Source organism: Halichoeres trimaculatus, unplaced genomic scaffold (assembly GCF_033239565.1).
Source record: "Halichoeres trimaculatus isolate MK-OKI-2021-1 unplaced genomic scaffold, fHalTri1.1 fHalTri1_scaffold_23, whole genome shotgun sequence".
Taxonomy (NCBI): Eukaryota; Metazoa; Chordata; class Actinopteri; order Labriformes; family Labridae; genus Halichoeres; species Halichoeres trimaculatus.
Window position 1 is genome coordinate 2,834,901 of NW_027437201.1, and position 288,358 is coordinate 3,123,258.

At 40.6% G+C, this 288,358-nt stretch overlaps 8 protein-coding genes across 13 annotated transcripts in view; 5 read left to right on the forward strand and 3 right to left on the reverse strand.

Annotated features, from left to right (window-relative positions):
- Positions 1–36,806: 36,806 nt before the first annotated feature.
- vti1a (vesicle transport through interaction with t-SNAREs 1A) lies at positions 36,807–197,036 on the reverse strand. Of its 4 annotated transcripts, none has more exons than XM_074663007.1 (9): positions 196,830–197,035; positions 185,659–185,717; positions 184,678–184,788; positions 164,004–164,081; positions 158,649–158,669; positions 149,497–149,581; positions 100,777–100,847; positions 92,285–92,357; positions 36,808–40,988 (listed from the first exon to the last, which is right to left on the reverse strand). In XM_074663007.1, exons 1-8 carry the CDS (start codon positions 196,921–196,923, stop codon positions 92,292–92,294), a joined length of 585 nt encoding a protein of 194 aa, XP_074519108.1. In that variant the 5' UTR covers positions 196,924–197,035; the 3' UTR covers positions 36,808–40,988; positions 92,285–92,291. The 4 variants fall into 4 exon arrangements, with proteins under 4 accessions (XP_074519109.1, XP_074519108.1, XP_074519106.1 ...); XM_074663005.1 differs by having other exon boundaries at positions 36,809–40,988; positions 92,296–92,357; XM_074663008.1 differs by lacking the exon at positions 158,649–158,669 and having other exon boundaries at positions 36,807–40,988; positions 196,830–197,036.
- Positions 197,037–197,095: 59 nt separating this feature from the next.
- On the forward strand, positions 197,096–202,308 carry zdhhc6 (zDHHC palmitoyltransferase 6). Of its 2 annotated transcripts, none has more exons than XM_074663004.1 (11): positions 197,096–197,287; positions 198,277–198,818; positions 198,931–199,022; positions 199,305–199,464; positions 199,571–199,729; positions 200,167–200,220; positions 200,681–200,848; positions 200,998–201,039; positions 201,278–201,423; positions 201,531–201,577; positions 201,668–202,308. In XM_074663004.1, exons 2-11 carry the CDS (start codon positions 198,552–198,554, stop codon positions 201,766–201,768), a joined length of 1,236 nt encoding a protein of 411 aa, XP_074519105.1. In that variant the 5' UTR covers positions 197,096–197,287; positions 198,277–198,551; the 3' UTR covers positions 201,769–202,308. The 2 variants fall into 2 exon arrangements, with proteins under 2 accessions (XP_074519105.1, XP_074519104.1); XM_074663003.1 differs by having other exon boundaries at positions 197,097–197,287; positions 201,275–201,423.
- Positions 202,309–203,148: 840 nt separating this feature from the next.
- On the forward strand, positions 203,149–211,366 carry coasy (CoA synthase). Its single transcript, XM_074664106.1, has 10 exons — positions 203,149–203,359; positions 204,616–205,373; positions 205,606–205,820; positions 205,931–206,062; positions 207,229–207,418; positions 208,695–208,759; positions 208,867–208,951; positions 209,527–209,624; positions 210,161–210,307; positions 210,390–211,366. Exons 2-10 carry the CDS (start codon positions 204,689–204,691, stop codon positions 210,447–210,449), a joined length of 1,677 nt encoding a protein of 558 aa, XP_074520207.1. The 5' UTR covers positions 203,149–203,359; positions 204,616–204,688; the 3' UTR covers positions 210,450–211,366.
- Positions 211,367–213,966: 2,600 nt separating this feature from the next.
- LOC141785137 (myosin light chain kinase, smooth muscle-like) lies at positions 213,967–228,067 on the reverse strand. Of its 2 annotated transcripts, none has more exons than XM_074663292.1 (16): positions 227,887–228,067; positions 224,570–224,713; positions 224,138–224,263; positions 222,045–222,131; positions 221,824–221,954; positions 221,590–221,746; positions 221,087–221,389; positions 220,906–221,002; positions 220,616–220,819; positions 220,301–220,518; positions 219,717–219,840; positions 217,070–217,222; positions 216,647–216,776; positions 216,413–216,494; positions 216,085–216,225; positions 213,967–214,559 (listed from the first exon to the last, which is right to left on the reverse strand). In XM_074663292.1, the coding sequence occupies exons 1-16, from the start codon at positions 228,050–228,052 to the stop codon at positions 214,351–214,353; spliced, it is 2,472 nt and encodes an 823-aa protein (XP_074519393.1). In that variant the 5' UTR covers positions 228,053–228,067; the 3' UTR covers positions 213,967–214,350. The 2 variants fall into 2 exon arrangements, with proteins under 2 accessions (XP_074519393.1, XP_074519392.1); XM_074663291.1 differs by having other exon boundaries at positions 224,138–224,266.
- Positions 228,068–240,503: 12,436 nt separating this feature from the next.
- Positions 240,504–243,467, forward strand: pus3 (pseudouridylate synthase 3). The gene is made up of 7 exons (XM_074663364.1): positions 240,504–240,663; positions 240,983–241,377; positions 241,448–241,725; positions 241,810–241,993; positions 242,112–242,221; positions 242,321–242,493; positions 243,018–243,467. The coding sequence occupies exons 1-7, from the start codon at positions 240,543–240,545 to the stop codon at positions 243,287–243,289; spliced, it is 1,533 nt and encodes a 510-aa protein (XP_074519465.1). The 5' UTR covers positions 240,504–240,542; the 3' UTR covers positions 243,290–243,467.
- A 177-nt stretch (positions 243,468–243,644) lies between these two features.
- Positions 243,645–252,365, forward strand: dcakd (dephospho-CoA kinase domain containing). Its single transcript, XM_074663263.1, has 5 exons — positions 243,645–243,986; positions 247,460–247,586; positions 248,085–248,288; positions 250,894–250,981; positions 251,217–252,365. The coding sequence occupies exons 2-5, from the start codon at positions 247,475–247,477 to the stop codon at positions 251,500–251,502; spliced, it is 690 nt and encodes a 229-aa protein (XP_074519364.1). The 5' UTR covers positions 243,645–243,986; positions 247,460–247,474; the 3' UTR covers positions 251,503–252,365.
- Positions 252,366–267,380: 15,015 nt separating this feature from the next.
- Positions 267,381–271,739, reverse strand: LOC141785155 (C1q-related factor-like). Its single transcript, XM_074663310.1, has 2 exons — positions 270,959–271,739; positions 267,381–268,290 (listed from the first exon to the last, which is right to left on the reverse strand). Exons 1-2 carry the CDS (start codon positions 271,592–271,594, stop codon positions 268,111–268,113), a joined length of 816 nt encoding a protein of 271 aa, XP_074519411.1. The 5' UTR covers positions 271,595–271,739; the 3' UTR covers positions 267,381–268,110.
- Positions 271,740–278,392: 6,653 nt separating this feature from the next.
- Positions 278,393–288,358, forward strand: part of LOC141785398 (vinculin) — a 39,365-nt gene continuing 29,399 nt past the window's right edge. The window contains exon 1 of the mRNA XM_074663719.1: positions 278,393–278,741. Coding sequence (XP_074519820.1) covers positions 278,574–278,741 — 168 coding nt within the window. The 5' untranslated portion in view covers positions 278,393–278,573. The remainder of the gene's footprint in view (positions 278,742–288,358) is intronic.

A 288,358-nucleotide genomic window follows, 5' to 3' on the forward strand; every position in this document is an offset into this window, starting at 1 on the left:
AGTGTACTTGAAGCTGGTATTGAAAGGAGTTTAGAAAACACATCTTTAATGTCATTGCTGAATGTACAGCGAGTGCATGCACAGATTCTTTTATAAGCTGTATTAACAGGAGTGGGCAGGCTCAGGTTTGTAGTCTTTACATCAAAACACAAAAAAGAAAAAGTTTCTTTCGTGATAAATGAGTAATTACATATGAGTCGTACATGAACTATAGAGGTATATACATGTATACTGTCTTCTTCTTATTGTTGTCGTAGAAAATAAGCTTTTCTGCTCCTTTCCCCCCTCCACGCTGTCATCATTTGACACAATAGGACAATATACTTTATAGATACAAATAAAAGCTTTGTGTGCCAGAGCAGCATCTTCAAGTCCTTGAATTTAAAGAGTGTTATGTTGACCAAAGCGTAAAGGGATTCTTTATGTATAGGAAGTGTTAGTAGTGGCAGCTTTGCACATGCACAGAGGATTTCAGTGTTGACACTTACTGTGTGTCAGTATCTGAGGGTCTATTTTTTTTTATTAGCACTGAATAGCACTGTTTTCATAGTGTTATCATGAAGTCTGAAACCAGTTTGAAATGCGGGATGTTTACAATTTAAATCACATAAAACAGCAGCAGAACAGGAATAATAGTGAAATGAAGAGTCTCACTACTTTCAAATCAATGTTACAGCACGTTTTTTTTTTTTTTTTTGAGACAAACCAACAAGGATTTGGTTTAAGGTTGACAGAGCAGCAAAAATAAGAAAGGTTAAATCTCAGGATATAGAGAAGTTTTCAGCCTGGACTCTCATGATTAATGTATGCACTCTGCTTTATCGCATCCCTGTATGTATTGGACTCCAACAGGAGCAGAGCGTCTCCATCCAAACAGCATCGTGGGAACAGGATCAGGCCACGGCTACGTGAGCCGTCTCCCGTCGCCTCCAAAACAAACAGCCCAGCACTTTTCAGAAACGGACGTGATAGTCATTAATCAAAGGTCCCGGGGCAGGTCGTGAACTCTCTAAACGTGGAGAGACCCAGCAACCTGCAGACAGACTGGACTTGGCTGATGAGGATCTGGGCACAAATGGCGTTCAGCTGTCCATCACGGCTGCGTCTCACACGGGGAGGAGAGCCAAGCCACTGCTGGATTGTAAATGTTACCTAAAGGTCAGTGGTATAGACAGCAGTGGGTTAATGGTTGGGGTCATATTTTCACACCTGCTTTATAAGTGGCATCAGGGATTTCTGAGCCTCGATTTATGTTTTTGTTGAGAGAAAATACAGAGGCCCTGACATGCAAAACACACACAGACAACAAAGAAGGTGACAACAAAAAATAATGAAATAAATAAACACAGGATAATTAGGTACATTGCTGATTGGACAAACACACTGTCCATTTTTCTTTGTTTGTTTTTTCCCCTTTTTTGTCTGTTTTTTTTTCTTTGTTTGTTTTTTTTTCTCTTTTTTTTTCATGTTTTGTTTTTCTAATTTGGGGTGGCAGCAGCTCAGTCCATAGGGACTCGGCTTTGTTACTGCAGGGTTGCTGGTTCAAGTCCTAGCATGGACCAAGTTTGGGAATTGAGCTTACAGCCGTTTCTTTTTTGTTTGTTAATTTTTTCTTTCTTTGTTTTTTTCCCCCTTTTTTTCTTTCATTGTTTTTTTTGTTTGTTTGTTTGTTTTTTTCATGTTTTGTTTAATTTGGGGTGGCAGTAGCTCAGTCCATAGGGACTTGGCTTTGTAACTGCAGGGATGCTGGTTAAAGTCCAGGCACAGACCAAGATTGGTAATTCGGCTGAAAACTGGAGCAGCGATGGCATAATTTCCTGAGTACGGTTGATGTGCCTTTAAGCAAGGCACCATATGCCCCAACTGCCCAGTGTTGTAAATTGCTTTAAAAAAAAAAGTGTCTGCTAAGTGAAACCCTCCTCTGGACCTCCTGCAGTCTCACGCCACAAATTGTCAAAGTCTAAAAATCCAATGAGTGACTGCATGTAGAAAATCCCAGATACACTTTATAAAATAAAGAGAAACTTGATCACATATTGACCAAACCTCACAAGAGTTCCATATAAACTTTAAAGTGAGTGTTTGTAGACATCGCTGGTGAATTTTAGACATTTCACTGTTGAGCAATTCAAGCCAAAGCCCGGCGCTCTTGGAGAACCCGCATCCTGTTGACCCCTGCTTTGTCTTCAGGGAGCACACGAGAACTCTCTGAGAACCATCACGTATTTAGGCTCTTAATGGGGAGCAACTTTTACTTAAGAGCGTGGGCACACCTCAATTAAGCAACACCCTCAAACAGGAAGCAGGAGCAGTTATTGTGAGAGAAGAAAAGGACGTTCCTGACGATGGCAAGCACAATTAAAATCACGGTGACTGCAAGTTGACCTTTGAGAGGCCTGAATTAAAGGGTCACTATTTGCATGATGGAGGCAGGATGTCGATGCACTCTGCTTTTTCTACGTCTAAAGTGACTCGTGTTTTTATTTTTTTATCCACTGTCATTTATCCATCCATCATATCCATAGAGAAAAGAACAATCTGAGCTGCTCAGGGGTATTTTATTTTAGTGCACTTGAGCTCAGTGAATGACATTGTATTCGCTTTCAAGAGTTTAACAGGCATGATATTGTAATCTGTAAAATAAAATCTCTTATGAGAAATAAAAGATAAATAAAAAAAGTAGAGAATCAGCGCTACATTTTTCCTTTTCAGCAGGGTTTTGGTGCACATTCACTCGGTTATAAAGAGGCTGTTTTTCCTTAATTCTATAAATGATTGGAAAAGCTCAAGCGCAAAGAAACAGTCGCATCTTCAGCGCTTGATATGCACACTTATTAACGAGTGACACAATGGAGCCACGACCTTGACTCAAATGAGTTTCCTTTCGGTGCAAATCAGAGCAGCGTCGGGTTCATTTGGCGATGTTTTCATTAACAGGATAGAAGATGAGCCCATTAATGAGACATCAGCATGCGTCTACGTCTTCTCTCCCTTTTTTTTTTAAACAATACAAGTCAAAAGAAAGGTAAATATGAGCCAAGGCTGAGTTGTGAGCAGGTTATAGCTGATGCAAAGGCTCGAATTTCTGAGGAAGTCGCATGTTTCAGTCAGTGTCTCCTGACAAAGACAGACAGAAAAACAGCATGAAGGTCCAACACAAAGCTATTCATCAGACTGTGGAGTGTGGACTCATGCATTCAGACTCTTTTTGTCCTACGTGTCAAAGAGATCGAGGATGTGTTTTCTTTGTACTGTGGAGGCAAAATGAGCTGCTGTGAGATATCATAACTCCTGATGTTTGGGAGTTAAAGGAAACTCTTAGTCCTTATTTTATGTATTTCAATAATGAAACTGTTCTTATCAGCGTATACATTACACTCCACTTTATACCACATGCTTCATTAAACGCTTCACTTCTAGCAAAAACACATAACTCCAACTTAAACATCGTCTGGAACATCTGGCTCTGTTTTAGGACGAAGGTATTTCAACCCATGTCAGGGTTTTTACACGATCCAGGCCAGACACTAAAGGAGGAGAGCTTCCAGATTCAGAGAAATGAAAATATTGATGTATCTGATTTTTATCACTGATGGATTTAACTGGAATTTTATGTTGTAACTTGTTGAGAATGTGCTAATTAGAAAAAAATGTACACACTGTCATCAGTCTAGTCTGAAGTGACACATTTTAGAGAGGTAAAAGTTTAAGCTTTTTCATTTAACGTTGATGTGTGAAAGAGTGGGGTGATATAAATTGAATAAATCATGACTATTTTTCTTTTTCTTTAAGTTACATTTATTGGACATTGTCACTTTTATTGGATATGAGCACTAAACAGAGATAGAAAGAGAAGGCTAGGAGTTACAACTACAACTATGGCTTCTGTACATGGGGCACACCCTTAACCTGCAAGGCTATCCAAGCTAATCAATTGTTACCCAATTACAAGTTTAAAATCAAAGTTAAATTTAGTGATATAAGATAAAATAAATAATAAAATAAATTGATACCAAACAAACACTCTGGCATACTGCTCCAACGCACTTAAAGAGAGGGTATTGTGCTTTATTAGGCTTTAAACTGTCCCTCTGCTAGCTTTACAGAGTGTACAGCAAATAAAAATCCTTTTTGTCACACTGGTGTTTTAGAAAACTTTTATTTCAGCCTCTAGATGTGCTTCCTTTTAAGCTGCTTTCTCTTTAAGGCTCCCTGCCCCACAAGCCCCCTTCCCTCTGATTGGCCAGGCCAGTTAGGGGCTTCTATGGGTAGACCTTGGTATTTAATGCCCATCCCTCAATAAAGAGATTCTTAAAGGATGACCTCATCATCTCATGAAAATCAGACCAATTTGAGTTGTGGTTTTAAAATCTGGTCATGTTTAGTGTGGATCTCTAGTGTTGTTACTTTTATATCCATATCTAAAATATGGGAAAGCGCAGTACCCCCTCTTTAATTTGTGTGGTGCTACATTTGTTATGTTCTGAACTCTTGGGTGTGAATGCCAGGTGTCATGTCTGGAGGAAACCAGGCATCGCTCAACACCTGGACCATACCATCCCTACAGTGAAGCATGGTGGTGTCAGCATCATGCTGTGGGGATGTTTTTCAGCAGCAGGAACTGGGAGACCAGAGCGCTTTATACCGCAGACTGGGGTGGCAGTTCATCTTTCTGCAGGACAACTACCTTAAGACCACAGCCAGGATATCAAAGGAGGTTTTTAACTTGGCGGTTTAGAAGTTATTAGAATCATCTGATTGACCAATCAGAGACACAGCTCAGCTCATGTGATTGACGGGCGCCCTGTTGCTGTTAGAAAGGAAGCTCAAAGCTCGCAACATATCGAATAAGGCTGCATCTGACAACTGGCTTCATTTCACTGTTTCAGGAACAGATGGGTGACGTCGCTGAGACTATGGGCAGTTGGTTTTAAAATGACAAACAAAAGTATTGATGTGTTTTAGCCTTTTGAAAACAGCGTTTTCGCCGACCTAAAACAAACTTTTGAACAAAGCTTCCACAGTGGAATTTTTATGAAACACCATGGTCACCATGTCTGTGTTAACAGCAAGCCGGAGTTTCAGTGGAAATGCTGACGTCCTCCAATGCATGCAATACTCTTTCATTGTGGCAACTTAAATTGTCATGCCTAAACTGGACATCAACAACAGAAACAATGGTAGACTGCCAACTACAGGCATGGCATGCAAACTACAGTGTATTCAGTCTATCACCATTTCCATATAAAACCTTTTTTTTAATTTTTTTTATTTTTTTACTGTTTTTTGCACTTTTTGGGTGAAACCTTGTCGTGTCAACAGGGCTTTTGTACATATTCTACACAGTCCATGGAGAGGCCCAGCCAAAGCCTGCACCAACGCTCTCTATCCAACCTGATGGAGCCTGAGAGAAGAAACTGCTCAAAGATAGGTGAGCCAAGCTTGTGGTGTCATACACCCAAAGACTCAGGCTGTAACTGCTGCCAAAGATGCTTCAACACATGTGATGTTTGCATACTGTTTCTTACAGGGGCCGGTGGGTTTCAGACAATTTGCAAAAGCCACAACACAACGGAAGTACAGCAGAAAAGTTGTGAAAGGAAGTCAATGGTTTTCATTTTTAACTTAATCTATGATAAATAAAGCTTTGTATGGGTGTTGCATCAATGACTTTGAAGGGTATCAGATAGTCATTTATATTTCTTTATTTACCAGAAAAATACGTCATCTTATATTTAGCTTTATGAATCGCTCATGACGCTAGCATTAGAGCTAGATTTATTATAGCTCTGAAGTTTAAAAAGAAAACGATCACTTACTTACTTTCACAACTTTTCTGTGTCCGTTAGGATAACTGTCATCTTGACTTCCGTTTTTGCATTGCATTTGTGTCTGCAGACACCTACCAGCCACCGTAGCTTCCTATTGCTGTGTTTTTATCATAAAAACATACGACTACATGTTGCCATGCTAGTAACACAGGACTTTCTCCTTCTTGTGTTCACACTACTAATCTATCTCCAGCTACAGATCTTAGGAAATATTTCCTCCTTGTTTCCTTATGAACTTTATTTTATTTGCTGGGATCTACAGTGTCTGTATGTCAGAACTCCACCAAACGTTCGTCTGTAGACATGGTCCTGAACATAATACTGCTCAGTTAAATATTAATAACACTGAGGATAAAACGAAACAAGAGCAACACCAAAACCCACATTTAGTCCAGTAATTTCTCTCTTTGTTGAGCTGCTTTTTGTTGTCAATATGACTCACTCTATTCGCTCACAGCTGCACTTTAAGGTCTGACTGCCTTTTGTTCTAACGTCTGACTCTGATGGAGGGATGTGAGAGGAAGAAGTTTAAGGGCATAGTTGTTTCAAATATTGATTACCTCTCAGGTATCCCTTTTTTTTCCTGAAAATTGATCCTAAAATCCTTTATAATCATACACATAGCTCTGTGCTAGGTAGATCAGATGCAGCTGGACTCATAGAGCACACACACAAACGTTTCCACACACTAACTCACTATTAGGAACCCTTCAGCATCAACTGGAGTTTTTTTGGCTGTGGCCCTCGTGGTCCTCTTCAAGGATCCTAATTGAGAAATTAATGCAGAAAAATCAATTGGCCTGAAGTTTTGTGTCCAATCGGCTCCTGAAGGCTTGAAGCGAGCAGCAATCAATGCTTTCCACATGGGTGGCTCCGAAGCCCCCTCACTCTTTTGTTTATGAGTTCATAGCTGGAGGATTTAGATATATGAATTTCAATGAAACAAACACAAATGTTCCACCTTTCCCGATCCCCACATGATGCAAACTGTCTGAAATAAAGTCTTTGGTCGCCACTTAAGGATCACTTAACGAGAAGGAGAAGATTTCTGAGGAGTGGAATACATCGTGCAGAAATTGCGCCCTCACCGCCAACACTTCTGAGCCGGCCTTATTTACACTTCAAAATGAGGATCTTTTAACATTCTGTGATCATCCGCCGCATTGTTGGTGGATGAATCGGCGCGATTTGTGCATCCCTCCTGCCCAGAGGACATGGGCTGATTTAGGGCCATTTTAAAGCGCTGTGCATCATCAGCAGGTCAATGAAAAAGTAACCTTGAATTCCCATTGACACAGCTGTCTTTTGCCAGCATTAAAACAACATGAGCATGCGTCACTTTTCCAGGCGAAAAAGGTAAAATGGAGAAAAAATTAACACGAGAGGCAAAAAAAAAAATCTTCAAGCTTCTGCTTGAACACAGCTGTGGTTTTGCTCTCCTGTCTCTCTTTTTAGGTCAAAATCCCAACAAGAAGCAAACGGACACTCGCCTGGGGTTGTTGCAGAGGAAAAACGAGTGCCATGTTCGTCTTTGTGCTCGTTAACCACCTTCCAAATTCATCATAAGCCCAGAGATCAGATCAGAGTAATATTTGATCAATATTAATAAGGATAGGCAAACTCCTCCAGTAATTACCACAGTCTCTGGGCTTTGATTTCGACCATTACTAACGCCTCTGCATCTTTAGATTAAAAAAAGCGACCCCCTTTTATTTCATAACATTAAATCCCGACATGCATCTTCTAAAAGCTCTAATAAGACAAAGATAAGATTTGCATCCCCATACAAGTGTCTTTTTCAATTGATTATGAAGCCGCCATTGATGTGCGAGAAATTGATGTTTTCCTCTGTTCTTAAGGGCGGCTAATAGAAGGGGCGGGCTTCGAGGAGGAGACTTTGCCACTTTGATCTTCAATCAGTAAAAAATCCCACTTCTTCTTTGTCAGACTATATTTGGTAAATAACAGTGACAATCTGCAGGGCCTGGAAACGGAGGGAAGGAGAGATGGAGGGAAAGAGAGGTGTGATGAAGCGATAAAGAGGAGCTGGAAAGTGGCGGACTAATGACTGCAGGAGGGAAGGAGGGAGATATCTAATGTGATAGATGTAGGGGCTTTAAAAAGTTAGATCGGACTGCAACACTGCGCTCCATAAAACATCAGATCATTACAGGGAACAGTCTTAAGACGCCAAAATAGCTCAACTCACTCAGCTGACGACAGGAAATAGTTCTTGTTTATTTTAGGAAATCAAACTTTGCACAACTGCCCCAGCGCTTCTGAGTGACGTGCGTTATGACACACGCTGCAGGCTTCTAATTAGGCCCCATGAAAAACAACAGGTGGATGTGAGAAAGTAATAAATCACTCAGCGAGGAGCAGTGCCAGCCAGCCTGTTGCCTGCCACAGCTTTTTCTTTGTGTCGGTGAAAGCGGCCTGTTGGTGGACATGCACTCTGAACAGATGCACAAGATGTTGTTGGCGTCCCACGCATATCTGACAGCAGATCCTGTCTGTGTGGCATTTCCAGTCAAATCCTCAACGGTGCTACTGACGCCTGAGTAAAACAGTGAAGTTAAATGAGTTTTGAAGTATTATAAATCCTTAAAATAAGATCAGTATCTGTTTGGACAGACCCTTATAATGGTCAGTATTGCTTCCTTTAAAGGCTTATTCTCCTCTTTTCACGTACAGAAATGTATCCGACCTTTTCAAACCACGTTACTGTCACTGCTTTCATATTTCCATGTGTCCGCTATGTTGGCATTGCTGTTAACCAGTACATCCACAAGGGGTGGCAGCCTAGAGTCATAAGTTTATGACAACAACAAACTCGAAAACAAATGTGGCAGCTGTGGAGGTGTTTTGTTAAAGGTCCCATATCATGCTCCTTTTCTGCAGTTTAATATGGATCATTGATGACTTCATGAAATGGTAGTAACATGTTTTGGTCCAAAAAGCCAATAAATCAAGCACAGCAGCATTGTTTCCAGGCTCTCGTAGCCCCTCTGTTCAGAACGCTCTGATTTAGTGGGCGTGGCCTTCATATGTAAATGAGTCACCGTCCCGCTCTTCAGCATCACTGAGAGCGGCGCCATGAGCTCCGAGTGCACAATGTTTAGAAAACAACAAGCTAGTTCACCGTAACATTACAGGCTAAAACAACAAGCTAACCCCAGCTACAGTTAGCATCCTGAAGCGAACACAGAGACAGGGGGGACACTGAGGAAAAGCTCTTACATCTGCTCCACAGCACACAGCATTTAAAATACTCACATTTACAGGGTCCCAGGTTTGTTCGTGGATGGTTGGTAATGCGCCTGGATTCAGGACCAGTCTATTGGCTAGCCCTCTGTTGGACTGTCCAAAGTTGGAAAAGCAGTCGGCCGTGAAGTGACAAGCACACACATGCACAGTTTTACTGAGTGTAGCTGGAACATTTCCTTGATAAATTAACTCTAGCCACTTATTCTTGTCTTCTTCTAAGATGGGAAGCTTGTGCATGGAACTATGTGGCTGTTTACAGCCAAAAACAGAGCAGTGATGGCTTTTCAACTTTGGCATTCTCCTCTCTCCAGCAGTGGGGAGGGGAGTGGGCGGAGAGGGGGTTCGGGGGATCAATCAGGTCAGACTTGCCCCTGATTGGTCAAAAAAGAGAATCGCTGACATCAACAAATTCCCAAAATCCAAACAGCTCGTTTTTTTGTTTTTTTTTTTACATCCACAAGCACTGCTAAGTACAGGTTTTGTCATTAAATATCACATTTTGTGGGCTGGGAGGAAAGCCAAAGACCCACAAATTTCACTAAAAGACTTTTTAAAGTGATTTTTGCACAATATGGAACCTTTAATCTACCTCTAACATAAAAAACAAAAATGGAGGCAGAGTTGTAGGACGCGGAGATTGGTGAAGCAGTGAAGTACTTCAGGGAAGTTCCTCCATTATTATTTCTTCTTCGTGTCTAATGAAAGCTATACATATCGGATAGTAACAGCAACACTGCCCCCATCTTTCCAGTGGTACTGCTCCGTCTGGCCCGTATCTGTAAGCTTTATGTAAACATGCAGAAATACAGACAAAATGGGCGCAGAGCACAGACAGAAGGCTCTGTCCAGATCCGTATTTAACGTTCAGCAGAAATGGGTCTCTAAATGTGTTTTTTTTTGGCAACCAGAACAATTCATAAAATGCATACATACAATAATCTCCATAATGCCGGTCAAGGTATATAAATACCTCATACCTTGAGTAAATTCATTTCTCAAAACTAAAAACAGAAAAGAAAAAAAGAAGAGGAATGAATTCTGTAAACATGAGCACAGTCAGATAGAGAGCCATGTGTACTTCAGTGAAACAACCACCATGTATATATAGCATGCTATGTACATTTATGTCCTGAGGGTCTTACTGACGTACGCCCCATTTCAGAGATCAATGAATCTCATTTTGCTCTTGCAAGTTATCCACTTAATCAGTTGATAAGTAATATTGGGAAGAGTACAAAGAAGAGAATGACCCTACTGATAAAAAGATGACAATAAACTAAAACAGAACAGAAAGTAGGAGAAAAAAGGATGAGCTTTTGTATGCTCTCTTATAGACCAGGAATTATTCTAACTACATTTCAAGCTCTAGTGTCAGAAAATCTAACCATATACAACATTAGCTTTGTGTGTCGAGTATTGGTAGTAATCATTAGTACCCCCACTGGGATCCCTGTCTTTGGGGTTTAATGCATTTGATCCATCATGACCACATGTTGGTAATTTGTTCTTGTTGTAGTCGAAGTGAATATGTGAGTTTCTCCATTGATATATTTTGATAGACCATATCTTGAGAGAAGGAGTGGCCATGGCATGTATGCTCAACATTTGGACAGGTAGGTACATCGAGATAATGCCAGAGGTCCAGGGCAGCGATTAATTATAAAGACCAATAGTCTGTTGAACGAGCTGAGTGAAACCCGGATATTTTAAGGAATTTTATAAAATCTCCTCGGACATAATTCAAACAAAAAGGAGGACATGTCCAGTCAAAAGGCGACGTGTGCTTAACCTCTTCTAAATGCCATATCTGAGTATCTCTGGTCGGATAGTGACGGGATACGTGGACGTCCCATAAATATCCGGAGTGGACAGCGTGGCTCCGCCTGTTACCATTGTATAGATTGTATAGCCGAGCAAGATAAGGTTCTTTTCTTTTTACAGTCTGTGGGAGATCAACGTATCTATTTACAGACCAAAAGAATATATGAAAAAACTACATCAGCTGAGGAAGTTAAGTAGAGAGAAGAGAGATCTGTGTTTTTCTCTGCTGAAAACGATTTCTGTGATTAATTTTGTAGTGATGGTGGACACTGGCGCCTCACTGTCAGACAGAAAAAGAACAGAACAGAAGAAGAAAGATAAACAGGAGGGAGATAGAGCACAAGCTAAAGGCTAAAAGGGCTAAACTGTTTGCGCTAATGTTGATTCCAACCCACAGTCAGCAGTTATTCTGCAGTGGTCTGTTCAAACTTGAGAGTCTATCAATAAAATGAAGAGTGAGGTTACGTTAGCTCTGATTGGTAGATGACTGGCAGGACAATAACCAGGATTCACTAACATTACCTGTGGCAGTAAAGCTAGAATTTATCACTTAGTGAACTACGGTAAAACTGAGTTTACAAGGCTTGTTTTTTCATGTTTTAAGCAACAGTGCAATGTAACTACAAATAAATACATTACCTCAGCTTTGCATCCTGAAAAAGTTGTCTTAAACCAAGAAAAGTAGTGCTAAAAAGGCAATACGATCTCCATTCATTTGTTGTCAACAAAGACGTAAGCTAGCTGGATCAAGATCTTCAGGAGACACAGTGGAACAAAACAGAGATGTGAAAATTACTTAAGTGTTTTCCCTGAGTGTGCTTTTGAAATGCAGATGGATTGACAAGGTCATGTGACCTGTTTCCCCATTTGTATACGGACTTCCTCAGAATAAGCAGTGTTGAGAATAACGGCATTAGAATTAAAGGCGTTACAACTAAAGGCGTTACTTTTTCCAGTAGCATGTAATCTTATTAAATGCTATTTCAAACGTTATAACGCCGTTACCATGACCAACAGTGAAATGAGGCGCGTTACTTTTCACACAACCTGGCTCGCTCAGCCAGGCACGAGAGAGGAGCTGTAAATAAAATGTGGGAAAGCATCAGACTCACAAGTAATGATGAGAACAATCATGTTGACACGTCTTCAACAAAGAGCTGATGCTAAAGTCAACTTTTCAGCAACAAATATCACACAGCTACCTGTGTGTCTGTGTAACCTCAGTCAGAGAGGATCTCCTGCAGCAGCGTCTTTTTTTTTTGGGGGGGGGGGGGGGGGGGGGGGGGGGGGCTTTTCCAGGTTTGAATGTAAGGCACATGTAGCTGAATTCTTTTGACTTGAAAAAATATAAAAGATGACAGGACCATTCGTAAAAAATAAGGGGTTAATCTGGAGAAATTACAAGTCAGGAGTGGAGCGGGTGTCAAGGTTAAAAGCATGAGAATCCCTCCTAAATCAGGAGAGTTGGGAGGTCTGTCTGACCTGCATCACTCAGCCAGACACGGGACAGGAGCTGGAGTCCAGAGTGCTCTGCTGGGTTAAAACTGGCATTTTCAGGATGGAAGACACCACTTTATCGTCATAGATGTAAAAGGCAAAAAAAATATGAACATTATGTCCCAGAGCAAAACCTGCTGAAAAACTGATTTGTTTTGCAAAATTAAATTTGAGTAATTTAATTACTTTTTTGAGAAAGTAATGAGTAACTGTGACTTATTACTTTTTAAAGTTATTTGCCCAGCACTGGTCATATGTAGCAACTAACTGAAGCAGCCACAAGAGAAGAACCAAATAAGAGAAGGCTGAACAACAAAGGCGTGTATAGATCAGATAAAAAAGGCCCAGAGTTTAGTTAAAAGGGACATGAGACAGGAGGCGGGAGCTGCGATGGTGAGCTGATAGACAGAGCTGCAGATGAAGCTGGAGTTAGAGGGAGCTCGGTGGGAGGTGGAGGAGAGGCTGGGGGCAGGCTCCAGGCAGAGGAGAGGGCAGGGAAGGAGCCACGGCCCAGGATAAACAACAGCACACTCAATAAACCCCCACGGACACCAGGGAGAAAACCTAATATGCCTTCAACACATGCAAGCACTCATTTACAAATGTTTACATCCTTTAAGGAACAAAAAAAGGTGATTTGAAGCCGTTCGATATCAACCCTGTAAGAGCCAAAAAGCAAAGTGGGGATAAACCTGAAGCAGAGGGCAAAGACGGTACATTTGTTTGTTTTAATGGTATTTTTTCTGACTTGTGGAATTATCAACAGAGTTTAAGGAACATGTAATTTATACTCACTTTTAAAAACAGCACAAGGAGATGTTTCTTTTGAGTCCCACAGTTTTCAAACCTGGTTTGGTTTATGAACTGGCACAAAGTTTTTAAGAAACAAATATTAACAAAACATGGATGCTAGATATTTTGGTTAGATTTTCAAGTCATTCCAATTACTAAGAATAACCTTCTCTTGATGGTCAATACTTATTAGCTAAAGATACTTTATACAATGTTTGTATTTTGAAATGTTTGTTTTTATTCACCTGAAGGTCAAGGGGCTGTGAGTTACGGAGCAAAAATGCATAACTATTTATCATTACAGTTTGTCTTCAGGATATTACTTAACAGTTGTGTTACTCAACACAACTAGCTGACTTAACTATTGGTCTTTTATCTCAATAGATGGGTCATCAAATACTTCAACACAAATAGATACATAAAGTCAATTATAAATGAAACTTTGGGTTTTGTAACGTTGGCTATCTTAAGCTCTAACGCCCGTTTAATTGTCACTTCAGGACTCTTAGTGTTACTGGTGCTAACCCAACCGCATTTGGCTGTGGGTACATAAGGCAGTGGTGTGGGAACATAGGGCTTTGGGAACATTTGACTGTGAGAACACACAAGACTGTGGAAACATAGGGCTGTAGGACTAAAGTGGTGTGAAGACATAGGGCTGTAGGACCATAGTGTTGTGGAAACACAGAATTGTGGGAACATAGGTTTGGAGGAACATAGAACAATGGAAACATAGGGCTGTGGGAACACTGGACTGTAGGAACATTGGGCTGTAGAACCAAAGTGGTGTGGGGACACAGGGCTGCATGAACATAGTGGTGTAGGAACATAGGGGTGTGGGGACATTGGGCTGTGGGGGGATTGGACAGTTGGAGTTTTGGGCTGTCGGAATATTGGGCTGTGGGAACACTGGACTTGGGTACATTGGGCTGTGGAAACATAGGGCAGTGGGAACATAGGACAATGGGAACATAGGGCTGTGGGAACATAGGGCTATGGGTACTTAGGGCTGAGGAAACATAGGGCTGTGGGAACATATGACTCTGGGAACATAGGACAATGGGAACATAGGACTTTAGGGACATAGGGCTGTGAGAACAAAGGGCTGTATGAATATAGGGCTGTGGGAACATAGGGCTGTGGGACCATAGTCGTGTGGGAACACTGGACCATGGGATTTTTGGATAGTGGGAACATTGGACTCTAGGAACATAGGGATGACCCCTCCCACTTTACCTGCTCTGTGCAGTACTATATTTTTGCTTTGGCATCCAGCAGAAATAGTAGGCTTGATCCAGGAGGCCATTACCTGTTGGGGCTCAGAAACACAATGTTGTGGAGCTGTTGTGAGTTGACACAGTGACTTGAATTTGGAGCGATCAGATCAGATGTCCTGACAGAGAGAGGCAACAGACTGGAGACGCATCTGTTTTGTTTTGTTTTTCTAAGGTTTTTTTCTCCTCTTGGACCCTTTACAGCATGTTTAGCAGAGTACACACCTATGTACACACCATGTTTACTCTTTTGTTGGCAATTTGTGTGAACTAGTCATCAGGTAAAATTGCATTATCAGAAAAATAAATAAGTAAATAGCAGATCTTAGCGAATGCAACAGCCCAATAAGAGCATCACAGATAGAGACATTCTGTGTTTGAAACTCTGATTTCCTTTGTCAGCTCGGATGTTTCACTCTGTGAGACTCAACACATTATCTTATCGTCTTTTAAACAAACCACAGTTCAAAACACCCCATGAGTGAAGTGGTACCAAAGGATTTTTTGACAAAAGATTTAATGATCTTCTTGTTTTGATGATCTCATATCCATATTTATTCATCAAAATATTTTATCATGTTTTCTTTCCCCTTACTTGGCAAATCTGTGAACAGCTGCATGAATGATTTCCCACTAATGTGACCACATGACCTCACCACAGAGTTATCATAGCATGATATTGATTTTCCATTTTGGGTGTATTTTATGAATATGGATTGCTCAAAAATGCAAGGGAGAAATAATGAAGAGGATTTTATACACACTGCTGATCAGTCTGACTTCATTCCTCCTAAAGTGAAGGATGTAAGGATGTGAATGTGGAGAGAGTCTGCAGCAGCTGCACAGCTCCGGTGAGGACTGAGGTGCTTCGTGTAGTGGTTACCGGCTCACTGAAGCCTCTGACCCAGCGACCACCAGCCCCTCAAAAGTAACTCAAGCCAAAAGTGAACATAAGAGCTCCTTTCTTATAGCCCTGTTAGAGCGCGCATCCATAAAAAGCTCGGCTGCTTCACTCAGTCTAAAGATGGCCAACTCCTCCAAACGTCTCTAACCAAGACTATTAAAACTCTTCAGAAAAATCCACACAAGCAGTCCCTGTCCCAGTGCTGTTTTATATAGACTAATGAGGGTTTGGTAAATGTGCACTCTGCCTCATACAGCAGGAATAATCAGGTTTTAATGCACTATCTGTGCCTTTCTACATAAAACAAAGCATGGAAAGTCCTGTTTTCTGAAGTTGCCTGAATTCAAACAGTCGTGGTAAAGGAATGAAGATGTTAACGAAGAGTTAAATGAACAGACTGGTCTTTGTGTTTAAGTTTTTGGCATTAACAGTAAAAACTTGATTTGGAATGAGTTAATGTAGCTAACAGGTAAAGTTTTCCAAGATTCAGCAGCACTGAAAACGAACACACGACCTCTTTAATTTTGCAGTTGCATAAATATGAATTCATTTGGATGATTTGTGTCTTAGAGATTATGGTATCTTATTGTTTGAATGAAACAGACCGTTAGGTTTCACAGTGCAGCGTAAAGGCGACGAGGATAATGAAGAAAACTTAGTCACCTCCTCCAGGAATGAAAATTTCAGAGGGGCTGTTGCTCTTCGATCCCTGCAGGTCCATTAGTGGCCCCCACAGCCCACCACGACGTGAGAGAAAAACCTGTGTCAAAAGTCTGTTTTCTAACGGAGCCTCATCTGCATATTTGAATAATACATAGTGCTTATAAGCATATTAAATGGAATGTGGCCGCGCGTCATTTGAAGGCAGAGATTAGACCTTCCCAGTTAATTATAAAGATGTCAAATGTCAGTGGGTGAACCCACGCCCTGGGGTCGCCCCCTTTAGTTTGGTGATTATATGCACAAACTATAGATAAAGTGTCATCATACAGGCTATTAAGGTGCTGAGGCTTAAAGAGAGGCTTCCCCTCGCCTTGATTATCATGCAGAAACTGTCAGAGGAGGAAAACGAGACCACGCACTCTTAATGGTTTCTCAAACAACTGCAACACTCGGCCTCATATTTCCCTCAGAGACTTTGAAACAAAGATGAAGAAGGAGGCTCAACTGATGTTAAATTGCTAAATTAGCGGCTAGGACCTTTAAGTTTTGTGAGATAATTCACCCAAACTGGAGACAATAGAGAGGATTTGTGTGTGTGTGAGGGTTTGTTTTGGTCATTACTCTACCATTAAGAGCCAATCAGCTCAGCAGGGCAGCCTTGTGGAAAGCAGCCCAGGGCCCGAGAGAGCACCTTGGGGTTCACCTTGACAGGACCGCCAGTCAAACGGGGCAGCCCGCTCTGTGTTCCTGTCAATCTGACTCCCCCTCTGAAGTTCATTTAAAGGGAGGAGAGAGCGGCTCACTAGCTCCTAACAGGTGAGAAGGGCCCATATTATCAGCCCTTAGAGGGAGCAGGGCAGAAGTCTGATGTGCTCTTTCAACTGTACTAAACTGTCTGTACTGTAGCTCAGCTCGCTGACTGACTAGACACACACACACACTGCACACACACATACATACATACAGGAGCTCTGCGGGGTGATTGGAAAACAGAGACAGAGAATGAGCACAGGGAGAGATGAGAGGAGCTGATTTGCATGGAGAAATGGAGATGTAAAGAAACAAAAAGATTAAGGCTAAGAGAATAAGGAGGAGATAAAATCTAGGATAGTCTGACTGGTGTGTGTGTGTGTGTGTGTGTGTAACAGAGGAAGGCAGCGCTGGATGAGAAAACAAGAGAAAGAACAGTGTGTGTTTTTCAATGGATGCTATATTGCAATCCACTTTTCTGATTTTAGGCGTACACTGGGGGGCTAAGGAGTTTGTTTTGGTTTCAGGGAGCTGACACAACATCCACAGCTTCCACCGTCAGGCAATCCCCACCTTACACACACACACACACACACACCCCAACATGAGGCCCCAGCCCAGCCCTTCCAGCTTCCTCAATATTTCATGGGATGAGCCCACGCTGACTAACTCAAGGCCATGCTAGCTCTTCTCCCCAACCAACCAGAGCTCCGGCTCTCTGCTGAGGTTCCTGCTTTGCCCAGAACAACAACCATCATGAAAACAATAACATTTAGCTGCAGTTCCCTGGAATCAGAGAAATGAGACAAAGAGCGGAGCGGATCAGAGAAGCTGCTGTTAAATAATGAAAGGTTTTCCCCACAAGCAAAGAAGCTGAGGTGACGTTTTCTGACTCGCATCGAAACAACCATTAGGCTCAATTAGAGCTCCTCTCGCCTCTGATTGGATCCTGTGGGTCTCAAACAGCTGAACAAGTTTGGAGTTCAAACTTTTTTGGGGATGATTGCGTAAAGTTACCTCATTCAGGCTCCTCTTTGTCTTTATCTGGACCTGCTGGTGCTCCTCCTCCATCCCAGCAGACAGTTTTCAGTCTGGAAAGGTGTGAGAGAAAACGAAGCGGTCACATGCTGCAGTGAATTATTAAAGAGGCTCGAACAAAAGACGCTCTTGGATTTGTTTGTTTGGAGTGAATGTTTGGTTCTTACATGAACAAGACTTGTCGTATGATCGCACCTGGTGCTCAACAAATGGTTTTAGTTAACTGGCGAAGAGCAGAGTTTACACGTTTTAAAGTAAGGTGGTCCAACTGGGGCAACGTCATATACAACTGTGGCCAAAAGGCTTTGATCATGCTTTTGGTTTCAACTAATTTTGTGAATCATAACACCTAATTCAAATTTCAAGACCAGTTGAGAAATGTCAAGAATTTACATGTTGCTCTGTTGGATCTTAAAGAGGCTCTAAGTAGAGTTTCAAAATGAAAAAGAAGAAATAGAAGTGAGACAAAAAAAAAAAAAAAGAAGAGTGAGATAGCAGTTTATCGAAAACAACAATTAAATTGAAACAGTCTGCTCAATAGTTTAAGACCAAAGTCCAAAAAACAAACAAACAAAAAAGCCTGGAATCGAAATCAGTGATGAGGAGCTCCACTGTTCTTGAGTGTTTCCAGGAGGCTGTGTGAACGTTGCTCCAAGTGGTGAAGATGTCTTCATGGAGGATGATCCACTGTCTGGACCTGATGTCCATTTCTGTAAACGTCCCTCTCCATCCATCCCCAAATGTTGTCAGAGTGATTTAGATCAGGGGAACATCAGGATGGTCCAAAGAGTGAGCTGATTCCTCTGAAGAAGTCCTTTGTCAGGCGCCCATTGTGACCTGCAGCGTTGTCCTGTTGAAAAACCCAGTCATTCCCACACAGACCAGGGCCCTCAGTCATGAAGGAGGCCCCCTGCAACGTCTCCACAGAGCCAGCCGCCGTTTGACGCCCCTGACCAACCTGAAGCTCCATTGGTCCATTGAAGGAAAAAGCCCCAGATCATGATGGCGCCCCCTCAACTGTGCCGCCGTGAAAACATCTCCAGTGGGATCTCCTGGTCATGTCAGTAACGTTGAAGCCATCAGAACGTCAAGGTTCAGTTTTTTCTCCTCAGAGAATCAAACTTTCTTCATCTTTCAGTGTCCCATGTTTGCTGCTCTCTGAAAAAGTCCAAACGGTGAGTTTGTGGCGTTGAAGGAGACGAGGTCTTTGAAGACGTGTTTAGTCCTTAAAGCTCTTCTCTCTCAGATGGCGTCTGATGGTTATTGGGCTGCAGTCGGCTCCAGTAATGACCTTAATTACAGTCAAGGATCATCCTGTGAAATGTATTTAGGTCTACCTCTGGACTTTTTGTTCCCTAACCCTCAGGGTCTTTGAAGAAATCCAAAATAATGGTCTTACTGAATCCAACCTCAGCAGAGATGGCGTGTTGCGAGAGGTGTTGCTGATGCAGCCCAACAATAGCCTTTCCCATCAGAAGGTCATGACAGAGAGAACACCTGACAGGAAATAACACTGAATCCACATGTTAGTGCAGATTTTATCTTTTAAAGGCTGAGCTCTGAAACTTTTGATCAGCTGATGAACAGATTATTTCCCTTTAATTGTTATTTGCAATAAATTGCTCTCTCATTTTTGTTGTATCACTCTCATATTTTCTTTTTCATTTTGAAACTCTACTTAAAGCTTTTTAAAATCCAAAAGAGCAAAATGTAAACCCTCACAGTTTTTCATCTGGTCTTCAGCTCTTGATCAGGTGTGTATCCAGGCTCAGTCGTGCTGAAAGGGAGTATTTTTTGACAAATGTGGGCCTAACCTGACTGTGTGTTTATATAGCTCCTGATGCTACTAGCTTGGCATCACAACAAGGGATGTATTTCATCTTTGACAGATTTATCCTGTTCCTATCTTCTTCGTGTATCTCGTATCTTCCTATCGTGTAAGTTTAGTCGGCGTTTCTGTTCCATGTGATCAGTCAGCACGAGGCGTCCGGCAGGTTAAGGTAACCCTCTCTTCTTGGTATAACTCTGGAAATCTGAGGATAAAGAGTATTGTTGGTCTTTGTTGTTTTTAAAATCTGAAGCGCCGTACAGGTTTGGCCTGATCTTTATTTTTGAGTCTTTTCAGCGAGAATATCGAACCATCAAACACTCCAATTTTTGCCACTCTGCCTTGTTTTGTCTAGATTTTCTTCAAGCCGGGTGTCATTGGAGAGTAAACTATGTGTATGCTTTCAGTCCTTTGTATTCTTTCCCTCCGCCTCCCTTTTCTCTCTCTCGCCGGATGTGTGTGTGAGAGCCGCTGCGTGCTTGTGTGTGTGTTTGCAAACGAACGTGTGCAGGCTTTGTTTTTCTTTTGAACATCCCTTTGATGTTGCTGTTTATTTATTTATTTCCCTGCTTGCGAAGGCCCTTTCTCGGCGGTTAGGGCTGGAGCGGATTGGGCGCGCGTTGCTCTGAGTGCCATCCATCAGCGAGGAGCCTCTCTGACGGATGAACCGCTGACCCCCGCTCCCTATAGCACATCAGCTTGAAGCTGGAGCTGCGCTGAGGGACTTTTGTTTTTTAAGGAGACGTACTGTAACCAGGAGGGCCTCTGCTTCATCACCACCTTGTCTGGCTGAGTACGAGTGTGCGTCACATGTAAAACAACTATTTCATCTGTGGCCAGGAGGCACTGCTTTACTTTGGTTTCCCAATAATAATGGAGCTTTTGTAGTTGCTTGCTGTACTTTTTTTTGGCTGATTTGATACCTGTGTTATTTTTCTTTTCAATCTGCTGGCTACAGTATTTTGGTGTAAAGGCTGAGGTCAGTCCAGAGAACACTTCTGATCAAACAAATCTCAGTCTCAAAGCCTGATGGAGAATAATAGGAATGACACAAACGCTACATCAGAAAGTTTGAAGGTAGTGCAGGCTGGCAGGAGAGGAGCAGAGGAGATATTTTGGACGAGGGATAGGAACTGATAAGAGTTTATTGATACTAGAATCATCATTAATTCAGCTACTTCATTGATTGTCTTCTTAATTCTTCTTCCACCACCTGCATCACACTGCTCATATCAACATGGGACAGGACATACTGAGAGGACTGTCAGTGCTCTGCTGAGATCAGGATGCAAACATAGATGGTGTTTCACTGTAAAGTGTGACCCTGTTGACTGTCATCCTCATACCCTAAACCCATACCTTAACAGGGGCAACTGTGGCTCAGTGGAAGAGTCATCTTCTCTCAACTGGAGGGTCAAGGGTTCAATCCCAGCTCCTGCAGTCACATACTGTAGTGTCCTACAGTAGCAAGACACTGAACCCCAAGGTGCCCAACCGCTGGTCAGGGGTGTGTGGATGAGTATGAATGGGTTAGCTAGCTTAAACTGATAGATAAAAACGCAATAACACATTGACTGCCGGCCATTTGCATCTTGAACAATCTTTCAAGACCCAAATAATCTTGTTTTCTCTGACTCTGGAAACACCAAAACTACCTAAGAAGAGTGGACTCTCTTCTTTTATGTCTCTCCTGTTTTAGATCCAATAAAACCAGACAAAATGTACTTTTTTAGATCGTTTTCATCTCAGTCCACCATCCTTTGATCCTCTCTGTGATCTATCTATCTATCTATCTATCTATCTATCTATCTATCTATCTATCTATCTATCTATCTATCTATCTATCTATCTATCTATCTATCTATCTATCTATCTTTCTATCTATCTATCTATCTATCTATCTATCTATCTATCTATCTATCTATCTATCTATCTATCTATCTATCTATCTGTCTGTCTGTCTGTCTGTCTGTCTGTCTGTCTGTCTGTCTGCCTGCCTGCCTGTCTGTCAGTCTATCTATCTATCGATCTATCTACCTATCTATCTATCTATCTATCTATCTATCTATCTATCTATCTATCTATCTATCTATCTATCTATCTATCTTTCTATCTATCTATCTATCTATCTATCTATCTATCTATCTATCTATCTATCTATCTATCTATCTATCTATCTATCTATCTATCTATCTATCTATCTATCTGTCTACCTATCTGTCTATCTGTCTGTCTGTCTGTCTGTCTGTCTGCCTGCCTGTCTATCTATCTATCTATCTATCTATCTATCTATCTATCTATCTATCTATCTATCTATCTATCTATCTATCTATCTATCTATCTATCTATCTATCTATCTATCTATCTATCTATCTATCTATCTATCTATCTGTATTGATAGATCAATAGATATTGGTATCTTTATATGTTTTAACATCCCAGGTGCTGGGTCAACAGACGTATGTTGGGTTGATGGATTTTAACTCAGCGCTTCAGTTGCACAAAAATAACCCAATTCTAATAAAACGAACCTTTAATAGGTTTTCACAACCCAGCAGTTGAGTTTATAGAAGAACCCAGCTGTGTTCAGTGTGTAGTGACTTTACCTTGTGATGCTTGGTGTCGTTGTTTTGCAGCCTATGCTGAAGTGGGTGGAACTGGTCCCTGAATAACTTTATCACTATAGTGACATAAGGAAAATGTGAAAAACCTTCAAACCCCTCTCTGAATCTGTCCATGGTGCTGAAACGACCTGGTGTCAGCTCGGGGTGTCTCTGGCTTAAAGGACTGATAACACACCAGCACAGTTAAACACAAAGCCTGGGATTGAAGAGAAAAGCTCATATTCTAATCCAAACTTTCACATTTCAGACTGAAGTTGACCTTCCCCTTCTTGAAACTTTATCTCACCCCATCCCCTCTGTTGATTTCCTGCTCCTTGAAGCAAATCTTTCGGCCCATAGCATCCAGCTTCATGTTCAGTCTGTCTTTGTCCACGTGTCTGGCGTTGCTTGGCTGGTGTCTCCTCTGGTGGATAGCCATCATCCATCAGTCAGTACGTCTTAACCTGAGGAGTTGAACCTCTGACGGACACCTGGAGACATCCTGACAGCTGGAAGAAACCTGGACTCCTGTGTCCTTTAGTCTTTGCTTAGTGAAGGAACTGTATCCACCAAAAGTACATCTGCCATTATTGAAGAACACGGTGATGTAGCTCAGCTGCAGTAAAACAGGGGTGATGAGAATCACACAAAGTGAACACTGTTGAATGTAACTTGTTGTTTCAGAATAAAAATATGATGTAAAGGGCTGCTGTAAAATTTTCATGTCAGGTCAAAAACAACTTTTGATGTCCAACACCAACGGAAGCTATCTTGATGAATTAAGATGTCTTCAATCAACCCTAGTCTAAGTTTTAGGCTAATTAGTTTATTTCTTCAGGTTGTTGTTTGAAATATTTGATCTGTTTAAACTCAGTTAAACTTTTTAGTTGTATAATCCTGTAGTTCTTGTTGATTTACATTATATTTGTTAGTTTATTTAACTTCTTCAGGTAAAGTCTGAATAAAAAGACCTGTGAAGAGCGGATAATGTCCTGGCAGTTAGCTCAACGTAGCCGTGAAGCACAGATTTTCAATGGACAGTTCTCCTCTACTGCATTCCCCCCTCTTTCACTCTAACAAACACTGTCAGGTAACAATTCACAAAGGCATTCTGGGTAAAACTTGAAAGCTGTACACCAGAACCTTCACACCAGGTCGTAGACTTAAGGTCTTTGTACCCATGTTTACCGAACAGTGTGGAGGGGCTAAGGTGTGTGGAAAACTAGGAAACAAAGTGCATCAGCAGACCCCTGACGGTGATCCACAGCTGTAATCTGTAAACTACTGCGACTGGAAGTATTTACACATGAGAACCGTTGGCAAGTGTTAATAAGAAGAGTTATTTCTAAAAAAATGAGTGAACTACTGATGAAAACTCTGCTTTCAAGAGCCAAAAAAAGTTCCTTTTTATTCAAGCGGCAACCTCCGGTCTCAGAATATGAGACAATGCTGAAGTGCTAAAATCTGCTGTTTCTAAAGTGGACACTTAAGGCTTGTTTTAGAAGAACTGGAAGTCATACACACTAAGCCAAAAAAAGATGTTTTTCAGTAGAAATAAACACATTTACAGCCTGAAACAAAAAAAATGTCTCCTGTCGAAATTGCTCATTTCACAACCAGCACACACTGTACAGGGGGTGGATTTTTTTTTTTTTTTTTTTTTTTTTTTTTAACTTGGCAGTTCAGAGGATACTAAAGCCCCGTTTCCACCAAGCAGACCATTTCGGTTCGTCTTGGTCCGGTGCGCATTTTGTGGCGTTTCCACTGACTTATCCTGGGACAAATCCCCAAATAACAGAGATGAGCCGTCCCACTTTTTAGGACCCTTTCGTATGGGTGCCAGACTAAACCGATCCGCTCATGGTGGCAGGTGGAGCTACAACACTGCAGCACACACCTTTCTCTGAAACAAAGCTTAATTTCACTTTGTATCAAAGAGCTACATGCCAATCACTGAGAGGTCGAAATGCTGCATGTCTTCCATCGTTGCTCTTTGTTTACTGTGTTGCGCTTTTTTTTTTTTCATTTGATATAGTAATGGGGTAAACTGCGTCGCGCTGCTATGGCGTCACACTACATGCGGCTGTCAGCATCTAGCTTATACGCCACCTACCATGAAGGGGCACAGTCAGCTGTAGAAATGCAAACAACACCAAGCTCAACCGTGCCAACCAGTTCCAAACTGTACTGATCTGAACTAGACTGCTTGGTGGAAACAGGGATTAGGATCACAAGTTTGCCCAATCAGAGGCACAGCTCAGCTCACATGACTGACAGGCGCCCTATTGCTGTTAGTGTGGAGACTCAAAGCTTGCCCCACTTTCAATATGGCCGCTATAGCTGATGTGCTTCATTATCCGTTTCAGAAACAGATGGGTTACATCAGCGACACTACACCCATTAATTATAAAGTCTCCAGTTTGTTTACATCAGTCATAATTAGATACATAGTTATCAAAACCTGCTGCAGTATTAGTTAAAACCAAAGATGTTCTCAATTCAAATTCATTGCATGTGTTGTATTATTCTTTCATACTTCCATTCATTACTTACTGTGTAGAAGTTTGAGGAAGAACATATAAAACGATCACAAATCCAATTTTTTTGCTTCATAAGAAAGTGATCAGACTCATAAATCAAGTAGAATATCAAAAACCAACACACATTTTTTTTTATAAAGCTCCAAGCTCTTCAATTTTGTGAACTTGTGGATCAGAGGATAGTTTCACTAATGTAAAAGGCATACCATAAGATGTTACCAGACTATATCCGGATATTGTTTCAGATTACAGTGTGTGAATATGAATTGAGTGGGAGTTGTATATTCAAAAAAATAAAGAGCAGGACAAATGTTAAACTAAGGTGTGTTTCAGTGTATGGAGTTAGTCTGTGGAATGGATTAGACAGAGAAATGAAAGAATGTCAAACACATGGTAGGTTCAAAAAGTTGCTTAAACAAAAAATGATTGTAAAGTACAGAACTATGGTGTGAGCACAAAATGTGTTCAGATTTTGGGTACATTTGAATTTGTTATTGTTTCATATTAACCAAAAGGAAGCTGAGTCAGTTATGAATTTGAATAGGGAAGGCAAAATAAGCAAAGGCTTCAGCCTACACCTTTTTCGGTCTTGTTTTGTTGGTTGGTTTTGATTTTGTTGATTGTTTGGGATTAATGCGGGCACTAATGTAACACTTGTTTGCTTGCAATTTCTCACTTTGGTGTGTAAGTGAGATTTCATGTTTGAAGTGACTGAAATAAACTAAACTAAACTAAACTAAACTAAACTAAACTAAACTAAACTAAACTAAACTAAACTAAACATAACTGGGTTAGTCAAATGAAATTCATTGACAAAATTAAATATCATTAACGACCTTTCAATCTTTTAAGAAACAACCTAAAAAACACCTCAAAATCATGTCCCCAGTGAACATCATGGTGCACTCCATTTACATCGGAACTGGGAAGAAGGGAGTAAGAATGACGTCATCTCCAAGTTAAAAGAGTTCCAGCTGCCAAGTCAGGAAAACTTTACATAACAGCAATATTCCTATATATAAACATTAAATAATACCAATGTTAAGGCTGATTTATTGTGACAGACACTAGTCAGAAATGCTTAAAAAAACAGAATAAAACGGGAGCTTAATTGCTGTTTACACCCAGGGCAGCCATCTTTGATTGTAAACTCGGGGGTTGGTGTGGATCTGCCAACTTCCCAGTAGGAAATTCTGACTTCAGGGGGCCTTCCAGTTGAAATTTCCCACTTTCGACTACTATTGGAATGCATCATCAGTAACAGTCACAGAAATGTGATGATGTAGGCATTTTTAATCCCACACCCACCCAAACTCCTTCATTATCAAGTCAGTAATCTTTTGTTATACTGACAAAGAATAATATGCAAGAATAACAAATGTGCAAAATCACATCTTACAGTGAAGCAAATAAGTTGTGATAACCTTGATTTCTTGGTTAAAGAATCAGAGTTCTTCTTTAAAATTTCTACAGTGTAAAAAAGCTAAATATGTTTTCATCTCACATCAAAATGAAATCTCTCTATTGCCACTGTGTTTGGATCCAAACTGTCCAGACAGCATCACAATGATGTCTGGGTCCAGTTAAAGGACTCTTCAGTCCTGATAGAAAAACTGATCCCTTTTTAAAATCTGAGTCTCTGCTGCAGAAACGCTGCTGTGCGTAATTAAAAAGCAACCTGACGTTTCAGCAGTGCCTCCATGGCTCAACAGCCATCACAGTGAGAGATTTACCTCAGCTCTCCAGGTAACAATGACAGATACACATCTGAAAGAGTGCAAGAGAAAGTAGAAGGAAGGGCCAACATAATGAACACAATATTACTGCGTCCAGTCGGCAACAAAGAGACCCAAGGCCACTGCTCTACATGCTAACAGAGCTGAGTGCTTCAGATCCAGGTACTCAGGATGACAAAGTTTGGAGTTACTTCCTTCTCTATGTCATTGTCCCGTTTCGCAGAAAGACAACCAGACGCAGCAGATTTCTTACATGATGAGCTTCAGTAAGTGTTCATCATCTTCGTGCTGAACGGCCTGTTCTTCATCCACGTCCATCTGCCCAGTGTGAAGACTACATTTGATTTCACAGGGCACAGCAGTGATGGGGATGAATGGGCATATTTTCCTATTGAATCTTTGAGAGAAGAATTACAAATGCAGTATTTCTGTGTGGTGAAATTCTGAAGGTGCTTCAACAACATCAGTCCAGCTCTAATTGTGTCCGTAGGGGCTTATACGCTCTGACCTGTAGTGAACTGAGCCCACAGCCCCTGACAAAATCTACAGAGAAATCCAAGGATAAAGCCTTCTAAGCTACATAAACATGTTTGTATGGACCTGAGTTTTTCACAGAATTAGAAAACTGTTGAGCTACACAAAAGTGTGTTCCTGGCCTGCAGAACAAGAGGAACCCAAAGATGCTAACCCAGTCAACACTTGATTTGCAGGTGTAAAAATGGAGGTTGATGTCCTCTTTGAAGGTTACTTCATGATGCAGCAGGTGATCTTCATGTTTGCACCTGTGGATGGCCTGAGAACAGCAGAGGAACAAGACCTCATCCCTGAGGAACGCCAGTCACGCTGGCCACACAATTGATCATAACTGGTTTGAAAAAGGTGAGCGATTGCGAAAGCCCGTTTGCACCATGCAGTCCGGTTTAGATCAGTACGGTTTGGTACGAGCTGGCTCATGGTGTTGTCTGATGTTAGCTCTGTTAGCCATGTCTATAAATAGCATGATGCTGCTCTGCCTTCTGGTATTCCCTCTGTTGCTGGGTTAGCACATCCAGCTCGTCCATCTTATTGGAGATAGATCTTATGTTCCCAATAATGATGGATGGAAGGACAGGTCCATGTCGTCACTTCTTAGCTCACACCTGAGAACTGGCACGTCGCCATCACCTTGTGAGGACACATCTGGCCTTGCACCAGTTGGCATTGACATGCTACAAGCTGCAAACAATTCATCTTATATGTAAACAATGCAGCCATGGTTACATGTAGGATCTCCAGAAAAACACGGGAGAAAAAGTAGTAAAAATATCGCCAAAAGTTTTTGTGTCCATGACCAACAAATGAGCCATACAAAGTAATGATCCACTCCAAATACAAAGATGACGAAAAAAAAGTTATGGTAGGGACTCAATGAACATATGATCAAATTAAAACTTGTGTAGTCAAAAGTTGATTTCAAAAGTCCAATGAGAACTAAAACAAGGAAAACAAATGGTAAAAAATGTTTTAATTTTGCTGCCATGCACCTGAGCTGCAGAAATAAACAACATCTGGTTGATGACGCTTCCCAGCCGGCTCATCTCATTGGTTGCTGCAGGTATGATGTTGGAAACAGTTTAACTAAGAAGGCTAGATGCAGGTAAAGATATTTGGGGTTTATGATCCCAGGTTGGGGATAGGTTAGTCGGACTGACACCACATCTAAGAGGATTCTCTAGTGAAACATCAGTTACAACAAGCTTCAAATAGGCCATGCCCTGGTCAAACAGGGTGGTAAAGCTGGCTTAAATCGTCCAGTTTGCATCCAGCCTGAATCTCCTCTCAGTCTTGGTTCTGCCCTTCAGCAGGTCAGAATCCAGGTGTTTCCTGACCACCAGTCTCGGCGCCAAACATCCAGAGAACATTTCTGTTTCTTCTTCCTTTCAGAACAAACTGGGCTCTGTTTGAAAGCTGCTTTCTCCTACACTCTGAGAACGTGTCCACATTCTACCTTTATCTTTGTAAACACACCTAGCTGAGGGTGCAGAAGCTAAATGCTCATTTACATTCCTTTCAGCTGCGGTGAGTAAGACCATCATGCATTGCTGCTGTTTTGTAGCAACTCAGACGCAGCAGAATGGCTGTGGACACATTATTCAGGTGCCACAGGCAAAGCCCGGCGTCCTGAGAAGCAGCATACAGAATGTGCCTGGCGAAGGTCTCAGGACAGTTTCCCTCTCCTTCCCTGGAGGGGGAGTGTGTGAATTCAGCATTTAGATCCCAGAGTGTAATCGAGCGTCTCCTTGTCTGGAGAACCGCTGAGAGATTGAAGCACGATCAATCACCGCTCTCCGGACTGTCCGGCTCTTTTACATGTGGCTGGGTCCAAAGCTGCCCACTGGGGGGAACAATGAAGAGAGGGGGCGTGGAAAGTTCTAGCATGCTTGTGTATAGAGAAGTTGATGAGTTTCTAATCACAGCGATGAAGCATGGTGCTCACTTTCAGGAGAATCTGTGGTGTTAATGTTTACCTTCAGACAACAGATGGAGGAGAGAGCCAACCTTGGAGGATTTTGGGAGCTGTGAACGCTGGATGTGCTCCAGCTGCTCATAATTGACGTATTTGTACTCCACTCTATGGAAAAACAACATAAAATCTCATAATTTAATGCGGCGTTGTCTCATGAATGGTCCTCAGTTGGGCCAACCTTTGTGGTTCACTTTAACAAGCATGCCAACAGAATAATTAATATGTTTTGACCCCCTCCTACGCCGGTCAAAGAAAAGCCTATAGGCCAAAAGTGTTGTTGGCCTGTTTAGCATAAAATGAGTGTATTAATACCCGGAGACTCAATTATTTTGCAAATAGTTTGCTTGACACTGCGGGTTACGATGAGCTGCAGACTTTGAAGACCTTTAGGAGGAGAAAACGCTGGTTTTGGATCTAATTAAAGAGAATACAGTGACATGGATTTCTTAAAACTCTGTGTGGAAAAATCTTTTAAACATACAAACTAATTCATGCTGTGTTTTATAATCATGTGAGACAAATCTGGATTTGTTTGACCGTGATTGTCAGCCTGTTTGAGCTTTTAAAAGCATCCAGATGCCATCAAAAGGCATCTAGAAAAATCCTCCTTAATCTATATTATACAAATATATATCTATACATCTCATACCCCAATACTGTCTGGACCAGTCCCTTTAAAAACAATCTCAGCTGCGTCTTCTTTCTCCAGATTATTATTATTATTTTAAATCTTTTTTTTTAGTTTAAGCAGCTCTACTCCTTTGTTTCTATCATTCAGATTTCTCCCTATATTTGATCTGAACCATCTGCATTTATGTTTGTTTGTTCTCCAGTCTGTTTATAACTTACTCCCTGTTTATATCAATCATTACAATACAAGGTCAGTCAATAATCTGCATCCAGCCTTTTTAAGGACTACTTTTCTGCAATCCTCAGTCAGATTTAGAGGACCCCACTGTCTGAACAATTTACCCGGTCACATCACAAACACACCAGGTTAGAGTCTTTCAAGAAACAAAACATACAGTTTTTATTGGATCAATTAATCAATTCACCATCATAGTCTTTTTCTTCTTTTCCTATTTTTCTTCTATGCCTCCTCTACTAACACTTGATTGGTTTTTATTTTCTGTTTAACTGTATTTTATTTGTTTAAACTGCTGAAATATATTGGTGTATTTGTGTGTACGTATGTGTAAATTTTGTTCTTGTCTCTAGGAGGGCCACTCATCAAGCCCCGATAGGCTTTCTGGCCTCTCCTGCAGATCTCCCAATGTTACTGTCTGTTGCTTTGTTACCTCCACCAAGGAGGTTATGTTTTCAGGAGAGTTTGTCTGTTTGTTTTGTTTGTGTGTGAACACATAACTCAAAAAGTAATGAATGGATTTTGATGGAATTTTCAGGAAATGTCCAAATTGGGATAAGAAAGAAGTGTCTAAATTTTGGAGGTGATCTGAATCACCGTCTGGATTCTAGATTTTCTTAAAGAATTCTCGATCATTGTGAGATAGGGCCGTTTTCACCATATGTGTATATAACTCCACCATGAATAGTCAGATTGCTTTGCAAAACAATACAAGACAAGGTCACCATAATTTCTGACAGATGTTAGTGTATGATCCAGATCCTGGTGATATTCTGGATACTTAGATCCAGAATATGAAATATGTACTGGGCAGTGGTGATTGCTCTAAGACTGCAAGGGAAGCTCAGCTTCCCCTAAAATGTCCCCCAAAAAAGTGGTGATATGTTCTGCTGTGTGTACATTTCTTGGACAAAATCTGCACTAGAATTCTTTCACCTTTTGTTCAGAATCAGCTCCTATCACAGGTAACTGGCTCCACCTCCTTCTCATTCATCCCCGCAGCGTTTCAGTGCTTTAATACAGTCGGACACTGAGCGTCTTCTGACTTCAGCGGGGAAGCGTAGAGTGGGTTGTTCCACCGTGGAAACTGGACGGTCGTTGGATAAACACTGGGCTTTGTCCCGCCCATCGGACGCTCAGCGTCTCTGGAGGTCTATGAGGCAGTGGGCTGGCCTGGACGCTGGGCTTCTACATGATGATTGGATGATCTGTCTGAGGCCTTAACCCTTTTTGATTGACAGTGAAATGAGCCAGTCAGCGATCTCCACCAGAGCATCTTCTCAGTTGTTCTGGACTGGTCTGGGTTTAATAATCCCCAGCCAGTTTACCTTTCTTAAAAACGACGAGCGTTGAGAGAACACTGGTAAAATCCCTGGAAAAAACACCTGGTTGGTACGACAGGGTCACAGATCATTTTCTTGAAAAGGAACAGAGGGTAGAATTTATGTTTAAATAAACAAATTTATGATGAAGGCCGGACTGACCAGCAGCCGCCACTGGTACTGGGTCATCATCATTTTTAATACTGTCAGGTAACAAATTATTGTACAAACCTGCAACTAACAGCAAATTGTAGACAGTCTGCTGAAAGGGAGTATAACATTAAAGTAGGACAAAAGTGTTGGTGACAATCACAATATGCTTGGTGGAGGTCTGCGCTCTCTGAGTGATTTTCTAATTCAGTTTTTTTTTTGTTTTGTTTTGTTCTTTTCCTTAATTATATATATATAATATATACCATATATATGGTTCATTTCATGTTTGATTTCTAATATGTTCAATAAAAACAAATAAACATATAAATAGATAAATAAATAAATAATATAGTTAGAGAGTAGAGAAAAACCCACTCACTACCATCCAGGTTCAATCCCTCCTCTATGTCTGCTCTACACTTGCTCGGGTAGATCCAGGCGATTCTCTTTACCCATAATCCCCCTGCTGACTCCTTCCCCTTTCTCTCACCTGATTAGAATTTCTGCCGTGGCCTCTGGGATTGGACGATTTCAACATATTTTATTTAACTGCTTTTGTAAGCCCTAATATTCAGCAGCTGTGATCTATGGCTGAATTACAATTTTCAGGGTCAAGGAGGGACTTGGCTGTGGAGAAGGGGTAGGTACAACTGCTGCGCTGAGGGGGGAGAAAGCTAGGTGTGTGTATGTGTGTGTATGTGTGTGTGTGTGTTGGGGGGGGGTCGAAAGAAAAAGGAAAAAACAGAGAGAAAAGGGGAAGGAAGAATCTCACGAGTTGTCTTTAAAAATGAATGAGAAAATGGGTAATCCCAGAGTCGCAGCATGAGAAGAGGGAAAATCAATATGGCCTCTCAGTTCACCGGGGCCCTCACAAGTCCTTGAGATGAACAAAAAGTTGTGCATTTTGTTGCCACATCTGTACGTCTCAATAGAGCGGGGTGTGTGTGTGTGTGTGTAACACTAAGTGAGTGTGCAGAGTATGTCTGCCTGTGAATGTGTGAGGAAAGCGAGGAGTGTGTTGGTTTTTCCCGTCATTTGGATCAGAATTTGAAGTTTGGGTGAAGGTGTGAGCAGAAAGGACTCCGCCCCGAACTTTCAACGCTCCAATTTGACTAAAAAGCCTGAGAGATGATCTGAGGGAAGGAGAAGACAAAGCAGGATTCTTTCATGTGTCTCACGCCGTGACAGCGTCACCGCCCCCCAGGGGAAGACGACATCATACAGGTGGTGTAACCTTTGGACTCCTGATTCAATTGACCCCGTGCACCAGCCTGAAACAGGCCCCCTCATAAGAATCCAATCCCACTTCCTGGCCTATGTGGAGAAAACTGGCCGCCAAGCTCTGGGATTGGATGCCCTCTCATGAATATTTAATTGCCACCAACCATCTGAGGCGGAGGTTTCTTGGAGGGGGGGTGGAGGTAGCAGTCTGCTGGGGGTATCCTCTGTTTTTTCTAACAGACAGTACAAACACAAACTCCTGTCTGCCTGATCCCACCTGCTCGTCTGAGAGGTACAGGAGCTTCACGCTGAATGAACGAGAGTACGCCTTCCATCCATCCGTCTGTCCATCCATCCATCCACCCATCCACCACCCTTCCCCTCCATGCTGTCATGCTAAGCGATACCCCCCTCCAGCCCCCTCCCCTCCCCCGTTGATTAGCGAGCTCTTCAGTAGCCTGTCATGGCGGATGTGCTCCATCAAAGCTGATCGACTCCCCGTTTTTCCAGAAAGATGTCGCGGGTTATCAGTGCGCGCTCAGATCTCCGGCTACGGGAGGAGCGTGACTGGCAGGCCGTCTTTTGAAGACAGTGATTCCTCCACTGATGCCTCCCAGTTGGAAATTTAGAATCGTGTCTGCCAAGACACCATATGCAAAGTAAATTACTGTACAGGGGCGAGCCCGACTAAACCCTCCTCCCTTTGAACGTCCAGGCCACTCAGTGTCCTCCAGGCAACCTGGCCTTCACGCTCATCCTCACTTTTCTCCTCCGTTTCTCTGAAAACCATACATCTACTTTAAAAATGGACACGAGCACATGTGGAGGGAGTGGAGTCAGGAGCATGATGGAAACGTTTAACACATAAATCCAGTTATCAGCTGATAGATACAAAGGTTTAACAGAAACTCAGAAATCTCTGCCTCTGCATTCAAGCTTCCTGTCCCCACAGGTCATGGCAGATGACTTCCTACAGATATGTCTATTTCCACTCAGGGTTTCTGCCTTTCAAAGGCTTTCCCTGATTGATATGAACGTTGACCCATCCAGAAGTCTGGTCCAATGGGTCTGGTTCTGCTTGTAAACAGGTTCTCCATGTTCACTGAAAATCTTAACCCATCTAGACCTGGGAGCTCTGACAGCTCTGGAGATTAAGTTGTTTGTAAGAGTTCATTCTCTTCTTATGGCAGAATTCCACCAGATCCATGTCCTGTCCATCTCTGCTTCGTCAAGTCAATTTCAGTGACTCTTCTTGTGACTCTTAAGTTCCAGCTCAATGTCAGATCCGGCAGGTTAGACCACTTCAGGAGCAAATGTGTATCACTTTGCACAGAGCACATCAAGAGGAGCAGGAAGTCAAAACAACGTTAGACCATCCAGCATCCTGTTGATGCTGGCTTGAGTTCACTTCACGACATCAGCGAACCGGTTTAGACCAATCATTCCCAAAGACTGGGTTCTGACCCACAGATTTTTTTATGGGTCGCCATATAAGTTTTCAGAATGCTGACACCATAGACTGTATAAAACATGGATGCAGTTTTTGCGCCATCACCCGTCTGATCCTGATAATGTGAAATGAAGCCAATCCACTGATGCAGCAATATTGGATATGACGCAGGCTTTGAGCTTCTTTTTTAACAGCCAAAGGGCGCTGGGCAGTCACATGACCTGAGCTGTGCCTCTGATTGGACAATCAAACAATCCTAATAACTTCCAAACCAAAGAGTTGAAAAAAAAAATGTGTTCACTGTACAGTGTGTGCTGATAGAGAAATCAGTGTTTCAGACCCAAGCTGTTTTTGGAACCAGGCTGTAAATATGTTTTTAATGCTGTAAAAGTCTTTTTATGGCTGGGTGTGTACGGGACTTCCGGTCTTTCTGCAGCCAGACTCAAGTGGACTCCTGATGAACATTAACTTTAAGGACTTGGCTCTTGCTCTAAAGTGTGGCAGTCTCCTTTCTGAAAGCATGACTTTCATCCAGTTGCTGAAGGAAGGCCATCATCAATGCCTCTGTCTGCTGTTGATCAGCATAACCATAGACGTGGGTTCAGGAGTTCACCAACCTGCGTTCTTACCTCTGCGCAGGACAGGAAAAACAAAAGCAAAAGCCTCAGCCACCTGGATGTAGATTCTTTGTGGAAAAACATGAAGATTCTCGGAGGAAGAGGAGATGGGCACATGTTTATTTCAGATTAAAACCAAGCGGCAACCTCTGGTCTGGGGATATGAGACAATGCGTAAGTGCAAAAATCTGCTGTTTCTCGAGTGTCAGCTTAAAGTACCGGAGGTCACAAACACACCGAGCCAAAAAAAGCCGTTTTCAAAGCAGAAATTAACCTATTTACAGCCTGGTTCAAAAAACGTCTCCTGTCTGAGTCGTTAATTTTACTACCAGCACCCACTGTACGGGGGATGAATTTTGTTCTAACTCGGCCGTTCAGAGGATATTAAGAGCGCAAGCTCCCCCAATAAGAGGCACAGCTGAGGGTCACATGACCGACAGGTGCCCTATGGCTGTTGGTGAAGCCCTTGCCACTCCCAATATGGCCGCTATAGCTGATGTGCTTCATTTCCTGTTTCAGAAACAGAAGGGTGACATCAGCGACACTACATCCATGTTTTATACAGTCTATGGTTAAAACCAGTGCATTAGGATGTTATAGGAAGATGATCAGTTATTTGTCTATTGCACATGGAGGTGAGTACGATGTAAACACACAGGTGATGATGTATAACCTTTAAGGAATGGCTTGCAAAGGAAGTTGAAATGTTGTCTGCTGTGCCTTTTTGTTTTATTGCCCACTGATAACTGGACCTTTAAGAGCTGAGAACATGCACTGAATGTAAAAAAAAAACCTGACACTCTTAACGACATAATCACAATATTTCACAAGTTCTGAAAAACTTCAGTTTTCTTTTTTGAATTTTTATAAGTAGTTTTTTTTTCTTTTCTTTTTTTTAATTTATTTTTTAATGTATTCATTTATCTTTTTTTTTTTTTTTTTTTTTAGTTTTTTACAAGTATTATTTTCCTGTGACAAACACATTTACTTGTGTGTCAAAATGTGAAAAAATGAGGAATCAAAAACCATGTGGAATCAAATCAGATTGTTGTTTTTTATACTTTTAAACTCGGTATCAAAATAAATATCTTTATGTTTTAGAGTTAGAAGGAAATTATTTAAACATTTATCCCATGGTTCAGGGTTGTGGTACTGTGTCCCATGTTGTCCCACACAAACACACTCCTTGTCCCCACATGTGGCTTGTGAGCACTTGGTCACCCTAGCTGGGTTATATGAGGATGTAAATAAGGAGTGGCTCATTTTTGGGACTGGAAATCCAGTCCAGTGGGTCTAACTGAAAGGGAGTGAAGACTGGTTGAAACCCTCAAATCTGGGACATAGTCTTCCTCTGGTTTCTGATGCTGAATGAGAGATCACCTCGACCACTGTATCTGGGTCTGAGCAAGATTCCTCTCTTTAGATGAGGAGGATTGTCTCTACATTATAGTTTCCTCCAAATGTTGTGGTCTCATGAAGATGATGTCATTATTTGCTCTTATATAAAAAAAGATTGATGAACGACTTCCTCAGGCCTTTGAAATGACACAGCAAAAGAGGTATAACTAAATAAATGGATGTAAGAAAAAGCCTCATCTGCCATGAAATAAACCGCTCCACTCCCTCCAACTCCTCATTTTCATGCAAATGACCCTGCTGGTTACAACTGTACGTCTTTGTAGTGGTAAAGTGTTAATTTCAGTTCAAAGGCTGAGGCAGTATTCTGCGGGGACAGAGATGGAGGTAGGATGGAGGTGGAGGGGAGGATGAGGAGGGGGAGCGTGTGTGCAGAGTGGTTTAGCCTGGCTCAGCCTAGCTCTGACCCGGCTCTTTGTGTTCCTATTGTCTCCATGGCAAACAGCATTAGAGCGTCTCCTGCACAAGGCTCGCTGCGCCCTCAAAATCAAAAAGAGAGGCAGGCGGCGCTGCTTCAGGTCTGGAAATGTCAGCCCCTGGCTTTATGTCCTTACTTGTTCCCAGTCAGGTTGGCTCTGTGTGTGTGTGTGTGTGTGTGTGTGTGTGTGAGTGTGTGTGTGTGTTTAATGACAGCACATGGAAGACTGAGGAGCCAAATGCGAGTTATGACACAGCGTCTTGGTTGCTGAGATCCAGTTCTGCTTTAATGACAGACTGTAAACACAGACACTGACAGAGATCACAGAAATCTTTCTCCTCTCCGAGCTCAGACTCTGATTGGTTAAACCCACAGACAAGATAACCTGCTGATCCTGGAAGAATGAGTCACACGGACGCTACCGCAACAGATATTTGTGCATATGGACCACTCGGCGTAACCTTTTACATCAAGAACTGGCTCTATCTCCTCCACGGGGGACACGTCCTGCATGCACATGCACACCAGCATCCATGTATATGACTGTGACTGTGTGACTCCCACAAATAATGGGGGGCATTGTCATTTCTCTGTGAGCACAAACACCATTAGACCGGTCGACGCGCTGATGGGGGCGAAAGAAAAGGCAGATAAAGGGCCGAGGAGAGAAAGAAAGTCATTCTGCTGGGACTGGTGGCGTGTACAAACGGAGAACATGGCTCCTCTTTTAACAGCCGTACAGTGGAGCGTGTGTGTGCTTTTATTGGAGGGGCGTCCACCGTACGTGTGTGTGTGTGTGTGTGTGTGTGTGGAATCAAACAGTAGAAGACTCATTGTAGTGCTCAAACACTGGCATTGTGTTTTTTTCCTGGGATGCTGCTGTGGCAGGGCCTCCTCTCATACGTAGCTGTGTGGTAGGGGGTGGCAACATCATGGACACTCGTGGAGACGCGGCGCCCACCCTCCTGTTGTGATCCCACCACTGGGGCTGTTTATCCCGTTTAAGGCCCACCCCTCCGCCGAGGGGACAGGCAGCTCAAACGCTGCTTGTCACGATCGGCTCGTCATCCTAAACGCCTGACAAACATCAGGCTTTTTGTAAACGTTGGTGCTTCTCGTTGAGGAGCCTTTATGTTTGTGCTTTAATGTAAATCGGCAAAGGGAGCAGGGATGACGAGCGGGAGAGTCTGACGCAAGATGGCGATGTATGGGATGACGTTTCATCACTTTCCTCGGGTGAAACATTAGACAAAAGCTGTTAGGACGAGATCAGTGGAGCAGCATCAAGCAGGGCTGGAAATATGAATCAGGGGAAATGTTTCAGCTCGGGGTGAAGGGAGGAGGACGCCCAAAGACTCAGGAGAAGAGCTCAAAATCACTTTAAGACACCCGCTAATTAACCAGCTCCCCCTCCTCTTCCTCTTCCTGTCCTGTGTCTGTATGGGAGACAGCGCTCCAGTCACTTAAGGAGGGTTAACACCCGTCTAAATTAAATATTAAAAGGTGTCTGTACCTGCTGCTATTGTTGCCCCTTGGAATAAGATATAACCTATTTTTGACAAGTTTTCATCCTCAGCCTTCTGCGGCGAGACGCTCGTCGAAAACCAAATCAGTGAAAAGAAGGGAAGTGGTACCCGTGTGTGTGTGTGGGGGGGTATTGATGAATAATCTAGTTCATATTCTGACGACACCGACCGCTCAGCAGGAGAGAAAGGAAGGGATGGAGAGGGAGAGAAAGATGGACAGAGCAGGGGGAGATAAAAGCTGGGAGGGGGGGAGTGAGGGATGAGTAAAAAGGAGGAAAGGAGGAGAAAAAAGGGAGGAGTGGCAGATGATAGCCCACGTCTGCCAAAGTATCACATGACAGTGCTCCTGTTTAAATAATAAAACAGGACGGGGCTCTAAACAAATCGTTATCTTCCCACTCCCATGTTTCCAGCCCCCCCGCCCCCCCTCGCTCTGCCCGCGTTTAAAAACTTGTTTTAATGCCATTTCTTAATGAACATAATAGCTCAGCGCTAATAATGAAAAGAAAATAAAAACATCTAAAAACGCGGAGGGGCCCCCGAGTTGTCGCCGGCGCTCAATTATTTCCTTGTCAAGTGGGTCTGTTTTTAATGAGGCCCTGTGGGACTGACGTCTGTCAGTCAGCCCTGACTTTTTGACACCATTACAACTTCAAATAGAAGCCGCCGCCACGCTGCCTTCCACCGCTCGCTCACTCACTAGCTACTGCTCCGCTCATCTGACAGGCTGGGAGGGAGGGGGGAGGGGGGAGGACAGGGAGGAGGAGGAAAGGTGGCAGGAGAGGGGGGGGTGCAAGAGGGAGGGAAAGAGAGAAGGGAGAGGAAGAGAGGGGAGCACATCAGTACACAGGTAGGCTGTATGTGTAGACCGCGTAGACCGCGCAGACCGCGCCGAGCGGCGGGCGAGAAAACAATCACTGAGGGTCATTACCAGGCGAGGTTTGTCAAACTGCCGGGGATCTCACCCCCTTCTGTGCTTCCTCGTTCCCTTCCTTCCTTCCTCTTCCTTCCTTTTTCATTATTCCTTCACGTTAATGATAAGTCTTGGTGGGTCGGCCCCGCGTGGGACGGTCAGAGGCACACGATTTTGTCGGCCATTAATTTGAGGCTTTGAAGCAGGCGGCGGCGGCGCTGCGGCTGGTGAGGGCCTGTGAAACGGTTGGTCGATAGGAAGAAGAGGGGGGGGGGTGTTGTGACTCCAACACCCCCGCTTCTCTGAAAAACGGAGACCGCGGCCCTGAAACAGAATAGCAAATATCCTCGCCAGGAACCACCACGCCAACGATGGGAGACACAAGCACACTCAACCCTCCTCTAAGTGTGTGTGAGAGTGTGTGTGTGTGTGTGTGTGTGTGTGTGTGTGTGTGTGTGCTTCAGTCATGTACCCCAACCTCCTCTTAGACTGAAATCCTCCCAAAGAACATCTTCCCCCTGAAGAGTTAAAGAGCAACAAACTCACACGTGATTTTTCAAACACCTGCGAATGTATCACATCATCAGTCGGCAAACACAGAAAAACAAAGTCTGCTGCACATCTTCAGAAAATACACAACCAAACAAAGTACAAGCTGGATTCATTCATAAGAAGAGAAAAGAAACAGACACATTTAAGACACTACACTTGAAATCCATGTTTCAGTTGGTCCTGGTGCACAGACGAAGAATCCAACGCTAACATGATGCTAACGTTACATCTGGAAACTTCTCAGATATACAGCTCTACAGAAACTTTAATGAAAACTCATGTAAGCTTTTATAAATAAATAGTTTCAGAATCACTTGTGATGAGAGAAAACACTTCACATGATGTAGATTTAATGTTAGTACATACATATCATACCTATGAGAATGAACAATAAGGTTTAAAAGTCCAGGGTGGGGCTGGGTGGGGGCGATGTGGGAGTCAGTTTTTCAGAGTTTACAAATGAGGACGCCAGATTTCAGGTCCCTTTGTGTTTAAAGAAAATTAAAAGAGTTGTTTTTGATTTTTTTAACCTGCTCTTCTCATAAATCCTTCCTGAAATAACCCTTTCCTCATAACGAAACGAAACTTTTACATCGACTGACTGAACCAACCTCAACCTCCTAACAGCATCTTCCTTCCTCTTCCTCTCGTCTATTTCGGGCTCTGCTGAGCTTCTTAAAGCAGGATATCTCACATGAAGGCACTGTCCTCTGTGCTGCGGATAGACTACATGAAGAAGAGAGGTGTAGGTCGCAGATATTCACATACGTGACAGAACGTGCGTCTACATCTGGAGTTAATCACAAACAATATAAACTCAAATATATATGAAGGTAACGCTCCTCTACCTGTATTCTTCTCCTTCTCCACACACACACATCCTGTGTGACATCTGACCAACCTCCAACACTGGAGAAAGAATAATTTACATTTCTAAATTTGTGCTGAGGAGCAAAAAAAAAAAAAAAGAAAAAAGCTAAAATAAAAAAAGGTCTAAGTTCACTTTGATACAGAATAGGCTCGAAACCACACAGAGGACAACACCATGGAAAATATGAACTATCATAAAAACATCTCCCTCTGCATGAGTCCCTAGGGGTGTTAGAAAAAGCCTGACAGAAAGAGGATAAAACTGAAGAAAGAGAAGAAAAAGAACAAGAAGTGTAAGGAAAAAAAAAAGGTTAAAGAAAGAAAAGCAAACAGGAAAGGAGAAAGAGACGGAAAAAAAGCTCCTGTCAGGCTTTGGAAACAGTGATTCATGGGGACCATTTGTTCTAATTACAGCAGAACAACGCTTTTGTCGCTATTAATCACGGCTGTGTGTGTTTGTATTTATGTCAGGGGGGAGTATGAGTGTGTGTGTGTGTGTATATATGCGTGGAGAGGGGAGATCAGTGGCCTCGCAGATTGAAATAGATGGCCAGGATGATGGTGAGGAGGATGATGGCTCCGAGGATGAAGACCAGGATACGGTTCTGGATGATCCTGCAGAGAAAGAGAAAGAAAAGAGAAAGAAGGAGGGAAGGAGAAAAAGAGATCAGGCAGGGTTCACAGAAGTCATATTGTTCCTGTGGAGGAAAGTAAAAAACGTCAAACGGTCACATGTTTATGTGCAAACTAAATGACCAGGCCTTATCATGTTTAATAGCTACCATGAGGTCTGCACACACACATTCACTCACACACAATATTTGCAAAATTTCAAGCAACACACTCGTCCTAAAAACTGACTGATTACTCCTGACATGTACACACAGTGTCTCTAACCTGTGTACACATGAGGACGTAGAAAAACAGTAATAAACAAGCATGACACACAAAAACAGCAACACACAGCCTCTAAAAGTTTATTTGCACAATAAAGTGGAAAAAGTGGCTCAGTAGTTTCCTGGAGGTAATAAAATCAGTGAATTACCGATGGAATTTGCCATAAAACGACTCACTCTTTTTGCACATTTAAAATTCTCCCACTGTGACCTAAGTAAACCTGACAAGAGGGGGCTTTGAAGCAAAACACACACAGGAGAGAAGGAGGGAGGGAGAAGGAGTGGGTGCTGAGGTGCAGAGGAGTTACAGGCCTTTGCATCAAGAGTGGGAGAAACTCACCTCTTGTGTGTTCCTTAAAAAATCTCCAATGTACCACCACGCACGCACAGGCAGGGACACACACACACAAACACAGCGCACACACTGAAACTCCAAAAACCCTCCGCTGCTCCTGACAAATGAGAGAATTATCACATTTGCTGACATGTGGAGGGGAGGCCGCGAAAGGAGGCAGCAGGGCGCTCTGTCCACTCCTCTAAGCAGGAGATGAATAGCCCATGCTGTGGTCATTTATCACTGAGGTGCTGCTGGTGGCTGTGGTGGGGGTTAGACTGGCTGCTCAGTCACCCTGCTACCCTCTAAACCCCAAGTCTGAGCCCACCACACCGGGTGAGCTCCAGTCCAGCAGCAGCAGCCTCAGCTCTCCACTTAGCTAAAAACCCACAGCTGTGGAAGAAAGGACGGAGAGTAAAACACCACTCACTGCTGTTATGTATCACAGTCGTGTTTTTGTGCTTACGTCTTTGTATTTGTTGTCTATGTTTTCCTTTTTTTCACAGAGAAGCAGCTTTTTGGTTTGCATTGCACAATTTGTTTGCACAAAGGACTCTGCAGCCACAGAGACACACTAAATCACATTTATAATACCCACAGCTTCACAGAGGATGCTGTGAGGAGCTCCTTTAAACTACAACCTCATAATGTGCCATTACCAGGGGTGTTTCCGAGGGGGGTCCAGGGTGGCAAGACTCCTCCAGCATTTAAATTTATTCCACACTCTGATCAGATTTAAATCAATCATTTTTTAATGAAATCCTTAATTTTAAATGTTACTTCATTTTGTTAGTCTTTTAAAGAGACTCAGGGACATTAAAACAAAGTATTTTTTCTTTCTTTTTATAACATTACACAAAGAGAACAGGGCAGTGGATGGGGCAGGAAACAAGATGAGTGGTACTGCAAGTAGGACTTGTTTGCTAGAGTGCTTGGTATGGATCTACTTGTCAATCTGATTCTTTATTTTTTACATTATCAGTTCCTCCTGTGAATTTTATGGGTTTTCTGTGGTAACAACATCCATTTGAGTTTATAAGTAAGTACATATTAAATTGATCACTAGATCTGGATATCACTGGATGTAAACATATATGTACTGTTTTGTTGTATGTGTTTGACTGAAGTAGGCCATCTAGTGTCTCAAAGTGGTTACAGCATTACTTTGAGTTGTTTGGAACCCTGCTGTAGTTATGAAACCAGCCCTGCATGTAAATCTTCTTTTATTTGCCTGTTAGTATTTGACATTTAGAGTTTTCAGTATTGTTTACAAAAAGTAACTGTAATATGTTTCTGTGAAGTTGAAATTCTATTCTGAAGACAAAGTTATACAGATGTATGCTAACCACTTGCATATCAATGCAATTTCCCATATACGTTAGCATCAAGCTGGTGTCATTTTGTTTACATAGTTTTTGGTTAATAAGGAGATGCATACCATTTCTTTGTGTGTTCAGTTCTTCAGTAAAACTTCAAGCTGAAAATCCTGGATCAGAGTTTTCTTGAGAAACGTTATCAAACTGCTAAGCTAAGATAGCTGCGGCAGATGGCAAACTTGGTGGCTAATCTTATTTAGCTCCTGACCTAACAGCTAGGCTAGACTCATGTTGAAAAGCTGTTTTCTGGTGATGGGTTAGAGTAGAGGTTGGGTTTAGGACCCCCTGTGGGTTGTGACACACTGATAGTGGGTTGCAAACTATTTACATTTAAATTTACGTATTTTATCCATTATTGTTAAAACATAAACAAAAATACACATTAAATTGTATATTAAACCACGCTGATTAACTTAGGAAACACAGCAGCATGTGAACAGAGCTACTTTCATTTTCTACTGATTCGCTAAATTAAATCACTTGGGCCTTTTTTTGTCCTTTTTTATCTAGTGGTGGAATAGCCTGTTAACTATTCCTTGTTATGACTATTCCCGTTAAGGGCTTAATTGTCCCCAGCACTACAGTTCTGGGGGTCATGGACTGAAAGTTTGGGAATCCCTGGGCTAGAGGGGGACAAAGGCAAAGAAACAGATAGAGACAAACAAACTGAGTGTAAACAACAACAACAATAGCCCAAACAGATCTCTAGCTAAAATGCTAGTTATAATGGTTATAACTGTATAAGTGTGTGTGTGATATTAGCAGGAACAGCAAGATATACAAGTGACATTAATAAAGGGACTATTGATGATGCTAGTTATAGCATCTGTACAGCTAACAGCAGAGCTAACTGCAAAGCTATATATGGGACTTTTGCTAACTTTGTTGCTCGTTATTCTCCACCCGGTGTTCCTGGTACTTTGCTGTACCAGGAACACTGGTACAAATTCTTGCGTCTTTGCTGTTATCTTTTAAAATATAAACCTGTTTAGAAATAAAACATCTCTTAGACTTTGAATGCAACAACCACCATACGCGTCCTCACATTAATCAGTGCTTGGGTCGGGCCACCTCAGCCATACAGTCTCAATACACCCCTGGTCTTTCTAGGGACTAGACTTTCTACTGACATGCTGTAATGCTCTGATTGAATAACACCAGAGAGCTCATTACAGCTACTAAGTGATACTCTCTTATAGGTCGATAGTTTATCCTTGAATAAATACATACATTAAACTGAGTCTTTCTGTGAATATACGCTGTATTTTCAAATCCTAGGACCAGAGAAAGTTATGTTTAGTTTTTAAAGTGTGAAAATAAAGAAAAATTCATAATGATGGAATTCTTCATTCGTCACACACCCCAACACCAACATGTGGATGTTGTAGCAGCAGTGTGGGATGCTATGATAGGCCGGCTCAGTCGTGGTGTTTGGATGAGCAGCTGGGGAGAGAATCCCAGTGAAACACTAATCAGAGCATGCTTAGCAAGGCCACATCTCCCCCCATTAATTGACATTCATTATTTACAATGATTATTTATCCCAGCCAAATACCCAGAGGAGGCACTTGTGTGTGTACGAGTGTGTGTACGAGCGTGTGTGTGTTCAGAGGATCCAGATCGGCTGGTGTTGTTTGTTACTTTTTCAGTCAGGGAGAAAAAAAGGAGGGTGACTGGAGGCCTGGGGGTAGAAAGAAGAAGAGGAAGTTAGCTTTTAGCCTCTTGGATGAGGAGCCCAAGAGCTGTAAAAATTGCATTCATTACAAGGAGTCTGATTTGGTAGCAAACACTGAGAAACTTCAAACACTTTCATGTTCAAAGCAGTGAGGAAAATGACAGTGCTGCGATTCAAGAACTACTTCTCAGGGGACAGATATTTTCAAAAATACCTGCTTTGACCTAAACTGATTCTCTGTGCACCAATCGAACAAAACACACCTTGAAGTGTAACGTGGAGGAGCTGATCTTATTTGTGGCACTCATGCAAGAGCTTGGTATAAATTTAGCACTGCCCAGTTGAACTTTCAGCAGCTGAAGCAGAAATAAAATTAAGGTTTATCTAATTTTGTTTTAAATTCAAATTATGAGGATGTTGCTCACTTTTTCAGCTGTGCCTGAAAACTCACAAACTTACACATTTCTTTTCTTATGCTGGGGATAATTCAGCAGATCTCAAGAGGATTGGGAATTAAGAGTCACTGTAAACCAGAGGACATATGGGCACACACACTGTGGTGGTAGGTTGAAATTTATGTGAGGAAAGGAAAACAGTTCACCACAAAGACTAATCATTCCAATCCCACAAAGCACTGAATTAAAGGCCACGCTCCTGCTAAGCTAGCTGTCAGAGAGCCTATTCTGCTTCAACTGGTGACTCTGGTGCAGAAATGAAGAGTTTAATAAAGGGACTTAGTCTCAGCAATGTCACCTGTCTGTTTCTGAAACAGATTTTTGAAGCAGATCAGCTGACGGTGCCATATTGACTGCAAAAAACTCAAATCTTATCAAGTGTTTTTGCCTTATTTTAAGTACAAATTGTCCTGTTACACTTGATATGAGCCAGATTCAACTGATCAGTCCAAAAAAAATGTCTTAATAGAAGTTACTTTTCTCTTGGTCCATTGACAGATTTTATTTTTTTACTTGTTACAGCAATTCAGACCTCATTTTGTGTCTTTTAAATAACTTGAAACAAGACATTTTTCTAGAACTGGTCAGTTGAATTTGGCTCATATCAAGTGTGATGAGACAATTTTTACTTAAAATGAGACAAAAACACTTGATAAGATTTCAGTATTTTTGCAGTCAATATGGTGCCGTCAGCTGATCTGCTTCAAAAATCGGTTTCAGAAACAGACAGGTGACATTGCAGAGAGGAAGTCCCTTTATTAAACAGTTCATGGCTGCACCAGGGCCACCATTTGACTTGACAGCATGGGCTCTCCAACAGCTAGCTTAGCAGGAGCATGGCCTTTAATTCAGTGTGGCGGGGTTGAGTCTACACACTAACAGCTACAGGACACCCGTCAGTCATGTGAGCTGAGCTGTGCCTCTGATTGGGCAAACTCGCGCTCTAAATATCTTCTCAGTGCGTTCCCATAGTGAAATTGGTGATTCAGACAGGAGACATTTATGTACTAGGCTGTAAATATGTAATTCTGCTGTGAAACATCTTTTTTTTCTGGTTTGGTGTGTATGTGACTTCTGGTTCCTCTGGAGCCAGACTCAAGTGTACACTCAAGAAACAGCAGATTTTAGCACTTCCACATTGTCTCAGAATTTTAGACCGAAAGTTGCTGCTTGGGTGCAGCTAACGTTAGCTTGGCAGACCAAGGAGAAACAACTCCTCCTAAACCCTCACCAAATCAACAATCTGTGAGTCCAGAGGGACTCAACAGTCTGACCAAGAGACAGGTCGATGAAAACATGCTTCCTTTACGAACTCTCATTCTGCCATAGCGTCACTTTGTCCTTTGTAATATAACACCAGAAAATGTAAACACTGCAAAAAATGAAATCTCATCAAGTGTTTTTGTCTTATTTTGAGTAAAAATTGTCTTATTATACTTGATGAGTCTTATTTTTAGTTATTTAAAGATAGAAATGAGGTCTGAATTAGTTGTAACTGGTAAAAAAAGAAATGTCAATGGAACGAGAGAAATGTGCTCATCAAGTTTCTTGAATCTAGAATAAGGCTTAAAAAAAGTTACTTTTCTCTTATTCCATTGGAAGATTTTCTGTTTACTTGTTTCGAGCAATTCAGACCTCATTTTTGTATTGGAATAACTTAAAATAAAGCACTTTTCTAAACTCGTCAGGTGAATGTGTCTCATATTGAGTCTAAAAAGATATTTTTTAACTCAAAATCAGACAAAAATGCTTTATAAGTTTTGAGTTTTTTTGCAGCATAAACATCTACGAGGGCTCGTTTACATTCTTCAGGCAACACAAGCCTTGAAAGTTAAATTTAGCCTCCAAATATAGACACCCCCCCCCCTTTAAACCCTCACCAAAAAGACACAGAAAAAATCTCCAAAAATTGGGAGGTATGAGAGTGAAGAACATGGTTTCCCTCCCCTGTATGGTTGATCCCGTCCTGACACGTGGCCAGACAGAACAGAACTTATCAAACCGGATCCATCCTCCAGCTTTGACACTTGACATAGAGGTGCTGGGGGGGTGAGGGGTGTGTGTGTGCGTGCAGAGGGGGGAATTTAGGTGTGTGTGAGTGATGCACACAGCGCACGAACAAGTGTGCAGACAGGATGCTGACCCACATACACACTCCTTCAATCATTCACACACACACACATACACACACAGGCTCTGAGAAGGTTTAGCTTAACCCTGTTACCCAGAGTGGTATCATGATCCTGGAGTTCACGTCTCTGACCCCAGACCCCTGGGACACAAACAAACCAAGAGAGAAAGAAAGAAAAGCTAATGTTTGGATGGATCAGCAGTTTCTGACATGCTCATGCTGACCAGTAACAGCATCCAAAACTGTTCGTTACTGGCTCCTGTTCCTTCTTTATTTCAGACAGCCAATCAGGAAACACCCTGCCTGCAAAAAACAGACAGAGAACTAATGATAGAAGGAGAAAGTGAGACATATAGAGGGAGGAAAGAGTAAAAATGATGAGTACATAGGAGAGCAAAAAAAGTAGAGAAAGCAGAGAGGAAGGAAGAAGGGAAATGGGCATAAAAGCAGCTGAGAGTGAAAAAAGGAGAATAAACAGAGGTAGAGAGATGGAGAGGAAGGGAAAGGAGGAAAAGAGGGAGAGAAGTCCATTTACCCGGGGAGGCAGAGCTGGAGGAGAGGCTCCTCGGAGACAGATGAAAATAATGAGGACTTTTCTGTCAGGAAAGATTTACAAAATCGTACCAGTGTTATTAAAATTTAAAATCTCCCGTTTTTTTTCTTTTTCTCCCTTCCCACCCTCTTCCTCCCTCCCTCCCTCTTTTTCCTTTTCCCTGTTTTCCCCCCTCCTCTTCCAGCAGCACAGCCTTATTACCAGCTCTAATGAGCACCGGGATACACCTCAGCTCTGTGTGTGTGTGTGAGCCTGTGTGTTTCTGCATGCGTGTGTGTCTGTTGGGGTCCATGCAGGTCCCTAGTGCCAACTCCATCAGTGCCCCAGATTTCCCAGTCCCTTCAGTGACACACACACACACACACACACACAACACACACAAGGGTGGGCACTGAGATGTGCGCTGACACACACACAGAGCTTTTGGTAGCGCTCAGAGGTGACTGGACACACACACACACCAGAATTCTCTCAGACAGACACGTAACACCCCCTGACCCAAAACAAAAACAGTCTCCCAGTCAGACAGACATAAGCAGATAGGCCCAACCCACCTCAACACACACACACAAACACACACACACACACACACACTCATAAACACACAGTGTCTGAACTAAGAACAAACTTAGCTGCAGACTTGCATCTCTCAGGCCCTCCCCGATCCCTCCTCTTTCCACTAGTAGACCAATAAAATAAAAATCAATGGCTGTCTGAGCCATTCTGACTCTCCTCCCTCCAAACCCTGGGAATATACAGCATGGAGGAGGGAAGGGGAGGGGGGAGAGGGGAGAGGGGAAAGGGGGGAGAGGGGGAGGGAAGGATCAATGTGTTCACAAATGGTTTGAGTGATGGACACAGAGGTGGAACGCTGCGAGAGGTAACTCCTAACTAATGCATCGACTTGTTATCGCAAACTAATACAAATATATGTTTCATTCCACAAGCACACACACATATGCACACACACACTGGGCTTTCTCAGGGGCTACCACATACCCAAACAAAGGAAAACAACGCTATATCGTTCCAGTTTGAGCAAAGAAAGGTGAGAAACGTGCGACGCTTCAACAAAGTGAAAGAAACGAGGCAGAACGTTCCAGAACAATCCGTCTGGGTTCATGTTGCTCTGCAGAGATAATGACTTGACCTGTTTGCTGGAGAGATCTGATCCCGCCATGCATGTTTCGCCTATTGTCCCCAAGGGGGTGTTCAAGATAAGTGATGATTTTTCAAACACACACGCACACATGTATGCACACACACTCTCACACACACTCTCACACACAAACAGCTGGAGTGGGTCTTTAATTGAAATCTGTTTACTGTAATTATTCAGAAAAATTCTCCGACATTAGGGAATTCCCCAAAGGAAAACAGTGTTTAAGAATCAAGAATGAGCCCACATCTCTCTACACACACACACACACGCGCACACACACACACACACACACACACACACACACACACACACACACACACACACACACACACACACACACACACACACACACACACACAACACACAGGATATACAATTAACAGAGAGAGTGTGTTAGACACTATCATAAAGAGAAATATCCACTAAAACAAAATTAGACTCATGTTTTAAAACAACTTTTTCAATTTAACACTGATCAAAATGCTACTAATGATAACAAGACTAGAAGCTTCTGTCACTTCAACTGCTGACTGACAAAAAAACACTTTAACTCTCAGTTGGTGATGACAGTTTGAAGTGTATGAAATGTGGAAGACAGAAAATGAAGCCTGCCAGTTTACATCTTTAAAGGCCGATTACATTTTCTTAAGAGAGACTGAAAAAAAAATTACCATAATGTCTGTAGTACAAGTGGCACCTGAATACAAAAATGGAACCATCAAGTTAAAATCGTTGAGGGCAAACAATATTTTTCCAATACAGAAAAAAACTACCATAAAACTTGTAATAAAAATTGTACCAGTTTTTTCGGGAGTCTTAAAGGGAATAACTGCGCTCCTGTTTCATGACTTCATTGACTTGCATTCAGCAATTTGATGCAGATGTGTAGCCCTCTATTGTCTAAGTCGCTATTGCAACCCATGACCAAATCTTAAAAACTCATGGTGCCCTCTCCAACAGTTACTCAAACTGGAGACATTTACACAAGTTTTTACAATAAAGTATACTGTTATTTTCTCACATGCATTATTACAACCTGATCAGAGGTGGCGCTGTAAGACTGGAGTGCCTAGCTATATGTCGTTATTTGAGTGCCCTGTTAGAGCCCGAAATGTAACATGAAATTAGAAAAAAAAACCAAAAAAAACCCAAATAAATCCTAAAATGTGATAAATAGTCGATAATGTAACAAAAGTGCTGTGAGTAAAATGTAAAACCCAAAATGTAACAAGTTACATTTTTGGCAAAAAGTTATTTCGAGCTCCGCACATTTGTTACATTTAGGTCAGTTGTTATAATTCAGGCTCTTACAAGTCCTCTTCAGGCTTAAATGCCATAACACAGTCAAATACGGTAATTCTCACTTCATTCTATACTGGCGTACTGGTCTCACTGCTCAACTCGCAGATTGAAAAAAAAAAAAATTAAAGTGTGTCTTCTACGCTAAGAGTTACGGTAATTTTTAAATTAAGAAACCTCAGACTTGTTGAATTTTTTGCTTTTGTTTTTAAGACTTATGGTTAATACAATGTATAAAATAAATCATACCATAAAAAAAAAGGAAAAAAAAAAACAGTCCTTACCACATTGACAAGTCTAATTAGCAGTCAAACCTATTAATCACACTGACCTACCAAATGTAGCTCCATATTAATCTATATGATGGTATTAAAGCAAACATAGGGTCTAAGTGGATTCAGTTTATTAGAACAAGTTGTTTCATAAATTTCCAGGGAAGATGTTGTTGATGTTTTGTCAGGTCAAGATGATCTATGTGAGCTGTCATGACATCTTCAGACTGAACAAACACTCCTGATAAAGTCTGAATTTTTAAAACCCTCTGTATTTGCATCAGTGTCTTCACTAATTCCTGCAGCTACTGTTTTCTCCTATCATATTTGTTTCCCCCATGGGAGTCTTTGATTTATGTGTGCATATAAACCTGTAATCTGTTTGGCAATAGAAGCCTCAATCTGTTATTTTACTTCCAGTCCTCTAAAATGGAGTAAAGCTGTTTCCACCATAACAATGACATTCTGCTGCTTTCCCAAACCTTTAACAAAATATAAAACCCTGCTCCTTGATATTTTTGCTGCGATTATTGATCTCTAAAAAGTCACAGACCTTTTATTGACCTGTATCGACAACATTATTTTTTCACTACAGAGAAAACTGACATAAAAGATGAAGAGGTTTTTATTTGGAGGACGTGGTCTGAACAGGGTATTTCATGTCAGCCTGACTCCCTCTCTCCTCCTCTCTGTCTGTCTCCCACTTTACTCCCTCTCTTTCTACCAGCTTGATACAGGAGAACAGCACCGGGGCTCTACAGGTTCATCCATTTTTTATACGGCGGCTAACAACCCCGGCCAGCAGCAGCAGCCCTAGACTGGGACCCAGTTCTCTCTCAGAGAGAAAAAAAAAAAGCGGTGGAAAGGGGGGGAGAGAAAGAGGGAGACGAAGAGGAGGGATGGAGGGAGACAGAGAGGGAAGAAGAAAGTGGGAGGAAAATTCAGCGTGGGAGGAGAGTGTGTGTATACATGAAAAAATGGAGAGAGAAAGAGGAAAGGAGATGGAGAGGGAAATGGAAAACAGGCAGAGTGGGTGAAGGAGAAAGAGAAGGACTGAATTCATTGCAACTGTGTCTGGAATTTTTACCAACTTTTTTTTTTTTTTTTTGCCGGAAGCGATTTCAGGAAGCTGCAGCAGCTTCAGCTCGTCCTGTTGTGATGTACAGGTGGCTTTCTGAGTCTGCCTGGTTACCTACTTGAGTCCTCTTCCTGCTCCGTCCTCCTCTGTGCTGTCTTTTCAGTCGGACATTCAGTCACTTCATCTCTTCTTTTCTACTCACTTTATTCTCCTTAGTCTGATTCCCTGCTTAGATTTCTTACTGTTTTCTGTGTATTAACTCTCCTCTAAGCTCCTGCTTAAAGCCAAGCAATCAGCTGCTCTGGATGTATGTTTATGGGTTTTGAGCCTCATTGAATTCCTCTCCATTCAAACTCCTCAAGGTGACTGAACTGTAAATAAAAATCCTTTTTAATTCCAACAAACCTTCACCAACCCTGTCAGTTTTCCTTGGATTGAAAGAAAAACCAGATCTACTTCTCGTGTGAGAAACTTATCCTCGCTCTGCTCTTGTTGCCCAAATTTCCCTGAATAAAACAAACATTAAACTGACACCCTATTTATTCATCTAAGACTTTTCTTCAGGATTATACAATGCTTAACGCAATATTCCTTCACCCTGATATCATGACATTCCTCTCCCTTTCTCCGTTCTGCTAAGATTTCCCAAAACACAAAATCCCCCTTGTATACACTCTGCGAGGGCCAGGGGCCAGCTGCAGATCCGATTACTGGCCGCCGTGAAAAAGGGCGTAACATTATCCATTAGGGCTAAAGGGCTCCAAAACGATGATGTCCATAAATTTTTATTGTTTGTTCAGTATTGAAATCTCATTAAAGCACATAAATCACATGTGCACACTCCTGCTGACTTCCACCAAAGAAAGAAAAGGGGAAAAGGAGACAAAGGAGAGGGGAAGAGGAGCTGGGATGCTCGGGGAGCGTGAGACACCTGAGGCGATGGTTTAAGGCATCTGCATGCTTTGTTAGTGGGACGACGTAGTGACAGAGATTTGTAGGAAAGAGGCTGCTTAGGCATCTCACCGTGCTTCTTAATCTAATTACTGCAGAGCTTTTCCTTAACATAACTTTTCAAAGGCTTTTTTTATTGTTTTACTTCTACAGAAAAACACTCAGATGTTCTTCCATTAGCGTTTGCTAGCGTCAGGGAAGCAGGGAGTGATACATCCAGTCTGACACCTGACAAAACTCTTCTGTTGTGAAATTTGACCTAACTTGTTCAAAGTTGAAATGAAATTTTGGTAAGGTAAACTCTAACCTTATATATATTTATCTATTTTTATCTTAATATTAACATAAAGATATTTTGACTTTCAAATACAGAGTCACTTTTTAAGAAGTTATTTTTTGGGGTACCCCTTCATGGGTTTATTTTTTGGTTGTAGGGAACGCCAAGCAGCAAGGAGAAGAGGTCACAGTAGAAACAGGTACAGCTGCGATGAGGATGTAATCCCTGTACATGGGGCGCTGTCTTTAATGTCAGGGCCAAACTGCTGCTCATTTTTTGTCAGTTTTGAGACAATTGTGGAGTTAGTTAGGGGGAATTTTTCTGTTGCTCATTTTTGAGACAGTGTTTCTTTTGATACTCCACAAAGCTGTTTTTGAAACAGTCCTGAGGTGGTCACATTCAGACAGACCTACAGGGGGCACTCTTTAAAGTCAGTTTTGATACTGGTTTAAAGTAATAATGTTTGTTTTCATTGTTGAGACAGAGCTGCAGTTGAGCCATTTTGAGACTTGAGCTTTTTTCTGTTGTGCTTTTTTTTTAAATCCTCCTTGCTATTTAGAATAAGACAGACCTAAAAGTATTAAGGCTGTCAATTGATTAAAATATTTAACTGGTGATTAATCTCAAATGAATCGCATATATATATATATATATATATATATATATATATATATATATATATATATATATATATATATATATTTAAATGTACCTTAAAGGAATACCTTTCAAGTTTCAAAACTCTTATCAACATGGGAGAAGACAAATACGTTTGCTTTATGTTAATGCGTCTTTAATATTATTGCAGCAACCTAAAACAAAGACAAATATTGTCCAGAATAATGGCCACACAACGTCAAAGGTACTGCATGAAGTAGAAATATCCTGGAAGGGCATCATGACCTGAAGATAACATAACCTATAAAATATTACCACCATATAACATCCAACCAAACAGCCTATCTTTTTAGGCAGCTCAACACAAACTGATAGAGTTCATGCATCACAACAACAGACGCATCGTCCAACAAGAACTTTTGATCATAAAAAAAGATAATTCTCTGGACGCTTCACACTTCAAAAAAGTTTTCTTAAACAATATGTCCCTCTGCAGCCTCTGTATGCTTGGCCAGCGAGTGTTATTTGAGACTCAGTGGAGACTGAACTCACATCCACAGTCAATGCAAAAAACTTTGTCCTTGTCCAGAGAAACATCTGACCATGCTTTGGAGCCGAGTTTCCTTTTCAAAACACTGTCTTTACTAATTTCTGCTTGTCAACCACTATGTTTTGTTGGTGCTGTATCCATTCCTGATTTCCCAATCTACGGGGCGGGCCTAGGGTCATACACAGAATGTGCGCGCATTAATCATGCGTCAAATAAGTTAATAGTTTTAGGGAAAATTTAAATTAACTCATTACTATTGCATCAATTTCGACAGCCCTAAAAAGTCTAATAATTAAACTTGGTCTTTTAACAGGAAGTTAGTTTTATGAGTTTTATTAGTAAGTTATTAGCTAGTTATCAGTGTTATTGTACACCAGTTTCAGTCATTAAACTGGAAAAGGATAATGTTCACTGGACAATGTTTTGGATAATGTACCTTTCCCTATTTTACTTGGGGAGCTGCTGTAGAATAGAACAGAATATTATAGAAGCTTTATTGTCATTGTACATGATATAACAACATTTCGTTTAGCAGCATCTCTTCCTAGCAGCAACAAGATAGAAATAAAGTGCAAAATTAAGTGTTTACATAAGTAGTTCTTAAAACCTACAAAATATAAAGAGACATAAAAGAGGTAGAATTTTTTTTGCAGATTTTCCCACCATCTTTGTTTTTCTCCGAAATGAATCTAATGTTGTGATATCACTAAAACATGACATGGGCAGTGTTCCTTAACCTCTTAAGACCCAAGCTTCTGTCTGGTCTGCATTTTTAATTTACCTTGCTGTTTTGTCTTAGTAAGACCTAATAAGTACAATTACTAAACTTTGTCTTTGTACAAGAGGTTTGATTATTTGTGTTATAAGTTCTCTATAATGTGTTTGTTTGCGGTGTTATTGTACTTGAATATGTTGTTTTCTTCACTAAAATGGGTGTAGTGTTGTGATTTCCTCAAAAGATGATGTGGGCAGTGTCCCTCAATGTGGCAAGTATAAAAAAAATGAAGTATCATGGGTCTGAGAGGCAGAAATGTAATGTCCACATATGTGGATGCTGGGTCTTAAGACTAATAGGTCAAAGTATTAGAAAATGAAGAATCATAGGTCTGAGAGATGTGATGTCCTCATATGAGTATGCAGACTCTAAGGAGGTTTAGAAAAGTCATCTCTGACACACGTCGCTCTGACCTTTTTTCTTTCTTTTGTAATTGTTTTGGACTCATTTTCAAGCTGGTTCAATGATTATCCCTTTTTTTATTTTTATTTTTTTTTCTGAAATTTTATAACAGCTCTGGTCACTTTCTCTGAATCATTTTTGAGTCAGATCCGTGATGGTCTTTTTTTTTTCCCAAGACATTTTTTCAACTGTTTAGTCAACACTCTGTTTTTGTTTTGTGTTGTTTTGGGGCCAGATCTGTTGTGGTCACGTATGTTATTTTTTGGGGACAGGTCTGAAAATATTGCTTCTTAAAATCATTTTGGAAAAACTTCAGAGATGGTCACCTTTTTTTGTTTCTTATCTGTTTTTATTCTGGTGGGGGTTCCTTTCATACATTTTTGTTCAAATACCATATTAATAGGTTTATTAAATAATAATATCTGAGACTGAACTCATTTTTTAAGTCTTCTTTTTTAAGAACAGGGTTCAAAGCACTTCTCCCTACAGGAACTTGCCCTGATAGTTTTGTTTCGAGTGTTGCCTTAAACCAGTTTCTGCTCCAAACAAAACCATTCATCAGACCCAAGCTTTAAACTTTTTCAGCCCCTTTTTCGAGCGTCTGTTTAGGATTCCACGACAAGGATGCGATGAGGATATTAGTGTTTATGTCTGTGTGCTTTTTTATTAACTGGTAAGGAAGCTCCTCCGCGTGGTGTTTGTTTGCCATTCGAAACCAACTCTCCAAATATTTGCTTCAAGTCCTGTGTGGTTTTTAGGTTCTGCATCCTGTGTGTCTCCAGATACGGATGATGTTGCAACATTGCCCACCAGCATGCACACAAACACGTCCACGCACAGAACATGGGAGCACACACACAAGCGCACGCACACCCACACAGGCTGACCCACTTCTTATACAAACGTACGAAGAGCTCACACCGGGCAAGTCACTGCTATGTTTTTGCCTGCAAACATCCCAAAACGTGAGATGAAAAAGTACATAGGATGGCTACTTCTCATGATCAAGTTTTTTTATTTTGCCAGATTTGTTTCAGTCAGAGAGATTGTGAAGCAGGAAAAATACATCGGTAAAGAAATCAATAAGATGCGAGGCGAGTGTTTACCACAAAAAGTGGAGCCAGTGACTTAAAAAACGAATGTACAGAAAGTTCCTTTTCCATGGGGGAGAGTAGAAGCTTAATGCAAGTCTGTGTTTGGATAATGTTGACGAATTCAAGAAGATTTTTGTTGTTTTTTTTCTAAGAAGAAAAGATTTGAAAATTACATAAAAAGATAGCCCAGCAGCCTTTGCCCAGTCCTCTGACAGGATCCAGGAGGAACTAAAACAGCTTATTTGTCTTAAAAGCTGAGAGGGATAAATCATCTACCAAGAGGAGTGAAATTGGGAATTAGGTTAAAGCTGACCTCTTTCATTTGAAGTTATTAATCCAGTTTTAATGTGCCAAAAATCAGATTTCTAAGAAGAGGAATCCAGAAGTTAAAAAAAAAAAGAATGACGGATAAAGGTCAAGCTTGTATGTCAGTGAGCAAACTGTCAAAGATACCATTTCATGCCACAGGTAAGCAAAAGAAGAAGTCCTTCCTTGAACTTGACCTCCTGACCCCCCAGCCACCCCTGCCCCCTTTGCTCTGTCCTGCAGCTACCAAACAACCGAGCCAGCCAAAGGTCACAGTGTCAAAGACTGAGCGAGACAGACTTTGCACATGTGTGCGTCTGAATCTGGCGAGCGCTGAGCGAAATGTGCGAAGACTTGGGGAGCGGTGTGAAATAACACCGAACAATTAAGGATTATGTGAAGCGCCAGGTACGCTTTATCCGACAGGTAAGCTGAGCAGAGAGAGGAGAGGAGGAGGAGACAGGGAGAATGTAGGGGTATAATGTCATCCCACAACCCCCCATTTGACACTACAAGGGAGGCTTTAGTCAGTCTAAATAATCCATGCTGCTCCATTAAATTTGCAGACTAGCTTCCCAGTCCCTGTGTCTACGCCGATAGAGGGGAAGGAGGAAGAGCTGAGTCTACCCTGTGGATGAATCCACGTGCAGTGCTTTCATAGTGTTCAGGAGAGGAATCAGAAAGTTTGAAATCTGCTCATCACTTGTTCCTACATGCAAATGATGCCCGGTCTCCAAAGCCGTGACATATAACCGCTCACCCTGAGTGGAGGGAACCGTCAGTGCGACAGGGAGTGTTGCAGAAACAGAGTTATTGACTTGTTGCTCCAGCTACATTTGCTTAGTTCTCCAGAGGCCCGATCAATAGACTCTAGGCTCTGAAGCCCAGCTAATCAGGGCCTGGAGCCATGCGGGGTCAGCCTTCTGCAAAAACTCACAGAGAAGGGGAAAAAGACGCAAAAACAGAGGAGAAGGGGAAAAAAGAAAGCAGCAGCAGCAGCAGCAGCAGCAGCAAAACGATGACAGCTTGAGTTAATAGACAGAGAATTCTCCTTTAATTCATTTATTTTCCCTGCACAGCTCGAGGTAAACTCATGTGGCATCCTCGCTGTATTTCGCAGCAACCGCGTGGGCGTGAGGCACCATGAGAGATGCAGATTGCTGCTTCACCTCTGCTTTCCCCGTGAACCGCGGTTCAAAAAGTCAAGGGGCACCCGGGCTGCTTTGGGACTTTTGGAAATGCAACAGCCAATCCATATTTGCAGAATCCAGTTGTGAGATCTCGCGGGGAGGGGGGGGTGTCTGTGGCGTAGAAGGAAGAGGAGGGGAGTCAATCCTGAGGAAGTTAACGTGATTATTCAGGAGGGAGTTAGAAGGTGAAGGTTCATGGAGACAAAATAATTTAGAATGACACAACGAGAGGTTTTTTTTGGACATTAAACAAGAAGAAACTGTCAGATTCTGAGACGTGTGTGAGGCCAGCAAACCGAAGAACACAGCAGAGGAGATTAGAAATGTTGGTTTTTGTTTGCGATGGAGCAGATTTACCTGGTCACTGTTCTTCTCACGAGGCCCTGAGCTGTCTATCAAGTCCCTCGAATCATCTCCATCCCTCCGTTCTGCACATCACAAGCCCACTATGGAATGCTATGGCGAATTCATGGGGGAACTGTCCATTAAAAATTAATGATCAAGTGGAGCGAAGTGGGTTTTCTTACTGTTTTTTCTTCCTGGTATCTATGGTCACTGCTGCGCTAAGAGACTTCCCACAAGAAACAAAACCAAAGAGAAAAGAGAGGATAGAAAAAGAAAAAGGCCAAAGAAGGCTAAGGAAAGGGCTAGGAAGGTGTTGGGGTGTTCGATATTTTCTTTTGAGAGGCCAGAGCTGGGTTAGATTCAGCGCGAGCAGGGTCTTGATACTCAGGTCCCAAGGTGTAAACACAAACTTGTACACTGTTTGTGTCATTGTTTCTCACTCTTTCTCAACTCTTCTTTGTGCTGTGTTTTCAGCAGGCAAGGTGGGATTCTCCTGCCCGGCGAGACACATCCAAAGGCAAGGTGGATTTCAATGACACCAGGTCTTCCTGTTACCTCCTCACAGTCTTTAGTGACAAACTAAGGCCGAGAACTTTACAGCAGGATTGAACTGATGGCTGGATATAAAAGGCTACAGCTGGAACTTTATGAGAAGAAAATGAACAAAACTTTCTCGGGGAATAAAAAAATAAAAGCCCTTGAGGCTGCTGGCTGTGGTGAGAGGTCCGATTTAGAGGATGCAAATCAGAGAGCAGGAGGATGAGTGGGAAAAAAAAGAGAAAGCGCAGAACAAGGAGTGGAACAAACGCTGGGACTTTCATGCAAATACTCAAACCCTCACAGATAAAAAAAATACACATAATGATGGAAATATTGAAACTGTTCGTCAATGGAGCCCTGTTCTCTGTCTTTGCCACAATCCTCACAACACCCGCTGGAATACCAACACCCACCATCACAGTAGAAGTGGAAGTGCAGGGTCAGCAGCGTCCCCCCTGGCCTTGCTGACCAACAGATATTCTAATAATCACCTTCCTTCTGTACTGTCAGGCAGCCGACCAAGCAGCCAACCAACGGATCCCTCGTCCTGCCTTCGCCCTCCATTTCCACTTATACTGGGGGCTTTACGGAGCGGCGCTGCTTCGATACATTAAAACTGCTGCCCCATGATCAAACGAGCAAATACCTCCCGGGTCAGCAAAGGGCTACCCCACGTCAGTTAACAATGCAGCATTTAAACATCAGTCGTATGCAAAGCGGCTGGTACACAGGGGAGGAGATGGGCGGCAGGAGAAAGCAGAGAAAGCAAGGCCTGGACCGGCGAGATAATGAGCGTGCGAGTACACAGGAGAACATCAGCAGCTATTTAACGCCACCATGTCAGCTCCAACACGGCTTTATGATGAAAATAGAAGATGTGAGGCTCCATCAGCGCCGTAACACGGATGAGCTAATGGTTTAGCGCATTTATCTTGGCTGAAATGCAGACTCAGTATTAATGGACAAGATCCAGAGTTTCCTCCAAACACTTCTCTTTGCTCTGAAAATCCAAACTTGGTTTCAACTTCCAACATTTCTGACAAAATAATCAGATTTTTTACTAAGTTTGGCAAAACTGCTGCTGTCATAGGTTTTAAAAATTCATCAGAGAAACAGAAAAGCATAAAAATCAGCCTGTATCAAAACACGACTTCAGACCAGTTAGAAAAATAAAAAAGATTTATCGTCAGATGGATTAAATAGTTGAATCTGAGCGGATTTATTCACCTGCCTAAAAAAGATAGAGGTCAAAATGTTTTTAAATAAAAGTAAAGAGATTTATTTAACACTCGTCTCTGCAGATCTACAACAGGAGCCAGTACCTGCACTTCCAAACAACCAAAAGTGTGTGTTTTATAATTTTAGCCAAACAAGAAGGAGCATCTTTTTTAGCATGAACAGCCCTTTAATGGAACTCCAGGGTGAAGAGGTGAAGACGAGTTTTTTTTCCCTGCCTTATCCCGCTCTCCCTCTGCCTACTGCTTGGTTAACCAACTGACCTGCTGTCAAAGGAGCCTTTGTGAGTGCGCTTTGGCGGAGGTCCAATCAGATCCTCCGGCTTGTCTGTCTCAGAGAGGAAAATGGCGCCCCTGGTATGCCATCAGCGGCAGAAATGTGCAGACAGTCTGACTGCCGGGGCAGGCTGTGCTCGCTGTGGCCCTTCCAAAACTATGCCGGAGGAATTACCTGTCTGGCTCACGGCCAGAGGGACTCCTTCTGCAAGGGCCGCTGGTTATTTATCTGTTTATTCACTTAAACCTTATGCACACGGGCACTTTCCGAAACATTTCATCTCCTTAACACCCACTTCCACAGGTTCTGACAACACTCTCCTTTCAACTACGCAGGGGTTGGAGAGAGCAACAATCAGCTCTATGACGAAAGCATTCCTCTTCCTGTACGAAGGAATCATATCACTGACTTCATCAGCGACTCTCAGCAGTGACTGAAGCTCTACCTACATCTACCTTTAAACCTCCAAAGACTGTGTGAAGGTCAGGTGAGCAGGGAAACAACTCCTTACAAACATGATCACACATTCCATGGTAAGAGGAGTCACTCCTTACAATGCCTCCTACAAATGGATGAATGCGTGTGTTAAATTCTCGACCCCTGCAGTGAAGGGATCTGGTTGCTCTGACACGCTGGGAGTGGTGAGAAAGTTTGGGACCTACTTCAGCCTGGAGCTGATTGACTGAGGGAATAGAAGCTGATTCTGACACACTTTGGAGCAGGGCAACTGATTCTGACGCTGGGTCAGGTTTCAGCTCAAGCCCATGTCGTTGGCTGTCTGGTCTCCTGGGGCTGATCCAGGCCTGACCCAAGGCTCCCAGTATACACAATGATATATGAGTGATAGTATAATTAGGGGAACATTTCAGGGTTAATAATTTTTAAAAAATCATGCCAATTTTTGGCTTCATATTCTATTTGTTCGCAAAGTTTATACCTGGAATGTACTAAATTCATTAGCTGGTAGGCTAAAGCGCTAAGGAGTTATTTAATATTTAAGTTAACTGTGACATGGAAAAAAAGTTGTGTCTATTTTTTCAACATGAATCCATATTTTACTGAATTTAGAGTTATTCAACATTTCTATGTCAGACTACACTCCCTATAGAAATGTCCCTCATCATTTATTTCACTGTTTTTTTTAATTTAAAAGAATTATGGCTCAAAAATCCCAGTAACCCAGATGACAGGACAAGAAGAGAGAAACCTGTCTCTACAACTCTACATTTAGTGATGCTAACACAGTCTACATTTCCTCCATGTTTTGTCCCTGTGCTAACTGCAGACCTTAAACATACCACCACCTGACCTCCATCAGCTAATGTTTCTGCTCCTTTTCTTCACAGTTTGGTCTTTATAACATCTATAGAAAGAAGAGCAGAAACTGCTGGTAACACAGTTGAAGAACAGTTAATGTACCCCATGTACAGACAGTCATTCTGATGAAATGTTGATGAGGAGGAGCTGAAACATGACACACTTTCTTCAAGGTTCCCATTAAAAAGGATGGGACCTCAGTTGATTTAAGTCATGTGACTTTGGAGCAAACCATTTCTGATTTATAGGGGTTTTTTTCAACGGGTAACACAGTTGATAGAGATTTCTCGGACACACAAAGTGAATTATTTTATCTAAATTAATTATCTAAATAGTTTTTAAAACATCTTTATCATGTTTTTTATGATTATTTTGAACAAATAATGGTGAAAATAATAAACAAAAACATGTATTCTAGTGTTAATTTTGAAGAGAAAACTCGACATGTGAGAAATCAGACAGCACAAAAACTGCAAATTCCAAATTTTCTTTAAATAAATGAGATTAAAAATAGTCATTGCTTGAAATTAATATTTAGTAAAATTGACAAGTTTACCCCATGGACTTGACATGAACCCCTAATTATAGAATCACTCATAAACTCATTTCATAACATTGTGACAGACCCAGATCTTCCATAAACTCTTCTTTTACAAAGCTTCTGCATTGTTGTGTTTTGTTGACATACCAGAAAGATGGTAATCATACTTTATAGTTCTTGTTGAAGTTGTATTCCTGGACTTTAACGTCTGTTTGCGGACATTTTTAAAGGAAACAGCTGTAAATGCTCTGTCTCAACAGACCACATACTACAGTGTGCTTTGGTCATTTGTCATAAACGTCTTACAGGACCAGATGAAATTCAACCACATATTTTTTATGAACATAGCACAAGAAAATAAAGATTTGATAGAATCGCTTTATTCTGCTGTTTCTACTGACTCCTGTTTTCAGCGTCTGGTACTTGCCCCCAGGTGTTGCCATCAGGGGTGTAATTAGCAACCGATTGGCAGCACCTGTGAGCTTGAGCCCTGCTACAGAGGTCAGTAGACGTCTGCTCATAGGGCAACTTCAAGCTGGTGTCCTGCAAAAACAAGCTGCGACACTCGAAGAAGACAGTTTGACCAGGCTGGTGATCAGCATGAGGAGGAAGTTCCAGGATGTTGTGGCTGTGACACCACTGAGGCTCCTGTTTGTTACATGGTTAACTTGTTAGATTGCCCATTTGTCTCGTTTCTTCAGACTTAACTCATCCAGTCTTCCAAACAACACCAAACCAGAGTTAAAGGCAGAACAAGCTGTTGGGCAATGGCAAGGAAGACATGGCAATTTTTTTTCCACAGGTGTGACCAAACACTCTGCTCTGTTGCTCATCCAGCAAGTGGTTCTTATACTATTTAAACCATTAAAATAGGATACAAACAAGCTTTCAAACAGGACACGATTTTTGCCAGAAAGCCCTCATAAAAGCAAGACAAAGTTCAACAAACACACATTTTGTTAAATTTGTGCTGAGTCTACAATTTCATGTTTGCATGGCTTAAGAGGGCAGGTCAGTTTAGTCAGTACAAAGTTGTTTTGACTAATTATCTGTAACCCCAAATTCTCCAATCCTTAGAATTAAGGATGGGTACCTTTCACATTTGGAACGATACGGTACCAACGTCTGGTACCTAGCAACTAGTGTTGGTACTCAACTCAACCAATTTTTGAGTGTGTTTATGTGGTAACAAATATTAATTTGATCATAATAACATCTCAAAATTCTTCAATTTAACATATTCATTTTTCATTACATTTCATTTAATTTCATTACATTAACTTGCAATGCAGTGTTCATGTCCACCACTCCCTCACAGTCACAAGGATGGGTTTAGGTACCGAAACATGGTAACGTTAGACTTTTCATGACTCAGCACTGTACTACAGACAGAATTTAGTCAGTACCCATAAAAGGATCTAATTCGACATCCATCCCTGAATTGTTTAGAAATTCAGAAGTGCCTTGACTTACCGGTTTAATTCATTCAATGACCGAGCTTGTAATTCAAATTACTTGCATGTCACATCAAATTTTCCCACTGATATGAATTGAAATGCCATTAATCTGTTTCGGACTCCTCCAAAAATCCCTACATTTTTTTGTTACATGTTTTTAAGTGAAATAAATTTACTAATACATTATGAACACTGCATTAAACAAATTACAGTAGTGTTCAATACAACAAACTTGTTTTATAAACTACAATCTTTAGCATTTACCTTGACGATCAAAAAACTTGAAGATGCCGACGGATGTGGAGAAAAGCTAAACTGAAGGGATGGGGATCAAAAACCGATTCCAGTTGAGAATCGATAACAGTTCCATCAAAGAATCAATATCATTAATCTTTTTGCTAGTCAATTCCCTTATCAATTCCATTCAATTGACAGGGTTCAGAAGCATGAGTATTGTGGCCCAATTTTAATTACACCTACTGCACAACCTGAAGTGAGTGGAAACACCAGCAACTTGCAAAAGCAGTTTATACTGGGATGTATGTTTGGCATTGTTGCCACTGAAAATCAGAACATTTGCCCACATGCAAAATTTGCTGGAATCGATAAGGGAATCGTTAAAGAATTGGATCGATTAGCAGGATCGTTAACAGCATTGGTATTGATAAAATCTTATCAATTCCCATCCCTAGAACTGAACAACTGAATGTTGCTGTCTGATTTCTGCGCTTTTCTCACTGTTATCTGCAGCTATTTCCCATAAAAACCTGTCATATCAGCTGTTTCATCCTCTCATTCACAAAGTTTCTAAAATTAGTTCACCAAGAACCATTAAGTAGCACCATCACAAGCCAGGTTGCAACTTTTTCTGGGTGTTCCTTTTGAGTAAAGTTTGATAGTTTTGCAAAATAACTATAAGCCCTGATACAAGCTTCCACTATGAGCTAACCGCTTAAAGTGAAGGAGTGAGACACGAGAAACTGGGCGGATGTTGCAGTGTTCACCGTGACCAGTGGTGGGGTATCTGAAGATGGCTCAAAACCCAAATTTTATCTCCCAACTCAAAGCAAAAACCTGTGAGTTGGGACACTCGTAGGTCAAGGTACCACTGTGTAAAGTTTATATTATTTATATGCTGCAGCCATTTCAGTCCCAAGATTTCAATTTCATTAAAAAAACCTAAGGAAGAGTTTGGATCGACGAAAACAGTGCTCTGTTTAATCTTCATTAAAACTCTTTTATAATAAAGTCAGTCGTCCTCTCCAGACGATTTGTCAAATGTTTGTTTTATAGAAATGCAAAATAACCAGAAGATTCCGGTAATCGTAGATACTGAATAAAAGGCAATAAACAATCCGACATCAGGGGTATTTCATCCGACTGTGGGAACTCCCAAACCCCAAAAAAACAAATCAAACACTGAAACGCACACAAACACTACACACAACAAGAATACAAGTTCTGACAAGAGCCTGGTTTACATTAAACAGAGATCACAACCTGCTCACAACACAATCCCTGTTCATTTCCACCACGTTAAAACCTGCCAGGGAGGAATACGGCTGCTCAACAAAGTGCCACTTGTGACACATCATCCGAGGAAGCAAGTGTTTAGGCTCCTGCTTCAGAAACAAACTTCTGACAGCGGGAGATGATGAAACAGAGCGGATCCAAAATTATTCGCGCACTCCTCAGAACCTACTGAACCTGCTGCAGCCTGGAGCATGCCCCTCACCCTCCCCCTGAGAGGAAGAAAGTGAGGAAAGGGCAAAAGAAACTCGCAAAAGAGAAGGGGGGAGAGGATTGGAGGAATACTCCACTTTTTAATTACTTAGGATCCCAAACACGAGGCCCTTCTTCAATGTAAGGAAGCAGCACAGCACAAGCAGAGAGTCAATCTCTCTTAAGGAGATCATAAACACACTTGTATACGTCCACACACAAACATTTCCTTTAAGCCAAGTGACATACAGCATGAGCGCATTTTCCAGTGACACACTCAGCAGATCATAAACCTCCACATGTTTAGACCCAAACACGGCTCGGAGCGGTGCTCACGTGTGTCTGCGAGGATAGTCGAGACATGTTCATTTCACACTGTGAGGTGAGCCAGGGAGCGGTAACAGAATCCCACCATAAAACATGGACGCAGTGGAAAAGAAGCAGGAGGAGGAGGGGGGAGTGGGGTGACTATGGCCGTTGGTGTAGTATGTTTCTAGATGCCACCACTCTCAGCCCCCCTCCCTCCTGGACATTCTCACAGTTATCCATTATCATAACCCTGGTCCCCGTGGGCATGTCTGGCTCAAGCACACTTTTTGTGGGGTGTTTTTCACCTTGACTGGCCTCTCGCTGACGTAAGCTGAGGAAGCAGGAATGTAGGTTGATTAGCAGAGCTGGGAAAGAAACAATAACTGATGGGGTAATTTGATTATGTGTGCTAACCTCAACTGTTCACAAATTTCCAAAAAAACAACACAAAAAAACTGCTTGTTGGTGTAAACCCGGCTGGATTCATATTTCTCCTTCAAGGCCCCTTTTCCCTCTGCAGCCCCTTGGCTCTGCGGTGTTATCAAAGTCTGTGGTTCTCAGCAGGGGGTCCACACCTCAAACAGTGCCACTGCCCACAGACATTACCCTTATCCTTATCTTCTTCTTGATTTTAGTAAAGCATCAATACAAAGAGAGGCAACCTGATGGAGAGGGAAAAGAAAGGTGAGAGAAATGAAGTAGATTTTGACATGAGAGTTTAATCACAAGGGAGAATGAAAAGGAACTTGCCTATCAGGAATATTAATAATACACGTACAAGGCGTCCGAAAAGTCTTTTTACAAGTCGATATCAAAGTTTTTTAAACTAATTTTATACTCTTCTATAGGAGCACTATTAGCTGCAGCTCATCAAGACAATAGTTAATTTCTTGCCATGTTGGCAGTAGCTGTGACCTCATCAATGAGGGGAAAAGGCATCAGAGATCTTTTGCTTTAGATCAGTTATCTTCTTTGTTTCCTTTAGTTTTGCTGACTCTGCATATTTGGTTTCGTTGTACTAAACCAGGGGTGGGCAAACTTTTCGATTCGTGGGCCACAATGGGTTCTTACATTTGACAAAGGGGCCGGACCAGGAGCAGATGGATGGAGTGTTTTAGTAACTATCAAGGTATCATTCGTTCATTCCATATCCGTTTTAGAATACAAAATCGGAAAAAGGATAACGACTTGTGATTCAATTTTTTGTTTTCAAATCAAAAATCAGAAAACACGTAATGGTCTATTTTTTGCTGTTTTGATTATTTTTTTTTTAAATTAAAATTAGAATATGAGAGAATGGAATTATAATGGGATTTTTAATCCCTGTATGGTTCGTTCTTTCGTTATTCTGTTTCAAAACAAAATCTAAAAACGAAAAAAATAATAAAAGATTATGTCAAAATTGTTTGGGTGATATTTTGATATTAAATGTGAACTCTCTTTATAGAAAACATCAGAATTGCAGGGAACATAAAACATTAACAAAGTTTATTCATTTGATTTTTTCAAGTTTGGCGGGCCGAATTAAAACGTTTAGCAGGCCACATGTGGCCCCCGGGCCGTAGTTTGCCCATGCCTGCACTAAACCATGACACACATAGTGCCTTTTCTTGAAGATCCATTTCCTGGGGTTCGTTTTAGAGCTGAAACGTCTCCTCAAATAATGCGAGTAACTTGACTAAAAAAAAAATCATCAAGGAATTTCCTCTGCCCCAAAGAATTATTTAATTTCCGTCCTGATACAAATAAAACACCAACATCCAGGAAGGGGTTGAGGCAGACACAGACACTGACACACATGTATAGAAGCCCAGAAGTGATAGTTGAGCAGGCTTATTCCTGTAAAAGATGATATTTTATTTTTTTAGGAAAATCCTGCAGACTACCTTTGACATGTCAAATTTCTAGTCAGATCTCACTGAACTTAAAATATATCACCTAAAGTTACTTCTTGGTCACTTGTTTTAAACAAATTTTAATCTGAAAAATAATTATTTTTTTTAACTAAACAAAAATTTGTTTTACCCGATCACTCGGCAAATCAGTGGAGTTTTCAGTAGAATACTAGCATCTTAAAATATTTAATAGCTACAACCCTGGTTCATTCAACAGTACCTCTGTCATCAACAGGATACCTAAAAAATACACAAATGCAATGAGATTAAAAACTTTGATAACTACTGAGTCCATTAAAAAAAGAAAAAAAGAGACTTTATGGACACCTTGTGTATATATAAGTGGGTAAATTATGTAAGATCTTATTTTTCTATAGGCAATTGGGTCATCAGATAGATCCAAAGAGCACTTGTCTTTCCTCTAAAGTCAAGAGACTGGAGCAGATTTCACGGGTTATTCTATTCTCGTCTGCCGGCCACAGTGGTGTGTAAAATGAGAGGGAATGCAATGTTTTGGGAAATCTAATTTGAGGCCTGTGTTTGTTTTCCCTGCCTTATTTTGCAACCATGAGGCTGGCTCCAAAGAAGCACAACTCTCCTTCCTAGCAGTTTCACAACAACAACGTCCAACACCGACATCCTACCACTACAGCGAGGAGATTAAGTTTCGCCTCTCTGCAGAGTTAAGCAGACAGCTAATTGGGAGGTTATCCACCATGTCGCAGGAACATATGCACATGTGCGTACATACAGACATATTTAAAAAAACACAAATATTAGCAGCCATCTTTTGGCAGCTAATTGCGCCATGCTCCCTGTGGGAGGAGAGAGGGGTCCTCGGTTGATAATTAATCCTCGTTTGGAAAAGTAAATGACATTCATTAGCAGGGAATCGAGCCAAGTGCCATTATTTACATGGCAATAATCTGGAGCGTGCTGGTGCTGCTCTTTTAATGTTACAGAAATAACTCTGGGACAGGGGACGAGTACAGTTGCTTTGCGCTCTTTTTTCCGTGTCTTCACACCCAGGAACAATTAGGCCCGGGTGAACAGATGGGGACGCCTCTGAGTGAGACAAGCTCCTCTGAACGACTCTTCATCTCCTTCTTATCTCACTCCCTCTCCCAAACACACTCAGGCATGCATACACACACACACACACACAAACACACAAAAATGATGAAAAACTCACAAATCCGGGCATGAACATGAAAATACACAGACATGCAGACAAAAAAGCTTTCCCAGTACCGAGCACGCTGAGCCAACTTTTAACATTAACTGTCGGAAGACGAGCCTCTTACATAAGGCTTAACAAGAACTTTGAAAATGTTGGTGCACTGAAAACACTGAAGGTAAAAACATAAATCTGGCCTGCAGATACACAAAGAGAAAAGGGCACTCACTTTCAATATTGCTTAAAAAAAGAGGTCAAAAACCTTTTTCTGAGACATCTGAGCTTTTTACCTCCTCTTTATTAATAACAAGTGTGTATTTAGAAGAAAAAAGGAAAAAAAAAACTTTGCTTTGTTGTTTTCTTCTGACTGTCCTCACAGGGCATGCTTTGTACACATGTGCCAGACCAAACACAACACAAACGTATCCATACATGTGTGTGTTAATGCTGCTGAGGCTGGTGTGATGATCAAAATGTTACACAATGGGCTATTTGTTGCGCAACCCTGAGGTCCTCCACAATGGTACAAGCCTCTATGCAATGTACGGTAGGGGGATGTACACATGAATGGAGAGCTATGAATGTAAAGACAAAGCAGGCCCGAGCGCTACACCGACTGCAAAATAACAACAACTGGTGTATTGTATGTTAAAATGGAGAAAAACAACAATGAGGGTGAATGAAAGGGTGGTAAGGGTGTTTTGCTGCTCTCTGGTTCACTGTAGTTTAGGGCTCAATAATAAATCAAATTTAAACCCACATCGCAATGTAATAGTATGCAATTTTCAAATCGCAAAGGCTGCACTTAAAAAAAAAAAAAAAAAAAGTTTGTAAGCGCATTTAAATAGTGCAATTCACACATTTACATATTTCAGTGGCTGAGCAAAAACATTGTTTTTATTTACATTTCTGCACTTTAGTTTGTGTTTTGTTACTGATGAGAGATCATAATAAATTTGATAAATATGTTTACACTGTTTCTTTTTCCTTTCATAAAACATACCAGCCCTCTTGTTAATTAGCGCTTTGTTCCTTTCTCTGATTTTATTTCAGGAAGTTAATGTTCATTTTATTACATGTCTACAAGGCTTGAAGTTAAATCAATGTTCTACTGTGATTTTAATAGTTAAAGATGCGTATTCATATCAATTCATCTTATTTCATCATTACATGAAGGCCTGGCTTACAGAAAAGACTTGTTTATTTGTTGACAGTATCCTTTGTTGTGTTGGTCGTACTATAGAAGGGTTTATTGCTTGTGTTTAGTGAATAATGTAAAAGGAAAACACCCCCTCAAAATCGCATGCTAAATCACAATCGCAATATTGGTCCAAAACAATCCCCAAAAATTGCAATTAGATTATTTTCCAAAATCATTCAGCCCTACTGTAGTTTATAAAACTACTCTTAATACTGTAAGAGAAAAAATATATTTGCTCTCTCCTCACGAAAATGTTGTATCGGAATTAGCAAAGTGCAAGGAAGTACTGTAAAATTTGGTGGAGGAGACATATTATATTTATCTAAACTAGTGCTGCACGATTTGGGGAAAAGGTGCGATTTGCGATTAGGTGGACAATATTGGGATTGCGATTGTGCTTGCGATTTAATACAAAAAGTTGTGTCATGATGAGTCTACAGACTTGCTTGGTTATCATGGAGAAAAATCGGAATTGCATGTGCTGACATTGCGATTGCGATTGCAATTGCGATTGCGATAATCACGCAGCCCTAATCTAATCAGCTGTATCTATCCTGACATCGGTGCAAAAATATACCCAAATAAAATGCGGAAAAAGGTGTTTTATCACAATATAGTATTTTACTGCCTTTACTACCAAATAAATTAAAAACAGATCTTAAACTGAATTCATTTCTCTTGGAAACTTTTGTTCCATACTCATTGATTGACAGGAAACTATGGACCAGTGCCCAAGTTTATGAACTTGTATTATGATTCACACTCGGCACTTTATCGGTAATTTACTACCAAACACGCAGCCGGGTATTTTCAAAAGCGTTTCAAAATAATTTGTCTCATTCATTTTTAAAAATACCTTTGTCCAAACACACCAGGAGAATCTGCCGATCAGCACAGCTCGAAGCACGCCAAACCCATGTGTGTCAGTGTTTTTTAGACATAAAACCCGTGCCAGCCAGTCAGAAAACTCAATTTCCTGTCGTATACACGAAACCATGAAAACGGTGTTTTCCAAAATCTTCACGTTGGCCAGAGTTTCCAGAAAATATCGTGGAACTGCGGACAACAGGCCTAAACATATAAAAGCGTGTTTGGTTTCCCAGATGCCTGGCTACATGTGGACATGGCCTTAAATTATTCCTGTAACCACTGCTAACTATTGATGCTGCTGACCTCTTGGACAGACCAACCTGGCAAAGAGATCTAGATCTTAGTGAGTTTTTATCTGGTTAAATTAAAGAAAATTTTAAATAAAATAAAATAAAATAAAATTAATAATTGAATAAATAGTTTTCTTTGCCACTCAGAAACTGAGAACACAGCTCATGCCGGCACTCCAGACGTCCCTGCAACTTTAAACTAATCTCCAACAAAGGATGCTAAATAAAGAGAGTTTCCTCAGTGATTTTAAGCTCGTTGGTTGTAAACTTAGATTTGGAGCCAAGTCTGAGATCCATTACAACACCTCACCTCCACCAGCACCACTCACCATCCACTCTTCTCACACTGTCGTGGATCCTGTTTAGCTTCTCACTCTGTCCAGTTTCACGCAACAGGTCACCGCGTTGAAAACGAACACACCTCTCATTGTGCGACCTGTTACCTTTCTTTGTCTGCATAAGTACAACGGTTAAGGTATCAGTCCTTAGGGAAACAGGTGAGGAAAACCAAGTGGACTGAGCTTAATGAGCAGCACAGTTTCACGGTCCCTGCATGACCTCAGGCCTTGTGGACATGGGGGATAATCCCTGCCCCCTCTGGTCAAACTGCTAGACAGGGCGTGTTGTCTTTGGGTAGTCCAGCTCCTCCTTTACCTGGAAGATTAAGTAACATTATCTTGTGTTTGCTGACACCAAGACAGCTACCCTCGTCTCGTAGGCCTCCTCCTCTGCCAGGTTCTGTTACAGCCCTGAAACAATGGAGGCTGTCAAACAGACGGACACTAAATATCTCTTAAGCCCTCCTTTTTCTTACAGCTGAGTCCCCTTAACTAGAAAACTCGACCACGGGAAGTTAGAAAACGCCTAAACACTGGGCATGTTATTTGGGGACTTTTTGCTCTTTGTGTAACTGCTGAATTAATGAATACCTAATGATGTCCACTCTATAAATCTAAAGGTTGTTTCCTACCAGTGACCAAACTTGAAATCAAGCATCCTTGCCCTCCTTCCTCCCTCGACGCCAACCAGATGCCAGGCAGTTATTTTAGCTATAGGGAGGGCTGAAGCCTAGCGTGACCTTTCCTGAGCTGAAGGGAAACTTCCGAGAGAAATCCGATAAAATCCAGGGCGCGGGCCTCGCTAATTCGTTCGTCCAGCTTGCCACACGTCCGCGACCTCTTTTCCTACATCCACCCCCCCCAACAACCAACCCCCAATCGATCTGCTTATCTCCAAGATCAAAGGCTTGCACCGCCGTTGTACATTTAGCCTCGGCTGGGTCCTCCCACATCATGTCTAAATATTAATGATAATAAAGTCTCACACCCATCCCTGTGTCAGGCAATTACAGCCAACATTGATCCTCAGCTCTCTGCTCCAATTAGAACTCACCGCTCGTAATGCGTCCTAGCACATCAAAGGATAACAGCCATTGATCCACTCCTGGATCTTAACGTTTACCGTTAGGAGAGAGGCAGGGGGATGTGGCGTTGCGGTGGGGGGAAGCGATATTCTGACTAGAGTAGAAGAGGGGAGAAAAGAAATCATTTTATCCAGCCAGTCAGGTAAAGGAAGCGCTGAAACTCAGAGGGTAAGGCAAGGTAGTATGGGTTCAAAAATAACAGACACTGACAGTTCAGAAGGTTTCCAGTATCCAGAGCTTTGGAAAGACTTCTTCACAACAGCAGCATCACAAAACACCAAAAACTACAATCTCTTTGGTCTTCACAGAGAGCTTGTAAAAATATCTACAACTTAAAAAAAAAAACTTTATAAAGCAAAATGTAATTACGGTCAAAAGATCAGTAAGGTACAAGAAAAAGTCAATCCAGAAGTTGAGCTGAGTGACTATTTATCTATTCTTCAGGATAATGGTTATTTTTAAATAAAGATGAGTCAATCAAACAGTACAATGGGGAGGAAACCCATGGGATTTCTGATCAGCTTCATGTGAATCAGGTCTCAGTGGGAGAAAAAAATATCTTCAGTGAAAATGAGCTGGCACATCGCCTCCCACATCTACGTCTTAAGGCCAAATATCCTTGACTACTGGCCTTTCTGACATCTTAAAGTTTGAGGAAAGAGAAATGTAAAAAAACATACAGAAAACAACATTCTACAGCAAAACAAAGAAAGCGAGGAACAGCAGGGTAAAATCCGTCCCACTGAGTCAATAGACAGCGACACGTCACCATTAAACCGGGGACATTCCTTGCACAAATGAAGCCAAACAATCCCACTGTTGACACCATTATTCCACGGGGCCTGTTGTTCTGCTCTGTCTCTGCTGGACTGATAGCTCTGATAGTGCTGGCCTTGGGCGAGACCTCACAGCTGCCTTTGTCGCAGAGCTGGAGGAAGGCTTAACCGCTGCTCCGGGCTACAATGACACCCTTCAGGCCACCATAATACGCTCAGTCACTGCGCAAGTAGAATGCAGCCCAATGGTTGGTTTACCTACAATTAATTGACTGACCGTGGCTGACCTCTTGACACCGAGCTCAAATATGTGGAGCGATAGGGTATCAGGGACAAACATGAAAGACAGGCGACAATCTCAGCAGAGATTTAATTAGTATCAGTGCTGTTATAGAACTGGCATCAGATGTGAACCCTGAAACATGAAGTAAATGCCAATTTATAACAGGATGAGGGATTTAGTCTGTTGTCCAGATGAGCTAAGGTTCATTCAAAGGTCACGACAGAGAACTGTCTGCTTTCATTTTGTTCTTTCTTAAACTAAGTTAGGCCATCAACATTTCTTCATACTCATTTAAAAACTTTAGAAACTCTTTAACACCTCGGGTATTATTTCAGCTTCTGTTTGTGTACCATATTCTCCCTTTTCCCCAACCCTCTGTCCTCTCGTTGTGGTATCCCTCAGTATTATACGCTTTAGCTAACATGGTGCTTCGCCTCAACTCTGTACCTCGGTCCTGACCCAACGATGTAATTAAAGATTGGTGAAATGTAACCAGTATTTAGAAATGGTTTATGTCAAGTCTGTTCTGAAATGCTATACCACAGGAAAACTTTTAGATCCGATGGGTGTGCATCGACGTTCTGTTAAACTAAAAAAGAGTTTGGCCAGAAGAGTGAGGAAAAATACCTCGCTGACAGAACCTTGGTGTGTGTAAGGTCAGAAGATGGAGGCTGTGTACGGTAGAAATCTGATGGTAATGGCAGGAAAACATTTGTTGTTGGCTGGGGCATTGGGCTCCTCACATGTGTGTGATACTCAATGATGCATTCAGGTCAGCTGAGGAGAACGCAGGGACTGGCCGCCTCCACAAACAGGCTGGGAAAGTGACACTAGGATGCTAGGCCAAGACATCAATGTCCTCACAACTTCCCTTTAACACTGAAGCAATGTTAGCCCTGGCGCCATCAGAGTATGGGGTGGGGTTTAAAGTTTACACTAAGGCTGAGAGGATGTACGCATGAGACCCAGCAAACACTCGTTGGGTAGGAAATAAACAAAGCTGTCCTAAATTCTGTGATGCTATGGTTTTCAAGGCTTTGAATGATGTTTAACCCTCAGAAAGAATCTGATAATCATATAAGGACAATATTTTTCTCTATATGGTAAAGATGAAAGCCATGTGCAGTAAATACTAGGATACATTTAGTGATGAAAGTATGTTCAAGTCAAAAATTTTATCTGATATTTCCTCCCCCAACATCTTTGATCCTCTCTAAACAAATCTCCACTCCATACTTTTGATGTACTTTTGCCGTTGTGAGTTGTATAAGAAACAATCCTGGAAATAACACACCAAAGGGCGAAGGGAATTGCTTCATAGGTCAGCGTTTTTCATTTTCACAGCCCCGCAAGAACTTTGGCAAATGCAAGATTGGCAAATGCACTCTTGCACTTTGGAGGCAAAGTGTATGTATGTGTGGATAAATAACATTACTGAGTTATATTGTGCCACAGGGATACTCAGAACTGCAATAAAAAAACATAAAATAAAAAGGCTGGTCAGTTGTCTTCCATCCAGTCTTGTATAACTGTCCATAAAAAAGCTGGCTGCCAAAAGAAGTATGAAGGAAAAAGTGAAAAAACAAACATTTGCAAAGTTTCCAGAACTGTTCTGCAAGCAAGGTTGTTGAGACGGATCACGGTGGGATGATGTTGACCCTTGAGGTGCAAACTAAGATCCCTGTCGCCAAAGAGACGTGAGGATGGTGGTGAGAGCTGGGAAGTCTACTCTCCAGTTGGCAGCAGGCCTGACCTCGCACTAGGGTGCTCAGCCAACAGCTCCTCTGTCAGACCCCCTCCTCCTCCACCTCTTCCTCCACAGCCTCCTGGATGCCAGTCTGCCTGGCTGGTGTGGGCCAAACAAGCCCAAGCCATTGGGCCAAGGGGGCAACGGAGCGGCTGCCAGCTGGGCCAGCACTTCACGGCCGAGCACCACTCTCCAAACAAACAGTGCAGTGGGCCACAAGCCACGGGCAACATGGAACCTGTCATTACCAGCCGTGCATGGCTGGTTCACTCCCCAAAACCCAACCCGGGCCAAGGGCTTGAACGTCTACGGCACTTGACTCAAATGTCTCAGCTGGGATATGTCATGAGAGAATCCGTTTTCAGAACAACGCTTTATCATCAGCATATTGACGTGTCACCATTAACTTCCTGCTAACGTCAACTTCAATTTTCAGTATTTCCTGAGGCACAAAGAAAAAAAAAGACCTGAGTGACTCGTCATACAATTACGCAGGGGTGAAAAAGTGGAGAATGGAAATAGTGTGCCTGCCATACAGCCACTCAGGATTAACTGCATACCATCTAATTATACAACATCTAGAAAACGGCCTTGCCTTCTGGAGCCAGAAATGGACTCTTCGAGGATTGGACCACTAGGTTTCCTTACCGATTAAGGACTTTGTGGCATAACTCTGCTTTGTGCTTAAGACTTTGGCTGCAACAGATGATAGTTTGGGGCATCCATCATGAAAAATGGGCCGGTGTCTATCCATCCACTGCACCGCAGCGACTTAGGCGCCTGGGGAGTTAAACTTGAAATAACAAACAAATAACATGTGTCAAAGATGGGCTCTGCCAATAGTCCACATGAAGATATTGCGTTATGGCCGGTTCAGTTGGATAATTCAGCCATCTGCGTAGAAACAAAGGCGGCTTTTTGTCTGGATCTGTTTGTGTAGCATGAAGACGCTTGTGTCAAACAGACTGTATCTAACAGATAATGTAGCATTTTAGCTTATAACAAGAATGTTGACGTAGTTACTCAAAGCAGGGAAGGGTCTGCACCAATTTTCCACATAAAGTGTTTTACTGCTAAAATTAAAATTCAAATTTTCATTATTTAGCATTTGAAAACCTCCATTGGGAATCAAATGAATGCAATAAAATGTACTTGTATGATCTTCGCTGTTAAATCTGTTATGTTTTATTATGATTGCCCCCCCCCCCAATGATGCTTTGCAGGTTTTTATGATGCATTCACCTGCTGACTTCCATGCTATTAGCTGCACCTGCATGCTTTGCTCTTTTGGGGTTGCTACAATGAGAGGTACTTTGGTGATACTTTAATTCAATTTGATGCTGAATGGGTATAACTTTTGACTTGAACTGTGAGGATACGTTTAATGTAAAATGAGTCATTCAAATTTGCAGCGGTGTCAGCAATTTCAGTGGCTGCGGCCACAAGAGCAGCAGCATACCTATGGTGTGACCTAAGGGACTAAAGAGCCACAAGATTAAAAAAAAGAATGCAAGTTTTTAATTCTGAATCTTAATTGTGTCATAAAATAATACTTGCTTTTTACTTCTGATTTTGGTAGATCTACTACAATTACCTTTAATAACTTATGAAACTTTCAACTAAAGTGAAATCAGACCTATTGAATTTCATGTCATACTTTGACCCATCATGGTTTTCTAATTCATCCAAGTCTCTTTTCAATGCTTTGAGCAGAAACTCACTTTGAGTCTATGCATCAAAAGAATTCAAAAAGCTTGATTTTTGCAGCAATAGACTCCATTGTAAGATTGGATTTGGCAAAAAAAGATATTTTCAAAGCCTTATTTTCCACAGTTATTGTCAAAACTGTTGCGTTTTGACCACAGTGGAATATTTTTCACAGCAAACACCACCAAACCAAAGTGAAGGATGGTCAGGGTGATGAGATCTGTATTTGCCTTCCAGCTTTTGGGACAGAAAACTAAATTTTGTTGTAATGGTAGGAAAAATGACTCAAGGTTAGAGGCTTTTTGTTGTAAGAGAAACCAATGCTCTGTTATGTTTTTCTGAAAGGAGCTCCCTGATGATTATACACGTCTAACCTTAAAACATTTTCACTTTTTTGGTTAAAAGTGGAGATTTGTGATGGTTGTGCCCATTGCTGATACAGGGATCCTTTGTGCCATCAAAGACAACATTTAACCGCCTTGTTTCATTGCTTCATCCACGGTTTTGCGGGGAAGAGATATAAGAATACAGTGGCGCAGTGAATGATTGATGGGCTGGAGGAAAAAGTAACAAAAAATAAACTCAGGTCAAAATTATGCGTTTGCAAATATTTCAAGCTTCTGCACCCTGCCAAATAAAGATATGAGGGGCAACAACAATAACAAAGGAAGCTGTACTTAACTACCCCTCCTGATGCAAACACATCTTAGACAGCTGACTGTTTTTGTGTGGAACATCCCTTTTTTGAAAACTACTTAGACATCTTTGTTGGACTTAATCTACACACAATCTGGAGTTGAGATCCTCTAGTTCCATTGCACATGGGGCTGAGGTAGTAAGGTTTTAGCCAAAGATGCAGACTGTACAAAACCGGTGAGAGGAAGAATTAAATGAGAGCTGACTGAAAGTGCAGGGAAGGTATGTACGGTGCAAGTGTTTGGGCAGGAGCCACTTTATCCTGGCAAGCGATGCAGCCCAAGAGCAAGTTATCATGGCACAGGGATCCCATGTCCTGGCATGGCTAAAAATGGCACAGCTCTTGACATGCGCACATGGGTACAAAGTCTATTGCAAACATATTGGAAGCAAAATTGTGCTTTTTCCGTCTTGACACAAATATGGGCATCGAGCAATGCTGCAGCATTCCATAATATTCCAGGCAGCTGTTGCATAGTTTGCCCAGACGTGTGCACAATAGCTTGCTGGGAGGGAACAACAGTCTGATAAGAGACAATGTGATAGGTTCTAATTGCTTCAAAATGTCCTGAAGAAGGCCCCCTATTATCTATTTAAATCGGCAGATAATGGGAGGCTAGAGGGAGGGGGAGGAAGAGAGGGAAAAGGGGAAAAGTAGAAGGAGGGGGGCGACCTAGTCAGAGGGAGAAAGCTATCCTCTGCGCTGCTGTCGCCTCATTATTTTCCGTCTTGACGGACGCCCGCGCTCAACCCCTGGATGAATGGCCCTGTGCTGAATAAGTTATCGCCAGACACACAAAGGGAAGAGTGCCACAAACAACACAGCAGTACTGCAAAGCATGAATCTCTTCTTCCTCTCCTTCCTCTGTCTTTCCTCCACCCTCGAATCCCCACCACACCACTACTACCACCACCCTCCTTCCCCCTGCTCCCTCTAGACGAAAGGCAGGCCCTGCCACAAACTGAGATCTCACCTGTAATTTCGACAGAAGCTCACAGTAGGTGGGGGAAAATGTAACGGATATAATAAAATGAAAGGGAGGAAGGATGCAGGCATCTTTGCCTGTTGGAGAGATATATACCTCCATTCCTCCATTTTGTTTCATCTCTTCTTATTGTTTGTGCAGCTCCTCAGTGAAGACAGGGACCTCCTTTGGACGGGCTCTGAAGATGTTTGAGAGGATGTTTTTTTCCCCTTCTTCTTAAGACAAGGCCCACAGCATGATCAGTGAAAACGGTTTGGTTTCATCTAATGTTTGTTTCTTTTTTGTTGTTGGGACTACAGGGACCTGGCATATCAAATCATAATTACCTCTTTACAATGCTCCCCTGAGAGGCCGTACGCCAGGCTTCCTTATAGCTGCTGAACAGCTAGCCAGGGGATAAAAACAACACGGATCAGACCAATCCCGAGTGGTGAAAGCTAAGATTTAAACCACGGCTGCCAATCCCTCACCCCGGCTGTCACTCAAAAGTAGCAGAGGAACTTTTGGACAGGAGAGCCTCTTTCCCCTCTGACCGGGAAATCAGAGGGTGCCGCGGCCCCGACAGGCGCACGACGGCAGATCAAACAGGGCGGGTACCCTTGGAGTGACACCTGGAGCCACTTCAAGGGATGAGAGCGCCACTGATCTCCAGTCATCTCGTCAGAACGACAGTCTGTCAGGGTTAAAGGAGGGCGAAAAAAGAAGCTCTATCAACTAGGATGGTATGAGTGAGGTCGAACAAAGCATCACCTCCATGTGGCGGCTGGCTGACCCCAGAAGAGATGTTGCAGAGAGTGAGTTTTGTCGTAATGCTGGAGTTCAGCCTTGATGCCCGTTTTTTGGGACTCTGTGACAGCTAGTTGTGCTGAATTAGCCGTTTCACCGAAGACATGACTGTAGTTTTTGCTTGTTTCGCTTTGATTGTGAACGTCATCTGCCTTAAAAAGAATCACTAACTCTAACGCTGGCTGTCTGTGTCGAACTCTGACATTTCTTGCATGATTTTAGTTCTGAAAAATCTAAAGAATTCCTTCACCACCAGATTCTGAATAATTACAATTCAACCATGCCCTGACCTATGGAGAAACAGAAGGCAGCTATGTGCCGGGTAATAGATAGAGGGAGATATGTAGGGAGAAAAAGGGGGCTTTGGCAGCCAGTTAAGCGAGTCAATCCTCACCAGACAAATGCATCCCTTATATAAAACAACAACACGTCTTTGCCCTTGTCAACAACCCCTTCCTCTACAGCCCAGGCTTGTGTGAGTGTGTGTGTGTGTGTGTGTGTGTGTGTGTGTGCATCTTTTTTCCCTTTCTGCAGAAAACGTCCCATCAGCACTCTCTAATGGGCGAGGTGGAGGAAGAGAGGAAAAGACAGAGATGAAGCAGAAGGGAGAGAAAGAGAGCCAGAGAGGTGGCAGTGGTGCTTGTTTGGCTCAGGAGCAGTGAGTAATGAGGCTGAGGCGCACCCTGTCATTGTCCCAGCAGCAGCAGCCTGTAGCAGCTCTCACACACACACACACACACATATACACACACAGTTGAGACACACTGGAAACTTAAAAAGTATCCTATCTCCAAGAAAGACTCTTATCTGACATTCAAAAGCAAAAAAGTAAAATAAGTTGGTGGAAATAAAACTGCTGTTCATTATCAGAATGTACAACACTGAGCAGAATATTTCAACCCCTGGAACTTAAACATATGGTTCGTTGTTATGCTGATGATACGCAGATCTATATACACTTTATCAAGGTTGTATGTACTGGAAAACATAAAGAAAACAGAATGGCATGCATGATGCTAACGGTATATGTAAAGGTTGGACGTGTTTACATGCAGCTTAAGGGGCCGTTTACACAACAACAATTTTAGGGTTTAACGCAAAAGTATAATTGTGTTTTAGCCGACCTGAAATGCAAACTTTTGAAAACGGCCTCCAGAGTGGATTTTTTCGGAGACACCAAAGCCACTGTTGCTGGTGTTTTCAGTGGAAACGATGTCACTCTCTGCTTCGCGCATCCAACAGGCCAACAGTCTCGTTGTTACGATCGTCGTAATCTACTGTTTTGCGCTTGTGCTGCTTAATCTTCTGAATCTGCTGACTGTCTTTAACAAAATGTGCATCTGTTGCTCCACTTCCGCTCTCAGTATTCCCCAATACACCAGATGATTGGCTCAACTCTGCTTCAGAGGAGATCTACCAAAAGCCGCTTCTAGACTAGACAGTTATAGCGCCAACTACAGGCCTGGCATGCTTACTACAGCATTTTCAGTCCCTCAGCTTTTCCGTGTAAATGCAGATTCTTTTCATTGCGTTTTAGAGTTTTTTTATGGGGCCTAAGAAATCAGACTAGGAACTTAGTCAGCATGAGATTGTTTTATTAAGACACATGTAAACAGCTCAGTCAGACTGAGAACAGGCTAAGCGTAGCTCAAATGATACACCTTGATAATGCAATTGCAATCAGACTGCAGCCAGGTGTACATGACGACGATAAAAGGGGTTGCTATGCTTCACACAACAAGCGCTATTTGATAAAATCAACACGCATCGTATGTATGAAACATAAAGAGCTACAGCTGCATCGTCGTTACACTGTTGCTCCTTGTTAGGTAAACTGAAACTGGTTTGATATGCACGCAGCTTTGCTTATTAAAAAAAGACACAGCGTCCTCTATTGGGGCAAAGTGAGACATTCTTTGATTCTCTTTTTTGATTCTCTCAGCTCCCCCCACTGTGACTTTACAATCGAGCTATGACCTTATTAGACTTCTGCGTGCATGTAAACATACTGAGTGAAGTGATCAAAGATACATGAATACTACATTCTATACTTAAGAAAACTGATTGTTCTCTGTGTTAAAGTCTTCCAGACATGGGTCGCACTTGACTAGTATCAGAAATCCATGTGTCTATGGTAAATCTTTTGTCACTGTTGTGGATGAGTCTGTTAATGCATGAACTGATCTTATTAATAAGGCATGTAGGGAAAAGTCTTTAAAGCAGCAGCAACTTGTCACGAAAAGGTGTATGGTCATGTCCTTGAACATTTCTGTAATTCTCTACCTGTTGAATCCACACAGCCAAATAGCCATCTTTTAGCATTAATGCTAGCTGCAGCTACTGCCGCTCCTTGTTTCTCCAATTCATCTTTATTACAATGACACCTATTCTGGTTATTTCAAAAGATTTACTGTGTCAAAACCAAGGAAAACAAATGTTTCCCTATCGGTTCATTCTGAACAATGACAGTATTTCAACATTTTGGTTTTTGGGTCCCACCCCAAAATAAGAACAAAAAGTTTAGTGCCTAAAACATTTATATTGTTCCATATCAACCACAAGACTTTAAATTGGTAGGTGTAACATTAGAATTTTCAAATGGGCTGTGATTTCCTTCAACAAGAATGAACTCAACCATGTCATTAATCACCAAACTACAGAACAGATCCCAGATCATGTGCTTTCGTGGCTGAATACTCTCATCTCTGCCTGGTGGCCAGTGCAAGCATGAGGGAAAGTTACTGTTTGTTTGTTTTTTATTTTGTCTTACTGCAAAATGGCGAAAGTTCATGGTTTTTGTTTTGGTTCCATCAATTAGATCAAAGCCCTGGTTAAAACTGGAGGTCCTATTCATCCACTCAGATTACTGCAGCACAAGTTTTGCACATTGAAATCCCAGTGTCCTCCTCTAAAACAGTGAAAAACATGGTTAAATAAAAGAAGATAAAAGCAACTTCTATCAGCTGTTTTTTTGAGTGAAACTGTATGAAGGGAATGATAATTACCAGCGAAAGGTACCGTTTATTTAAGGGTAACTTCTAGTGCATCCTGAACACAAGGGCCCTCATTTTTGAGTGGGGGAGGATGGACAATGTTTCAATTCAACACTAGTTAAAACTACAAATACAAAGGGTTTAACTGCTATAAACTGCCAGCTCATACTTTGACTAAATGCTACCATATCTCTTACAGTTAGTTTGATAAACAGACTGCTCGTGTTTGTTAATTTAGGGGTAAAAAGCCCCAACAAAGTTAAAAGTTTAGGTAGCATTTCTGTAAACAGTAACATTGACCATAAATAGAACCAAATATATTGTTACTCTGGGCCTACATGCTCCTCTTCATCCACTAAACGTACTAATAATGTGTCTACATGCATTTACACACAACAGCTGAGCTCATCCTGGTGTGTTTAAAGTTTAGCTAGGGGTTGTGATGGGAGCAAAAGCGATTCATGCTTGGGCACTTTGCTCCTTTGCCAGAAATTTTAAAAAGCAAACAGAAAAACAGACCGGACATGAAAAGCGCAGAGCGTTACCCTGGAGGGGGCAGAAAAGGCCAAGGATGGGACTGACCCAGAGGGCCGCAGCAATATGGGGTCGAGTGGGGAGGTAATGATGCCAGGCTGAACAAATTGCAAAGCAAAGGGAATGTGTTTAAACGGAGAACACGGAATTAGCGTGGCAGCAACACGGAGAGGAGATCAGAGAGCGCAGGATCCGCTGGGAGTGATCTGCCACTCTGGAGACAGAGAACACGAAGCTCTGCTGAGGCTACTGTGATGAGTTCAGCCGTAATATGAAGTAAGACAGAATTTAATGTGGAGTGAATTTGGCTAACAAGTGACAGATGACATAAGAATGAAAAATATCACTGCCGGGTTGAAAATGTTTGTATGATGGTAGAGCACGAGCCTGGCTCTTCTGACGCGACAATGTTAACAAACACGAAGCGAAAGAACAGCAACAAAACTACAGTTTATCCAAAGCTTTCAGCTTCAATTAGGAATAACCTCATCTTTTTGTTCAACTCCCTGACACCACTTCAAGAGCGGCCCCAAGACTCCAATCCCAGCGCAGATCACTGGTAGATCTGAATTCCATTAATTATGTGACCTACATATCCCAGTAGTTAAAATTCCAGACAGACAGATAAAAGGGGAGAGCATATATTTTCCAGTAACACAGGAGAAAGTAGGCCCGAGCTGATCACTAGTTTTGCCGGACGATATATTATCCCACATTTATTGATGATAAACTGTGTTACTGACAATGTTATTTTGAGACCAAATTATCCACTGTATAAGAATAATCAGTAGCTGCGTTTCCATAACACTTCTTCGCAAAATAAAAGCGATATTTCTGAAGTTTCGATAAAGAACAATTTCGCATTGCCGGTGTTTCCATTACGACCAGAATTGCGCACAACTTTAGTAAAGTAAAACATAATGTCCGTCCGACGCTGCACTCATGATGATGCCGATTCTTGAACACTAGTGTTTTTATTTACTGCTCAAACTGTCCGCCGTGATCATGCTAACTCAAAACAGGCACGAACAAAACACTGAATGAAGATCATCATCTCCAGCTCACATACTCTCACTCACGCACACAGACCTCCGCCCCTCCCTCCTGCTGCTCTCTGACCCGCTCTCAGCAGTCCTGCCAGAGTCTGTTTGTGTGGCAGTAAACACAAACAAGGAGGTGATGAAGGTGCGTTGTTATGACAACGTGACGTTTTTGCGAAAAAGGTGTTTCCATTGCACTTTTGTGTGAAACTTCAGTATCAAAACTTCTGAAAAACCACCTCATGAGAGCGTAAAAACTTTTTATCAAAAATTGAGAGGTTTTTTGAAAATGTGGCATTTCCATCACCATGTTTTAATGCAATTTTTATGTTTTGCGCAATTCTAGGTGTAATGGAAACACAGCTAGTAACACTTTACACTAAGGGCACCTTAATTAACGTTAGTAAATGCATTATTAAGTGTTAATTCATAGTTTATTATGCATTATAATGAGTAACCTAACATTAATTAACATATTAGTTAACAATTAATAAGCAGTTAATTAATGTCTACTGTTCAGCATTAATTGATATGTTATTAACCATTAATAAAGGGAATATTATGTAGTTATTATCCTTAAACATCAGAAACCTGACATAAACCTCAATTAATTTATTAGAGTGTCTCATAAGTAGTACTTAACCATAATTAACCATGACTGGGTGCTTTTTGGACCCTTATTGTAAAGTGTAACACGTGTCCCATAGGCCCATAATAAATGCTGATTTGTGTCATAAGCATTACTGAAGCTGAAATATTTCTTCACTGGGGCTGTGGCATTTCACTTTACAGTCTTTTCTACAACCTTAACCTGTGTTGCCCCTGACGAGTTCATGAGGCTCACTTGTTGCACTCTGTGTGTTTACGCTAGCCTGATGCTAGCCTGATGCTAGCCTGATGCTAGCCTGATGCTAGCCACCCCACCTCCCCCTAAAGACAAAGATTTTGGACGACCGACAAGTGGGTTCAATCCATTAATTCCACTACGTAACAAATGTGCCCAGGTACTGAGAGAAATGCACAGAGTGAACCCTCTTGACATCCAGCCTGTTTGGAAGCAAGAGACGAGGAAAACAAACACACACGCATTTATTATGATTTATTGACTATTGTCCCAAGCCTAGGAGAGAGATGAAACTTCTTGATCTTTGGTAACTAGTTCCAGTTCCCTGAGACTTTTTAGGGGCCACGAATTAGGGTCACTTGCTCCATGACAGTAACAGTAAGAAGAATCTGAGTTTGTTTCAGTAACTCCTGAAACATAATTTTCACTCGGGGACCAGTAAAGTATTTCTGATTCAGATTCCTGTAATCTTGTCACAGATTAGGACACAGCGTCAGGACACAGAAAAGGGGAAGTCTGTGTCTTGGTAACAGCGCATTGACTTGTAAGCTACTGCATCATCCTCACCCCCGCTCACGGGCTGATCTCTTAATCAGTGTCCAGAGCGTGCATGAGTCCTCTTCTGAAGGCTGAGGCGCTGTCCATCCTCCCTGCCCGTCGCTCCTGCCAGTCCCAGCCATGAATATGGAGCTGTTCTGTGGCTGGGAGCTTGCTTATGTTTTCTGTCTGATATCTAGGCCCCATTCCCATTTCAAAGGGAGGTCCACCCGGGGCCTTGACTTTTTGATCTGCCTGGCGACTGAGTCGACCACCTGCATGTGGGATCAGCTGCCAGCGAGAGCAGACAACCCCTTTGCTTCAAAATATACATCCTCCCCCCCTTTTTTTCGTCCTGCCTGCTTCATTGCCCTTCACCGTGCCCCCTCCTTCCATGAAGCTGCCAGGAGCCCCAGTGGTCCTAACTGGGTCTGGAGCTGCCTCCCCATCTCTAACTGCTCTGACTGGGTGAGAGACTTGAGATGTTGAGCGTGGCAGCAGGAAAGCTCATGCGACAGTCATAGTGTCATTTCTCTTCCAAATAGACGCCATGGTTTCAGTGAAACAACACGGCAACAACAGAGGCCTGAACGCCCCCTGAAGGTCTTTGATTTGTTTAATCATGGTCTGTGATCCACACTGAGAGCATTTCCCATATCCCTCTGCTGAGCCTGAACTTTCTTGAGGAGCCATAAAATCCAGAGACAACACACAAATAATTTGAAACATCAACTCAACAATGATTACTTTACAACACCTTTCAAATGTGAGAGTTCAGCAAATACTAGTGATACAGAACAAGTCTCAAAGAGGAGAAAACTTAATGAACAACTGGAAATGAATCCTTGATCAAGTTTGAAGGTCAAGGTTTCCTTTATTTGCTCACACGCTGTAATCGAAGAGACAATCAAGTCCTATAATTGTCATAGGTTTAATCAGCAACAACAATGTATCTGTAGCAACACGTGTGCCAAGAACAACAATGTTAAATTCAGGGTTGTTAATGACTTCTTTTATCTGCTGAGAACTCTTAACATTTCAAAGCAAATCCATTAAAAACACAATATATTTCTTTACTTTAAAAGACAAAGGCAGCTACACACATGCACAGAAAAGTAATTCAACAACGCCTCTTTTAATTTACAGGATTTCTAACTCCTGACATTTTTAAAAGTTACTTGTTCACATTGAAAAGAAAAAAAAGAACAAAGGAACAGTTACTACAAGTGAAGCCATAAGCTTTAGAGCTCCCTCTGGTGGCTGGCTAGAGTTTAGGTCTTAAAGCTCGCCCTCTGTTATACCAGATGGGGGAGATGAGTTACAGGGGTCAGGAAATGACTTCAAAGGCATGAAGAAGAAGTCCCAGTGTAAGGTAAAGCTACTCAAATTAATGGTAAGATTACTTTTTTGCATTGCTATTTCCTAAATCCACACTGGACGAAACTCATAAGTTTATCTAATGATTAAAGTCATCATATCAATACAAGGATATTAATTCTGCCTCATTGTTTTTATTTTCTCCTGCCATAATACAAGCGAAACTCCAAGGATTTATTAAAATTGAATAAAAAATTAATGGAGTCTGATGTCCACCACCTGACATGTGCTCTGAGGAGAAGAAGAGCTGAAGTGAGAGAGAGGCTGTGTTTATGAAGCTAATTACAAACAGCACCTACAAATCGTGTTTTATAACAATTAACCTGATTGGCAGTGTGAGTTTCACAGTCAGAAATTTGTTAAGATTGCTTTTCAAACAATGCAACAGCTTTTTAGGATGTGTGTCTCTGAGTGTTTTTTAACAATGAGTGATACTCACACAGCCTTTAAGTTAATTGGCTTTCTTGAACTCTGACAGTTTGCTTAATGAGTTTCTAATTGTTTCTCAGCTGGGGTGATGTACACCAGTCTATAAAGACACTCAAAGAGGAGGTGAGAGAAAAATCTGCAACAGTAGAAAAGGATACTGTTTATCTAGTGGTTTAGACAAAATCCATCAGTTTACATGTTGTTGACAATTTGTTGAGCATGGATAGAGTCCAAAGAGAAGACCCTCCAGAAAGGTAAAAATGTTGTATGTTATGTGCTTATTACAGCAGTTTGTTGAAAATGTTGCAGTGCATTTATTTGCTCAGTCATTGGGTAGCAATTATTCAGGTCTTGGCTAAAAACAGTGTGGATTTAGCTCCAAATTTTGACCAATTTCTTACATTTTTAAAAGTCGTTCTAGGGGTATTTTTCACCTTAAGACAGGTAATGGATGAGAAAAGAGACTGGAGGAAGTATTAGAAAAAAACAGTTACTGAAACCATTTATCCTTATTTTAACAATGTATGTCTGAAAAGACAGTTATTTTTCAGATCTAAGTTCAGCCACCTGCTGGAGTCAGAGAACAAGTCAATGGTGATAAACATTAAACTGTATCCCCAAATGTAGGTGACATCTTGTAGAGCACTGCAGTTTTGCAGTATTTAACATATATAATGTAATGTAATGTAATATAATATAATATGATATAATATAATATAATATAAAATATAATATAATATAATATAATATAATATAATATAATATAATATAATATAATATAATATAATATAATATAATATAAAATATAATATAATATAATATAATATAATATAATATAATATAATATAATATAATGTGGGATATGTCAGGTAGGGGTTGGCTTATGGGGACCAAAAGCTGACAATGCTAGCTCTGCTAATGGTAGCTAGACTCCACATACCATTTGACATTGTTTACATGCAGATGATTCTGGGGTTACCATGACAAGGGATGGACACCAAATTAGGTACTTTGAAAGGTACCGACTGAATTCTGTTAAAAGTACCAGGTACTGATTCACCTGAAATCAAAAGATACCATGTTTAGGTACCTAAAACCGCGTTTCCACCAAGCGGACCAGTTTGGTTCGTCTCAGTACGGTGCGCATTTTGTGGCGTTTCCACTGACTTATCCCGGGACAGATCCCTAAATACCGAGACGAGCCGTCCCAAATTTTGGGACCCTTTTGTATGGGTGCCAGACTGAACCAATCCACTCTCAGAAGGTGGAGAAATAACCCTGCGGACCGTTGATTGGTCAAAATAATTGTTGCGATGGCAGCTGCATTTCTCCTGGCGGCACACAGTCTTCTCTTAAACAAAGCTTGATTACACCTTGTATCAAAGAGCTACATGTCAATCACAGAGAGGACAAAATGCTGCATGTCCTCCATCTATGCTCTTCGTTTACTGTGTCGCATTTTTCTTCTTTGTTGGATTTATTAGCAGGGTAAACTGTGTCGCGCTGCCACAGCATCATGCTATTGTTTACCAGCTGCGGCTTTCAGCATCTGGCGTACACGCTGCCTACCACGACAGAGCACAGGTTTGCTGTGGAAACACAAACGGGATCAGGCTTACCTGTACCAAACCGTGCTAAATCATACTGAACTGAACAGGACTGCTTGGCAGAAACAAGGCTTATATGCAACCTTGTGACTGTGAGGGAGTGGAAGACTGGGCAATTTTCTGTACTGGACATGAACACAGCATTGCAAGGTTATATATTGAAGGAGAAATATGTTAAATTGAAAAATATATATATTCTATTATTAAACAAATTGATATTTCTTACCAAATACAGCCAAAAAAGTACAGAAAATTGGTACCTGTAAGTACCTGTACTGATTGCCAGGTACCGGGCACTGGTACTGTATTATTTCAAATGTGAAAGGTACCCATCCCTAACTGTGACTAGTCTGGCTGTACAAAATGGTCTCAGTGTTTTCAAGGTGTTTCAGGGTGACGCGCAGAAAAAGGTTGGGTTGGGGGTCAAACCTGCAACCACTGCAATAATGAAAACAGCCTCTGTATATTGAGCATGTAATCCAACCACAAAGCAAATCCTTGCCCCAGTTTTCCCCAGTTTTTGTTCAAAAACTAAATAAAAAGGTCAAAATATGATCACACTAAAGATGTAAAATTTTGTCTCAAAGGCCTAATTGTTTTTCTTCATCCACCTTCCCTTTGTGTTGTAGTTGCAGAGATAGAACAAAGCAAGAAAGTCTACCTTTACTCACCTTAGTGTTTAGACATTAAAATATTCATTGAAGACTTAAAGCAACGCTCTACAGAGACAAACAAGTGGAGGAAGCTACTGCCATCCCCAACTCAGCAAGAGTGTGAAGAAACTACAATTGCTCTGACATCCCACACAAATAAACAATTAATCAAAAGGTAGAAAACCATGGGAGCAAATAATGAAATGAATGGACAAATGAGGAAAAATTGCCTAAGAACGGGGCGGGCTGTGAGATATCATTGAACCATCCTGAACTCACTCCTCAGCTCTCAGTTCTCTATCTCTGGTTATAAATGACTTCAGATTTGACGTTTCCAGTCCACAAACTTACAACAAAACACACTCTTTTATTCAAACAGCGAAGAAAGAAGACGAAAAAAATGACTTTTTGTAAAAGAAAGGCAGGGGGTGTACGTCGCGCTGCTCCCATCAAGCAGAAAGGCGGGCGGTAGTCGCAGAGGCTCGCAGCCGGGCTCCACTTTGGAAGGCCCTCATAAATCCTGATTTGAGCGGGGCGCTAACCAGAGGAGGAGAGGCACGTCAAGAAGGGAGAGGAGGGGGGGGGTGGCAGTCAGCCTCTTAAAATGCTACGTCTGATTAAGTCTTCCCATTAGGTGACAGCTGAACTTTAACATTAATATGATAATATTGAAATAAGTGTGTTATTTACTCCACCAGCGGAGGGGGGTGGAAGGGAGAGGAGGGGAGAGGGAGGGGGGAATGATGAATGATTTCTGGACAGCTCTGGCTGACACGCCAGAAAACTTGACCCCCCCTCCGCCGCCGCCACCGCCGTCCTCCTCCTCCCATAATCAAACTTGACAAAATGGAGACATATGCAGAAATATTGGTTACAGTCGGCGTCACAGCCCTTCTCAGACCGCCCCTCTCTTGTAAGTGCCGGCCGCCCTGCGAGCCGCCCTCCAAATTGTCTACGGGCACTGAAGCATCTATTTCAATTGGCACTTCCTTCCTGGCCCCGGGATTTTACATTTAGTCGGTGTCATTTACATATTACTCTTAATCAAAATCCACAGTGGGCGACAGGGAGAAAAAAAAAAACAAGAAAGAGGGGAGCGGGAAACAAAACCGTGGCGTTACGGTTCAGGGACAGGCACACAGGCACTTTATGAAATGGAGATGTGACAAGACATTACGCTGTGTGTATGTGTGTGTGTGCTTCTGTGTGTGTTTGATAGTGGATGCATAGGATAATACAGGAATATTTGCCTTTGAATGCTGGTGTTTGTGTGATTGTTGAAGGCGGCATTGTGCATAAAGTAGCAAGCCAGAGACAAAGAGTGCAAGTTGGATATGGATTGTAAGTGCATTTTGTGGAAAACAAAGGCAAAGAGAAGAAAAGAATGGAGACATGTATAGCGAGTACTTATCCTTTTCAGCTTTTTTCTACAGGATGCAATGCAAGGGGACTCTTTTCTTTCTATACGCGACACTCAGAACAAATGCAACTGTATGGAAAATGCTGGAACTATTAGTTTTGTTTTTTGTTCATTTTAGCCTTAAAGTAATAGTTAAGGTAGACGTCATGTTGTGTATGGCTCCAGATTCAAGATGTTTTAAACCGAGGTCAAGGCATGCATGAGCTGTGGTGTCAATTTCAAAATAAAGGTCTAACTTTTTTCCAGTGACGCTTGATTGATTTTTTTTATACGTTCTTTTTTTTTCAACCAAACTAGCTTCAAAATTACTCAATAAGATACATTCTATCATACCCCAGGTGATCACGTGGGAAGATGTGCCAAATAAAGTGAAATTCTCACACGCGATAAACACAAAATGAAAAATAATCCAAATCATTAACATCATTTTTTAGAATTTTAAAGAAAAACTTAACTTTTCAAGACATATTCTAAAAGTGTTTTCCTGTCACTTCAACCAAACTGTTGCAAAACCCATCCATCCATCCATCCATCGATCCATCCATATATGTATCTATCTACCCATCCATCTACCCATCCACCAATCCATCTACCGATACATTCATCCATCCATCCAAGCATCAATCTACCCATCCACCTATACATTCATCCATCCATCCATCCATCCATCTACCCATCCACCAATCCATCTACCGATACATTCATCCATCCATCCAAGCATCCATCTACCCATCCATCCATCTACCCATCCACCCATACATTCATCCATCCATCCATCCATCTACCCATCAATCCATCTACCCATCCATCCATCCATCCATCCATCCATCCATCCATCCATCTACCCATCGTATCCATCCATCTACCCATCGTATCCATCCATCCATCTACCCATCGTATCCATCCATCCATCTACCCATCCATCCATCTACCCATCCATTCATTCATTCATTCATCCATCCATCCATCCATCCTTCTACCCATCGTATCCATCCATCTACCCATCGTATCCATCCATCCATCCATCTACCCATCCATCTACCCATCGTATCCATCCATCTACCCATCGTATCCATCCATCTACCCATCGTATCCATCCATCCATCCATCTACCCATCCATCTACCCATCGTATCCATCCATCTACCCATCGTATCCATCCATCTACCCATCGTATCCATCCATCTACCCATCCATCCATCCATCTATCCATCCATCTACCTATCGTATGCATCCATCTACCCATCCATCCATCCATCTATCCATCCATCTACCCATCGTATCCATCCATCTACCCATCCATCCATCCATCTATCCATCCGTCCCTTACTGTGCTCTCAAGCATCCAAAGAGAAACCACAGTGTCCAGCATCATTCATCACTCATGAGTAAGGTCAAAGATGGGTCATTTTATCGTTATGACACATGATGGCAATGACTCGCGCTAAGCTTGCGGCACAGTGAGAGCACCACACAAAAAGAGTTGCAGAAACAGGGTCCCTACCTGCCTCTTACCTTCTCAGCATGCCGGTAAGAATGCGGGAACTCTTGCCCAGGTTAGCGTCCGTTTCTCTCAGCTGGAGGGACAGAAACAGTGGGAGATGTTTAGTTTCTCACCTCAACAAAGCGTATTACAATTATCTAGTGAGAACAGCTATAAGCTCCATAGCTGACCACTGTATAAACATCACCGAAGAAGCACTGAAGGTCTGGGAAAAGTCTTGCACAATCTTGTACTACAGGCCTTAAGGCCAAGTAGCTTGCTCAAGGGCAATTTTAGAAGACCCTCTAACGTTTGACGCTATCCTTCCATCTGAAGTTGTTAGCAGGAAGCTAGAGCAGGAGATCCTTTGATTAGTATCATATGTGTTTTTTTTTCACCATTGGGTTATTGGTTCACCTGTTGAGAGACAACCTCCTCACCAAATCCCCTTTTCAAAACAGCTGAATCAACCACCACATGAATGCTTTTCTTCAGCTTCTACAGCACATAAAAACCCTGATGTTTTTCAGCTTTCTTTAGAATCAGATTATTTCAAAAGGTTGTCTTTCATACATGAGCCTCACAGTGGGAGATTTTGTGTGAAGAAACACACTTCTTCACTTTTTATTTGGGCACTGTAAGCTTATAGTTTGGATGAAGTTGGGGTGAAAAATTTTCTCATCTGTGTTCACACATTCAGCCCAAGAGGGGAAACTTACAGGGTTAGTGTTAGTGTAAGGGGGTACATTTGAAATCTGCTGGATATGTCATTTTTACACAGAAAACCTCCAGTGTTCTGACTGAAAAGCTCCTGGCACCCCTTAGTGAAGCAACGGTGGCCTTCAAGGACAAAAAGCAACTGTAACACATAACAAGTATGATTCTCCATTCATCAAGCTCTTAAACCCAAAAACAACTGAAAGGACAAATTCTTTCTTCACACAACAACCACTCTTTTTGTCTTGTACTGTAAATCTGTACATTTTGGACAGCCCCTCATTTTTTTTTTTTTTTCAAATCAAATCAAATCTTTCATTTTAGTCTTTGTTTGTATGCTAAGTTGGAAAAAGTAGCCTCTTTTCTCCAACAGGGGACAGAATGTTTTTTTCGACTATCTAATCGGAAATACCGAAGAATCCCATTTTAACCCAAATCATTAGGAGCTACGAAGAATAAAAAAATGTAATTAATCTGGTGATTAGACATTAATTTAAACATACCAAGTCTATTCTGCTAGATGGGGCTAAATACTTCCCACTTAGGCTTTCAAGGTCGAGTCTGCAGGATTTTCTTAAAAATAAAAAGTCAACTTTAACAAGAACAATCCTGCTCAATTTACACTTCTTGGCCTCGATACATGTGTGTCAGTGTCTGTGTCTGCCTCGACCCCCTCCTCTGCCTGGATGTTGAGGTTTTGGTTGTAGCAGGACATTTCTGCGAATAGTAGGCGTAGTTACATTAGCCAACCATAGCACTACTAGTGCAACAAGTGACTGTGTGTTAATTAGCGAGTGGAAGAAGCTAGTCAGAGGAGCTACGATAGCATGGAGGAAGAAAAACAACCAGAGTGAAATGATCGACAAACAGATAGAGCTTGTTCCTAAGCGAGGGTGAAGCTTGGCTCGACTTTCACTCACTATCAGGAACTTGGAGAGCAGTACAGAACAAAGAGCGACGTGAGTTAGCTTTCTGCTAACCAGGTATGTGTCAAATACCTGTGATTAGCTTGTGCTAACATGCCAAGTCAGGTGCACAGCTCTCGAGTCTCTCCCACATAGCAATGTGATGCTACAGGTGGTTGCTGGGTTAGTGAGTGTGTTCATGTAGCTTCCGTCAGAGGCTGTGGGCGTGTGCTGCTGCTGGCACTGAGCCAAGAAGGAGGAGCCCAGTTTGAACGTTGTGTTTACTAAACATTTCACAGTTAATGCTAGCTTATATTGTTCTGATGCAAACACTGAATAGTGCAGTGTTTTTTATATTTGAATCATATGGCAGGCCACTGAAAGCCACCTTGAAACAATGATCCTGGCTATGTCAGGCTTATAACCATGACTATTTTTCTACCCTCTTCCTCCGTGTTGGCTCTGCCTTTGGGGGTCACAGAAATGTTTTCACTCTGTACTCTTATCAGCTGAGGGGACTCTCACTGAGAAAAGAAAGTAGCTGAGATGTTGCCAACAAGGTGCAAGTGTGACTGGGAGAAATGTGCTGACACAGCACAGAGTGAGCTGCCACTAACGTCTACCTGTAGTCACATTCCTGGAGGATGATGAGGGAGCGCGGGGAGGAATCTTTGCAGAGAGTTGCTCTCTGGAGTCAGCAGGGAGTCACTCATCTTCATGTCTCTCTCAGAAAATAACTGCCTTCCTAATAAAGCCACTTTCTCTCAGTATGTTTTTTATCAGTGTTTTGCTTTGTGTTCTCTTCTATTTTTAATTTTCACATCTCTATTTCCAACTTTTCTCCCTCTCCACAGTGGCTCCAGCAGCGCTCTTCTTCTTCCTGTTTGTTCTGGCTCATCTTGCAGTCATCTCCCACCCTCTCTTCTCACCCGTCCTTTCCTGCCTCTTTCTTCCTCTCCTTCCATCCTTCCTTCCCTCTGGCAGCCCAGGTCGGAGCAGTGCGGGGTGCGGGAGCCAAGGATGCATGTGGTACAGGGTGGGAGGTGGGGGACCTGGGGTTTGGGCCCTCTGGCAAAGACAACAAGTCCTACAGTTGCCTGATGTCTGCCTCTACCCACAGATCTGTCCCCCAAGATACTTTGCACTTTCTCCCAAAATACATCACTGAATCATTCCTTCACTCTGTTCCGCTTTCTCTCTCCACAGCCTCACACAAAGCGTCAGGAGTTTCTCTTTAACCTGAAATGGAAACCTACTGACATTTTAGTCCAGTTAGTCTTCTAAAATTAGCAGAGGCTGTCGAGGAAGAAGGATGAGAAATGTTTTTTCTTATGTTTTAATTTACAGCTCAGGAAATATCATCAGTGACTGTGCCTGAATAAAACAGATACATATTCTGTGACTATATTTTCAAATGAAGCTCAATAAGATAAGAGAGCCAAGATTTGTGTAAGAGCCCTCTTACTTGAGTCTCAGTCAGACCCTCGTCCTCAATGTAACCACTTATTATAATGTGGACCACTGTTTTCTTTTCCCTGTACGACCCTGGACTGACTGTGTGGGACCTTTTGGATGAGTGTCAGTGTTTTAAATTTTCAGTTAAGTGGCAGCGCTGTGTGTTGTGTATAAACATGAACCTCACCTCTCACAATAGGGATTCACATTTATCTCTTCTGGTGTGGTAGGACTTCATAGGTGTCCCATAAACTCAAAAATACCTGCAGACCACCTGCTGAGACATCCTGAGACCCAAGTTTTTGTTTATTAGCCATTTGTAATTTCCCCTCCTATGGGGAATTCTGTTTTAGTTACCATGTTAAAAAAGAAGTGCTGTGCAACCAGTGGCGTTTTCTCCCGGAGGCCAAGGGAAGCCATGCTTCCTCACTTTTTTCCGACTGTAGCTGTGTTTTAATGAAAATACTCCTTTATAACAGTTTCGATAATTCTTCTGTGTTTCATCACTGTCATCTCCTCCTTATTTCTCTCCTCTACTTATTGAGCATTTTACGATGTTTAAAAAACAGCGCCCTCCTAAATGTTATGCTTTGAATGAGTGGTGATAATATGATACTGCACACTGTTGCCTGCAAGGAAGCCAAGCAGAGTTGGCGTCCCTTCGCGAAAAAAAAAAAGAATGATTAACCAATCAGATGAGGCTGCGGTCATGACACTGCTCATCTGTGATTGGCCAAGACTGTGTCAAGGGAAGCCACCCCGTCTTTGGCCTCAAACCAATCAAATCACACTCACAGTATCCTCATCATCATCAAGCCATCATCGATGAAATCAGCGATATCAGCACATTAGCCTTGTGCATGAAGCGGCCGGTTGTGTGTTTAAGTGGGCGGTTGAATTAATTAATACGATGTTTAAGCTAAGTCAAGAGGACAATGTACGTGTGTGAATGAGTGACTGAGGGTGGGAGAGTGAAAGGGCGTGTGTCGGTGTTCAAAGTAAGTAAAACGAGCGCTCTCTGGGCGCTCTAACAGGTCCGTTACATGAAATAGGGATTTACAAGCTGCAACATAGTCTTTTATGTACCACACTCCCTAAAAAAATACAGATTAAAGGCTTTGTCTCACTTGGCTTCCTCAAAAAAAATCCCCACGCCACGCCACTGTGTGCAACAGGAAAGCCAAAAAGTCACATCCCCTCATGAAAACACAGAGACTCAGGAGTCTGGGTCCACCAACCACCTTCTGAATCTGACGCTGCGTATTCAGTCCAGCAAGCTGTATGACTGACAGACAGCTGGAGTCATTGATAAGTCTTCATTCATGTTGGGCTATAAAACCTCAAACCTGTTGACTCCTGGTCTGGCTCCTCTCATTATGTCCATTTGCTGTTGTAGTTACGGTAAATACGAACTGATTTTGACATGGTTTGTTTTATTTTGAAAGTCACTCTGTGTTTTAAGGTAGTTTCCAGTCACAACTTCCTGTCCCACTCGATCTTCCCTACGTTGAATTTGTGCGTCACAGCTCCACATCCATCAAAAATAGGATGGCTGCGTATTACCTGCTACATGACGGACCAGTCACACAGACGTACTGCAACAGAACGGATCCTTTGTAAGTTTACACATTGACTTAAATGGAAACCCATCTGACCAGTTTGCCGTGACGGAGCAGAGACGGACTAGAGACGCATCTGGTGTATTTCAGAATAAATATGTTAAATTGAAAAAAAAAAACATTTTATTACCAAACAAATTGATAATTTACCATATAAACACAAAAAAGTATGAAAAATGGTACCTTTGAGTACCAATACCGATTGCAAAGGCCACTGGTACTGTATAGTTTCCAAAGTGAAAGGTACCCATCCCTAGTGCCCAACCTTAGTGCTAAAGTTGAAATCAGAAATCAGAACTAAAGTTGGACTTAAGTCCAGGTCCTGATCTGAAATGCTACATCTCTAATTTATACAGCTTTTACAACTTATAGCTCATAGACATTGTACTTACTGACACTTTGACAACCTGGTTTTGGCTAATATGGTCACCTAAAGACGGGATTGCAAAGCAGAAAGCTGAGCTCCATAATACATCTACGATCTGGACAGCGAGGATTTGCATTCGACACATAAACTAATCACAGCAGCTGTAGAGTTAAGTATTTGAGGCCCAGCATGTTTTATATAGAGTAAAACAATGTAATCTCAGAAGTAAAGACTGTTTATTTACCCTTAAATGATAATCCCCAGCTCTTTAATCCCTCAGATGAACCAAGTTATTGTCTAAAGATGCTCATAACTAAAAGGAACCCTTTCTTCTCTGCTGTCTTGATCTCAACAGAACCGTTCAATCACACCCTTCAATCCACTCACAGGTTCAGAGTTGGAAGCATCCTGCTTTGACCCAGCGTCGAAACCTTCCATTGACTTCTATTTGTACCATAAAAGCAAAACAAAAGGCCACACCCCCTGCTGAGCTCAGAGCTTTGTGTTTTTTTTCTGAGCGCTCTGCGTAGATGTGTGTGTATGTGTGTGTGTTTATGTTCCTGTTGTGGCATTTATGCTAAAACTCCACCTCTTTCACCTTCTATCTACTTAATGTAAAAGAGCAGTTAACCAGCCCTTTCTATCCCACGTCTTTACATCTTGATCTCTTTCTACTCTTCTTTCGCCCCACAAACTGCCTTTAAAGCCCACTAAGTGTGTGTCTGCGTGTGTACAAGTGGTGGGGGTGTTCAGTAAAGAAGACTCATGGGAAGGAAGGAGTATAGAGAGAGAGAGAGCCAGCAAAAGACAGAGAGGGAGCAGGTACTCTCAGTAGACGCCGCGGACCGTTTTGAAAGGAGATGTTTGATTTTCCTTTGAAATCGCCTGAGCAAGGCCTTCTGCCATGTTGTGGTCTTTAAGCATTCTGCGTTCAGGGTGCCCCTTCCTGTGTTTGGTCTTTTTCTGTGTCTGCCTACCTGTCTGTTTGGCTGGCTGGATGTAAGGAGGGGTGGTGTTTAGGATGGAGGAGAACTCTTTGAAGGGAAATGGAGAAGAGTGCTGAGGAGTGAAGGAGGGAAGGTGAGGACAGATGGCAGCTGGCACAGTCAAACCCACTCAGATAGGACGAAAAAAATCACATTTTACCAAAAACACTGATTTCATGTCCCAAGATGCATCATAAATATACAAGACTAACTGGCCTAGTACAGACCAGATTTTAGAAAAGTTTAAAGAAACTCATAATAATAATAACTCAAAGTTTTTGTTTTTGTTTTTAAACTCTTCATGCGAATAAGGCCTAATTTTAATTTGACTCAAAGTTTGATTACAGTTAACTTCTTTTCATGATCACAATTACACACATAGCCCCAAAATTATACAAAAGATGCAAATGTTGATCTGGATTTCTAGTGCCATGGTCAAAATGTTCCCTATGTGCTATTGCACATTGTCCCTTTCTGTACGCTCGCAAACACTGACATTGGCTGATTTTTATTTATAAATCTATTCTTGGACTTCTTCCTACATACCCGTGTTCACACATGAGTAGAAACCTCAGCCAATATGGCCTGCGCTCTCAGGATATCATACAGCTGCATGTCCCGAGAATAAGAACTGAACTGGGCAAAACGGCTTTTACATTTTCTGCCCCGTCTGCCTGGAATGATGTGCAAAAGGACTGAAAATTCACAATCTTGTAACTTTAGGGGCACTTAAAACAATTATAAAAGACAGAGATATTAGCTCAATCGGTTCTTGTGACTGCACTGTGTAATTATACATTCCTATCGTTGTTTGTATGTACTGTGTGTATCTGTGACTGCAATTTGTTTTATTTTCTATTGTGCTGCCATCTTGGCCAGGTCACTCTTGAAAAAGAGGTTTTAAATCTCAATGAGTTTTTTACCTGGTTAAATAAAGGATATTATTATTATTATTATAATTATTAAAATCAATTTCAGATCTGAAACTAATGGCTGAATTTATCTAAAGGCATGACATTTTAAAAAGTGTCTTGGACATGATGCAAAACCAATCTAGTTTTGGTAGACTGAGGTTAATTTCTGGATAGTTTCATGGGTCACTCTGAGATTGACCTCCAAAGGAGGTTAATGTTTTGTTTTTGAAATTTGCACTCAAAAATATAAAGATATTACGATTTCAAATCTGACCTGCTGGTCTATAAAGCAATGAACTAGTAAAAGAGTTTGCTTTCAGTCCCAATAGTCAGGACCAAAACTGGAGAAGATGCATTCAGCTTTTATGACCAAAATATCTGACAATATCAGGTCTGCTGAAACTCATAGATCCTTAAATTCAGGTTGAAGACTCACCTTTATACACCTGTTTTTCAAAGGAATACTTTATCAAATCATTTCAATATCTGTAACATACATGCTTATACTTTAAAATAGGTTTAACATATTTTAACCATCTTTTTTGCAATTTATATATATATATATATATATATATATATATATATATATATATATATATATATATATATATATATTTATATCTATATCTATCTATATATATATATATATATATATATATATATATATATATATATATATATATATATATATATATATATATATATATATATATATATATAAATATATATATATAGATAGATAGATAGATATAGATATAGATATAGATATGTGCCTTGTTGCTGAACTGTGCTATATAAAGTAACCTGCCTTGCCAGACTTGCCCAGGAGAGACATTAAAGAAAAGAGAAGTTTGTTCTGTGTGTAAAACTCCTAATGGTTTTTCAAATTTTGACATCAGAAAAACATTGTTTTAGTCATTTTAAGAAGCAACACTTGGATATAGTAGTAGTTATCAATATTTAGTTCAACAAAATGTTAATTCATGATTTTATTTAGTTTTAATTTTGTCAATTCTCAATACCATTTGTAAGAAAAATAAAAATTCTTTATTTCAACAGTAATTTTTAAAGCTACAAGAAGCCACTGCAAAGGCCTCAAAGAGCCCGTGAGGCTTCAGAGCCACAGGTTGAGGACCCTTGGTGTAGAGTTTACTGTTGTAGAACCACAGAATGAAATGCTCCTGACTCTGACATGCCAGCACAGAAATGTAAGAGTACAAGTTGCTTACAGCCTCTTTTTTAGTATTTAACAATTAAAATATACCCCTGTATCTTTTAAATGTAGCAACTATCAATACATCTGCTGTAAATAAGGAAGCTTGTAAGTTCATTTCTGCTGACTGACTGAGTTCACAAACGCAGCCATGCCCAAAATAGCTCATGTGCCAGGAGTGAAAGCTGCTTTCTGGGTGTTTACTTGGCAGACCAAGCAGAAAGTGGTGAGTGTTGTCAACATTGCTAACCAGCTGTAGCACCTTTACGGTCTCACAAACACTTGTTAGAATAGACAGATGAGTGTGTGCAGGTGGCATGTGTGAGTGTGTGCCCACCCTTTCTCTGGCTCTCTGGATCTTCTCACGGTCACTGTGCAGGTTGGCGAGGATCTCCTGACCCACTTGTTCTGTGAGAGATAGAGAGAGGTGAAAAAACACATTATGAAAAAATAACACACTGTACACTACTCTTGAAATCCTCTTATTAATGAGAACGGACGTTTTTAGACTGTAAATATAGTGTGGAATTGTTTCATATAGATTTTCCCTCTGAGTCTTTTTCATATGAAAAGCTTTATGTATGCAGCCATTGTGCAAAATCTTGTGGCTGTCACTGTAACACTGTCCAGAGGGAGTTTGAGATGTTTCTCAGGGAAGTCTGTTTTTTCAAACCTTCTTAAAATGCTGGAGAATATAGTCATGAAGTTATTGGAAACAATACCCCAGCATCCAGCCTGTCAGTGGGGTCCACTCAGCCAATGCAATATTCATTAAGCCAGTCTTTTTTAAATGCCTCTCGTCAGTTGTTGATGTAAACACATTAACACGCTGTTATAAAACATCCCCGACAAGGCACCTGACAAGCTCGTCAGTGGTCACTGTCAGTTTCCCGTCCCTTGGGTTGAAGACGACAAAAGAAAAATAAAAAACGAGGAGATGAGCCAAATAAGCTGCCCCTTTCTACTTAATAAAACAATGCTGCCATCAATGTAACCATACTGGTGGAGCATTAGTGTTTCAAAATGAGGGAGGCAGACGATGAATCAGGAAAAAAAGGGAAAGAAGTGAAGAATCTTTGCATGGATCAAAGACAGGCTTTCAAACACACCAAACAAATCCGGAATAAACAACGCAGTTGCTGACTGTATTACACTACACAGGTGCCGCACACCAAAGGGCCCACGTGCTGAGCGCCTGTTTGGGTGGGGGGGAGCCGTGCAAAAATGGGCTACATCTGGCAGCAAAACAAGAGAGGAGAGAGGAAGAGAGACAAGGAGAGGGGAACAGGGAGAAGAAGAAAAAAGCAAAAGCACTGTCAAATGAACGACATTCGTCTCCCATTCATCACGTCCCTTTTTCCCCCCTTACACTGTAACTGACTCAAATGCGTCTCTTCCTGCCTTCATTAATTTCTAATCTGGGACGAGACAGATTGAAGGATACTCAGATTAAACAGTGCAGTCAGACAGTCACATGTGACAAATAGGGCAGATTAAAAGACTGAGTGCAGGTATTAATAACCATAAAAATACAAGCCCTCCCCCGTCGCCACCCCAGTAAGAAACAAGATAAACAGGAAGGGAGTTGTAGCGGAAATCTTCTGTTAAAGAGACAAATAAGCACATCTATCCATCTCTGTCAGGGTTGTGTGTTATTTTCTGGAATAAATGAGTGTGACAGGGACTGCTGGAGCAGAGTGTTTGTTTTTGATGGCAGGTGCATTATTGGAAAGGTTTGTAATGTGTGAAAAGATGGATGAGGTAGTTGGAGAAAGGCCTTGAGTGGTAGCTTAGCGGTAGGTAGCATTGAGCGATCATTACATCCACTCAGCGAGGGATTGTTTTACGAGACGACTGTGTGGTTTCTGAAGAGGACAGCGCACTTCTGTGGCTGTCTGGAGGAGAAAATGACACTGTTGGCTTCAGGAGTATGATGTGTTTTTGAATACTTACAGATGGTACAGAAAAAACAGTCTTATTGTGTCAAAACAAGACATAACGTCTGTGCAAAGCAGAATTTTAAACAAACCTCCAGATAAGTTAGTGCAATAACTGGGAAAACCTCAGACCATTTTTTGTTTTAGCTGCGTGAGCATTCTCCAAATTCCCTTTACTGTCTGGATTTACGCCTCAAAATTGAGTCATTAGAGGCCAATACAGGCCTCCCAGGGGAATGTTCAGTGTTAACAGTCTTTATCATGTGGTGTCCCTTCTATTATTCATTCTCTGTCATGTATCTACATTTACATCCATCTTGTTTGAGTCCTGTCGTCCAGTCACCCATGACAGACTTTATTAGTTACCAGGAGGAGGGCTGTTTTTGAAAACAACAACAAATGCTTGGTCAAAACGAAATTAACTGTCTACATGAGAAAAAAAAAAAAAAAATCACCCCTGTTGTGAAATTGTTAGGTTGGATTTTTTTGCACGGAGGCACATGTGATTTGAATATTAACTAATAATATTTTTATTCCAAAACAATGTTTTGAACTGCAAAATCACACTTTAAAAAACAAGCTAACAACCAGGACAAGAGTGTGTATTCCTCTAGATCAAAAATGCTCCAAAGCAGGAGAGGAGAAATCATTTATGGTTAATGCCCCTGACTTGTTGCTTGTTAGCGTATAAAATATTCCCCTCCTGTTTAAACAGCTATTAACAATTTAAATAACCCTGGCCCAGAGGCCTTGCTCCGACTCGCTTGCTGAAGATCCCCATCCCCCAAGGTCCATTTAACAAGCCTATTATTCCATTACAAGACCCTCACACCAGCAGCGCTAGAGCGCCTTCATCCAACTCAAACTAATGTAAATGTGAGACAGAATTAGTCCTGAAAAGTTGAAGGCAGAAATTAGGTCGAGGGGGAAATAAAGACTACATGAGGAATTAGAAAGACAGCTCTATTGAATCTCAACACTTCACTGTTTTTTTAATAATGAAGAGGTGAACAGAAAATACACTAACTGCACGATTAATTTTACTAGCAATAGATTCCAATGATTTTAATGAAAAGAAGGAATAATCCTGCTCAATCGTCTCCTCTGAGACGCTGTACCTGTGTGTCAGTGTCTGTGTCTGCCTCACACCCCCTGCTCTGCCTGTTTGTTGATGTATGGGCTGTTTCAGGATGTTTCCAGGTGGAGAGTAGGTGTGATTACATCAGCCATTCACAGTGCAAATGACTTTGCGTGTTGATAAGCGAGTGGAAGAAGCTAATTAGAGCAGCTACAACAGTGGACGTAGCACGGAAGAAGAAAAACAACCAAAGTGAAACAAAAGTCCAAACAGATAAAGCTTTTTCCTAAACGAGGGTGAAGCTTGGCTCCACTTTCATCGGGCAAAGGACGAAGAGTGACGTGAGTTAGCTTTCTGCTAACCAGGCATGTGTCAAATGCCTGTGATTAGCTTGTGCTAACATGTCAACTCAGATGCACAACTCCCAGTGGTTGCTGGGCTAGTGAGTGTGTTCACATAGCATTGATCGGAGATGGGACTGAGCCAAGGAGGAGCCCAGTTTGAATGTTTTAGATATCCTGGTACTTCTGTAAGTGCTTTCAGTAATCAAAAACTAAAATACAGTATGATCAATCTTGCTGCTGACTGCCTGATTTGCTTTTATAAGTCAAAATTGATCATTTGTAATAACTCCAGTCCCATCCACAACCAGCTAAAAACTCTTAATAAGTGCTTTGAGCAAATGATCCTGTCTGTTACAGCTGTTAGAAACTAAGATAAACTAAGATAAATTAATTAACCTTGCACAAAGAGACATGTTTCCAAGTTTATTTTCAATTAGCTACCTCTCTCATACCAAATGTAAGGGGATTCCTGTCTTTCAAGAAATCAGGAAATAAAAAGTGAAGTTTTTCCCTTTACTCCCATTATCGGAGTCCTCTAGTTTACTTCTATCCTGTTTCATTTCATACCCATTCAAAGTTCTGTGTGAAATATAAGAATCATAAACTACCCATTACCATCCAGCCAGGCTAAGAACAGCATCCAAAACCTCCGGCCTTATCCTCCACTGCCTCCAACTTTCTCCAGAGTGTGGACACATCTAATTGGAGGCATCATCTATTTTACAGCAGCTGTTTCAGAGCAGTTACACACTGTCATAAGGCTCTGTCTCCTTTTTCTGTGTCGCGGTTTTTGCCTTGCTCCCTCCGTCCCCAGAGCTGAAAGGGTACAAGACCTGACAGTGGTGCTGCTCTGAGGCTCGGCTCGGCTCCTTTTCATTAAGCAGTCGAGACCACTTTTTGAAGGTTACCACACACACTTGTATCCAGAGACAAGCCACACACTCCAACAAACGCGGTGTGGAAACCCATGGGAAGGTCGGATGGGAAGTGAGGAGGAGCCGATAAATGTTAGACCATACATTTTTCTCTCTCCCTATCACTCACACACACAGACACACACAGACACACACACTCACTCAGTGCTGAAGTCAACTTATCTGCCTGTGACTCCCAGGTGAATAAAGTTACCTGTCTTTGTACACTTCCAGAGAAGCTTTTTTTAAGGACTTCTCAAGTCTACAACCGCCTGGTGACACACTTTCATCACCTCCATCAAAGTTGTACCCACACTGGGATGTATTTGTAATGCTGAGCCCACAGGCCATGAGGCTAGCGCCTTCACACTGAGATAGAGCTAAAATATAAAGAGGTGCCAAATGCTGGGTCACAGGGGGGGCAGGTAGCATCAGGGGGGTTCAGCGATGTTATGACAGGTAACTTATAATAATAACAAACTCGACTGCATGTTGATCCAGATCTGTTACCACGCTGGATGGGCAGGATATAAAGTCACAGAGATTCCTCGCTTTCCATATCAGGGAGAAATGCTGTGGCATCACTTCGTCTTTTCTGATACAGACTCTGCTACCTGTCAATGAGTAGCCCTCTGATACAAGACTGATCAAATAAAACCACATTCTAGAGGTGGAAAAAAAAATCACTAACTTTTACTACCATTAAACTCGTACTTTACACCAGGGGTTTTAACGTTACTCAGAACAAGGACCCCCTTAATAATAAACAGATGGAGCAGGGACACCCTACTGTATACAGTGAATTGTGTTCTATATTTTAATGGGTCTATGATCATGTATAAATTATAAACTATCCAGATACTACCCAGATTTATATACCAGAGATAGACCGATATGAATTTTTCAGGGCTGATACCGATACTGATTATTTGTAGTCAAAGAGGCTGATAACCAATAATTGAAGCTGATATTAATTTGCAGTCAAAGTGAAAATATTGGTGTCCAAATTTTGAATAATACAAACTCAAACACTTAACTGCATTCAAATGCCTTCAAGCATATGTTAAATAAACAGCTCCCAGGCTCAGAAGCAGGTTTTATTAAGTTTAATAAAAATGTTAAAAAAAAAAAATAGCTAAAGTTTTCTACAGTAAATAAAGTTTTCCAAAATTTCAAAGCAGCTGCAGTAACTGTACTAACTGCACTGCTGATTGGCTGTTACCCAAGCCATGGCTCTGCTTGTAACCAATCAGATGATACTGTGGGTGGGACAGAGAGCTGAGCGGCTGCATCAGAGCTGCAACAACGCAGTTTTAAATTTGTTTCTTATCGACCGTAGGATTGCCGATATGGCGATATGCCTCAAAATGCCAAATATTGGCCCCAACGGTCTATCCCTATTATATACTTATAAAATACATAAATATTCAAACAGGATATTCTGAAACAAATGTTTGAAAACATAACAATTTGCCTAATTATCCAAAAATGTCGCGGACCTCCTAGGGGCCACAAACCCCCTGTTAAAGACCTCTGCTTTACACAAACAGTAAGTGTTCGTATCTTTAAGGGGATGCCTGAAACCAGCTGATTTTTTCAAAAGGCCAACCAAGTTTCAGTTTCGGATCAATTCAGCGCTACCTTGTGGCAGTTCCTACCTACAAGACAGTAGATGCCCAACCTGGACCAGTGATGCTTGATGGAACTCAGGTGCCAAAATCCATAACTGTTGAGATGTCACTGACAGACACTCTGGGGTGTAAGTATGTGGTTAGCCCCCACAATAGCTACGACACAGAGTCGACACAAAGCAGGCTTAATCGGAACAATTCTGGAACCATTTTTAGAACCTGTACAATACACCAATCAAATGTCATAATTCAGCAGTTCTCTGAAAAAAAGACTGTTTTTTTTCATGTGACTCTCACAAATTGCAACACATTGATTCTAAGAAGAAGTCTACTGTTAGTTACAGGCGGTAAATGTCAGCTATCATGGGTTTTCCACCAATAGCTTGATGTTTGGTTTCAAGGAATGGGAGTTTATATGAAGGTATGGGTTTACCAAGTTATGACAAATATAGTTTCATCATTCTTGGTGTATCTAAATCTTGTTTATGAGACACTGGTTCCTGTGACAGCATACAGGATGTGCAGTTTTGCAGGTGAAGCATCTTAAAAGCCTAAAACAGGTGCTTTTCTGAGCAAGGAGAAGTAGAGCGGTAAGGGTAGATCCTGACTTAGCCTGTACACCGGTGCTTCCTCTTGCATGTGTATGAGCGGTGCTGGGCAGTCAGGGTGGATTTCTGGGGCCTTTCTTCACTCCGCCAGGCTCTGTTTTATTCATCGCCTGCGCCCTGACCCCGCACAGCTCCTGTTCTGACAAATCACTTCTGATTAAGACAGATCTCTGTTAGTCAGCCACTCAACTTGGCCTATTCATCATTCCATAGAAAATATCCCTCTCCCCCGGTCCCCCGGCCCCCCCTCATCCTCCTGGCTCGTTTGCCTGTCCGTCAGACCGAAGCAAGGCGCAAAAAAAATTTCCGCCGCTGTTTTAAATGGCTGATTATAGACAATTGGTGGATGGAGAGACGTAAGAGCGTCTTATGGGTGATAAGACGCGGGTTTAATGGGTATAAATGACCGGGCCTGTAGGAGAGCAGCTGGTAATAGAACCATTTGTTTAAAGCTGAGCCGGGGTGGAGGGATTGAAAGCTGCATTTTCCTTCCATTTGAGCTCCCCCTCCCCTTTTCCCTTCACCTCAGCCTCAAAGTCAAATTCTCAGATCAGCAGATTTACATTTCTTTTAAACTGCAAAGTCCCCTTCACCCTCATTCAATGAGAATTGATGAGGCTTGGTAAAGAACAGTTTGTTTTGCATTTATGAAATCACCCACACCTACACGTCCCCATGGACACAGCTGCACACACTTAAAACCAGTCCTGGTGTATTACAGTTGGAGTTAGGAACAATGAAAACAGAATGTTTGTGGAAAGTTTAATTACAGGTACAGTCAGACGTCTTAAAGCATTCATATGCAAAGTTACACTGTAATAAACAGCAAACTCCGCGTGCTGTGCCAAAGATTTCTGACAGCCATAAAGCCATTGTGTTAAAATCTCTAACAAACCAGATTAAATTAACCTGAACGAGAACCCGAGGGCTGAGAAGCAGGAGGGGTGAGCGCAGAATGAGGGTTCCTACAAGCAAATTGCCTGGACTTAATCAAGCAGTCTTACTGAACCATCCAAATGAAAACTAATGGACTTGTGTGCTTGCTGTGATTGCCCCACGTGCAACAATGTGCGGGCAGCAGCCCTGCTTTCTGAGGTCCTCAATTAAAACCCAGGAAATTTCTACAGACGACTGGTCAGCCCGTACACCTTCTTCTTCTGTGTGCATCCTGATTGGCCGATTGTTCAGCGGACTTATTAATTCCATTTCCAGTGATGGAAACATGATTTTTTATGTGTTGATTAAACTTGGTCAAAATTGTAAAAAATGTATGAAGTGAAGAATTAAAACTCATATTGGAATGAGCTAATTCGTGTATGCATTATTCATGGTGCTGACATTTGTGTCACACAATTGTTCTGGTCACACTGCAGCTAAAACGTACAAAATAAAAGCACATGAATGGAAATAAAAAACACTAGTGCCTCAAACTTTATTCAGCTATAGTCAACCTAATTAAAGAAACAATAGTTTAAGTGCTATAGTATGGTACTTACATAATTAGATTTTATTAACAAGTGTATAAATAATGAGAGTCCGGAAATTACCGTCACTGTAATAACTTAATGGCTATATCTAAGCTAAAGGTCAAAGTAGAAGAGCTTCCTGTGAGGAGAGGGAAAAAATGGGCAAATTTGAGCTCATCCACTGATGTAAAAACCAGGCAGATTAGTGGAAAACAACATGTCAGCTGGTCCTAATCAAACACAACATCTGATTTAACAACCCCCGGTGGAACTGACAGAGGAGAAAAGTTTGCCAGTTTGTCGGAAATGGACTGAAGGAGGGATGCACGGAGGAGGAGGAGGAGGAGGCAGGAAGAAAGAGAAAACTTGACGTTCCTCTGGTTCGTTTTCAACAGTTTAGGAGCGTTAATCATCACATTACTGTTGATTAAAGGCTTTCACGTCTCTAATCAGAACGTTGACAGGCAGATCAAAGAGCGAAACACAAATTTCTTGCCTTTTAATTATCTGTACAACACCACACCTCGGGCAGCTCTTCCCCTGCCTATCTCCTCAAACTCAGCAAAAGACTGCGAAAGGAAGATCTAACACTCCACAACAGTTCATTATCCAATAAAATGAGAGATTTAGGGGGGAGAGAAAACACACACACACACACACACACGTATAATTACACACACCCGCACACAAAGCTTTAAGGCTTTATGATTAGTGGAGACCTGGGGGAGGCCTGCAGTCTTCTTTATTAACATGTCCCGAATTGGAACACCTTAATTATGTTTGTCAAAATCGGACTTGGCGTCAAGCTCATTTGCATGTTTTGACAAGGCCTGTTGGGAGCCCCCCACCCTCCGCGTTTTTCTTCACAGCGCTAGGAGTATTTAGCGCTTTTCAACACCTACTGATAATAGGGTTTTGTTGCTAAATGAATGAAATAACTTGTTAAATGTGCTTGTTGGATTTGCCCACCCAGCCCCTACTGTTTGTGAGTTAAAGTTAGAACTGATGAAAACATCGAGTGAAGTGAACACAAAGGAGTCTCTACAGTGTCTCGATCAATGCTTGATCACCGCGCCTGTTCAGAACTGATGAGGATGTGACGCCTCGCACAGCCTGACTGTTCCTGCCCAGCTGTTCCCTGTCAAGTGGTTTGCACATGAAAAATAGGTACTACTTTTAGAAAATATTTGGCATCACTTTGGAGGTTCTCACATGTTCCTCAGCACATTCTTCCCCACAACAGATTGCTACCTGACTCAAGATCACGTCTGATTTGAATATAAGAAAGCAACAGACCGCTCCCTCCCTTCCCCCATTAGCTGCGAACTAAATGAATCCTCGTTACGTCGATGATATGTAAAACAAGTATGGTCGAAAACAAACAAACAATCTGTGGGGACACGGGAATGTCGGCAGCAATTTAGCATCGGAGGAAAAGGAGGGCATGAAAGCAAGACTTCAAACATTAGCCTGAATGGAAGGCGCAGGCCATTAGAAGTGGTTGCACTGACAGGATCTGACAGTTGGAAACACTTAAAGATTATTTTCCTCAAACTTTGAATTCATTAATACTCATGAGCTGGGGAAGGGCTCCAAAAAGCAGAGCAAAGAGAAGGAGGGAGAGAACTGGGCTCAGCGCTGAAACTGGCTGAGGAGTGACAGGTTGCAACACTGAGGCCAGATCAGTGTCTGTGAATGAAACCACTTTTCATGGTTCCATAATAAGCATTGTTTCTAGTTTCCTGGTTACATCTGTTCTGCTTCATCTCTCCTCAATGAAATGTAATTTTGGACCAAAAGGCCCTGTTCTTACCACTTTAAAATCCAGCACGTTATCAATGAATGCAAATCAATGACTGATAATTTTCCAAGAGGAAAAAAAGGCTCAGTGCAGAATGAGCTAACCTAACAACAAAGTCTTGTGTATGTTTTGTTCATCCTGGTCTCGTCCAAACGCTCTTTTGTTAGTCTTGGGAATAGTTGTTTTTTTGAGCATGAGAACCTTTGGAGCTTCTGATCGGTCTATAATTGGGGACTACATGAAAAAAACAAGGCAATGGCAAGAATGTCAGGATACAATAGGCATCACAATGAATGTGTCACAATACAATATGTGATTTAACATAATATATGTGATATACTCCGTATAATATGCAATATATGATATACAATGTAGAATATTCTGATTTTCCCTTCAGGGATTAAGAAAGTACATTCTATTCTATTCTACTCTATTCTTTAAAACATATGATATATAATAAACAATATAAAATAAAAAAGTGCACATTCAGTATTAAGTTATTCCTGAGAATGTGATTGGCAGAGCAGCGATAGGGGCGGGTCTTCCAGCTCAAGGAGCTAAGAGTGTATGCTGAGTGAGCCTGTGTGCAGGGGAAGAGAGCTGCTGTGTTGCTGTGTCAATTTCTGACTGAAATAAAACATCTTTGGCCTCTGTGTGTCCACGGATGTCTGTTCAAAGACAATAACAGGAGGAAAAAATAAATATTAAGAGATAATTACTTAAAAGTAAAAAAAAATGCCTAATTTACAAAAAATGTCACAGAGCCCCTGCAGTGCCTCCATGGACCCCTAGGGGCAGGAACCATGTTGAAGAACCTCTGCTTTATGGGACACTATTAACAATACAATATAGAAGGATATAATATATAAAATGATGAAATATAGTTCTACATGATAAAGACTACACAATATGATATAGGAAACTATATACCAGAGGTAGGCAACCTCTTTCATGACTCGTGCAACTTTAAAATACACTCATGCCCAAAGTGCAAGTCTCCTTGAATGGTTTTCCATGCTTAGTTATGCAGTGACAAATACTATAACTTCCTTCCATTGCCTGTTATTTAACAGTACAGGAAGTTTTGAATGTGTTGCTTTGTTTCGCACACTTTGATAACACTGTTTTGACGCTAAATAAATGTGGTTGCGAGCTAGCAGACTAATATCCCAAGAGATTTGCGGTGACGCACTTGCAAGACACATTTCCAAATTTGTAACGTCAATGGTTTAGTTGTATTATTTAAAGTTATTTGTTAAATTTTTACATAAGAAGATTTATAGTGTGCTCAACTTTGTGTGTTAAATAGAATATGACACAATAGTTTCATAATCTATGTCATTTATCTATTTATTTTGTCCTCTGTCTCATTGTAATTATTCGTTGCGTGCCCTAGGTTGCCTACCCTAGGTTGCCTACCCTAGGTTGCCTACCCTTGCTATATACAATGCAACAAACAATAGGATACTATTTACAATACGATTCACAATACCACAAATATGCTACAATATGCTATGCTAGGATATACAAGCACAGTGTTGTCAGAATACCAGAATTTCAAACTTTAAGATAGAGTATGTTTTTATAATAATTTCTGATGCTGTGGAAATATAAGATTGAGGGGTGGGGGTGGGCAACTGTATTTAGTACAAGAAGAATTCAGGGTTTTTAAATGCGTAATTGATAGTTAATACTTCCAAAGATTGATTGCAGATCCCCAGTTTCACTGATTTCTCTCATTTCACTCAACCAGCATTGATCTTTGAACAGTGACATCTACAGGTGTGGAGGTTACTTATATCAAAATAATAATAATAATAATAATAATAAAAAACATTGTTCTTTATTCATGTGGTGTTCTCATATAAGAGGTAACTTAATTTAATCTTAAGAAATGTAATACAGTATCATAAAAGCAAATTCATAAATGATTTTCTTCAGTTTACTACTTATTTTAGAACTTTTTTATTTGAAACAAATATGACCTACCTACACACCACCTTCATCACAATAATGCATTTCCCCCATAAAACTGCCAAAAACGAATTATGGTTTTTTGTTTTTCATTTATCGTCATTTTTTCCCGGATAATGCTACAGAGCTTATATTGTTCTTGCATATCAGAGCTTTAAATGTTGTTAAATTTAAACAGAGAAGAATGCTCCTTCTATCTGACATGGACTGGAGATGTGAATTTAAAGAGCTTCTTTCTTGTACCATAGAAACACGTTTTATGTTTGTTATAGAGACATTCACTGTAACACTTCTGCAAAGATGATAAATCAAATTCTCTTTTCGCAAATCTAAGGTGCTCTGACAGTTTCCTTTGAGCCAGCAACAGTTGGAGCTTGTTATCAGAACACTGCCACATTGTGTCTGCTCCGACAGACAGCACAAACACAAGTTTGTCTTTTACTTTAGGGTAATACCATCACACTTCCCTGCCCTGGTTAAAGGAAAATAATACTGCTATTATAGGGGGAATACGAGGCACAGAGGGCACTCACAAAAGAGAGACACATCATGCGCCTCATTTAACAATGACCGGGGCCACAGCGTTGAAGGCAGATTATTGTCAGCTTCCACTGTGAAAACACACAACATGGCACGGCATGTCAGGGCACGCCAAAGGCTATCACATACAGCGGACATTGTGGATTACGCTTACTTGTCGTTGTACCTTCGCAACAAAACAACAGTTATGATGAATTCTGTGCTTTCCTCAGTGAAAGAGCATCAGTGGAAACTGAGTTGAATGCCAGTTCAAAGATTTAGTTTGGGTGATTACCAGGGAGGACTGCGTGAGGACATTTTGTACGGCTAAAGGAAGAGGAAAAAGAACATGGCAACAAAAGCCAAAAAGTTCAATCGAGCATTTTTTGCAGAGCACACAGTGAAACGAGGATCTGTCTGGTTGTTTTGGTTTTGCATATTGCATAACTTGAAATCCTGACACTTCAGCACTAAGATGACTAAAATATTATCTCATCTCAAGCAGACATACAAGTAACAGCACATGTGTTGAATTCCTATAGGTGTCTGTCAACTGACATAAATGTAACACAACCCTGAGCATCACGGCCGGGGTGACAAGACGTCTCCTGTTCCTCAACATGAACTGAAACACCCACCCTGCCTGCCACCGGCTCCCACGCTAATGAAGCATATCTAAGTTTTGAGACATGGCAGAACTAATTTAATCTACCTTCTGAGGGGCCTTAGCGCCATCAAATTAATTATTCATAAAGGACATGATATTATAACTCAATTGTCAACTCAGTCACTGGCCCTTTTTTTCCAACCTCCCCTTGCCTGTCGCTCCCTTTTGTCTTGGACTCTTTCTTTTCAAGAAACTCCTTCACTATTAATCTATAACCGAGCAATACTCATTGTCATTGTGGCTGCCGAATGAAATCATTTCCTTTTTTGTTTTGTTGAAGTTTGCAGACGAAGGTGACAATAGGGTAGGGGAGAGTTTCTACGATTGGCGCTGCTCCCTGAGGGGTTTGCAGTAGTCGTAGAAAAAAAAAAGAAAGACGCACAGAGAGAGTCATCATGTCTGTGATAACACAACCTTAAATGTGTTTTATTTTCCCTTCATGAATAATGTATGCCATCTGGCAAAGCTAATCTTGCCGTAGCGTTACGTAGACAGGTTGGCCAACAGGAGGGAGGACAAAATTTCTTCTACACGCAGTGGTTCTTTTAGCCACGTGTCATTTTCTCGGCAGGGGTAGCGCGCTGGAATGCAACCCTGTCATGAGTGACAGGAACAGCAGCAGCAGCCAGGCATGTCTACAACACCCTATAGAGGGAAACTAATACTAATATGCTGATTCCTCATATAAGTGTGTGTCTCTGTGCTCTGAGAGAACCAGCATGAGGTCCACACAGCCAGGCAACAGAGAGCAAAAAATATCCCAGAACAACTCCCAATTTATCTGTTTCAAAGGAATATCTATGGGTAAGTAGAGACTCTGATCACAGAAAATAGAGGATCAATCCACGTCAAAGAACATTTGAAAGTACAAATTTCCCCACTGCTTCATACATACACATGCAGACGCACAAACACACAACATGAGTTTGGACAAGCTCTGCAGCTGCTGGAAGAACAGGTACACACTACTTTAAGAATTCATCGCTTGAAGGACTGCGAGCACACTCGTGGCAACTTTTTTTGGATGGACCAGCGCGTGGCAACAGACAAGGCTGGCAAACACCCAAACACTTCTTTTGCCCTGCACTTGACTCTTGACAAGCCGAGGCCTGCGATACCTGTTGGCATGGCTCTTCTACACAGGTTTTGTATCATTTGAGACTGCTGAATAAAAGTGAACACTGTCCACCCTTCGTTGTGCAAAATAACATTTGTACGTAGGCAGCCAATGAGGTGCCTGATGCTGGCCAAAGTCCAGAATCAAGCCACTCCGAGCCCCTCATGCAGTTAACTTTTCAGGTACATGGTTAAAAAGAGCCAACAGGGCAAGTTTGGTCCAGAAACTCCTGAGTAAACCAGTCTGAGGCTTGTTTGGTTTGTTTAATTTCATACTCTTTGGGCACTTGGTTAATCTTTTAAGACTTGAGTTTTTGACTGATGTGCTTTTTTTAGATCACCTTGCTATCTGGGATAAGTCAGACCTAAAAAGTATAATAACTAAACTTTCATTGTACAGGAAGTTTGATTATTTGTGTGATGAGTTCGCTATAAGTTGCTTGATATTAGTGTTTTTTTGTCACCGAAATGGGTGTAGTGTTGTGATTTTACCAAAAGATGTTGTGGGCAGTGTCCCTAAATGTGGCTAATAGGTCAAAGTTTGAAAAGATGAAGTCTCGTGGTTCTGAGAAGCAGAAATATAACATCCATGTGGATGATGTGGATGCTGGGTTTTAAGAGGTTAATAGGCTATTTGACCTGTGTGGGGTGTAGAGGAAAAACTTTGAGCTTGGTTTTATCAAATCCAATCTTATTTCAGAAGGTGTGGTTCATGATCCATCAGTGTAGTTGTGAAAACTAACTGGTAAAAGCAGCAAGGATTCTGACAGGAAGCTGCATGTTGAGTTAGAGTTTTTGAAATCCTCTAAAAGTTAGTCAGAAAGAGGAAATTCAATGGCAGAACATTTCCAGCAAACATGATCTGCATTGGAGATGAGATTTGTTTCAGTGCAGCTATCACTGCGACATGAGCGGTGACAGTGGGCAGCCTTCGCATGCTCCTTCCCCTGATTGTAATTGAGGCCGACGCGTGACAGCCCCCCATGTGCCCCCTCTGCAGCGGCCCGGAGCAGAGGGCGTGCTGACTGAGGACGCACCGGAGATGGTGGCACAGGGTCCTGGCCTGGCACGGCCATGGCACGGTACCCTTAGGGGCGCTGACCCTCCCCTCCTCTCAACCCACCACAACTTTGGCTGTCTCACCTCTGTCACCGGGCATCTCAGAGGCTAACGAGAGGGCAGCCCAGACTGCTTAACAATTCCACCACATCCGTTGGCTGGGTATGCAAGCAGCTCCTCTTTTTTTCCCTCTCTTCCCTCAGCGTTCCTCCCCCCTCTCGCTCTGAGACCTTTGGTGAAATAAGTGTCAGCCTGAGGAGACAGGCACTCATCAACACTTTATACCTGGGAGGTATATTAATGCTGTGATGGTTTCCCGGAAGAAGGAGGAAGAAAAAAAGCTTTGTCCTCGTAGAGGGAGATAAAGGACAAAGCCTTGGACAACTTTGGAGGCTGTTAACTTTGCCGGTATTCACAGGGATGTAATGTGAAAGGCGTTAAAGTGCAGGGCAGAAAATGATCTCATGTATAGCAGCATCTACAAAGCCCATTACTTGGTTATGTATTTTTTTATTTATGGAATCTATAAAAAGTTTTCTGTGCCTCGTAAGTAACTAAGAAAGATGTGAATTACATCATGTTTGAGAGAGAGCAGGAGTTTCATGGAGAGGAAAAGAAAAAGAGTTAGTTTCTCTGTACAGATGCTCCCCACCAAGATCCGAGTTACAAATGAAACTTCACTTCCACAACAAGTGGAGCTGGAACCCTACAGGGGCCTTCTGGTATCCAGTCGGAGATACATAATTAAAGGAACACGGAGTGGGAGCGTGTTATTACCAATGTTTTCATTAGGCCAAGTTAACACATTGGTTTCCCCACAGACCTCTAGACAACAGGCAAGGAAGTGGAAGGAATAGGATGCTGCCTCTTTGGGGTCTGAAATTCTGCTCAAGAACGGCTCACACTGGTGCTGGTTCTGCATCTTCCCATCCTGACTGGTGCGGTTCTTCATTAAAAAAAAAAAAAAAAAAACATTTAATTTTGACATCAGAGGTAGGAGAGAGCATGCACAGGCCCTGCTTTTTCATGATATTTTTACTCCTTTTCCCCAACATCCAGGCTTAAATTAGCCAGGATTTTTAAGATCAGGGGCTGTTTTTTAGGCTATGAAAAATGGATTAAATGAAGAGGAAGTCTGGCCTAATGAGCTCCCTGGGCTACGGAGCAGCAGGGACCGTAAGGGGAAAGAAGGGAGTCGAGGCAAGCCTTTGAGGAAGAAGGGGGCCGCAGCCATGCCCAAAGTGTGCCAGCTTCCCCTCGCTTTAGCGCCAATGGCACAGACGGCACCTGGGCAAAGCCTGGCCACCCTTGTCCCGTGCCAAAGGAGAACAGAGGAAGAGCAGGAAGTTTGTGTTGAACCTGAAAACTTCTATCAGCCATCTTGTTTTTCTCTGAGCCATATTTATACATATATGTCCTTTGTAGGTTTTTCTTTTCTTTTTGCTGATGGTTCAAGTCCTTGAAAATGTGCTCTTTATTGTGCGTCAGTCTTTACATTCCCTGTAACACAACAGAAACTATAGATATGAGGCATAAAGCAGAGCTCATCTGCTGTGGCTCTGTCACAACAGAGCAGGAGACAAATAGTTGAAAAGAGAAACATAAACACATTAACAATAGAGAATATATATATCTGTCATTTTTGATTCTGAGTATGTTAAACACTTTTTCATTTTAGCCACACAACATATGACTAAAATGCCTGACACAAAACAGCTTCAGTGTAACTGGAGGAGTTTTTTGAAATGATTGAAATTTACACTGATGCCTCTTTGTAACAGAGAAAAGCTACAAAAACAAAAGGAGATAGAGCTAACAGTCAAAGAAAGCAGATTTGATTTGTTTTATCCGAAGAAGACAGCCAGACTTATAATTTCTCTTAAAATTGGTTCAATGTTAAATGTAATGTGACTTGTGCTTGCTCTCATATGGAAATGCTATTTTCAGTTTTTAGAAATGTGTAGTTCCAAAGTGTTACTTTTACTCTGTTTTTTTTTTTTTTTTTAAATAAATTCTACCCTTTTTGTTGGTTTGGTTTGTTTTATTTTGTTCCTCTAAGCTCGCTTACTTTAACATCTGGCCAAAGACAACAAATCTACAACTCTGGTATGTTTACAGAAATACTAAATAATATGCATTATCTGTGCAAGTAAAGGAATTTAATGACATCAGTTTAGCAAAAGAGATAAGAAATCAATCTTTGTCTACAGGAGGCGCCAGACTCAACTCAAACAACAACAAAAAATCCTCACAGTTATTCACTATGGTGAATGAAACTTTATATAAAGAGTCTGTGAGGAGGATCTGTTTTAATTGGACTGTAGTGACACCTTTTGGCCCTAAGTCTCTTAACAAGGCGTGTGTTTGCTTAGGAAATGAATGGAGATCAGATCTTTTTGACTCTACTTTCCTCCAACTTCAGTCTAACTTTTTACCAGATACAACACCACAAAGTAGGCAGAGCTGCACCATGAAATGTCACAACATGCAAACTTTGTCAGTTTGTACCGTAGTTTAGTAGCCAGCTATATTTAGCTCTACTCACAGCCCAATGCTCTGAGACGTGTCTGTAACGTGTAATGTTAGTGAATCCTGGTTATGTCCTGCCAGTCATCTACCAAGCAGAGCTAATGTAACCTCACTCTTCATTTTATTGGTAGACTCTCAAGTTTGAACAGACCACTGCAGAATAACTGCTGACTGTGGGTTGGAGTCAACATTAGCAAAAAAGTTTAGCCCTTTAGCCTTTAGCTGGTGTGTTTTGGCCTTTAGCTCGTGCTCTTTCTCTCTCCTGTTTATCTTTCTTCTGCTCTTCTGTCCTTTTTCTGTCTGACAGTTAGGCTCCAGTGTCCACCATCACTACAAAATTAATCACAGAAATCATTTTCAGCAGAAAGAAAAAAAAACAGATCTCTCTTCTCACTACTAAACTTCATCAGCTGGCATGGTGTTAAGAATGCTGAGAAATAATATTCTGAAATAACCTATATTGGTGCTGATAATCCCATTTTAAAATGTGGGTTATGATCAGGCATATATCAAGAAGGGAGACCTTTTCAAGACCACTTAGAAACTCCTAACAACACTTTTAATTCCTAGTTGACTGAACTGTAATAATGGTAAAAGCTTACCACCATTTTTATTATCTTTTTTTATTTGTAAATACTTTTATCCATTAATCTAGTCAGTAAACTTAGTTCTGATTGTGATATTAAAAATCATACTTCTTTACAATTTGACATTTTTGTATGGATCCCAACATTACATGATTCAAGTTCAATTTTTTTTTGCACTCGCACGTCTGCATTCAACTGTTTGTTTAAGTGTTTTTTTCTTTATCTAAGCACAAAGCCTGGATGAGAAAACGTTGGTGAATGAATCTTTATAACTTTGTGTGTGTGGATTTCAAGAAAAAAATAAAGCCCACTGACTTTAGAGTCAGGGATTTCACGATGATATTTTACAAAGATTTGAAAAGGGAGAAGTAACTATTGTGGATCTGTATTTATCTGATAACACTGTGCATGTGTGTGTCTCTCTGTTTTGGTACTTTTGACCCAGATGAATGCACTGCAACTGTTCAGTATAAGAATATATTTTGAACTAACACTATAAATCTTAGGCCATGTGAATGCAGCACACAAGCTAAAAATCCATCTTGGGAGATGTAATTTTCCTAATTTCTTTTATTTTATGGCTTTCAAGAATTAAGTGATGGTTTTCAGAATGAAGAAATGGATTAAAAAATGGTACCTATAAAATTACTGGTCAAAATAAAGTCAGGGGAGTTGTGCAAAGATTCTAATTTAAGATAGGAAGATGAATAGTTCCTGGTGGTCATATTTTCAAAGTAAAGAAATCTTTTCATCATTTCATTTTTCACATATTGGCCAGTTTGCTTTGGCAAAAAGACACCAGGCCAGGCAGGTTGCCAGAGACCATGGGACCCATCGGGACAGGCCGATCCTTTATGCCAAAAGAATGTCAACAGCTGTCCAAAGCAGGGAAAAGAGGAGGAGGGCTCTGTGGAGGAGCAGGGGGGACAGAGGGGAAGGAGCGGACACAGGAAGGAATTACACTGGCAGGTAAAGGCATCTGGACGCCAGCCAGCGTAGAGTACGAGAGGGAAGAGAGGACTAAATAAGGGGAGGAAAAGATCCTTCACTCACCTTTAAGAGATACAAGTCAAAGAAAAAAGAGAACAACAGCTATGAGAGAGGACAGGAAGGGAAAGGGAAGGGGAGGGGGGTAGCTGGCACATTCTTCAGCTACTTTTCCTGACAGCGATTAGAACCTGTCAGAGCCTCTCAACCTGCCACTCCTCTGCACTCATAGGAGGCCTGTCATTACAAATAGCCCAGATTAAAATACCACGCTCCTGGGGCAACAGGCCTTGACCCCCCTGCCTACCCCACATTGCCTCATGTCTGCCCACACAGTCACCCACGCTGTTGAAAAGGAGGGAGGGGGACATGGTGAGGGGGAGAGATGCTAAGAAGACAAAAAAAAACAGGCGGGAATAGATAAGGCGCCTCAGAAAAGACAGAATAAAGCACGGAGGAATTGGAAATTCCTTGGTAAGAAATAGTGCAAGACATGTCATGATGGCCCTGTTTATTTCATCATGTAGTGCACAGTAATACGCCGAGTCCCAAAGTGTTGTCAATTGTTAGAATAATTTGCAGGACTCACCAAAAGTGGTTCAGAGGAGAACAATCAGTCAACGAGAGGCCACCAACGCTTACTGATGTGCACAAGGAGTGAAGGCTAGCCTGTGTGTTCTGATTCAAGAGAAGAAGAAGAGGAGCTTAAATTGCTCGCGTAGGAGGGCTGCACACCAGTCAAGGTGCCGATACCGACCCCTGTCCGCTGCTAAAAGTGGCTACAGTGAGCAGAAGTGGACCACACAGCAGCTGAAGAAAAGAAGAGCAACACAACAAAAGGTTCAAGGTGTTGACTTGGTCTCAGAATTTCCCAGATCTCAATCCAACGGATCATCAGTGGGATGTGCTGGAAGGCCAAGTCGGATTCATGGAGGCCTGACCTCGCAGCTTACAGGACTTCATGATGTGCTGCCAAAGTTTAGGTCTAGAGGAGTACGTGGCTTTCTGGGTCAGGTCTGTTGTTTTCCTGACCTGACAAAGGTTGGCTGATCAGTGTGTGTTAGTAATTTGGAATTGAACCTCAGACTGAGTAAAACACAAATGTAGCCTCAGTGATGTCACACATTGGTTTCTGAGGAGGCATTTAAAAACCCTTAAGATGATGCCATTTTGGAAATGCCGACTCCAAATAACTCCTGACCAGAGCTACCTGACAAACTGCTGCTCTCACACAACTCCTCCAACCAATCAGTCAAAGCAAACATGGCCCTTATCATACCTAACTATGCAAAACTCCTTACTCAGGGTGGGTTATGATTATAAAGTATTCAAATAATCATGGATCTTTCCTACAAATGTGTTAATGCAAATAGCTCTCCTCTGTATAATAACTTTTTCCTCCTGTTTTGTAACATGGCTCCATAAGGTTGTAATGTGGTCCTCCTGCCAGACGGCGGCTGTATCACTTAGGTAAGCCGTCTGCTAATCCCATTAAATAACAGAACATAACAGAACAGAACATATACAAAAAGCACAGTGCATTAACCCTTTACTGACTCCACTTTGTATTGAGGCCATAGTTTCATATTTAGCAGAAAGACTTTATTGCAATACAGGTTGAATTTACAATTTCTACGCCCTAATTTGCATTTGGGGAATACTGATAGTTGCCAAAAGATGCTAGAGACTATCGAATAGCAGCTCTGGATTGAAACGTCCATCATAATAAATGTTTTTTAAATTTGGGAGGCACCAGGTAAGGGTCCAATACGGCCCCAACCCACCAAGCAAAGAAACGTTTCAAAGGACGTCCTCTCAACGCCAACTACTCAACGACGTCTGACTTAGGTCCCCTAAAGGTGCAGACTGTTCCTGTAGCTTCATGTGGTTTCCTCAGCAGCAGATGGTAACTTTAAATACCAACAAAGGAGTTATACATTTCTACTTCACAGCTGCTGCTGAGCCAAATAAGGCTACAGGAAAATTAGCCTTTACAGGAAAACACATCACCATATTAGAATGGAAAAACAGGAAACAAACAAAATTTTACTTTGATTAAAAACTAATATTTAAGATATGACAACCAAAATTGATGTTAGGAGGACATCCTTTGAATGTCTCTTTGCTCAGTGGGCTCACTCACTCACTCACTCCCTCCTGCTTAGACATTCTCTTGGCGTCCAAAAAGTTGACATTCAAATGTTGAACTGCATACTGATGTCCAAGTGGGGTCATGGTTAGATATCCAGATAGTGGACCTAATTTGAATATTGTGTAGATGTCCAGAATTGGTCTTGGACCAACAGACATGATATAGACTTGATCTGCACGTCTATCAGACGTCTAATGTTCAGTAGGAAAGCTAGATCTGGTATCGTCAGCAAAGAAACAATCCACCGGGCAGAACCATAGAGCTCTTCTATACATTACAAGTTAGAAAAGCCTGAAGCCTGAACAACATTCTTCATCTTAGATTGAGAAATAAAAAATGGTAACGGATCGAGCTTAGAATCAATATCAGCCAATGCAAACGCCAAGGTAGCGGTATCATGGATTAATAAGTTGGATCGGTGCACCCCCAATATAAAACAATTTAACTGTCATAAATGAAGAAATGAGCTCTTAATATCAAAACAATTTATGACCCAGGCTGTAAACATGCAAACTGCTGAATAAGTTATTGTTTTAATATCTCTAGTAGGGGTTCTTAAACTTTTGTAGCCAGGCTCAAGTGGACTCTGCACGGACTGCAGTTTTTAACAAATCCACTTTGGCTTCATTTTTTCCGAGGTTCCTTTTGGACTTAATGAGGTATCACGCAACCACTCTTCTTCAAATTAAGGAGATTTTTTCTAACTGTCCATATTACTCGAATTGATACAAATGGAGACAGACCAATGTTTTTTTCAGGGCCGATACTGATACTGATTATCAGTAGTCAGAGTAGCCAATAACCGATATTTGGGGCCGATGTTCATTTGCAGTAAAAGTGAAAATATTGACGTCAAAACTTGGGAGAATACAAACTCCAACACTTAACTTTGTTTGAATACCTTCAGGAATATGTTTATTAAACAGCTAAACTAAACCCAGTCTCAGCAGCTGTCTTATAAAGTTAAATGAAAACTTAAAAACAGAAATTGCTTAAAAAAGTTTTTTTTTTTTTTTTTAAATGTCATTGTGTCTCTGCATCAGAGCAAAAAAGAAACAGTTTTTAATTGATTTCTTAACGGCTGTCGAATTAACAAAAAAGGCCAAAGCCGATATGCCTCGAAATGCTTAATACTGGCGCTGATAATCGACCCATCCCTAATACAAATTGTTGACTATGACTATTAAAGGTTAAAATTCAGGTCATGAAAGTCTGCATTTGCTTTGTCTTTCAGCTCCCCCTGATCTTTCCAGTCTGTCTGGAAGACGTATGTCTCAGTCACGGCTTATAACTACAACTGTTTTGCATTTGTTTACAGAGATCTGATTTAAGAAATTCTGTCAGTTTAAAAGTTGAAATCCATAAAACAGAAGAGCAGAAGAATTCTTCCCGGCTTGTACTTCACCTCAGATGCACAGCTCGGCAGTTTGATTAGGCTAATGGAAACAAAGCTGTGAGAAGCACTTTGGGTTTTCAGTTGAGCTTTCAGTACATGTCGTCTTGTATTCCTGTTCCAGGCAGACGTATGCAAACAGAGAATAATGAGTCCAATGTGTCCTGGATCTATCTGGTGCCAAAGTGAATCGTCTGTCCTGACACTGAAAAATGACCTATCTCAGCAAGATTTGGAGAGGTGCGCGTGTGTGTGGCAGTCACCAGCACAGCGCTGACAGCCCAATAGTGTCGAGGAGGAAGGCATCATTAGGATCACACACACAAATATACCAATGCACACATCATCGCACAAATATTCTTGTTCAGAAAACTCACAAACCCTCTATCAGACATGTGAATTATTCTGCATGCCTGCTTGCACAGAAGAAAAGAAAAGCGTTTCCTGACTGATATTTTCTAAGTCAAACAGAGCGTGACGTCGTGGTCGCTGTCATGTCAGAGTGGCACGCGTGCTGAAGCAGAGCCAGACGAAAAACAGACAGGGAAACAGATTATATGACACAACACATCTTAGTTCTACACAGCCTTAATATAAACATAAACACATGACTGAGCCCAACTCCACAGGGCATGACATAATACACCGTAATACACACATCACTGCCAGATGGTTATATTAAAATAGATTAGCCTGAAATTACCTGACACTCCTGCTAGCTGAGGAAAAAAAATCAATGTCCATATGGTGTCATAAGAGGAGCACCTGCAGTGGCTTGGAAAGGGGTTTGAATCAGTGTGAATACCTTTGGTGGCTCTAACAAAAGGGAGGAATGGAAAATTAACCCACAGGGACGATGCCAAGTACATCAAATCAGATCTCGACCCAAAACTCGTCTTTTATTCTCAACTCCAAGACGGTGTAAAATCATCCTTGATACATCGACATCAGGTTTCTGACAGCAGAATTAGCTCATCCTGATGAGTCTAAATGAACAAAACTCAAGGAGTTGATGTCCTAATGATGTGCAATTAAGCCCGTCACTTGTTAAACTGTTCAAAGGCTAAAAGAAAACAACAACAGGGCTGAGAGGTAAATCTGTGATTAAAGTTTTTACAGAGATGCTTCTACAAAGTTACCTAACTTTACTGCAACGACAACCAGTGAAACTAAAAAGATGACTCAAACAAACCTTTTCAAGGACAAAACCACCAAACAAACAGAATATTCTAATGAGAATGAATTTCTTATTGTTGGAAACTGTTTTAATACTTCCAGAAACCTCAAGAAACTTGAATTCCTTCTGTCTTTAAAAAAAAAAAAGCCCAGGTTTATATCCTGTTGGCTTGTTCTGTATTCCTCATTATAGAGGAGGAAGCAAAGGGCGAAGAGACGGATACGAGGAGGTGACAGTGAAAGACGGAGATCTGCGGTGACATGTTGAGACATAAACAGCTGATAGTTATCTGTGCACCGAGCCCGGGTTGTGTTGCTGTGAATTAAGCTTGCAGCTGTGATGTCTGAGATGGGAAAAACAAAATCTCATGATAGACAACCTTCACTCTGCAGCAGAACTGTCAGGTAGCTACGGACAGGGGGGTCATTTTGAATGCTGAGTTTTTAGCCTCGGTGCACAGAAAACTTAGACAAGTTATGTAACAGAGATATGCCGAGAAGACTTTATGTAATCTCTATGACAACAGTTCACACATTAATTAAAGAGCTGATCAGAAAAAAATAAACACCCAATTGTGTTGATATTTCAGCATTTCTTTAAAATACTCTTCCCTGGCCCTTACGTTTGCTTGATTACCAACGTCTTCTGTGTCTCTTAGATCACAGTGTGTGTTTCAAAATGCTTTGTTTATCCTTTTTTTTATTATTATCATTATTTTTTGGAATTTGACAAAGTACAAAATTATGAAAAGTAATCAGAGGTTGTGTTGTTACATTTGCGGAGACCAAAAATGATTGCTGCTGGTTTCTACCTTCTGCTGACCTCGACCCTTTTTTTTTGACAAAGGTGTTACCAGAAGACCCGGCCCCCTTTGATTATGATTGGTCAGTGAGATGCTACACTGACAAAAAGGCTGTTTTCTACTGAGTCTGATGCCAAGAATATTCTTAAACCCTGGTCAATAAGTGCAGAAGAAAAAAACGCTGTTAGTGGACACAGGCCCTTAGGTTGCATTGACTACTACATACTCATACTTTTATATATATTTTACTTTTCCAAAGCTTGTTATTTGTGTCTCTGGTAATCTCATGTCTCATGTCTCTCACTGTCTCAGTTTGTTATATAAATTACTGAAGGAGAAAATAGTCTACAACTTGCATATAAAAAGAAAAGATAAACAGAATTCAATAAGACACAAATGTTTTACATTATGGTTTAAATATATATTAATGATCTAAAGGGCTACAAGGAATTTTAGAATTTTAGAGAAAAAACACACATACCTGGGTGTTTTTGTGTTTTTGTTTTGTTTTTGTTTTTTTAATTTGTATATGCAAATTGCCTATTATAGATTGTACGCACCCAATGGCTCTGTTCACACTGCAGTTAAAAAGAATCTGAATCTAATTCCTCCATTTTGATGTAACCCATATATGCTTTGTTTTCTGACACTGTGAACAGCACAAGTCAAACCGAATCTGCCATCTTCAAATCAGATACAGGCCACTTTTATATGTGGTACTGAATCAGATACATATTAAATTTTTTTGAAAGGGACTGTGGTCAGAACACCCAGGTCCCATCCAATGTGACTTTGAGGTCATTCTGGAGCAGAAGTCAGGCACAGTACACAAAAACATGAAAAAAAAAGTAGATATAGATGGGAGGGGCAGAGAGAGGAGCGCATGGAGAAAAGTGATAGTGAAACTTAAGTAACCAATCATGTTTCTTGTTGTGGAGAGCTGGTGGAGAAACAGGGGGGGCAGCAAAGTGAGCCCAAATGAGCAACTATACTTGAGAAAACAAGCCCTCAAACCCAGGCCATGTTCATTTCTTTAAACACCGTTCTGTCCATGACATCGTTAATGTTCAACTGAGCAGGTAGGCCACATTTAAAATGTAACTTAAACAAACAAAAAATTGAATTTGACCTTTAAATAGAAATTAAGCATTAAGAACTGCAGTGTGAACGTAGCCTATGACTATAGGATAGACTCAGAGTGTCTCAGTGCATGTTATGTAATGTTTGAGCTACAACAGTTCACCAACAGTGATTTGAAGATGTATGTCTCATATAAAACAAATTTTTATCAGATTAGAACTTAAGGAGTAAACAAAGTTTGCAAATTGAGGATGTCACTTTGAGCTTTTAAAAATGGTTAACACTTTTATTTATGTACTGTTTGACTTTCTAAAATAATGTATGAATTGATTTTTTATAAAATAACCCGCAGATTGATTTATGGAAGGAAATATTTGGAAGTTTCAACTCAATATGTGACTTGACACATAAGTTTCAATAACAGAATGTATTTTCAGAGGTCTTTTAAACAGCATGAAACTTCCAAGTTTCCAAATAATGGAGTTCTTTAACTTAAAAATGTCATGGCCAGAACAGAGATGTGCCTCAGTCGATAAATCAGATCACCTTGAGACACTCAGCTGCATTTCCTTGGAGATGGGAGCACAGTAACACACCTCTCACCCTCTTTCTCTACTCAGGTCATGCACTCCAAAAAAGAAGCCTCAGCTAATTAAAATAACAAACAAAAAACGCTGCCTGCCAGCTGCACGGCACTCACTCAGTATATCACACCTAGACCGTAGCTACAGTATAATGTTTAATGTATAGCACACTCGCCCATCACACATGAAAAATATGTACATAATCCAAAACAATGAGGTGCTGCACAACTGCAAGTAGCAAGCAGGAGAGGAAAGGAGTGTGTGTGTGCGCAGACAAATTCCTGATAGTGACCCCATACCTCATCTCCAGGGCATAAATAAACATGTATGTGTGTGAGCGCGCCGGTGGATTATAATCAGAGAGAAAAGGGAATCAAATTTATTCTGCAGCTGTCATTAATATTTCAGGCCTGTTACTGTAGCCCGTGTGAAAAGAGCATGAATGATTAATTTAGACATCACCTCTGTCACAAGCCCTTACTAGGCCCAGCCGGTGATCCACCTTTGAGAATAGTAAACAAAAGGTGGGCTCTCCCTCGGTTTTTGTTGTGGTCTGGTTTGGGCTGTTCCTGTCTGGTGAGTCGCAGAGGGGTAAGGTGCTCTGCTGTGTTCTTGGACAAGTTGGCTGTCTTTGTGGTTTGGCTGTGACACTGGTGGTAAGTGAGAAGCAGCAGTAGGTCGATGGAGGGGACAGGGGAGGAAGAGGACTGGGGATCTTACAGTAGGAAGAATATGCACTAAGTTCCAGGGAAAGCTTGGGTAAAAATATTAGGGATGGGCAAGTATTGATACCAGGTATCAGTATCGGCCAATACCAGCCTTATTTCAAGGTAACTGTACTCGTAAAGGCTGCCAATACCAGCAGCTGATGCTCAAAGCAAAAAAATCTTGCGTGAGTAAGTCCCTCTCGCCAGTAGTTGGCGCAACATTGCTGTGGTTTGACACCAAGTCTAATGTGCGCCAGGTCCTGTTAAGACAACATGAATTAACCAAGGAGAGTGAACAGTCAAACTGTATTATTTTTCATTTCAGTTTATAAAAACAATACTAAAACTCTGAAAGTTGTTGTCCTTTTTTTTTTCCTTTTTTTGTACTTTTGCTAATTTATAAAAGACAAAACATAAGATCAAAGAGTAGGGATGGGAACCGAATTAGGTACTTTTATAGGCACCGACCAAATTCTGTCAAAAGCACTGGGTATGGATTCACATAAACAAAAAAGGTACCATGTTTAGGTACCTAAATGCATCCTTGTGACTGTGAGGGAGTGGAAGAGTAGGAGATTTTCCATGCTGGACATGAACCCAGCATTACAAGCTAATATGAAGAATGAATACCGGTATATTAAATTGATTTTTTAAATATATTCTATTATTTAACAAATTTGGTATTTTTCACCACATAAACACAAAAAAAGTACTGTATATTGGTACTGATTGCCAGGTATCAGGCATCGGTACCAAATTGTTTCATATGTGAAAGGTACCCATCCCTATCACAGACAGTTTTTTGTGTTTTATTTTGAATTGAATGGCAGAGGGACTGTGATGTCTTTGTTAGAAATGATCTGTCACTGTAACTTGAAATGTTATGTATCTAAAGAACAAGTGATATCAGTACTCGGTATTGGTGATCACTCAAGAGAGAGTACTGGTACTGGTATCAGTCTGAAAAAAAGTGGTATCGAACATCCCTAAGAAATATCTAAGGTGGAATGCTAAGTGACTTGGAAACTCATGACATTTGGGCACTCAAATAAAATAATCAATCATTCAATCAATCAAATATTGAGGCAAACTACTCTGAAGTTGTGGTTACTGGTGTCTGTCTGACAATGAACTCGAGGTTACTGAACTTACAACACACACACAACTATTCAACCACTACCTAAAAATCTTAGACAGCCCTGCATTTACACCCTCATCCTAAGTGGATGGGTGAGCATCTTAGCTCCTGACGGATGGGGAGGCATCCACGAGGTCCTATCAAACTGACATGTGCCCCGTACCTGTGTGTTTTGATTTGTGTTTGGGCTTTGTGTGACACTTGTCTGACAAGTGGAGATCACAAGGAGACAGGATCCATCTATCAGGCCGCTGATGCCACTGCTGCCGTCTCCAGGGCCTGAGGGTGTGGTGGGTATGTGTGTGTGTGTGTGTATGTGTGTGTGTGTCTATAAAGCTATATTCGTCTATCAGTTAACTATTGACTCTGAGCTTTCTTTCTCTTTTTAAGGCGCCTGCACAAAAAGGTGAATTTTAAGGTATATGCATTTTTTTAGAATAGTATGTAGTAAGTGTAATTGTGTGTGTGTGTGTGTGTGTGTGTGTGTGTGTGTGTGTGTGTGTGTGTGTGTGTGTGTGTGTGTGCATGCCTGTGTGTGTATGTGTGGCTACCTGCTGAGCAGTAAGCCCACAGGGGCAAAGCAAGGAAGCATGACACTGATGCGATGTGTTGGCATGTGCCCTCGGGTGGTTTTGGTGTGGTTGTCATTTTGTTGTTTTCGCACAGCTCCCCCTTCGTCATACCCCGCATTATTCAAATAACGCGCTTTAAAGTTCCATAAATAAATAATGATTTCACAACGAGATGGATTGATGAACAGTGATGGAGAAGTATTTGGTTTTTTGGTTTTTTGTTTTTTCTTCCCCTCACAGATTTCTTGTTGTTTGGACAAAGTCTTTGACAGGCACTCGTCCCTCGGGAGATTGAGCTTATCAGAAAAAGAAGTGCTGGGTTAGAAGGATGCTGTCTCGCTGAGCTGTGTGTCTGTTTGTGTGTGTGTTGGTCTATTTTAATTCAAACCCTGGCTTGGCTTTTTTTTTTTTTCTTGAATAAAGAAGTTCCACTCGCTAACATAGTTATCGGGGTAAACTGGCTGTGTCGGTCAATAACTTGAAAGAAACTACCAAGTGTGTCAAGAGGTCAAACTCAACACGAAGAGCCAAAAGATACATTATACATAACACACAATGCAATGAAGTACAAAAACACACACTTCCTCTGTCCTTTTCTCAAACACACACAAAAAAACCCAATAGAAATTAACATGATAGAAGATTACATGCGGGTTCATAGACTAGTGAACTTCTTTGTAACACATATACATGTTGCTACACCCAACCCCTTTCTCTAAACAAATCTCCATAGCTTATGGGACCCAAGGAGGTCAACATGCATCTGAAACTTCCGTGTCTTTTCCCCGGAAAAAAAAAATGTGTGGGACTTAAAAGCAGCGGCAACTCGCGGACTCTCTTCTCTATAGTTCCTAAAGCCAATGCAGATCAATACGCAGCCATACATACCACAACTGGAACAACTCCTGTCAAAGGTTACTCCTTTTTCTCTGCGTTTCTCTCTTCATTTCAGCGGGGCGGAGGAGGATGAGGAGACGCCGAGAGAAGGAATGAGAGGGGGAGAGAGAGGAGACGGCTGAGGAGAAGTAAGAGGAGAGCAAGGAAGATAAAACCTAAAACGATCCCTCTCTATAGTTGCGGAACTCTGTGCTAATGGGTTTTGACACATCGCCAGCAGGCCAAAGACAGAGGGGGCTGGGGGTGAGTCGATAGTGGTGCGCGGCATTGGCCAGAGGCTAGCAGCAGCGGCTAGGCCGAACCCCTGGTACTAGCATGGGCTGGGGGCCTGACCACTAATCATTAGAAAGTCAATGAGTCCTCTAGCGCTTGCAGCTACGCTAGCCTTCCCAGGGAGCCACACCACCTAGTGAGGGCCCTATTGTGAATGTTCACGTAGAAACAGACAAACACAATCATGCTATATGTGTTACACATCCTGCATAGACGTCAAAGTAGTTTTGCACGGGATCTGTGCATAAAAGCACCTCAGCAGTGTAAACTGGCACAGGAATACATAGCAGGGACGAAAAAAGAGACACACGTTTCATGATGTATGCCATGTCAGTCTGCAGCCTTTGATGCCGTGCCTCTATTATTAAGCGCGGTCCCTTCTCCTGCCCCACACTGGACACAGCCTCTCCTGAGACGCCACACAAACTGCTCCCAGGTCACACCGGGGCTCGGGCACCTCACCCAGACCCCATGCATTTTTTAAAGGCCTCAAACTGAGGGTGACACGCAGCCTCTGACTGGACTGCCAAATGAGGCAGAGTTTTTAATTGGCAGAGGCTTAATTTAAAGAAAAGGTCTTAATCATTGCTATGAAATGTGTTTACATCTCATGAAACATCTGTCCATAAGATTTATAAATGCCTCTGGGAGTGTCAACAACTCATATCAATTAGTGTTCCAGGCACTATAATGTTATTTACTAACACCTACTTGATGCTAATTATTGGCTAATGATGGTTGAATAAATCACTGTAACCCAGATGATTGTGGGTGTATTCTTCAAATTACACTGTAGGAACACAAACCTGTTTTGCACACTTCTTATTTACCAGTATTCCAGGTCGTGCTATTTAATAATATAACCTGATTGGTGAATGTATAACTTCTGAATTCTGATTGTTATTCAACAGTGAAGGGTCTTACAGTTCGGAAAGTAGAAGTAAATAAGCCCCAGGTGGTGGCTGTGTTGCTGGACTGAGAAGCACCTTTGGGCCTTGAAGTGTTGAAATTGTCCCAAATCATGAGTACTCGCAAGTACAGATACAAAATGTGATGATGTTTAAAAAGAAGTTTGAAATTATAAAAACTTGAGAAATCTGTTAAAAAAAAAAGATACTCCCATTAGTGATATTTGTATTTGGTAATGACTTGTTTTTCTGTGCCTGTGTGTGTGTGCATGTGTGTGTGTGTCAATACCCTAATGCCATCCAAATGTGCAAAAAAGAAGAAGTGCATACCCAAAATAAAATCAATAGCCTTACAGCTTCTTAGCCTCCCTCTGATCAATATGCATGCAATCAAACTTTTTCACCAGCATTACCTCCACCACTATCCCATTGATTTAGTCCATTGATCCTGACGCTCATCCTCTTTTTAGGAGCGGAAGGTATGGATATTCAGCACTTGAGACCTCATCTGGCCATGTTTGTGAACTCTGACCTTTGAGCTAATCCTTAGACAAAAGATAGAACTTACTGAAACCTATAAAGTCTGACCTGGCATCACCCCAGGGGGTTAGGGTGAAGCAGCAGGGTGCTGGAGTAGACTGCAAAAGCTTAGACCAATTCCCCCTTCTGGGTTTGGGAGTCCACAACAACACCACCCTGAGTGAATATGGAGGTTTTCAGCACACTGGGTTGGTGATTCTGGGCATAGGGAAATTTACTTTGGTGTGAGTTTGTCAATTGAAACACTGGTTGAACATGACGGATAAGATCAAGAGCGAAAGGAAATGAAGACGGAGGGAAAGAGAGTGGCAGAGGGTCAATGAGGGTGGGGCAGCCAGAACCAGGGTCTAGCAGGGGATTGGCGTTGGCTGAGCCTTCTCACTGATGTGCCGCCAGGCCCTTTGAAGGGATTATTAACACATTTTGATTACTCTGGTCCAGTTGTCACAGAAAATATAACCTCCATCAGGAGTAGAAAATGGGCGGCTCTTTTCTTCTCCAGCCTCCCTCGTGTTGTTGTTGCTCCCCAAAGTCTCTCCCTGTGCCCTGGGCTGGCCCGACTCAAAGCACTTCACTAATTACAGTCCTAGACATCTTGAAGAATGGACTGACTGACTATTAGTCTGATAGACTAATGGTGTGTTCTTAGACTCACACACACCAGCAGACAGACACACACTCAGAACCTGTAACAGTGACAGTGAGTCATGTTTTAAAGACTTTCATCAGACTGTATTTATATTAGACGTAGACAATCAACAAATAAGGAAATTTATGTTCAATCTATGGAAACACCAATTTAAGATCTAAAAATTCAGGTTCTGTCCATTCTGAGTTAAACTGAACAATTATCACAATTCTGCAAATTTTCCATGAATGCCTCTAAATTCAAAGCTCCTCCTGGTCCCATTAGTTGAAAGGTTTCCAATGCCACCAACGACGATAGCCTTCTCTTTCCCTTTGACGCCCATTAAGACCAGTTTGAATCAGTTAGTCGTGAACACTGACCACTGACAACTCCAAACATGTGCTCTATCTTCAGTGTTGTCCAGTGGAGCTAACAACAAGAGCACTGATTAGCACTCTGGTATTTTCTTATTCCAGCCTCATACCAAAGAGGGTCAGTGGTTGTTGCTGTGCGTGGGTTGGCAATTTACAAAAAGAAAATTCTTATTATGAAGGGTTTCTTAAGATGTAACTACAGACAGAGTGTTGTCAAGTGGCTTTTTTAATGGAAGTCAAAAGTTTTGTACAACTACAGCTGATAAATGCTCAATATGAACAACATAATTGGCTCCAGCTGCAGTTATTTCCATGTCTATGCCTGGCTGTGTTACAAACTTGATTCTGATTGGTCAACAGAAATGAACAGAAATGAATGTTAACCATTTCATTTTCAATTAATTAGTCAACATAAATTAATTCTTAACAGTGAAACAAGGGAAAACATCCCACTCCACCACAGCTGGTTGACACTGTGGTAAAAACACTACTTTTCAGTCCAGATGTAAATCCTAGCCCACTTCTGAGAGGGAAAAAGATATCGTCCTGCAATCCAGGCACAACTGCAAAGACAGCTTTTTCAAGCTGCTCATTGCTATCAAGTGACTCCAAAAATGAAAAAAAAAATCTCAAAAGTTGTGACATTTGCTTCATTTTTGTTGCAAAACCTTTGCCTACTATGTAAAAACGCATGTTTAATGCTAGCTTGTCCAACAAGGAGGTTGATTACAGCTCATTTACTATCGAAGCGTCCAGCGGCAGAATCGGACAAACTAATTTCTAAGCTACTAAAAAGCTCATGGAATCAATTTGAAGTTAACATTTTCTGCAAACTTGATCATGTTTTAATCAGTTATAAACTGGATAATGTATAGTGAATCGGTAGCTATGCAAATTGAATCATACTGTTTCCAAATTTGTCACTACAATTGCTCAAAGCCAAAATTGCTGAGTTGATGTTACTGCTTTTGTCAAATTAACTGTAAATTCTGACAAAAAAAACAGCAAATCTTCAAATTTAGTGACCTGGAGGTAAAAAAAAAAAAAAAAAAAAAAAAAATCAGCGTTTTTGCTTTGAAAATCCCTGAATAGTTTCTGCAACATTCTAAATTATTTTGGGTTTTTTTTTTTTTTTACTTTCTTTTAAAGTGTCTTATGGATTAATTGATGATTTATGAACAATGGGATGAGGAATATGAAGCCTGACATAATCACATGAGTCTCTGAGTTTTTAAATTTGACTGTAGGTGTCAATGTTAGAAACTTAAGGTGAGTTCATCAGGGTTATGTTTCCCTTACTCTGTGATGATGCTGGTCAACAACCTCGGTGGTCTCCAAAGCCAAAAATAAAAGCTTGTAAATATGTCACTTGGAACTAAACTGAGCGTGCAGCACATTTTGCAAAACAGGTTTTAGGATGGGGGAATGCTGAAGGCATGCTGGGACTGTTGGGATCTACAGCCAAAGGTAAGGGTTGAGGACAGTGCTATATATTTTGTTTTTTTTCTCATCATCACTCCATAAGTTATTGTGATGAATAAAGTAATTAATCATTTTAATGTTAATAATCTGCACCTGGAAAATGTATTAAAAGAAGGTTTGGTGACAGGGATGAGCCTGTATTGGCACATGTAAGGCTGGGAGTTGACTGGCTCTCTGTGACTGAATAAAAGTCTAATCTCAGAGAAAATATAAAATCTGCTTCTGTATATTTCTATCCTTTGGCCAAATACTCTGACACGATGCCAAACTGACCAGAGAAACACACATCCTGTTCATTTAGTGTTCATTTTACCTTCAATACTAAAGCAGCCGACTTGGTGTCTTGTTAGTGTTCGTGCTTTTGACTTCTGAGATGCAAACGCCTACCCATCTTTACACTCTGTCACTTCAAGCCTAAATGAAAAAGATGCTAACAGACAAGCAAACACACATTTCCTCCCTGAATAAAGCCTCCCCTCTCTTTTCCAGGAACTGAGTTAGGAGATTCGTAGGAGAGAGAAAAAACACAGAGAACAAAGGGAAACAAATTCAGCAGTGACTAAAAGAGAAAGGAGAGAATCAAGTAAACGGAAGAGTGGTTTTTGCTGTGAACCTTAGCATCATTTACTGTGATAAGCACGGCTAATACATAAGAGAGAACGCTTCCCTTTGTAGACCATTAACCACGTATCCTGTTTGTGAAATGTATATTCATAAACAGACTGAGGAGTGAGCAAAGGGGCCTTCTCTAAACATACACATGATCTGTGGAAAGGGCCAACACGGTCGACATCAAAGGGTCCAGAGTGGCAGAGGTAAAAGTAGGCCAGGCCACGGCCAGGGAGAGAAGTGGCGAGGATACAGAGGGTAGGGAGAGAAAAAGAGACTGATGGAGGATGGAGAGACAGGGAGAGAGGTCGGTCCCCGGCTGGGAGGAAGCTCAGGTGCGAGTTGAGAGGAGGCACCTTCTGTTCGTGGCTCTGAGGCCCCCGCTGCCCAGACAGACACGGGCCCCTCTTGTTTGGCCCAAATAAATCCAGGTGGCTTAAGACGCACAGCCTTGTCACTCAACACAACTTCAACCCCCCACAAACACACAGATCAGGCGTGTGTGATGACACAAGCACTTAAAGACACTCAAGCACTTGCTTGGACTGAAAGTTGATCGTTTTTCAAAAGGTTATGCGATTGAAAAGAGGAGACATCAACTGTTAAACTAGGTACTAAAATATCATTAGAGAATTACAACAAATCAAAAGAAATTCTAATTTCATTAACTCCACCAATTAATTTATGTTTACTTCCCACAGAAGAGGATTTTAGCTTGATATCTTAGAGAGAGTTTTATCTTTAGATTAAAGCTCCTGTGGGAAACTCTCTGTGTTGATTTTGGGCCCCCCTGTGGTCAAAATGGTACATCTTACATCCTCACTGATTTCACACAAACCTTAGTACTGTTGTTTTTTGACATTACATCTCCCTATGCTGTCATCACACAGTGAAACATACCATCTAATGGGAATTTCAGGATGTAAACTTCATCTGACACCTACCCCCCTAATGCTAATGACAAGCATTAATATTTACAATTTGGACGATGTTAGTCTGGCGCTCATGGACTTTTTTGTTTATGCTGGTCATAAAGTTGCATCTCTTTCAACTTCACTTTGTTTTGCCACCAGTTGAAAAAAACACTCCAATGAGCTTTAAAGCTTCCAGTGAGGCTTTTTTTTTTGCTCGGTGTGGATTTTGGCGCCCCCTGTGGACTTAAAGGTAACTGTTTTGTCTTTGTTGATTTTATATCTAGGTTATTAATTTTTAATGTGTATTTATTTATTTATTTAATCACTTATTTATTTATTTATTTATTTATTTATTTATTTATTTATCTATTTATTTATCTATTTGTTTGTTTTTTATTTGTTTATTTTTTATTTGTTTGTTTATTTTTATTTATCAATTTTTATTTTTATTTTAATTTATTTATTCAATTTCATTGTACTTGTTGAAATGACAAAGTTCCATTCTATTCTATTCTATTCTATTGTTTTGCTTTTTAATTTATTTTTGTAATAAAAACAAAACTGTCTTTTTCAAAAGCCTGTTTTTTCAGCATACTGTTTATAACGTTGTCTAACACCTTCCCTTCAGGGGGGGCTATCAGGGATGAATAACAACAGATGCAACCTCCAAACTTAAAGTTGCGGTTCAGTAGAAGAACCAATGCCCAGAAAAAAACAACAAACTCATTTTACTTAAAGCTCCTGCATGACTTAAAAGTAAGTGTTGATTCTGTCTCCCTCTGTTGACAAATTGGTTTCTCTTTTTTATGTCCTCTTTTTTTGGTAGAAGATCACATCCTGCTGTATCGTAACTCTAAATTGTCAGAACATTTTGTTTTATTTAATTTAAAACAAATGCTGTTTAGTTGCATTTTCTTTGACTGACACCTACCCCCCACCAGTAGTTTTGTGTGCTGGAAACAGCTATGACAGAACAACTGAGTCTTGTCTGGTTTGTTTTTTAACTCAAGTAGAGTGATCAGTATTAATTTGGTCTTTTCCAACAAGGCAGAAACTCCTCACTGGAGCTTTAAATCTCCTAAACAATGACGGCCACATTAACACTAAAGGCAGTGCAGACGTAAACCATACTGATATGCTAAATCCTCCTGTACAGTGACCATCCCTCTCACAGTTCAGTATCAGAGGGCTCTTTGATTCCAGCTCTTGCAGTGACATTTATGATGATGATCACTGAGCAACACGAAAGCTGTGGCAGATGGATTGTGCTTCCTATGCTGCTGCCCTGCTCCTGTTTACACACCTGAGTATACTGTGGCCATCCTGGTGGAGCATGTTTTCATGAGGGGCATGTGAGCTCCAACAACATGGCACAGATTATGCAAAATATGCTAAAATATTGAGATTTTTTTGTTTAAATGTGACAGAAGTGACCTGCGTCCCTGTGAAGACAAACCTGACAGATCCACCAAAAATAAAAAAAAAAATCAACTTCTCTGCAAGAAAAAATGCTCAAACCACTCAAATCAATTACATCAAAGATGGAGCTCACATATCCAGACTTGTTAAGTTAACTGTAGTCATATTGCAGAGGCAGGGTGCCCGAGCCATTGCTGTCACTTGACGACGCTTGCGTCTAAATTGGGAGTGAAGGCCTCCCCAGGAGAGATGGGTGAACCTGTCACTGAAGACTGAGGGAGCAGAAGTCTTCACAAAACACACACACACACACATACACACACACAAACAGTGAATCAACACAGAAGCTCCATATGCTTAAGATCTTAATCATCATCACCATCATCTGTTCTGTCCCTTTAGAGTGTGTTATTTTGTTTGTGAGTGTGTTTGTGTGTGTTTGTGTGGTTCACATGAGGAAAAAAAGGACATCTGGAATACAATTATTCCAAGACACCCTCACACACATTTTCCCTTTGCTGTGAATTTGCATGAATTCCATACATCTGGCCTTTAAGAGGCACGAACAATTATTTACCGAGATGGTTGTTAGAGTCCAAATGTAACCGGCCACCAGTCTAAACAGCTCATTAAAACAGCACAATACCTACTTCAAGCACACAGGAAAATTGGCACGCAACTCTATCACTGCAATATCCCAGAGTCCTCCATTCTGTGTAATGTGATGAATTCGGAGGAAGTGAAAGAGGTGTATATTTCTTTTTGATTTTCATGGCGCTCTTCTCATGCAGTCAGCTCTGTTGTGCACATTAGCTTATATTTAGGTGTTACTTTTTTTTTTTTTTTCAGGAAACACCTTTTTAGATATATGCTACTATAAATATTTGATCCATTCTTTGTCAGCAGAAAATTGTCATGTTTACGTCTTGAAAAGAGATAAAAAGGGATTCTTTTGATGTTTATTAAATGTGGGATTTTTTATTTAAATGTTGCAAGAAATTCATCCTAAAAAAGATGTGTCCTTTTGTGGAATTATGTTTTTGATTCCTGGATTATGCACTTTAAAGCTTTAAAAAAAATCCTGGATACTTTTCAGGAAAACGTCAAACAAACTGCAAAAAAGGTGCAAAAAAAAAAAAATCAGGGGAATTCCAAGAATTATTTTTTCAACAGCACATCTCTTCTCTGCTATCAGGTGGCCTTCACCAAACATTAAAAAAGTCGACATCAATGTGTGGACCCTGTTCTGTGTGTAGTCATAACTACACCCATATTCACATCAAACCTGAGATAGGCAAGACCAAGGAGAAGTGTCCCTCAGGCCGTCTTAGCCAGTCCTTCACAACTGAGCTTTAAAAGATGGGCCAGAGTACAGTACGCTGCAGTTGGCCTTGATTGATGATTGAGTAACCCAAGATCATAGATGTGCTCGGAGAGGACTTGCCGGTGCAGAGCTGTGCATACATCAGCCCTTCAGGACTACCACTACAGTACATACATCATGTGGTGAGACTGACTGATGTGAGCACGGGGACTATGTAGACCACTTAAGAGGAGCTTTCTACGAGGCAGAAAACAGTCAAAGTTGGCTAAAAATGATTACAGCGCAGGAAGGGGCGACTTTGTTGTTGTAAATCACATTTTATCTGACTGAAACAACTGAGGTGTGAACCACGTGCGCATGTTACTGGGAGACAAACACATCCAGACACACTTACAACAGCACACGTATTATCTTGTGCTGATATCCTTGACAGGCACGACTACAAAAGCAGAACTCAGTGCTAAATAAATAAGTTCATGCTGCATTTTCTTTTCAGGAACTCTTGGGCTCACATAGACCCGTCCAAAGGATTATGTACGTGCATCCATGTGTGCACAGAGGCCCCCTTTCAGCACCTTCTAACAGAGTGAGAACAAGCGGTGCCTCCCTCGTAAAGCAGCTCAAGGGCGCGGCCTATCTACCGAACGAGAGAATGCATGACTGGAGAAGAGCGCCTCATTTCAACCAGCAGACCAGCCTCCATCCACTCAGTGCCTTGGTTCATTTATAAAGGAGTCAAACTGTTTGTACTGTCAAGGTTATGTTATTTAACAGGGGAACAGGAAAAGCAGAGAGACGAGTTTCAGGCAATTTAAAATTCTGATGTGTGCTGCAACAACTGCGGTATCCATAAGAAGTGAGAAATGAGACCAATTAACTTCAATCCAGCATTTCTTTTCCGACGTATTCCACTCCCTTGAAATAGCTGCCATTCAAAATGTTTGTAATGAATATTTTCGCCCTGATCTGACAACAGAGAGTCCAAATTTAAACTTTGGTCATTTTGGTCAATTTATGCGAAACGTTCCGGTCTGCACAGAGAAGTCACACATAAATTAACAGGACAATGTCAGCGTGTCGTTTGTGGCTAGGTTCACTCAAAAATGGAGATGCAGACTCCAATGTCCCAAAGCAATGTGCACGCGCGTGCACACCAACGCGCTCTAGCAGCACGCAGAGCACTCCTAAGGTTACCCCCCAGGACAAAAGCTTTACCGTCCCACTGACTGGCAGATGGGGCAACCAGCTGACATCTCGGCCCGGCTCTGTTTCATGTTCCCCGGGTGTCTTAAACGGGCGGGCACCCTGTCTGATGGGCACGGGACAGCCAAGGAGGAAGCTCCTTTGACAGGGAAGAGGGGGGGTTTGCTCCTTAGGGCTACCATTGAGGAAAAGAGGAACGAGGACAGACGGAGACGGCTAATGTGCTTCACTGTGTTTGTACAGTATAATTGTCCTGCAGGGTGGGAGGCTTGGGAAACTTCTACATTACATGCACATTAATAAAGAGCTAATGAGTGCATTTAGCCCTATAAGGTTTTAAACACAGGATCAAATATTATCCTCAAGGCTGGAGTCAGCACTGCACTTTCAGGGATCACGAGCAGCCGTACTTTTTTAAATTTGACAGAGCAATTTGAATCTAAGAGTACAAGCGTTTCCGATGGTAACACAAAAGGTGGCACACAGCAGTGTGCAGACGTGGGGCTACAGGGTCTGTATCTGTGCTGCTGAAAAACATCTGTGGGACTATAAGAGAAGTGACACGCGCTGCCTTCACTAAATGACTCTGACAACAAAGCAGCAGCTAAAGCATCTTTAGCTAAAAAGGAGTTACTGTTGTTGTTGGGTTGTTTCCTCGCAGACCTTTGGATGCAGTCCCCAGCTGGGGAAGCTGCTTCTAACATCACTTCTTTAAAAGTAGTAATAATATAATGAGCAGTCGAATTTCCCAGGTTACTCAAAAGCACCAGTGCCCCTACTTTAAACCTAGTTTCCCTCATATTTAAACACAAACAGATGTGATATGACTTTTGTTACTGCTTTATTCCATCACAGTGATTAATCATCACTGGTGTAAGACTTTGAAATCAAAAGACAAAATATTTGATGTGAAGGTGCTTAAATGTCCTAGAAATTTTTAACACTGGAATTTTTAAAATCAGTTTAATTTTTTAATAAATTATTCATAATTCTGCTGTTTATACCTGGTTAGGGTATAATATTAGGTTCTTAGAATAAATGCTTGTATTTCTTCTTTTGAAATAAATCTAGCACTTACATGCTGAATTTATTTCTTCTTTTATTTCTTTTTTTTGTATGATGAGATGTTAATTGTGGATACAATAGTTGCTGGTTTGATAACAAAAATGTAAAAAATCTTTTACAATTAGAGACATGGTCGCACTATGCAAAATCAAGTTAAATAAATCTTTAAGGCAAAAAGTTTCAATAAACTGAAACAAAAGATAATTTCATTTTGGGTAATGTGTACTAACTGCTATAACACAAAAACAAATCTAAATTCAATTAATTTAATTATGTTATTATATTAATTATTTAGGTAACTAACCAATTAGTCAAATTTATCAATTTTAAACTTATTTGCAAGGTTTTTCATTAACTATAAGAAAAACAATTAATAAAACAAAATATAATGCAAAATAAAATGTAAAAAATGTGTCTGATCTGATCATTGAGTATATATATACTGAAGACAATGATCACAATGATCGTCACTTTAAATCTTTTTAATGCTTTGCCTTTTTATTTCTGAATAAATGTTTGAAATAAGGTTTTCTTTGAGGCAAACAAAATTGCTTGTTTTAAAAATGTTAAGAGGAGCTTACACAACCGGTTTTAAAATATTAGTCTCTTATTCATATGGAGACTTTAACTGCCATATTTGTCTTGAAATTGATATATATATATATATATATATATATATATATATATATATATATATATATATATATATATATATATATATATATATATATATATATATATATATATATATATATATATATATATAGTTAATGACTACAGTAGTTGTAGGAACCTTTAAAAATGTACACACTGAAGACCCTGTATTTGAAAAAAAAAAATCATTTTAAAAGCTTTGTGAAAGAAATGTTTCAATATAAAAATTCTCACTTAAAATGTTCCACCTTAAACTTTTCATCCACTGTTTTAAAATGTGTCCATGTGTTTCCTGCCAGCTTGACGGGCTCTCACTGTGAACACACTCTGCTGATGCTGGTTTCTCTCTGTTGTCACTACACATGTGCTTTGTTGTGGCTTGCCTCTGTTTTTAAGCAGGATGGTCATCACCTCACTACAAGAGAAAACACAACAAATATCAAGGAGGGGGAGATAATTTCTTTTAGTCTGAGAGAAAATAACGTGGAGTTATTGTATGTGTCTTTTTAGCTTTAAAATCTCTGTATTTAGGTTTTTAACTGACATCAATCTTGTGCGTCATTCTCATCACTGATTTAATATTTCTGCTATTCATCCTTGGCTGACAAGACGGCACATTTCTCTCTTACTACCAATCCTTTACTTTATTTCAATATTTCTTTTCTTCCTTTCTCTTTTTTGTTGGTTCTCCCTTTCCGTTTTTTAATATTTCAGCGCCTCAGAAGTAGCGGCTCTTTAAAGCGCCCGTGGGGGCTCCGAGTCCTCGCTTTTGTCTCCCATTTCCTTCTGAAACAGTTTTTCTTTAACCCTGTGCGGCTCTTCACAGTTGTTGTCTTAGCTCTCTCCACTCTGTCGCGCTTTCTGCTGCTTTCTTTTTCTCCCCCTCCTCCTCCTCCCCTCGGTTCCTCTTCTCTTCTCCTCTTCCTCCCTCAGCTTTTTCTGTGTCAGCCAGAGGTCAACGCTACACTTTTTTTTTCTTCTTGTGCATGCAGGAAGGCAGGGGGTATCTTTTTTAGTAATTGTAAGCTAAAAATAGAATGAAAAGGATCTGATTTAAGGTTGGGATGAAGGTGTCTCTTTTAGATATAGTGGTGGACCACTATCTGGCTATTGGAGGGTGTTTCGCTTTTGGGAGATAAGATTATATCAATAAATGATTTGGATGAGGTTTGATCGAGAATATAGACCAATTAAAAAAACTGGGTCGACGTCACCTAATTTTAAAGGTTATGAATAAGTGAAACTTTGCATTATCAGAGCCAAACTTTGTTCTTTTAATTTATCAAAGTCTGATATTTACCTGTAATGTGGCTCAGGACATTCTGTGTTTTCTGCTCTTGAAAAAAAAGGAGATCAGGCTGCGGTTTCACGTGTGTTTGGTGAGCAATGCTAACACTGTTGGCCTTTAACTTTGGCAAACATTAAATTGAAGCTCTTCCTGGTCAGTGTCTGGTATTAACACAGCAGTAAAGCTGCAGTCTAGAGTTATGGATTAAACTTTAAGACTGATTTCAAATATTTTTGGCTACATCTGTGTCATCACACCAGAATTTCAAATCAGTCTTACAGATTTTTGAGGTTTATGTCAAAATAGAAAAGCAACATTTCTCCGAGCGATGCTGCCTTGTGTCTGACTGAGCCTGAAAGCTCCAATGAGCTCTCTAGTCAGATCATTACTTCCAAGAGTCTCATTATGTTGAGAGCCTTGTTGAAGCTAATAACAGACTAAAGGTCTAATTATTCGATTTCTCTATAATTTTATTAATGCTAGCTAACACCTCGTGTGGACCCTACACAGCGAGGGAGCCATGGAGGCTAACAGTCCTTGTTGTCGTCGTTGGGGGATTACTCTGACCTCTGATTGTTCACTGAGAAAATGTTGATAGACATCCATCTTTGCTCTTCTCTTCATTTAATCTTTACTCTCTGGCATCTTCCTAGCGACACTCCGCTAAAGCTAATATTTGGAGTTTTGCGTCTGCACCTGTCGATGAACTGGGAACAGACTTGCCCAAGCACACACACAGGGAAAAGGGCACACACACATGCAAACACACACTCGAGTCTGTTGGTTCAGCTCTTCCATTGAGGGTGCGTATGCTAGCCCGCCATTGTGCGCGTCGGGCCTTTTGTCTGAGCAGCCTGAAACTGGTGATTGCACCTTAGCTACCGCAGTTCAAGCGTAAACAGTGTTTTCATGCCCTCCGATATACACTGTTGCCAGTGGACCCCTAAATCCCTGGAACAGCTGAGTCCTAGGGTGTCAAAGATAATGGCGATTTATTGCAGCGCGAGGCTTTCTCATTGCCCCTCCCGCCCCTCTTTCCAATTGCCCCCCACCCCTCCCCCTCCCCCTCCTCCTCCCTCAAACAGATTAAAATTAAGCCTTAAACATGTGAGGATGGAATTAACACATTTAGCGAGTCTCCTCTTCCCACATCCCATTTTCGCTCCAGAGCGGCTGATCCCCGCTGCCGAACGCGGGTGCAATTTTAATGACTCGCGACGTTTTTGAAGTCCACATGAAAAAAGCGTCGCTCGCCGTTTGTGGCGGCGCTAGATATGGCTAGGCCACGGCCGGCCATGATTGGGGGGGACACACGCCGCCGACTCGGACTCCAGGCTCTTCGATAGGATCGGTGTCATTTTCCTCTCCACGATAAGACGCCTTGCTGACAAGGTCCGATTAGGAGAGAAAAAATCATTATTGCTACGCCTTTCATCCACCGGGGGTTTACCGATAAACAGCTCACCCACGGCTAGATTTTCTGAGAGCGAGATGTTATGTGCTGGAGCATATATATTTAGGAAATACACTTTCATGCGGAATTTCTGGATGATTTTAATGCTTATTTCCTTATTTTACAGGCCACAGAAAAACAGTTTTTTTAAATAAATAATTTTTTCCAGGCCTCCTTTCTCCTCGGCTGAAAACTCAAGCTGTGAAATATTTAAATCCTAACCCTCAACTCCTGCAATCAAACAATTTTCAAATACCTTCATATTCTACTTGAGTATAATAAAACACTATTATTTTATTAGCTTACAGGAAACTCATTTCCTATGCTATACCTTAAGGAAATCCACTCCAGCAAAGTGTCCTGTTATGAAAAGAAATGAATAAAGAAAGCTCTGAAATATTTAAGATGTATTGTATAACAGACAGAATGAATTAAATATAGGAGAGAGGAAGTTTCTGCATCATGTTAACAAGATAATATTTACATTGTTGAAAAAATCATGTGAATGACTCTACAAGTTTCTTATGAAGTGACAGAAATAGATTAATAGATTTTAAATTAATTATTTCATTTATTTATTTTTGAAGTATAATTTTTAATTAAATTCTAAAAATATAAAATACTGCTCTTCTTTAAAAAAAGGAAAATATATGCTTACTTTTATTTTCTGCTCCCTCTATTTTTCAAAACTATATTCAACAAGTAACTTTTTTAGTTTTAATTTTTTTAATTCAAATCTGTAAATATTTTCTTTGATTAAATTTTGAATAAATGTTTTTTAATTCTCTAAATTAGCTCTGCATTTCTAATAATTCAACAATGAGTCATTGTTGGGGAAGATCCAATAACAGCCCCAGCCTGAATCCTCTCCAGCGCTTTCTAAATGTAACCGACTTTGACGTCTGCTAAGTGTTTGCTTATGGATTTGAGGAGCGTCGCCACTTTGGTGGCCCAGCACCAAAAGAATCATGGAGTCTGATCTTTAGAGAGAACAGGGAGAAATAAAGGGAGTGGGAGAGAAACAGAGACAGAGTCGGAGATGGAGGGGGAGAGATAGAGAGCCGGGACAAACGTGTGCCGTGTTACTGGGCCACTCCAGCACCCATGGACTCTCAGCAAGACTCAAAGCCACACTCGGCTTCAAAAGGGAGCCATGAAGATTTTTTTTATGTTTACAAAAACATATTTATTTATTTCTCCTCACTCTGTCATTTATCTATTTATTTCTGGCTGTCCCAGCACCCCTTGCTCTGCCACTGGAAACGCGCTCGATGATGTCTAACGCTCGCCCCCCCTCCTCTTTTTTTTTAATACCACTGCAGTTGAAAATCAAACTGCTCTAAAACAAATTGATGTAGTCTTTAATACAGTCGTCACATCATCACAGGGTCCCCGCGCGTCTGCCTTGGTGACAACTGCAGGGCTGCTTAGCTTAGCCCAGCGATTGCTGCCACTTTGTTGGTCGCTTCAATGATTTATCACAAAAAGAGAGGGAGATCGGAGAGCGGGAAGAGAGAGAAAACAGGAGAGACGAAAGAAAAGTCCCCTGGATCATGATCGAGTCGCTGGCACCTTTGATTGACAAGGTCTAATCAGCTTATCTCCATCCTAATAAAGTTGATAGCCCGCGGTGCTGCTCTCTACCTGGCATGGCGTGAACTTTGGGCTCGGCTGGGGCCCCCAGGGCCGGCCCCGGCCCTCTCTGCTTATCTGAACGGGACTGAAATCAATCCCTAATGAGCTGTTTTCATTTTGCAGGATTGATTACAGGCCCCTAAACACCAAGAAGACTCGCCTAAGAAGTGCTCTCAGCCTCTTGCTGGCCACCTTTAAAATGCAGAGCAGCGTGCTTTTGTCTGGCTCCGTCTTTGTTTCTGCAGCTCATTCTGCTCCCATTGCTAAGTTATTTCTGTCAAATGAGCAAGTGTGAAAGGGGTTAGGTTTCAAAGTAAACTCACTCCACATTCACCACTTGATTACTTTGAGTTCTTTTTCAATAGTGGCTGAAATGCATTTATTATTCATGATTTTGAAAATTTTAAGTCTTTACAATCTTTGTTAAAACTGAATCTTAAAGTTTGCATTGAAATCCTAATGAGCCATGTCTTAAGACCCAAACTATAACATTTTACATCCTTTGTCAGCCTTTGAGTTTAAACCATCCTTAATTTCCTGAAACTATTTTTTACTATTTAACAGTTTATCAGTGAAGTCATTTCAACGTCAACTCATCAAAGCTTATTTTAGTTTAAAGTTTGGATTATTTCAGTTAAAAATGAAGATTTCTGTTGAATATTAAACTCCATGGGACTACTTTAAATCCATATTTTGTAAGAACTGTCTATCAGGCTGGACAACTCAACTCTCGTCCCCTGGATGAATAAAAATCAAAAAGTGAAAAGGATAATCATCCCAACTTCGACGTCTTATCAGACATGATATTTATTTCTAAACAAGCAGTCATAAATCATTCAGAATCGTTTCATCTGTGGCGGGAAGGAGTCAAATCAGGCATGTCTTTGATTTTAACATCAGTCAAGCCTCCACTTTTGGGCATTTCAAAAGCCCCTGACTCAAATGTAGCTAAATTGGCTAACTGCATGCCCTCCCTCTTTATTTAAGGCCCTCTTTAACTGGGCTAGCCCCCGTGTCTGCTTGTTGCTAAGCCTGGCCTTTTAAGTCTCTGCTCTTCGTTAATGAAGTTCTATACTTTATTTATGAGACAAACAGAGGTCCCTGCTCCTTAAGGGTGTGTGTGGTAAATAGCTCTGTATGTCCAAAGAGGCTCCTCCATATCCCACTGAGGGCTCTCACTGCTTTTGGCAAGCCTTTGTTTTTGCTAAATACACCGGGGACACTCAGGATGGTCGAAAGAGAAAAAGCTCAAATCTGATAAAATGGTACTGTGTGAAGATTTTGTCTTTTCTTAGAACTAAGAGTCCTCTTTTCCTCCTTAAATGTGACCTAGAAGAATCCTGGCTTTTTTTGTTCCTGGTCATTAAGAGATATATTGTCGATGGTGAAGAGAAAAAAAGAGGGCAAAGCTGAGTTTCTGCACCATTTCTTTGTTCAGGATCTCTGTCTTTGAAATAAAATGTCTTTTAGTTCCACTTCCCTCATTGGTCAATTACAGTTCTTAGGGGCGACTGTGTCATTGTGGATGGAGAATGCAACTTTGAATTACGGTAAAATAACGATGCTCCTGCTAAAAAGAACATCTTAGATGTCTGAGGGTTTGTGGCAGGGAAAGTATTTACAGTCTGACTAGAGAGTGTCTGATTGGAGAAACACTTAACGCTCTAATTATCCCTGTTTAACGTCTGTGGGTGCTACACCTTTGTGTTTTGTGACTCTCCTTTATCTCCTTTAACAACAGCCATTTTCATAACGTGCATGAGGAAAGCTTGGTGCACCTCGTGGTTTTTTTATTTCCTTATCTGTTATTTGTTGTTGTGAAGGAGGAGGGACAATAAAGGGAACCTTTGTCGAGAAATACACAGTTTGGTGTTGAGAAAAGAAAAATCCTAATCCATGGTGAACAATTTGTTATAACACTGAGAAGTGTGGTGTTTAACTGGTGAAGGACTTCATGGAGATGTCTGGGAAGTGTGGTTAGAAGTCAGCAGAAACCATGAAGTAAATGTATTACTTTAGTTGGATGAGTGACCAAGAATTAAACTGAATTTGGAATCAGATGGTGAACTTGGTCTACCCCTAACCATGATAAAGTGTTGGAAAAGATGGATGATGTCAGAGTTTAAGAGCTTAGTATCTAAAATCAAACATCTGGGTTGCATATTCCCTGTGCATTTGTCTTCATTGTGCACATCCAGTCCCCAAATGACCTGCAGACTTTGCCATTTCAGGTTGTGCATCTGAGCGGAGGGTTTGGTATCGACAGCAGAGCAAAGGAAAGGGTCATGGATTAAAGACGCGGGGCGAAGCCTCCCCACCAAACCACAAACACAACCCCAGCTGGCGTGGACCAAGCCAAGTGTGTGGGACCCAGGCGGGATAAACGAGCATTGTTCTGGATGAGACGACCACCAGTGACACAGAGGTCAGGGGGCATGTGGTCGACTGTGGAAGGAGAAAACACGGGGCCCAGTAGGTACTGAACAACGTTAGCCATGGCCCACTTCTTTAACACCAACCAAGCTGTGAAGGGGAGCGACAACAGAAAGAGGGAGAGGTGGAATAAAAAAAACCTGTGTGCTGTCGCAGAATTCAACGCAGTAGAGGAACCAGGAAAACGTTGGGATCATCTGAGGCGTTTGAATCAACATTTTTAAGCAGAGAATGAAGATTGTATTTATGAATCTGTGAATGCAAGTTTCAGGGAACATCAAAGGCAGCTGGTCTGTGTGCGAACCTTCCTTGACTTGAATTATTAAATCTGTCGATGTCGCGCACGCCAGCCACCCCGCGATTATAGTGTAAATTGACAAACTTTTTCAAAACTACAACGGAAGCCACAGAAAGCTGGTTGATACTTCAAGAATGAGCTTTGATACATCTCTGAGGAATACACTCTGCCTGGATAATATGGTGACTGTCAGGAAGGAAGACAGGGAGGGAAAAAAATATGCTAACTGGTTAAACCTATTTAAGATCCCAATGAGCTTTTTTCCTATTTTGAGATAAAAACAACCCTTGATAATGAGGAAAAAAAGAGTTTGTGTTTGATTTATTTATTTATTTTCATTTTTTTAGATGGTTTATTTAGAAAGTGATGTTGTGCTTTTTTTTTTCCTTCCACACTCCTGAATTAAGAACTTCAGGAGGAACGCTGACGTTGTTTATTTTCATAGACCCCCTGTCTGTTTGTGTGAAAAGAAACACACATACACAACACACACATTCACGGTGATACACAAATTTTCTTCGGGAGCAGAGCGAGGAGAAGCGGCGCCCGATCTGCCGCCTGTACACCTCTCCCTCTCCTTCTCTGGCTCGCCTTTGATGTGCTTCCCGAAAATGTCATCAGGCGTCAAGGAAAGAGTTTTTTTTTTTTTTTTGCCCTCCTCCTCCTCTTCCTCCTCCCCACAAACACACACACACAAACACACATCCACCCACCTCGCATATGAGCAAGACAATTTGCTGTCGCTCACTCATCCTCACCACTATCTTAACCCCCCTCCTCCCTCCATCCCCAGTGCTCACCCAATCCCACCATCCCCAATCCCAAACAGAATACGCACCAGTTTCTACCGCTATCTGGTACCCGGCCTCCAGTCTCCGTGATGACCTTTCCAGCTTCTCTGTGTTGTCCAACAGATGCGCTCTCTGCAACAAATGGAGAAAAAAAAATAAAGCTGGAGAAACAAACACACCAAAAAAAATTGATTGAGAGGGCTGGGACCCATTTCAAAGAAACACATCAACGCTGTCACATAAACAGACAGACCACATCCACAGCGACAACATAATACAGCCAGGTTGGCAATAACCTTCATGGATGACAATGTGTTATATGCTGATGGAATATCAAGCATATGCATGTTGGGAGTGACAATGTAAGAGGTGCTGCCGCCTCATCTTGGACATAAAAACACAAAGTACTTTGAGGTGTGTTGCCTGCTCTGATTGTTTCACAGAACAGGCTTCTGCTACACGGAGAGAAAAGTTGGGGAAGGGAGGTGGAGCGAATTAAAATGAAATTTTCTTTCAAGCCTTCCAGGTAAGAGAAAATCCTGGCCAAGCGACAGCATCCAACTGGGGAACTTTAGAGAAAAATCAGAGCTAACCTCCTGAATTTGAAACAGAAATTCAACACCTAGAGGAGTTTTATAACAGATATTCAAAATTAAAAAAAATCAGATCAATTTCAAAACATTAAACATAAATAATAGAGATGTGTGGTGTATAAATAATCCTTTAGAAAATCTATTTACCACCTTTTCTGCTTCTATGCTCATTCATATCACCCAAACAGCATTCATCATGTATAAGCATCAGCATCTTCCCCTTAACTCACAGCTATTATCTGACAAGGCTGCCGTCCATTGAGAGGGTTTCCAGCACACAACAAGAAAAGATGTGTGCATAAATACTTAAACAAGCAATCCTGGTCACTTCTTTCAGAGTGGATGTTTACGACTACCAAGGTGAAACTCCACGAGTACCACATGTTTACACCAATCAATGGACGGCAGCTCCTCACAAATCAAAAACACCAATGGTTCGTAAGGAGCTGCACATTCATGTCTCATGGGCAGGAGAAAGATCTGAACCACTTGCTGCTGGCCTTAAGGTCCACCTCAAGAGTTCATCAAGTGGTCTCCCATTGTGGGTTGTTTTCATTGTGTTCAAATATCCAATGAGTGCACCAAGTATGGACTGATGTAGTAAACATGCAGTTCAATGGGAAACGACACGGTATGGGATTTACAATGTGACGCATGCTTTATTATACTCGAGTGATCAACATTAGCCGTACCTAAAGAAATCAGGAGGGAGTTTAGTCCCTGAATATAAACAGTGAGCTTTGGTCTTTTCCATCTTCTTTTATCCCTTTGGGGAAATTATACTTTGTGGCTACGTTGTGTTGATATTTCTCAGCCCATAATGTCTGTCAATGGACAGTAGGTCTTGTCTTTTACATCTAGGAAAATGAATAAATACAAGGACATGTTCTTTTCAAATGACACAATGTCGATCATTTTTTTCTAAGATATATTATAAAAATTAGAAATTTCATTTTGATCATTTTCCTTCGAATTGAATCAACACGGTTCAATCAAAGTGAGTTGTATTGTACCAAACTGTGATTATTCACCCCTGATCAGATTGAGCCATCAAGGTTGCTGTAAATGCTTCCTGGTAGTTTCATCACTGAAACTTTCTTCAGAAATAAAACCTCCCAAGTTTTCAAACCTATGCTGTTTTCTGCATCGGAAGGTTGACGTCCAATTTCGTCTTACTTGATGCATTAACAAAAGATCCATACCAGTCTGTTATAAAAGCTTCGGTTGGCCTGTTCTGATACAAATATGGGCCGAGATTAGTTTTATAGACACTGAATTAATTTTATAAGGATGATCTGAAGTTAAATTTTTATTTTTGATTTTAATTTTATTGAACCTTCCCAAACAAACAACTCCTAAAATTCAAAACTTTAATTTCAGTTTGCACAACTTGGGTTCAGTTTTTTAGTTATCAAGCATAGATTCCCAGAAGTCCTCTTCATGTCACTGAAAACTTCAGTTTCAGGCAAACCTGGCCCTTCAGTCCCTGGTCTACAGACATCATGAGAATGGTGCTTTGGTGAGGAGTACAGCTTCAGAAAGTATAAGAGCTTTCTGTGAATCTGTGCTCGATTACTCTTCCTCACAGACGTAAGTAAGGAAACAGTGGTGCTGCGCTGAACTGAAATCAGATTTGTGAAAACTTTTTTTTTTTCTTAATTTGAGCTAAAGGAATGTATAGAGTTGAAGTGTGGGTTAAAAACAAAGCAAATAAATTCAGTTTCGAAATAATAAATTTCCCATCATGCTTTTCAAATTCAGTACAATAAATCAAATTCAGTTCCTAGAGGCACAGATCTCAGCCCATATAAAAACTCACACATGAACTTGCTCTGCCACCTCTGAGTCCATATTTAGTGCTGAAACTTCCAGAAGTGACAGAACTACAGCTAGAGCCCACTGTGACTCAGACTGTGTGATACCGTATAGGTAAGCTACATGTAGTCCGAACACATGGATGAGATCTGGGACCACAGACTGGTTACAATGCCACGGTCAGCCCACGTTAAAAACCATCTTTAGTGACTCAAGACTCATGAGGTCTGCAATGTGTGTGGGTTCATGTGAGCAAATATCTATTTCACTAGTTTAAATGTGTGTGTGGTAACTTTTATTACGAAGGTTACTGACTCCAGCTCCTGGTGTAGCACTTCATTTGGCTAACTTTCAAAAAGTATCACTTTCATTTTTAATCTTCCATGATTGTTTATCTATTTCGGGGCTAACTCTGGCATATTTACATGGATAACAAGATGGTCATTAATTTGCACTGTTCCTTTAAATAAATCAAGTAATGAATGGTTTACCTCTTTTTTTTTTTTTTTTTCTTTTTTTTTTTTTTTTAATGTAACCGTTGGAAATCTCTGACATTAAGCCAGGCTTACAGCTACAGGTTGTTAAGTTGAGAAATGTCTGGCTGAAAATTCTAAAAACCTTTTTTTTAAGAAGTGACTCACTGACGCTGTTGTGGTTGAAATACTGTGCAAAAATATTTCAGAAAGTCACAATGGCACTTTTTTTTTTTTTTTGTAACAGAAGTTTCCCTCCATGTCACAATACAATGTCTACTTTTGCAGCGGTCATCTGCTCTTTCTTTCTCCTGTTACTGTTAATGGAGATGAGCCTGGTCCAGGTTTGTTCCCCAGTTTTCAGCATTTAGTTCAGTTCTCTGTGAGTCTAACCGTACGATCTATCTTTTTAGTACAATCCTTTAGATCTATCAAAATATGTCTTTAATTAAAAGACGCTGGTGTGTGGTATCAGAGGGGAGGTTAATCGAGGAACCATCTGTTTGATCATTCTTTTATTTTATTTTTGCACTTCTTTGATTTCATTGTACAGCTCCTTTAACGACTGAAATGCTGACCAACACTTTTGGTTCCATGTTGTTATTAAAAAAAAAAGCTTTTATTTTGGAGGGTCTGACAGATTACACACAGGAGTTCAAGTTTTGTGTTTACTGTTTATTTCAGAGTCAAGTCGTCACTCTGATCTTGATAAAATCAACTGTAATTTTATGCTCGATGGTGATGCTGTTGAAACTCCTTATTTAACGTAGAAACGTCCTTTTCAGCCTGCATGTTGTCCACTGTAGTCCAAACTAAGACCCAGCTCTCATTAAATACAAACAGCATTCAGAAGAGAGGATCATAGAACATCAAAACTATGGGAGGCCCTGATGTTTACTGCAATGCTGTTGGTTTTGATGGCCTTTCTAATACGCGATGTAAAGAAACTGATCAGATGTAACACATTTGACACTCAAAAAATAACCCGATGAATGACAACCGCCTCTCTGCCAGAGTTTATGCCCATCACATGAGCGAAGGGGACAGGGGGGAAGAAGTGAAATCTCTAGTTTTGGTGAGGCTGTCAAAATGCGTAGCAGCTAATCACTCAGAGGAAATGAAAAAACGTGGAGAAGAGGAAAAAAAAAAAGTCAACGACACACTTTTCAAAGTTTGACAATAAGAGGGATGGGGAAAAAGAGCAGGGAGGAGAAAACTCCCTCTGAACTCTTTTCTTTCCCTCGCTTCCTTTTTCTCAGCGCCGCTGACAGATGTCATTTAAAATTGCAGAGATACTTTTTAATAGTTAAAGGGAGGGCAGAGGGAGGAGGATGGGAGAATGGGTGGGTGGGTGGGTGGTAAGATGGGCTGCTGAAGGGAGAAGGAAAGGGACGAGGATGGCGATGGCGATGCAAGGTGTGGTGGGAGTTTTTTTGGTGGAGGGTGTGGTTGGAGTTCCAGGGTAGTGGCACCAACAGAGATGGTGGCAGCATGCACATAGGAGAAAACAGACGCCAAGCTCCGGCTATAATGAGCCCCTATGGATCAGAGGGGATGTATTGACATGCAATGCTTAAGCTAATACACCTAGACCATGGCTGCAGTGCCTGTGTGTGCCTGGGAGCATGAGGCAGCCGGGGATAGTGACAGAGTATAGCGCACTCCCCGGGTTCTTCAAAGAGCTCAAGTGATTAGTATGTTATCATTACCATTCGAAACGTGATTTTCCTATTCCCTCTCGGCAAAGGTGACACGTCTCGGGGAGACGGCCGGCAGACTCACTGCGATGGAAAGCCACTTCAAAAGCTTTCTCCTCCTGAATTTCTCTCCCTCTTTCTCGTTCTGTCTTCTTTTAGGGCCGGGGGGAGGGGAGTGTGGGTGGGTGGGTGGGAGTGTGAGGTGGGAAGGGAAGGGAAAGGAAGAGGTGGAGGGGGGGTTGCTGGAGGGTAGTGGCGGTGGTGGCAGTGGAGGTCTATATATATGTGTGTGTGATCATTAGAATAATGCGCCCCGAGTTTGACGGTGACAGAAGCTGAAGGAAAGGTTGAGAGTTCAGCCAGTGAGAATCCAGTAATGGCACGCCGCAATGGCCTCTATAATAATGAAACAATTTCAGCATGGACACACGATGATACCGGCGAAGCTAATGAAAAGGAACGTGTACAATTAAAACTAAACATCCCACACATCATAGCCACAGTGGAGGATGATGGAGAGATTGTATCTACAAAATAAATCTAAAACAAAAAGACGATTATGCTCCAGGAGAGGGACTTTGTTCCAGTATCTGAGTCACACAAATCAAAAACATGTGATGGATCCAAATGTTCTGTTCTGGTTACAGAGAAAATTCCTGTCAGCATTTTTGTCAAGGAGGATCCAAAGTGTCTGAAAGCTTCCACTGTGCGACTACACCCCATATCAAGGCCTGACCCTGTGGTTCTGGATCATGAAATCATCAGAATATAGCACAGACACACACACTCACATGTTCAAGCTCAAATGCTGGCTCTCAGTTCAGATCTACCATAACTCCACTTATGAAAAACTAAGGACCTCGTCAAAATCACATCTGATCATCTCAAGGAGGCTTCTAGCAAAGGCTTTAAATATAATATATGATAAATATTATGCATCTCTGAGAGCACCCCCCATCAGCACCAGCGTTTCTGCCTCTGCATGTATGCCTTTTCATCTGACACCTACATTTTGAACAAAGATCTTCATAGGAACCTCGAAAATGGTGTTTTTTTGTTGTGCTTTTTTGCGTCAAGAAACACTCTTCAGTTGTGAGTTATTAACAGGGAGCCCCAGAACAATGCAGCTGTAGCTCAAAAGAAAAATCTCTCCCCTCTTCTTCTTTTTTTTTTTTTCTCGCTCTCCTGCCTTTTTTCAATATCAAACACAGGCGGTTACTATCACCATTTTCCAAAGTTCAGATGATTTCCTTATTATTTCAATAAGGGTGGGGGAGAGTCAAAGTGAATAATGATGACAGCTGTGATTCAGACTGACTGTGTGATCTTCTGTGCCGTTTGTTTGGGACTTGTAAGACGAGGAATTACAAGTGTCAAACAGCTGTGAATATGGGTGCTAAATATTTAAACATGTTTTTCAGCTGAAGAAAAAAAAGTATAGTTTTTTTTCTTAAAGCAAGGCTTAAGTGTGTATAAGCTGTGCCAGCCTTTGATTCAAAAAGAGGAAGAGCAGAAGGGTAAAAGGCTGCAATGGAGGAGTGTGATGGTGAAGAGGGCTCAGAATGGAGTCTGATTGCACAGATTGGGCTAGTCCAAAACAGACTGACAGGTGAGGTGACTTTAGATGTTTTGTAAACCCTTAGGTTAGGAGGAGAGAGCATCAAAGTGGGAGGAAGAAAGGGAAATAAAAGTACAGTAAAATACAAGCCTCATAACTTTGGTGTCTAGGCCAGGATGACACTTCTAAAAACTGACGGGGGTCGATTTTCAGGTCACTGACAGTAACTCTGAGTAAAGCTTTGTTTGAGGAGGCTTCTACTTAAATAATGGAAACCAGGTACTTCAGGCACAATAGGGTTTGACCAATGCTGTTTTTAAAGGGCTGATACCATATGGTAGTAGTTCATGGTATAGATTAACCATATCTGTGACCTACATGTATTTAAAGAGGGGGCTTTATACTTTTCAATATGTTAAACATTAGTGCTGAGTATTGGCAAGAACTTCACGACACAATAATACCACTATACCAGAAATATTGTGATATACTGTGATATTTTGCACAGTCAACTATTCGATTGAAACAGCTTTTTTATGTTATTGTGTTTGAAATAATGAAAGTCAGATGCAGTGTTTCATTCATACCATAAACTTGAAAACATAAAGTGTGTCAAGTTTGTCACTTATACTACTGTGACTTTAAACTAATGTTGCAAAAAATGATTGGTTGAAAGACCCGGTCAGCTGGTGAAACTGATAAATGTGGCTTGGTGTAACCAATGTTAAAAAATCTAATATTGCACAAAACTTGAGTATGATTATTATTTTATCAGTCTACTACACTGTAACAATTAAACTAAAATGGTTTTGAACGAACTGACCCAAAAATAGAGAGAAAATATGGTTTATCCTTATTATACAGTTTATAGGCAACATCCAGCAGAGTAGCTCTTCAGCCCCATCTACCACAGTGGAGGTGTGAACCTACTGTACTTCCAACTCACCTCATATGAATTTTTATTTAACAGAAATATCTATATTTTATCACAGGTCAAAGTATGGCAATATATAGCTGTATCAATATTTTTCACACCTTTGTTAAACATGGATATAAACTAATTATGCTGGATGGTCAGTGCAGATTTTCAAACCACCACATATTAGTGTGTTGCAGAAATCCCCTAAACTGTCTCGAAACAGTCCGTTCTTCATAGGGATGTCCCATTACCAATACCAGGTATCGGTATCAGGCAGATACCAGCCTTTTTCAAGGTATCGCTTCCCGAAAAAGGCTGCAGATACCAGCAGCAGATACTCTAGGGCAAAAAAAATCTTATGTCAAGCAAGTCCTCCTCACCACTACATGCTGCTAATTGCTGCGGTTTAACACCACTGCAAATGTGCACCAGGTCCTTTTCAGACAATATGAATGAACCAGGGGAGTTAACTGTTAAACTGTTTTATTTTACACTTAAGTTTACTTTAAAAAATGCTTAAACTCTGACAGTTGTTAGTTTTATTGTGCACTTTTAATATATATATATATATTTTAATATTGATCAAAACAGTTCTAAACTCAGAGAGAGTTGTTTGTGTTTTATTTGGACTTAATGGCAGATTAAGTGTGCTGTCTTTGATCAAAATGATCTGTCACTGTTAATTGAAATTTGCGTATCGAAAGTGCTAGTAGTATCGGTACTCGGTATCGGTGAGTACTCAAGAAGGAGTACTCGTACTGGTATCAGTCTGCATAAAAAGTGGTATTGAACATCCCTAGATCTAAATTAGACCTTCATGAGATCTACATGAGATTTGTGGAATTGATGAATTCATCTTGTAAGTATCTCTTGACTGTTTCATGCCACATTGGAAGGGTGGGCCTCAAACACCAAAGTCTGCCCCCAACAGGCATCCAGAGGGATGACCAATAAGAGGGAAGGGGTTTTTTTTTAGAGTAGAGACGCAGTGTCTACGTATGTGGACATTACATTACAGCCTCTCAGAAACCATTTTACTTCAGTTCACAAAACTATGTCCTTTTAAGCCACGTTTAGGGACACTGCCCATGACATTTCTTGGTGATATCACAACATTACATCCATTTTAATGAAAATAAACTAGCATATTCAAGTTCAATAACACTACTAACAAATAGCCAATTGTGAACTCATAACACAAATAACCAAACTTCATGTTCAAAGACCAAGTTTAGGAATTATACTTGTTGGGTCTTACTTATCCCACATAGCAAGGAGAAATCAAAAATGCACATCAGACGAAAGCTCAGGTCTGAGGAGCCTTAAGGAGACAGCAGCTAAAACAAAGTGTTTCAGAGTGTCTGAACTACAGACTTTGCACAATATTTGTATCCATTTGTCGTACTTGTCTACTTTGCACTAACATGATAATTTTTGTTAATAGTGGAGGTGCTGATGCAACAATGATTTTCTGAGTTATAACCAGAGGTGGCCCTGGTCAATGAAAGCTAACGATAAATAGCAACAGTTCCCTTCCAGTTTAAGCTACTCTGAGGAACTTTGGGGTTTGTGTGGTTTTTGGCGCCTCCTGTGGACAAAGTAGGAACGGTTATCTCTTTGCTGAGTGCGACCTATTCATATATAAGTAAAAAAAAAAATCTCAGCTTCTTTGTCATGAAGAGTATGTGTGTATTTAAAGAAAGGCTTTTTTAACAGTGTGAGTTGTCTGTCCAACAGGTAACCCGTGGTTTTCAGACATTTAAACTAACTATAGATCATTTAATTTCAATCTGGTGGTCTGTCTTACTTTTGTAGCTCATAAAGAGACAAGGTTTAAGTTTCTGTCTGTTTCTAACCAGCTAAATCTCCTTGATCAAACTTTGTTCAGCCTCACTTCAGTCATTAGTATTGTTCCTCAAAAGGCATGCCATTATACTTCCACCCTCTGATATTTAAGGTAGGGGAACATGATCCTCGCTGAATTCATTATCTAAGTCTTGGACTGAAAGTTGTTCATCAGGCATGCAAAAAAAAAAAAAAAGTGTTTAAATGAAGTGATTTGAATTTTCTACGAGGGAGATGGAGGGTGAACTGAAATGTCAATGTAAGACGATTTGAAACTGTAACAGCAGAGAAGCACTTACCTCTTCACGCAACTTTATCAACTGCATCAGGAGAGCAAAACAGAGAGAGATGGAGAGAGTGAAAGGAGAGATAAAACAGCAGAAATATGGCAGGAGGAAGATCAGTCATGTGGCTGGGTACAGAATTAACCCTGACGATTTATCTGTTTGCATGTTTAGCATTCGCAAATCACAAGACAAACACATTAAACGGAGCTAAACACGCGGCACGGGCTGACTTTTTCCTTTTTGAACAAACAAAGATCAAGTCCTGGCGCTGTCACATTAAACAAAGAGAGGGAGTGGATGCCTCCACTCGCAGTATCAACTAATATTATCAAAAAAGTCACGTAACAAGAGCTGATATAGCAGGAGAGAGGAAAATAAGTAAAATAAAGTCTGAACTGTTGCAGTTTCTGAATGCGGGGAATTGTTTTGTATCTGTCATCTTGCTGAAGTCTCTGGAAAGGGATGAAAAGAGAAATGTGCCCTTTGGAACAGGGTTGGAGAAATGCTGAGCCACTCCATTTGTACCGCTGTTTATCAATGCTGATACCCTGTCACTTTTTCATGTCGCTGCAGTAAAGGTGAACGCTGTTTAGAGCCATGTGAGCCATGTACGGCTGCACATACATACAGCGCTGCTTCTTATTGGGACAGGCACGCATCATGAAAAATGAATCTCAGCATTGCTGTACATTTTTGATGAAAGGGAATAGCAGATTTCAAGTGAAGTAAATAAGAAATGCTGCTTCTATTCCCCGTCCTGAGGAAGCTTGCATCTCTGATAATGAATCAGACATTGGAGGGAGAGATACAATCCCATTTGCGATTAATTATGTCTAATCACAATTTAAAAGGTTGCTTCTCTGGCCTCTTTGTAAGAGAGGGCTGGAGAGACCAAAGAGGAAAGAGTGAGGCTTATTGGAGGGGGTTAGGACCAATGTTTGGATTTGCATCGTTCTAAAAAGTTGACTTTTCTTTTTTTTTTTTTTTAATCACACATATTTTGACCAATGTTAAAAGTACGCTAATCTTAGCAAATCTAAGCTAATCTAAGGAGAAGCTCAGTCCTACTTTAGCTCTATTGTTTGTCATCATTTTATCTCTTATTTATTTTAATCTTGACCTGTTTTTGTTAAGTTTTTATAAAAAGGTGACCTTTTGTGTCTTGAATTAAATAACTGATTGCAAACTTTAAGCAGGGTCAACAAGTGTGCAAACAACCCAGCTCAAGTCACAATTTCAACAAGCCCTTGTTACCAAAATAAACCAAACAACGCACATTAGCTGTTACGCCTCTTGTGCTTATTTTATTCAATCCTAGATGGAGAATAACACCCCGCTGCCTACTTTATTTCAACTATTTATAAAACATTGCTCGTAAACACTCAAAGAAATTTGTTGCTCCATCACAAATGCAAAAGGATGTGCACTTTGTGAAATACACACAAAATTTCAAGTACTTCCAATGTTACAATCTCTGTCACAGCACGACACACCCCTGTAATTTTAGAAGCATCTCCAAAATAGCTCCACCAACACTTGTGTGTGTTTTTTTCCCACCAATAAAAAGTAATAAAAACTAAAAGGTTCAGTGGAATAGTGCAGATATAAAAATATTGTCAATATCTGTTCCATGGGAGGTAAACAAGTATAATTGCATGTTTTTCTAAAGAGCTCCTTTCCTTGAAAATGTCAGCAGGAACACTTTAGAGTGGAAAGCGTCTTTTCTAACTTAAGCAGCAACTCCCCGCTAAGAATGCATTATTGAAGAGGCCAAAGTTTAAAACTACACTGTGGATGTGATTATTTGGGGCTTGAAAAAAAAAAAAACAAAGCCAGAAAAAAAAAGAAAAGACAGCAGATCCTGCGATCCCTCACCCCCCGGCTCAGCCATCAGTCAATGGCGACCAAACAAAACTTGTTCGAGCTCATTTGTGCAGCCTGACTGATTGCAAGTCCTGGTGAAGGATTTGTTAAAACTATACGAGGTGCCATGTTGAGCTGCGTTTCTTCATTTTTCTCTGGCATCCTTTCTTTAGAGCGGCCAAAGATGCTCGCGTTGCTCAAGAGATACAGAGCAGTAAATACAGAATATTCTAAATGTTATAATTACTCCTGCATGAGCGCCTTTCCTTCTGTTTTTGTGACGCCTGCCAGTATTCAAAATTGCACTGCTGCAATTTTTCTGTTATGATAATCAGCAATTTTTTTTTTTTTTTTCAAACAAAAGATTTTTTTTTTTTATCCAATACGGAATTCGATACAAGTGGTAATCTGCTTCCTTTGTAGCCTGTAAAATCTGGTCCATGCCGGCTCAAACCAGCACAATCTCTTGTGGCCAAGCCTTCTGCTGTGACTGAAATCGAAACTATTCCGTATAGTGTTCCTGTGTGGAAAATGTGTGTGTGCATTTGCTGCTTTGTGTGTGGTGTCTGAGGGTGTGTGTGTGTGTGTGTGTGTGTGTGTGTGTGTGTGTGTGTGGGGTGTCTGAGTGTGTGTGTGTGTGTGCGTGTGTTGCATGCAGAAGGAAACAGAAAGAAAAAATGTGCAATAGTAGCCTACCACATTATTAAAAAAAAGAAAAAACGAGCGATAGTGCCAATTCAGTCTCTGTCCGCATACAGATAACGAATAAATGCCGAACTCTATTAAATCGTCCTTTAGCCATTATCGCAGGGCCAACACGCCATTTTCAGAACTTATGACGGTTCCCTATTTACTTAGCTATAAATCCTTGCCATGTAACCAACAGATTTGTGACTGGTAATGATCTGCTCAGCCAGGGCTATATGAAATGATCCTGACCTCTTTCAGATCGTCAGGAATTAAATTGACCGACTTGCCCCGGCCCCCACCATCTTTTCCCCTCTGCTATCACCGCCGTCTCGTTAGATAAAAAAGCCTGAAGTTCCGAGCACTCCACTCACAGCAAGACCAAGACGAGTATTATCTCTGCAAGTTTTTAAAATGAAAATGAGGTAAACACGGCACCTGGGAGAAAAAAGAGAAAATGTATATCAGGCATTTATTTGCTGCTGGCCTGAGCTTGAACTCTCTCTGTTTCTCTGGCTTTGAGTGTTTTTAGATGCTCTGTTTCCTTTCAATTTTTTAATTCTAACATCAGACAAAATTACACTAATTATAAGAGTGCTGTCCTTAATTAAATTATTTAAAATCTGTGCTTTAAAAATTCATAAATTGAGTCCTGTTGATCTTTTATTGCAAGAAAAAAATGGGAGAGTAAGAAAAAGTGTTATGGTGGAAAAGGAATGGGTCACTTTGTTGTGGGTTGTGTTTTTATAACTGCGTCATGTTTGGCCTTAAAGTCCAAAAATTAAAAGAAGCAGATATTTAAAATATATATTTCAAACTCAAAAATATTGTCAATTTTTAATACTTTTAAAAAATTGTCAACACCCATCTCCATATTTTGAACATTTGAAAAACAGAAAAAACTGGATCATGGTGTAATGGCACATTCTGCTACCTTTCTTTTTCCAGACGTGTGCTTAAATTACAAAAGCATAACAGAATTTGATGCTGTAATTTTTTAAATGTTATGTAATTTGAAAAAATTCAGTTAAAAAAAAAATTACAAGCAACATTTTGTGACTGAAATTCCTAATTGTAAAATTGTTGCGCAGAATTCCAAACATATTTTCAGAACTTCCTTTAAATTGTGTAAATTCTACATTTACAAACACTGCTTCAGAACCATTTTTGTTGCATTTTTAATGAAAAGGAAATAAGATTTGAAATGAAATGTGACGCGCTCCTCGGCGTCTTCTTTGACAGGGGTTTGATTGAACTCATCAGAGTCTCCAATGTGACACTCCTGACAGCGAATCTCCTTCCAACTTCTGCAGAAAATGTCACACTCACTTTTGTGTCCCGCTAATTTGCCTGGAATATGCATTTCAATTACACATGGAGGCTCGTGATACATATGTTTCTAAGATGTGCGGTTCATGGGTCAGCATTGAAATGGTAATGGGGAAACGTTCAAAAACCGGGAGAAAAAACAGACAACTTTATTTAGCTTGGCTGGGAATCATCTAAATATACTCACTTAAAGCACAGAGGGACTAAATGTGTAAATATGCATTCAAGCATTCATCTTCTGTTTTTCTTTTTTTCTGAGTGCCCGTTTGGAAATGCAAAGTATTTATTTGCATGTGTGTGTTTGTGTGGATGTGTGTGTGTGTGCCTTGAGACACAGTAACCCCTCTGAGTTGACAGCTTATTCTAAAGGCAGTATATAATTAGTCAAAAGACGTTTGGTCAGAGTTGAGAGTGGCTGTGTGTGAGTGGCAGCTGTGCAGGTGAAGAATAGGTAAGTGCGTCTCAAATGTTAAAACGCTGCTTTTCCTCCATGCGTTGATGTATCACCGTTTTGATGCGGCTCTGCGTTAATTCAGAACAACTTAAGTTTAAAATAACACGCGGCACATTTTGGCCCATTAAGATCACAATGCGAGATAATTGTTTTCTCTTCTTCGCCGCCACTTTCATAACCGCCGTGAATGAATCTTTCGCAGACGCTTTCGCTGACAATGAATGAAAAGTGGTAATGTGTTCTTTATCCCTTGTTTGTATCCTGACGATTCAACAGGCTGAAGTGATATTCAAACAAAATGTCAGTCTTTGTCTTTTAATCCACGATAAACCAATTATGAATATGTTGATGGATAAAAGATCAAAAAGAGAAAGAAATCAAAAAGAATTGAAGATTTTTGATTAAAGGAGTCGATTAAATAAAAGAATTAATGCATTTTTAGGGGCTTCAGATTGATTTCAAGGAAGGAATATTCTTTTTGTCGATGTTAGAAGACCCTGCATTTTCAATTTTGGAGTATCTTTATTGTGCAGGTTTGCCACCCTTGGAGTTTAAAGAATGAGCAGCGAACAAGGTTTTGCAATTCTGCATTTGTGTGTGTGTGAGAGTGTGTGTGAGGATGAAGGATCTATTATTGGCCTAAGTCCACACCCGGCTGGAGAACAGCTGTGGGATGGTTGGAGTGGGGAGGCCGGGGTTTTGGATGGAAATTTGTGTTCGATTTTGCGTGTTGTGTTTAGGTGTGTGTGTGTGTGTGTGTGTGTGTGTGTGTGTGTGTGTGTGTGTGTGTTGACCACAATCTGGCTTTGAGCAGACAGCGGTCCCATGCCCTGAGCCCACTCACAAGCGAGCCCAGCTTTGCATTAAACAGTGTTCCTTCCGCATGACTTGGTGACAATACTTTGGTTTCAGCTCTCGATGGCTCCGATGAGGGGCCCCTCTCCTCGCCCCTTGGGGGCCAGTCAGCCACCCACACTGGTGCTAGTAGTGGTGGTGGTGGTGGTGGTGGTTTGGGCCCCTGATTAGCGGCTCACCTGGTTCTCTGAGGAGCTGGCGTCATCCCCCAGGAGCTCGTTGCGCACTTCGTCACTGTAGGCGATACGTGACCTTTTCTGCAGGGGGAGGAGGAGAGAAAGAAGGACAAAAAAAAAGAAGAAGAAGAAGAGAGAAAGAGAGGGAGAGGGGAGACAGAGGAGAGGAGAAAAAGAGGGAAACAAGTGGGGAAATATGGCTTAGTGCTGTCGTCGATGCAAAAACACAACAGGCATTCCTTAAGCACGAGAGCCCCCTAATGGAACTTGGTGACAAGTCACACACATGCAGCCTCTGAGAGTAAATATATATGTGTGTGTGAGTGTGTGTGTCAGTGTGCCTCTGTAACAAATGTACTGAGAACAACATGTCTGAGTTTGTGCCCATGCCTCCCATCCAAGGTGATCTACTCCTCCTAGTGCACTTGTGCCACAGCAGTGGTGGCGAGGACTCCCCCCGCAGCCTGCCCACTTAAACAAATATAAGTTGAGGGATGAAAACCCTGATCTGGTGTGCATGGAGAGGCTGTGGAACAGGGGGGACAGGGGAGAGGGCCGTGGAGATGTATTATGAGGAAGTATCACTTGTCAGTGCTAAATCTTTTCTGGGGGCTGTCACCGCTGTCATCCCAGTGCTGTGGCAGGCTCTGTGATAACACCGATGCTGAGACTCAGACAGGGAATAATTCATCACCCATTGGCGGCCCATCCGATTTGGGGTTGCCTCTCTCTCCCTCACACACACACACACACACACACATGAACCCTCTCTTCCTCTCTGTCTCTAGATAGGCTAGAATAAGAGGGAATGCCATGTCCAAAAAAAAGAGACAAAAAAACAAAAAAGCCACACACATTTCATACACACTTCAGAGCGTGCCACCTCCGATTGTCGAAGAGTGGGCTGCCGTTGTACCGCTTGTTTACAGACGCCCGACCCGTGGAAAAACAGCCTCTTGGCATGCCCTCTAAACTAAATACACACCAGCAAGCAGACACAGAAAAGTGTTTACTAAGCCTCCTTCGCTTTCTCTCCCTGCCTTGACAGGGTTTCTAGGTGGGCTGCAGGAGGTGGGCAAAAATCAAAGACAAACACAGGCATAGGAATGAAAATATCACTTTTTCTCCACACGAATTCTTTCTATTTTCTATATTTTGCTCAGTTCTCGGCTCTAAATAAATAAAACAAAGTGAGAGAATCAGTGAAGGAACACCAATTACCTCGTGGGGACATTCTCTTTTTTTTCAGATACAGTATCCCTCCCTGTATCTTTTTATTATCAGAAAAAGTTTGAAGAAGCTCCCGCTGATGCACTTTGATGCTCCCTTCCATAAGAAAAAGCAGAAATCAAACTTGAAAAAGCCAATTCCAACCTCAAGGGTGATGATATCAAGTTGCCTGATTGAAACAACTTTGGAGCCAATCACGATGGAGCCAGTTGATTCCTTTTTCTTTTTGTCTCTCCTGATAATCTGGAGCAGTGAGTGGAAAGTCATGGCTGATGTGATTTGGTTGTTATTATCGTGATGGTGAGGGCCACAGTTCTCTGGAGTAATTACCGACTAGACGGAGAGGCCTGATTGACCTGGACCACAAAAACCCATTAGATAAAGAGTGCACCCAAACAATACTAGAACCGCGGGGACCTGAGCCAGGCGCAGAGCGCTGGCTGTGGGGAGGAAGAGGAGATCGGCAGCACAGAGTCAAATAAAACAAAACATCCCCCAGCCCCCAAATACGCACTGCTGGAGCACTGTGTCAAAATGTGCTCTTTGAGATGTTTTTGTGGGTATTTTCTGTGCAAGTTTGCTCAATAATTGACTTTCGAGTGTCTTTTATTTGTTCTGTCACTTAATTATGAGTCAAAAAAAAACAAAATATCACTGAACTTTGATATTTTCAGATCACAAAAGCCTTTTTACTTCTTCAACGTGCTTGTTTATGTTCATCCAAAAGATAAAATGATGCTGTGCTGAGGAAAATGTTGAGTACATGAGTTTTATTAAAAAATAGAAAAAACTTTTCCTTTTTTTGTGCATAAAAAATAATTTATTATTTAAAACATGCCAATTTGCTAAATGCTAATACACGCTTTAATCAAATTTAATTGAATTTAGTTCAATCCATGTCTGAAATTTTATTTCAGGTAGGAATGCACAGTGTTGGATTTTGATATCAAATATCCAATATGACTGGGGATAGGTACCTTTCACATTTGAAATGATACAGTACTGATACCCGATACCTGGCAAGCGGTCCCGCTACTCAACGGTACCACTTTTTGGTACTTTTTTTGTGTTTATGTGGTAAAAAATATTAATTTGTTTAATAATAAAATATTTCATTTTTCAATTTAATATAATTATTCTACAATATATAACCTTGCAATGCTCTTCCTCTCCCTCACAGTCACAAAGATGCATTTAGGTACCTAAATGTGGTACCTTTTGATTTTACATTAATCGGTACCCAGTACTTTTGACAGAATTCGGGCGGTACCTATAACAGTACCTAATTCAGTACCCATCCCTAAATATGACAATATTTTCAGTCTCATTTCAGCCGATACTGATACAAACACACTGTTCTCTTTCATTGTAAGGAACGAAAAATTTGTCCTGTGCTTTGTTTACCTGTCGCTCTTACAACTATTTCTTTTAGAAACAGACAATGTTTCTATCACAAACTCTAAATGTCCTTTTTAAATAAAGACACTCAGAAATCTGTCTGCCTTTGAGTTCCCAAACTTTAAAATAAAACAGCTGAAACGCTGAGGGTCATTTATGGTGAGGGTAAGCTGTCATGGACAGAATTATCAGCCGTTCATACCAGCAGAATTTTTTCATGTCAGCAAATGCTGATTATACTGTGCATCCTTGATTTAAAGTCAAGTTCCAGTCTGTTTTCAAGTCCACATCCTCCGTCAGAAGCACTCAAGTGGTCAGTGTCAGCACTTTAAAGCAAACTTCAAATTTAAGCAAAACCAGAAAGACAATAAGCATCAATCTGAAGACAGCATGTACACAAGGCGCAGACACACACGTACACACACAAACATATTTGTTGCCAGGAAAACACCCACATATTCCATTTAAGTGTGAGTTTCATCTTAAAGAGCTGCAGTGCAACTTAGGGGGAAAGACGACTGGAGCAGTAATTGAGAGGAGGAAGCCTGGGAGAAGCATTGATTTGAATGTTAAGGCTTACATCGCCTTCAAACCATGTGCAGGCTGTTTTTTTGTTTTGTTTTGTTTTGTTTTTGGGGTATTTTCTAAATAGCTGTCTGTTACAGATGAATGTATGAAGCGTTTCTGCAATGAGCACAGTGCAGATAACAAAGGAACTATAAAGAGTGGAAAATGTCAGAGAAATGAAAGTGCACCTACAGTATACACTCCAGTTTTTGGATTCCCCCTCTGGAAAACAACACACTCCTGAGTGATTACTGTCTTCCCATTTGATGTGAAACAAACAGCTGTGCAATATTGACTGCTTAATACAGTGACAGATTGTGATTATAAGTAAAGGTGTTACACTAAAAAAACAGGCAAAGTGACAGCAGGATGAATCTTGAGGTCAGGGACGCAGATATGAGATACCTTTTCTATATTAAACCCCTCTTTTCTATAAAGCAAACACACTGAAACTCTCTTATTGCAGCTCCAGCTCGTAAAGACTGAGCTAAGACGAATCCAGCTAATCAGGCTTTGTAATCTAAAAAAGAATGAGCGCTTTCAGAAGATACCTTATTGCTCGGGAGAAGAAAAAAGGGAGCTTTTTTTAATCCTTTTGAAAGGTCTGTCTTTTGTCACTTTTTTAATCTTGGGTGAGAATTTGCTTCTATTCCCGGAAGCTCACAAGGAAAGTACAAAGGTACATCTTAACTTTATGCAAAGTGGCCTGCCTTTAAAACTCAACACGTCCCGTCAAATGCAGCGATGGAGGTGCTGCTGTCCTGTCAAAAACACATTTTTACCTCTGTTGACATGGATAGCAGACAAAAAAAACTCTTCTTCTTTGCCCATCAAAATGTAATTACATATGCATGCATAACAATTCATATCAGATATGCTAATCAGCTCTGCATAATCCTCTGAGCTGCAAATTATATTTATCTAATTATAGCAAATATAGGGATCTTTCCTTTGTGCAGCTTCTTTATAGTTTGTGGACATGCATGGGTTTATCTTGTCTGAGCTGCATGATGATTTTTACATTCCTCTACAGTCCAAAAAGAAGGGTAACCCTTAAAAATGTATCATTAATTGTTAAACAATGCTTTTTCTGATTTTAGCAGCCGTCAAAAAAAAAAGTTTCCCATCTCTGAAATAATCCAGATAATTAAAATCAAACAAACGGAGGTTTATATCCACATTTCAATGCCCTCCAACTCTCCTACATGCTTTCTGCACCGTGCGACGACAGATACAAGGACAAGCGCAAATGATTGTGGCGCCTGGAAAGCAGGGAAATGTAAACAGTTCATTAGATGGGAAATAAAAGGCGTAAAAATACCCAGGGGCAGAGTGTAATGAGGGGCCCTGAAGTTACTCCGCACATGCTTTTTCCCTCCATTTTCCCGATCTTTTTTCCTTTTTTCGCCCTACACACGCGGCCAGTGGCATGGCATGGAGAGTAATTAACCATATTCAATTTACAGCACTAGTTCCATTACAGGCTGTTTCACCAGTTGGAGAGCAGCAGGGCATTTCCAAACTTAGAGCTAATAACGTTTATGTGCGGCTGCATGCGTGAGGCAGAAACTGGCAGTTATCTGTCTGTGTTCTTTACTGTGAAGTGAGAAATAACTTTTATGAAAGCAAACAATGCAGACGTTCAAACTTTTCCCCTGACTTTGACTTCTTTAGCAAACGTAGTTACGGAACAATGCAAACATCTCGTAATGATGTGACAGATATAAGGAGGAATAAAACGTCTTAAAGGTTACCATACCACTTCCTCCCCTCCCCCTGCTGTGATTTTTTCCCAGGTGATGCGTGGACTCTGCCACTCTGCCCCCTCCCTTCACTCCCTCTTTCACAAGCAGGGGGCAGAGGTGGACTGATCGTGCGGCATGGCGTTAAAAGGAAGCTGAGACCTTTAAGCAGGCACAAGTATCACAACAGCATCTTAAATAATGCATATCTGCTTGGCAGGGGTTTAAACACAGACGCACACAAAGGGGAAACACTAACACACACACATACACACACAAATTGTTGTCTTTTCCTCTCCTTTAACACAAACAAACCGGGGCGAGGTTGTTCAATTAAGTAAGAGCTCTTTTTTTGTTCGATGTATTTGATATATTATCAGACAAAGGGAAAGAGCGACGATTGGGATTGTCACAGGAGGGTGTCATTTGTGCCTTTGTTTCATTGTGGTCTTTGGTGTCATCGAATCCTCCACTTCTGACTGCTGCTGCCTGCACGCGCATGTGTGTGTGTGTGTGTGTGTGTGTGTGTGTTACTGTATGAGCGACAGAGGCTTCTGTGAGCCTTTGCATCCCGGGGAAACCTCCTTTAGAGAGCGTACGCGTGCGACATATGTGAACGGTGGCCCGGTGTGTGTTCTCTCCCCCTAATAGAAGTGCAGCAGTGGTAGAGGAGCCGGAGCCTCAGATAACAGCATGGGGCCTCTCATTAGCTCACAGGTTGGTGCTTTGGTGGCTTCCACGCACGCAGTATTGTGTTCCACTCGCATGAAAAACCTGAAGGAGTCTCAGAGAGGACGTTGTCGGGAACACAAATAAAGGTGAACAATCACCCGGAGCAGAGTAATAAATGAGCTTTCCACCTTTCTGAACAGGTAAGAGGTGAGGAGACTTTTAGGGAGGTTGATCGAGTGGATCACATCCAAAAAGGTCAGAGACAAACTTCTCTTTATTAGCTCTGCTCAATAAGAAATTAAAATGCCAATTCCTGTTTCGCTTTTGTGAGACTGAATCGATCATTTTTTATACAACAGCACAAGACAACAGGATTTTATCTCAGGGGGGAAATACCAAGCGCTTCGCTGGTGAAAGACTATTTTATTCTGATGGAGGCCTTTCATGCTCGTACCTCTGTGATACCAGTGGTGTATTTCCCTGTCAAAGTCATTTCTATTGCTAAGTACAGCCGAGATCAGTCAATAAGCCTAACGACTGTACCCACAAAGCGAGAGGCCGAGAGGCGGCGAGAGAAGAGAAAGGAGGAGGAGGGGGGAGAGGATCGCAAGTGAACTCCAAACAAAAGAGCAAATTCGAGGAGGGCTTTGATTGAAGAAGCGCCATATACTTTTTGAAGGCCGAGGGATCATCTCTCAATGGTTATTTCTTTAAGGCATGAGGGCCCGATTAAACCCAATATTAAAATATGGAGGCGCTTCTAATGAAAAATCAAAGGCCCCGTTTCCCTCCCACACCCCCATCCTTCCATCTCTCCTTCCCTCCGTCTCTCATGTTCTGTCAGGTTCTCTCCTCTCGCCTGTGGACGTGCAGGAAAGGGGACAGGAAGAAAAGAAAGGGAGAAGGAGAGAGGAGAAGGAAAGAAAGAAGAGGAGGAAGGAGGGAAAAACGGGGAAAGAGGGAGGGTTATCGAGATGAGGGACCTAGGTGCTGGTGGTGCAAAACAGAGACAGACAGCGTTGGTTGGAGGAGTAAATCAATAGAGCAGAGCCGTCGGGGAGGCGGGCAGCCGGGGCAAGGAGAGAGGAGAGGAGAGGGGGAACCGGCGCAGGGGCTCGGGCTCCGATCACAACGCTGGCTTCTGGCGTGCAGTGGGGAATAAAGTGGGCCTCCCCGGGTCAGCACCAGAGAAAAAGGTGAGATTAGAGGAAAGTGGAGGAGGGATTTTCACAGAGGGAAGGTGGGAGGGGTGGGAGAGGTGGGTGTTGGAGGATGACGAGTGGAGAAAAGTGTGTGTGGAGGGAGAAGGGGGGGACGTTAGGCGATGTGCGTTGCAGGATACCTGGCAAGCCAGGGACCAACCGGCCCATTAGCCTGTGGCTACCTACATATGGTTCACTGAACCCTCTGCTGAGAAGAGCTCCTCTCCTATCAGTCTTCCCATCTTTTTTCAAGAAAGAAATACCTTCACTTTTAACCCTTTCTCTGCTTTGGAAAGAGGTTCACTCCTGACCTCGATTTATGATTCATTTTTTGTTTGATGTCTATTCTTGGAGTGTTATCTAAAATTGAAAAATGTAATAAAAAAAAAACCTAGACACAAAGGGAGAGGAGTCGGGCCTGCTGAGCGTGTGCGTGTGCGCGTCCGTCAGTGGACACGCACAGAAGACTATCTCCTTCAGTGCTTTGCCTTTTCTTGTAATGTGACCATTGTTGGTGCTGAATAGCGCGCTCATTAGCATAAGAATGCTGCAGCACATATAGGGACTTAGCCAGATCATTATCTCAATATATTTATGTATACTTTGTTATTTCACTAGCAAGAACACATTCAAATGCTGATGAGGCCAGGAAGCCCCCTCCTCCTCCTCACTCCAAAGCCCTTCCAACATGTGCCCTCCTGAACTTTCCAATACACTTACCAGTTTCCTGGGAGTCTGCCGGTTTTGTACTGGAATTTACCAAAGTGGCTCAAAAATTCGGAGAAAGCAGGGCTGCAGAGAAGACCTGCTTACAGCTTTACAGCAGATTTAGAAAACAGAGGTAAACAGAAACACATTTTACTGATCCCAGAAACAAAGAGGAGACTTGAATAATCCATAAAAAAAAGGATTCTGCTGTTTATTCTTTTACGTAAGGTGGGTTGAAATATCAAAGTTGAGAAATACTTGAAAACAAATTTTATGTGCATTTGATAATTGATTTTTTTATTTCTCCGGGGAATCCTCCGACATTTCTTTCAAGAACTTAAAGCGGAGCATATTATGAAAAGAAAGAAAACAGACAAAAAGTTTGACAATCCAGAACAAACAAGTGCTCTGCAGCGATGAGGGGAACAAAACTAAAGGGTTTAGTCTCACTGCAGGAGAAGAATGATGCTCTAATGGTGGCCAACCTCTGGGATAATTGAAAAAAAAAGGATGTTATTCATCTTCTACAATGTAATTCTGATCAAGGCCACAGCTAGAATCCACTGCAGGCTTCAAACCCAGCAGAGAAAAGGCAAAACTGTTGGTCGCTGAGAGCAAAAATAAAGCACTCCTTTCTTTCTGGCACGCTCGCCTCATTAGAAACACTTAGGATGAGAGGATGAAACTAAGTTTAATTGTGTGTCTGCATGTGTGTGTGAGCAGGGGGTTAAAACATTTGTAAATACAGAGCTTTAAGTGCAGAGAGATGCCAACGTAAAGGCGACTGTTCAGCTCTTTCCTTATTAAAAAGCAAATGCCACTGCCTAAAACACAGAGCCAATGATTCATAATATATTTCATAAATACTTCATGAATCCCTTCGCCATACTTAAGCCAGTCTGGCAAAAAAAAAAAAAAAGAAAACATTGTCACCTATTCTAGTACCCGCTTGTCAGCACATCACTGGGGAGTGGGTGTCACATGTCACTTCTGGTTTACACTGCTGCGTGGGACAGGCTCGCTGCACGGAAAAGCAGGGGGGTAGGACAGAAAGAAGAACAGAAGGAAAAAGTGAAGGGGAGGTGGAAAGGGGAGTAAAAGAGAGGGAGGAGGAAGGGGGTGTTATCGTATCATCGCCCCGTGTCTTTATATTTTCCCCCTTATTATGTGTGGCCCCCACTCGCTCCAGTCACTCAATCACACAAGCCCCGAGGACAGCGAGGGGACCTGGGAGGGCCTCGGCTTGCTTCGTGGCAGACTCTGCCAGACAAGCGTCTGAAAGCTATACTGATCGCTGTCAGTGTGTGTGGTGTCACTGTGTGTGTGTGGAAGTAGTGCGGCGACTTTGGAGGAGGCCGGGAGAGATAAGCGGGAGAGGAAACGATCGCGTAGATAAGGATAACGGCCGAATTTGCACACTGCCAAACAAAACCTGTGCTCCAGGCATAATGCAGATCCCCCCATCCATACTGACAAGTGTTAACATAAAGAGACACAGAAGGAGGAGAGGGTGATCTGCCTACAAATTATGGGCTTGTGTGATTTTCAGCGAGACAACTACTGACAAGAACTCATCTTGTTAATGACTGTAAAACTATCAGGAGGCTGACAGTAAAGCAAATGATCTCAGAATTTATTCCCACTCCTCTGTCTGCCGTGCTTTTCTTAGCACTTATCATACGCAGGAAATGGTTCGCAAACAGATTTCTTTGTGATAAATTTGCACTTGTGCTTTCTGTATCTGTAGTATCACCAGTTTGAAGAGTTCCTGCTTTTTAAGCAGAGTCTTTTTAAATCTTTTATGCAAGAGTAAATAACTTTACAGCTTCAGAGAGTAAACACTGCAAAAAATGAAACCTTATCACGTGTTTTTCTCTTATTTTAAGTAAAAATTGTCCCATTACACTTGATATGAGCCACATTCCACTTATCAGTCCAGAAAAATGTCTTGTTTTAAGTTATTTAAAGACAAAAATGAGGTCTGAATTGCTTGTAATGAGTAAAAAAAATCTGCCTTGAATTTGTTTGAAACTAGAATAATGTCTTAATACAAGTACATTTGTATTGTACAACAACTTGTTCCATGCAATTCAGACCTCATGTCTGTCTTTAAATAACTTTAAATTAGGGGTGCACCAATCCGATTTTCTGGCCAGTCACCAATCACCGATCACTAAAAAGCCTGACCTGACGATACTGATTTGGGCTGATATCAATTTGTATTTTTTATTTTTTATAACTGGCAGCATATACCTTCAATGTTCCAATCTTTTTTATTGAAAATCATTGAACAAAACCTGTGAAACAATAAAATCTTTATGTTTTACTTTAAACAACTAATAAAGTGTCCTGAGTTTTAGGTCTCACAGCAAAAAGCAACAATGGCTGGCTGTCAGATCTTCCCAGAGGTTTATAAGATCAGTTTCATACGTAAGGATGGGCTGATCACCGATCACCCAAAATTAAGGAAATCGGTACTGATCGATCAGTGCATGTCTACTTGCAATAAGACATTTTTCTGGACTGGTCAGGTGAATGCAGCTTAAATTAAGTCTAAAGAGACATTTTCTACTGGAAAGGAGACAAGAACACTTGATAAGAATTCAGTTTTTTTGCAGTTAACACACTTTCTTTGGGAGCATCTACCTGTGACTTCTGTTACTTCATGCCAAAAGAAACACTTTGCTTTCAGTTATTGACACTTAGACTTAATTCAATTTAATCAAACAATTTTTTCAATAAATTAAATATGACATGAATCTTCCCTTCAAGAATTAATAAAGTACATTCTATTCTATTCTATGATTGAGTTTTAAAGTCAGTCACAAAAAGTAGAGAAAAACACCTTTGTGTCCAGAAGAGCCATGTCATTTTGGGCAGGGACGATATGCTCTTCTCCTGATTCAATTCTTTTACAATTGTTGACATTTTTGATCAAATCAAATTGCAACAGTTTCAATTTTTGCAATTTTTATTTCTTCTTTAACACCAGACTAAGTGAAAATTGGAGTGGTGATGATAATGTCTATAGACAGAAGCCATATTTTCCCAAAAATGGGCATCAAATGTGAGTCAGTTTTTAAGATTGATGCAGGGGGTCAGACGTCTTGATGTTTTTCTAACCCGCCTTACAAACAAAGACTCAAATGAAGGACTTAAATTAGAAAACTTTTAACTTAATTTAACTTTTAATGATTACATTGTAGGCTGCCTATTTTACAACTGGCCGGGGACTACAGCTGGAAATTAGCCGTACAGGCTAAAGCTGCCTCTTCTACTGCATAGTGGATTAAAGGGAACTGTCCACGAAACAATAAACAAATAAACTAAACTAAACTAAACTAAACAGAAAATAAAATATTTTAAAACTTTAAAATTACTATTTAGAATCATTGAACCAAAAATTGTGTTGCTTGAAGTTGATACTGCATTTTTGGAAGACATATAAGTGAAACGCAGACTAGAACACCAACAGGTTTGTTTTTTCTACTTTTGTGACATTTTAACATTACAGGAAATAAACACAACATATCTGAGCGTCAAATTCACATAGAATAGAAAAAACACAAATTCAAGGTCTGCTAATGTCAATATGGCTCTTCTGGACACAAAGTGACGTATTAAAATTTTGTCAAGAGAAGGAATACGACTGAAACACCGACTAGAACAACTGCAAGTTTGTCTTTTTTTTTCTATTTTTGAGACTTTTTTTAGGACGACACATCTGAGAGTAAAAGCCACAAAAAGTGGAAAAAATACAAATTTGGAGGCGCTGTAGTCTGCATTTTGTTCCCGTTTCTTCCCTAAACGAAATATCAACATGGCTTCTCTGGGTGAGATCTACTTTCGTCCTTACTGTGGCACTGTCCTTCAACCCATATCTGACCCTGTGCTGCCTCACACCATCAGAAAAAGAGAAAAAAAATGGTTCCAATGAGTAACTCAAGGCTAATCCGCAGAATGAGTCCCATCCTCAAGTCCATAAAGACGACACGGAAAAGCCTCCAACTCCACAAATCCACAAAAGCCTCGCAGAAGAAAACATAGTGCGTGCAACAACTTCCATATGAAAGACATAATTCATAAGAGGAGGAGAAGATCTGTTTGTTTACATCTTAAATCTGCACTCGGCTCAGAAAAAGAAATCCCTGTCAGTTGAGGGAGTCCTTTTAAAACTGGTTATGAGTGATTAGACTTTGGTGTCATTGATGGGTTGTTAAGCAACACACCATGAAAAGAGTCAATCTGCCTTTACTCCTCTGTGTCTAATAAGAACAAGTAAGCCAAGGCGAACCTAAGGCGATTTACAGTGTCTAACATCCCGCTGACGTTCCTCTGTCATGTTGTGTGTTTGCAGGAGTCGCCACGGCGAGGACAGAGGGCAAACCACCAGAGCTCTTCATGATGGATTACAACTCATTTATAATCGCGACTAGTTCGTTCTGAAGAACAGTGGTGAGAAAATCTCCCATCAAAACTTAAATCTCAACCTAATTATCAGCATCTGGTTTTAAGAAATTGGACTTTTTTTCCCAAGCTTCTTCCAATAAAGACAAAACTTTGTGACTTTGGAGACTCTTTTAGTTGCTGTTTGTGCGAAATATAATGAGTTTAAGAAACTTTTAACTCAGTTTAATAGTGTTCACAACCTTGAGGTGGCCATGATAGGGAATTAGAGGCGAGTTTTCGTATAGTAAATGAAGTAAATGAGGGTTCAAATCAGCTTTAAGGTGTTAATTTGGAGTGAGTGAGTCACTGGTCACTGCACAGGATGAACTAATCATGAATTTGCTTTAACACCAAACTCCAAGAGCAAACACATTCACAATGGATTTCAAAAGGCCTGTAAAAATCTTCAGACAGGCACGTGATGGGCGTCTGATAGCCATCAGATCATGGACAGCCCTTCATACAGAAGAAAAACCATTAGTTTCTGTGAAATACTTCATTTTCTCTAACAATAGGGGACCAAATAGAAAGAGTTTGCCTTGGCCTCATTTGAGGAGTGTTTACATTTGTTATACATCTGATTATATCATATTTCACTCAAACACTGCTCACAAGTTGTTCTTATTAAAGTCTCATGCCAATTCATTAAATACAGCTCTCGAGTGAAAGCAGCAATTCTAGTTATCCGCAGAAGGTCGCTGATAATAACCACTTATGAAACTGATACAGCGAGGTAAATAATAATCAAGGAATAAAAAGAGTAATGAGTACCAACAGCTTCTTTTTTTTCATTGCATTCACCTCGCCGTACCTGGCAAATAAACTGTTCAGTTTTTCAAGGTTGGCCGACTCTTTGGAAATGCATTAATTATCTCCCTGGGCGGACACTAGGAGGCATTCTACCCAAAGGTTTTCATTGAAAGCTCAGACGCCGCACTTGACCGTGACTGTCGCTCCGAACAACAGCCCATTAGACGATCAGATATGAGAAAGAGATAGATGTCTTCCTGTGACAGTTGGCCTCGTGATTCAATGTGAGGAACAAATGCGAGCTCCACTGTTGCTGCAGCTATAATGGAGGGAAAGAAACCGAGAGACAACAGGAAATCCTTCAATCATGGTTTCAAACACAGCTCAATGGGCCTTATTTAAAGTTAAGTGCCGTACTTCAGGCGAATTAAACTTTAAATGAAGCACATCTTTCACATCTTGTGGATGCTCACATTATGTGCTGTGACAATGTATCCAGCAATACCATGTGAAGACTGGGCATTGATGCACCTTCTCAAAGACATAATGAGCGACATGTTGTTGGTCCTTGATGAAATGGTGCGCTGCGTTTTATGGCGATAACATCTTTTTAAATCAAATCTGTGTTGATTAAATCAACCAAACTGCCTTGACCACACCGGACAATGATTCCCGCTTAGTTGCAGGAAACTGGTCATAGCTTCAACGGCTCCTAATTAACCTTTGTTGGAGTCGGTGATCTCTTAACACAAAGAGTCTTGGACGAGAGGTGGAAAAGATAAAAATTAAATAATGAGCAAAGTAAACTCACCTTCATTCAAGAACTTAAAAAGGTTAATGATCAGCAGCAACAGCAAATGTAAAAATGTGAGAATAAGAAGTCTTTACACTGTGATTCAAACAAGACAGTCCTCTCCTACGCAGGCCCTGACTCATTCGTATTATTTTCCTTCATAATTAACTCTCAGAGAATGGCCCGGCTGTAAGAAAATAAAGAAAATGCATTAAAGTTCATAAATGTGCTCTACATTAACTGAGCTTTCAACACAAGGACACTCTGTCACATTATTTCAATCTCTATTACAGAGTGTAAAGGATGAGGTCAGACATAGTAATAAGTTGAAGGGTTTATCATAGAGAGTCCACTTATACATCAGAGGGGCAAAGTAATTGGTAAATGTGCCCAATATTGTCCTTGTCATATACCTTAAAGTGAGGGGTATTCTTAAAGCGATACCGCCATCTGCTGGAGGAAGAGATCAACAACAACTGCAGGGACATGGGATGAGACTGTACTGATCTAACTGAAATTACAAAAATAAGAGACGTTGAGCTATCAGGGGGAGACAAGAGGCACTTGGAAGTAGATATTGAATCATTTGATGAAGTTATTTCCCTGATTTTCAAAAAAAGGTGTGAAACAGTTGTTAATGTATGGAGCCAAAGGGGAATTAAACAAGTTTAAGGTAATCTGAGTTTCAGGGAGAGGTATGGGTAACAGTGAATAAAACTGCATAAATGAATAAAAGCAGGGATGAGTCATGTTTTTTGAGGCTTCAAATAACAGCTAATTTATGAAGAATCAAATAGTTCATGTGATTATTTTCTTCCCTTGGAAATAATGTTTTGCATTATTTTTACTAATGCCTGGCTGTACAAATGGCACAGCAGCCCCCTGACAGCTGTTTTGTTTTCCAACTGCCAATTAAAAACAAAAGAAGAAGAAAGCATGACGCCACCAGTACACCTGGTGGAGTTCAGTGAGATTCAGAACCTGAGAAAAAATAAATAAACGCAGTGACTGTCGGTTGTAAAGAGTCTCTGAAGAGCTTCTTTGACGTAATAAACAAAACTAAGGTCAAGTGCAAACTTTGCAAGGTCAAACAATACAGATGGACCGTTGTGGTTTTTTTAGGGCTGATGCTGATACCGATAAGTGGTAGTCAATAAGGCCAATAACTGATATTTAGATCAGATATCCAGTTAAAGTGAATTATTCATTAAAAACTCCAAAAGCAAATTTTGCTTTAAAGCCTTTAGGTATATGTTTATTAAACAGCTCCCAGTCCCAGCAGCACTTCTTATAAAGTTAAATGAAAACTTTAAAACATCAACAGCTCTCTAAAGTTTTCTACAGTTAGCAAAATTTTCCAAATAATGTTTCTGTGTGTAACCAATCAGATGGTACTGTGGGTGGGACAACGCTAGAGACAGAGTAGTGATTGCATAGAGGCGTGGCTGCATCAGAAAACAAATAACACAATTTAAATTACTTATCAGCCATCAGAATATTTTTTTTTTAACGGCGGATGCCGATATGCTTCAAATTTGCTGAATATCAGCCTAGGTGATAATCAGTCCATGCCAAACAAACTAGCATATCTTGAGTTTGCAACAACTACGCAGACACCTAGCACAACAGGCAGTGACTTTCTGATTGACAATAGTGCTTGAAATGCTTGAAATGCCCATCCCGATGTTAAACGTATTGTTTGGTACTTTACCACGCCATACAATATCATGTCATATCCCATTATGTTGTGTTGCATCATATTGTTTCCTACTGTACTGTCAAACATCAAATCTGATGTAATGCATCATGTTGTATCTTAACATTTGGTATTGTGCTGCACTGCGTAGTGTCACGTATCATGTTGTGTCCTGTTGTATCACACATCTTACTTGACTTTGATACAGCATCAAATCCATGCACCATACTGTACCACATAGCAACAAACTGTATCATAGCGTAATCGTGATGTGTTGTGTCTTTCTCCCTACTTTTAGTCTTTTTTAGTCTCAGGGTTTCATAGTCATTAAAACTGATCTGATGTCTGTCTATGACTCAGTTTATGACCATACATTATGTGGGTGTTCTGTCACTTTCTAATTATTTAAAGCATTTGTTAAATGTTTAGGGTGAGGGGCTTGTTATTGTATGAATCAATGTAAAATATCTTTATAACAAAAAACACAAACTTAAAAAAAAAGTTAGACACTCATTTAAAAACGTAATTTTTAAAAGAGGTTGTTTCACATATGATTAGCCAGAAACAATCTAGGTTTTTAGCTTTAGGATTGTTGCTTCCTATCCTGTCCACAAACAAAAACGGACCGTGGTGTGAATAAAGTGTTGACGACAACCATAGTCTGGAGTCACCTCCTCAAAAGTGGGTTGTGTTTTGTCAGACACATCAGACATCTACAGACCCCCCCAGATCGCGTCCCCCACTGGGATGGACCAAATGTGGTCCTTTGAAGATGGTGGCTCTGTTTACCTGATAGATTTCATTAAATTAAGCTTACGTTGGGCCTCTCCTTCGCCTGATCAAAGCTGCTGCTAAGAGCCGTGCCACCCTGCCTGCCCCTAACTTGAAATAGCCATCAGATGTGATTTCATTGTCCCTTTTTAGCTCTTTTCCCACTCTACCGTACTTTTTGGTGTTCTGGTCAAGCTGGCATCCCCTTTGGTGCCCGTTTGCTACGACCCAGCACCTTTACGACCCCCTCGTTGCCCTCTATTATCACAATGAAGCTGTCAGCCAAGCCAACAAAGCTCCACCTCGGATACACACCTTTGGGACGCCTGTTTGATAAGTTGTCTTCCTGGATGAAATGGCTGGGTTACCGAGGTCGACTCGGGCCCCCGTCTGGAAAAGGAGCAGGAATGAGGTCTCAAGCTGGCACACCAGTGCTAGGAAGACTTCAAACCACGGGGTGAATGGGAGGATGAGAGAGCAGGTTAAGGGGGGAGACACCCGTGGGAGGCTGGTAGGGGGTGGGTTTTGTGTGGGGGGGAGGCTGGGTAGTGAGGGAGTGGAAAGGGCCTTGATATCCACAGAAAGCACAACAAAGCCAGGGCTTTTTACATTAAAAAGAAAGGAGATTGCCTTTTTTTTTCAGCAGACACCTTTTCAAGCAGAGTGTCATGTCCTCCCCGGGCCTGCAGGAAGCAGGAGGCTGAGCCCGGCTATAGCATTTGGCACATCTGAGGCACATCTGAGGGGGCTGGAGTTCTCGCCTTCTGAACACTTGCATCAGATTTATGGGAGGCCAGATATACGAGATGTAACTCTGTGAGGCGGGTGATCCTGGTTTAAATGTACACTGATCTGACCACACCACACACAGTGGTGCAGGAATGGTGATGACCGCAGAGTCACAGTTTCAAGGCGGCAACTATTCCTTTATTCTGGATCCACTCTGACTACCCTGCTGCTGCTACCTTCTGCTTTGCATGCCAGGACTGTGTGCAACCCGAGCATGCAGAAGTACGTCAAGAATGTGGTTAAATGCTTCAGTATTACAGAGTGAAAGCTAACTTTTTTAAAACTAAACAAGGATGAGTTTTCTGAATATTCCAGTGAGACAGGCGTAAAAATCCAAGCACTGAAAACTAGCACCAATATCAGCCACAGCAGGTGCTAACTGCTTGATGATTAGGCAAGCTAAGAGTGGGGAGAAGAAAAGTTAAAGATTAATCATCAGCCAATTAAAGGCCCACAGTGAGGAAAGTAAACTGTGTTGGCACAGAGATCTGCTCTGTGATCTCAGTCAGTTCATCTCTGTGGCGTGCTCACAGATCACTAAAACACCACATCCACATCCAGACGGGTTGGTCCTGCCTGCTTGTTTGTTGTTGTTTGCATTTACAACAACACATTAGAGGGAAAGGTTATATTCCAAAATATAATACAGAAAAGGTTTCAAAAAGGCTTTCATCACATTTTATCATCAATTAAAACACAATTTTTAGCTATAAATATAAGCATGTTGATCATTTTATTTCATGTAAAACTGACTCTTGCTCAGCTTCTGTGTTACTGAGCTATGCAAAAGATTGCAGGTTCAAGTTATTACAAGATGATTGTTTGAAAAACACTAAAAAAATTGTCTGAATCTATTCCTACAGACAAAAAACTTTTAAAAAACAGCTGCTTGCATTTTGACTTTCCAGTAGAAGTTTAGATTTTGATAATGATGATTCATTCATGTCAGTTTGATTTAATAAGAACTTTCAGCTGTCATCAGATCAATTGGTGTCAATCTAGTGGTAGAAAAATGCTTTTTGGTGGGATTTTTTTTAGAAAAAAATACTTTACTGTTGTGATACAGAGCATTATGATACAGTACAATCCTATGAGCTAACAGAGCAGGGAAAATGTGTTTTTTTCCCGATTTGACTTGTACAATTTTTTGGAGTGCCAACTCGATTTCAATTGCAATTCTTTGATATTTCAGATTTTTGCAATTTTCATTTCGCTTATTTAACAAAAGATCATTTGAAAAAGTTGAATGATAAAGATATCAAGAGACATTTTTTCCCCAAATAAAGCACATCACATTAGTCAGAGAAAAACATGTGGCTCTCTGCTGGAAGAAAAACAGTACGTTTTTTTCCAACCCAGCTTGAAAAATGTTTTTTTTTTTGTTTTGTTTTTTTCTTTACAAAAAATACTGATTTAAAAATCGCAAAACAAATAACCCTGATACTTATAAAAAAAATGTTTTCCTACTCCTCTAAGCTAACATAGCATAAAACAAAGATACTATACACCAGTGTCTCCCAACCCTGGTCCTGGGGACCCCTGCCCTGCATGTTTTTTATGTTCTTGACTCCAACACACCTGATTCAAATGATCAGCTCGTCATCAAGCTCTGCTGGAGCCTGATAACGAGCCATTCATTTGAATCAGGTGTGCTGGAGTGGGGTAACATCTAAAACATGCAGGGCAGGGGGGTCCACAGGACCAGGGTTGGGAGACACTGCTATACACCACTGTTATGACACATCTGACACCACACAACATTTATGATGCGTCCAGTCCAGACACAATATGTGTATGATATGATACAGATTGCCAAGACGTGAAGTGATGTGACACAATGGACAGTTGTAGGGTATGATGTTATGGCCATTCACATTATTGCCCCATTAAGTAAATGTTGTTGGACTCCAGAAAGGTAAGACTTTACTTCCATCCATTCTTTAATCATACTGGACAATGGACTCACGCAAAAACCCATCCACTGCCACATTCTGGGAAAATATGATCTACAGAGCTTTGAGAGCTTCATGCACCTCTATTTTCTCAAATTGTTTTTATATGTGTTAATAATCTGGCCCCTGAAGCTCTGTCCAAATTTGTTCAAAGGCAGAGCAGCAGCACCAGAACAACAAGAAGCACAGTGAGTGGAAACTGTAATGTATATTGTGATTTTTTGTTTCACAATATCAAAATGGTGATTCTTTGTCAAAAAATGTTTTTGGTTTTTTTTCAAATTCAAATTCTTCTCTTTTTTATAATCTGGATTGGAAAAGAGTTTCCATTTTTCTGCAGCCGTGGGTGAAATGTTTCTCTCTGACTTAAGTGATGTGCATTTTTATGGGAAAATATGGCTCCTGACATAATCTGTAGACATTATCATCATCATCTCATCATCTAAATTTTTCACATGGTCTGGTGTTTAACAAAAAAAAACCTAAAAATTGCAAAAATCGTAAATATCGATGAATTGCAATTTGAATCCCGTTTGAATCAGCACCCCAAAGATTGTAATAGAATCGAATCGCGAGAATCTCTCGAATTATCCCAGCCATAATAAAAACACATGTCAACATTTGGACAGTCAGCCATCTCTGTTAACGGCGCTAAACTCTGGAACTCATCACCAACTGAAATCAAACTTAACACAGACTTAAAATCCTTCACTGCTAAGGTGAAGTGCTGGCTGCCATGTTTTTAACTTTGTGTTTGTACTAGTTTATAGAGTTGTTGTTTTTTAGGTTGATGTGTTTTTTATTGTACTGTTGTTCAGTGAACTCTTTTGCCACTTTAATGTCTAATTTAAATTAGCACTTGCTATAAACTCTGTGCAGCACATCAGATTCATACTTTGTTATGAACCGTTACACTGCATCTTCCCGATAAACTAAACTCAAATTCAAACACGTGTTTGATTCTTTTCATATTCATAAGGTGCACTTGTAATCACAGTTTATTCCTGACTTTATTTTCCTAAAACACAAGCAACGCAACATTAAAGAGAAGAAAAGTTGGAAGAGAAAAGTAAAACTTTTGATTGATTTTAAAGCATTTCAGATGAGTCTGCTTGTCATTTTGCTCCAATTCCAAAAAGTTTCCAAACTTTGTTTGAACGACTTAATGACAAGGTCAGTTTATTTGTGGATCAATTTTAAAGTTCTTAAATGTATGATTCAGTATTTATTTTCCAGCTCCTCTTTGGTGTTTGGGGGTTTATTTCACTGCACATTTGATTTCTGCAAGGACTCCTCTGCTCTCCAACTCAAGGCCAGCAGGTTATTTACACCACGGGTTTATTATTGTGTTGTGGGCGCCGATGAAAAACAAAACAATGAGCCAACACGTGCGAAGGATAGTTAGTGGTGCAGATTTTACAAGGTAAAAACCTGGATGCAAACGAAAAAACAAAGAGATTTGAGGTCAGAGGTTTAAGTAGGAAAGCAAGGACATAAACATGCTCCTGTTTGTGGTGTCATTAAGTAAAATATCTTCAGCTTTCTGTAGCTAACAATGTAGACTACAAAAAAAAGAGACCCATAAGACCAACCGGCTCATTAAGCTTTGATAGACGCTCTTGTTAAAGTCAAGATGTACAGTGATTTATGAATTACTAAACAAGGCCAGGTTCTGCAGCAACAACACAAACACACACACACACACACACACACACACACACACAACCTGTTCTCAACAGGCATCACTTGAGTTCAAATCCAAAGTCTGAATTAACCCCGATGGGCACACCACTGTGCTTCAGTGTGGTGCTGATAGTGTGTGTGAGGGAGGGAGCTTTACAATGGATGTGCGTCTGAGCCACAGAGGATTTGAAGGGATGATATTTGCAGCGTGTCAAATGCAGAAAGGAACATTTTGAAAAACACTTTTATGAAACAAAAGGTTTTAATGTACTCACAAAGTCTTTCTCCAGCTTCTCCACTTCTTGCTTGTAGCTCTTCAGCCTGCTGTTGTACATGGCCCGGCTCTGGATGGGGATCTCACGCACCTCCAGGTCCATCTGCTCCAGCTGAGACACACAGGAGTTACAACTCTTTACATCATGCTGTTAAAGTTTACTTTCTAGTCTAGTCTAGAAAATGCTGCTTTTTGAGCTCCCCATTTCTTCAAGTGTAGTTATTCTTTGAAAGACATTTAACAGGAGTGTGTACAAGAGAAAATATGATCATATTGTCTCATCATTTACACACTCCTGTTAAATGTCTGTCAAAAAAGTTATTACTTTCTAGTCTCGAAAAGCTAAAGATAGAAATTGTGACATCTCTTTAAATCTAAAAAGTTTCAGAAAGGAGTAACTTTAGCAGAATTAACTTTAATGCGATAGTGAAATGAAAACTCCTCCTGCTCACGTCACTCATCTTGGATGAAAGCTGCGACACAGAAAGCCTGTTCTGTAAATAAATACACAATCAAATACGAGGGCCCCTTCATTGCGCTGACATGCAGAGGCCCAACAACACCGCTGTGAATGAAGTAAACGTACAATTGATGTATGGCGAGACAGGTCTCTGTGTGGCGGATTTGGAGGAAACTAATCACTGTGACATAACAAGACAACTGCGACAACAATTTGTCTCTGTCAGGTGACTTTGCTCATTTTTAAACAGCAACATGAAGACTCCCACCTCCAGATAATGGCTTGAAATGTGTCATAGGGGTGTCACTTTAAAGCAGATTACTGGAAAGTAATCATGCGAGGAGGAAGCCTCGTTTGCGCTCCGTGAAGTGTGTGTTGTGTGTGAGCGTCTGCATGTCATGTCACCACCAGGATAATACAGGTGCCGTTGTCTGGTGCCAGTGAAAATTGTCTCCTCCCTCTTTCCACAAATTCATTATTTAGGAAATGGGAAGAGGAGAAAATTACTGATCAAAGACGTACCAACTCTCTGACTTCTTCAAGCTGTTTGTCGACATTTAGAACCAGCTGTGTCTTCTCCTCTGAAAGGGAAAAAAAACAGCAACATATTGATCAGCCGACAGAGGAACAGCGCTTCATGACAACAACCTAACTCCCCCGCAACGGGGGAAGAGAGGGGAGAGGGAAAGAAAGAGACTGGGAGAAAACAACACACGAGGACACATTTGAAGATATATTTACACATTCTCTCTACACGACGAGCCAACATTTGATGTCTCGTAGTTATTGGCGTCTACGAGGCCTTTGTTGGTTTCTGTTGAGGAGCGGTGAGACACCTCGTGCCAACTCAAAGGGAAGGGAGGTGTCAGCTTTGCTCACCTGCCAGAAGTATGAGTCCCGCTCAGAATGAGTAACGCAGCGTTCTGCACCTCACCCCATGGCTGCTCTAACACATTACCCACAGAAACTCATTACAACCTGCTTCACTTCTACACAGGCGTGCAAACTACAGTTTGTCCTGTTGTATTTACAGCAGCAGCACTACAGCTTTATCTCTCATTGTGTAAGAAACCCTCCTTCTAGAATTTAGGAAAATTATTTTTCTGGAAAAAAAGAGGTTTAGTCCAGGAGTTAACAGATACAAATGTTTTAGAAATCTTTGAATATCAGAGATGTGTCAGAATGCAGATACGAGGGATGTCCTGATTTCTTCATGATATGTTTTGTCAATACTGATCCAATCCCTTTTCTCTGATAAATCCCGTACTCCGTTGGGTGGGTCTGTTGTAAATGACGACTCATATTTGTTGTATCAAAGTGAGCCCTGTTGGTACCTCTTTAAGAAACACTCACTTTACAAATGTTGGAAGACGCTGTTTTACTATCGTTGCTTTCCAAAGTGAAGTAGTCCCACACAGCGGACATGTTTGCAACGTGGTTTGATTTACAGCAGCCGTAAGGCGTGATGACGCTGAAAACATGTGAAAACTAGATCAGTCCTGATCATGTAACAAAATCTGATTCTATCCGATCCTCCAAAAAACAACCATATCCGGCGCCGATACCAATCAGATCAGGACATCCCTAACTAGCCATGTTTACATGGAGCCAAATATTCCGAACAGAATCGGGTTAGAAACCCAAACGGAATGAAAATGCTCCATATAAACACCTCATTCGGATTAAACAGGCCGAATCCGAATGGAATTTCATTCCGATGCACAGGGGTAGAATTTTCCTTATCCCATTCCAATTAAAAGCAAAATCCTGTCATGTAAACCGTGAATCGGAAAGTTGTCAGGCTGGGTTCTGTTTGCGTATGCTCTGTCCTGACGTAAACAAGCAGTGACGTATGAAGTTTACTCACATGGAAACATGGCGGCCTCCAAACAGAGCACACAGCACTGGCCTGCGTTGGAAAGTTTGTTCTTAATACAAACTCTCAAAGAACTAGACATTGTTGCACGCTTAGACGGTAGGAAAACAAGAAATACTGAAGTATTTTAAAAAAAGTCCACAAAAAATATGGCGTATGTAAACACCAGATCGGAATAGATCACTTAACATGTTAACAGTTCGCCTGAGAGCTTCAATCAGAATGGTTATAATCCGAATGAGAAAAAAGTCTGCATGTAAACGTGGCTACAGATAAAGTTACGATTATTTTGATTCCTCCACCTTATAATTATCTCACTACTAATACACAATCCCTTTCAAATACAACACTGGTTGTGTCGTTACATGACAGCAGCCAGGTGTCGCTAAGCATGAAGGCTGTCAGAAAACCAGCAGAAGAAAGTTATGAACATTAACACCACAGTATCAAAGTTATTGTGTTGCAAGAAGTACAAGGTTTTTAATTTCTCCTTTTTTAGGAAAATTCAATTTTTCTTGTCCCAAAATCATTTTCATTCTAGCTGATGTGTTTTTTTCAATGAACAAAGCAATATTCTTCATCTGTGCATGTTCATTTCAATAAATACAGAATAAATTGACCTGAGAGTGGGATAATCGTGTACTATCCAAAATCAAGGTAGAAGATTCAGTGAGTCATGATTTTGATTTTTGCTATAATTGCTCAGCACTAGTTTCAACTTTTAATTTAAACACTAGCTGTGTCTCAATTCAGGGGCTGTAGGCTGTATCCTTCGGAAGACCTGGCCTTCGTAGGCTGTGTAGACCGCAAAGGCCGAACTGCATTGAGACAGTCTGGTCTACAAAGCATTTCCTGTTTGTCACCCTCGACGTCACACAGTGCCACCCTCACCTGTCAGGCTTACATTACTTTTAAACACACGTAAACCAAAACCTCACATTTAAAACAGGATGATTTTTACTTTCTTTTTATTACTTTGCCTTATAATAATAATAAGAATAATAATAATAATAATTATTATTATTATTTTTATTATTATTATTATTATTATTATTATTTCCTTTATTAATAGAGTATAGAACCACCATTTACATGAGAGTAAGGTAACAACGTACATTTTCAACATTTAATCAAGTGCTGGGGTGATGATAAATAAAAAAGTTTAAAATACAAGCTGCAAGTAAGTTTTTTTAACCAAGAGAATTTACATTTATGAACATTTTTTATATAATAATGAGAACATTGATTAAGAACTGCTTTTCCTCAGGATAATACTTAAAAAGAGCCCAAACAACTCATTTTCACACAGAAAAAAACATATTCTTTGATGTTTTAGAAACACAATTGCATAGTTGCCAGATATCCTTCACAACTGGATAAAACAGGACTCCTTTTGGAGATCGGTCGTGTTTATCATCTTCGGCGTTCATGCGCAATGAATCTTGAGATATATGAGGCTATGAAGGATTCACCAAGCCCGTCCTTCGCGGCCCCTGAAACAGAGGACAGATTCGTCGGCCGCATTTGGAGGAGCCTCTGTATTGGGACAGCCTCCGACGCACCGCTGTGACGTAATCGGTCTACAAATCCAGCCCCCGTAGGCTGCAGCCCCTGAATTGGGACACAGCTACTGTCATATGTTTATTTATAGCCTACATTTCAAAAACTGAAAGCTAAGCAAGTGTTTAAGTCTTATTTTTAGTGAAGGGAAATGGGGGTGTTTTTAGATGTAACATGAGCCACATTCTACAAGTCCAGAAAAACGTTGTATTTCAAAATATTGAAGAGAAGAACTACACCTGTATTGCTTATGGATTTTTTTGTTTTAAAATACAAAAATGAGTTGACTCATCAGATGGATAATTGCAACAGTGTTGATTATTAACTCTGCATAGGCTGAGGCCTTTAGTCCCAGAAGGGGGCAGCCAAGGTTTGGTTCCCTTGCATACTTTTTTCTCTTATCATTTCCCACTTTCTTTCCACTTTCTTTTTCCCAGTTTCCTATTCTATCCTGCCTCTCAATAATGACATGAGGGTCCAAGGAGTAGAGAGAAAATTGTTTATAATAGTAATACTTCATGTTTAAAGAGTAAAACCACTAATATTCTTTGGTACTAAGAAAAATCTGACATAATTTGCTGCCTTCCCTCTGCAAGAAATGTACAGGTGTTACCATCTCAGCTCTAAACTAATGTACCGGTGAGTCATGTTTGCTCCATGTTTGTGTCTCATAATGAGTCCATACAGTACATGCATCAGCCTAATCGGCTTAGTGAGTTAATTAAGTAGTAAGTGAAGAGAAACAAACAAAAAGAACATGAACTATCTTATCCTAACTGGGAATGATTCAGTATGAGTCAGAAGAGATGTCAATCAAACTGAAACTTTAGGATGTCACTGTTAATTAACCCTCACAAAGACAAGCAGAGAGTGTCCCTGAAAGCTTTCCACTTCTACCAGCTCCAAACAGCTCCGCCATTTCTTCTGTCCACACACACACAAGAACACACACAGAAACATACACAAAAAACAGAACTGTAACGAAAAAGCTCAAAAAAGCAAACTTTCTTTCATCACATTCTTCTTTGATAATTAGAAAATAAAAGTTGAAAAATAGTTGTAAAAATATTTATCAGAAATAAATACATAGTGAACATATAAATACATTTTATGAATAAGTCTTTTTTTAAGTTCTGTTTTTACAAGGGGTCTGGAAGCTGCCAGACCTTAACAGAAAAAATTTCGACCAAACCTCGGATCAGACTTTTAAATCTCAGGACGTGACTGTCTGCCAAAACAAAGACATCCCATCTGATTCAGATACTGATAAGCTGCCAAAAAGAAGACCAGAAAAGCTCTGAAAATCCTCAAAAAGGTACATTTTGGGGGATCAGTTTGTGAACCTTTTCTAAAGGTTGAGCATACTATTATTTCCGTGATTCACTTTGTTGACAGTAGTGGCCCTGGCCTGAAATAAAGTCTGTGGAATAACTCTCTATCAGAACGAAGTCCATCGTGAAAATGTTTGTTATTTTAAGTGAGTGAGTATTTGATAAATATGTAAACTTTAAGAAGGTGCTGATCTCTTTTTACAGCCAGACTGAGTACCTGCCCACAGCGCCAAAACTACCACTGATGAAAACCAACCAACCTTATCACAGACAATCTGCATAATCAACATGCACAAATATAAATATTAGTTGGAATTCCTGTTTTTAAAATCTTGTTTCAATCGGCCTGGGGAAACATTACAATTGCGTGAGATACAGGTAAATGATTTTCATGACTCTAAGGGGAACTGAAACTGAAATATTTTATTTTCTGTTTCACAATTATAAGACTCCATCAAGCCATGAAATCATCTGGGCAACAAAAAAGGGAATTTAACTTTCCAACAAATGACTTTTATAAATTTCTTCAATTGAAAAGCTATCTTCAGAAGCATAAGGAATGGGATGATATTTTCAAAATACCATCTAAACTAGAGCTCCTGTCATTAGGAAAAAAAAAGAGTCTTTTCAGTACTTAATAAAGCTCTGCAATATGAATCTGAAAACAACAAATTACAGGTACAAGACAAGTGGGAACTGGAAGCAAGCATCACAGTAAATTTACTCTAAACTCTTGGCTCCTTATACTAATATCAATAATGGGAAATGAATTTTCTTACTGAGGACTTGGCTTTTAATAGCTAAAAAAGACAATAACTGCTTCCTGGTTGAGACCACTTGCCCCCAGCATTTTTGGGGGTTGGTTGGTTGGTCAGTCGGTTTGTTGGTTGCATTTCATTTTTTTACAAGTCATGCATAAAAAGAGCCCAACCCTCATGGGTTTGTACGATACCAAAGCTACAGTTGCAGTGTTTACAAAATAGAAATTCATAACAGTTACAGAGCTGCCAAATCTTTTCCCTGCTCAGTATTAAATAATACACTCTTCCTTTTCTTCCAGGCATTGCAGATGAAATCTGCTATAACAGAAATTCGTTTTTTAAAACAAAACTCTTTTTTTTCTAAAGTCGTCAAACCAAAATAGTCAGCACCAATAAAATAAAATAAAATAAAAAGTTTTTTAAAAGAAACTTCATAGCATTTATCATTTCGAATTCCGCTAAGATTTTTTTCCCACGGTGTTCTGAAAAAAAAATAAAAACAATAAAATAAAATAAAATAAAAAGAATTAAAAAACACTTCAAAGCATTTATTATTTTGAATTCCACTAAGATTTTTTTCCCACAATTTTCTAAAAAAATATATTAAAAAAATAAAATAAAATAAAAAGTGTTTTAAAAAAAAACTTCATAGCATTTATCATTTTGAATTCCACTAAGGTTTTTTTTTCCCACAATGTTCTGGAAAAAAAAGAAACAAATTAAGAAAAAACTAAGCTGAGATCTTTGTTTCCCAGGCTCTGTGGGCTAGCATTACCTTTTGCCAGTTCACAAATACATTTTTAAAACCTGTGTCCAGCTCCAACCTACACAGTAAACAGCCAGAGGCCGCTCACTGAGAGGTGCCACTTGTGCTTCCCTGCTCAAACTCAGGTTGGAGCTAGGGGCTGTGAAATATATGTATGGATATTTACCAAGACAACATCTGGCTCAGAGACACAACAGTGAGTCAAATGAAAAGGAAGAAGCTTGGCAAATACTTGTTTTACTTTAAAAAGTTCCAGGTTTGAGTTGCAATGATTGAGAGGCATTCTTTTTCCATAGCAAGTCAACAGTGGAGGAAAAAGCAACATTCATGTTTCATGGAGAAAAAACCTAACATGTCATTGTACTCCTGTTCAAATGTTCCCTCAACCTCCCAGTTTTGGGGAATGGGAACAAATGAAAACACACGTTCATTTGATTGTTACATGAATAACAACAGTCAAGGACATTTCTTCCACATGCTCCAGCCATTATCAGCAATTGTGCACATGTAAAATAGAGAGATACAACAACAGCCCTGACAAAAGCCCTTTGTCTGGAGTTATATTAATGTGTTAAATAGAGGGCAGAATCCAGCCACTTCAGGAAGAAGAGCCAGAAGGACTTAAGAAAAAAAAACCTTAATGAGAAGGAAGGGAATTGAAATTCAACTGTAAACTCTTCTGCTGGTGGCAGATGACAATGAACAGCTACTTATGGTTGTAATGTGTTTCCTGGCTTTGTACATATTCATATGGGCTTACTGTGACACAGTCAACAGATGGCGAGAGGCACCAATGTGGAATTACGCTGTGGAATGGGCTGCCATGAAGCTTCAAAGACGCCAATTCCAAACCAGAAATATTCAGTCAGGCGAGGTTTAGTGCCCTTTGAAAAACCAATGAGCGAGGCTGAGTCCAGAAGAAGAGATAAATGGCCCAAGCACAGGTTGGAAGCAGTTTTCAGCAGAGAAAACCAACGCAGAATAGCTAGTAGTGACTAGTTTTGAACAATATGATTTACCCTGTGCTGAAGTAAAAACAGTTGGATTTATCTACAAAGTTTTAGGTGAAAAATTAACTATGAAATTTGTTTGGCATGACTGTAAAAGATCATTTAAATGCCATATATTTTCTAACTTTAATAAGAATAAATTTAGAGAAATCTGAGGCTTTACTTCCTGGGTTTGCTGGCCATTTTTAAATAATAAGCCCTTCTTTTCTGGACCATGTCAGTTTTCTGAACAAATCCACTGAAGTCTTGATCTCTATACAGATCAAAAATCTACCACAGGAGCAGATTTAGGTATCAGAAGTGTTTTTTTTTTAGAAGTTGATTGGCTGAGTCTGTTCTGTGGGCATTTTTGGTGGTTTTTGCAGCATGGCAGTATTTACAAAATTGCCACAGTGAATGGGGCAGACCGAGCGAGTTTGCTGTTTGCCAAAACTTCACCGTAAGGCATTGATAGCACTAATAAAATGGCAGAGTGTAGGATACGTTCTTTTGTATTGGACCCTGAGTCAGACCCGGACGGTTCTGCAGCTCAGGAGGAAGAAAATCCACCTGGACACAGATCATCTCAGGACGCTTCAGTGTGGCGAGTCAAACCAGTACTGTAACATGTATAGTTTATACGTGGAAATATAGGCAGACTTCACCAATAAACTATTTCTATAACAGGGCTCCATCCTGCTCCTTCACTTTTCTCTGTCTGTTTTATCCATCATACTGAAAGTGTAGTCTAAAGATCGCCTCTACCGTCAGTTCCTCACTATGTTATTACCACAGCATTATAGTGGTCCAGGTTCACAGTGCATGTCAGAACAAGCATGCAAATATCACAGTCTCACAATATTACGACGTCTGCTAAAACTACAGTGTTCTAACTGCTAATTCACCATGTAAAGCCGAGCTGCTCAGCGGAGCAGAGTCCCTGCATCCAGCACTCAGTAAAGTCAGCCAGAGCTGGTAGGGAGCTTTATTTATACTCGGCTCTTGGTGGGTGTATCCCTCAGTGGCAGTTGTGTGACTAACTGACATCACAGAGGAGGAGCTGCTTTATCAGATTACTCCAATAAAAAGAGAGGATCCTCGTGTTGTCACAAAGGTCGAAATCTCGCAGACAAATGTCAATGACCTATTTTCAGAGGCATCAAATCTCGTTCTAGGATATCAGACAAAATACAATATCTCATTTTTTGAAAATTCAGGGGGTGAAAGGTCTTGTTTTCAACTTTATTATATTATATGTAAGTATTAAATCAGGGATCAGCATATGTCCCTGATTACAACACTGATGCCCAGAATCGTGTGTTTTTCCATCTTTTGTGTTTTTCTGTGGGAATAAATATGAGTAATGCAATGATAAAATTTAAAAGTTTTTCACACAAATTTATCTCTCAGAAATAATCCTCTTTTGCAACACTGTGTTCATGTCCAGTATGGAAAATCTCCTACTCTTCTGCTCCCTCACAGTCACAAGGGTGCATTTAGGTACCAAAACATGGTACCCTTTGATTTTAGGTTAATCGGTACCTGGTACTACGGACAGACTTTGGTTGGTCCCTATAAAAGTACCTGATTTGGTACCCTTTACCATACCCTTTTACATCCCTTGTCCCAGAAGCTGTCATTGGTCATTAATGTCAAGAGTTTAAGTTGAGTTCTTTGAGCAAATGTCTGCAAAACAGTTAAGTTAGTTAAGTCATCTTACAACAAATCTCTTTGACAACACCAAATGCCTTCCAACTATTTTCTAACACAACTGTCAAAAAATGTAACAAAGAAAGAAGGTTTTGGACTTAAGACCTTTGCCACTAACCCCTGAAGGACCTAAAAAGCAGTCTGTTGCTCCCAGAGGTGGTTACTTAAACAAATAAAAACACAGTTTTAAAAGGTAAGAAATTGATGCTGTAAAGAACATCCCTTTAAAAGGTTTGTTTTTATTATTAGATTCCTGAAAGGTTGTTGTATCTTCTCTTCCAGAGCTGTCTACATATGCACCAACACAGACTCACCCTCTCTTATAAATTGTTGTACGATTGTGGCAAAAGCCAGTGTTTGACTTGTGTAAATATGGGCAGGTGTTCACAGTCATAGGAACAGGCCTGGCTCTCTGAGTTAGCCCGAGCTTCCCTAATCCAGGGTAGTGCCTCTGAACACAGCACCCAATTCCCCCTTTACCATACATGGTGATATGGTGATTCATGAAGGAATCATTATTCTATCAAAGCACAGATTAAATTAAAGCCTGAGGGACGGAACTTTTATAGCTTCTTTTTCTTTCAGATATTCATTCATTCACATCTAAAGACAAGTGCACCTGACAAGTGATGGAATATTGGTGAAAAACATGAGTTTTTGGACGATTAATGCAGTTTTTATATATATATATATATATATATATATATATATATATATATATATATATATATATATATATATATATATATATATTATCGATTAATGCAGTTTTGGCAGCGGCGCTGTCTATGCCCCGATGGATCCCATTATACGGACGTCCGCTGCACGATTTTGGATCTAAATATCTCCCGAAGCACTGCTTGGATCAGGAAAGCCTTCTGGGTGAGTATTTTGTTCTACTTCATTCTATAAACAATGTAAAGGCTGTATAAACCGAACTTATCCTTTAAGGGCATTTAACTTGAATTAATTCACACATTTGACTATGTCTTGAAATAAGCCGAATATACTTAGCACTTTAAAGTATTGCAATCAAACTTAAATCATTTCTGTATATTTTAATTAAATCTTTTGAATAGATGCAAAGTCTGAGTTTACAATGTAGGTTGTACATATATTTATGAACCAGCAGTTCTTTTTTTTTTTTTTTGCTGCATGAAAGACAAAAGCTAAAGCATTATAATGGGATTCTTCAGAATCAGTTTCCTTTTAGTATCAATAATGTACAAAATTTACCAAAACAATTACTTGTTAGTACTGTTTGACATAGTGTTACTTTACAACACAATTTTGATACACATATTACAGAAACTGGTAGAACTCCTAGAGACTTTCCTTAAATAACTCATATCAAGGCACAAAGTAGTTTGTCTGTATATGTATCTGTGTGTCAGAGCTGTGTTATTCCATCATGGCGCTGACGTGACACATTCCAAATTGTATCTTATTTGGGAAATATATCAATACATCTCTGTTTGCTTCCATTCAAAATGCAATAAAAGGTCAAATTAATTCACAATGATAAAGCACCTTGTCATAAATAAGCAGGGAGTCACTGATAGCTCATATATCTGTTAAATTTCTGTACAACTCAAGCAAACCTGTGGCTAGCAAAAGTTTTCCCCAGTTAACAGAGATGACACCCACATACCTGTCTTTGGACTACAGAGAGTGTCATCCCTTAACTTAACTTTTTATCTTTTAAAAGACAGTATAAGAGGCTTCCAAAGGCCTGTTCATGCTTGTATTCCAAGCAAATTAGATTCCTTCTGAGATAATTTCACAGGATGATAAAAACAAGCTGTTTGACAATTTTATCATCTTCCCAGTGCAGCTGCAAGAGCCCCGTTAAAGCCAACAACTATGCGTGTATTACCCCATTTATCAGCCTTACAATGGCTACCTGTTGCTTAAGAAATTTACAGATTTCTCTGCTTATGTATCAGTCTCTCTATAGCTTAGCACCCCACCTGTCACACCCCCAAAAGGTCTGTAAGTTGGATGCCTTTTGACATCCCAAAGTGTTCGAAGAAAACATTGTGGAAAAAAGCAATTGTGGTTGATTTCACTGAAGTATCTTTAATAACTCAACCCTGCTCTTTAACTAATGTAAATCTGTATCTTTTTGTGTCATACTGTTTTGTGAAGAGCTTTGAATTGCCTCAGAGTATTCACTATGTTTTACAGATAACGTTGCCTATCCGTATTCAGCACTAAATACTACAACAACATTCAATTTGCCAATTATTTTTTTTCCATTTAAGGCAATTAGTGCATTATAAGACTGTGATAAGAGTAACCAAACGTTTATAATTGTCGTAAAACACTACTGCTAAGGCAAATACTCCTATAAAGGAACACGGATCATTTTATCAAATTGAAAAAACGATGTTATATCTGATTCAGTGTTCAGTGTTACACATTTTGACAACAGATAAATGTAATGAAGCCCATCCAAGCAATGACACAAACCACGTAATATCCTTTTACATAAGAGCCAAGACCGAACTAAGCAGCGTGTAACATTTTGGTCTTGTGATTTAACACGGAAATTAAAGCAAATTGATGGGATAACATAAGAAGAACTGTAAACAACAAATATCTAGCTCATTAACTCTTAATGCCATGTATGATTAACGCCAGCTAACTGATAGCAAGCTACAGCTAAGCGAGTCCAGCTAATACATTTTCCTCTCTTACCTCCACTGAGTTTGGGAATTCTTCCAATTTTGTTCGTTACTTCTGCTGTAAGTGTTCCAAAGTCCTGCTCGTAGGCTTCAAAGTCTGACGACATTTTGATTTTTTTAGTTTATAAACAGGTGGCTCTCAGGTTGACAGTTAGCTGAGGATAATAACAACAAGGCTCCAATGAAGTCTCTTCCTTGTGTCGCAGTGAAACGTGTTCGGCAAGGAACTGGACAAATAATTTTGTTGGCATAGAAAATGATTAAGCTTGTAGATAGGAAATATCAGTCGTGCCAATTTGTGTTTAAGATAATAAATGAATACTAAGTGAAGTACTGTGATGATAAAGCGATAAATTGCTCATTATAGAATGTTTCATGAAGGGGTTGAGGGTAATTGTTTCTGAGACACCATGAGGAAGGTTCCTCCCTGTGCACAGAAGAAATTCAAGAAAAAATCAAGGAAGTGGCCAGGTTTGTTATTTAAAGTGACAGTTTTGTTCTTCATTCATAAATTCGATGCTTATTCGCGTGTCGCACATTAATTGTCTTGTCTCTGAGATGCTGTATTATCCTTATTAATCTTCCTAGCAGTTATGTTAATCCTGCACGAGACGTTAGTCTTGTCAAGTCAGCTAACAAGCTAGCTAACTAGCTAGCCCCTGTAACTCAACGTTAGCCCTTGTGCTAACCAAAGAAAAAAAGAATAAAATCCAATGTGATATTATTCTAATGTTTAGTTCACTGGTGTTTGACAATTTTTGTAGGTGCGCCGAATGTTTCTTTGCAGCGTTTCCAAGTCGTTTACCCAAATAAGCTGGTTCGAGCTAATTAGTTTAGTCGCTAGTTGAATGGAGGCTATTGGTTTACATTTAGTGAAGTCCTCGCCCTCAAACGCAGCACTGTCTGTTCTTTGGCAATGACGAGTTGTACGATGTTGTACGTATTTGGTATTCTACTTGAAAGACATTTTTCCTGAGCTACTTGTTGAAGTTTCTGGAAGTTCTCGATTGACAACATGCAACATGGCAGAAAATATCGAGAAATGATTCACAGAATTAAAAGAGGGGGGGTAGGAGAAAATTCAGATATTCCGATGCCGTTCTTATTAGTAATTGAAAAGTTTATGCCACGTTAAAAAATATGTCCTCTTAATGTTACAGCAGGATAAACTGTTTCGCGGTTTACTTTTATTTATACTTACTACCTATTTTTTATGATGGTAATAAGTGTATACATTTCTGGGAATACATCTTTGTATGATTTGATTTTAAGGCAAGAACTTAAGAAAACTACTAGAAGTAACTTATCACAAGAAAAAAAGAGTACATAATATAAGGGATAATGGTTTGACTGCAGGTCGTCCAATGACTGACAGCCCGTTTAGCACTTTACAAGAAGTACAATTGAATGTAGCAATATTCACATGCTTTAAAAAGTCATCTTTCTCTTCTTGTTCTCAGATGGGGAATTTGAGTCTGTTACACGGATAGTGTGCTCTGACTGCCAGGAGACGATGCAGCTCTGTGTCAGAGCAAAAAACAATGGGACACAGAGAGCCCCGGTGACCAAGGACCAAGCCAGTTGCTGGGTTCTCAGAAGAAGAGGAAAAATATGTGCATTGCCTTTGCCGCTGAGTTCGCCAGATAGCAGAGGCCGAAAGTAACATATTGCAGTTTGTCATTACATTTCAGGAACTCAAAAGCCAAATTACTACTTCTAAACTTGCTGCAAGAAAATGAACTTTCTATCACCCATTGTGACATTTGAGAACCTCCATGAGGTTCGGAGATTGTGCCACTGGGGACCAATTATTGCGCTGTCTGTCATTGCTATATGCTCCACTATGGCAGTTCTGGACTCCATTATCTGGTACTGGCCACTAGACACAACAGGTGGTAGCATTAACTTTATCATGCTCCTGAACTGGACTGTTCTCATCCTCTACAACTACTTCAATGCTATGTTTGTTGGACCTGGGTACATTCCTCTTGGCTGGAAACCAGTAAGGACTCATAAAGAATGTAGACTGTGTAAAGAAAAGGTTGAAAAATTCATCATTTTCATTAATTTTAGCAGGCTACATTACTGATTTTGTCTTATTTTTCCTGAAACAGGAGAATGAAGTGGATGCCCAATACCTACAATACTGCAGAGTGTGCCAAGGATACAAAGCCCCCAGATCCCACCATTGCCGCAAGTGTAACAGGTAACTAAAATTAAAAAGTGATTCAGCTTTGACCTAAAGTGCAGCTCTACTGAGGCTTGAAGATCTAATCTTTTTCGAAGACACCATCTTGAAATGGCCCAGTTGCATCACATTACCTAATGTTAAGCTGTTGAACAGACAAACATCATATCTCTGTGATGTTGTTTGAGAGAAAGACCCAGTGTGACTTCCTCATGAACATGTCACTCTACTGTATTTCCTCCCTAACAACCAGTGAGTTTCCCCAGCACTCCTCTCCTCCTCTGCCTCCCCTCCCAACAGGTGTGTGATGAAAATGGACCACCACTGCCCTTGGATAAACAACTGCTGCGGCCACTTGAACCACGCCTACTTCACCAGTTTCTTGCTGCTGGCTCCACTGGGCTGCTCACATGCTGCCATCATTTTTATAATGACCATGTACACACAGCTGTATGAGCGGGTCAGTCAAGGATTCATTACATTAAGTCTGTTATCCCCAGAGCTTTATCCCACTTTGATACAAGTGGTACCACACTCTTATTCCCTGTCTCTTCCTCTCATTGCAGATATCATTTGGCTGGAGCACGGTTAAGATTGACATGAGTGCTGTGCGTCAGTTCCAGCCCCTCATGCCCTTCAGTGTGCCTGCCTTTGCTGCCACACTCTTTGCCTTAGGCCTGGCACTGGGCACAACTATTGCTGTTGGCATGCTTTTCGTCATACAGGTATGTTCGTTTTAGGTTTTCACCGGGGTGTTACATTTACACAAGGTGATTTCAAGGAAATGTGATATTTGGCACTGACTTGGCAAATTCAGTCCTGAGAGCCATGAAGAAAATGTTTTGTATTTTTTTTAAATTCCCTCTTGTCAAAATGGGAAAGCTCTTTACCCAAACAGCATGTTTGGTTTCTGTACAACAAATAGTTTTACAGAGTAAAGGCTTTTCCTTCTTCACACAGACATCCTGAATCTGTAATTGAGAAATCCAAGAATATGAATATTCAAAGTTAAATGAATGAAAGTGACGGAAAACAACAAAAAAGGAAGCATAAATGTATGCATGTAAGAATTGTGTAGACTGTTGAATGTTGAACGACTGTTGAATCCCCCCTTGAAAGAAGATATAAGTTGGTGCAAATGTAAATTTATTCTGTCTTCCAGTTGAAAGTCATCCTTCGAAATAAAACCTCGATTGAGTCCTGGATCGAGGAAAAGGTTTGGACGTTTTTTGGATTTCTTGAATGAAATTTTGTAACTTTTTGTGTTTTTTAAATTTGATTTTAAGTGTTGAATTTGACTATCAAATTCATATTTTTTCACAGTATTAAGGATTCATTATAGCAGCATATTTGCCTTTATTTACTTTTTGTACAGAAGCACCCACAACCTTGATTTCAGAGCTCTTCTTAGATGCATTTACTGTAATAATGAAAGTTGTCCTTATCAATAGCAACAGCTCGGACCTAGAAATTGCACATGCACTCAGACAAGCACACCCGGGTGCAGAAATATCCCACCTTCAACTGGCAGTATGAAAAGCACTGTTAAGGGGCACAGGCGCTTACAGCAGACAACTTCTAAGCTCGTCTGTATGAACAACAGAGATGAAACTTGGCCCGGTCCCACCTTGCCGGTCCCACTGACACACTGATCTTTCCCATGTTTTCCCCTCTAGGCCAAAGACAGAATACAGCACTACCAAACAGGGGAGGAGTTCATTTTTCCATACGACCTCAGCAGTCGCTGGATGAACTTCAAGCAAGTTTTTACGTGGTCAGGGACGCCCAGGGGTGATGGCATCATGTGGCCGGTCCATCCCAAGTGTCACCAGCACACCTTAACTGTAGGTCTAGTTAGCTTAAACCCTTAATTTTTTGTGTGTGTGTGTTAAATGATGACTCCTGTCATATTTTTAGAGTTTGAAGAAGAAGATCTTTGGTTTTTAATAATTAAGGTGTCCAAATGAATTGATATGCTTCTTCCTTCAAACAGATAGAACAACTGAAGCAGAAAGCTGATAAAAGAGTAAGAAGTGTAAGTACCAAATCCATATTGTGACATCCGTGTGTAGTTAATTCATAACTCAGCACAAATAATCCACTGTGCCAATATCTGGATGAGCAGTCTACGTTTACAGCATCACATAAGAGACGCTGTCAAAATGACTGTCAGAAACTTCAGTTAATTGGTCAGATTAAGGCTAGAATGTTACATTTGTGTTAATTTATCATCTGATCAGGAGAATAATCAGGTTTTATTTTGATGCCAGCAGGTCTTATATCGTGCAGTGGAGGACTATAATGGAGCGTGCTGCCCTCTGAGCAAAGGTCTCCAAACCTTTTTCAGAACTCCATGCACAGAGGAACCCAGAATCCCCCTGAAAAAGGGAGACACCATCTTAGCCACACGCGGAACAAAGTGAGTTAACTCAGGCTGAATGGAAAACCCGATGGTCGGCATGGTTTTGATTCCATGTGTGATGAGCCAACTCTTCTTTTTTTCTGCATACTTTTTTCCCTCTCTAGATGGTGGATGTATGGAGACAAAGCTTTGAGCGAGGATCAGATGAAAGGTTTGATTAGCTGCACAAAGTTTTCTGTAATTCTCCATTTATAATAAAAACACGTTTCAAAGCATCTCTTCTTTCTGTTTGGGCTTTCAGCGGGGGAGCGTGTAAGAGGATGGTTCCCGAGGAGATGTGTGGAGAAGTGCCATTACGACACAGCTGCCAGTGAAAGCACCAGCGATAAGAAAGTGAATTAATATATTTGTGTTATGCATAGCAGGGGAGTTAAACTGAACAAAAGGTGTGTGTATCTGTCTGTATTCCTCAACATTCATCCACTGAAGATGTCATGCCTGATGCTGCAGGCTCCCTCTCCAGAGAACCAGACTCTGACTTAAATTCCTCAAACATTTCAGCCTCATCATCTACATCAGGATTGTTTTAAAAGTCTTACTGAGCATCTTGCTGTCAATTATTGTGTTGAAGAGGATTTAGATTCAGTTTGACTCCACTGACCAAAAGTAGAATTTCAAGTCTTTCTTTCCAAGAATTGCCACCAGGCTTTAACGTGACTTTGTTGTGATTACATGACTTTTTACTTGAAACTGTTGTTTTTACTTGTGTTGATGTCCTTTTTTTGCTAATTATGCAATGCCTCTGCCCAGCTAACCCCAGGGCCCTGTCATGCAACTCTTTCTACAGTACTGAAACAACACTTAATTCCTTTTTTTTATTATTTTTGTAAAAACAAATTGTTGGCCTCAAAGTCTAAGTTGAAATTAAAACTGTTCTGCTACAGGGGATTTGGTCTGGCTTGATACTTTTTCTTTTTCATACATAATACGTAATTCATAACTTAATGTTAAAATCAGGGGGTAATTTGTAATTACATGTTGCACACATAATTCAAAAGGTTGAATTGTATCCTAAATGAAGTTTGATTTAACATGTCCAAGTTTGTAGATTGGCGGAGCAGTGGTGGAGGCAGGTCTTCCTCTGTCTTGAGGAGCTAGAAGTGAACGATGAGTGAACTTGTGTGCAGTTTGAGAGAGCTGCTGTGTTGTTGAATGCGCTCATTTCTGACTGAAAGATAACATCTTTGGACTCTGTATCCTTTGATGTGTGTTTTAAGACAATAACAGGAGCAAAAATTGAAATATTTAAGAATAATATACTTGAAAATACTGAAAATTGCTGAATCAGCCAAATATGACATGGCCCCCCTGCAGTTCCTCCACCAAGCTACAGAACCCCGGTTTAAGACCTCTGAATTAGCAGTAGACACACAAGGGGCTAAAAGAGAGCCTCTGTTATATAATAATAATAAATTCTGTGCAACATAGTATACGAGTTACAACCACTTACTACAAAACCAAGCTGAAATTTCCATTCTGCATGTTGTATAGTTTGTTAGCATTAATTTTAATAGTTCTCTTTAACAGTTCTTGTTGCACAAATCCCTACAATTGTAAAAGAAAAGACTCCGTGTGATTAATCTTAAATGTTTTAAATGATGAAACTGTTCACACATTTGCAGAAAACCACCTCTAAATGCCACACCAACCTTATCCCCACGGAGACTACATATCCCAGAAGTCACAGCTTTGCTATGGACCAACCAGGGCGTATGTAACATGTCACGTGATCATCCAACCCAGTTCATATTTGTGTGTGTGACATCCACCACCAGTAGGTGCTTAGATATTTAGACAGGGGAACTGTAGAAAAGACGCAACAGCATTGACGTCTATCAAGCTAACCATCTATCGGGTGGATACGTGAACAGGTCTGCGTGTATTTTGCACGTTACAGCCGTTCTTTACGTCGCTTTGGATTTGCTCACCACAGGTAAACTCAAGCTAGATAGCATGTTGTCTCTGCCTGACTGTCAATACTGCTGTTTTTTTAAACGCCCAAACAAATGTTATGCTAAGAAAACATAAAATACTCATTTATTCAGTAAGTAAATAACAGCAGTTTAACGTTACTTCGAGGTTATATATTTTTCTTGAGATATCAAAAGAGTGTCTTCTAAATTGCATTTTTGGACAGGCAGTGTCTTGGTGGTACTAAAAGCTAGCAAGCTACGACTTTGTGGAGAAGTTCATCACAGCTGCAGATGTCAACTGGGGTTAAACAGAAGCATTACACTGCTTCATATAGTAACTAACATGATTCTGCAGTAGAAATTATGGCTAGGGTAGCTTTTCATATTAACAGAGAACTAAAAAAGATTTAAAAACTATTTGTTTTGTACTTTATTCAACACTTAGAGCATTTTTATGATGATATAACCATAAATTCACCAAATAATCATGTCAGGTTTGACCAAATTATAAATGAAAGTCATTCAGTATCATTAACATTTCTCAAATAGCCGTTTTCTAGAAGGGAGACATCCCAGTTATGAACGACACACACTCACACAATGTCTCAGTGTTGGCAAATTAAGAAGCCACCACAGTGCAGACTTGTTCCAACGTGACTAAAAAGTTGCAACATCAACAGGAGGAAAGATTTGAAATGAGAGTGCTTTTGTCAGAGAGAGTAAATCCACATATTTAATGCAAAACCAATCCTTAATATCTAGTTTAGATGCTCTGAGGCTCCTTGTTTAAAGAGTGGAGCTCAACAGTTGCAACACATACTGAGCACAATGCTCCAGGCCTCAGGCTTATAACTGTCAGTTATGGAAATCAGAGCAAGAGTAACACACATTTTTGAGAAGACCAGCCTTAAAAACCCAGAGAGGACTAAAACGTGCAGTTAACTATTTTTTTAAACCCTGAGAAAATTCAAATTAGTATAAAAGGCTCTTTTGAAAGGAATTGTCAGACTAACTTCCACCTTGCAGACTAGAATATCTGCATTGGACACCCCTGGTTTTAAAAGAATATAAAATGTATATTTTAAAACTTTATAGCTTTCTTGATTTTGGCTTAAAAAATCATCTGTCTTTGCTATACACTATCAACATGTTGCAGGCTGGTCCCTTCATCATGATCTTGGTGATAAAACCATTCTCAGCTCTCGGATTTGACTCAGACATAAAAACTAAACACTGTGGCTTATTTTGACTTGTTTTCTGCTTTCACCTCCTCCAGTTTCACCCACCCACATATAGAATCTCCGGCTCTGCTGTGACGACTCTCATTCCCTGTGATTCCAGCCAGTAACATGTCCATGTTCAGCACGGGCATCCTTGTGCTGACATCTCCTCTCCACGTCCTCCCCCTGCGCATCGCTCCTGTCCTCAGCTCAGCCGCAGAGCGTGTTGAGCGCACTCTTTACGTCCACCTCCACCCTGGGTTAAACCTAGGGAGTGGGACTCAGCCTCGGCCTGTTTTCATCCCTCCTGTAGTGGACCTGTCCACGCTCATTTCCCGCCTGTACAGCAATGCAGCTGATGTTTGTGGCCACCTGGATGTCCGGGTTTTGCTGACAAATGTGCGTAATCAGTCAGCTTCCTGCAGTGGGACTACGATACCAAACTGTCCTTTCCCCACGCCACAGTCTCTGTCACACTCCCCGGAGGTGGTGTTAACAGACTTTCCCCTGCAGGATGCGGGGCAGTCCCATCAGGTGACGCAGTGTTTGCAGAGGTACACAGGCCACTGCTATGTCTGCAGCCCCAGTCTGCGCTCAGTGCTGCTGTACCCACAGCTCAGGAAACTGCAGGAGGAAGAGGAAGGAGTGAAGGAGCCGGAGGAGAAAGCTGAGCCTATGGAGACTTACAGTGATGTGGTGGTAGGGGGGACCTTTGATCGCCTCCATGGGGCCCACAAGACACTACTTAACATCTCATGCCTGCTAGCTAACAGACGCTTCCTTATCGGGGTGTGTGACCAAGCAATGCTTAAAAGTAAGTAGTTCATTGTCGTTATTTTCTACACACTGTACAAAATAATGGATGACATGATAGCTGCGTAAAAGTGATAAAAACATCAGGTTCTGTCATTTATTTAGTTATCTTATCGCTAATTTATGTACAAGTACCCATTTTCTAAGAAGTTTGTCTTTATACATTAATGGTGTTTACAGGTATCTGAGGCTTATTGTCACATTGTCATTGTCCAACTCTGCCATTCATTTAGGGAAAGTGCTAAAAGAGCTCGTCCAGCCATACTCCCTGCGTGTAGAGAGACTCCATGAGTTCCTCCAGGACATCAGACCCTCCCTGCAGGTGGAGATCGTCCCCCTTGATGACCCCTATGGCGTGTCTGTTGTCGACCCCTTGCTGGAGTGCATTGTAGTCAGCGAGGAGACCAGAAAAGGAGGAGAGGCTGTGAACAAGAAACGTATTGAGAATGTAAGCTCTGGTGACGATACAGTTAGAAATAATATCCACAGATCTTATGTTATTCCATTCTTGGCCTTTTAAATGATAGTTGAAATGCTGTGCTCTGCACCCTGAACCAGGGCCTTCCTGCTCTTGTCCTCCATGAGATCCAGCTGCTGAAAGATGCTCACCACACTGACGCAGAGGAGGAGAAGATCAGCTCCTCCAGTCTCCGCTCTCGTCTTCTTGGCACCCTCCTCACTCCACCTAAAGTGAGTCAAAGTTTGAAACAGCCTGCTCTCAGTTAAGGGATTCCAGTCCAGGAAGGAGGACACTGACTTCGGCTAAAAGAGTCTTTGCTTATTGTTAGGTGAACTAAGATCATCATAATTAATCAACTTTTATTCAGTTGAGTTTTTAAAAATATGGCAAGAAAATTCTTTTTTGCTTTTATGGCTGTTCAAACCTCCAGTTACAGTCGAGTTCATTCATTTTAATTTGAATTAATTAGGGAATGATAAAAGGCTCTGTACAGACTCCAGGACACAAGTAATTGTAAATTTGCCTAAAAGTGCCTTTCTGTTTTCTTCACTCACTGAAGCAAAACATTAAATTCAGCTGAGTCACTTGTGGCAGCATTTTGGGAACATGAGAAAGATTGTTCTCATGTTAAAAAAAGGCAGCTGAGCGTTTAAAAGGGGTCAAACTTTAATGTGTAACCGCTCTTGTGTAGCTGCTGTCTTGCTTTGGTAAAAAATAACTGCTTTTCTTTCAAGCAAGTGCCAAAGTACAATGTCTGGTGTCAAGAATGTGGGAGTGTGGCCTGAAAATGGGACGGTTTTTTTTCAAAGGCTGAGTTTACAGAGTGTGTTTTTAGGAGAGATGAAGTGTTGTTACCATGTTACAGGGAATTCTCCTGCAGTGAGAATGGGGACTACTCTGAGCAGGTCTGACTGGTTTTTGAGGCTGTATGTGTCATTTGGAATAGAAAATAAAATCTGTGCTCACATAGCTTTAACCCATTAAAATAGGGCTTTTTTAAGGCTTTGTACTTTCTGACAGCTGAAAACAAAACTTGATTTTTCACACTGGTGTTTTAACTTATGCCTCTTTAAGGCGTCCCCCTCCACAAACCCCCTCCCTCTGATTGGTCAGCCCTCTGGAGGCTTATTGGGGTCAGATCTTGGTGTTTGAGGCCCACTGATTTTTAGAGACCTTTTTTGATCAGTTTACAGATTCAGGGATTTCAATAACATGTGAATATGCTTCAGCTTGACACTTCACCTTTAGTCTGAACATCCAGCTTTGTGAGTTTATATCCATGTTTTAAAATATGGGAACGCAGAATACCCCCTCTTTAATCTACGATGTTGACTCATTCATGACTGTAGTTTGTTGCTCATTTCATCCTTTCCCCTGCCCTTTTCCCCAACACCAGGACACGTCCCATCTTCCTCCCCTTCCACACGTGATTGGCCTGACTGGCGGCAGCGGCAGTGGGAAGAGCTCGATCGCCAAGCGGCTGGAGGCCCTGGGTGCTGTCCGGATCGACTGTGACAAGCTGGGCCATGAGGTGTACCAGCCTGGGACTGCAGCTTATCACAGGGTGCTTGAAGAATTTGGGTCAGGTGAGGAGAAAACAGTGAGAGTTAGGGACATGCTGTGACTGAAGTGATGGCAGGTATTTGTTAGCTTCACCTAGCATGGTGATTTACACATGAAATCAAACAGCAAAGACAAAATGAATGCTAATTTTTTTAGCACTTACATGCCTAAGCGATTAAAAGGTCAGAGGCATGATGTCTCTAATATGTTTTAATTCCAGTTGACTGGATGTCTTCAGGATCTGGCTCAATGACAGACTTGTGGAGTGCTAAAAGTGAGAGGTTAGAATAACAAATTTTAAAGGTTACTGATGTGACCTGCTCCTCTGAAAAGCAAAACATACTGGCACTGTGGTCATTAAAGTCTCCGTAAGGAGTTTGAAAGTGATCTTTATAAAGTCCCTCTTCTAGATGTACGCCTGATCGTAACTATGACGATTTCTGTGATTAATTTTGTAGTGATGGTGGACACAGGAGCCTAACTGTTGGACAGAAAAAGGGCAGAAGAAAGATAAACGGGAGAGAGATAGAGCACCAGCTAAAGGCTAAACACAAGCTAAAGGCTAAAACACGGGCTAAACTGTTGCACTTATTCTGCAGTGGTCTGTTCAAACTTGAGAGTCTATCAATAAAATGAAGAGTGAGGTTACATTAGCTCTGCTTGGTAGATGACTGGCAGGACAGAACCAGGATTCACTAATGTAACACATTACAGACACGTCTTAGAGCACCGGGCTGTGAGTAGAGCTAAATATAGCCGGCTATTAAACTACGGTACAAACTGACAAAGTTTGCTTGTTGCCACGTTTCCAACCTAAGCTCTACCTAACTGTTGATAATACCTTACCTTGTCACGTTGTATCCGGTACAAAGAAAAGTTGTTTTAAAAAGAAGATCTGGTCTCTATTCACTTCCAAAACAGACACACGCCCTGTCCAGAGTCACGGAATCACAACAGTTTGCGTGAGACTCTGGGCCAAAAGGCGTTACTGCAGATCAGTTAAAACAGATCCTCCTCACAGCCTCTGTCATATTAACAATGAGAAAACGACTTGTAAGACCTGTACCTTATACGTTCTTTTCTTCTACAGCTTGTACTTATTTCTTACTCCCATTCTATACAGAATCTGTTTCACTGACTTCTCTGCAAAAACACACTTTGCATTTAAGACATGGCCCTGCTAGATCTCATAAAAGCTGAAAAACAAATTTCAAAATGTATTTATCATTTCATCTGATTAACACCATCTTAAATCTAATACACTGCCGTGTAATGATGTTGTGTTTTTGTTGCTTATAGATCTTCTAAATGAAGACAAAACTATCAACAGACGTGCTCTTGGAAAGAAAGTTTTCGGGAACCAGGTGATGTCACAACAAGTGTTTCAGTTATTTCCTGTTGCAAATTAATGCTTTAGATCACCAAATCACCGCAAGAGGGATAAGTTTACCAAACATACTTTTCCTTTCAGGAGCGGTTAAAAGCCCTGACAAACATTGTGTGGCCAGAGATTGCACTTCTGGTGAAAGAGAGAATTAACCAAGCAAGAGAAGAAGGTACAGTATTAAAATCCATCAAAGAGGGGGTATTGTGCTTTTTTTCAGGGTTACTACCTCTGTAGTAGCTTAACACGATTTACAGCTCAAAGAAACCCTTGTTTTTCCCTTGTGTTTTAGGAAAGGCTTATGAAACTGTTTGTTTTAGCAGCTGTCTTTATAAGCCCAATGGAGGCCTGTTGGGGGTAGAGCTAAGGCCAGACCTTGGTGCTTGAGGCCCACCTCTCCACAGTGTTATGAACCATTTAAGGGTTCCTTATGCCATGACTTCCTCATTTCAACAAGACTCATAAATATCTCATACAGATCTCATGCCATTTTGAGAATGGACCATTTTGAGCAGTTTACAGACAGGTTCAGGGATTTTTCCAACATATAAATATGTAGAGGTTTGAAAATCTTGCACATATTTAGTTTGAAAATCCAGCGTTGTTACTGTATACCAATGTTTACAATATGGAAAAACATAATACCCTCTCTTTAATTAAAATGTCATACCATACCCCTCTTTAATGTTGATTCACATGATAGAGAAAACTGGCCCTTTATCTCCATTGGTGTTGTGCCCTTTTCAGGTATGCAGGTCTGTGTTGTGGATGCAGCAGTTCTACTGGAGGCTGGCTGGACAGACATGGTCCATGAGATCTGGGTCACCATCATCCCAGAGGAGGAGGTTGGTACCTGCTCTCTTTGATTTGACTAACAGAGTCACTGAAGCTTGAGTGATTGGGGAAAATGTAACACTGTGATGTTTTAACATGTCCTGTTATGTAATGTGCAGAGCTTTGATGTAAAACAGAGTCATGGTCAGTTTTTTTAGGAGGCAAACTGTGTTTCTTAAGTGAGAGTACTGGCAACAGGAAACAGCACCTGAAAGGGTACAGGAAGAGAAAAGGATGGGTGGAGAAGTGACCAGTCAAAAGGTTTAGTGTTGATGTAGCCATGCATGATAGAAACACTTGGGGGCGCCAAAGTTGTGGATATTGGTATTAATTCTTCACCCATGTGGCTTAAAAGAGGTGAAGACAGCTTCTATGTTGTGTTTATTAAGATAAACAATAATATAAGCACTGTAATCATGCATTCTGTCAAACGGTCAGCAGGGGGCAGCTGCACCAGTTCCATCTACTTGCAGGCAGTTATGGTCCCCCTTTTGTGTCGTCTTTTTGCTTTAATAATTTAACACTTCACTCCTCCTCCACTTCTCAGGCAGTCTTGAGGATAACAGAGCGAGATGGTGTCAACACAGAAGACGCCCTGCGCCGGCTTCAGAGCCAGTGGCCCAACTCCAAGCAAGTAGAGCACGCCAATGTAGTGCTGAGCACACTGTGGGAACCGGAGGTCACTCAGAAACAGGTCAGACACTCATCACGTCAGCTGACTTGGCTGCACAGACTGAACTTTTGTGACAACTCCGTCATTGTCTTTTCTTTTGAAGGTACTAAAAGCTTGGGATCTCCTGCAGAAGAGAATCCAACAGAGGCTCGAGCAGCAGTAGGAACACGTCTGTGCCAAGAGACGAGACATGACGTCAGCTGTGACGGATGCATACCGAGCCAACATGTGACACGTCCAGGGACAGATACGACACTGATCCTCATGAGCAAAACGCTGCCTTAGAAAGAAGTGAGGCGGTTTCTGTGCTGTGACAGCGCACCCTCACTTCTTCGCCTGAGATCCAGTGCCTGATTGACTTTTAACACGTTTTTAAACTGTAGTTTTATTGTAAGATGTTATACCTACAGGTGGGTGGATGACGAAAGAGAAATTCGTGAATTATCCCTAGACAAGCTTAAATTCATCTTCTGAATTTATGAAGTGTAGTATGATTATAAGTGTGGGTCTGTTGTCATCCAAAGATACTTTTACAAATAGCACGCCTATAAATGGTTACTGGGGTTGAAACGACTGTACTGAGACTCAATGACAATGATATCTGTAATCTGTTAGTGGCCATTTCAATGTTAAAGCAATGAAAATGAATGTAGCTTATAAAAGCAGCTAATATTAAGGGAAAGTTGAGATACTGAACGATGTCTGATTGCCACTGTTGTGTCAGAGAATGATATGTTGTGTTTACCTTTGTGTAGATGAAGGGTAGGGAGATTATATACGACTCGGAAATTATGTAACGATTATAAATGTACCAAACAAGGGTTGGTAAACATATCTAATGTAGGTGCAGAGATTTTGTAATATCACAGGAAGATAATGATAAAGCACTCGCTAATAAAGGAAAAAACAATGTTACTAAGATGTTTGACTGGTTGATCAATCAGTGAATGCAAAAAAGCTCTTTAAATTTCAAAGGTTGCTTCGATCAGCCATCACATAATCATTAAAAACTACAGTCATGACAAATTTTATGTTATGTTATGTTATGTTGAGATTCAGAAATTAAAACAATGTTTACAAGATACTGTCTCGGGTCTTTAGCTGTACTATCACTATTAAATGACTGTCCAACAAAGTCGCTCAAGTGCAACATGATCACTGATGATCAGAAACCACTGAATGGCTCTTGCTTGAAAAGCATTGCCAACCTGCTGCAGGCTAGTGCCAGTGAGTTTTTGGCAAAGTTAGACAAAACTACACAGACAATTTTTATCAGTGGTGCTCAGGTTCTCATTCAGAATCAGAATAATACTTTTTTAACTCCAGGGGGAAATTTGGTGTCACCAGCTCCTCATTGCACAGTACAAATGAGGTAATAACGTACACAATGATATGAAATAAAACAAAAAAATAAATAAAGTGTGCCATAAATAAACTGTAAGTGAAAAATAGTAACAAGTACCAAGAAAGTGTATTTACAAAATAAAGCAATATTTATATAATGAATGTGACAAGATGAGTCAATTTAAGATATGGGAATCATAAAGGACAGATATTACACGTTAAAGTTATATAAACATATTGCACGTGATGATAATAGTTGTACAGTCAAGGCTTGAAAATCGGTCTCAGTTAAATAAGTGTGACCATGTTAAGAGTCCAGCGTCCATCGGCCAGTTTTTCAAAGGTAATCTGATCAGATTTTAGTTATCAGATTGGATTACATTTTAATAAATGGGTCGTTCAAATGGGAAGGAAGGATTTTGAAATCAGATGAGATCATGTAATCCAATCCTGGGGCCAGTTGTTTAAAGAATTTAAACTGGATCACTGTGATCCGGATTTGGGAATCCCATTTTCTGCTATCCAGGATCGAATAATCCATCTCAGTTTTTATGCAGGTTTTTCAAAGCAACACTGGATTGGATCACTCTGATCCAGATACACAGTTTTCAAGAATACCAAATCTGGATTACCAGTGCTCTAAATGGGACAATGTATCACAATGTGGGCTACCAGCTCTGTGAAGAGCAACAGGAATAAGAGCCAAGACTTTATTCAAGAGTTTCTGACTTTGAGACAAAACACAAAAATGACGACCAATAGTTAACAAAATAAATTGTGTTCAGGAAAAATAAAATACACATGGTACTTGCATGTATTGTCCTGCTCAACATCTCCACCAGGCTCAGTGTCCCTCTATGCGCTGATGTCTCTGGTCCACCTGAACCTGACAAAGAACCAGACCAACCTCTGGCCTTCTGTCATAGTGATGGATGTAATTATAATGTTTCTTTTTTTGTTTTGTTGTTGTTGTTGTTTTGTTTTGTTTTTGTTTTTTGACAGGTTAATCTCTGATGATTGTTTCTTTGAAACTAATAAACAGTGATGAATGACAGAAAAATTAAACATATTTTTGGGGGGTTTGTTATTGAAATCTGTTTGGGGGATTATTTAACAGGGACAAGATCATTTTTATTTCATTCTTAAGTAACTGTACTGAAAGGCTTCATTGGTAGACTGTGTCTACTTTATCTACTTTATTACTGCAATTGTTAAACAAGTCAAGTGTTAAATATCCCCTGTTGGGATCAGGGTAATCCTGATCAGATTACTTTTGAACAACTTGCCCCTAGTTTAATTCTGGATCAAGTCTTCAGTTTGTGTTGTTTAAAACTTTTCAGTCGGATTTGGATCACTTCATTTAATATATTTTCGAAACTGATCTGTCAGGCTGAGACCCATCAAAACCGGGAGGCCCCAAGACCAACACAAGATCAAAGACTGTCAAGGCCGTGACAAGACTGAGACCATGTCTCGTGACCAAGACCGATCTCGAGAACTACAAGTCTAGCTGTACTATGAATGATAATGGGTTTTTTAGAAACAGATCGGCATTTCTTAAGTTTGACTGATGTCAAGTTGTAAGCATGAACTAGTGCACCATACAGTAAAACTGTCCATCACAGGGCTGTGCCCTTCTAGTCCTGGTCCTGCAGGAGGCTAACAAACACAAATAATCTGCAAACTTTACAATGAACCTTGAATCTTGCGTGCTCTGTTCATGTACAGCACAAAAAGTATGAGCTTGTAGAATAAGTCACGGCATCAGACAATGTGCTTTTGACACTGTGACCTCATAGCCAGGTACCTCAGAGAGCCAAGGCTGCATACAGTTAGAAGCTGACCAGAAACCAACAAAACATGAACGAGCATGAGTCCTCATTCCTATTAAGTGTAAAACCACCACATTTAGCAGAGTTGCTGTGATATCTTCCACACCTTTGGGATGGTAGTAAGCAAATTGAAGGCATCAGTAACTCTCTGTGTCATCCAAAAAATGCTCTTCTCTGCTGTAGTCTGAAAAAATAAGTTACTGAAGACGGGAGTTGAAGAAAGAAGGTGTAGGTCTTATACCCGATTCATAAATTAATCTAAAAATAATAACCAGCAGATTCATCAATTATCAAACTAATCACTATTTGAAGGCTTAGCAAGTGGTAAAATGTACAAAGTGAGTTTATAATGCATCAGTTTGCTATCTGGGCTGTTTGGCTTGGAGGTCAGAGAGATTTTTCTGGGAGGTGTCGTCAGTCTTTGGTGTGAAGAGATTTAAGAAAAACTGTCATTAATTATGAAAAATATGGGGAAAAAAATCAAATTGGGTCAAATGCTTTGTTGTAAAATTCTTCCTTTAATATAAATGTTAAAACACAACCATATCAAAATGTGCAATATGAACAAACTTTATGTGACCTTTGATTCAGTTTGTCGAGCTTTGCTTCAGCCCCAACTTATCAATACTTCATAACTAATACAACAAAACATGGTGCATTACTTGAACATATTCAAAGAACAATAAAATAAAATAAGAAATAAGTGCACTGGTGTGGTGATTTGTGAATCAAAGGGCTCTGTATGTGTCAAACCATTTCATCCATAAACACTTCCTGTTCACCTTGAAATCCTGTGAGCAGCCTTTTGTGTTGCAGTGAAAAATAGTCTCTCCATGACCTAAAAAAAAAAACTCCAAACTTCATTGAGACTTCTGTCACATCGAACTCTTACGTGGCTTCCTCCACTCTCAGCTTGGCCGAGCACGTTGCCTCCCCCAGCTTGTTGCTGGCCTTACACACATACACCCCAGAGTCTGATGGCTCCAAATCAGCCAGAACCAGAGAGCAGAGCCCTTCATGTTGCTCCATGGTCACTCTGCTGGATTCAGACACTGGCTTCTGGTTCTGCAGCCACTTCACTTCAGGCTGTGGGTAGCCTAAATGTGAAAGAACAAGATTTTAGACACAAGCTCACAAAGTAACTCTGAAATATGACGCTAATGCTTGTTTGTTTAATCGAGACCAGCCAGGTGTTCAGTTCTTGTTTAGTCTTTGGTGTTTCTTTCCCACAGAATGACAAACATGATGTTTTTCCAGCCTAGTTTTTATTTGGTTACCATTTTAACTTTCTTACGTACTTAGTTTTTGCAGTGTATTAGCTTACTCTTAAGCTACATTCATTTGTCAAAAGAGAAAAGCAGCAGATACACCACAGTGTTTGTGAAATACTGTTATCAAACTAATGCAGTTTTCTGTTTGTCATGCATCTGTTTACAGTGGCCCTTAAGTGCAAACCACAAAAGTAAATAACTAAACACATCAGCATTAAGCTTCCCTAAGAGGTAGGTACCAGTGGTTCACTAGTGACCAGGAAGTTGAAATTTGTTGTTGTGTGTACTTATTTGTGGTTGTGATTTGCACTTCAGGGCCACTGTATTTCTTTCATGTCTATGGTTACTTTCCTCATGTTATTTTGTTTTGTTTTGTTTGCTTACAAGGGATTCCAGTAATGTTTATTTTGAGGGTATTATTTGTTTTCTAATAATATTTCTGATAACATTTCTAATGGCTGCTTTCCCATACATCTGATTCTGTAGATGGAAACTAGCTTTTTGGGGAACTCTGGCATATTTACAGAAATGTCGTTAATATGCACTGTTGGGCTGGAGGCGCAGGTTGCACAGTTCATCAATTTGTAATTGAGGCTAATCTGCTTTTCTAAACAGGCTAGTAATTCACTTTTAATGAATTCTGCAAGTAGCTAAAATATTTTACACCAGGTTTTTTAAATGGTCATTTCCTAGTCATTTTTTTTTATATTTATCAGTTCTACTTTTATCTATGAGCCTGTAAACACACTCAGGTCTTCAGACTGTGTGCCAGAATTTTTTTTTTTTTTTTTCCTGTCATTTTTTTTTTTTCCTGTCATTTTTTTTTTTTTTTTTTTAAGCTTATAAATGTTTCAGAATTTAAACATTTAGAAAGCAAAATTAAGACTGATCTTGTCAGTCTGGCTGTTAACTGATTTTGATTCTATTTTAATGAGTTCAAAGATGAACCTGTATTAAAGTCATATAATTTGAACCTTTTATATTTGAACCTTAACACTTGCCATATTGTTGTGAAGAACCAAACGTTGTTTTACAGCAATTATTTTTAACAAGAGAGAATAAAGAGTTTAAAAAACGGCTTTCTGAATGTGCATATTTGATTAGCTTTGGCTAGCTGTCAGGAAGTAAAGTTGAAGGCTGATAATTATCTCCATGGTTTACTCTCTATCCTTTCATCTCAGTGGTTGATTCCTTGTGGATGTAATGATATGAATCACAGCAGCATGAGTTCAGCTTCTTTAGCTCTCTCTCTACTACATGAACGTCTAACACAGGACTGTTCTTCTTGCCTAAGGCTTCAGTGGCATCAGGGCTTTATTTAATGAAGTGGATCTCACTCCTGTCAGCCTACCATTGACGACGCATGTTAGCCGAGCAGTGGCTCCTTTGGTCAGAGTGACGTCCTTCAGGGCCTGCTGGAAGCGTGGCTCACTCTGAAGCTGCTTCTCCAGTGACTGGATGGCCTCCTCTGCCTCTTGGCTCCAGCCTGGCTCTGCATGAGAGGCAGGATGGTGACAAATGAAAAAGGAAAACAAGGCTTTACAGATCACACGACGTGAAACTTGAAATGACAATCTGAACCTCTGAGTCATCTGCCATATGTAGTCTGATGTAGCTGTAGGGTTTTGGGGGGACATTGTGTATGCATGAATATGTGTGGGTCTTTTTATCTGTCTTACCCTCTGAGGAGCTGCCAGGGGAGTCTGGCCTGCTTGAGAGGTTAGCCATCCGCTGTAGGGCCAGAACAGCCTTTCCAGTTTTCTAGAAGTTAAAGGACAAGTGGCACTGGATGACGAAGTGCACTGGCTTCAGGTTGTTATAGGATAAAGGAGTGAAATGTGTTCATAGGACACATTGATAAGAGAACTGTACATCTTGTTCGAGCTGAGCTGACAGCTGTGTGGTTATGTTACCTTCCATTTGCGTCTAGCTAGGAAGTGTTTCATCTTCCCCTTGTTGAGGGACTTGGTGGGTCTTCGGCTCAGGGGGGTGAAAGAGACCATCCAGGGGTGGGCGAGGGCCTCGGTACACGACAACCTACATCTGGAGTGAACATGGACAAAGAGTCAAGTCTGTAAAACGCTGCCAGCAGCTCACTGTGATGGATTATCTGATACATAAATTAGTCTCTTTGACTCTGGAGGAGCATACTTTATAGTTTGGTGAGATGCAAATTAGCAGTAAATGCTTTGAAATGTCACAGGGAAAAAGTTGCTCCAGTCGTGACATTATCAACCAGGGAGAATTAAAGCATCTTACACTTTTCTTGTGTTTTATTTCCAAGGGAAATTTCTGGAAGCTAATCACAACAAAAGGGTACAAGAAAGTAGAATAACCTCCTGTCTTTCTTCAGCAGGGAGCTGATGAAATCTTTAGCCTGATCAGAGATGTCTTCAAAACTCTCCTGGTCAAACTCGTAGGAGGCAGCCGTCACCAGCGCCAAAGTCTCTGCATCGCTGTTTCCTTGGAAGGGGGATTCTCCGCTGAGCCTGAGACACAGGAAATCAGACATTAATGCTCCTGTTAGCAAATCGTCATGAGTTTTTAGCTTTTTGGCCTGCTCTGGTAAAATCGCTTAAAAAGTTAGCCAAAAGGATCATGCTATATCAAGAGGGTGACTTAAGCCATTTTATTTCTAGCTTACGTCAAAATGTTAAATGTGTGACTTGGGACAATTTAACAAGCTTTCATGATGGCAGCTGCTTCAAGAAGAAACCGAAACTTAAGTGCAGGATAAGCTGTAAACATGATTCTTGAATCAGTTTCTACTGGTGAGTGATTAGGTTCACTATCATAAAGGCTATAGGGTTTAATGTTGTGTAGTAATTTAGTCTAAATTTCACAAATTATAGTTTCACTATAAGTTTAGCTACTAATAGCTAGCTACCTATTCCTGGCCAGCCCACTTATTTCTGTAAATAAGCAATTTAACATTAACCAGCTAGGAATAGGAGAAGGGGTAGCATTAAATAAGCTGATTCTTCTTCCTACTCCTTTTCAAACATGTCAAAATCGTTTCAATTGTTTTGGGGGTTCCTTTTTTGTTGTTGCCGTTTTGTTTTCCCTGGTTGTTTTTTTTTTTTTTTTTTGGATTTCTTTCTCTATTATTATTATTTTCGTGTTTTAATTTGTTCTTTTCCCTGTTGATTTTCTTTTTTTTTCTTTTTGTATTATGTTAACATGCTCAAAATAAAGTATTCACTCATTCATTCATAAATGAGCACAAGCCAATAATACCCCTTAAAGCTATGGTGTATGATTTGGAAGCTTTGTACATCTTAATAACACCGTTTATAGGGCTGTCATGGTCCTATGGTCAAATTTACACAATATAAAGACCAAAAAGAACAAAAAAAATCCATTCAGTTTATCCACTGCAAAGCTGCATACTAGTTGACCAATCCGAACCGCGCATGCCCATGAGTCCATCCAATCCCCTGTCTCCCTCGCTTCGCACCATACTGCCCATGGTCCCACCTTGTCCTTCCCCACTACCCCTCTCACGTCAGCTAGCTGCTAAGCTACCAAAGCGTCATGGAGCCAGAGAAGACCAAAACCAGGAAGCTGTTACTGTTACCCTCCACAGGGAAGGGAAGACAACGAAAAAGTTTCAAGGAAAAGACTGAAGCAAGGAAGAATTATGAGCGATACAGGAGCCAACAGAGACTGAATATTGGAGAAATGTATGACCGGTGGAAAAAGTTCCAGAGGGATTTGGGACTGAAGACTGACGCAGAGACAGCTGAGTTTCTGTTGAACAGGTAATGACTTTGTTTACCACAGTGGAAGATGTCAGCTGAATAACTCTGGTTAGTCTGTGCCCATACTGGCTAATGACTGAACGCTGCTGGTTGGAACGGGTCGGCTCTGTCAATAGATTTTAGCATAAGTTAGCCATACATCTTTAACATTGTAAACTGAGCTGGTGAAGACACGCTGAGAAAGGTAAAGCCTCGCACACAGTCGGTTCTGCTCTGATCAGCTGGCAGTGGCAACGCCAGACCTGCTTCACCGGCTAATTCATGGTTTTGATCACGCCGGTCCAATTGAAAAAGCTACCACTGTGTGTTACAAGGAGGATGACTGTCTTGTTTGTTACATTTTCTGGAACAAGGAGGGGAGGGGTGAGTGAGGCTGCGTTTTTCAAATGTGTCTCATCAGCCAAACTGGGTTTCAGATCATAGACCATAGCTTTAAAGCTTTAAAATTAAAGAAACATTTCTGCCTTTTCATAGGAGATGTACAAGTATGCCTACTCAGCGTATGATTAACCTGACATTTGTTTTATTTAGTTTGGAGTTATTTACGTTTTGAGTTTGCTTTACGGAATTAAAGAACAGTTAATGATCAGGTTTCAAAAAGTTCTCATAAGTTCAATAACAGTAAAGGGACTGCCTCTTTACCAACTTGATTTACCTGACATTTGTTTAATTTAACTCAAGGTAATTTTAGTTTTGAGTTTGCACAATGGAGACTACAATGTTAGAAAAATTGGCCTAAGTCATTTTATTCTTGAATGTTAAATGATTGATACACATCCATCCACTGTGAAAGCCCTTTTTGATTGAAATGATTAATAAATATCACGTGCTTTGTATTTGATGAAGTTTTTTGTGTTTTCCAAAAAACTTGTAAAAATGACTTAGGCCATTATTTTAACAGGATGACAAAATATAAGGGTGATGTTTGTTCATAAGAAGCATGGTACAGCTGTGGGGCTGTAGTAACAGAATAGTGCCATGTGATGGCGCCAAACCTGCATTTGTGGACTAGATGTTACAGGCTTTAGCTTTGATTTGCTAAATCCAAGATGTTTCATCCACTTATTTGACTTTTCAAACAAATTTTCTTTAACTGATATTAGCAAAATTCAAAAATATCCACAGAATTATCAAGAATTTGCGCTTTTCAAAGTTTTTCGTGCATCACATCCCCTGTTTGAATTCAATATGGTTTCTACATAGTGTCTCTTGTTCCTCTTACAAGATGAAGCAGATTACTCCGATGCTCCACACGTCCGTCTCCAGGCCCACCGGCTCGTAGTTGATCACTTCAGGCGCCACAAACTCCGGCGTGCCGTGCATCACCATGAGAGGTTTACCCTCCTCTACAATAAAAGAAAACACATCAGGACGGTCTCAGTCGGTTTTGTTTGTGAATCTTTTTACAGACGGCTTGAGTCATCTCTAAATAAAGCCCCCAGTTTGGAGCTGCTGTCTCGAGCATCAGCAAATTTTCTGCTCCAGTCGGCTTCAGAGGTTGTTGCCTATTTAGAGACTTATTAGACATCCAGGAATATAGGAGTAACTATATGTGTGCAACCATTGTTTTTTGTCAACAGAAAGCATTTCATTCACGCTGCTCAGCATTCACTCCTGCCTTATAAGGACTTCTGAGTTTCCCTGTATTGTGACTTTCACAAGAAAAAAAACACAGGATATGTCTTTCGTTTAAAGTCACACTGGGAGAATTACCCCCTCTCCCTGGTGAGAAACTATAAAAAGTTCAATTCAATTCCCGCTGTGAGACTCCACCGAGCTCATGATGACACAGATCTGCGTCCTCACCCAGTTTGCTGGCCAAGCCGAAGTCGATGATCTTGATCTGTGTGCCGGTGGTGTCCACGCAGACGATGTTCTCTGGTTTGAGGTCCAGGTGGACGATGTTCTGCTTGTGGACGTACCGTATGCCCTCTAGGATCTGCTGCATGTAGCGGGCGCTGGTGGGCTCTGTGTGCTCGAAGTTGTCGTCTACGATGCGTTCAAAGAGCTCCCCGCCTGCGATACTAAACACAGAAATGACACAGTTACCATAAATAAATCTTCATCAAAAAACAAACAGTCAATCTCTGAAGACGTTCCAGAAACTCTCAAAGTACTCACTACTCCATGACCATGACCAACTCTGGACGGGACTCATAGGCAGCCAGACACTGGACCAGCTTTGGATGGTGAAGACAGTTCATGATTTCGATCTCTTTGCGAGCTGCCTCCCTGTCCTTGGAGGTCCGGGCTCGGTAGAACTTCCCTGCACAGTCCTGCTTCGTCTCTTTGTGGCTCAGCCGGTAAACCTCGCCAAACTTCCCACTGAAAATGATTTATCCACAACATTCATCAGGCTTGTGTTTTCCCATCTTTAGGAAACGTGTTTTAATCTGAAAATCCACACTTACACTCCCAGCTTCTCGTGCACGTTGTAGTGATCCCTGACCTTATGTTGGGTGTCAACTGTCACTGTAACATATGACTCAGGCGCTTCCTTTTTCTGCTCTTCACACACAAAAAGATGACACGTAAGCACATGGCACTGAACGATATCTAAAACCCCCTCAATCCTTTTCTCATATCACTTACTTGCAGTTGCCATCCTGACACACACAGACTCCTGGCTCGGCTCGCCGACCCCCGCTGAGTTGTACGCTCTGACACGGAAGCGGTACAGCCCCTGAGGCTCCAGGCCCGAGCGGACGTGGTAGGATGTGCTCTTACAGCGGCTTGCGACTTCAGTCCAGCTCTCACCTTCCTCCTGCCTGACCTCTACAATGTAGCCCAACACGGCCGTGCCTCCATCAAAGCTGGGACCAGTCCAGGACAGGACCAGGGACTGAGTGGTGAGCTGGGACACGACAGGCTGGGATGCAGGAGGGTCTGGCCGGTCTAAGAAGAAATTTGCAAACATAGATTAAAAAAACAGCAAGATTATGCATCATAGAGAGTGGAGTGACTAATCTGCAATAAAACCATTGATAAAACAAAATTCACAGGAGGTTTTCAGGTACAGGAAATGCACCGTCTCATGTCTAATCTTAAAGCTTGAAATTCCTAAATACTCAAGAGCAGATCTATGGTTTTCTCACCAATGACACTCAGGGACACTGTGTGCTGAGCAGAGCCTTTCCTGTTTCGAACTATGACCGAGTATGAACCCGTGTCCTTCACACAGGCCTGAAAGATCTCCACGCTGCTGTGACTCACACTGCTCCTCACAGACATCCTCGGCCCTTTGACCACCACCTGAGGATAAACAAAGTGAAGGAGTCAGGACGAGCTTGAAGAAACACCGATTCAGAGTGAGGCTCTGCTGTTTCTACCTTATCTCTGTTGAAAATCCAGCAGCAGGCCACAGGAACAGAGCTGCTCCTGAACTCACAGTGCAGTGTGGCCTGCTCTCCAACTCGAACCTCCACCTGCTCAGGCGGGTTACTAAACTCTACAGGAGGTTCTAAGAAGAAGAAGAAGGGCTTTTTGAAACAACATGATTCAAAGACAGCTTAACTTTAAACCCCACTCTGTAGCAACAACTTTTCTTTACCTTGGCTGGAGGAGAGTTCCCCGTCGAGGCTTGTGCTCCTGACGTCTGTGGACTGTGAAGATGTAGGTGGACTAACAGGTGTGCGCGCTGCAGGAGGCAAAGTTAAAAAGAATCCAACCAATCAGGTGAGAGCAGTCAAGTTTGGTTGCGACGGCTCCAGCAGGGGCACCATTTTCAGGAACTAGAAACAGCATGGCTGTTCTCCAACCCGCCTACTGCATACTGCCTACTGCTTTAACATGTAGTATGAGGTCTGACTGCTCTGCTGGGTCTGTTTTGTCTTATACTACTCTGGTTTCAGTTTCAGAAAGCTGAACTACAGCTGAAGGACTTTTTTTTTTATCTTATTATAAATGTTCAGAACAAAAAGTGGGATCTAGATAGATCTGGACATTTTAGATATTAATATGCAACGAGGTGACCAGATAGAGTATTTAACATAAGATACAAAAACAATACAATAACAGTTAAGTTAAATAAAAAGGTAAATAAAAAAATAAATAAATAAAGCAAGGAAAGAAAATGGTTATTAAATTGGAGTTCTTTCCAGTAAATTTATAGGTTTATTTTCCTTGTCCTTTCATTATTTGCAATGGTTTAAAGTACATATAAACATGCAGTTTAAATTTTATTACAGCAGAATCACTATGTTTAACTTTTAATCTCAAACCAAAAATTACATCATTTATTAAAACATAAATCTGGGGGGGACTGACTTTTTATTTATACAGCTGATAAAGAAAACACTTTCATATAATCTGTGTATGGTTTAAAAAAGTGAATAGGCGTAGTGAGCATGACACTAATTCAGGTTAGATCTTAGGATGCATGTTTACTTCCTGTTACTGTAGAGTGCTGTGCTACTGTATGACACCACTGAATGCTTGTCATCCAAACATCCAACACTGTTCACTTTCATTGTTGAATGTTAATGTTTTTAATTGTGGCCTGTTTTTTTTGCACGCTGGGCACGATTAAATTTACAACAATGTCCTTTAAAGATGGGATGACAGCTCTTTCAGCCATCTCCACACCACTGTTGTGTGGGGTACGAGAGATAAAACATGTTGAATGAATTAAAAATCAATCTCTTATGATGAAGTTATCTATATTTGTTTGTGTGTTCAGTGATGAAAGTCAAAATTCTGCTGGAAGACCTGAGATATACTGATGTATGGTAACTGCTAGCATAGCCATACGATTTCCTCTTTGAATGTTAGCATCAAACTAGCGCTAGGTTGTATATCATTTTGGTACATTAGTAGCTACCAGTTCTAGACTTCTAGCTCAGGCTAGCTCATGTTAGCAAATTACCTTCAAAGCTCCAAAGAAATAAAAACATGTAGATTTTAAAGCCTTATACAATTTGCCACATGACGTTGTACTTGATACCTAGACGATTCTCCGTATATCATTGACAGACACTTCAGGCAACTCCAGCAAACATCTTATCAATTTAAACTCTGCCTCATAACACTGTCTACTGTCATTTTCTAATGTTTCTTTCTGTACCCAGAAACACCCAAGCAACTCCACACCAAAGTGGAAGTGATCCGTGCGTAGACTCTAACAGTGGTTTATATGGTCTTTAAAGAAATTTGTATAAGTAAACACATTAGCACTTTAAGACTAGAAGTGACAACATTTAACAGTGTGTCTTTCTCATTACTTCACTTCTATCTCAAAGACTGTCAAAAGTTAGTGTTGTTGTATTGTGGTTATAACCCCAACTCATTCCAGTGGGCGGTGATAATTATCCCCATCTACACCTAATCCTGAGCGCCACCCATATACACAAACAACGTTAGCACCGTGCATTGTGGGAAACAGTTTTCCCAGTAGACTGGTCCGTTGCACACTGAGAAATTTTCCTGGATCAGAAGGAAACCAGTAGGAATTTTTGGCATGCTTCAGATTTTGCAAGCTTTTGCACACTGCCTACGACAGACTGGCTTTCAGCCAAATCAGCAGGCAATGTGGGTGTAGTAGGTGGTTTGGATAACAGTTTAGCAATATTTTTTACAGACAAACAAAAAAGCTAAAAGATTCTTTCATCTACAAAGATTTTTAAGATATTCCAAAAAGGGACTTACCTTTGTCATTTTTCTTAATTTGCTGCTTTTTTCCATCAAATCCTGAGGACGACTTATTTTTTTCAGGTGCTGTAGCTTTAACTGTGTCCTCCTTGTGGTTCCTCCCTGTGGGGATTCCCTCTGTTGCTGCTGCATTGTAAACAGAGTGAACAGCTTTAATACACACAGATGTTCAGGGTTCAGTTAAAGTGCTCTGAATGTTCTCTCTTAACCTGTGACACAGCACTTTTTTACTGTGCCCCAGCAGCACTCTCCTATGCAGGATATTATTATGATTAATAATTACTGAAATTATTTCATGCACAGGCAGTTGTTGCTTCCAGATAAGAGCTTTGCTTGGCATTTATTCAAGCAAAGTTTCCTGACTCATAATTGTGTGTAGGATGGAGGAATTTAAATCATATTTTGAATGTATGGTAATAAGTCAATTACCATTGTGTTGCCGGGAAACGCTCACAGGCTGACTTCCTGTGATAACACCTTTAGATGTAGCATCACTTCCTTTACAGGCTGTCTGGCCACTAGGTGGTTTGATGTGAGGCCTTTCCCGCGTCAGGATGGGGCTACGTCTGGAATCTGAACAGAGAAAAGGAGGACAATGGGCTTTGTTTATCAAGATGTTTCACTGGAATTTTAAGTGTTTCACCGCTGACCCATAACAATATATTAGTGCACATGTTTGTCATGCAAAACAGGTTTTAGAGGTCTTTTTGCCCTGAAATCATAGTATCTGATCGAAAATTGAATAAACTGTAAAGCTCAAATGAGGATATATATATATATATATATATATATATATATATACAAAAAAATATTATATCACATCATTTTAATCTCTCCTCTGCTTAAAGGCTTTAATGCGTTAATTAGATTAATTAATGACATGAGCTCTAAGATGTACTATGTAGTGGTTTTAAATTACAGGACTGTGGCTAGTAGACAGAATATATGTTTAAAAGTTTCTAAAGTTGACAGTCTCAGCAACATGAAAAACAAACAGGTTGAATAATAAATGTTGGTGACCTGAGTTAGACCAGCAGCATCAGTTTTGACTATTTTTTAATGGATGTATATGGATGTTTAAACAAACTTTGAGTGATATTTTTCTGTCTCTATACACAATACTATACACTGATGCACAGTCCAGTTGAGTAAATCTGAACCACCTGACTCACTTTTAGAGGATGACATGAAACCCTGAACGTGGGAAGACATCCAGTAGTCCACTAAAAGGTCAGTCAGAGACTGCTTTTCTACCCATGTCAGAATCTATGTCCCAGTTCAAAAGCAGCGTCCTTCATAGGGCAAATTTGAAGACTGATTACGTCACTGCGGCACATCAAAGGCCGGCTTCAAAGGCTCCTTCAAATGTGCCCTGGTGTCCTCAAACTGTGAAGGAAACATCAGATGTATTCTTTGCAACCTAGCTAAAAGTCTGTTTCTCAACTCTTGCTAGCATAAACTCCCAAGCAGGCTGAATCGTCCATGTCAATAATTAATATTTGATTTGTAGCTGATACCTAAATTCAAACAAACTTGAAACTATCAAAAATGATGCTAATTTTGAATAAGCTGATGCTAGCTTATTATTAGCTATTTAGACCACTAGGTCTTGGGACTTAGTAGACTGTCTCGTTTTAGTTGAGCCTGAGCTGTCTACGATACTTGGCTCTACCATACCCCTTTACAAACGAGTTGGTGCTAGTGCTAGTTCCAGGCTAGTCTTTTGGTTGGCCCAATTCACTGTGTTTCCGCTGACAAAACACCATCTCCATGTTCTAAAAACTGGTCCTTGAAAAGTACCAACTTGTTTCTGGGCCAGAATGAAGCACCCACTACACCAGAGGCTGGTTGGAGGGGTTATTGTAACCAACAGCCAGGTGTTGAAAACCACCATTTTAAAAAAAGAAAACTGCAGAGTGAGTTGAGTTTGATTTTGTTCAGTTTTCTCTTTCAAAACTTGAAATGTAGGGAAAACTTAAGCAGCAGTAGTCGAAGGAAGAGACACAGTGCTTCCTGGCACCATGGCTATAATTGATTGGAGCCTCAAAGTCATATCCTATGTATGAAAAGCTCAAGTGGGAGATGGCTGTAGCAGGATGAGTATATGTTATTCTCATTATACGTGGTTTTATTATTAATCATGTTTAGTTTATCCACTTGAAACCAAATGATTATTTAGTGTTACTAATTGGGAATGTGCAGGTGAATGAAATCTAGAATAATTCATGAACCAGTAACGTATCAATTGCACTTCATTTTGCTGACTACTCGGTGTCCTACTCCAATGGAAGCCTTGAGTAATGAAATATGTTTCGAAAGAAGTGTCAGGGCTTCAACAAAGTCTCAGTCAGCCATTACATAAGACTGATCATCTGTTGCAGTTCGGTTTTTTCCACTCCAGGAAATTAGCATAATAGGCTAGCTTATTTGGTCTCGGGGTTTTGAATGTGAAATTAACGATGGCTGTGGAATGACAACTTTATTCCACTGGGGGAATGTACACCTTGGCAATTCTAAAGTTAGCTAGTAGCTTAAAAAGCTATTTGAGCTGGGTATCTTGAGTAGCTTTTTTAGCTACCTGCTAACTTTAATCATGTATCATCTGTTTTTTAAGGCTTTGAATGTTAGCTGAATAATGGCTGTTGATTCTACACCTGAATATAGACAGAGTTAATGTTAGCAGGTAGCAGTAAAATGCTAGCTTAAAGTCTCCTGTTTGTTTTTGTGGTTTTGATAGCTTGCTAAATGATTCCTTTTGAGTGTTAGCTTGCACTTAGTAGAAATAAAACTTTTTCTGGCAATGGTGAGGGCCTGTTACAGGAAAATGTCTGAAGTAACTAAACTCTTCAAAGAGATAACTGCTGCTAAGATTCCACAACTCCATCCATCCATAATAACCCATCCACGTTGCTTCAGCTATGCTGCCAAATAGCTGCAGTGTAATCACTCTTGAAAGATGATCCATAGTTTAAAAAATTGGGGCTAATGTGTTTTCAGTTTTTACGAAACATCAAGAAAGTTCACAGAAACTTACGTGACACTAATTCAGATTTTCTTTATGGCTTTGGCACCTTATATGCTAACATGCCATAACAAACAAATGCACATAAATGGATGGGTGGTATTTAGCCAATCAGATCTCTTAGCTGTGTCTACTGGAGTGTGTTCCAGTTGTTAGGACTGGCGATTGTGACATGGTGTTTACAAGGCTTTTCCCACCACATGTGTGTTTGCACATGTGTTTGTTAGCGCTGGAATGTCCGGCAGGGTGGTTGATGGGTGGTCACCAGTGGATGGAGGAATGCCATTAGTTTGTGTGTGTGTGTGTGTGTGTGTGTGTGTGTGTGTGTGTGTGTGTGTGTGTGTGTGTGTGTGTGTGTGTGTGTGTGTGTGTGTGTGCGCTTTAAGTGAAAGAGCAAAGCCACATTGCATGCCATGCTGATGTGCCTGAGGACATTCCTGACAACACATATCATAATGATAGTGTTATAAAGGGGGATGCACCAACAATAATATTTGAAGAGCAGCAACTTGACAGAGGATTAACAGCATCACTCACTGGTTAGCTAACAGAAACATCCCTGGTTTCCTTGAAAGAGTCTTGTAAATATTTATAGAGGATAAAAGTTTGATTTGCTTCTTGTGATACTAAATGGTCTATAAACCAATGTTTCTTTACATTAGTAATACAAGCTGCCAATAAAAAGGTCTTAAACTCAACTTCCTGTTTGTTATGTGATGTTTACCTGTTGCAGATGAGAGCTCTGGTTTGTTGTTTCCCAGCACAGCCCTTTCAGTGGTGTCCAGTCCATCCTCCCTCTGCTTCTTTCCACAGAGCGGTCTAGCTTGAGGCTTGAGGGCCAACCGAAAAGTTGACACAAAAGTCTTTTGTTTCCTGTCGTCCTTGTCCATCCTGATTAGGAATTAAAGTTTCAGATGAGCACTCATCAGTCAGACTTATCTTTCTTCTTCTTCTTCTTTTTGCTTGTGGCTTCTTGTAGTCAGGATACAGCATGAAGCTCCTCACCGATGGTAACAGGAGGAGCCTCTGCTTTCAGACTGCCCCTAACAAATCACAGCCCACTCTGAGCCCCACAGGACACAGGAAACAGGCATGCTTTATCGGGAGGCCAATTAAAAACACACGTATCCAGCCCCCATTGTCCCTCTGCACTGAGAACAGAGGGAGAGTCACAGAAACACATGTGATAGATGTGTGGGCGAGAGAAAACATCCCAGCTGAAGTGAAACAGAGAGGGATAGGGTGGATGGAGATAACAGAAAACCACTCTTACCTGTTGTTCTTTCCTCCCAACAGATCATAACTCCCTCTGTCAGCTTCTTTTGGCCATTTTTCCCTCACAAACATCTGTTTCCTTTTTCACAGTGATCCACACTCCCGGAGTCTCCAGGTGGAATCAAGGAAAACCAGTATGGCAGCTTTCTGAATGCATTACCCAACATCTCCTGCTGCTGTGTGACACACAACTTAAAGCAAATCATTGAAGTGGCTTTTTTCAGTCTGTTGACTTCCGGGTCGAGTTTCTTTGAATGAAAGTAGAGAAGTGAGACCATGTGACCTGAAAGTAAACCCCACTTGATTCTATTGATATGTGAATTTGGCTGGCTGGGTGTGTCCCATGGGTGTGCTTTCATTCACCTATTGTTGAGTGGTTGTTGGGTAAAGTTTCATTTACCATGGCTGAAAGGTTAGTTGGCCTTTCAGGTTTACCGTTCTGTATATTCACTGACCTGTAGGTTAAAGGGGCTGTTTACACACTCATGGTTTTAGTATGAAACACCAAAAGTATTGTTGCGTTTCAACATCACGTTTATAAGGAAATGGTGTACTAGCCGACCTGAAACACATAATTTTGTAAACGGCCTCCAGAGTGGAATTTTTCTGAAACGCTGTTGACACCATTGCCGTGTAAACAGTAACCCGGCATTTTCAGAGGAAACGCTCCACTTCGTGCCACCAAAATTCAAAGAGTACTGTTGTTACGATCGTCGTGCACTACCATGTTGTGCTTGTGTTTCTCAATCTGCTGAATCTGCTGACTGTCTTTAACAAAATGTGCATCTGTTGTTCCACTTCTGCCCTTCTCCCTCTACAGGCCTAGCTAGCGTGCTCCAGCATTTTCAGTCTCTCAGTGTTTGTAAACACTGATATATTTCATTGTGTTTTCAGGTGAAATGTTGTTGAGTCATCAGGGCACAAGATGTTTATTTGCATCTCAATAGTCTGATTGCGTTCTGACTAAGCTCATAGTCTGATTCCTTAAACTGCATGTAAACGTATCGGCGAAGCCCCGTTTACACAACAACATTTCGTCTGAAAACTCTAAAACGCATTGAAAATGCAGTGGAAAAAAAAAAAATTGGGTTTACACAGAAACGCTGGGGGACTGAAAACGAGTACATCTAAATGTATGTTCTGTGGAGCACGTATTGAACAAAATTATACCGACAAAGAGTTTTTAAAAAGCCATAGCAGGAAAAAAATGATCAGGAAACAGAGAGTAAGATACCAAGTAGCTTAGCAGCTAGCAAACTTAAGCTCAGCAACCATCCAATCATCTGTCATATTTGTTCTCCTTTAAGTCCCGTTTGGGATTTTGAAGATTTCCTTGGCTAAGAGTGGAGACCCTTTCTGGTGAATGGAATCTGTTAAAGCAAACACTACAAAAAAAACCTGTTGAATTTGTTGTCATATAAGGGGTCTCGCACATTTTCAACATCTGTAAGATTTTAACGATCTTGTGTGGTCCAGTAAGCATCATGCTCACTTTGACAAACACAGATCAGTCATAACAATGTGAACACTGATTAGTAAACAGCGTGGATTATCTTCTTACTCAGGCACCCGTCAGTAGATGGCATGTATTACGCAGCAAGTAAACATTTGGTCTCAGGGCTGATTTGGAAAAATAGTCAAGCATGAGGTTGAGAGCCACTTAGACAAAGGGCCTGATTCTGATGTCTAGACGAATAGGTCAGTAAGAGCAGCCCTTGTAGGGTGCTCCCAGTCTGCACTGGTCAGTTTCTACCAAAGGTTCACCCATTCACATCACACTCATACACTAATGGGAGAGGCTGCTTTGTAAAGCACTATTGCTGCCATATTTAGTGAGCCACTAAACACAGCTTTATCGTGGTCTCACCTTCTGACAGCCTTTGTGGCACCTATATTCCTATTATGTACACTGGTATTGTGTCATCTTATATTTAGCGTATGAATCAGTTGTGTCATAATGTTAGCATTACAGCTATATCTATCATAGCTGAAGCTAAAAAAGGAAAACACTGTTTTACTTTAACTACTCAAATGTGTCCATTTGAATAACCATCAGTTAGAAAACCCCTCAAGTTGACCTCTCTTTACTCCCATTGTGGCTGTAATTCCATTGTGTTGTGGCTGACATCTTCTGGCTACCATACTGTTGCGTATCTGCTGCAATGAAGCAGATCCAGTGTGCATTAACACATTGACTTGAATGGAAATCTATCTGATCCGGTGCCTTGACTGAGCATAGCCCGACGCCAGAAGCATCTGCAGTCAGTCCCCACTCCATCACCACAATGGATTAGATAGGTTTCCATTCAAGTCAATGTGTCAACTCACACTGGATCCGTTCTGTTATGGTCCATCTGAGTCCCTGGTCTATGAAGTTGCAGGTAATACGCAGCCATGCTATTTTTGATGGACGCAGAGCTGTGACGCATAATTTCATCGTAGGGAAGATCAAGCAAGACAGGAAGTAGTGACCAGAAACTACCAAAAAAATACCCAGAGACTTTCAAAATAAAACAAACCGTGTTAAAATCTGTTTCGTATTTATCTTGACTTGAACGACAGACATAATGAGCAGAGTCAGACCAGGAGTCAACAGATTTGAGATTTTACAGACCAACATGAATGAAGAGAGACTTATCATTGGAGAGGGAAGAGCAGGAACTCCTCGGTCTGTGACTCTAGCTGTATGTCAGTCATACAGCTTGTTGGACTGAACACACAGCCGGTGTGAGTTGACAAAAGCAGTTAAGAGGCAATGGAACGGAGCTGGACTGCAGATGTATCTGGTGTATTTGAATGAATGAATGAATGAATGAATGAATGAAAGTTTATTTTGAAAATGTAGAAGAAAAAATAATGCTATGGAAACAGCCAACAAAAGAAAGAAGAAGAGAAAAGATAAATAAATATGTAGTAATAATAATAATAGTACTATTTTAAATATGAGGTGTAGGCACCAAATGCCAGATCTGGGAATGAAGACAAGATCTTCCAAATGGGAGACAACTGACACTGAGACTGCGCCACATGTACACATATTGTCCCCCATCCTAGTACCAACTGGGCTGGCCCGGCCTGGCTTCTGAGTTTGTGCAAGATCAGCACAATTGGGTAAGATCGGGTGATGTCAGACAACACTGGGTGTGCTCAAATATGAAGGCGGTAGAACCCACATTATTTAGTTTGTTGCATATCAGGGTGAATTTATTAGGGGCTAAATAAGCCAAATATTTCCACGATCTTCTCACATACCATTAAGACAGCTCAAGTCATCTGGGTCAGGTCTGCTTTCTGTCCCCACTGCAGAATCATACATGGAGAAGCACTTCTGTTTTATAAAACATGAAGTCTGAATCATTTAAGGATGAAATGTTTGTCCAAAGCAACAATTTAAAATTCTTTGGCACTTACTGTTTCTACACTTAAGCTCACAAAAAAGGGATTGTACATTGAAATTGTAAAGAAAACTACTGGATGTCTGGATAGTTGACTTTTACAAAATTTCTACCTCTGATGTGACAAAAAGCCAACTACAGTTTTGAACTCCTGGTGGAACCTGAGGTGGCCTGTCAGATATCAAGGAGGGGCAGTGCCACCCTCGTCCACCTCTCTGTACACGCCTGTGTATATAAATAACACCATGGACATATACATAATTAAAAATTCCTCAGAGACATTTGGATTAACATTGGAAAACTGATGCATTTGTGGCTGTTAAGTCATTACGACAAACACCCCGGGAGTCTTTTAAAATTGCAGTAATGCTGATTGTGTAAGAGTTATCTCCTCAGATTAATGAGTTAGTGTGTTGTGGTTTTAAGTGGACACATTTCACTCAGTGCTGGTCAGAGAAAGAATGTTAGAAAGGAGTTACTGGAGCTGGAATGTCTAAGTAGTTCCACATGAGGGGGCGGCCAATAAATTACGTCCCTCAGCGATAAACGCAGTGTGATTGATGGTCCAGGCATCAAAAACAGCTTTACTGTTCTCATTCTGCTCACTGTACGCTCCATATATAGAGAAAAGCTGGGTATGTTGTTTTCCACACATAAGTAGTTTAAAAAATGTTCCCAAAAAAAACCCCAGTGACGGTGAAGACTCACCAGGCCTGGTTTAGAGACTGTTTCATCAATGCTAATAATTGAGGGGGTGTGGCCTAATTAGACCTGGTTATGTGTCCAGATAATCCTCAAGTGAGTGGCGTCAGAATGACGACTTAACTGCTGAAGTCAGGCCGTCTCTGACCAGGTTGAACCACCTCCAACAGAGTCCTGCAATAACCAATCAGAAAGCAAACTGGAAACATTACCGACCAGATCTGAATTTTTACAGCTAACAAACATTACCCACAGACACCATCTTTTATTTTTCCCTTATTTTTCCCTTTCAGTTTTTTATTTTTCACTGCTGGACAGTAAACATGCCAGGAAGTCTCGCTGTCATCTATCAGACGTTTATCTACAGTGACCTGTCTTGTGAAGACATGTTTGGTCAGGCAGGTTTCTGAGAAATCACCACTGTGACTGTTAACATTTTGATACTTAAATAAAGTTTGAAAAATGAAGGAACTCTAAAAAAAAATATTTTATTTATCTAATGATGAATCTAGCTTAACGGCAGGAAATCTTTGAAGTTGTAAAATATGAAACCCTGACTAGCTACAGACGAAGATAAGGGACACAGAAAAAAGTTGTCTTTTGCTAACATTGATTCAAATTCTGTGTCTGAATTGTGAGATTAAATTTAGAAATCTGAAGAAGTCTGAACTCAGAATTCTCAAATTCCAAATTCTTACCTTTTAAAAAAAACCCTTCAAAAAATATTTTATTACGACCCCAGTCATTTTCTACCTTTAAATTTGCTAATACTTCTTATTTTTATGACATTTTACTGTTTGATTATTTTGGTTATTGTTGTTTTTTGTCACAGCACAGACAGAGGAAGGACTCGGCACCAGAGGTCTGGATCCAAAAACCTGGTCTTTATCCAGAAAAGGTTTGTTACCAAAAGGGAAGACAGAGGTTGAAGCACAGAATCAACAGGCCAGAGACGTAAACCAGGACCCAGAAAGATGTCTAAACATGGGACAAAAATACCTGACGCTCAATTTCAATGTCCACACTCACTGACTCTGGCATGTCCCCACATTCCTACTAACAATTTGTGTCGTGTGAGAGGGCGCTCCTCCTGACTTTTCAAGCCCTCAATGCACCCCAAGTGGGCATATTTGTGATTTAGCATAAGGGAATTACCCAGAGTTCATTGTAATGTGACAGGAAACCATAGGAACACAGGGTTCCCAGGGGAAGCCAACAAACACGGCAGGTTAAACAAACGTGTAAAGTGGTAATTGAAAAATGAGACAACAAATGAGAAATGCAAAACTTAAACCAACATTGATGTTTCAAAAATTTAAGTAAAAAATGTATAAAACAGCCTCAGTCTGCTTAAAGCTTTATATTTTTACACATACTGTATGCACAGTTTAATTGATATATTATATTGCATAATATTCTTATATTTTCTCAGTTTTGTGGATAAACTCTTTGACTCAAAGGAGTGTATTGGTAGAAATGTCAATTATTTAAAACTTAAAATTTGTTCAGTAAGAGTTCATACTGCTGCTCTGGTGAGTTCCGTGTTGACGTGCAGGTTATGAGAGAAGTGGCAAAGTGCTGCCAACCCGAGTTATACCATTCTGAGGTGAGTGGGCACACTGGGGAGAATAAAGGAGCAGGGTGTGTTGAAAACGAGACACAGGTGAAACACTTTAGGGAGGGGTCAGGTGATCACACTGGAGGGAAACTGGACTGGAACTGAGGCCATGTCCACACATAGCAGGGTATCTGGGAATCAGTCAAACTTTTATACTTTTAGACCTTTCATTCACGCCAAACCACAGTTTTAAGTAACTAAAAACAATGTTTTCTGAAAACTCCGGCCGAAGTGAAGATTTTGTAAAACTCTGGTTTCATGGTTTCATGTAAACCAGTGGGGGCTGCTGGATAGTCAAGGAGGGGAAGCTAATTTTTATCATAAATTTGTTTATTTATTTAAACGTAAATTCTACCCTCCGTTTCCTTTTCAAGAAAATGATCTGTGACCCTGTCGTACCAACCAGGTGTTTTTTCAGGGATTTTACCAGTGTTCTCTTAACGCTTGTCATTTTTTAGAAAGGTAAACTCGCTGGGGATCAATAAAGCCTCCCGATCAGTTCAGAACAACTGTGAAGATGCTCCGGTGGAGGGTTATACTTCAAGATCGCTGACTGGCTCATTTCACTGTCAATCAAAAAGGGATTCGGCCTCAGACAGATCATCCAATCATCATGCAGAAGCCCAGCGTCCAGGCCAGCCCACTGCCTCATAGACCCCCAGAGACGCTGAGCGTCCGATGGGCGGGACAAAGCCCAGCGTTTAGCCAGTGACGGTCCAGTTTCTACAGTGGAACAACCCACTCTACACTTCCCCGCTGAAGTCAGAAGACGCTCAGCGTCCGACTGTGTTAAAGCACTGAGACGCTGCGGGGATGAATGAAGGAGGTGGAGCCAGTTACCTGTGATAGGAGCTGATTCTGAACAAAAGATGAAGGAACTCTAGCAAATATTTTGTCAATGAAATGTGCACACAGCAGAACATATCAACACTTTTTGGGGACATTTTAGGGGAAGCTGAGCTTGCAGTCTTAGAGCAATCACCACTGATGTAAACACCTGGAAACAGAGTTTTTGGTTCTCAAACCTCACAGCTGAATGACTGGAGCTCAGTCATTGTGATTGGCTGGCACAGGTTTCACGTCTAAAAACACTAACAAATATGAGTTTGGCGTGCTTCGAGTCGTGCTTATTGGCATTTTATTATCCTGGTGAGTGTGGACGGAAGTATTTCTAAAACGAACAAAGCAGGGATATTAGTTTTTAAAAACAACCAGCTACGTGTGTACAAGGCCTCAGACAGATACTTGAAACCAGAATGAGAGACAGACAACCGTGACAGTATTCTTTTCATAATGACACTGTGCTGTTCTTTAATGTGACATGTATTCATTTAATTGTGTGGATGCTGTTCATTTGCTATATCTATAAGATTTTGACTAGATTTATTTCTGAATAACTAAAATGATGCCACTAAAGATTGTCTTTTCCCCTTTGCTTTGTGGTAAAGCTTTCTAGTTTATCCTCAAAACTTAAAAAAAAAAAAAAAAAAAAAAAGCCTGTCGAAAATTGAGCTTCTGACTAAAATTTGCAAAGCTGACCCGAACCAATTCATCTGTGTGTAACATCAAAATATGAAAGTTTGTGAGTTCATTCTAAGGAAGAGCCATATAAGGTAAAAAGATGCCACAACATTTTCTGTATGAACAAGTGTATTCATCTTCTGGTCATCTGTGTACGGACTTCCTCTTCCTCAGGTCATTATTGCTCTTCAGTGTTCATCCTCCACAGAGTAAATGGTCCAGCTCCACAGCCCCTCCTCTTCTCCACAATTTTCCTTATCAGAAGGAAATCACACAAAGTTTTCAGCAGTCCGGAGGAATTCCAAACAGGAAAAGCAAAAAGAGAGACTCTGTGGCTGAGCACTCCAACTATGGTAATTATTCTACTTCCTGTTCCCAAGAAGCTCTTCAAAGAGCAGACTGTGTTATCCTGTTCCCACAAACTCCTACAAACACGACTTCAGCGCTCCAGCCCAGATGTTAATAATGTAGAGTGGTGACCAGCTGATAGGGGATCAAGTTTTCAGTAGAAAAAAAAAGTGGAACAGGGCCCTCCTGTGGTGGGGCAGAGATGATCCTAATCCTCAACTAATAGAAATGTCCAGACAGGAGACAATAAGTGAGCACCTGGAGCACTGAGCTAAACATTTAGTGACAAAAACAGTCTGCTTTATAAAGACTAGAGACTAAACTGTCGTCCATCAAATATGTTTTTATTAGACCCTCAGAAAAAATAAATTATCACAGTTCCTGGAGAGAAAACCCATTTGAGACTCAGCCGACTGAAACTCAAAGTAGCACGGTCCTTCACAGCTTCGTGCACTCTGACTCGTCTCTGAGAGAGCTGAAAGTGACGTGAGGAGACCCTGGCAGAGCCTCACCAGCAGCCCGGCCGCTCACTCTGCTGCGACAAAGATAATTTCTGTGCTGCAGCCAGAGGCCTCGGTCCTCTTCCAGTCTGTGGCGTCGGGTCGGGCCTCCTGCAGATCTGCTCCATATGTCGGGCCAGGAGCTCTGTGGAAGTTCTCAGACCTCAAACAGATGGAAGACGCCTTAAAACACGTTCCAGTATCCAGACAAAGCTGTGGCAGACAAACAATGACAACATGAGTTCTTTACATTCATTTGCAAATGAGTTTTCTGTTCTTTTGGAAATTTTATGGTAATCATTTGCATATTTTTGTTTCAACAGTTATATAAACAAGGAAAGCAATTCATTTAAAGTGATACTGACGCCAATATATGGAGTATGCTGAAAAAAAGTTTAAAACAGTGTAAATGACTGGCAGCTCCAGCTGCCAAACAAAAACCTTAAAATAAAGATGTTACTTGGACTGCCTCTCCGCCTTCTGGCCTGGAATCTCACGCGCTGTTTGAAACGCGACTAAAAGAAAATCCTCAAAGTTGGTTCCATACATCAGTGGCCAGCTTTATGTGGCGTTACTGACAGCTCAGTGCTCTGAGACATGTCTATAATGTGTTACGTTAGTGAATCCTGGTTCTGTCCTGCCAGTCATCTACCAGTCAGAGCTAACGTAACCTCACTCTTCATTTTATTGATAGACTCTCAAGTTTGAACAGACCACTGCAGAATAACTGCTGACTGTTGGTCGGAATGAACATTTTCACAAACAGTTTAGCTCATGTGTTAGCCTGTAGCTTGTGCTCTATCTTCTCCTGTTTATCTTTCTTCTGCTCTTCTGTCCTTTTTCTGTCTGACAGTTTGGCTCCAGTGTTCACCATCACTACAAAATTAATCACAGAAATCTTTGTCAGCAGAGAAAAGCACAGATCTCTCTTCTCTCTACTAAACTTCATCAGCTTGCATGGTGTTGTCATGGAGACTTAGACGTGCCGTAAATCAATCTGGTTCTGCTCGACCCGATCAAGAAGCTAAGAAGCATTAAGGAATAACCCATATTGGTGCCAATAATCTCATTTTAAAGTGTGGATTATGATCATGCGTATATTTAGAAGGGAGACCTTTCAAGATCACTTAGAAACTCCTCATAGCTCCTTAAGTAAAATATCCTAATTCAAAAGAAGTTTAAATGCATTATATTTACAGAAATTTTCATTAAGAGTCTTGCAGAAAAATACCAATAATTTTTAGTTGTGATGGTGTTTTGTAACTCTGAGTGAGGAGGGAACACAGTGGATATGCTGTACATTGATACATTGCACAGGGGGAACAGGTTGTCTGTGCACCGCTGCATGGACTGGCTGTGTAATCTTTATTTCACCTCATTTTGAAATTGGCCAACAAACCAGAGCCCATCAACACACTTCATTTATTAACACAAAACACACTGTAAAAATCACTAGGTACATGAACTGTGCCATGTGGAGCACAGACAGCTGGTGTGGGCTGTGGAGCACAGATACCAGTCTACGCACCATCTTAATGCATAGCAGGGTTCTCATACCCATTGCTTTTCCTCCTCACTCACAGTTACAAGGCTCTGTCACAACAAAAAATACTCTGTTGTAAAATTTGGCCTCATTGTAAACAGCAAAGGATTGTGGGAAAAATAAATAATGATAGTAGAAATGATTGTACAGGAATTTTCTGTAAATTAAGTAGTATCCTACTGTGTTCCTGCTAAAAATCCTGACTGTATGTGTATTTAATTGATACTATCAAAGCAGGGCATTGCTGATAGGTTGCTACATGTTTTCCAGTCATCTGTGCGAGCTCTTTATATGTTGCAACGCTTCAACACTTCACTGTCTTACAGATTTGTCTTTTTTGCACATGGCAGCTTGTCTAAAACCACTGTAGTCCTCAATGTAGTCAGTGTCATCGTACTCTTGGGTCACATTGGGGCACTCATTCTTCAATTACAGCTTGTGAGCACAATAATTAGATTGTTTCCCCATAGACTTGATTAAGAAAATGCCTGTGGAACAGTATTGTGGGCGCACAGCTGGAGGCAGATTAAAAGAAATAAATATGTACAAACATGGAGTCATGAGAGATGCTTCACCAGATGTGTAATTAATGTTTTTCTTAATTATCATTGGTTGTAATGTGTATTTTTATTCTTCCGATGTATGAATTTTTTTCTTGTATATAAGACTGATGTTATGACTTAAGGTTATATTGATGCAACAACAACAACTAAAAGGACTAAATGAGTCAGGGCTGACTATGTTCATCTGTTGCTCCTGGCAAGAAAACAGTTTGTTTGCTCTGAATGCTCTGATAAAACAGAAATGCTTCATATGTTTCCCTGCATGATGTGGCAGTTTAGTTAAAAAATATTTCCAAGCACTTACTAAAAAATCTGCATAAGAAAATAATCATTCGAGCAAATGCTAATGCAGACATTTGAAAAGTAAGCAGAGGATGACATGAATGATAATACAACCTATCTCTTTCTTTTTGCCTGCGGTTCAAACTGCAGAATTAATTACAATTTATGGTGAGAGGAAAATAATCTTTTTCACCTGACTGTAAGTTCATTTGCTGGCAGTATCTTTCAACCTTTTTCAACTGTCACAGGTTTTTAGGGTATCAGTCTGGGTGTGCTTCTGTCTGGAGATGAGACGGCAGAGTTATAAAAGCCTCAGCTGATGAGTCATGGTGCCCAAACACAGCCCACTTTCCACATCAGTGACATTTTTCCTTTCTGTTCACATTTGATTTGTTTTATTTATTTCTTTGAGTTCAGTCTGTCTAGTCTGGGCTGCGTTGTTTTCGAATGGTGTCTGATTCATAACTCTGATTAGATATGCGGTTTGTACGATCATGCCATTGATATGTTGGTAGTAAGACTTTCATGCATTACAAACATGATGTGAAGTAATCTGACAAATATTTGGGGGTGAAATCATGGTTGAAATTTCATGTATACAGTGAGTTTTTTTTAATAAAGGTGTGGTGCATTCTGGGAAAGTTGCTGTGTGTATGTATATGTGGAAAACAGCAAAATAAAAATAAATAAATAAATTTAAAGAAGGTCTGCTTTAGTAGACTCATTAATACATTTGTTACTCTGTCTTTTGATATTGAAGTTTAATTTATTTATTAATTTATTTATTTATTAATTATTGATTATTCTAATTGTTGTTGTTGTTATTACTACTATTATTATTATTATTATTGTTATTGTTATTATTATACATTATTATTATTATTATGACCTTAAAAAAGAACAACTATGCTGCCCTGTAGGTATGCAAGTTTTTATTTTTATTATTTTCTTTATTTACCTTTTTTTTTTTTTTTTTATTTCTCTTTTGTGTTTGTTGATTTGTTTACTTTTGGGCTTTCTTTTTTGCTTTGTTTTTGTGTTTTTTTGTTTTGTTTTGTTTTTTGGTATGTTTTTTATATACATACTTTTTTTTTTGCTTGTTTCTTTGTTTTGTTTTGTTTTGTTTTGTTTTGTTTTGTTTTGTTTTGTTTTGTTTTGTTTTGTTTTGTTTTGTTTTGTTTTGTTTTGTTTTGTTGTATGTGTGTGTGTGTGTTTTGCACTTTAGGCCCTATGCACTGTGAGCCAAGAGTTAAAGGCCAACCAGTATTCTTACTAACAAACCCAGAGTACCACTGAAATTGTCATGTTAGAAAAAATACGCCATGGCTATATTCTTGAAATTATAACAGGAGAACTAAAGATTGAAGTACAAGTTCAGGCAGGGAAATGCCAACTTGTCAGATATCATGACTGAATTTGTGAATTTAATTTGGCATGCAAAGTACAAGTGTCCTGTATGATGTTTTTGTTTTATGTTTTTTTTTTTAGTTAAAAACACAAATTCATGAGTGTATAGTGGTGTATTACAATCAAAAGGGAAAAAAAAGGTCAATATTTTTTTTAATCTTTGCTCACTTGTTGTCGCTGAGCAATCTTTCAGTCGACTACATTTCCCAGCAGCCCTGTGGGAGAAATGCGTCCGCTGTCGGAACTGGTCCGCATCACGAAACACTGGAAAGTAACGTGGACACTAGCGACCCAGAAAACTCACTGCAAAAACATATATTTCAGCACTACTGGGGGCGAAGTTAAAGGTAATGACGCAGGTTTTAAAATTAGTATTTTACCGGTCACAGCATTTAGTTTTTGTGTTGGTAAACGGAGCGGTGTAGCATGTGAGCTAGCAGTTAGCGTGTTTGTAGCACTTAGCCTGTAACTTCAGGTACAGCGTTAGAGGCTGACAGTAATATTAACCGATATAACTTTGAAGTATAGATGGTAGCTTTGAGTTTCCCTGTTTGGTTTTGAAAGTCAAATTATATGAGATAACTGCGCATGTGTTTTTGTTTGTGCTAGCAGAGTATACACCAACTTTTTGAGTCTTTCTTTAACAGTCTCTTTTTCGTTTACCAGGCAGCATGTCAGAGGCTTTAACCCAGCGCATTAAACAGCTGGAGGCAGAGCTGGAGAGGCTCAAGTCCCAGCTGAAGGAGAGCAGTGATGCTACAGATGACACAGACCTGATGTCCAGTCTATCTGACGGTAACACAAACGGCAGCAAAAAGGGTAAGAAAGCAGGCAAAGACCGTCCCTTTGACTTCTCTGCCCATCCCCGCCGCCATGTGGCTCTGCGACTGGCTTACCTGGGATGGGTTTACCAGGGCTTTGCAGTCCAGGAAAACACTGACAACACTGTGGAGGCCAGACTCTTTGAAGCTCTACTGAAGACTCGTTTGATTCAGGATCGACAGAGCTCCAACTATCACCGGTGTGGCCGCACTGACAAAGGAGTCAGTGCCTTTTCTCAGGTGAGCTCAGTGAGACTCAGGGACAAGTTTCTGCATCTGCTGTTTAACTTAACTTGCCTTCTTTTCCTAGGTAATAACTATAGATCTGCGCTCTACACAGTTTTGTGAAGGACTGGGCATCACGCTCCCTGAAAACTGTAGCATCAGCTCCAAAAATAAAGCTTCTCCCTCTGAGCTTCCATATGCAAAGATGCTGAACAGAGTCCTACCTCAGGACATCAGAATCTTGGACTGGGCACCAGCAGCAGAGGGCTTCAGCGCACGCTTTGACTGTCAGTCACGCACATATCGCTACTACTTCCCCAGGGGATGCTTGGATGTCGCATTGATGGCAGAAGCTGCAAAAAGGTGGGCGAAGGCATTAAGTCATTTAAGTTAATGTAGGAAGGAAATACCAGTTTTTGGCTGAAGAATGAATTTAACACCCAACAGATATGAAGGCACTCATGATTTTCGCAACATCTGTAAAATGGATGTGGGGAATGGAGTCCTGCAGTTTGAACGGACCATCTTGTCAGCGTCGGTGAAGCCTGTGCAGCCACAGTGTGACTCCAGCAAAGACCAGTATGATGTCTTTATATTTGAGATAAAAGGACTGGCCTTCCTTTATCACCAGGTACTTTGGTCTTTCCATCACATTGTAATAGTTCTGCAAAACAATCAGCTCATCTCAAACTGTTATAGTTCTGTAAATTGGGCTTTTTTAACATGGTGTCTCTTTTGTTGTGATGCAGGTACGGTGCATGATGGCACTGCTTCTCCTGATTGGACAAAAACTTGAAGCCCCAGATATCATCAATCAGCTCCTGGATGTTCAGAGTAACCCCAGAAAGCCTCAGTACAGGTGCTTTCACTAATGTTGTGTCACCAAAATACCACTTTTCCCCCAATCTCAGATCGCTCTGCGTAAATCTTTCCTAAACATCTCTCTCCCCGTCTCCAGCATGGCAGTCGACTATCCCTTGGTGCTGTATGACTGTCACTTTGAGGGTTTGAGCTGGCAGCATGAAAAAGAAGAGGTGAACTACGTCCTGTCTGCTCTCCAACAACATTGGACTCAAAGTGCAGTCAAAGCTCACGTCCTGCATGGGATGATCCAGGGTTTGGAGACAATGGGTGAGATTTACAGTTAGTTCAACTGACCAATCAGACACCTCTAAATTTTTCAAAAAGACATATTCCCAATGAAGTTGGTAGACCTAATATCCCCTCAGTTGTAGCAGGTTGCTAGTTTAGATCACAGTATGTTGAGTTTTTATTGTATCTTTCTAAAATACAACTTTATTTTTGAGGGTAAAAAAGTTTAAAGCTCTGAATATTAAAAACAAGTTTGTTTTGCTGCTACAGTAAGTACAACATCATTACTACGTTTGCTCAGTTAGGTAATCCACCTTGACCCTTTAGATTATTTTGATTTTCTCAAGACTCAAACTCTCACAAGAACCAAAGAAGCTTTCAGCTCTCACAATATTTTTCTCTCAGGTTTATAATTTTACACTAGGTCACATACTGTAACTTTATTTACATTTGTCTGTGAAATTTGTACCTCTTGGCGTACTATGTCCATTACTAGAATTTGTTACTGATCTGATCTGTTGTGCACAAAGGTTCAGTGTTAAATAACTCGTCTTGATCCTCAGGTGGAGTGTCCTCTAACCACTGCTGGCTGGTCGAAGGCACCAGGCAGAAAAACTACAAGCCCCTCCTGGAGCGCCCGTGCTGTGAGAGCCTGGAGTCCAGGATTAACCATTTTGTCAAAAGAGGCCGACTGGAGCGAGAGGAAGGGGAGAATGGAGAGGAAACTGTTCATCGAGGGAAAAGGTCCAAACATTCCCATAGTTCCACCAGTGTGCCTGTTTCCTCTGATGGGCAGGTTTTGGAAAGTAATGCTGATCCAAATGTAGAGGATTAGCATTTTATTACAGGAGAGTGGACTTAAGTGGTTTTATTTTGTGTGAATGTTGATTGTGTCAGAGAATGTGCTTACTTAAGGAAGGAAACTGTTAATTTATCTTTTTATCTAATGGTTCTGTTCTTTGACATAAATGATTTTTTTTTTACAAGAGGCCAGTTGAAGATCATTTCCTTTTAAAAAAGAATGTCTATCATTGCTGTTAAAACACTTAGACATTAAATTTTGTGTTTCAAACACTAAACACGGGTATTATCTTTGAATGGCATTCGTTTCATTTGTATTTGCTGCCGTTTCTATGCATTTGGAAGTTATCGGGGAGCTTGAAACACTCGAAACTGGGCGGAACTATTGTGAAGCTGGAAACAACACCGGAAAGTTTTCAGGTAGCGTTCTACCAGCTAAGAGGCTAGGTCGCTAGCAGTCAGTTTAGCACAAGTCAAAGTATCAGAAATCTCTTCCCATCAATAGATGTTCCTCTAACGGTTTACTCTGAATGTGTATCTGAGCCTCGGCAGTAGAAATGTCTGCTTCACGCGTTTGTTTTTTAGTTTTCGCTCTGACCTGAGAGACTTCTGCTAGCGTTAGCCTGTTAGCATTCCTTCTTGTTTACTGCAACAGCCCCACCACCACTATTAATCTTCGTGGAATTCCGCTGTGCTTTCAGCCCATTTAAGGAGCACCACTCGTTTAAGAGGTAAAGACGAAAAAAAGACAGAACACATATCGTAACATGACAGTTACATCATAATAGTTTAGTTCTGGCACCACTCATTTTTATCTGTGTCAGTGTTATACAGTGAATTAGCTGTAAAGTGTCCTGGGGGTTTGTTTTGGTGTTTGGTAAAGAAGCACTTTGAAGGTGATATCCCGTCCATCACAATACAAAATTATCCAAAGATGTATAAATACATGTGTATCTCGACACCTCCACAGCGGTGGGCGTGTATTTAAAGCCCAGCGAAGCCTCAGTAAAGCGTAAAACATTATAACATTTAAATATCGCTTTGTATTTTTTTTATTTAATTATATTAAAAAAAGGCTTAGTTTTTAATCATTTAAATCTATTTTGCCATTCTTTGATTTTAACACGACAAGGGCAGATAAATTAAAAATACATACATTAAAAGATTTGCTGATTTAGCCTTTAGCCCCTTTGCCTGCCGATGACCGGAAGTCATTTGCATATCGCCTCCGCCCGTGTAGGCCTAGACTCTAGAGTAGTGTATGAATCAGAAAGTTAGTTTAACCGTGTTCATAGTCCTCCTGTATGCATTTATACATCTTTCTTAAACCATATATTTTATTTTTAGTCCCTAAATTTCCCGTGTTTACTTAAAAGTTTATTTAAAATTCACTGTTTGATATACTGGACGTTTTGTAAACAATAGTAGTGGTGTGTAGGTCAATAACGTGACGCCCACTTTTTTGGTCAGACTGATTTTTTTTCTGTTGAAAAAACACTCAAAATACATAAAAAAGAGAGCATGTAAGTCTTGTACTTTTCCCATATACAGAACCACTGTAATTTCTCCAAAAATTTTAGTTATAAGTAATTTTTGTGCTATCTGAAGTGTCAAAACATCATGTGGGGCGACCGTCCAGCCTTGACTTCTATTCGGACAACTGATTTAAAATCACTTTAAATCCATTCAAATATATCTCTTTGCCTATTTGGCATAATTTCTAATATGTTTTGCCTTCATCATAGCAATTATAAAGCATTTGCCCATACACGTCCATCATAATATAAAAACAAATTTTGTCCCCTGATTTTCATTTTATGAAATATCATCGGGGCGACCATCAAGAAAACACAATTTTGGAACTTTTATTTTGAAACCACCTCAAGGACAAGTTATGGCATCAGCCAGACACATCTAAGGGATCCAGGGAAACAACTGGAAGGTTGCTAAGACTATCTTATCCAAGCAAATAAATCTATCTTTTAACTACTTCTATGCAGTGAACACTTTTGGGTATCATGTGGGGCGACCGCTCCAAAACTGGGAATAATACATTTTTTCTGCAAATTGGTATTTTGATGATAAATTTGTGAGGGACATGTCATAAGAAGAGTCCAGTTTGGTTTCTTTAGTTAACTGTTGGCATGTTATATTTGACTAAACTTGAAAACATCATCTGGGGTGACCGAGTATCATGTGGGACAACTACTGCTGAGGGTTTTAAATGATAGATTTATGTCCTTTATTTGTAGGGCCTGTTTATTTCGAGAGAGACACTGCCATTATAGGATAAATTAATAATAAATTTAAAATAAGTAATAATTACGGTTTATGAAAAATGAAAAGCTACACAAGCCTGTCCTTCTTAAACTGTTCATTTGATTAATGATACTTGTTCAAATGTTAGTGATGTTAAAGAAAAATATTAATTTTGGGATAAATCACGGTCGCACCAAATGACTTTTTTTAAAGGCTGTCTTTTAAATTCAACTTAAAACACACTAAAATCTCTTAATTTGTGTTTTTGCATGAATGCATATGCACTCTACATTCCAAATGTTTGATCAATGGCCAGATATATCCTTATTTTTAGTATTTTAAAATTGGCTCGTTGAAAAGCCTTATCCGTCAATGATCCGTGTACAGACTATTTGAAGGGCATGGGCCAAAAGAAAACAAAAGGCATGCACAGTGCTTTCTTGCCACTGAAGAGGGCACAGAATTTTTTGTCTCACGAGGAAAATTTAACACATGTTTTGGCTTCTGAGAGGATACTTAAAGATGCCGTTTTATCACCAAAGAGGTCTTCTTTGCCTGCATCTTTGCCACCCAATAGGGAACTTTAGCGCATGTTTTGTCTATCAAGAAGGTAGCACGTATCTTTTTTGCCACCAAGAGTGATTTTCATATTTTAACCTTCCATGGGGGTATGTTTAGTGTTTATCCACCCAAGAGGGCAGTTTATAATTTTATTCACCCAAGAGAGCACTTTACCATGTTTTTTGCCTTCTGAGATGGCGCTTTAGGGGAAATTTTTGTCTCCTAAGTGGTCACTTTTTTTTAAACATGCGATTGGCTTCCAGGTGGGCACTTGAGTGCATATTTCTCAGCAATTGGACCACAAGCCTCAAGTGAACATACACAAAGAAGACATCAAAAGCTCCCCCAAGGGGATTTTTTTTTTGCTGCTTATGAAATTGGATGATATTTAATTTGATGGCTGAAAATAACGGAGACCACCAGTAAAAATACTGACCCTATGCCTCTCAAGGCTCAATTGGTATCAGTGGGAAGAGATCTCTATGGAGCTGATCTAGGCAAACAGCTCTATGTTTTGTTTTTTTTTTGTTTTTTTTTTGTTTTGTTTTTTTTTTAATTTTATTTTTAATTTAATTTAATTTAATTTAATTTAATTTTTTTAATTTTTTTTTGGGGGGGGGGGGCAGCGCTCTTCGCTACTTGATTTGAAATGCTGCCTCTGATGCACTTTCTTTGTTTTTTGTTTCATTACCAGTCAGCAGGGTATAAAAGTTTACTTTGAAAAGAACCTGTGTACATTCTGAAGAAATGTATTGATGGTAAACATTCAAATATTTCATAGTTAAGATAAATATTAACTTCAGTAATTCCATAAACTAATTTTTTGCCTTTTACCCAAAACATTACCAGTCTGATCTACAGTAGAGGATGCAGGTTATTATTTAACACTGGTATCAGATCAGGACTGAGATTAGTATCAGTATCGGTGGATACCAAAGCCCAGGTATCAGTATTGGAACCAGAAAAGTAAGATAAAGTAAGATTTCTGCTGCTGAAACAGCCATTTAGTGTCACATACAAAACACAAAACAAGTCCAATATGCAACAGGTTCACTGTTTTTTTATTGTTTAGTTTTTCTGGTGCAGAGATTCACAGATTGCTGCATTTAAGAGTTAAAGGAGATTCTCTGGCAAATAAAACATGAACATGTGTAAAGGACAAGGTACCACTTTGTCTGCAGGGGGCAAAATCAGCACAGCGCTTTAATAATCTCTGTGTTTCTACTTCCAGTGAGAAGTGGCATGACATTTTTCACATTAATATTTTCACATTTACGACACATTTATCTGCCACATGACATTTTCTTAATCAAGCTTTGATTAGTTTCAGTGAGTCAGGATGAACTGTATCAGTGTTATGACTGTACTGACATTTCTCTTTCAGTGTCTTTTCACCAAAATGTTCCTGGTGGGGCTGACGGGAGGTATTTCCTCAGGAAAGAGCACCGTATCCACCATGCTGCGGGAGCTCGGGTGCCCCATTATCGATGCTGATGTTGTTGCCAGGAAAGGTTGGTGCTCATCTTCCTCTGTGATGGTTTCAGGTTTTATGATACCAGCTGAAAACTGTCAGCGAGTGGCTGAGTGCTCCTTAAAGAGACAAGTCTTTTGAGTTGACCCTGTTTAGGAGCTTGTCCTACATCATTTGGCCTCTGTTGTAGCTTTGTTTATTAACACTGTGCCTGTAGGAGGTTTATCAAGACAAGCGCTGGGAGAGATAGCATGAATCATGACGGCCGTCTCTGCTGACTGCAGGGATCATGTTTGAGCTGCGTGGAGAGGATAATAAGGTCATGGGAGTAGATGAAGAGTACAAACCCGCATCCACAGTTTAAAGATTCTCCTTTTCTGGCCTTTTTAGTCTCATTGAACAAAGTGTTTATCCTGTCTTTATGTTTATCCATTGATGATTTTAGTCACACGTAAACCAAAGTGTTTGACACATTTGTCAAAAAAAAAAACAAATGATAAAAAAAGGATCTGAAATATCTGTGTTTTCTTGAGAGAAGTCGTGGAGCCACACACTCCTGCCTACTCCCGCATCGTCTACCACTTCGGGCCAGAGATCCTCCTGGAGAACGGAGAGATCGACCGGCAGAAGCTGGGTCAGATCATCTTCGCCAACGAGGAGAAAAGGAAGCTGCTGAACTCCATCACCCACCCCGAGATCCATAAAGCAATGCTCAAAGAGATCCTGTTCTACTTTCTCAGGGGTGAGTTTGGCTCAGTTATCGGTTAACAGTGAAACAGAGAATACTTCACTGAAAGCCAGCCAAGGCTGTTTGGCAGCGCTGCAATGGGCTTTAGGGTCTTAGGCTGCCTCTCACAAAGCTCTCTGTGAGCCAAGAAGAGGAAGATTTTAGAATATTCTCAACATTTATATGAGGTAGAAGGTGATAAAGGGAGTGAAAAGTTTCTGCACTCAGGACTTTTCCTTTAAAAATATGAACCTTAACTTTTTTTAAAACAAAACCATGATAAACTTCAAATACGTCACTCAGAGATGTTAAGTTGTCTTTTCTTCCTCTTTGATTTCACTAACAGGAAGCCTTTACCCAGAAGCTTCTGGAAGTTTTATTCATATTATGGAACTGTCAGCTAACTGCTAACCTGTGTTGGCCTGGCTGAGGAAATCTGTAAAATCAGACATTATAACAGGCGCTCTGATAGCGTAAGTTTTTGAGCCCCAAGTGGACAGTCAATGAATTACATTTTTTCGCTCTTAAAGAGGGGGTATCATGCTGTCCCATATTTCAAACAGAAATTTAAAGTAACAGTGCTGGATGTCTGCTCTCAACATATGCAGATTTTTTAAACCAATGCATATTCATATGATGCAGAAGTCCCTGTAAACTGCTCAAAGTGGTCCTTTCAAGAAATAGTATGAGACCTTGGCGAGATCTTCATGAGATTTGCTAAAAGATGAGGTCATTGCATAAGGATCTTTTAAATGGATCATGACATGTTGCAGGGGTGGGCCTCAAAAACCAAGGTCTGCCCCTGAAAGGCTTCGAGAGGGCTGGCCAAACAGGAGGAGGGGGGTTGTTTGCATGCAGTGCATGTGAGCAGAGCAGAGTGGGGAGCAAGGTAGCTGGATTTTGACAGGAGTGCAAAGTGGGGTGGGGGTGATGGGGTGGGACACCGTACTACTCAATAATAGCTCATTTCCGCTCAGAACAAAAGTCTGATGCATGCCCACATCTTGGCCAAAGTCTTTAGTAGACATGCGCCGATCGACTGGCCAGCCGATTTCCTTAATTTTTAGGGATCGGTGATCAGGGATTAGTGATTGGCCTATCCTTATATGAAACTGATCTTATATTCCTCCAGGAAGCTCTGACAGCCAGCTTTTGTTGCTTTTTGCTCTGAGACCTAAAACTCAGGACACTATGTTGGTTGTTTAAGTTAAAACACAAAGATTTTATTGTTTCACAGGTATTGATAAATGATTCTCAAGAAAATAAGATTGGAACTTTGAAGGTATATGCTGTCAGTTATATAAAAAAAATTAAAATAATAATAAAAATCAGTATTGACCGAAATCAATATCGGCAGGTCAGGCTTTCTAAAGATCAGTGATCGGCCAGAAAAAGTAAGGCTTCAAAAAAATATATTTTTATTTTTGGAGTGAGTGTGGAGTGGAGACGCCATCTGGGTTGAGCGCTGAGCAGTAATGGGCGGAGCGGCATAGTGGGACTTTAAGGAGGAAGGGACTGAGGCGTGCACCTCGACTCTCGGAAATCATCACTGCTTCACTCTGCTTACATAACAACAGTTTCAGGGTGAAACGCAAAAGTTTTGTTGTGTTTCTCGTTATCTTGTTAACACAGAAACAGCGTTTTAGCCGATCTAAAAGCAAACTTTTGAAAACGACCTCTAGAGTGGATTTTTTCTGGAACGCTGACACCACTGTTGTTGTGTGAACAGCGAGCTGGAGTTTTCAGTGGAAATGCTGACATCACACCCTGCTTTGCACATACAACAGTGAAACTACTGTTTTTACGATCATCGTAGACTACCATGTTGTCTGCTGAATCTGCTGACACTCTTTCAACAAAGTGTGCTTCTGTTGCTTCACTTCTGCTCTTAGCATTCAACAATACAACAGATGATCAGCTCAACTCTACTTCAGTGGAGATCTACCAAAAGTCGCTTCTGGACAAGACAGTTATGGTGCCACCTACAGGCCTGGCATGTTTACTACAGTGTTTTCAGTCCCTGGAAACACTGTTTTAAGTGTAAACACAGATATTTTTGCTTCATGTTTTTGTGATTTGGAGTGAAACATTGTGGTGTAAATGAGGCCTCAAAGAGACAGCAGCCAAAACAGTGTTATTTTCAGACCTAGGCTCTAATAAGGGTTTTTAAAACAGCAGTGTGATCAAAATAGATATTCTTAAAACTATAATTCAATTAAACATACTACAGGGATACCAGAAGCGCAGTTTAAATCTTACCAAAAAAAAAAGCAGTACCCTCTCTTTAAGTACTGTCTTCATGTTTCAGCACTGGAGAATGCTGCTCTGCTCAGGAGATCCTCACCTTGAAAGAAGTTGAGCACCTAGAAACACGCTGCATTAGAAGCTTGGTTTGCAACCTTTCATCCCATTCTGCAAAAAAACTGACAGCAAATTCAAAAATAGGATTATTTCAACTTTAAATCTGAAAAAATGCAGCTTCAAAACACGTGCTGCAAACATTTTTGAGAGCATTTCAGATGTTTTGGTGTTGTTCTTTAACTGTGATTTCTGTGTTGTTTCCACTGAGTTGGAGCTTCTAGTGTGTTCATACTGCCCCTTGTCACCTTTGTGTCCTCAGGGTACCGCTATGTGGTTCTGGATGTGCCCCTCCTCTTTGAAACCAGGCGTCTCACTCAGTTCCTGAACCACACTGTAGTAGTTTACTGGTAAGAACACGTTTCTTTAATTGTCCCATCACTGGCTCTTTCCTGTTGGACTGTTTGTGTCAAAGTCTCAGAGCTTTTTGTTTTTGACATCAGTCCATTCCGTGCTGTTTGTTGACTTCCATGTTACCTCTCTCCGCCCTCGCTGTGCCTTCTCGTCCTGACTCACCGCCTCTGGATTTTTTAACAGACATTCTGGCTGCTCCATAAATATCCCGCATTGTCTGTTCCTTTTCAGTGACCCTGCCACTCAGCTGCTGCGTCTCATGCAGAGGGACGGTCTGACCCAGGAGCAGGCTGAGCAGCGCGTGGCCGCTCAGATGCCGCTGAATGAAAAGCGCGGCTTAGCCAACCACGTTATCGAGAACTCCAGCAGCCGAGAGGACACCTATCGACAGGTCCTGAAGTTGCACACGAAGCTGGAGGACTCCATGGACTTCCTCTTAGTGAGGGTCATAGCTATTGCATCCACAGCTGGCTTGGGTGGGATACTGCTGTATGCGGCTAAGATCCTCTTGTCCTAACAGAGGACGGATGAAGGCGGAGGAGCTGAGTGGTCCAGAGAGGAGCAGGCGAAGGCTCGTCGGGGGTACAGATGCAATTTACTGTCAGATTAGTTTCACAGCACCCACCTCCACAGCTCAGAGGTGTGACCTGCTCTGTGGGCTGTTAACACGGACTTACATTACTGACACAACACGCACTGACATATGTGGTTTGGTGTGAAGGGTTTTTATGTGCAATTCAGACGGTTTTACTCAGAGACCTGAAGAACATGAAGGCAGAACCTGTGAAGCTTCGCCGCTGTTAAACCTTCTCAGCAGTTCTCACTGTTTAAAAACAGCTGAAACTTTGATTTTGATGCAGCCGACCACTCATGACTAAGATGCAGTCACCAAGTTGAAACTTTAAATTGTAAAAAACCAAGAGATTTTATTTTTAGACCCTTTAAGTGTTAGTAATTAGACATATTGGGAGAATGCATACATTGTAAATATGTTTGAGATTGAGCAGTTTTAGAAACAAAATTCTCTCGTTACCCAAGTCTTGATTCTGTTTTAAATCTCATTTAAAACATTCTCATCGGTAGATTTTTAAAACGTGACACATATAAATATCATGATTGTATTTTAATGACCTGTGTAATGAGGAACAGAATGTATCTGACAATCCATTTTTAATGGGAACAGCGTGAACTTTCATGAATTAACAGACTTTATATTTATCACTGTATTTTCTTACACTTGAAGCTGTTGTCTGTAAATACCAGCCTGATTTTTGTTTGTTTGTTTCTTGTCACACTCACTTGTTACTAAAACACATGATTTGTAACATTAGCTGCTGAGCTGAATCATAAAGATCAAACACTACTGTTTTAAAATAACTGTGTCAGGAATTTATTTGAGTTGTTATTTCCTACATACTTTATCTTCTTTGGACAGTTTTGAGGCAGTTTTTAAAGTCGTGTTGTGAGAGGAGGCGGTATCTGCTCAGTTTGAATCTGACTTTAAAGCTCCTGTGAGGAGATCTTAGCTGGTGATGAAGTAGACTGAAATCAGTTTTCAGCTTCCCTCTTTCACCCCAGAAGTCCACTAAGACCATTAAAGTGAAGGATATTTCTTTGCATCTTTTTTTATTTTTAATGTCTGCCACACATTCTGCATGGTAGGTGTCATACAAGGCAGTTAAGCCACTTGATCCCACATTTTCCCCTGCAGAATAAGTGCATGCTTTTCATTCCTTAGACCTCCAGAGAAAATATAATGTGATTTTTTTTTCATGTATATTTTTAATTTTATTATAATTACTTTTGTTGTTATAACTCATATTTTAACATATTTATTATTTTTTTTATTAATTTATTTTTCAATATTCTATTATTTAAACTTAAATTAGCAACCCAAAGTCAAACCAACACTTTAAGAGATTACAAAGGTAGAAATAAAAGAAAAATGCAGCAACTATTGTAGTTAAAATGGAGCTCTATGGGACATTTCTGTTCTCTAATTACCAGACAAGTAGTTAATCCAGAATCTGATATTGCAAATAAAAAAATAAATAAAAAACAGTGCATCAAAATCAGTTGTATTATTAATATTATGTATGTTTAAGTTTTATATTTTAAGATAAAAATCCCCAGCCCTCTAACATTTATTCTATAAAAATTAACTCTTATTATTATTATTATTATTATTATTATTATTATTATTATTATTATTATTATTATTAATGTTTCTTCAATAAAACAGTAACTTAGTGTTATAAAATGGGCATTTGAAGAGTTAAAACTAAAAAAATACATCTCATGTGTTTTTGAATAAGACTAAAGTTAATGGAAAGGTATGTGGAAAAAAAAAGGTAAAAGTACTGATCTGTTATATTGTTGTAGCAGTTTTGGTTAGAGGACGTTGTTGTCCTCTGTTTACCTCATGGGTTGTAATTTAGCTCCCACTGTATTGTTGACCTTAGGAAAAATTTAAGTTTTAAGATTTTTTTAATGAAAAAAAAGTCTTTCAAAATATCATTCCATGCAAAGAAACACAAACAAAATCACAGCCAAAAATCGAGAAAAAAATACCTGCAAGAAAAAAAAAATCCTTGAGGGTTAAGTCTCCTGCAGTGAATGGATGGCATACCTTACTTTGTGGCAGAAGCCTGCATACAAATGCCAGTGACTGATCCATGGAGCAGAATCTTACTTCCTGTATTTACAGCGTGTCCTGGATTGCCCCACATTGGCTGTACATTTCATCTCCTCCAACAGCAACATGATACACTAAAATCATGAAAATCAGTGTTTAGAGTCAGGTTCCACTAACAGGGGGAGGTTGAAAAAAACTTAAAGAAAATATTGTCTTTTAATTCTGACTTTTATAGTCAGGATTCTGAGAATTCTGACTTACTCAGACCTAACTCTGAATTCTGGGTAAATTTTGAATTATGTCTGCTTTCTCAGGATCACAGTTTAAATCTCTGAATCCTGAATTTTTATTTCTCAGAGTTGTTACTTTAATTGCTGAACCCTGGGAAAGTCAGGACTTAATCTGCATTCTCAGAATTCTGATATTCGGAGTTGGTTCATTAATTAACTTATTTATTCATTTATTTATTCTCAATTAATTTTGAGAGGCCTTTGCTGCCTTTAATAGGTGCGGACGGAGCTTCCTCCAGCCTTTCTGTTTTACGTTTGAATGCCTTAAGTAAAAACCCAAATTGAGTAAATGTGGAAAAGTAGCTGATAGATTTGAAGTTGATCACCTTCTTGATCAATCAGCTGAGCTGTTTGTTTCTGGCCTGTAATAAAGGAGCTTAAAGAATGAATCAAAACAAACCACAGGTTACGTAATCTAATGATAAAAGTCAGATCCTGCAGGGAAACGTGTTCACTCCAGGACTTCAGGAGGGAGAATAATGACTTTGTAACAGTCGTCAGCTGGGATGTCCTTGCTCTCATACACATCAGAGCTTATGCATGAAGATTCAGGCCCACGGGCGCGATGGCGTGATGACATCATCCTGGCACTAAGGTCCCACTAGCCTGTGTGGCTCACTTGGCCCTGTCTAACGCCCCTACTGGTCTGCTCTTTGTTTTCATCAAGCAACAGCAGAATTAATGCAAAGTGACTCAAGCGGCGGTGGGCGGGGAGTGAGGAGGGGGCCGTGGACCGAGGCTGCACTGCTCACATTCTGCTCCATATTTAATACAAAGCATGTACCAACACACTGTGGTCCTTCATACACGTAAAATATAACAGCAACAGTCACACAGGAACATGATAAACCCATGGTTGTTCCTCTTTCACAGCTGTTGTGAAAAACACAGTCTATTCCTGGGTGGATTTTTTATAACCTGGCTTCAACAGGATCCACGGGGGTACCATGCTTCCTGGGCCAGGCAGCTGTTCAGCAGAGATTTCCAAGTGTGCCTTTTCTCAGTCTCTCCCCTTGACTCAGACAGAGGCCAGATGCAGAGCATGGAAGGAGGACTATATCTGTACAAGCAAGTGCGAACGCCGCGGGCAGAGGAGGGTGGCGAAGTCTCAGTCTGAATATAAATTGAGTTTAATTTCTCAAGGTGTCGAGCTAAAAGGTGAAAGTCTGAAGTTGCTTCGTTACACTTTGTTAGAGTGCATGGATGCAACCACAACCCAGACGCTTTATTGTGTGCTGTGGGTCCTCACCGGGAGCAGAGCAAATAATTTTTCTGATGGCAGGGGGTAAAGACTCCTATAATCTCAGCATCGTGTTCAGAGAGCTGGCCTACGGCACCGCAGTGTGTCGACATTTTGGAATCTCCTGTCTGAGTGGTTTTTCATCATTCACTCCTCCCACTGCCCACGGGAAAGGTAGAACAGCTAACCAAAGGCATGGAAAATAAACAGCTCTGTGTCAAACTTCACTCTCCCTCTGGATAACTGATCCCAAAACTAGTTTTTAACGCACCCCGCTGGTCTGTGCTGCTGTAAATATCAACTAAAATGACAGATCATTCCAGACTTTAGTATTCATTAGAAATGGAGACACAAGTCAGTTCTCTGACTTTCTGATAATAATCTACAGAAGCTGGCCATACACAGCTAGAAACACATTGTATTGTTTATATTTTAAAGTTCTTGAGGGCAGGAGAAACAGCAGTATCTTAAATCTGGTTTGGTTGCAAACCTCAAACCTCCATGTCCCCGTGTTTGTGTAACATGACTTCAAATTTAGGTCTGTGGTGGTTATTGTTAAGATATGTTGATGACCTTTTGTTGATGATGTTTTTGTTTATTTTATGCACTAATTTCAAGGTAAATGTGAGCAGCGTTTTAGCCCAAGAGAACTCCTCTCTCCCAATAATGAAGTGTACTGTATCATATTGACTTTAGGCCCTTTGGTTTCCACCAAGTGGTTTACTTCAGTTCGTCTCGATCCAGCACACATTGTGAGGCGTTTCCTTTGACTTAAACCAGGACAGGTCACCAAATTATCGACTCCTACCGTCCCACTTTTGGTTCCCCTCTGTTGGGGTGCCAGACATAAGCCAGGTTTCCACCAAGCAGTCCGGTTCAGTTCAGTACGGTTCAGTACGGTTTGGTACGGTTAAGCTTGATCCTGTTTGTGTTTCCACAGCAAACTTTGCCCTCTTGTGGTAGGCGGCGTGTACGACAGATAGCGTGACGCCGTAGCAGCGCGACACAGTTTACCCCACTAATAAATCCAACAAAGTAGAAAAATGCGACACAGTAAACAAAGAGCATAGATGGAAGACATGCAGCATTTTGTCCTCTCTGTGATTGGCATGTAGCTCTTTGATACAAAGTGAAATCAAGCTTTGTTTCAGAGAAGACTGTGTGCCGCCAGGAGAAATGCTGCCGCTGTCGCGGGGTAAGCGACGATTCTTTTGACCAGTCGACGGTCTTGGTGCTTCACCTTCCGAGAGCGGATTGGTTCAGTCTGGCACCCATACGAAAGGGTCCCAAAAAGTGGGACGGCTCATCTCGGTTATTTGGGGATCTGTCCCGGGATAAGTCAGTGGAAACGCCACAAAATGTGCACCGTACCAAGACGAACTAAACCAGTCTGCTTGGTGGAAATGCGGTTTTACTGAGCCAACCCCAGAGGGTGGAGCTGGAAACACTGCAGTCCATTGATTGGTCAAAAGAATCGTCACTTCCCATGTGAAAGTGGTTATAAAGGATATTTAACACTGACATGTTAAAATCTCCAGTCAACTTCCTAAGTAGAAGTTTCTTCAGGAAAATGGCACCACCAAACAGGGTTCCATGGAAAACCGTAGAGGTACAGACCTTCCTCTGAATTACCGTCATTTTACTGGCGAATTTATTAGCAAGATACATTGTGCCACACTGCTGTGGCATTACACTAATGCGTAGCTGACACTGCTATCAGCATCTGGCTTACACGCCGGGCACGGTTGGCTGTGGAAACCAACTCCACCCGTAACAAACCGTATTGATCCATACCGGACTGCTGGATCCTGTGGAAATGGGGCTATATAATACGGTCCTGATGTTAAGACCATTTTTTATTATAGAAGTGTATCCTACTGTTTATATGGTATTGTATTGTGATGTATCATACCATATAGTACAACACTGCATTTCACTGACACATCACATTCTATGGTAGCACATCATATTTTATCACAACGTACCATTTTTAACTGTAAGGCATCTCATTTTATCGTAACTTCACAAAATATATAGTTACAACCGCATTTTATTTGTTCTTTTCTGGGTTGTAAGTAAAAAACAGTAAATTGGCATTTGAAAAATTAAAAATGCGCTTCACCATTCTCTTTTTTGTTTGTTTGTTTGTTTTGTTTGTTTTTTGGTAAAACAGTAAATTTAGATATTAATGGAAAACAAGAGTTAAAGTTTAGCATCAAATATGTCATTTTGATTAAAAAGGTATATACTGATGGATTTATCATCACAGACATGTAAATAATAGTTTGGTAGTCAGTGATAAACTGTTAATGCAGAGATCAACGTCCTGTGAATGTCCATTGTTTTTTCTCTGCTCACTGCCTAAGTTCAGCACAGCAAAAAGTGATGAGGGTTTAAGTGATGAGTGATCAGGGCCAATATTGGCCCCAGTAGCTTATCCAGCTTCTATGAATGTATATAGACAAACGCACATTTCCAGATTCCTAAAAAGAGGGGAAAAAAAGGCTGAAGTTGCACAGAGTCCTCACACATGGATTTGCATAAGTAGAAATTCTGGATTGGCATTTCAAAAAATTATCTAGTGTTTTCAGTTTTACATTTTTCATTTTCTAAGTTGAGAATTTGGGATGTACTCACTGATGAGGATCACTTCATCAAGAGAACACTTTGCAGGTTTTGATCACACTGTAATGTGCAAAGTTTCACTATGAGAAATGAGATGAAAACATTCACGCCCAGTAGACACAGCCAGCCACAACTGCATCTGAATACCAGCGGGTAAAATCAAAGCTTGAGCAACGGTAACCACTGAAGTGCTCTTGAACTCTGGCATCTGGTGTCATGCTGAGGAAGGGGCAATCGCAGCGCCTCCATAGCCCCTTGTCAAGCTGCATCCACGAGACTGCAGTGAGGTGAAGAGACAGGCAACACGCCAGCGGAGCGTCCCCGGCCACATGACTCAACCTGTCCCTACGTGTTAGCCCGGGCTCAGTCAGGGCCATGAGGGAACAAGGACGATAGAATTGAGTCACTGACACACTGGACAGTCCCCAGATCAGATGGGGAAGAGCGGAGGAGGGTGGGGGAGGGTGGAGGGGGGTTGCTGTCATGTTCTCCCAAGGAATGCATGGACAAGGGGTTGTGCACCCACGCAGTAGCAACGTTATTCACTGAAGGGTGCATAATTTTGCAGTAATCTCTGTCCTACATCCTCTTTTGTGATATTCATGTTGGAGTTACTACGTCACAGAGTTCCTCTGAGACTGTAAATGAAGTAACTAATTGGTAATCCACTCATTAAAACAACCCCAAAGCATTTCTACAGGCCTTCACTTATGTAACCTTTATCAGCCTTTTTGCTTCTCTTTACTCACACAGCTAGCTCATGAGAAACTCTGCAACACTTTCTAGACAGACTGAAAACAAATGAATTTTATGGTTTTAAGTGTTTATTTTGAAACAAAACCTTATATTTGGGGTTTATCTTTCACTAAAAACTCTCCGTTAGAGTTTTGTGACATTAAAGCAATGGCAAATATCTCATCAGCCAATCACGTGGCAGCAACTCCATGCATTTTGGGTCCAGAGAAATGGTGACAATGAGCTGCTGATGATCAAACAGAGCGTTGGAATGGGGAATAAAGTTGATTTAAGGGACCTTGAAGCAGATGGGCTGCACCAGCAGAGGACCACCCTGGGTGCCACCTCTGTCAACTAAGAACAGGAAACTGAGGCTACAATTCACAGAGGCTCACCAACACTGGACAACAGAGGACTGGGAAATTGCTGCTTGGTCTGATGAGTCTGAATTTCTGCTGCAGTAGGCTCAGAATGTGTCATAAACATTTTTTTTCATGACTTCAAAACCACAGTTGTTTGCTTGAATTACAGCTGCTACAAAAACAGACAACCACATTCACTGTCATCGAGAGATTGGCTTCATATTTACAGATATATCGTCCAGCTGGAACTCTCCACAGCTTAGTTACATTTCACTAAAATGCAAAATATTCATTGTTGGACACAGCTGATGCACAACATATGAGCCTTGCTGTAGCTGCTTATGACTAAGTGCTTCAATGGGTCTAGCTTAAAGCAACAGTACTTGATTAAATATCTACACACAACAAACACACAACATACTGTATACTTATATGTTCATGTGCTTATATAGGTATATGTATAAGTGGAGCTAATAGGTAGTTGATTATGTGACAACTGTTTGTATATCATTTGTGGATATATGTATATATATAAATCTTACATACTTATGTCATACCAAGATGATGGGAAAATTGGGTTGGGAGGTTTCAGTTATTTATCTATTTATAGATTGATTGATTTAATTAGTTACTTCTAATTTAAAGGGGCTGTGAGGAGTTTGAAAGTGATCCTAACAAGGTTTCTCTTTTAGATATATGCCGAATCGCAATCTACACTTTATGATGAGATTATCAGCACCAATGTTGGTTATTTTGAAAGAGTCAAGAAAGACCAGATTGATATACCACACATCTAAGTCTCTATGACAACACCACGCCGGCTGATGAACTTCAGTAGTGAGAAGAGAGATCTGTGTTCTTCTCTGCTGAAAACCATTTCTGTGATTAATTTTGTAGTGATGGTGGACACTGGAGCCTAACCGTCAGACAGAAAAAGGACAGAAGAGAAGAAGAAAGATAAACAGCAGAGAGATAGAACACAAGCTAAAGGCTAACACAGGGGCTAAGCTGTTTGTACTAATGTTCATTCCAACCCACAGTCAGCAGTTATTCTGCAGTGGTCTGTTCAAACTTGAGTCTATCAATAAAATGAAGAGTGAGGTTACATTAGCTCTGATTGGTAGATGACTGGCAGGACATGACCAGGATTCACTAACGTTACACATTACAGACATGTCTTAGAGCATCGGCTGTCAAGGCTACGTATGGACGGCTACTAAACTACTGTATGAACTGACAGTTTGCTTTTTGTCACGTTAGCCTAGGGATACGTTATAGCATCAGGCTGCTAGTAGCGCTACATGATGGCTACTGATGTGCGTTACAAACTCACAACATCTGGGTGATGTTATGCTTCGAACCATAGCGCTATGTAACTGTACTGATAAATACCTTACCTTGTTGTGTTGTATCCTGTAAACAGTTGACCTGAACAAAGAAAACTTGTTCCAAAACAAGCACACGCCTGGTTAAAAGTCACATCTTTACGACAGTGTGCGTGAGACTCCGGACCAGAAGGTGGCGAGGGAGTCCATCACAACACCTTACTCAATGATTGTTGCTGACCATGTCTTTGGGATGTGGTGGAAGAGATTTTCATCATGGATGTTAAGCTGACAAATCTCCACTAACTATGTAATGCTATCATGTAAATATAGACCAAAACTTCTGTGGATGGTTTTGAGAACCCTGTTGAAATCATGCCATGAAGAACAAAGGCAGTTCTGGACCAGTGATAGCTGGGTGTTCCTCTTAAAGCGGCTGGTGAGTGTTTGTTATACTCTCACTTGTGTATGTGTCTAATAAAGTATTGTGTCAACACCATTCACCTCATTTTACTCTCCTAGTGGATTAGAGTCAGGCATTTGCATGTTATGTAATTATCTGGCAAATCATATCAAATCAACTCCTAAACATTTGCAGAACAACTTAATGACAGTTAAAAGTAGACCTGCACCAGGAGAACATCTCACGAAACCCAATTTCCCCCTCAGGCCTTTCTGACCAAAACCACTCAACTGAGCAAACTGTGGATTTGCAGCAGAAACTGATTGGACTATTGTCCTTCACACAATATAAGAAAGACTTTTCAGGTCTCCCACAGCTCAATCACCACCTGTTCACCTTTGTAATCACACCTTTTATTGTTTTCACAGACTTTATGAGTACATCACGTTTCCATGTCAACAGAGCCCTCCCTCACTGAAACCACAGGACTGTTGACTTGTTACATAAAAGGTAAGACCCATTAACATGCAACTACCAGCTATAAACTCACAGTCACAGGGCATCTTTGCAAATCCTCAGTACATGTCATTACATTTTATAGATTACTTTGGTGCTGACTGCGCTTTTTGATTGATAATGGGCATTTCTCGTTTAAAGGTAGGATCTGCAGAATTTTCCTGAAAAAATGAAAAACATCATTTTTTACAGGAATAATCCTGCTCAATTGTCTCCAATAGGCCTCTATACATGTGTGTCAGTGTCTGTGTCTGTCTCAGCCCCCTCCTATGCCAGGGTGTTGATGTTTTGGTTGTATCGGGACATTTCTGGACGGGGATAAGTGTGGTTACATCAGTCAGTCACAGAGCTTTCAGTGCACTTTGGGTGTTGACGATAGTGAGTGGAAGCTAATTAGAGCTGCTACGATAGTGGAAGTAGCCCAGAGAAAAACAATCAAAGTGAAACTAAACGTCAAATAGATAAGGCTTTTTTCTAAGCAAGGGTGAAGCTTGGCTCAACTTTCACTTGCTTTTAGGAACTCAGAGAGCAGCACAGGTAAAGAGCTTTCTGCTAACCAGGAATGTGTCAAATACATGTGATTACCTTGTGCTAATATGCCAAGCTAGGTGCACGACTCTCAAATCTCTCCTACATAAAAACGTGATGCTACAGGTGGTTGCCAGACTAGTGTGCTCATGTGGTCACAGTAGGAGGCTGTGGGTTCGTGAATGTTGTTTACTAGCAACGAAATCTAACGAAAAGTCCTGTAGACCCTACCTTTAAAGTAGAACCTTCAAATAAGCTAAATACTGTAGACTGAAAAATACACAGATGTAGTCTCTATGATGTTACCCATCTGTTGCTAAGAGCCATGTTAGCAAAGAGGCTAAAGTCGACCTAGCTTCTGTTTAGTTAGTGAGAGGCAAAGAGGCAGCCATTAGCCTCTTTGCTAACAGCTATAAGGTGGCTATCTGCCAGTCAGGTCAGGTTTTCTCTCAGTGATGTTCCTCAGCTCTGCACTTTTTTGGCTTTTTGAATGACCACATGGCAGCCATGCAACCAATCACATGTGAGAATACTGGATTGTACCGGGGGACACTCACTCAGGTATTGTGGCTTGTCCAAAGGGCAACATCTGGTTTAAAAAAATGGAGCCTGTGTGGAAATGCTATAAGCTGCAGTTCATCAAGAGTCTGCTTAAAGCTGGCTGCAGAAAGACCTGAAGCCACATAGAAGCCAAAAAAGCAGACTTTTGCAGCATTAAAAAACATATTTACGACCCGGTTCGAATGACAACGTGGATCTGGATCATGGCTGAAATACACCAGTTGCATCTCCGGTCCATCTCTGCTTCATCACATTACCAGATCAGATAGGTTTCCATTCAAGTCAGTGTATCATCTTACAGTGGATCTGCTCCATTGCGGTTTTGCTGCGTGGCTGGTCTGGCTGGTTGCAGCCATCCTATTCACTCTGGTACCCTGTTGTTCAGACTAATCATGTGGCTGATTTGTGGGTGGAGCCATCGTGTTATCTACTAGCAGCTGCTGGCTGTGAGAGTGGTAGAGATGTTTTGTAATGAAAATATTACGGAACCACAAGAGTTCTGTAATCAGACGGCCACAAGACTTAAGTTATATTTCACAGGTGAAGGGTTTTACCCATGTCAAATATCTATTTGAAAATTAATGTTAAAAATTTGAAATTAGGTCCAGAGTTCATGCTACACTCTAGTAGCTGACCAACCTCCAGAATTAACTCATATACCATTTACGGCTTTAACCAGCATTTAACAGCAACAAAACAGCCAAAAAAACAAACACTGATCCATTATCACGTCTCACAAGTGCAAAGCTGGAGCCACAAATTTTAGAACAAAACTCTTGGTCATAAAGCACTGATACCTTCAGCTGAGAATCACCAGTAAGCTCTGTAACCGTTCAAACTTGATAGACGTTGCCTCTGTTGTATAGTATCGTTTGACATCTGACCATATCTGTGTTCACATCTGGGAAATCCTCAACAGGACCTGTCCTGATTTTAGTCAAAGGAAACACCACAAAATGCAAGTCGTACCGAGACGAACCAAACTAAACTGTTTTTTACTTCATTGATCTGGGAAGCTGAGAATGTCTTTAGATCAGCATCACGGCAGTTGAGGACTTCTACTCTAGAAGGTGAGTTGCACAGACCGTGATGATCTTCTTTGAGGGGTAAAGGTTCTTCTGCTAAGTTTTTCCCTTTAAATTATTCAAAACATACAACATTCCAAACTTTCCTAATGTTAACCTGTTAGCATAGCATTGCTCAGAGTAAACGCCAAGTTATACTTCTGTTAGCATCAGCTTGTGCTTGCTGTTTGAAGCTTGTAAAAAGTGTTGGATTGACTTAATGAAGACGTGTGGGACCATTTGTGCTGCCAAACTCGTCGTCTTCATGTGACACTCCTCTTAGGTGGATGCTTACACAAATAAAACCACTGGAGCGTGTGAGTGTGGGCAGGTGGCTGTGCTTCAGAGGGAGGAAATGAACATGGGCACAAAGGGCAATTTAGCTCAACAATTGAAGCATCTCTGTCTAATTTGGATCCCCCCCTGGTGAGTTAAGTGGTGATTTTCAAGCGAACAACTTCAAGGGCTCATTAAGATCACTTCAGACTCTCCAGAGGAGGTTTTCTCCACAGGATGAGGACTCTTCTGTCTTATAGAGAGACCCAACACACATGCAGCGACATACGCTGACCCAGACATTCACACAGACAGACCTACAATCCTGCACTGCGTTCTGTCGAAGCCTGATAAGACACACATCTCACCGATTGGCCCCTGCAAATGTCAAGCCGGAGTCATCCCTGTTTACTGATAGGGAGTGGGCGAGGCAGAGAGTGAATCTAAGTTTCCTTTGGTTTGGTACGTGCATACGCTGGAGATTACCTAATTAAAACAAGTCAGCAGAGGAGACATAATCTTACAAATCCCTCTACTTAAACATGATGAAAAGAGGTACAGTAGAAAATCTCAAATATCCCCACACAGCCGAGTCCAAGAGACGAAGCTTACGTCAACAAAAAGCAGCTTACAGCACTTCTCAGAGGAACGCTTATCTCCAAACCTTGGACCTGCTTAAAGTCAGCGACAACGTGAGCTGGAATATGAGTCAAAAGGTTCACAGCCCCGCCGCTGTTTCATCACTTCCATAAAACACCGGCCCCTGAGTGTCCCGTTGGGTAGGTTGTTCAGCTAAAGTCACGATCAAACCCAGACACCCCGAGGAGGGAAGCTGGTGTCGCTTACACCAGCACAATAGCTTGAGCAGGGATCACCTAGTTTTGAGGATGAGGCAAACGGGGGGCCTGCCAAGAGTGTTTCTTCACACAGAGGTTTCCACAGATGGTTCTGGGCGGGCCCCCGTTGCCTTTGACCTTTGTGAATGTCTTTGAAAAGAAAAGGTGGACGCCACACATGGGCTTTCTGTTTGTTAATGCAACATGATGCAATAATGAGCTGTTATTGCTGAAATGAACGCACAGTTCTTCTGGGAAAACTTTTTTTTACTTGAACTTAGGGTTGGGAATTGAAAATCGGTTCCTGTTGAGAATCAATAAGAAATGTTTCAGTCCATTGATATCGTTAGCCTTTGTACTTAACAATTCTTTTATTGATTCTTTACACTATGCCAGAGCTGCAGGACCTTGTGTGGCTAGTCTTCCGCAGCTATCTTAGCTTGGCAGTTAGATAGTATTTCCCAAGAAAACCCTGTTTAAGGATTTCTAGCTTGAAATTTTACTGATGAACTGAACCCAGACATCTTCATTACTCTCCCACAGGAGATTCCTATTCAATACATTCAGAATAAACAAAATAGATCTAGCTTGGTGCTAATGTATACGGGAAATTGCATTGATACGCTAGCGGTTAGCATACATCAGTATATGTCAGAGGCATATTACAGTTACTCTTTTTAAACAGTACTGAGAACTCCAAATGTCAAAATACTTTCAGGCAAATGAAAGAAAAGTTAGGCTCATGGTTGGCTTTATAGCTACGGCAAGGTTCCAAACAACTTGGAATAATGCTATAACCACTTCGAGACAGTAGATGGCCTACTTGAGTCAATAAGATATTACAAAATTGTGCATCAACATCACACGACATGCAATTTTTACTTTTTTCTTTATATTTACGCCGGGAGATATCCAGATCTAGGGACCAACTACATATTTATTTACTTGAAAAAGAAGGAGTTGACATGGGAATCGATAAAGAATTAAATCGATAAGCAGAATTGATAAGGGCATTGATATCAATAAAATCTTATCAATGCCCATCCCTACTTGAACTTCTCACTCAATCTCATGCTTTTTGCTTATTGGATTGTTTTTTTGTGTGTGTTTCTGTTTCTTCTTGGGGTCGTCACTGCAAAAAAATGTAATTTTCCCAAGTGTTTTTGTCTTATTTTAAGTAAAAATTTTCTTTTTACACTTGATATGAGCCACATAAAAAAAATTAAAAGACAAAAAGGACAAAGACAAAATTCAGGTCTGAATTGTAAAGTAGAAATGCTGCCAATGTAACAAGAATTTTTTTTTTTTTTTGATTTGCTTGAAACTAGGGATGGGTACCTTTCACACCTGAAACGATACGGTACCAAAGCCCGGTACCTGGCAATCGGTACCGGTACTCAACGGTACCAATTTTCGGTACTTTCTTGTGTTTATGTGGTAGAGAATATCAATTTGTTTACTAATGAAATATAAAAATAATTCAATTTAACATATTTATTTTTCGATATATAACCTTGCAATGGTGTGTTCATACCCAGCGTGGAAAATTGCCTACTCTTCTATTCCCCCACGGTCACAAGGATGTGTTTAGGTACCTAAACATGGTACCTTTTGGTTTTTACCTGAGTCGATACTCGGTACTTTTGACAGCATTTGGTCGGTACCTGTAAAAGTACCTAATTCAGTACCCATCCCTACTTGAAACTAGAATAATGTCTTTATACAAGTAACTTTTCTCTTGTTCTATTAGCAGATTATTTAACTTGTAACAGCAATTCAGACCTCATTTTTGTTTCTAAATAACTTGAAACTAGACATGTTTCCGGACGGGTCAGGTGAATGTGGCTCATATTAGGTCTAAAAATACATTTTTTACTGAAAATAAGACAAAAACACCTCTTGAGAAAATATCAGCTTTTTGTATTGTTATCGTCCACATGTTGCATACTTGAACAGTTCCTGTAGTTTTTCAGTGTTTCTCAGTCTTCAGGCGTTCGTCTTTGACATCCTGACATGAGGTCTCTAATTTGACGATGTGCTCATACGCCCTGCAAGGAGGAAACAGCCTCCGCAGCCCCCCTCCTTGGCTGGAGGGTGACCTCTGCTTAGGCACGGACCCTCGGTCTTAATTGTATCTGGAGGAACTCTGCTGCATAAGATCCAACCAGAGGGCTCCATGGCCTTCGCTGTATGGAGCGCTTAAACAGACGACAGGATGCTCTACCCTGCACTGCTGTTCCAATCAACACCGTCTCCAAAGAAAATGTTGAATTTAATTGAGCTCCATGTGACATTTTGAGATGAAGCATCAGGATGATATTCAGTTTTGTAACCTTTGAATGACTAAATGTGACATTATTTTCAGATCCACAGCTCCAGACACGCAAAACTTTTTGTTCACCAAGTTGAAAAGAGGAAGTTTTCCTCATGTCAAAGGTGAATGATGTCCAAAGAATTTCACAATATCAAAGTGAGCGCTCAAGAAAACAGAAAAATAAATATACAGCTTTCTACAGTTTGAGCCTGGAAGCTATTTTCTTGTCTCTGACACTTGTGTCGCCGTCACAGCAGAGCATAATTTGCCCTGGATTACTTTCCGACACTGATCTAAGCTTTGTCATGATACGTTCTAACACCCGTCCCCTGACTTTTTCCTCGCTCCATCCCAGCGTCTCCACACCCATTAGAGAGCATGAAAAAAGAAAAAAAGCATCTCTCCTTTGATTGTGCAACACAATCATCTCCCGCTTCACTTGGCATTTAACACAGCTGTGATTTCCACTCCTTTTTTTTTCTCCCCCCACAGTGATCATCCCTGCGCTGATTGCTGGCTCTCTTGTGTGTAACATTTACGGAGCTAAACGCTGGTTTTACTGGAAAACTGAGCGATGCAAGCAGCCGATAACGAGGGAGGTGACATTAAGCGTTGGGAAAAAGAAAACAGTTTTAATGAAAAAGCAACAAATCTGCACATATTCCAACATTTTTTAAAACCACTGTATTTCTCGTTATTACCAGCGCACACATACAGAACATTTGAACAGGTGTTGCATGCATGAATAAGAAAAATCCATCCCAAGAAATGAGCACATGAACTATTACACATTTCTACATTTATCTATCAAGAGACGCACATTGAGTGTTTTAACGTCCAGACACAAGAGCCAATATCAAACTTACAGTATGTACACAAGAAAATGCCAAATGTTTCACAGACATGATATTCCACATCTTCACTCAGAGACACAGCACATTATGTAGCATAATCTCAATTTGGCATCCAGTGTGTGACTATTCCCATATTTCTCCGCAAGCACAACATTTTATCACAGAAAAAAAGAACATAATCCCATTTTGAACACACACCGCACTCGCCACCACTGTTGGATCCCCACACTTGAAATTGACATGACAGCTCAGAAATGATGGCGAGGCTTCTGCACTGTCAGGACTGTAACTGCACCTTAGCGTGACACACGGCGGCGACTGTCTTGCGTCGTTTGGCTGCTCACGTCCCCCTCGCCCTCGTGGCATAGGCACCCTGTTCACACTGAAACGTATGGATGAGGAGGTGGACGGTTACCCATAACCACAGATCCGCAGCGTTAGTCACCGTGTCAGTACTGACCTCAAACGTGTAAATACTCTATCTGACTGTGGATGAGTGGCTAAGGGCAATGTCAACCTTACAGCAAGAGCAAAAAGTCAGAGAGGGAGCGTCTAGTCCCTTCAGTCGGCGTAGAGGATGAACCCTGAGAAGGTGCTGTATTTGTTGCTGTTGCCCCCATGAGCTTTCCCTCCATCCAGTTTTATGAAAACTTCATCGCCTGCGTCCAAATGAAGGATGACACTGTTGCTGGCATAGTCATAACTCTGGTCCTGGTCTTGGGCGATGGCGCTGGCTCTAACCTGGAATATGACACAAGGAAGAAGACAGGACGATGAATGTGATAACTCATTAAACATCCACATTTAGAGTGATGGATGATGAGGAAATGAAATCTTAAATTGATGCACACATAAGTTGAACTCAACCACCTTATTCTGAGAACAGAGCACGAGAACAGTGGAGTGTATCTGAGACTTCCTCCTAAGTGTGTCCCCTGTGGTAAATATCGTGTTTTCCTCCCATGACTCAACTGAAAGGGTCAGCTTTGAGTCAGTCTGCCTCTGAGGAAGGATGGCTGAGCATACTATCCCCTTTGCCTCCTGCTCTACATTCACCTTTTTTTTTTTCTTTTTGAGTGGGACACTAAAAATACCACCTTACACCAAATATGAGAGTCATCGTATCAACACAGAGTAATTACTGAAGGTGTTAGGAGCTGCTTTGTGTGACGGACAGATTCACACGTCAGGTCCAGTTAACACAGAGTGATCTGGGTTGCCAGGTTTGGTCTTTCTCCCTCTCTGTTTGTGGCTTCATCTTTCTGTGGAAATAAACTTTAAAAGTAAAGGTTGAGCTGCAGATGACAGCACGCTGATGGCTTTTTGACACGTCAGCCTGGTTTCTCTTCCCTCCCTGTTGCCAAACCCAGCTTTGCTCAGCAGCATGATGTCCTATATTGACAAGAAATACATTCACAGTCTGTCTTTTATCAGTATTTTGGTCATTTACACCAGTTTTTGCTTCAATCATTGGGCACATGTTTTCCTTTTGGGCTCCTTAAATGCAACTTAAGATATCTGAATCAGAAGTTTGAGTGTTTTGTTCCTGACTGGCGTTCATTAACCACAAAGGGAGTGTTTGAGTGTTTGGTCGCATTAGATTTTTTTTTTTTTTTCATTTAAGTATTTAGGCAAATTTGGTCATATTGAGGTTCAACACAACTTGAGAAACTTGAAATTCTCCTTTTATACTATTTTTTTTTTCTTGACCTTTTTACCTTTGATCAGGTAGATCAGCTGATAATAGACAGAATTCAGGCCCTGCTAAATAAGATCTCAACCACTTTAATTTTAGTTGAATATAGCTTTTTATGTGTAACTATGTGTATGTTTTTGCATCTACAGTGTCTAGTCACTCTTAAAAGAAGGATGAAGCAGAGAGGATATACCCAACAGTTGAATCAGTGAGATTTAAACATCACGCCAACCTTCATGTGTCTCCAATACATATCAGGCTTATTGGACCATAAACGCACCACTCATTTCATTTTATCCCTTTGATTTAAACCAATTAATGTCTCCCATTTTCTACATTAATAAGTGTTTTATGCCCTTTTAGAAATGTAAGTGGATAAGTGTTTTGATTGTGTCAGTGTGTGTCTGATTGGACACATAATTGTACATTATGTATTGTTAGAGCGTGTGGTACCCTTTCAGTGTAAAACAAATTCTCCTTACTGTGATGCACATAAATATAATGTGCAGATAATGTGAATAAAGTAAGTTTGTCTTGTGCAGTTTAAGGTTTATTTGTTACCCAGAGACAATACACCTACTTCAAACTGTGTGTCCTCTGTTTTTGATTACATGCTGCATCATAAAACAGTGAGGAATGAAATTAAGTGTGTAAAATTTGAAGAATGGTGTAAAAAGCTGGATATTTTGGCACCATGAGGATGATAATTCACAGGTGTGTGAGGTGTTGTGTTTACTCTGTGCTCAGCTTGCAGCAGCTCAGCCTGAGATGTTTGCAGGGAAATATCAAGGTTCAGATTTAAATGGTGTTTGATCAGTGTCTCCTCCCGGGGCTTTGAAGACATTACAAAATTACCCATGAATATAGCAAATATCATGATTTGAGAGTGAAACGCCTGGGCCTGACAGGCACACTGATAACGCACACTAGCACATCATGACTCCATGAAGTTTGTTGTATTTCAAAGGGCACCAGCTTTGAACTAGCCTCTACCCCGGGCTGTGTTCTGATGTGTGCAGAGTTGAGATAGGGCTGCACTTCTTCCACTCACTTCAACGTGTACATCATCAGATGTGTAATATGCACAGATACACAATGTGGCAGCATGCCACTGTGAATCGTCATTATACTGGGCTATAACACCAGACCACGACAGACCTGAAATCACTATCCACATGAACGCATGACTACTCCATTAAGACTGCCAGTACACTGGTTACAGCGCTCCCTGAGCAGATTGGTGTTGGTTCCTTTAATGTATGATTCAGAGTTCATAATGTCAGTAATTCTCTACTATCTCTAGCTCCATATTTAGAGTCATTTTTCCATTTGTTAGGGATCAGGGTCTAGGATTGCTAGGATACCAGTACTAAATGCTCCCTAAAATGCTACATCAGGTATAATAAATACACACAAAGGACTGACTATGACTAATACACCCTCCAGAAAGCAAGTTGATTTCTGGTAAATTATAACAACACTGTGTTAGAAGACAGTATGATGTTCGTCAAAGCTAACAAAAATAGTAAACAGTGCTTTTTGATTGATATTATGCTAGTTTTTTAGCCCCAGCAGGATGGCATAGGCCAATACCCAAGTCTAGTTATCAGAATTAGCACTGGAAAAGAAAAGAAAAGTATTCAGCAGCACTTTGAGACATAAGTTGTTAAATGTTGGTGTTGGGTCAGTTTTCAAGTTTCAAGTCTCACCCACCAGACCGTTCTTGATCAAGTCAGCCCACATGCTGGTACCATCTCCTCCCCTCATCAGCACATTGTAGATGAAAAAGTATGTTCCAGGAATTTTACAGGTGAACTTGCCCGTTGCGCCCTCATAGTTCCCGCCAATGTTGGTCACCACATCATCGAAGCGGAGAATATCGTAACCTTCTTGTGGGTTTCGTAGTCCCGCGTAAAAAGCCACCCGAGGGGAAGTGTTGTAGGTGGTAGTGCTGACTGACCCTTTCCCGCCCAAACCTAGAATCCCTGTCCGTACAATGTCAACGCCGTCTCCTGGTGGTCCTTTAGGGCCAGGTGGACCCGGCTCTCCAGGTGGTCCCGGGGGTCCAGGCTTACCCGGGCGTCCTGGTTTTCCTTGTGGGCCGTGAGCGCTGTAAGTAGGCAAGGGTGGCCCTATGCTGTGATCACTAAGATCTGCCTCGTTGTCCACCTGTAGGCCCGTGGTTGACGTGTCAGTTCCTGTGCCTGCTGTGCCCGTGCTGGGGAAGGGGTCACAGACCATGCGGCAGGTGCCCAGCATCTCGAAGTGGCTCGAGCTGTCATCCGCTCCACCTGTGCCAACAGAGCTGACCAGCACAGGGATGAGGACCACCAGCACCAGGACCAGCATGACCCCCACGGCAGCTGCCACCAGGGTCTTCCGCCCGATGCTCAGCCGGGGAAGGGGCTGCGCAGCCACCGTGGAACTCTCCGGAGTGGAAATGGTGACTGTGGGGAGTGCGTCCACCTGGCAAAACGCAGACACTGGAGATCTCTGTTGGTGGAGATGGAGAGCTGGTATGAGTGAGTGACAGAGCAGTGTAGGAGTAAAGGAGAGTGGAGCAAAGGACTGAAGTGATCAAAAGGAGAGAGGGATTGAGAGAGTGAAGAGAGAGAGTAAGAGGAGAGGAGGAGGGAGAGAGGAAGACGGCATGTGAGAAAAAAAAAAAAAAAAAGAAAAGACGCAAGGGGAGGAGAGAGTGAGCAACATACACTCACCAACAATCTGAGTCAGGGCTGAGGAGGGCACTTTCCTACTGGCAGCCAGGGTAGACATTAAGAAGGAGTGTGATATTTGGGGCACAGAACACGCATGGAGAAACAGATTTTCTGGAAGTTTGTCCAATGAAAAGTATCTTTATTTTAGAAGACACTATTTATAAACAACTAGTAAAATGTAAATACCTCAGTCACACTGCTTTGCACTGTCATTTTTTCCTCCATATTGGATATTTAGCAATGCTTTGGTGTGCTTAAAGAGAAACTGGGGCATCTCTGTGGCTGCACATATCTCCATGTTTATACTCTTGAATTTGTATTTTCTTAATGTATGATTGAATAGGAAACCAATTGTTTTGCCTTTTGTTTTTTGGGTTACATCTAAATATCTTATTTCTCCATCAGGAACCACTGTGAAAGGGGTGAATGTTTTCAAAACTCTTAGTATTTGTTATCAAAGTTATCCCTTGATCTGTCAGCAGAGAGGCTAAAGGCCTGCCTCTTTACCTCATTCTAACTTTGATGAAGCTAAGTTAAGTTGTGCTTTTTCAATATGGCATCCACCAATAATGGGCTTCAAAACTCTTAATCAGGAATAAATGAGTGATGTCACTGAGACTATGAACAATCTAAACGGACAGCTGCTGGTAGCATTACTTTTTATAGCATTAATACTTGAATGCTTGCATTAATGCTAGCTGTTCTAAAATTTCAGAATGCTACCTGGGAGAAGTTCCTGTGGTTAGGAAGCAATAACAGATATTCAGTGTTTAATAATAGAGGCTGCAGCACACGCTAAATTATCTTTACTGTTATACCTGACTTTTCTGTGGTCCTTTGGTTAAATTATAAGTATTGACTTGATTTTTATTAATATACAGTAAGGCCTACAAGCTAATGTAGTCCACAGAGACAGCCAGGCTCACCAAAGCCAGCTAGCTTACAGCTATCAAACTTATCATTACTCAGCAATTAGTGAATATTTTCTTCAGCTAATACTGTTCTTTTAGCATTAAAAAAAAAAAATTAAAGCAATTTGGGGAAGAAAATTGTTGACATATTTAGTCTAAAGAAAAAGTCAGGCGAAGAAGTTGTGGCTAAAGCTAAACTCTAGCATTGATCCCCAAATGTATGCATGCTACAATATTACATGCTAGGCGCCTGCCAAGAAAAATAATTTTGGAGATAGTTTTAATTTTTAATCATGACTTTGCTATCAAACTTAAGCTATTTGTTTTATCAAGGGTGGGATTGGGAATGTATGGTTTACATTTGTCCTTAGTTTTTAACAGAAGATAGATAGATAGATAGATAGATAGATAGATAGATAGATAGATAGATAGATAGATAGATAGATAGATAGATAGATAGATAGATAGATAATTTATTTATCCTGAGGAAAATTCAAGTTAGGCCATCAAAACTGTATGACTGACATTTAAGCTAAAAATTACTGAATAGTCCGCTTAAATAAAAATTAGCTCCACAGAAAACTAATACAACAGAAATCAACATACGATTCATAAAGTAAAGAACGACTGAAAATAAATAGTCTTACCCTAACCATATTCACGAAAAATACTTCTTAAATAAAAAAAACTTGACATTTACTGCCAAATAAATGTGTTTTTTAACATCAAACAACAGAATTTTGCTTCAAGTCGTTCCTATTTGTGACTTAAGAAAACTAATAACTCTTCCAGCTCAAGAGTTTTATCCCTCAGAAACAAAAGTACATTTCTTGCTTCACCTGAGAATATGAAAAGTAGTTTTTAAGATTGTTTATTTTTCATAATGATGATAATACACTGAAGCCCTGATGAAAGGATTAAGACAGAGTTGTGTTGGCCCGTGTAGCAGGTGCAGTTAAGGTGTTTTCTTTCCCCCTTTGCCTGGCTTGGTGCATGCTTGTGGGAGATGATCATTTCAAAACCTACACATTAAATACCACTTGGGTTTATGTTCTGTTATCTAAAAATAAATTCTGCATATTTGGTCCAAACTCGGTGTGCTGGCAGAGATGCTTCTGCTTGATTCTGCAATCATTGCCAGTTCTCGGCTCAGTGAACATTTTCCTTGAGTCGACTAAGTTGCTGCAGTGATGTGATTTATGAAATGTAAAGGTTTCTGGATGGTTCTGTGGGAGGTTTGTCATTTCCCTGAGAAGACATAGAACAAATGCTGCTTTTCTTAACTATTGAAATGCAACTGATCACAAAAAGTAGAGTTGAAAGCCAATAAAATAATTAATCTTAACTGAGTATGTAATGAAGAATAACAGGAAAAAGCCAATTAAAAGATGTTTAAACCATGAAGAGTTTTGTTTGATAAGTCAGGAAGTCAGAAGAGCAGATTCTTGGAGTTTCAGACTTTGCTCCCTCCAAGGAGAAAAAAACAGTGAACATGACGCTGATTTTTGAAAAAGGTACTTAATATTCCTCTGTCAACTACGCACAGTACATTTTGTAAATTCCTGCTCTGAAAATGATTACACTCCTACCAATTAACCAACAGCCATGAGACAGAAACACAGCCACACTGAAGCCAGTTACATAAACTTGGCTCTGCTTAAATCATCCAGTGATATTAGATTTTCATGAGTAGTTTGAGCAGGCGGTAGTTTTTTTATGACTCTCCTCCACATTTTTGATGCTGCTGTTGTCACAGAGCACGACAATGGTACTGAGTCAGGCACCCCGAGCACTGCTTTCTTGCTGAGTCTCTCTGGATGATGACATGTACCAAATCGGTGAGACGAAAATATCAATCAGATCGACGGAAGACATCTTTTTCTGCTGTCATGCTCTTTTATGTCTTACCATCAAGACAGTTAAACCGTTATCATTTGGTATCAGTTAGCAAAACACCACTCTGAGAATATAAGAGTGATGCTGGAGATTGCTGAATTAACACTGGCAATCTTGCCATGTACTCTAAAAAATACACCTGGACAGGCAAAGTAAAGGTTACTTAATCTCAAAACATTTTAAAAATTTGTTTGAGCCTTTTCTATGGAACAATGAATCAAGGACTTGGCTTTATTTGTTGAATTTAGTGCCCTCATGTGGTTTTCCAAACACACAACATCTTTATTCCCAGCTCCTCAGAGGGAATCCAAAGCTGTACTACAGCACAACACATTTTAATAAAATCTTAAAGAAATAAAAAAAAGGTTACTTCATAGATATTATGCAGGAATAGACTGCAAAAAATGCCTTAAACCTAGTCAGACAACATTTTCTTTTTCTTCTTTTAAAATTAAGCATAACATGTTGTTTTAAAAACATGTCAAAATACTTTGCTTGCTGCACTGGCAGCTATTTCCCTCATTACACTTGTTTATGTAATTGGCTTTATTTCTGTGCTTGTCAGGTAAGTTTAGCCTGTACTAGGGTGTGATGAGATATTTAGCCCATTAATGAGACAAAAAAAAAAAAAAAAAAAAACTCAGAGTGATGTTAATTTCAGCACTTTTCTCCCCTGTGAGGCTACAATTTGGTACCACCTTCCATAGTATAGTTAAGTATATGGGACTCACAGGAACTTTGGTTCAGGCTGGTTTGAATTCAGGTCCTGTAGGTCAGATCAAAAATCAAAGTACTAATGGGAAAAGAATTTGACCTTAAGATGGGGAAATGTTAAATATGTGAACAATTTATCACAAGTAGACAACAAATGTAAAGGCAATCCATCCAAAAGACATTTCCAGAGAAAAAGTTGACCTCAGGGTGGTGCGTGAGAAAAACTGAAACAAGAAAAACTGTTTCTTTTTCTCTTTTCGACAGGATAGGTCACGGATGAAAAGGACGCTAAAGGTGCTGAGACAGATTACTCTGTGGAAATGTTTCATTATGTTTGCCCAAATAAACTAACATTTTTAAGTATTCAAGAAAGGCTTCTTTTCAGACATCTTTCAGACCTCTCATGTGCATGCCAGTACCCTCTACATAGGCAACCTCTGTGGATACACAAACAAAGTTTACAGAACGACGTTTGGCCCAACCATCTGACTGTCCTGTGATAAATGACTCGGACAAAAAATCATCAGGGTAGACCAGATCTGGAAGTACATGGAGAGTTCAAGCTGGATAGAAATAGCCGTTCCAACAGGCCATGATGCTGACGCTAGCTAACAACCAGTTGGTGAATGAGACTGAGAGAAATCCTCTATCCATTCCAACTTTGTGGATGCCACTGAGAGACAGTGTGAGAGGAGAAAATGTTCCTTTAGACTTTCATCTGGACAACAGACAGGCAGAATGAAGGGGTACATGATGGAAACTATGATTATGTGGAATCTTTTGAATTACTAATGAACGAAAATTTCAAACAGAAGAAAAGCTCGACAAATCACCACAGATCGATTAAAGAGGTTGAAAATTCAGCAAGGTGCAAACTAAAATCTGCTACCATGTTTAGTCCAGTCCACAGGTGCATTCAGAGCTGATTTTTCCCATGGATTAAATCAGTATCTAAAATGAACATGATGGATATAGTATGAATGAATAGTTGAGATTGACTTGTGTTCTTCGTGCACTTTTCTCTGACTGCAATGACTTTTTTGACCCAGAGGATGGCGCCAACTGCTCATTCTTTTCAAAATATGTTAAAAATGCAAAGAAACCAACCAGGCTCCTTTTCCTGTGCTCTTTCAGTCATTGTGTGGTGGGAAAGGGCTTTTGAAGAGTGATCTTTTCTAAACTGGTATGTTTTTAAACGTAAAAGTCATAGTGCTGAGTACATCAGAACATCATTCCACTTCTGTGTAAGAATAGTAACTTCTCTTATCAGGCCAACAGTACAGGGAAAGGTGAAGACCACCCATCTTGAGTCGGCCTGCTCACATTCCAGAATAGACACAGGGGACTGCCCTGTCAGTAACTCGACACCAGGCCATCTTTGATGTCTATATTGAGGATGGACTCAGCTGGAGAGAGTTTTTCCTGACTTCTTGGAGGATGCAGGGGAAAATATTCTGCTGCTTGAGTATTTTTGATTCTGGTTCAATCAAGGAAGTGAAGAGAATATAAACTCTAGTGCGCAATTTTTGTTTTCTTTTTTTTTTTTTTTTTTTTACATTTAATTTGGTAGAACATTTGGATTAAAACTCCATATCTGAAGTGTAACCAATTAATGATTGATCAACAATAAATATCTTCAGGTATCTGTTTTAAATAAACCGAGTAACTTCTCATAATATGTCATAACATTTTTCTAGAAACTTTCATGGCACTAAAACCTCTTGAACTGGTGTCATAACCCCTTGTTTAAAAGAAAAGCATATCAGCCCCTCGTATGTTTACTCAAGGGTTCAAACAGAGTAACTTCCTTGATTCTTTCTATTGGGACTCTTCCTTTTTAGGCAATAGGCCGCTGCCTTGCAGTCCCTCCTGGGATTCTGTGGGAATTCCTTAGCTGGTACGCTTGGCCATTGGTTTTCATTCCTGAAATATCGTTATTTCAGGATATGAGAATGGGATGGAGAGCAGAACTGAAGAAATGGTGCAGAGGAGGGACTGAAAGAATGTCACAAAATGTCGCTGTGGGGCAATCTCAACCAGGCTGTGGCCTAAGTTTGTAAACAGTTGTGTGTGGGTGTGGTTTTTGCATTGTGGGTCAAGACAGAAAGAGATTTTATCTCCTAACCTGAGACTGCAGTCAACAAAGAGAGAAAAAAAAGCATCCAAGTAGTGGCATATGGCATCAAAATTGATGATTAAGTGTATTGTTTTGATTTACCAGTGAATTACAAAGACTAACTTTATTTAAGATCTGAAAAATAATTGCTAAAATATTTAAATGACTTTCTTAGGTCAGACAGAAACATTTTTTTTACGCAAGGACCTCGTTAACATTGTCTTTTTGAGATTGTGTCCACCTTTAAATGTACTTGTAAAGGCCCAGTGCATAAAAATGATAATTCAGGCGTTATTATGTGACAAAACATCCCCATGATGACATTTCATTTGCGACTTTATGGACTTAAGCTTTAAGCTTGTAAACAATATGATTCATTTCAAAGGACTTTCCTGTCAAGAAATAAATTCTTAAATTCTTTGTAAAAACTTATTTGGAATATCCTGGTCTAGCCTGTCAGTTTTCAGAAGGGTCAGTGAAATGCTCTCCTATCACTGAGAGATCCAGTGCCAGAAGCCTGTCTGAATGGTTAACCTACAGAGTCTGGAATCCACTTCTCACTAACAGTAGACACATATTTCCCTTTTTAGGGCATGACAATCTATTACGTAATTTAGGGAGCACTTGGATCTCTAGCAAACTCGCCTGAGTTGAAGCGGGAGGTACTATCCAGAGCGGCAGCCTAATTGACCAATCATACACCAGGGAACTTGCATTCCCGTTCTCTGATTGGCTAGAAGGCGGGCAGAGGTGGTGACGTTTAGGCTGCTCGCGCTACTCTCTGACTTGGAGTTTTCACATTGACGGTTTCACGGGAGTAGTTGTAGTTCTCACACCGGACGGGGTAACTGTCCTGGAAAAATAGGCTACTGGGGTTGTTTGACGCGTTTGTAGCTGGAGTACAGGAGATAACTGCCACAGGCAGTAGTTTATGTGCTTATTTTTCTCTTGGATAGTGCTCTAAAGTTGTCACGATGCCGGTTTTCCACACGAAGACGATAGAAAGTATCCTGGAGCCGGTGGCTCAGCAGATATCCCATCTGGTGATAATGCACGAAGAAGGTGAAGTTGACGGGAAAGCTATTCCGGATCTTACGGCGCCAGTGGCTGCTGTGCAGGCGGCTGTTAGCAACCTTGTCCGGGTGAGTAACTTTTATCCATAGTGAAAATCATACCTGATAAAGTCTACGGCTGCTTGTAGCAGCTATACCTGTCGCTCTTTGTCCCACACGGTCCGGTCCTAATACACGAACTTTGATTCACACCCGTCACTGTACACTTTCAGCTGCTTTGTCTCCTGGTTCTAGGACATGAAGGTATGCTATTTAAGTTTTGTGAAGTTGTTTGGCTCGGGGCAAAGGGCAGTGACGCCCTTTTCCCCTTGAAAATATGCCCTGCCTCCTCTGGTGCCGCCTGCCATATCCTGACGTAGGCACTGCTGCTGGTGTGTACACGCCAGGCACTGAATCAGACTACAGTAACATTATGTTTCATTTTGATTAAGCTAACAGCAAAACACTCACACAGATCCAGATTTACATGGATGAGAATGAATGAAACCTCAATGTAGAATGCGTGCGTTCAGTTAACTGAGTCATAATGAGTGGGTAGTTCAAACACTACTACGACTCTCCCAATGAATGAGTGATAATCAGAAATTCATAGATGTCACTCTTTAAACTCATCTGATTTTTTTTAAGTTGTGATGAAAAAAACTGATCAATTACGTGCCAGAGCTGCTGATTGGCATGGAATCACGTTATGCTGCCTTCACTGACTGATCAGACATTGGGAAATCATGGCACAGCGATCTTCAAAGCATCAATGAATGGCAAGAAGTGAATTTATTGTCAAATTATGATGGCTTATTACAAAATTTACTCAAAAGTGCTAATTTAATGTTTTTTGTGCTACTCCAGGTGTCAAGCAGTAGTTTTCAATGGATGAAACTGAAAGACAATCTAAAGGCTGTTACACTGGACAGTTCAGGGGATGTTACTCAATGCAAAATCTTAACCATCTTGATCCCTTCTATGCTCTACAACTCAATTTGATAAAGATAGGACACTGAAACATTCGTCCTCCACTATGGCTGCAAATTAAACGCCACAAAGTTTGAATTTCTTGTGGCAGTTCAATGCTGCCTTCACTGACCCATCAGAATTACCAGTTAGCCTCATCAAAAATGTAATATCTTTGGCTGGAAAGTGTGTTCTAATGATAAATTAGTTATCCAAAATGAATACTAAGGTCTGACTGGTCAGAGGTTACAAGGAAACCCAGACTAAAGGCCCATTTATGCTTAACGGATGCATGAGAGCAGTGATGGTAACATCATATGAAAAGGATGGATACATTTTTGTACGAAAAAGGAGGAGAAATAGGCCTTGATCCTGCATTAAAGCTACACTCTTCTGCACCTAAAGCAATTAAATCGACCCCAAATTGTTGACAAGTTGTTTGAATAAACTGCCAAATAACAATCAAGCAACAAGACCTAAAAATAAAATCCCCCTCCTGTAATTCTGACGCACTTTGGCAGGCACTTGTACATTTTCATACCTAGTTAGTGCCCTTGATTTCTACCCGCACGGCACAGTTAAAATGTCTCTGTGGGGCCATTAATTATGCATTTCCAAACTGTTCTTAGAGAAACATTACATGCACCCTGATGACCAGCTACAGCTGTGGGTTCACTTATATTTAGAATCAAAAAGAACCACAGTGGATGTTCTTCTGAGCAACTGTCACAGCTAAAAGTAAGGAAGTCAGAGTTCTGTTTCCTCATGTTTGCGTGAACACAAACCAATACTTGGAAAGTTTCTTCGAGAGGAAAAGGAGGATATGAGGCTGCTGTGAGATAGAGTGGTTTGTAAAAGGAGGAGGAAGGGATAGAGACTAAAATAAGGCAGACTTAGTTCCTGTGTGTCGTTCTCTGTGTCAGCCTGGTCAAGCATAGAGCCCCTGACAGTTGTTGGGAGATAAATTTGGACAATTGCACTGGTGTCTTCTGTCAGTGAAGATATTTGCCTTCCATAATGAGAGATTATTGAGTTCCCATTTACGTGTCAGCACGAACAAAACTTCCTTCCTCTAAAGAGCGTTACATAAACGCTTTAAGGTGACGTGTTATGCTTGTGTTTGATGTCATAGTGAGATATAAGGAAGACTTTTTTTTGCCAAATTAAACCACACTGATAAGACTTAACATTTAAAAAATCCTGGAGTGAAATAATGGGGTTAAATGTCACTTGGGACAGAAACTTGATTCTGTAAATATTTGTTTATGAAATACGATCAAACTGAAAGGGAATGATTAAAGGTTACTTTTGAGGAAACATTGTTAAAACATTTAAATCATCCTTACAATATATCTCAATGTGACAGATCACATGAGGGCCTGTGTCCACTGGCAGAATTGTGGCTCTGGCAGCCTCCAAAACCTCAATTTCAAAGCATTCCTCATTGCTGCTTTTGGTGTTTACTTTTATTCAAGCCCTTTTGATTAAAGTTTGTTTTCAGACTTTTCTCGTCATGAACCAGGGAGGACGTCAGGACACTGGATAGAGCAGGTGAGGGGGTGAGAATAGGAAGTGACACGCCGGCCTCATTGGGCGTTCAAACTTAACCGCTAAGCCATACTTGTACATCAAGGTCATTTTTCAAAGAAATATTGAAAAGAATGAAAAATAATTGTGTCTTGGCATTGAAAGAAGCAAATACCTGTGTTGTTGGAAAAAGTCCTCCCCCTTCTTGGCTTTGATTGGTTAGTGAGTAGGAAGTGACATTGACGAGTGGCAGGGTTTCATGTATTGAGATATTTTCTAACATAAATGTGTGAGTGCAGCAAAAAAAAAACAAAAAGAAAAACAAACAAAAACACCTAACATGTTGGTTTTGTATAGAAAATAGCTGATTCCAGAGCAAAAAATGCTGTAAGTGGACACAGGCCCTTGTTGGTATTGCTGTAGTTAACTAATCAGATTTAACTATAAGAGAAAGAAAAGACAATAAACCCTACAGCTTGATGTCTGTCACTTTGATTTAAAGTTCTTCTTGAACTCCTTAAACACTGCTGTAAATAAAGGGACATTACGCTACATTTCTGTTCATTAATCACACATGAACTCTACGCCTGTCAGCATTCCCTGCCTTACGAAACGTCCCGTGCAACCTCAAGCAGCTGGGGGTGAAATGATCCAGGCTCTTTGGACGCTTTGATTGTGATCAGATTTTTCCAGCGGTGGTCTGAATGAATGGAAGGGCCTGTAATTATTTCCAGTTGCTGTGGCAACATTACAACATGGATAGTGTTATGATCTCACAGAAGTTGGGGATCAGATGTCGTTCTGGTTTCATCTTGTTAGTTGTACATTGCGAAGCTTAGATCAGTAAATAAACAGTGTGAGGCTCTTATCTTTGAGCTCTTTGTTAAAAGAATTGAAGACTCTCTGAACGAAGTGGTTTTTTTTTGTGTTTGCACCTGTTTTATGACTCAGTCAGAGGAAGTCTGAACCTTCTCATTAAGGAGTAAATTACTGTTGAAGGAAGGCTCATGCTTAGAAAAGAAAGGGAATGAAGTTGTCTATTATCATTACACCATAAATATACGAAGCAGATTAGCCAAAGAGAAATCAAGTCTACCTCATCGTCCGTGTTGCCCAGAAAACCACATGTTGCACAGACGTCCTTCTTATGATCTCTCTTGAATTCTCCTGAGCCAGAATCTTAAGCACACTTAATCAAGTCAGACTCAGGATGGAAAATGTTCATACATTCTGATGGCTGCGTTGGGTTACTTTCCAAATCCATAACAAGAAACTCAGGGATTCCTAGGCCTGTCACAATAACAAATTTTGCTAGACGGTAATTTTCCAAAATATTATTTCCGATAAATTATATTATTGTCAATATTATTTTGATTTTTTCCCCCTTTTTTAATTGATGTAATTATGATAAATGGGATAATAAAGTGAGTACAACATATCAAAAGCAAGAAACTTTAATTTCTTAAGAGTATTTAACTGTAATTAAAAGTTCAGGATCTTTTAAATCAAATAAATTCAACAAAAAATATAATAAATTTAACAAACAAGAAAGAGAAAAAAAATACAATGAAAATGAAATGGACTCTCTTTTAGAAAAAAATATATGTCAATGAAAATAATTAATACTAATCAAAAACAATGAAACATAGACCCTATCTCTAAAGAAAAAACAAAACTCCCCAAAAAAACCCAACAACAATAAAAACTATAGCTTAAATAAAAGGGAGTTTATACAGTTCCTGAATTGTTTGTAACATGTACTTTTTCCCAGTCAATCCGTACTGTCTGTCAAACATTTTGAACATTTCTGGCTTTCAACCGTATTGAAGGGCTGCATTTCTTTGGCAATGTAGCTGTCTTTAAGCGCCCACCAATTGGCGCTTTTATTTCTATTTACTTTGCCGACCAAAAGCCTCAGTAAGAGCGGATTGTCAAAGAACAAGGCTCCGCTGCACCTCCCCTTCTTCTTCTTCGTCGCCACTGTTTTCAAACAAATGCGACATATCAGCTCGTTGGTGTTCATGAGCTCACACTTTGTTCATTCTAATAAAAAAACAAAATATGGGACTGTGGCAGGCGGCTTAAGAAGCGTATCTTTTGTGCCATCACTCATATTAGTGTGTGTTTCCTCCTTACCCCTCAGGACGCTCACTTCAGCTCTCTCCGTGTGTACAAGCGAGCAGCCCCATCTTCACCCCAAAGATCGCATTTTTGACAGATGCTCACTCCGCTATAAATCCGCTACAGAACCTATGCACCCCGATGTTAGGAAAGATGGACGTAGTGAGTCATCTTCTCATTCAGCCTCTTTGGTGGAAAGAGAGGAGGAAAACAAACATGCATGCACGTGTCACTTTATCGAGGCTGGCAAACTTACCGAGGACGTTTTTATTTATTGTTCGGTTAATTGATTTATTGATTATCGTGATAGGCCTAGGGTGAGGCTTTGGGCTGCCTGGTGCACTCACTGTGATAAATATGCAGACTTTTAAATTATTAACCTGAAAGAAAGGACCTAATCGAGTTATTCCAGATGCATGGAGATAAAAGTGACCCAGAATGTTTCAGCTAGTGAGTCAAATATATTTAGCCTAACTGAAACCCTTCATCATCTTTGACTCTGAGTTTTCTGATTGGGACAATGAGCCCAGCCTCAATTAGGGATGCATCTGAGGAATGTGGAGAATTCCCAGCTAGAAGGAATGCATCCCTGCTCAGAGGGGGGTTAAGCTGCACCCTGTATTGTTTTTTGCAGGAACACTGTGTATGATCTTTGATATCTGTTTGGCTCTTAGTGCAGCTTGAAGATGGTGCGAACGTCTTTACCAACAGGATGTGGCTGAACTGTACTAAATGTGGCTTTTGGGCGATGATGTTTAAACTTCGTCATTCTTGCACAAGACATTTATGCAACAAGTTGGGCTATAGTGTTTCACAAATAGCTTGTGCAATGCTAACATAAACCCAAGGAAAATAACTTGGTGGCAGGAGAGTGTTTGCTTTGTAATTAAACCGTTTAATCCAAGCCATTCAGTGCAGGATTAGACTTGCTTTTAACTTCACAGCTGAGCTGACACACTGAGTTTAAATGTTGTCCTTCCGTGGTACGTGGAAGAACAACATGCTTCTCTGTGTCAGCATTCTTCTGAGTTGACTGAATGGGGTCCTGTTGTACTTCATTATTTTTATAGCTCCTTTTTATAGGCGTGGGATAATGAGAAGAATGCCAGGGATGTAAGGTCCTGGAGGAGATAAAGTCCTGTTACGCTTCCTGTTTGCACACATTACAAGGCTCTCATGACTTGAGTTGATTGTGCTGTGTGTGGATCACTCACTGGCTGAACTATTTTGACATTTGAGCAAAAAAAGAACAATCTGTCATCTTTTTCTGCAGTTTATTGACTGCAAAGTTTATTGTGCCTGACCACACCACACCAAAGACGTAAGGCTAAGTTGAAATCCTGAGAAGTGTAGAAATTGTAGTTTGTAAGACTCACACATGATATGAATTCATACTGCACCTGCATTGTCTGCTTTTTCATCCGCCAGAATAGGAGGCAGCAGACGAGGAGTGTTGAAGTGATGAGGAAATGCAGGAAGCCAAGTCAGGAAGACCCGGCAGCTGTCGGCCCCACTCAGGAACAGCAGCGCGAGCCAGGGGAGGGAAACCCCTCTCTCTCTCTCGTCTGTAATGAGACTTTAATGGCTGCTGACTGTTACAAAGAATACAATAACGTAGAGGCTGCTGCTTTTTCCAAAGTAATCAGGCTTAAACAATTGAGAACAAATGCTTTGATGGAATTAATTTCAATGGCATCAATACAGCTTTTTGCTTCAATTTATAATCCTGAAGAATAACGGTCACTAAGCTGTTGATTCCTGCTCTGCTGAGGAGTTACAGGCAAATAATGACTACAGCCAAATCAAGAAAGAGCCACAAAGAGGAAAACTTTGATAAAAAGGGTCGTCCAAATAAAAGAAAACAGTGGACATTAACCCCATGACACATTTAAATCTGGTGATCTGGATATTTGACAGTGAGGTCCAAAACACACCTGCAAGTACTGCTTCAAACATCTCACCTGAAGCTTAGATCTACAGTATTTTTACTGGCACAGTATGTTGTATCCATTAAAACTGACAAATAGTTTAACCATTTGACTCTAGGTTAAAAACCTGGAGTTATAAACATTTTATTGTCAGTTTTCATCTCTAACAAATACACACCTGTGGTTCCCTATGTGGGGGTTAAAAACTCCTATTGGGTCACAAAACATAGGTATTTGGGTTGGGAAATGCCTCCAACGGCACAAATAATTACATTTTCATATTTCATTCATTATTTTCTAAGCATAAATAAAATAACTGTTTTGATATAAAATCACACAAACAGGAAATATTTGATCTGTGTCCATGACCTGTCCCTGTATTGCCACAAAGCTCCTGAGGTTACAGAGCCAGGAAATAAATGAGTTTAGGAAACAGGGCAATATGTACGGAAGCGTATTGCATTCACTTAAAGAAAAAAAAACAACTCAGGTTTTTCAGAGTAATTTATTCTTCCGTTTGTTTTTTGTGGTAATTAATTTGTTTTTCTGATTTTCTTCTCGCAGGATTTCTAAGTATCTCGATACTTCAGGAAAAAAATGCTCAGAAAAGCAGAAAGAAAGTGATCTGAAAACAGAAAAAAAAATACTCATAAAAAACAGAAATAGTTATAACAAAAAACAAACCAATAAAAAACATTAATCAGAAAAACAAAATTAATTACCACAAAAAAATTACTCACAAAAACAGACATAATTACAACAAAAAACAAACCAATAAAAAATATTAATCAGAAAAACAAATTAAATTACCACAAAAAATTACTCATAAAGACAGAAATAATTATAACAAAAAACAAACAAATATAATAATCATAAAAAAAAAAAAACCAATAAAAAAATAGTATCAGAAAAACAAAATTAATTACCACAAACAACAAACCGAAGAATAAATTACTCTGAAAAACCTGAGTTGTTTTTTTTGTCTTCAAGTGAATGCAATACGCTTCCGTAAATATGTGCACATACATAGTCTAAATTTTTTTATGCATAAGCAAAATTAAGTATCTTGACTCACTCAGACTAGGTGCAACATTGCATGTATTTTCAAGACATGTCACTAGAGAAATGTGCTGTGATTGGCTGAAATACACCTGGAAGAAGCGGAAAGTTTGTGTCACATTTTTCTTTTTACAACCAGCTGTTTGAAACCTGAAATGACCTACACATCGCATCTGGTCTTAAAGAGATAAACAAACACATGTGGCATCCAGCCTTAAAGTTGCATGTAAGGTAATGTTGCATCTGGTCTAAATGGGTTATGGTTTTTTTTTGTCATTGTCCGTTTATGTCTGTTTATTTGATTGGCATGTGAGGGTGATCCCCTGTCATGGGGTCACAGGCCTCCAGGACCTATCTTTTGGGCTGGAAATTTTGGGAATGGCCAAAATATTGATCAGTTTCAAAATAATTCTCCAGAGCTTATTATATAACCACTGTATTGCTTTATAACTAAAGCTAATTCCTTCTGTTTGCAGCTTTAGGAGTCCGCAACAGTAGCCCAGTTTGCTGTTAGGCCCATAGGTCTCATTAAACCTCTTTACCAAAGTGCAAACAAATATTTATTCATCTGTTATATGTGTGCACTATTAGCTTTCAAACAGTTATTTCTTCCCCCCATGTTTGATGACAGTTCAAATGTTCCAACTGCAAACTTCACAGTGTAACAGTGAACAGTTTAAATCTGGTTTATGGTGCATTAAATCCCCAACCAGATGACTGCGTGGTGCGTTGCTCCTTCCTCTCCAGCCCTCAGCAGACGCAATAAAAGTAATCTCATGTTATCTCAGCTCCTTTAGCAATCCTTGTTCTGGTGGAAAATCTCAACTCCACTGTGACGGGCCCTGCATTGACTCACTCTTCTTTTTAAGAGAAGGATTCTCAGTCATGAGTGCCGCTCCCCAGTAACACTGAGAGAGCTGCTTAGCTCCTGTAACATGAGAAAGATAGTTGTGATAGATTCTCTCTGCCTGAAAGGGCTGTTTTGCTTGCACCAAGTGGGTTGTTTGATTTGTGACTTTCATCACCTTAGACGCCTCACGTCTGGATACTTCCTGAGCAAAATTAATAAACCTCTTGACAGAAATATGGTGAGGGTGTTGACCTTTGGTGCAACCTCTGAGTCATTATTAGTCAAAAGTCATGTGATACTTCTTACTGGTTGTGGGAGTATTGATCAAGAGGAGCTAATGGAGTGCTGTGCCATCAGATTCCCGTATGAAGTCACTAAGAGCGGTCCTCGGCGTGTGACTCTGTTGGACATTGCTAAGGGCAGCAGTGAAAGCCCTTGCCAGCATTTTGCCATTACAGACCCCGGTGGTCACCATTACCAACGCAGCATTGTGCTAAAAGTGGCCAACATGTGAAAGGCAGGCAGTGTCTTGGCAGCTTTGAGCGTGTCAGAGCGGCCTTTCTTCTCCCAGCAGAGCGATGGGCTGCTGTCAACAAAGCCCAGCCTGTTCTAAAGGAGCAGCCACTTTATCAAGCTACTTCACAACACAGGCTTTTCACAGCGCTCTCGTACCGCAAAAGGAGTGTCAGTGTTTCCACTTCAGCCACAAATGGTAAAAGAGACAAGTCAACCAGAGGAGTGAGGGAGCTGTGTGAGAGCATGATGGAGGATGACACTGAATCAGTTTGAAAGGTTTAGAAAGAAGAAGGAAGTGAAAAATGTCCCTGTTTGGATGATTTGCTAGAATCTATTAACAGAGGATTATAATTGTGTTGTGGTTTGGTCTGTAGCAGTTGACTTTGATAAAGAACAAGTTTGAATGAGTTTCCCTTTTGCTGCTTTACCTATTCTTTTTGGTCTGACAGACGAACTTAGACAACAAGTAAACAGTAAAAACTTTGCCCTCCAAAACAGGAAACTACCAAAGGACACCTGTTGTTTATGTGTTTATATCTATGATATCTTTCTCTTGGTCTATTTCATGTACAGTGAAATCTTGAGTATAGGTCACACCAGTGAAATAGATGCAGTCTGATTGATTTACTGTACAAACTGGAATATACATTCTACTAGTATACTAGATTCTACTACTCTCATTTACCGTAACATCTAGAATGTAGGCCACACTACTTTAGTAGATGTTGTCAGATTTA

What these genes read in the sequence shown, in the direction of transcription:
- pus3 (XM_074663364.1), top strand. Translation starts at nt 240,543, where the DNA reads ATGCGTCCGCTGTCGGAACTGGTCCGCATCACGAAACACTGGAAAGTA. An exon ending in TACTGGGGGCGAAGTTAAAG is followed by an intron (nt 240,664 to 240,982) that starts GTAATGACGCAG and finishes TTCGTTTACCAG; the next exon opens with GCAGCATGTCAGAGGCTTTA. An exon ending in ATGGCAGAAGCTGCAAAAAG is followed by an intron (nt 241,726 to 241,809) that starts GTGGGCGAAGGC and finishes AACACCCAACAG; the next exon opens with ATATGAAGGCACTCATGATT.
- vti1a (XM_074663005.1), bottom strand. Translation starts at nt 196,923, where the DNA reads ATGTCGTCAGACTTTGAAGCCTACGAGCAGGACTTTGGAACACTTACA. An exon ending in AATTCCCAAACTCAGTGGAG is followed by an intron (nt 185,718 to 196,829) that starts GTAAGAGAGGAA and finishes TTTCCCTTTCAG; the next exon opens with AGGAGAAGACACAGCTGGTT. An exon ending in CCAGCTCCTCAGAGAACCAG is followed by an intron (nt 158,670 to 164,003) that starts GTGAGCCGCTAA and finishes CTCCTGATGCAG; the next exon opens with TTGATAAAGTTGCGTGAAGA.
- dcakd (XM_074663263.1), top strand. Translation starts at nt 247,475, where the DNA reads ATGTTCCTGGTGGGGCTGACGGGAGGTATTTCCTCAGGAAAGAGCACC. An exon ending in CCTGTTCTACTTTCTCAGGG is followed by an intron (nt 248,289 to 250,893) that starts GTGAGTTTGGCT and finishes TTGTGTCCTCAG; the next exon opens with GGTACCGCTATGTGGTTCTG. An exon ending in CACACTGTAGTAGTTTACTG is followed by an intron (nt 250,982 to 251,216) that starts GTAAGAACACGT and finishes GTTCCTTTTCAG; the next exon opens with TGACCCTGCCACTCAGCTGC.
- LOC141785137 (XM_074663291.1), bottom strand. Translation starts at nt 228,052, where the DNA reads ATGGACAAGGACGACAGGAAACAAAAGACTTTTGTGTCAACTTTTCGG. An exon ending in AATTAAGAAAAATGACAAAG is followed by an intron (nt 222,132 to 224,137) that starts GTAAGTCCCTTT and finishes TGCCTCCTGCAG; the next exon opens with CGCGCACACCTGTTAGTCCA. An exon ending in GTGCACGAGAAGCTGGGAGT is followed by an intron (nt 220,820 to 220,905) that starts GTAAGTGTGGAT and finishes AATCATTTTCAG; the next exon opens with TGGGAAGTTTGGCGAGGTTT.
- zdhhc6 (XM_074663003.1), top strand. Translation starts at nt 198,552, where the DNA reads ATGAACTTTCTATCACCCATTGTGACATTTGAGAACCTCCATGAGGTT. An exon ending in TTCCTCTTGGCTGGAAACCA is followed by an intron (nt 198,819 to 198,930) that starts GTAAGGACTCAT and finishes TTCCTGAAACAG; the next exon opens with GAGAATGAAGTGGATGCCCA. An exon ending in ACACACAGCTGTATGAGCGG is followed by an intron (nt 199,465 to 199,570) that starts GTCAGTCAAGGA and finishes CTCTCATTGCAG; the next exon opens with ATATCATTTGGCTGGAGCAC.
- coasy (XM_074664106.1), top strand. Translation starts at nt 204,689, where the DNA reads ATGTCCATGTTCAGCACGGGCATCCTTGTGCTGACATCTCCTCTCCAC. An exon ending in CCCTCCTCACTCCACCTAAA is followed by an intron (nt 206,063 to 207,228) that starts GTGAGTCAAAGT and finishes CCCCAACACCAG; the next exon opens with GACACGTCCCATCTTCCTCC. An exon ending in CCATCATCCCAGAGGAGGAG is followed by an intron (nt 209,625 to 210,160) that starts GTTGGTACCTGC and finishes TCCACTTCTCAG; the next exon opens with GCAGTCTTGAGGATAACAGA.
- LOC141785155 (XM_074663310.1), bottom strand. Translation starts at nt 271,594, where the DNA reads ATGCTGGTCCTGGTGCTGGTGGTCCTCATCCCTGTGCTGGTCAGCTCT. An exon ending in ACTTGATCAAGAACGGTCTG is followed by an intron (nt 268,291 to 270,958) that starts GTGGGTGAGACT and finishes GTCATATTCCAG; the next exon opens with GTTAGAGCCAGCGCCATCGC.